The sequence below is a fragment of the Schistocerca cancellata genome, chromosome 1, assembly GCF_023864275.1.
Source record: "Schistocerca cancellata isolate TAMUIC-IGC-003103 chromosome 1, iqSchCanc2.1, whole genome shotgun sequence".
In the NCBI taxonomy this organism is placed as follows: domain Eukaryota; kingdom Metazoa; phylum Arthropoda; class Insecta; order Orthoptera; family Acrididae; genus Schistocerca; species Schistocerca cancellata.
This window is the reverse complement of record NC_064626.1, coordinates 343744934-344033291: the sequence shown is the minus strand read 5'-3', so window position 1 is coordinate 344033291 and position 288358 is coordinate 343744934. Positions and strand designations below refer to the sequence as shown.

Genomic DNA, 288358 nt, shown 5'->3' with positions numbered 1-288358 from the left:
GTTCCCCACTCGGCTGCCGCTCTGAGTACAAACAAGGGGATGGGGGACCCTGACATTAAATGCAGCAGTGTGTCCAACTGACACAAGAAGGTGTCTCAAATTACTACCAAGTCCCATAATCTTACCTTCTCGTCTGTAACGTGTAACATACATTACATTTGTACATATACAACCAAAAAATATAAAATGAATAGGCATACACAGTTATAGGATTCACAATCGATTTACTGATAATTTAACGACTAAACGCTACACGTCACAGAAAGCCTGTATCTAGGAAACTAGAGCCAATTGGGGAAATCCGTTTTCACATTCAGATTCTGCATACCAAATATACTCAGTATATGTTCAAATATCCCTGTAGAGCTGTGTTATCAACAGGGATGCAGGATTTCAACGAAGCTCTTCCTGGAACCCAGCAATGACCGACAGTACCGTCACTGACTTTCTGTATTCGACTCCCGGCAGAGAGAAATGTGGACGATACTACCGTCCAACTGTGAGTACTTCTCCCTGCATGCGCAGTTCTTGCTCGTGGGACCGATAAATTTCACCGCCACCGCGCGAGTATCATCTGTTTCATCTCCCAGTAATGACGACAGCAACTACTACCAACTTGCGATGTCGAAGATTTGTTTCAATGAAAAAGAAAAAAGAAAGAAAAGGTCACTCACTCCTCAGACTCAGAAACGAAAAAATAAAAGAGACAACACTTCCATACCGAATATAATCTCTTCAATATGCGCCAGAGTAAGTAAATCATGGGAACTGACAGTGAAAACGGGATCCTGCTGAGGCAAACGTCGTCGTTCTGCTTCCTGCTGCCAGCAACAACCCTCATTTCGCGCTATAAGAAAACTTCAGTCTCACTGGTACATTCATTATGCAGAATTACAACGTGAAGGCTGTTCACTAGTTGCATCGAAGGGAGAAAATGGCAGGGCATTAAGAAAAGCTTTCAGCATCGAGTCATATAGAAGCTGTACTCCAACAAATGAGCCAAGAGACCGGTTGCGCTAGGTGGTTGTGCATAGACAGCGAAAGGTGTTCCCGTTAATCCCGCTATTACCGCTTCCAGTGGGCATTAAAACAGCTAAAATGGATGAACCGAGGATAGCACTGAAACGAAATGGACCTTCTTCCTGAGTGTATTATAGCGCTATGGTATACTTAACATCTTCCCCTTATCGTTTGCGTTCACATTATGGCTATAGCTGACATAAACGTAACACCGCTAAACGACAGGCACAAAAGCCGCCAAGCCGCCGCGTTGAGCGGGATTTCGCCGATCATTTGCAGGTAATTATGTACGCTCACACGGCTACGTGGCCGTGCAGTGGCGAACGGATTTATATTCCAATGGCTGCGCGGATATGCGTACACGTCACACGGCGTTAGCTTGGAGTCTGTTTTGATTAATGAAACTGCTTGAAGTCGCGCCATAAGCCAGCAAGACAAATGGACCGAGCTGCCATATATTAAATATAATTGACAAGCTGTCCTTAGAGGGGATTTGAAAGCTTTGGCTGTGCTGCCAAGCCCTCTTCAAGATATCTGTCTCGCCTTGAGGACACGTTATTCATGATAGCACAAATCAAATTCATTCGTACGTCCCGTAAAGAAACGTCTTTAGCAGCTAAGTATCTGAAAACACCGCCCACCGACAACAAGAAACATTTTCTAAAGACTATTCATTGTATATAATTGCCTTTCAATTTATTTTCGTCAAATTTTGGTATTAAAATATGAGGCTAAGTGTCTCTGTACCAAACTAGAATTGAGTTCCAATATTTTGGATTTCCTTAGCCCCCACTGGTTAATTTCTTGAGCTTGCCAGAGTTATGTCAGGGTTTTCTGCTACCCTGTGTTTCCACTACCCATTAAAATCACCAACTGTGGACCTCGACTAATATATCTCCTGTGGAATCTTCCCACGAAATACCCTATGTTGTTGTCCGCAACAGATATGTCCTGTGGATCCAATAAAAGCAAATTTTGGATATAGGATTTAACAGTTTTTCACAGATAGAGACAATGATAAGAGAACTGTAAAAAATTTAGAGCTGCTGAAATACGCTGAAAAATCTTTAAAGTCCACTTAAAATTATATCATCCTTTTTTTGTTATCAGTTTTCTCACTGATTTGATGCGGCCTGCCACGAATTCCTCTCCTGTGCCAAACATTTCATCTCAGAGTAGCAGTTGCAGCCTATATCCTCAATTACTTGCTGGGTGTATTCCAAACTCTGTCTTCCTCAACAGTTTTTGCTCTCTACAGTTCCCTCTAGTACCAAGGAAGTTATTCTGTCATGTCTTAATAGGTATCCTATTATCCTGTCCCTTCTTCTTGTCAGTGTATTCCGTATACTCCGTTCTTCACCGATTCTGCGGAGGATCTCCTTATTTCTTACTTTATCAATCCTCCTAAGTTTCAACATTCGTCTGTAGCGCCGCATTTCAAATGCTTCGATTATTTCCTGTTCCGGTTTTCATACAGCTCACGACCCATTACCGTACAATGCTGTGGTCCAAATATCATCAGCATACCTGTAAAACAAATCATCGTAATCATATATCCCTAATGTGCTGAGTATTTTAAGAGTTACACGGAGACTGGATGTCTTTCGCAAAAAGATGGTACTCATGTAGATGAAGGCGCGTGGCAATGTCAGGAAATGGCAGTGCAGCAATGCAGGCCATCTAGCTAATCTAACGGTGTGATATAGTCAATAGCGTTATAATAATAAAAAAAACAAGTATTTCGGTATAAGGGATGTGTGGTCGCCACTAGATCGTTGCAGAGTAATGATTAATTACGAGTAATTCGATTTGTTGTTCAGTCACCTTTGTTTCCGTGAAAATACCTTCACGAAAGAAAAAAGAAGACGTGTTAAGTACAATCACCAAAGCTTACAACACAAAACAGGAATAGCTCAGCATAGCTAAGTAATGGTGCTCTTCCATTGCATTCACTGAAAATAAAGTCGTATGGCGTGACAGGCTAGGAGACTGCAAATGACAGGGTCAACCGCCAAATCGGAAAAGTTTTTCGTATCTTTTAGCACACTCGTATCTTTCCTTCGTGAAGTGTGAGAGTTGCGTGTTTAATGGTATCTCGTAAGTGTAGGTGACCGTAGTGGCTGTGTGTGTAGTGAGGTGTTGTGTATGTGTTGGATGATGATTAGCGAACGGAGAGAGTGAAACATGGTGCCGGCTCACTGCCAACTACTCTTGAATAGCACCAAGGGGGCCTTCGAGCTTAACGTTATCGTAAGACGGATGATCAATGTCACATTTCTCACTGAGGAGCGGTTTGGATTTTAGTCCAGAACTCTGGCTCAAAGTCCGGTGATATTGAGCTTTATGCCGCCATCACTGCTCTCCTTTGCTGGAAAAGTAAACTGAAAACAGTTAACAGCAGGTGGCTAACCCAGTCGGTTTCCCATCCCAGTACCGGCCACACCCGCTGTTATTCTAACGGGAACCGACGTATTCCACGAGAGTGGCCGTTGGCGGTTATCAGTAGTAAAGTGGATTTTCTGTTGTCAACAACAATAACCGTTAGCGAGTGAAACAATGTTATTTGTAAGAGATATAGCGCATATTGTCGTCGTTTCCACGGTTGTGTGTTTATTTTCAGTGCAGTATTGATACAAAGAAAAATTAGAGTAAGAAACCAAACAAAGCGTAATTACTGTAGTACGAGCTGCCCGAATCCATGGATCCTATGCATCACAGTACAAAATATTCGTGAATAGTCTCCGTAATTTTCTCCATTAACTTTGGGTTGAGCCTGCATAGTAACTTAAGGAACATTGTAATTAACTCATACTACAAAATATTCTGTGTTACATCTATTATAAAGTAACAGAACTATGTAGTAAAATAGTGTCCTCTACTATGTAATACAGAGTTGAAAATCAGTAAATATATATATATATATATATATATATATATATATATGTGTGTGTGTGTGTGTGTGTGTGTGTGTGTGTGTGTGACGGGGGGGATGTATGTATTATAGCTTAAGAGCTGTAAACAGTACGAGTATATCAATGTTCTTGTTTTACAGCATCAGGTACATCTGAAAGTATTTCATTCAATTCTGACCCAGCTTAACGTCTCAAGAGTGCCATTAAGAATAGTGGCCAAAGAATAGATGCTACATAGTGATGTACTATGACCACTGTACGCCGATCGTGTCAGGCTTTTAGAGGCGACCACAATGTGGAGTTTACACGCGTGTGTCTCGCCCACATTTGTGATACATTTGTGGCGTGCAGCAAGCATTTACATCAACGGAATAAGTGCGTGCGGCTCAAGGAAGGCTGGCGCACTTGAACCGTACTGGGTAGAATTTGGGAAGATTGCTCTTTGTGGCAACCTGAATACGGCAGCAACATTGAAATTAAATTTGAGAGAAGACTCAACATTCATGAAATGAATACCACTGTCAGAGTTAGTGACTGATGTAAGTACCATCATTTTGAGAGCCAGCCATTCAAAAATTGCGGCCAAAGAAACGATGGGTGTTGGGATTTACTGTGAGAGACAGGAAAACAAACCCATGGATTAGAGAGCGAAATGGAATACATGTAGTCATAAAGTTTTAATTATCACTTCAGAGAAATTAATTCTAAAAAATTTACCGATTCACGCCGCTAGACGATCCAGAACAACATGGGACAGCCCACTGATAAGAGTCGCGTTCGTCTCATCCCACTCTTACTGCTGAGTGACGTTAAACCGACGTTGCAATCTCTGTCGACACATCGGGAATACGGGACACCGCCTGGTCAGATATTTATCAAAGAAAACACGCCAAACAGCCGTCGGGAATCTTTTCTTCCGTAAATAAGCTATCGAATTTCGTGGTCGCATGCCTCACCACGATTTGGAAGGATCTAGGCTCTCTCATTATTTGTGACAAACAAATAATTGTCGCTGCTTCTCGTTTCACTGGAGCAATTTAAGCTGCGCTCCTAGGTATCTGCCTAACCACACTCAAGGAATTCGCGACATATTCGGAAATAAACATCCAAATATATGTTTTTTTTTTGTTTTTTGTCATCAGTCTACTGACTGGTTTGATGCGGCCCGCCACGAATTCCTTTCCTGTGCTAACCTCAGAGTAGCACTTGCAACCTACGTCCTCTATTATTTGCTTGACGTATTCCAATCTCTGTCTTCCTCTACAGTTTTTGCCCTCTACAGCTCCCTCTAGTACCATGGAAGTCGATCACTGCCCGTTGTTTGCAACGCACATCCGTTACAGACGCCATTTTAACAGCTCCGTACAGCGCTGCCACCTGTCGGAAGTCAATGAAACTATACGAGACGAAGCGGGAATGTTTGAAAATATTCCACAAGAAATTTCCGGTTTTTTCAACCAAAATTGGCCGAGAAAAAAAATGTGTTGCATTCATGAACGGAATGGACTGTGTTTTGAAAGGAGGATATAAGATGAACACCAACAAAAGCAGAGTAAGGAAAACGGAATGTAGCTGAATGAATTCAGCTGACGCTAAGTGAATCATATTAGGAAATGAGACATTTAAAGAAGTAGATGAGTTTTGCTATAGGGGAAGCAAAATAGTCGAAGTAGAAAGGATATAAAACGTAGACTGGCAATGGCAAGAAAAGAAATCCTGAAGAAGAGAAATCTGTTGACATTGAATATAGATTTTAGAGTTAGGAAGCTTTTCTGTAGGTGTTTGTCTGGATTGTAGCCATGTACGGAAGTGAAACATGGACGAAAAACAGTTTAAATAATAAGAGAATAGGAGATTTCGAGACGTGGTGCTACAGACGAATGCTGAAGATTGTATGCGTCGATCACCTAACTGATGAGGAGGTACTGAAGAGAATTGGGGAGACAAGAAATTTGTGACATAATATGACCTAAAGAAGGGATCGATTGATAGGTCACATTCCGGTATATCAAGGGATCACCAATTTAGTACTGGAGGGACGTGTGTGTGTATGTGGGGGGGGGGGGGGGGGGGTAAACATCGTAGAGGGAGACCAATAGAGAAATATAGTAAGCAGATTCAGAAAGATGTAGTTTGCAGTAGTTATTCGGAGGCGAAGAGGCTCCCAACCTGTAGAGTAGCATGGAGAGCTGCATAAAACCAGTCTTCGGATTGAAACCGCCACAACAACAACAACAACAACAACGATAGTAACGGCCTATCAGACGAAATGTACTATGCTTGCCCATATGCTGCGAACGTAGCACATTTCGATACAAAGAAGAAGTATAGTTTCGTCAAGTGTTTCTCAGCGAAAGTCTAATCTAGAAAACATTTTTCATTATCCTTTATAATACATATTTCCTGGTTGTCTTCTTAGCTATTGCGAGCACCAAAAGCTGATCCCCGGTATCTGGGGGACAGAGGCTTTTGTCCAGTCTGGATAATACTTCTAAATGTCTAAATGTGCTGTGATCGTGGCCTACTATGTTGAATTAGGGCTTAGTGAATTTCCCAAGATGGCAGGTATAGCAGCATCTGTTGAAAAAAAACTTTTGAAAATCCCTGTTGGGAACCGGTAGTTTGCTTAAGAATACTGTTAGAGGGGTCAGGTAATGGCCAATGCAAATGGCTGCTTTCTGCTAATTTATAAGGCGGGCTGCTAGATTCATTACCGGTAGGTTCGAAAAACACGAAAGTATTATGGAGACACTTCGGGAACTCAAATGGGAATCTCTGGACGGAAGGCGACGTTCTTTCAAAGGATCTCTGAGAAAATTTAGAGAAACGGTGTTTGACGCTGACTGCAGATTTATGGAGACGGTTACGAAGTCCACCGATACAACGCTGCATTTTTTTCATCGCGAAGCACTGTCGTAGTACACGGAAGCAGATGAAAGTAAAAAAAATACTACAGTCAGTCAAGGACATATCTCTGAACTGCTGCATTTTTACGCCCGCTCTTACCTTTCTACAACGAAGCCACCGAACCAAGGAAAAGAAGCAAACACTTCGTCAGCAAACGAGAAAGCCAATAAACTAAGCGAATCTACACTGAAGAGCCAAAGAAATTGGTACACCTGCCTAATTCGTGTAGGGCCCCACGAGCACGCAGAAGTGCCGCAGCACGACGTGGCATGGACTCGACTAATGTCTGAAGTAATGCTGGTGGGAACTAGCTAGCACCATGAACCCTGCAGGGCTGTAAATAAATCGGTAAGAGTACGAGGGGGTGGAGATCTATTCTGAACAGCACGTTGCGAGTCATTCCAGATATGCTCAATAATGTTCATGCCTGGGGAGTTTGGTGGCCAGCGCAAGTGTTTATACTCAGAAGACTGTACCTGGAGCAACTCTGTAGCAATTATAGGCGTGTAGGGTGTCGCATTGTCCTGCTGGAATTGCCAAAGCCCATCATAATGCATAGTGGACATGAATGGAAGCAGGTGATCAGGCAGGATGCTTACGTATGTGTCACCCGTCAGAATCGTATGTGGGCGTATCAGGGCTCCCATATCACTCCAGCGGCACATGCCCCACACCATTATAGAGCCTCCACCAGCTTGAACAGTCCCCTGCTAACATGCAGGGTCCATAGATTCATGAGGTTGTCTCCATACCCGTACGTGTCCATCTGCTCGATAATACTTGAAACGAGACTCGTTCGATCAGGCAACACGTTTCCAGTCACCAAAAGTCCGAGGTCGTGTTGACGGACCCAAGCGAGTCGTAATGCTTTGTGTCGTGCAGTCATCAAGGGTATACTAGTAGACCCTTGGCTCCGTAAACCGATATCGAAGTTTCGTTGAATGGTTCGCACGCTGACACTTGTTGATGGCCCAGCAGTTTGCAAAAGGATTGCACTTCTGTCGGGTTGATCGATTCTCTTCAGTCGTCATTGGTCCCGTTCTTGTAGGATCTTTTTCCAGCCGCAGCTATGTCGGAGATTTTATGTTTTACCGGGTTCCCAATTTTCCATGTACACTCGTGAAATGGTCGTACGGGAAAATCCCCTCTTTATCGCTATCTCGGGGATGTTGTGTCCCATCGCTCGTGCGCCAACTATAACACCAAGTTCAAACACACTTAAATCTCGATAACCAGCTACTGTATCAGCAGTAACCGATCTAACAACTGCACCAGACACTTGTTGTCTGATAAAGGCGTTGCCGACTGCAGCGCCGTGTTCTGCCTGCTTACATATCTCTGTATGTGAATACGCATGCCTATACTAGTTTCTTTGGCGCTTCAGTGTAGTATTAAACGTGAACTGCACCATGAGCACTGGTGTATAGGGGAATGCTATGTAAGTACAAAATTGTGTTTATTTTTTTGTTCTTTTTATCATCCTTGGCATTTCCGTGCGTAGGGTGAGTCAGCACATTCTGAATGGTTTTGAGGATATACGTTTCCTTAAACATTGGGTACCTAGAGTTGTTTTTTAAGGATTGACGTTTGTTGGACGTATGAAGCAGAAAACTGCTTATTACAGAAGTGGTAGATCTGGCCATTAAACAAAGCTCTTGTAAGGATATAAGGTAGTTGTTGAGAACAGTATGCTGTAGCACGTGGGAAACAATGATAAGAATATCTGATAAAACAGCAGTAATAGTTTTCAAATGCGTTTACTTTTGGAGAGGAGAACGTTTACGAATCGCTTCTCTACTGGTTCGATGAAACTTAGGAAGACATAGAGCAATGAAAAATTAAAAGCAGTATCATCGAACTATGGAAGTAGCTACTAACAGATAAATGTGGAAGCTACTGGAAGACCAGTGTCATATGCATAATGAAAGAAGAAAAAAAGGAAGAAGTGTTGGGTTAATATAAGTTTAGAAAAGGTGAAAGTATCAATAAAGAATTTTTGACCTTCTGTGACACACAAATAAACACACATTCACGCACGCTCGTACTTACGATTTAAACATATTCGTAGCATTTGTAGTCTGAAAAGGGAATTTACGCTGACGTTCGGCCATTCAAGTACAAAGAGAAGAAGGCAGAATAACTCCTAAATGCGATGGACAGAATATTTAAACTAAATTTGCTTGACTATTATGCAAAACAGAGACGAAAGTGATGATGACTTGTCGACAGGAGATTAAAAGTTCGATAAACGTATAACTAAGGAAACTTTCAGTAGAAGAAGGAAAGGAACTCTACTATCTATAAAGCAAAAGGAAACAAAATGCTCAAAAGAGCCATATTGGCTTTAATGAAAATAGCTCTCTCCAACAAAATTGTTACGCTGATACGGAATATAGTTACTGAATGAAGCAAGTCAGAAACACAGCATCTTACGGTAATGAAACGTATGTCGTTGTAGAACCAAAGACGAGAAAATGGAGCGCTTTGCTACGTGTTTTGCATATGAATGGCTCAGTATACATAATATTATGCTTTATCAAGACGCAACGCTTGTGCAACATATACACTGATGGAAAAGAATCGCAACACCAAGAAGGAGTTGAGAAACATGAACGAAAGTTGGTAGCCGTATTTCTACATCTGAAAGATGATGTCTGTTCAGATTTCTCGCCAGTCGCATATGAGTAGCGTTGGTACCAGCACTACCACTATAACGATGCATATCAGGTTTGCTGTAAATATACGCTGTAACTGTTGTGAGCGGTAGTTATCCTAGAGATTGGACATGGTGAGTTAATGTTGAGGAATAGCTTTAAGACGACAAAGACGCCATTATCAACACTTCGGTGAGTTTGAGTGAGGTCTTGTAATAGGACTACGAGAAGCTGGATGTTGCTTCTGTGTTACTGCAGAAAGGCTTGGCAGGAATGTAGCCACTGAAAAGAAATGCGGGCAGCGGCGGTCACACGAATGTACGGTCGCAAGAAGATCGTGTTGCGGACGATTTTTTTAGCTAGAGGTGGAGCCCCTCCACGCCCACACCGGCATGATGGCCAACTCAAAAGGTCTACTGCCATCTCTGCATAAGGGTTAGTATTCATTAAAGTGAGGTGTCGCAGGATGTGGGTACTGCGATGTTTGCGTACGTCTGGTTAGGATTAACCATTAATACGCGCTCATCTGGAGATAGATCGGTCGAAATCTGACGAAGGGTAGCGGTTTGAAGGGCAGAGGAAAAAAGTGCCAAGGCAAGAGCCAAGGGAAAAAAACCTCTGCGAAAGTTAGGTCGGGCGGCAAGAGCAGTAGCGGTTGTCTTGCTGCCTGCGATAGGTTGTGCAAGGATAGGCTGTGTTAGTAGTGGGTATCATGCATGTCGATACCTTGACGTTGTGCGTTTGTGCTGCTCGGCGGCTGGCGCTGGGTGCTGGTACAGAGTCCTCGTTCAGCGTCATCAACCTGCAACAGTTAGATTTGTTATCGATCTTGTGTCCGATAGGTCATATACCGGAGGCACAGTGTGAGGGAATGTTGGCTGATTGTTTGTGCGTCTGTGGGCGAGCTCGTCGGTGACCCTGCTGTGGCCAGTTGGTCGGCTCTAATAGCAGCTGGTAGTTGCCAGTCAGTGTTGCTGATATGCAGGGGCTTGCCGACGTTTGTCGCTGTTTGCGTATGTTAGTTTACCATAGGTGGCTATGCCCTAGCTAGCAGTGTCTTTGGTAGCTTGTGCTTCCACCTGTGGTTGTGATCGTAGTTTCCCAGAGTGAGGATGAAAGGATTGTTCGAGTGTGTCGAGTTCCTGTATAGTCGTGTGGCGTGTTTTTTGAATACTTCCTTGAGGGTATCAAGGCGATATTCATGGTGAAGATCCACGGTGCGTGTGTAGCGTGGAGCGTTGCTAATGATTCGTAGCACCTTGTTCTGTATGATCTGCAGGCGGCGCAGTCGTGTAGGAGCTGCATATCCCCAGACGGGAGCTGCGTACGTCATCAGAGGTCTAATCAGTGTCATGTATATGGACCTACGGACGACTACGTGACGTTATCTATATGGAGGATCATAGTGTTCGGCGTATGGCTCTGGCGCATCGTACTGCATCTCTATCAGCAATTAGAGTATCAGTTGGCACTACAGTGACCTAGCGAACTGTTACACATCGATTAGTGCAAGAACAGCTCCGATATAGACGCCCTGTAGCGTGCATTCCATAAACCACCACCATTTACGACTTCAGTGGAGTCAAGCGAGACCTCACTGGAGGGCAGAGTGGGCGTCTCTTGTGTTTTCTGATGGAAGCTGGTTCCACCCCGCTGCCATTGACGGCCCTGTGTTGGGGTACAAGGAGCCAGTTGAGGGCCTGCAACCAACTTGTCTGTGTGCTAGAAACACTGGACCCACATCTGGGGTTATAGTATGGGGTGCGATTTCACTTGACAGCAGGAGCACTTTGGTAGTTATCCCACGCATCATCATACAAATTTCGTATGTCAGTCTCGCGATTCCACCTCTTGTGCTGTCACTCATGAACCGCATTGCCGGAAGTGTTTACTAACAGGACAGCGCTAGTCCACAAAAATGATTCAAATGGCTCTGAGCACTATGCGACTTAACTTCTGAGGTCATCAGTCGCCTAGAACTTAGAACTAATTAAACCTAACTAACCTAAGGACATCAGCTAGTCCACATAGCGCTGTTGTAGCCCAACGTGCTCTAAAGAATGTCGACATGTTGCCTTGGCCTGATCGATTACCGGATCTGTCTCCAATCGAGCACATATGGGACGTCGTGGGATGACAACTCCACCGTCATCCACAATCATATTAACCTTCCCTGTACTGACCGACCAGTAGCATCACGCGTCGAACTCCAACAGACATCTGTAAACACGACGCATGCACGTTTGCATGTTTTCTTTCAACATTCTAACGGTTCCAACGAGTATTAATGTAACAGCATTTCACGTCTGCAAAGGCTTATCTTGCGCTTACATTAACCTGTGACGTTGCAATGTTAATCACTTAAATACATTACCTCGGCAAACATATTCCCGCATTAATTTTTTTTTTTGTGTTGCAATTTTTTCCTCCAGTGAATTATCAAGCTGATTTAGCACAAAAGAAAGTGTAGTATTTTATTTTTACTTGTGTTTTGTTTTGCCTCCACGAAAGCTGATTGTAATCATCATGATAGTCACGGGTTTTCGTACTGCCTGCATTCTGTAAGAGGCTGGTAGTTTCTTGGTTATCCCATAAATTAATTACTTTCAATTTCATCAGAAGCTCTGATATATCTGCAGTTAGTTCAGAATGTTACTTTAAGCCACAGACTTTGCAGGAACTCAGGCTGTCTGTAGATTTATACTGTTACAAACTTTCGACGCTCGAAATGTCCAAAAACATTTAAAATATTCAGAGGTAGTAAAATAGAGAGATACACATTGATCTATATTAAAACTGGTTTACATATTAAGTATTTGCATGCTTGTTACAAGAAATTGAATTACAGACAGTTAATTTTATTAATAGAAATAATTTTTCAGGACATTGTAATACCTCTATGTAACAAAAAGAAACATTATAACTCATTACATCATCAGTTTAGATGTGGCACTAACTTATGCTCAAGTATTATTTACCCGTCTGATACTTAAAAAAGAAATTTGTAAAATACAGTTGAACCCTAATACATGAAAATGAATTGATTGATACCGCATCGTTATAACAACTAAAGAGACAAATAACCGACAGAACTAAAACCTGTACCCATAAAAACGTTAAAGATTTTCTAGATGTTCAACAAAAAGGAAGAACGAGAAATAAAATCTGTGCTTATTCTCCAAGATTTATTTTTATTGTTAACTATTTTTGGATAACAATGCCTTCAGTTGAAAAAAATGCATCTTGTAATCCTAGGACTACGCTATAATTAACTGAGTGAACTTCCTACAGTTTGCTGGGAATGGATAATATTTCATGTAGCGCCAGATGATGACGGGTCTGGACGATTCAGCAGTCCTGTAGAGTCAACAGAAGGCTTCTCATGGTGTCTCAAATGTAGGTAGCGGAAGCCTCTTGTGTGGCAGCCAATTTAAGTGGGAATTGTCCAGTTTCTTGAAATGCTTTCCGCTAATAGTTTCTGGTCCCAACTCTCTTGCCACAGTCGAAGTGCTACCGGTCGTCACAGCTTAACCCGGAAGATATTTGACGTTGAAATTCGCGTTCTTGTGCGCACATCAAAGAGGTGCCAACCTATCGGCTCTTCCCTGGCATGAGGAGGTTCCTTGATTTCCTCCTAAATCACAAACTGTTCAGTCCAAAGTCACGTCCCCATCACTAAGCGGAGTGCACGTGGTGCTGATCAATGGAGAGAGGCTGTTCGAAAGCAATACCCCGACTTCATGATTCGTAATGATGCTTCTTGAAAGGTTTGGGTACGAAATTTTTTATGTTTTCTCTTGTTTTTACGTAGAGCAGCATCCAGTCTCCACTCCACGTGGAGTCTGGAAATTTCTGGAACTCAGGAGAGAGCTGTGATTGGAGAGGAGTGACATCGCAGCCCTTATCTAGTGCTGATGGGCCTGTACTTCAGGAATGCAAGTTCCGCTCAGGTAATAACATAATCCAGCTTCTGAGCATCTCGCATTAAACTCCTTGGGTTATGCATCTTGAATGGTCAGTTATCTGTATTAAACACTTTTCTCGTTTATCTTGGTTTTGCGAGCTGCCCAGTCTGGAAGTCCTATTCAGTTTTCTTCCAGCAATCTTCCAATTAAATGCAGTTCCCACAGAGTTTAAGTCATTTTATTTCACTATAATATGTTTTTCAAAACATTGCTGTTTATTATTCACTGTCAATTCTTCGCTTGATTAGATTAAATAAGTGACTATACGCGATGAATATAATAAGCTATATTTCTAGGATGTCTGCTTCCTTGTGATGAGTCTCCGTTGTGTGTAGTGGCCTAACATTATTTTTAGGGGTATAGGTGATGAGGCAACGGCCTTGCCGCAGTGGATCCAGAGGATCGCATCAGATCACCGAAGTTAAGCGCTGTCGGACGCGACCTTCACTTGGGTGGGTGACCATCCGGGCCACAATGCGCTGTTACCATTTTTCGGGCTGCACTCAGCCTCGTGATGCCAATTGAGGAGCTACTCGACCGAATAGTAGCGGCTCCGGTCAAAGAAAACCGTCATAACGACGGGGAGAGCAGTGTGATGACCACAAGCTCCTTCTATCCGCATCCTCAGTTGAGGATGACACGGCGGTCGGATGGTCCCGATGAGCCACTTGTGGCCTGAAAACGAGGTGCTAAGATACGTGATGGAGAGATGGTAACGAAATTCAGACGCTAGCATATTTTTCAGCAAGAGTAATCATTGAACAAGCTATTGACCCTTTTCAACATCTTCCAAGAGTCTTAATTGCGTCATTATTCATGTTAATTGTGTTGTAGGCCCACATAGGAACAGTCTGCATACTTCGCACTTAATTTGCAGAGCCACTAAATCAGCTACTTACGCGCCGATATATATTTTCTTTACAACGTAAGACACATAATTTTTGACAACTAATGCAGGAGGCTGCGGAAGCCAGCCAGTTTGTGCCAGCCAGGAGAAGTTACACAGGGGCTACTTGCTGATATGACAAAGAGGAGTCGAGACAGCTACCACTTGCTGCGGACAAGCGTTATAGCATTAAAACAGCAGAAAGGCAAGGCCTCTCTGACTGGATGGTCTGGTTCTATACGTACGAGATGTGGTTCTGTTATTTAGTTAAATGACAGAAACCGATGCTGCAGGAAGACAGGGTCAGGCCAACTTCATACAGAACCCCTCGTTTCCAGTCAGAGGTATTGCAATCTGCCTATCACCAGCGTCCATGAGTCTACGAGTCCACTTGGAACAACCACTCTCTACCTCCGGGCTCTGCAGCTGCAAGCTGCGGCCCTGCTGTTAACGCTGAGTCCACTGTCGTGGACTTCGCGCCCTCCAAATGGCGGGCGACCTGGGGTCTACGGTTCGTGCCAGTGGCGATGCAGCCAATCATCCACCATCGCTGGTGCGGGCAATCTCCTTGCTGCCCGATTCTGCTCACATGAGCAGGCATTATTGTTGCTGTATAATCCAACACATCTATGCTGGATCCACAGCATGAGCCTGCATGCTTCGGTGTACCCTGTCCTGTGCAGCTAGGCAGACTCTAGCCTGCATTCCGGACTGCTACCCATTACTATGGTTGGCGTCCTTGCTGAATTCCTGCCGTTATCGCTTAACTGGCCATAATACACCGCATGCCACCTAGGTGCCTGCTCCCAGCTGCACCACTTCGCATGCCACCTACTGCTTACTCCAGGGGACATAATCTTTTCCCGGCATAGTTCGACTGCTGTAGTTCGCGGAGCAATAAACGAATGTTCGAACTGTGATATTTTCAAGACGATATGTCGGAATTCTACTAGGCACCCTCTCACCACTCCACTGCTACGTTGCCCAGGGTGGTCTGCTATTGGCCTCCAGACCTCAGTCAGTCTGGCTTCACCATCCAACATAGACGCTTTCCACCTTGGTCTCTATAACTTTAAACAAAATCTTAAAGACACATCCAGGAATAGCTAAATGGAAGGGGCAACTAAGAATAATCATTACAGGGAATACCAACGTTGGAAATGTAAAACGGATTTTCAGAGACGATGAGAGAGGGATACACAAAGAGATGAAAAGAAGACTGCAAGAAAGAAAGAGAATGCAAACAGGATCACCACTCTAAACTCTGATAACCAAAAATGTGCTCAAATACGAAAGACAAATTTGGAGAAAATGCTGTGCACATCAAGAAGATCGTGCCAATTAAAAGTTATCCATAGGATCAGTTCTATCTCTTCATCGTGATGACTGTTTTTGTGAACTTCCATTCGGACTGGTAAATGCGAAATCAGTGTCGTAAGAGCGACGTTATATATCGAGAAAGTTGACTCCTACGAGGTTTCACGAAGGTTTTTGAATTGTCCTCTGACGAGTGTGTCTGTTAACCCTTTCGGTCAAGAATTATTTTTTTTCCAGAATAAAGGTCATGGCTGTGCTGTCCAGTTCTTAGAATTAAATTACGAATTTTCAGATGCATAAAACATTCCGAGGTGCCCCCCAAGGGGAGATACAAGGCGTCCCCAAATGAGGACATTGTGTTGAATTGGGTGCAGAATAAGTCTAAAAGTCAAAGTATTTTATTTGATTTTATTTCACCGAAATACATAAATTACACAAATGAAGCATTTGCATAAAGACTGGAATTCACGATATCCAGTGTTTTATGGCGCTATACGATAAGTTCGTTTATTTGGATAAAAGTGAATGGGGCCTGAAGATGGCCGAAACTGGTTCCTTTCAGAATAAAATAAAATATCTGAAAGTATACGGCTGTTGGCGAAGTTTATTGACGTTGAAAAATTCGTTTTACGTCGATTTTGCGGTGGGCACACGGCGTATTTTTTCAGCGACTACATGATGGAATATGTTTCAGGTTGCAAACCCGGCTATAAACCGTCGAAAATGGCTGTCGGAAAACGTGTTCGGTTTCAAATGCAGCTAACTGCACGTAGTCTGCGGGTGCAAAGCCCGCTAAATGCCAAATATGCGTGGCTGTCGCCCTGCCATGTCCGAATGCAAACCATATGAACAGACGTCCGATTTTTCCATCTGGACATTCAAAAATATCTTTCAGTCTGTTGCTCACCATATAGCGGAGATGCTGAGCCGCGATAGGCACAGTAAAAAGATTCATACAATCATAGCTTTCGGCTATTAAGGCTATTTTCAACAGTAGACACACATACACAGACGCACACACATACTCAACGCAAGCGCAACCTGCACACACATCTGCAGTCTGCGTGTGTGTATGTGTGTCTACTGCTGACAAAGGCCGAAAGCTATGATTGTATGAATCTTTTCATTGTGCCTATCGCGGCTCAGCATCTCCGCCATATGCTGACAAGGGAACCTCCCCATCGCACCCCCCTCAGATTTAGTTATAAGTTGGCACAGTGGATAGGCCTTTGAAAAACTGAACGCAGATCAATCGAGAAAACAAGAAGAAGTTGTGTGGAAGTATGAAAAAAATAAGCAAAATATACAAACTGAGTAGTCCATGCTCAAGATAGGCAACATCAAGGATAGGGTGAGCTCAGGAGCGTCGTGATCCCGTGGTTAGCGTGAGCAGCTGCGGAACGAGAGGTCCTTGGTTCAAGTCTTCCCTCGAGTGAAAAGTTTAATTTTTTATTTTCAGACAATTATTATCTGTCCGTCAGTCCGTCGGATGCGGGGTAACTGCGCCGTAGTATGATGACGCTACACCTAAACAAACATCGAAACACATGACGTCAGTCGACTACAGCGCACGGAAGAGAGAGTAGTCCTGCTAGCGAGGCTCCCTGGCTGGCAGTTGACTGTTCGCTACTTTGGACGAGAGTGCATTAAATGCGTGAGATGCATTCCGTGGGCAATATGAATCCAGCAAATATAGCTCGCGACTTCAATAACAATGTCAATGAATATTTCCCGAACTGTAAGGCATCGGAAAGTTCCTTAAGGGATCGAACGATTGTCGAACATTTGTATGATTATTTCCTACATTTGTTGACAAACAGTAAGTGTGGTGATGACTGTCTGAAAATAAAAAATTAAACTACTCACTCGAGGGAAGACTTGAACCAAGGACCTCTCGTTCCGCAGCTGCTCACGCTAACCAAGCGACCACGGCGCTCCCGACTTCACAGTGTCCTTGATGTTGCTTATCTTGCGCGTGGCTACTCAGTTTGTATATTTTGCTTTTCTTTTTCATACTTGCACACAACTTCTTCCTGTTTTCTCTATTGATCTGTGTTCAGTTTCTCAAGGCCTATCCACTGTGCCAACTTATAACTAAATCTGAGGAGGGTGCGATGGGGAGGTTCCCTTATGAGTAGCAACTTTCCTTCCCTCGTATTGTTACATTCCATCCTGGATTTTCCATTGTTTGATTTCAGTCTGTTACTATTAGAATAAATATTTTTCTTATTGAGCTTTAGGGTGGCTGCGTTGTAACATATTGCTACGCAACAAAAACATTTTCGCTGCCAATGCACTGTCGTTTGTATGGGACTAGTGCTTCGTGATTATTTCACTGTTACTTATCATGTAGTTAGCGGGCTTTGCGTCTAGGCTACTCAGAATACAATAAACCGTATGATATAAAACGTCTAACATTACCTCCATCATTATCCTCTTGTTCAAAATTATCGCCAGGATCATCAGATAGATCCTCAATTTCAGATGAATTGGTTCAAATGGCTCTGAGCACTATGCGACTTAACTTCTGAGGTCATCAGTCGCCTAGAACTTAGTACTAATGAAACCTAACTAACCTAAGGACATCAGACACATCCATGCCCGAGGCAGGATTCGAACCTGCGACCGTAGCGGTCGCCCGGTTCCAGACTGTAGCGCCTAGAACCGCACGGCCACTCCGGCCGGCTCAGATGAATTAAGGAGCTCTGTAACTTCTTCTTCTGTAAGTGGCCTTCATCTGTCTTGGACTGGGAGCAATGTGAAATCACCGTTAGATAATTAAAAAGTAAGCGAAACAATGTCCTAAATTTCTACGCTATTACAACCTTTCAGTCACAAGTCCTCATTTGGAGATATGTATAAAGCTATAAATACGTCATTTAACGTTCGTTCTGAAAGACACCTTTAGTTTTCACCTTCAAGAACGCACTTTTCTAAGCACAAACTTTTTTTTTTACCTAAACTCAGAAGATATTAACCGAGTGATGGGAGGTTCTAAGATTATTGAGAAGAATCCATGTTGTTTTGTGCCACCACAGATTGACAGAAGTGTTGACACTGTTGTCAAATAAATTCTCTGCTTGTGGCAATATGAGGACAAAAATCGCAAATGGTAAAATTTTACGAATTTTAATATACTAAGCATTTATTTCGTATGTCCTCATATGAGGACACCATGACCGAAAGGATAAGTGTGATTTTAGACTCCATTGGATGAAGTTACTTCGCAAAGTAATAGTGCTGAACAATGCATATCATTTTTACCCTTGTCGCATATCGACTAACCGTGTAAAATTGCATGCGCCACTTCAGTATTAGTTTTTGTTCTTTTCCTTTGTAATCACGAGAACCTGCAGCTTCCACCCGGTTGGCGCGGCGAAATTAATGAGCCACATTAGTCACTTTAAAAAAATAAACGCTGGACATCGGATAGTGTTGATTTATCGCAACCGCCCGTCGGTGAGATCACAAGCCGTTTGTTGGCGATGATGAAGTGCGTGAGGTGGGCGCGCCGGGCCACTAATCCTACTGAAGGGGCCATGCTCTTGTCTGCCTTCTGCCGGCGAATAAGACGGGGGGTTCTGCCGGTTTACATTACGAACTGCCTTGATGTTTAACTATTTCGTAACGGTGGTGCGTCGCTACAGTTTGAAGATCGGAAAATTTAATCAAAATTATCATAAAAACAGCACGAAACAAACGCGAAATTCGCATGGAGTGTATTACACCCTCGCGTATTCAAACAATTAGCATATCATAGTAACCGCAGACATTGTGTAGGAGTGACGCCAACTGCATTTTGTACACAAGATAGGATTACAAAGCGGATTTAGTATTCAGATATCGCATCTGAATCTTGTCTGTTTATGAGACGATCGTGCTACGCCTCTTATAAGACGGAGATATGTCTACGAGCATGAGAGTGGGATTTCCCATCCCTCTGGGAAATTCACAGCACCCCTGCCGCTCGCAGATACAAGCACATTTTTCACATCAAACTAATTGACTAATTAATGAAATTGATCAACTAATTAACCTCTCTCCCTCAGGGAAATCCCCGAGCCCTCTCCTCCCTTCCCCAACTCCTCTCTTCCCCATCGACGTCTGGGATTTAGCGGGATAAAGACCTAGTCTGTCCTGGAGAGGACGGTTCTCACAACACGAAATTCAAATCTGTGTCAATAATGTGTTGATGCATGTTGTGTATTTAATCAGTTTGCGAGAAATAGGGCTTCCCCACTTGCGTAGAGCTCACACCTGTATCCTTCCCCCCGCCCCCCCCCCCACCCCCCTCGCCCACTGCCCATACTGCCCGTGGTGTAATAACTGTAAGCACCGAGGGAAGAAATGGGGTGCGGTATATTAACCGCTAATTTGGGTCGTTTGCGAGTGTGTGTATCGTCTGCGAGCCGCCACAGAGGTCAAAAACTGCCCAGTATCGTAATTACACATCACTACACTAAAAATACCATAGAGCACGGACCAGATGTCAGCCTCCTTTGATCTCCCGGCCTCGAACAAAGCATCCAATGGCGGCATCCCTTTGAGATTTAATACCGGAGGAATTCACACCAAGCAACCTCCGTACACTCTCTAGTGGCTACTTCCTATATGTGTGTGAACCAATGTTTCCAGACAGGCAGACAGAGGTTTTCATTCCTCCTCAGAATATTGTGTTCCTACTGGCTAACGCTACGGACAACGAGAGAGCTGACGCAATTGAGATATAGAAATGACAGGAAATAGTCCATTTGCACTAATCTATCAAATTAATTGTTTAACAACTCACAGGAGTCAAACAGATCGCTTAAACACTAACCACCACCTTACAGTGATCCTTCTTCATCACAGGACACATTTTCAACGTTTGAGAATCACAGGCAAACATTATGCAAATTAAGTACACTACTGGCCATTAACATTGCTACACCACGAAGATGGCGTGCAACAGACGCGAAATTTAACCGACAGGAAGAAGATTCTGTGATATGCAAATGATTAGCTTTTCAGAGCATTCACACAAGGTTGGCGCCGGTGGCGACACCTACAACGTGCTGACACGAGGAAAGTTTCCAACTGATTTCTCATACACAAACAGCAGTTGAGCGACGTTGCCTGGTGAAACGTTGTTGTGATGCGTACCATCACGTTTCCAACTTTGATAAAGGTCGGATTGTAGCCTATTGCGATTGCGGTTTATCGTATCGCGACATTGCTGCTCACGTTTTCGAGATCCAGTGACTGTTAGCAGAATATGGAATCGGTGTGTTCAGGAGGGTAATACGGAACGCCGTGCAGGATCCCAAAGGCCTCGTATCACTAGCAGTCGAGATAACAGGCATCTTATCCGCATGGCTGTAACGGATCGTGCAGCCACGTCTCGATCCCTGAGTCAACAGATGGGGACGTTTGCAAGACAACAACCATCTGCACGAACTGTTCGACAATGTTTGCAGTAGCATGGACTATCAGTTCGGAGACCATGGCTCCGGTTACCGTTGACGCTGCATCACAGACAGGAGCGCCGGCGATGGTTTTCTCAACGACGAACCTGGGTGCACGAATGTAAAAACCTCATTTTTTCAGATGAATCCAGGTTTTGTTTACAGCATCACGATGGTCGCATCCGTGTTTGGCGACATAGCGGTGAACGCACATTGGAAGCGTGTATTCGTCATCGCCATACTGGTGTATCACCCGGTGTGATGGTATGGGGTGCCATTGGTTACACGTCTCGGTCACCTGTTGTTCGCATTGACGGCAATTTGAACAGTGGACGTTACATTTCAGATGTGTTACGACCCGTGGCTCTACCCTTCATTCGATCCCTGTGTAACTCTACATTTCAGCAGGATAATGCACGACCGCAAGTTGCAGGTTCTCTACGGGCCTTTCTGGATACAGAAAATGTTCGACTGCTGCCCTGGCCAGCACATTCTCCAGATCTCTCACCAATTGAAAACGTCTGGTCAATGGTGGCCGAGCAACTGGCTCGTCACAATACGCCAGTCCCTACTCTTGATGAACTGTGGTATCGCGTTGAAGCTGCATGGACAGCTGTAGCTGTGCACGCCATCCAAGCTCTGTTTGACTCAATGCCCATGCGTGTCAAGGCCGTTATTACGGCCAGAGGTGGTTGTTCTGGGTACTGATTTCTCAGGATCTATGCACCCAAATTGCGTGAAAATGTAATCACATGTCAGTTGTAGTATAATATATTTGTCCAGTGAATACCCGTTTATCATCTGCATTTCGTCTTGATGTAGCAATTTTAATGGCCAGTAGTGTATTTAATTTCCGCCACAGATAGATAGCAGTGATAAATACACTCCTGGAAATTGAAATAAGAACACCGTGAATTCATTGTCCCAGGAAGGGGAAACTTTATTGACACATTCCTGGGGTCAGATACATCACATGATCACACTGACAGAACCACAGGCACATAGACACAGGCAACAGAGCATGCACAATGTCGGCACTAGTACAGTGTATATCCACCTTTCGCAGCAATGCAGGCTGCTATTCTCCCATGGAGACGATCGTAGAGATGCTGGATGTAGTCCTGTGGAACGGCTTGCCATGCTATTTCCACCTGGCGCCTCAGTTGGACCAGCGTTCGTGCTGGACGTGCAGACCGCGTGAGACGACGCTTCATCCAGTCCCAAACATGCTCAATGGGGGACAGATCCGGAGATCTTGCTGGCCAGGGTAGTTGACTTACACCTTCTAGAGCACGTTGGGTGGCACGGGATACATGCGGACGTGCATTGTCCTGTTGGAACAGCAAGTTCCCTTGCCGGTCTAGGAATGGTAGAACGATGGGTTCGATGACGGTTTGGATGTACCGTGCACTATTCAGTGTCCCCTCGACGATCCCCAGTGGTGTACGGCCAGTGTAGGAGATCGCTCCCCAGACCATGATGCCGGGTGTTGGCCCTGTGTGCCTCGGTCGTATGCAGTCCAGTCCTGATTGTGGCGCTCACCTGCACGGCGCCAAACACGCATACGACCATCATTGGCACCAAGGCAGAAGCGACTCTCATCGCTGAAGACGACACGTCTCCATTCGTCCCTCCATTCACGCCTGTCGCGACACCACTGGAGGCGGGCTGCACGATGTTGGGGCGTGAGCGGAAGACGGCCTAACGGTGTGCGGGACCGTAGCCCAGCTTCATGGAGACGGTTGCGAATGGTCCTCGCCGATACCCCAGGAGCAACAGTGTCCCTAATTTGCTGGGAAGTGGCGGTGCGGTCCCCTACGGCACTGCGTAGGATCCTACGGTCTTGGCGTGCATCCGTGCGTCGCTGCGGTCCGGTCCCAGGTCGACGGGCACGTGCACCTTCCGCCGACCACTGGCGACAACATCGATGTACTGTGGAGACCTCACGCCCCACGTGTTGAGCAATTCGGCGGTACGTCCACCCGGCCTCCCGCATGCCCACTATACGCCCTCGCTCAAAGTCCGTCAACTGCACATACGGTTCACGTCCACGCTGTCGCGGCATGCTACCAGTGTTAAAGACTGCGATGGAGCTCCGTATGCCACGGCAAACTGGCTGACACTGACGGCGGCTGTGCACAAATGCTGCGCAGCTAGCGCCATTCGACGGCCAACACCGCGGTTCCTGGTGTGTCCGCTGTGCCGTGCGTGTGATCATTGCTTGTACAGCCCTCTCGCAGTGTCCGGAGCAAGTATGGTGGGTCTGACACACCGGTGTCAATGTGTTCTTTTTTCCATTTCCAGGAATGTATATGCGAGGTCTTTCATAAACTAATGTTTGAGAAAACACGGACCCTCTTCCACCACAACGTTTTCGGTGATGGAAAAAAGTTCTGATGTCACACAGTAGCTAAGCGAGCGCCCGCCACTGATCGCTGGAGACCTGCCGTCTTGCCGGCCAGGACACTGCCTCTCTGCTCGCGCACGCCAGTCGGAGAGCTCTGCACGGGCGTCCGCCACGCCGGCACTTGTGTGCACGTCACCAGCCATACCAGAAGGTCAGAGGCTGGAGAGACTGACACCGTGACAGCCAGTCAGTCAGCTGTTCAGTTTACATGGGTGGAATAACAGTCCTGCACAAACACTCGTCGTGTTGAATCTTCTCACACAACACACACGTCACCCAGCATGCTGGTTACTTTGTTATTCAGCAGTCCAGAGGGTGATACAGATGGGACTTGTCCTTTTTCTAAAGCTCCGCTATCACCTGGATCTTCTTTAAAAAGGTTACATTGTCTCTAAGGGTGCTAGACTGGATGATGCGCATTGAGCAACATAAAAACCGTTTGAAGCCCCCAAAGCAGGCTGCCTAACGACACATAATGTGCTCTCGTTTCCAAAAGTTGTAAAGTTCTACACGTAAATTCCACGAGAATCTGAGACAGAAGACCTGGTATCAAAGACCCAGGGAGATGTGGAGTGTTATAACAATATTAGATATGTTTTGGAATTCGAGAACATATCTTCTTTGTACCTGTCAGTTTACCGGCTGGAGAAAAAATTAGAAGAGTCCAATGTAATTTTAAAATATGAGATAAAATTGAGATGGATGTAAATAGAAGCACACTATCCATTAATGAAAAGTTGTTTTCTGTGCGTAAAAGTATATGTTAAAGTAATAAAGCTTTTGTCTTATTCGCTAACTTTAAAAAGAGCCTAACATTTTTAATTACAGTTTATAACCTTTTTCTCTATTTACGTCAATCTATGTGCAAGTATTCTGAATGCAGGTAGTGAGTTTTTGGATGACCTTTGGAAGTAGTTGAAACGAAGGTAGTTGAAGTTAAGGCTACCCTGGTTTCCTACCTATATGACATGACAAATCATCGAGAGTGGTGATTTGGGTCTCGAATAATTAGGTAAAATGAGTTGCAATTACAGAAAAAACTGGTAAAATTATGAAAATTTATGGTTTCCGTAAAACTGATGAAAATATGATAAAAATGTGGAGGAATAAGTGTACATGCTCGCACGGGTGTACGGAAATCATTCCATTTCTTCGCCAGTGGGATTGACAACTGGTAGTGCATACTGTATCTGCTCGTTGGGCTTAAGGCTTTATTCCTGCAGAATAGCCCCTTGCTCCACATGTGGTTATGTATTGTTCGCCATAGAAATGAAAGACGCAGTGTCCACAAATACACAGGGAATTTCACTAATCCACGACACAGTAGTGAAATATGCAGAGAAATTTTAAAAAACTGAAACATGGACGTGAAAATGGTAGGAAATGTGCAGCTGTGTGGAAAAAATGCCACCACAGCATAATTATAATACGAGTATTTCATATTTATGAAAGTGTGCATATATTTCAACAAGTGCTGCCTTGTCACTTACAACTGTTCACTTGTATCTGTTTAGTCACCAGCAAATAATTTTCTTTGTATTCCAACAGTGACTCCGGCAATATAAACGTGTACATGAATGTATAAACATCTGAGGATGGGCACAAGCCCGAAACCGTTCGTGTGACGACTAAATAATCTTTTATTGTGACTGGTAGCGGAAAGTTTTCTACACCCTATAAAGGAACAGTCACGTAGGATATAACAAATTGCTCCTTCTCAATATAGATTCATCTAAAACCAGATGTGTTGTGTACCTCTCCTAGAACTGTTTCAAGCTTGGAATCTTCAGCTTATACAATGGTATGTTGGAAGGCACCGCACAAGTCCTTGAAGAATGATTGCACAGTTGAAGATGGACCTATCTGCTCAACTAACAGCGTTTGTTTGCTGTCATTTTCAGCACTTCTCCTCACACATCTGCTACGTTTGTCGATATTACAGTATTTTGTACAGTAAAGCGCTTTTCTGCGATAACTGTACGTAGCTTACAAAATAATGTTCCCCATTCAGCGCTGAAGAACTTCTCTCCAAAATCACGAATAAAAACATCGCAACTTTAAGCTCTGGGAATACCTTTATTCACCAAGTTGAACTAGACTGAGTTTGTATTCAAACGGAATAGTGCGACGACGCGTGCGGTGTTTATTACGTCGGAAGCCACCTTTGTTGGCTTCGAGAGCGTTTTGTCAATACATCAGTGTTCGATTAGTGTGTTAGACTGCTTGTTTACTGTCGTCCAACATAAAGTTTTTTAGTAATAGTTACGTTTATTTGTGACAATACTACCTTATAGACTAAAAATCATAATGTGATCAAGAGTTTTTCATGTTTTGTTCTTGTTGCCTGAAAGACGCGCCAAAAACATCTTAAGGGGATAAGAAAGAACGGCCTACCACGATGGAAAAGCTTGAATATTACGTAAATCAGAGGGTGTGATACACATGTGCAGATATAAAAATGATTACAGTTTCAGAAAAATTGGTTGATTCATACAAGAGAAAGAGCTTCACAAATTGAACGACTCAATAAAGCGCTGGTCCTTATGCAAGCAGTTTGCCATTTTAGCATTGGTTGATAGAAGTTGTTGAATGTCCTCCTATCGCGTCAAATTCTGTCCAATTGAGACGTTAGATCGTGAAAATCTCAAGCAGTTTGGAGAGCCCATAATGTTACAATCTTGATAACCTGCCATTGTAGCAGCAGTAACTGATCTATCAACTGCGCCAAACACTTGTCTTACATAGGCGTTGGCGACTGCAGCGCCATATCCTGCCTGTTTACATATATCTGTGTTTGATCACGCATGCCTATACCAGTTTCTTTGGCACTTCAGTGTAGAATTGTCTTCAGTGGTAAGTCCCGCCTCGAACTGAGCCCCGATGACACACGAAGACGTGTCTGGAGACGCCCCGGGCAGCGCGGAGGTGGGATACCTGTCTGATGACTGTCGTCCGCAGTTCGGTCCGACAACCACCAGTGATGGTACGGGGTGCCATTTCTTTTCGCAGTACCCCTTTGATTGTCATTCACAGCACCCTTACAACACGGACGTACGTCGACGATATTCTAAGTTTTTTTGTTGGCATTCATAGCAAGCCACCCTGGGTCTGCGTTTCAGCTACATAATGCCCGCCCGTACATGGCGAGAGTTTCTACTTCTTGTCTTCGTGCTCACCTGCCTTGGCCGGATCTCTCCACAATTGAGAGGGTTTGGAGCATTATGGATAAGGCCTGCTAACCAGCTCGGGATTTTAACCATTTAACGCACCAATTGGATAGCATTTGACACGCTATCCACCCAGGACAATCTCCAACAACTCTATCAATCAATGCCAACCCGAATAAATGTTTGCATAAGGGCCAGAGGTGAGTCAACGCGTTATTGAGTTTTTCAAATTGTGAAGCTCTCCCTGCTGAATAAGCCGCCCATTTTTCGTGAAATTGTAGTTATCTGTTTGCCTGTACATGTACATAACGTCTACCAATTTCCGTCCTATTCGGGTAATTTCTTCGTACTGCACCGTTTTTTGGCTTAGTGTATATGAATTTTTGGTAAAAGTTGGCGTAAATATCTTCTATCACGATAAAAGTTGACGGAAATGTCACCTAGTACTAAAAAGGGTGTAAATATGACTTTATATTCACAATAACAGTACTTTTTTTTTTACTCTGCAATACCTGGAGTCTCGCCAAATGGTAAACTTTATCCTAAAGTTGAGGAAAAAAATATGACTTTCATTGAAAAGCGGGCCCTAGTTATCACCAAGGTCATTCTGTATACTGCACTGCCATTCATTGCCAGCCAACAAGGAATTGCAACCTGTTTCTAGAGACAATTTATTGCTGCTAACAGTATGCTGGATGGAAATTTCCAGTTTCCACTCATTTCTACCGCCGCATCATTCTCAGGGATATATAGGACCTCAGTGACCAACAGCACAAAGTTTCGGTTAACGACCATGGGCTTGTTGTAAAAGGCACTGATGAACTGCTTGTAAGTGCACATCGTGGTGACAAGTTGGTCGTTTACAGAGATATTGTGCATGTTCTACATCTACATGGTTACTCTGCAATTCACACTTAAGTGCCTGGCAGAGGGTTCATCCAACCATTTTCATACTACTTCCCTACCATTTCACTCTCGAATGGCGCGTGGGAAAAGGGAACACCTAAATCTTTCCATTCGAGCTCTTATTTTATTATGGTGATGATTTCTCCCTACGTAGGTGGGTGTCAACAAAATATTTTCGCATTCGGAAGAGAAAGTTGGTGACTGAAATTTCGTAAATAGATCTCGCCGCAAAGAAAACCTCCTTTGTTTCAGGACTGACACTCCAACTCGCGTATCATATCAGTGACACACTCACCCCTATTGCGCGATAACACGAAACGAGCTGCCCTTCTTTGAGTTTTTTCGATGTCCTCCGTCAATCCTACCTGGTAAGGATTCCATACCGCGCAGCAATATTCCAGCAGAGGTCGGACAAGTGTAATGTAGGATGTCTCTTTAGTGGGTTTGTTGCATCTTCTAAGAGTTCTGTCAACATACCGCAGTCTTTGTTTCGCTTTCCCCACAATATTAGCTATGAGGTCTTACCAATTTAAGTTGCTCGTAATTGTAATTCCTAGGTATTTAGTCGAACTGACAGCCTTTAGATCTGTACGATTTATCGTATACCCAAAATTTATCTGATTTCTTTTAGTATCCATGTGGATGACCTCGCACTTTTCTTTGTTTAGTGCCAATTGCCACTTTTCGCACCATACAGAAATTCTCTCTAGATCATTTTGTAATTGGAACTGATCGTCTGATGATTTTACTAGACGGTAAATTACAGCGTCCTCTCCAAACAATCTAAGGGGGCTGCTCAGATTATCACCTAGATCATTTATGTAAATCGGAACAGCAGAGGGCCTATGACACTACCTTGCGGAACGCAAGATATCACTTTTGTTCTATTCGATTATTTACCGTCTTTCACTACGAACTGTGACCTCTCCGAGGGGAAATCACGAATCCAGTCACACAACTTGATTAATAGTCGCTTGTGAGAAACGGTATCAAAAGCCTTCTGGAAATCTAGCAGTATGGAATCGATCTGAGATCCTTGGTCGACAGCACTCATTATTGCATGGGAATAAAGAGCTAGTTGTGTTGCACAAGAACGATATTTTCTGAATCTGTGTTGGTAATGTATCAATAAGTCATTTTCTTCAAGGTGATACTTAATGTTCTAGTACAGTATATGCTCCAAAATCCTACTGAAAATTGAGGTCAGTGATAAGGGTCTGTAATTGAATGGTTTACTCCTATTTCCTTTCTTGAATATTGCTTTGACCTGTGCTACTTTGCAGACTTGATGAACAGACCTTTCGTCAAATGAACGGTTGTATATAATTGCTAAGAAAGGCGCTATTATGTCTGCATACTCTGAGAGGAACCTGATTGGACAATGAGATCCTGTCCTATAACCGAGAATTATCTTCCCATCATCAACGCCTGGTGAAACTGAAGAATCACAGTTGTTCAGTCCTCTTGTTGGACTGCTGTCTTCTCTCATTTTCCATTGGGGCATTAATAGCTGTCTAGTAAGTCAACTGATCGCCATAATTACGTAAGTTACTTTAAATCAGCCTTTACATCTACCAAGAATGCATATTTATTCTACCAGAAGCACTTCGTTTTATTCATTTAAAACATCGTCAGTAATCTCTGTTGAAACGTATTTACAATTTTGATTTCCTTAAAGATCTAAAGAGTATTTGACGCTAATAGTTTTATCCCAATTTCGTATGCAGACGATAATTCCAGATATAAGCCCCAAACAGACAAAAAATTAGGTCTGTACAGATCAGTCTTAAACGTCTGTTGAAACGAAGGCTTTCTAGAAGTAAAGCAAAATAGCAAATATAATTCATTCCAGACCGATGACGATGTTTCAAATGGAAAAAAACGAAATGAGTTTCGCAGGAGAAACACACATTTTTAGTGGTTGCAAAGACTGGATTGAAATACCTTCAACACACTCTAAAGATAAGCAAGATAAAAATAAAATAAAAAAGAACGACGTACCACAAAGGAATCATTCGAATGACGCGGAAATTGATTGAAGCGATGTAAATGTACAAACAAACAAATGTGTACAGTCTCAGAAGTACTAGATGATTTATTCAAGTGAAAGAGCTTCACAATTCTACTCCAGCCAATGAGATTCAAGGCGGTATGCGCCCGACAACAATGCAAACGGGTCACTGGTGGTGGGCGGAAGCGACGCCGTGACCTCGGCCCCCTATTAATGGTCCTTGTCGTCACTGAAGCGCCAGTTGCAAGTCGGATTTATGATAACGATGAATCCTGGACTCTGGGAGCCTGTCTGACGATTGCTCGGTTCTCATGATCTGTCGTCTTTCCTTCTTGACGATATGTTCCACCATGGTTAACCCATTCCTGCCAACACAGTGGAAGAGCGGCATCGCGTCTATCCATATGTCGAGCGATTCGCCATTTTCTCCAGCCGGCATTTTTGAGCCCAACAGCACGTCCTCTCTGACATCTGCGTATATAGTGCACGTTCTTACCTGCGAGGCATATTTACTGTCCAGCTAGGTACAGGGACTGAATTCGAAAGGACTTTACGCCCTGGTATCGACATGTACCCTGTTTACTATTCTTGTCAACTGCACGGTGAAATTGCCTTTCAGCATCATACACAATTGGCCATTAAAATTGCTACACCACGAAGATGGCGTGCTACAGACGCGAAATTTAACCGACAGGAAGTAGATGCTGTGATATGCAAATGATTAGCTTTTCAGAACACGCACACAAAGTTGTCACCGATGGCGACACCTACAACGTGCTAACATGAGGAAAGTTTCCAACCGATTTCTCATACACAAACAGCAGTTGACCGGCGTTGCCTGGTGAAACGTTGTTGTGATGCCTCGTGTAAGGAGGAGAAATGCGTACCATCACGTTTCCGACTTTGATAAAGGTCGGATTGTAGCCCACCGCGATTGCGGTTTATCGTATCCCGACATTGCTGCTCGCGTTGGTCGAGATCCAATGACTGTGAGCAGAATATGGAATCGGTGGGTTCAGGAGGGTAATACGGAACGCCGTGCTGGATCCCAACGGCCTCGTATCACTAGCAGTCGAGATGACAGGCATCTTATCCCCTTGGCTGTAACGGATCGTGCATCCACATTTCGATCCCTGAGTAAAGAGATGGGGACGTTAGCAAAACAACAACCATTGCACGAACAGTTCCACGACTTTTGCAGCAGCATGGACTATCAGCTCGGAGACCATGGCTGCAGTTACCCTTGACGCTGCATCACAGACAGGAGCGCCTGCGATGGTGTACTCAACGCCGAACCTGGGTGCACGAATGGCAAAAAAAAAATAATTTTTTTTTGATGAATCCAGGTTCTGTTTACAGCATCATGATGGTCGCATCCGTGGTTGGCGACATCGCGGTGAACGCACAGTGCAAGCGTGTATTCGTCATCGCCATATTGGCGTATCACCCGGCGTGATGGTATGGGGTGCCATTGGTACACGTCTCGGTTACCTCTTTGTTCGCATTGACGGCAATTTGAACAGTGGACGTTACATTTCAGATGTGTTACGACCCGTGGCTCTACCCTTAATTCGATCCCTGCGAAACCCTACATTTCAGCAGGATAATGCACGACCGCATGTTGCAGGTCCTGTACGGGCCCTTCTGGATACAGAAAATGTTCGACTGCTGCCCTGGCCAGCACATTCTCCAGATCTCTCACCAATTGAAAAAGTCTTGTCAATGCTGACCGAGCAACTGGCTCGTCACAATACGCCAGTTACTACTTTTGATGAACTGTGGTATCGCGTTGAAGCCTCAGGGGCAGCTGTACCTAAACACGCCATCCAAGCTCTGTTTGACTCAATGCCTAGGCGTATCAAGGCCGTTATTACGGCCAGGCGTGGTTGTTCTGGGTACTGATTTCTGAGGATCTATGCACCCAAATTGCGTGAAAATGTAATCACATGTCAGTTCTAGTATAATATATTTGTGCAATGAATACCCGTTTGTCATCTGCATTTCTTCTTGGTGTAGCAATTTTAATGGCCAGTAGTGTTCATTCATCCATCGGGCATCAATGCTTCCAATAAATATGGATTTTTCGCTTTTCTTTAACAAAGTGTAATTGTGAAGCAGTTATGACCACACAAATGAATTTGACATGCTGCTCTACTTCACGTCGTGCTCTCTGTTAGCAATTTATTGTGCTATTATAGTCTAATTTTCCGCCAATTTGCTGTATTCCTCTTCGAAAATTAAGTCAGTTTCAAAGGCAGTATTTTCACTTGTTGTTGTAAACTCTCTAATAGCGAACACGAGTACAGTTTCGGATTCAGATCAGGGTAATGGGCAACTCTCCTTAAAGGGAAAACAATATGTGGCACCGATCCTTCAGGCAGCCTAATGGTCTCGGTGCTGATAGCATCGGATGAGGGACATCGCTCACGCCGGGGTCCCCCTCAGCATCTCCCCAGCCGCGATATCGTCCGGAAGACATACGATACAATCATTAAGCGGGACTGGCGTCTGTGCGAGGGTCCGCCGCCCTCCTTCCGCGGGAAGTTGAGCCAATAGCCATGCGAAGCTCCTGATAGCCACCAGATACCCATCGCACATTTGTCAGCCCACGATAGGCGGCACAAATCTCCGGAGCCCGTATAAAAGCACTACTTCCCCTTTTTTACGATCTCCACAGATGCCTGCTTCGGGCTTATGCCTACACGCATATAAAATTCTGGAGGAATTTACAAGTGGGCTGGTCCGGGGTGCCCCTGCCGTCTGGAGAAAAGTGCTTCCTGGTGCTTAATGGGTAACCATGTGTGACGACGTTACTACATCACACGTACTCCTCACTGGTGAGGACAGATGTAAAACTACCGTATGGTACCGTAGACTATCGTTAGTAAGCGTAGACTACGGTAGTTTTCCTCAGTTAAGGTAATGCACACGTTACCTGACCACTGGGTGTGTTGCATACCTATCTTGCGTTACCTCTACTTAGCTCTAAATGTATGAGTTAGTGTGGGTAAGAAAGAAAAACAAACTCGAAATATTCCGATACAGGTTTAGTAGTGTCCTGTTCGTTTAAATATCTGGGCGTAACATTGCAAAGCTGTATGAAATGGAACGAACATGTAAAGTCTGTGATAGGGAAGGTGAATGATCGACTTCTGTTTATGGAGAGAATTTTAGGAAACTGCAGTTCATGTGTAAAGGAGACCGCATACAGAACGCTGGTGCGACCTATTCCTGAGTACTGCTCGAGTGTTTGGGGGGAAATATACCAGGTCGGTTTTCAGGAAAAAAATCGAAACAGTTCAGAGGCACGTTGCTAGGATTGTTAACGGTAGATTCAAACAACACGTAAGTGTTATGGGCATGCTTTGGCAACTCAAATGGAGCTCGCTGGAGGGAAGGCGACGTTATTTTTGAGGAACACTATTAGGAAAATTTAGGGTACCAGCACTTGAAAATGACTGCCGAGCGACTCTACTGGCGCCAATATACATTGAGTGTAAGAACCACGAAGATAAAGATGAGAAATGAGGCCTCATATGGAGAAAAACAGAGTCGTTTTTCCCTCTCTCTATTTGCAAATGGAACAGGAAAGGGAATGGCTGGTAGTGACAATGAGTACCCTCCGCCACACGCCTTACCGTAGTTTGCGGAGTTTCTGTGTAGATGTAGATGTGTCTCATGACGATTGGTTTTTTATTATATTCCCCTAGAAACCGGTAATTGTGAACTGTCCATAGACTGAGTGAGGATATACAAAGAGTCTGCTAACCAACGGAACATTTCTGTTCTACAAAGTTACCTTCCTGTCTGTTGCTTAATAAACGGTATTTATAGTAAAATTGAAATTGTCAATGTTTAACTCCAAAATTGTTAGTTTCTACTGCTACAACTGGTCGAGTTGGACAGGGTCGCCGACGCTTTACAGCGTCACGCAACGAGTAATGTCTAGTCATCTCTGCGTTGGGGCATAGAAGGAACAGAACGGATATCGCCAGAGCGCTGCAAGAGGATGTCAGAAGGTCCGTTGGAGCCGCTGTGTACGATCAGACTGTAATGAAAAGGTTATGAGAAACGAACTTACGAGCCCCGCGGAGTGTCTGCGCGGTTGGAGGCGTCATGTCATCAATTGCGCGGCCCCAACCGCCGGAGGTTCGAGTCCTCCCTCGGACACGGGTGTGTGTGCTGTCTTCAGCGTAAGTTAGTTTAAGTATTGGGTAAGTCAAGGGACCGATGACCTTAGCAGTTTTGTCCCTTAGAAATTCACACGCATTTTTGAACGACCTTACGACCCAGACGTCCTGTTTGCGTACCCTGCTTGACACAGCATGTTCCAGTTCGCCTTCAGTTCTGCCGTTCCAGTGCCAACTGCGAATTTCGTCACTGATGAAACGTGTTATTCACAGACGAGTTCAGATATTTTCCGCAGCAAGGTGATCGTTGAGCTCACGTGTGGAGACCCTCAGTCAGTGGCACCTGCCAAATGTCGTCCGGGAAATCGACAGATTTCTAAGGTTCTGTGATTTAGTGACTATGCTTCAGTGTTGACAGCCATACGGATCTTGTCGTTGTCTGTGGTAGCCTTACCGCCAGGTAACACATCGAAAAGATCCTCTTGGACCATGTGGTGGCTGCTGAGTCCGGCGGTGGCCTTGAATTCCTTCTAATGCCAGGGCCTATGTGGCGGGCGTCAGCAGGTATGTCATGCGAAGCCTGGACATACAAGTAATGGAATGACTGGCGGTCAGCCTCGACCTAAATCCCATCGTGCGTATATGGGGCATGTTTATCAGACGTCTTCGTGGTCATCCTGTTCCACCACAGACTAACCTCTGAAGAAGAATGGGAACGGATACCACAAGGTGACCTCCATAGACTTATACGGAGAATGCCACATAGCTGTCAGGCAGTGATGCAAACACTTTATTGAAACTCTCAGAGTCCAATGAAAAGCAACTAGGACGACAGGATGAATGATTGTCTCACCGTTTTTTCGATGCCTGTCGACATTTCAGTTCTTTTTATGTGAACGATTGAGGATCTAATGATGTTTCGTTGTGTACTTAATTCCTGGATGATAAGGGTATAATTTGGTAACTACCTAGTCCTCAATTATTGCTCGGTGGATTATTGCAGACACCCAAAGTCATGTTTCTCTAATTCTTTTGAGCAGTGTATTACTGTAACAGTCCAGAGAATTAATCAGGGTCAAATGGTTCATATGGCTCTGAGCACTATGGAACTTAACATCTGAGGCCATCAGTCCCCTATAACTTAGAACTACTTAAACCTAACTAACTTAAGGACATCACACACATCCATGTCCGTAGCGGTCGAGCGGTTCCAGACTGAAGCGACCGCTCGGCCTCTGCTGCCAGCTAATCAGAGTCTACCAATAAACAGTTTTGGTCAGATCAGTGGCACAGTACGTCGCCTAATTTGTCTCCCACGACACATATCGCCATGAGTGCGGCAATTCCGGCTCTGGCCGCGAGTGAGACTTCGTTTGACGTAACGTTAACTCATAAATTCATCCATGAGATCGCCATGATTATGACTATCAATCGCGAATTTGCTCCAAACACCCTTGTACTGTACCTCAATGTGATACTGATTCTCAAATCTTCTTGATTTAATGATTCACAACAAGAATAACAAGTCAACAGAAATACAGGAAACCCACATTTACAGGTGCAGTAAGAGATAGGCATGCCACTCCAGAAACATAAAATACCATTCCTTAAATGTGCAGTGCATAGCGCTAATACCACAACGTTAAGCCCTAAGAACAAGGTTAAAGAAATGAAAAATCTTAGAGAAATAGCGGAAGAAAGTGATTTTGAAGCGGTTTTAATAGATAGAATTTATGCACAGTAGGACACAGAAACTAAGAAAACGAGGTAAATTCCTAGAAATATAGAGTCGTGCCATATTTGGGAATTCTGCTATAAATTGGTGAGGTAATTCAGTGACAAAGGGATTAAAACTGCATCCCGGACGGACAAAAAACTGGAACAGAGGCCGAAACGAACGATTGTAACAGGTGAGAACTTAATGGCGAAAGCGGGATTTCATGAAATAAAGCACCACGATTCTAAATATGTGAGTCAGACGTGAAGAAACTTTAAAATATGCCTTGAAGAGCATAATAATAAAATGAACTACATCGGCGGTAGTAAAGGACGTTAAGAATGAACTGCATTCGTTAGGAAGCATCACAGCCATCATGAACTTATTGCATTTAGAAGAAATTGGTCAATGGTCCAATTCTGACGAAACAGAGATTTTTCATTTTTAATAGAGGAGTGCAGCGACGTGTGAAATGAACATGCAGGACCATCCAAGGGACATTTCTGGGTTCACTTTAGCGCACTCCTCGCGGGAAGCAGCCGCCAAATTAATCTCCCAAGCGGTCATTGAGTTTTACTGATTTCCCTGTTGGTTACTCTCAATGGATGCTAAAATGGTAACACGGAAAAATATGTGAAATAGTAGTTTTTAGGATTTGCTGTGATTTGGGTCATAGGTATTTAAAGATGGTATATACAGGATGGTCCATTGATAGTGACCGCGCCAAATATCTCACGAAATAAGCGCCAAACGAGAAAACTACAAAGAACGAAACTCGTGTAGCTTGAAGGGGGAAACCAGCTGGCGCTATGGTTGGCCCGCTAGATGGCGCTGCCATAGGTCAAACGGATATCAGCTGCGTTTTTTTAAATAGGAACGCCCATTTTTTACTACATATTCGTGTGGTACGTAAAGAAATATGAATGTTTTAGTTGGACCACTTTTTCCCTTTGTTATAGATGGCGCTGTAATAGTCACAAACGTGTAAGTATGAGGTATCACGTAACATTCCGCCAGTGCGGACGGTATTTGCTTCGTGATACATTACGTGTGTTGAAAGGGACGGTTTACCAATTGCAGAAAGGTCGATATCGTGTTGATGTATGGCTATTGTGACCAAAATGCCCAACGGGCGTGTGCTATGTATGCTGCTCGGTATCCTGGACGACACCATCCAAATGTCCAGACCGTTCGCCGGATAGCTAGATTAATTAAGGAAACAGGGAGTGTTCAGCCACATGTGAAATGTCATGTACGACCTGCAACAAATGATAATGCCCAAGTAGGAGTTTTAGCTGCTGTCGCGGCTAATCTGCACATCAGTAGCAGACAAACTGCGCGAGAATCGGAGTCTCAAAAACGTCGGTGTCGAGAATGCTACATCAACATCGATTGCACCCATACCATATTTCTATGCACCAGGAATTGCATGGCGACGACTTTGAACGTCGTGTACAGTTCTGCCACTGGGCACAAGAGAAATTATGGGACGATGACAGATTTTTTGCACGCGTTCTATTTAGCGACGAAGCGTCATTCTCCAACAGTGGTAACGTAAACCGGCATAATATGCACTATTGACAACGGAAAATCCACGATGGCTGCGACAAGTGGAACGTCAGCGACCTTGACGGTTTAATGTATGGTGCGCCATTATGGGAGGAAGGATAATTGGCCCCCATTTTATCGATGGCAATCTAAATGGTGCAATGTATGCTGATTTCCTTCGTAATGTTCTACTGATGTTACTACAAGATCTTGCACTGCATCACAGAATGGCTATGTGCTTCCAACATGATGGATGTCCGGCACATACCTCGCGTGCGGTTGAAGCGGTATTGAATAGCATATTTGATGACAGGTGGATTGGTCATCGAAGCACCATACTATGGCCTGCACGTTCACTGGATCTGACGTCCCCGGATTTCTTTCTGTGGGGAAAGTTGAAGGATATTTGCTATCGTGATCCACCGACAACGCCTGACAACATGCGTCAGCGCATTGTCAGTGCATGTGCGAACATGACGGAAGCCGAACTACTCGCTGTTGAGAGGAATGTCGTTGCACGTATTGCCACATGCATTGAGGTTGACGGACATCATTTTGAGCATTTATTACATTAATGTGGTATTTACAGGTAATCACGCTGTAACAGCATGCTTTCTCAGAAATGATAAGTCCACAAAGGTACGTGTATCACATTGGAACAACCGAAATAAAATGTTCAAACGTACCTACGTTCTGTATTTTAATTTAAAAAACATACCTGCTACGAACTGTTCGTCTATGTGAGCCAATGTTTGTGACTATTACAGCGCCATCTATCACAAAGCGAAAAAAGTGGTCCAACTAAAACATTCATATTTCTTTACGTACTACACGAATATGTAGTAAAAAATGGGGGTTCCTATTCAAAAAAACGCAGGTGATATTCGTTTGACCTATGGAAGCGACATATAGCGGGCCAACCGTAGCGCCATCTGGTTTCCCCCTTCAAGCTAGACAAGTTTCGTTCTTTGTAGTTTTTTCGTTTGACGCTTATTTCGTGAGACGTTTGGCCTGGTCACTATCAATGGACCACCCTGTATATGTATATAAATGCTACAGGACAATATGGATGAGTTTATAAGTGTCTCAGGAACTGTAGTTATGAGAGGTAACTTGATGATTAGATAATATAAACCCGAAATACGATGTGTTAAATAAATCACACATTCTCGAGAGCTAATTCTATCGCCCCTTTTGGAGTGTGGGCGACCAACGACGATGTGCAAAGAAGGGGGAACATGCGAGGCCACAGTGGTGGAAGTGCTCCTGGCCGTACTTCGGCTATACGCTTTTAATATACAGGCTCGAAATTGTAGGGTCGAATACTGGCTTCACAGTGGTTGCATTAATGGAGTTCACTCCATTACAGGATACATGGTCGCTAGCAAGTTGGAAATAATAAGCTGGCTTGATCGCGACTTGTTATAATAATGGGACAATGCTACTACTGGTAGAAGGCTTCACAATCCCGTTCCGACTGTCGGTGAGCGGCATAAGCTAAAGCACATCCAATCGTCACGAGGATTCATAAATTTCTTGATGAGATATAAACCAAATGCCAGCTACCTAAACAGAATAAATAGGAGTGCGGACGGAAGATACATGCATGGTGGAGAAGAGATACTAGAATATATATTTTACGAGCGTGAGGACTTTAAGTCATCTAACGATGACGAAAAAGACTTCCTGAGAAGTACCAACGTTTACAACGATATTTTACGCATGTGGAGCTGTGTTCGGTGCTGGATATACTGGTAGATCAGTTCTCCTAAGTGGAAATCGCTATGTACTTACAAAACAGACCTGCAGCTAGACCAAGGGCAACGGACGCTGCGCCAGGCAGGGGGGAAGTAGACGCACATGCAGTGACGATTAGAGCTCGATTGCTGCAGGGATTCTGGAAACTTGTATCTTCAGATGAACTGGAGATGCATTTGTAGTATTTGGTTGACCTATTTATAATCAGTCCTTTGTAACACTTCTTATGTGGTTTTAACAAATTTAAAATATTGATTTCCACTGCGATTGTGTGGTAATTATAACTCCAGTTAAATGGAACTAAAAGTACAATATGTTACTAAAATACTGTAGCATGTTCGAATGTGTGAGTCTGCACGTAGTCACCTGATGTGAGACTAGAGATACCAGGGTTGGTCACTGAACTTTAGGGAGGGGTGCTTCATATTGAGAAATGAAATAAAGTGCAAATGCACTGTAAAAGTCTTTACCATTTTACAAGAATTTAAACGCACTGTATAAGTCTTTACCATTTTACAAGAACTAGGAAAGGAATGCGAAGAATAGCATCATGGTTGTTGCACAGTGGGTTGCACATAGCTGCACTGAAAGTCCATACTTTCTACAGAAGCACAACACCAAATGAGACAATCTGAAGTTCTCTTCCCTGAAGTATTTATCAGTGTAGCCAGGACACTGAAATGTTGTATTAATATTGTATGTTATCGTTTTGGTAGTACATTAGGTACACCAAACAGTAGGACCATAATAACATCTCCATCGTTCAAGGTGGTGGACAGCTTGGTATGTGAACACCACATTCTTGTAGAATCCATACTCTTACATCAACGTAGAATTAGTGCAAAAACCAAATATAGTGCTCCATGATCATGAGGATGGACAGGACATATGGATATTGCAGTAATTGCTGGTAATTAGGTCAGAAGGTGAAGGATAAATTAAGTCTTATGCTAGTCATCATTCAGAATTACACTAGTGTATCAACCGATCTGAATAATTATTGGCATTCCTTGGCTATTTACACAGCATTTAAGTAGTATATATATGGAGTATTACAGAACATTATTCATAAGTTATCTCATTACAGTGATCATTGGCATAGCATTTATGCATAAGTCATCTCATTACAGTAATTATTGCAGAACATTATTCATAAGTCTTCTAATGACAGTAATTATTGGCATAGCATTTATAAATAAGTCATCTCATTACAGTAATCATTGGTATAGCATTTATGCATAAGTCATCTCTTTACAGTAATTATTGGCATAGCATTTATGCATAAGTCATCTTAATACAGTAATTATTGGCGTAGAATTTATGCATAAGTCATCTCATTACAGTGATAATTGGTATAGCATTTATACAGTATTACAAAACATCATTCAGTATTATTCAGAAGTCATCATTCAAAACAAGAGTTATTGCTTGTAGCATCAAGCTGCTAGTGTTTATATATGATATCATGTAAGTGATGTAAGACATATTTAAAATGTAAGACATTGTAACTATTACTCAAGGTCTGTAGTCCAATAATACATGGACATAATGGAATCAATACACAGAAAAATTTGCATTATATTTAAGACTAGAAATATATCTTAAACTGGTAGCATTATTTAGTTGTATTCCTGGTAATAGTTGGACTGGTAATAAATTTTTTTGTGCTAGCAATGCATTGCGTTGGGATCGATAGTTAATTGCTGGGGCATGAAAATATTTGCTTTTGACTTATTGCTAGAGATAAGGATCAATAACGTCATTCGTCATGAGTCAGCTGTAGCAAGATTATGAAACAAGTAGAGTATATGTGATCACGTTCATGAATTATACACACAAATGGGCAAAAAATGCAAGTATTAGAACAGGTTTCATAACTAAGTGTTTATAGCATATTAATATCATGAAAAGCTTCTCCTGGATAAAATACAAAATGGATTATTGAACTGAAATAAGAAATGCATATTATGCTGAAAAGTAGTGAACTTCGAATTAACAGGTAATGAAACAATTTCTTCAGCAGCATTTATTCGCGGTTTAAATACTATACTTCCGACAGAACTTAAAGAGAGAATCACAACATATGTAGACGACATCCTTATCGCAGAAGCTAACTGGTCTTAACACAATCTGGTTCTTGAACAAGTGTTGCAAACTTTTCGTGCACAAGAAGTCACAGTTAATCTTAGCAAATCACACTTTGGCAAAACTTCTATAAAATTTCTTGGACATGTGATTTCAGCAGAAGGCATTGCGTTGACCCGGAAAAACTTCAAGCTTTACGCGACATTACTGTTCCAACGACAAAGAAACAACTACGCAGCTTTCTGGGATTAATTAACTTTTTCCGTAAATTTATTCATTACTCTGCTTTAGAAACCCCTAGATTATGCCAACTGACGGGTAAAAACGCTATTTGGTCCTGGGATAGCCAAGCACAGTCTGAGTTTGTTAATCTGAAACATGTCTTGTTGAATGCACCACTTTTATCACACCCAGATCCTACCAGAAATTTTTCCATTGCCACCGACAGTTCTAACACAGCTTTAGGCGTACACATTTTTCAGGAAATTCAAGAAGACGGTACTACAGTAATTAAAAACATCGCCCTTGCAAGTCGCATTCTGTCACCTGCTGAAAGCAATTATTCTGTCACAGAACTTGAATCATTATGTGTTGTACGGGCATTTACCAGATTTAGGCATTTTCTTTATGGTAGACATACTACCGTTTACACAGATCATAGAGCTATACAATTAAATTTACACATGACAGATTAAGCAGATGGAAACTTTATTTACAGGAATTTAATTTTACAATTGTTCACATTCCCGGTACACAAAATATTGTAGCAGACGCACTATCCCGCTCTCTCAGCAACAATCAGCAAAACATCGCAACCAACTTCTTCCAAGCAAATTCTAGCGTCATGTATATTCAACAAGTTGCATTTGAAAATTTCATTTCGGCGTCATTACGAGACATAGCACAAGAGCAGAGCAAAGACAACGTATGGAAAGAAATTAAACACCTTTGGCAACATAGGAATAATGTTACCATTAGAAACCATTACACTGTACGCAATAATATTCTGTTTCGCCACTCTCACCCTGACAGCAACAACTTGTTATTACGGATCCCTGACGAGCTTGTTAACAAATTACTTTGGTATACACACATTATGGAACCAGAAAATGTTTTCTTATACTGAGACAGAACTGTTATTTTGGAACATGGAGAAACGTATTCGACGAGTTTTAACGTCATGTAAAATCTGCCAGAAAGCTAAATCAGACACGACTTCACATATTCCTCCGTTACATCCCATTGTACCCGTTAAATTGAGACACATGGCCGCTGTAGATATTTTTGGAGCGATTCCACAGAACTAATAGAAGTTTTTGCTACATCTTTGTCGCTGTTGTATTCACTTCGAAATTTGTTACCTTCACTCCGTTGTGCAAAGGTACTGCTAAATCTGTTTCGAATGCATTTGTAAAACATTTTTTATTTCATGTAGGGCACGTATTGAAAGTAATTTCCGACAATGGACCACAATTTAGATCTGCGATATGGACACTATGTTACGAGCTAGAAACATTTCTCCGATCTATATATCCAAGTATCACGCTTCTTTGAACCCTTGTGAACGACTGATGAAAGAAATTGGTAAACTATGTAGAATATACTGCCATAAAAGACATATTGATTGGGATACACACATACTCTCATTCCAGGATGTAATTAACTCCATACCAAATGAATCTACTATGCTATCTCCGACTGTTATACTGAAAAATATTGAACCACCCAACAAAATTAAAGAATTAGTATCCTTTCCTACATCTCGTCGACTACGCCACACGAAATAATTGACATTACGCTCAACAACATCAAACGTGCCGCAGAGCGCCGGAGAAGACAGCAAAAACAGGTTTGTACACGCCGTGACTTTCACATAGGACAGAAGATATTAGTACGCACACATTATATATCCAACAGAGGAAAACGTAGATCCAGTAAATTTGAGCTTCTATATGCAGGTCCGTAAAGAATTCGCAGCATTCCTCACCCGAATGTAGTACACGTCGAAACTTTGAGAACCAGAAAAAGCAAGGGCAATCACCATATTTCCAATATTAAACCCTTTATTGAATGAACATACTTTATGATTTATCACACTGTAGTGTCATGTCCTGATATTTATATGACCACTTATGCAATTATATTTATGTGACTACTTACTGATAATGATCGTATATTTTCTTCGCAAGTGCCCGGCAATGTAAGGTTAGCAGGTCGCTTTTCTTGTCGTTATGCATCAGACCGTGCACATTTTCCGTTTTTGTGTATGTATGATTGTTTTCCTATCGAGAGTACAATTTTTCTCTGTATGCACTATAAAATCTTTAAGATGTAACAAGCACCAGTTGACATTGACATTTTACCTTATGATATCTCAACATCTTGATTATTTTACATTTTTTTGCTACTACATTATGATACTGTGTGTACATTTTTTGCACTTGAAAACTGTCTGTTTTTGACATAATACGTTTTCTGTCATGCTATGCTGGATGCTTAGTTATATCAGTAGAAAATAGTTTTTATTTAATGAGTATATGATTTAAATGCAAGATATTAATCCATATTCATCATTTTAAGAAAGCAATGACGTGTAAAAGAAATAAATTAAACAAACTACAGTGGTTTATTATGAAATTGAAATTTCACCATCGGAATGAACGAAAGAAAATGCAATACCTTGTCATGAAGAGTAAATGGATCAGAATTAACAAGCATTAACAAGAATATACTATACACATCGTATAATAGCAGTCTTAACTAATTATTTTTCTTTTAGAATACGAGGCGACTGATGCAAGCTGTCAGACAGAACTACACATGTTAATTTTAGTGACGAAATATGCTAGAAATAAGAAATTTTTTGCAGATGATAATAAATGATGATGAATAGTTGTATGTAGAATATGGTAATATGAATAATGAAGTATTTCTTTGCAGATGATGATAATGATGAAGTTATGGTTATATAAATAATGTTTTTCTTTGCAGATGATGATAATGATGAAGTTTATATATTTTCTATTAGTTAAGAAATGCTATGTAGTTATTTAAGTATTTGTTGCAGTTCCTGTTGACAGTATGTCTTATGTCGCATAGTATAATGACTGAATGTTTTGCGAAAGACAGCTAGAGTACATACATAATTTGCAAAATTGATAACAATCACCAAACCAGAGAAATGCCGTGTACTTTCTGCATTTCGGATGGAGCTGAATTTGCCAAAATCCCAATTTTAAATCCAATGTGGAATAAATAGGAGTACCATGAAATTTCTGTAAAATTTCTTCTAGTGTCTGTGGGCGACCTGTTTCATTAATAATAATGTCGTTGACATGACGCGAATCAAGTACGAGGCGAAGTGAACCATCCTTTTTCTTAACAATATGCAACGGGTTTATGTAAGGACTAACTGCCGGTTCAATAATTCCTTGGTCAAGCATAGCTTGCAATTCTTTCTTAACTTGTTCTCTGTGAATATATGGAATGGGATAATGTTTGGCTTTAAATGTATCGTGCTGTTTACCTTGAAATTCATACATGAAACCGGACATAGTACCAGGGATGTTGTCAAAAACTGGAGCTTGCTGTAAAAGAATATTGCGTAATTAAGTACGTTCGTCATCTGTATTTGCACTGCTCTGTTTAACCTTATCAGAAATCGTTTGTATAACGTCATAGTCGGCTTCGTCTGGTGTATTGTAGTTGTGAACATACGTATCTGTGAACAATGTGGAATGACAGTCCATGTTACGTGATGCAGAAATGACCTCTGTCCGATTAATTGCCTCTTCTTCTGCAGATAGAGCGCGCTGAAATTTTAATGCCAGTTGTATATTTTCATCCTTTAACGTTAAACAGGAATGTTGAAAGTCAATAATTGCATCATGTTGTACCAAAAAATTCGTACCTAAAATAACGTCTGTTGTCAATAAGGGAACAATCCAAAAATTTGAGTGGAACGTATGATCTGGAATACAAAACGATAAGTGTGTCTGTAATTTTACGTCTACTCCTTTACCAGATACTACTCCTTTTACTTTAGTTTTGCCTAATGGTAACGTAGGATAGGTATTCCCTTTGTTACATTCGTTGAAAGTTTCTTCATTTATAACTGACATAGGTGATCCAGAATCGATTACTGCTGAAAATGTGGATGCTCCAATCTTTACTTCAATTACAGGGTGGGAAATGACTTTTTGAATAACTAGTTTTTCATGCAAAAGTGTGTCTCGGATGTCGTCAAAAGTAATAACATTTTCGTGAACAAGATTCGGTGTATCTGCAGTGTTGCTTACGTTGCTGGAGGATGCAACCTGTATTGTATCTAGTCAAATTCTATCTGACGTGCTGTTATTTGCAGGAAGATGCTGTGGCATTTCGACTATTTGTACTGTTCTGTTACTTAGTCCTGACGTATTAGGTTCGGGATGATACCTACTGCCTGGTTCATTCATGATAATCTGTTGTGGTTGATTCTGCTGCTGGTAAGACCGACTATTACGCTGAAAATTGTGCTCATTACTTTTACGTCTGTGATGATAGTCATTGCTATACGGCGCGTTGCGATAGGAATTGAAATGATGTGTTTTCTGCACTTACTGATTTCCTTGTTACGGTGCGTCACTATTTGGTGGAGCCGACGCTATACTTGTAGGCGGCGAAACATTAAAGCTTGGTTGACATTGCACATTATATTGTTGGTTAGGTAAGCTAACCGACTGGTTTTGTTGCTGTTGTGGGGAAAAGCCTCTATTGTTGCCAAACTGTCTTTGCTGTTGCTGATAATTATTGGGATACTGATAATTAAAATTTTGTCTGTTATTAAATTTCTGGTGGTTGTCGTTCCTGGACCGTCTATCACCTTTGCTATTAAAATAGCGTGACTGATCGTAATTGCCGTATGCTTGTTGGCCTTGGTTATGATGTGAAAAATTTTTGTTTATGAAAGAATAGTCTGAATGCTGAACTTCCAAAAGCTGTAGCAGATCTCTAAATGCCGATATATTTTCTTTCTGCTGTCCTGTTAAAAGTTATACTCTTAACGATCGTGGTAATTTAGAAATACATAACTGGATAAGTGCTCATTCACTGTATGGCTCACTTAAGTACTGATTTTGTTGAACCATGTGTTCAAAAAATTGCGTGACAGTGGGAAAATTTGAGTTCTCATAATTCGGTAAGCTAATTAATTGATCCTTGATTCCGCGCTGTGTCGTCTTCGACCAATACGCTGACAGAAAAGCATTCTGAAATTCTTCTACCTAGTAGCATTGTCTCGCGATCGGTCTCATACGAGTTGCCGTTTCGCCTTCCAAAAAACTGCAAATAAATTAAAGTTTGTGTGTTACTGGCCAAGTTGGTGGAAACGCAAAGCTAAATTGTTGTATCCAATCAAAAAAAAATGGTTCAAATGGCTCTGAGCACTATGGGACTCAACTGCTGAGGTTATTAGTCCCCTAGAACTTAGAACTAGTTAAACCTAACTAACCTAAGGACATCACAAACATCCATGCTCGAGGCAGGATTCGAACCTGCGACCGTAGCGTGTATCCAATCCAAGGGGTGAATCTGTGTTCTGTCATTCTTAAATACCCTACATTTTCTCACGGATAGAAGGTGTTTGTAACCAAAATTATCGTCTCTGTATGTCTGAGCAGGTTCAGGATTGTATGATAATCTGTTTGTCTGTGACTGTTCGGAATCTAAGTCACGTACTCTCTGTAAATTACCTAAATTATACTGGCTGTGTGAGTGTGAGAAATGTTCGGAAAGTGACGTATGCTGTGTCGTGTTAGAGGCTGAGACATTTTTCATCTCTGTCACTTTTTGCTGTAAAGATGACAATTTTCTACGTAATATATTATTGGACGAACCTATCTCACTGATTGTTTCCTGTATGTTTTGGAATTCAGCTGTTTGATTAAACGAAACTGGTGACGTATCGTCTGATTTGGGGTCATTGTTATTTTAGATAACATCAATACGACTGGCCAATTCATCAAATTTTTCAGTCAGTACTTTTACCTGATCGTCGTTTTTAGTGTCACAAGCATTAATTTGTTTCTGCATTTTACCTGTGGTTTTGTTTAATTTCTTAACGTCTGTTTTAATGGCATCGGGATTCTGTATTAATTCTAATTGTTCAAGTCTGTTGGTCATTGTCTGAAAGTCTATTGTATATTTATTTTCCAAAGTCTGAATATTAGTATCTGTTTCTGTTTTTAGATCGGATATTTCACCATGCAGTTCAGTGTTCAACTGTTTGATAGTATTGATTTCGTCTGATACTGTAGCAATGTTGCTGTCTACTTATGTTTTTGCTTTCGTAAATGACTTACGCTTATCTTCCTATCTCTGTACAGTAATTGTTTCCATGACTTGTTTCTTTGCTTTGTTCTGTTCCTGTATAAATTTACGGTAACGCGTTTCACTTTTTTGTAGGTGGTGACTAAAACGTTCGTCAATTTGGCTATTCTATTGGTCAAATTTCGTGCCTACTTTCGCATCCAGTGTGCGTGAAAGTTCTGATGACATTAATTTAAACTCGTCGCGTAACTGTGTTGCGTTTTCAGAATATTGTTTAGTGACTGCACTAATTTCATCTCTAAATAATTTAGTTGTGGCAGCATGTGTATTGCGTATCTCTTCAGTAATATTCCTGGCGCAGGCCTTAATTTCCTCACGTAATTGTTTTTTAGTTTCATTACATTGCTCCGCAATGGCTGTAATCTGTTCAGTAAGCTGTTCAATAGAGGTTTCAAGTTTTTCATTAATTTGTTTGAACGACCTGTCGTGTTTTTCATTCGACTGTTTGAAACTTTCATTAAGGTTGTCGTGTTTTTTATTCAACTGTTTGAGATTTTCATTAAGTTGTTTGAAATTGTTGTCTTGTTTTTCATTCGACTGTTTGAAGTTTTCATTAAGTAGTTGTTTGAGATTTTCATTAAGTTGCAGCAATAATACCATAACTCGATCCATGCCAAAATTAGCTGCTGTATTCTCTGTGCTGAGTGATGGTGTATATGCATGTGTCACGTTTTGAGTAACCATTTGGTCATTGTCTGATTCACAAAAAGATTTGCCAATCGGATGTGCGCTGTTTCTCACTACATCGGAATCAAATAATTCTGACATATTTTGACTACGTAGTTCAACTTAGTTAGAAACATTTATTTGTTCGCTACGTAAATTTTGCAAATCAGGTATGTCCAACTGGGCAGCGTTCATTGTGGCGGAACGTGCCGCGTCATCAATTGTCGATAAATTTAGTGTGGACATAACTGAATTTGTTTGTTCATCATTTGAAATAAAATCATTACTGGTGGTCGGTACGCACTGATTATCTGTAATTAGAGGATTATCATTATGACACTGAGTGTCGCTAGTATTATCGGTCAAATTATTCGAGTCGGCTTTCTCACTCATTGCGCATCGCGACGTGCTGTTAGCAGTTTTTCGCGGCATTTTCACAAGTCAAAGTTAAGCACAAAATCAAACAAAGACAAAGCAAAAATGGAACACACACAATAACAACAAAGAGAAATAAATTGCCGATGATCTGTGAAGGAAAGAGTGACAAAGTAGTAAATGCTTTGCGCCAGATGCAAACTATATTTAACATTAAGTATATAAGAGCAAATATATAAGTGACTACTTATCAGAAATTCACAAAAAATACGATCCTGGCCGGTTGTCGCCAAGTGTAACCTCCCAACAGAAAAATTCCAAAACCTCCCAACAGTAAAATATAATTACTTATATAATTCACATTCAGCGTAACCTCCCAATAAAAAAATCCGTAACCTACCAATAATACAATGTGACTAATCTCTCAATAAAACTGTGGCTCACTTATAACCTTTCAATAATTGTCTGTGAATTTAAACTGGTAAATTTTAGACGTCAGCAGCGCTGCGCCATGGCCCTGAAAGATCATTCTGAATTAAAAAAAAAAAAAAATGAAAATTCTTACCTCAATGAAGTCGCCGAATAACGCAATATATATATCTGCTCCTATAAGAAATTTTTCTAGCACAGCCCAGTGCAATGCTGGCCGATAGATTTGTCATGTATAAAAAGAAACAACTGATTTTTTTTCAATAATCTAGATGACCAAGGATTGGAGAAATTAGTAAAGTTACTTTTTATGGGAAAGATTATTATTAAGAGATTTTTTTTAAAACATTTACATGGGACTTGATATAACAATACTACATATGCGCGAGTCTGCTTTTAGCTTTACTACAACGCTAAGGCTCCGCCATCGCTCCACACGACCGGCCCAGCCAACTCGATACACACGACTGCCAGCTAGCAACTACAAACTCCTACTGCTACACAGTCCCTACTGCATACAACACCGCTCTCTGGTCTGAGATTCTCTTACAGCTTACATATCGCAGGCAGCGCGTGAGCAATCCATCGAAATTACATCTGCTCAAGTGCGCTAGCAACACACCGTTGTTGAGGAAAACGGTTTTTAAGAGTCGGACAGACAAACAGGCTCACAAACGGACAACGAAGTGATCTTGTAAGCGTTCCGTTTTTACCGACTGAGGTACGGGACCCTAGAAAAGGGATAGGGTGTAATTTTTAGCCATGTTTTCGGTTTTATCGTCACAGACATGGTTCGTAAATGAAGTTACAGTGTTAAGTATATAATTAAATGAATTACAAGTAAAAACTTAACATGTTTTCCAAAAGGTACTCTATTACCTCAGGTATCATTGGCGAAGTTTTGTTACGGACTCTGTTCGAGGAATAGTGCTGGTACTAACTTGTTGGAGTGACTTACAAAGTCGACTAGTGGGAAAATCACTTCAGTTCCGGAGAAATACAGAAACTCGGAAGCAATACTGGCCCCATGAATTATCTCAGAAGTTATGTTGAAGGAAGGGAAACACGCAGAGGTAGCATTTGTAGATTCAGAAAATTATTTTAACAGTATTAAATACAATATTATGGATGAAATACTGGGAGCGAAAGGCTATCTACAAATGTTGGAGAAACCTGAATGCAGTTCTGAGAGTCGAAGGACATGAAAAAGAGATAGTGACTGAAGGTGGAGTTCGTGCTCGTTCTGACGGAGAATGAGGTGTAGCTTTGTTTTGTGCCGTGGAAGGAACGGTTGCAGACGTGTGTAGACTGAAATGGACCGAACACTGCACACCATCACAACTAATAAAACGTATTTGCTAAGTACACTAATTTGCAGAATCACTTTAATTTCTTTTGTGTAAAGCTTCAAACGTAACTATTTTCTGGTGCAATGTAAGAAGACAGCTGTAGTTATCATCTCGTCCACAGCGACATAGTTGCTCGAGAAACTTGATACCTATCACAGGGAAAGAGAGAGCTCACATTTGGAAAAGGTTCGCGCAGTTATTGGGCACTTCAAATAGTTTCTTAGTAATGCGATCGCTTCCGTTTGCTCATTCTGTCTTTATTCTTTTTGTATTTGTCGCTAGTGTAGATCAGAATAAGATATTCACGATATCGAGCTGTTTGTTTCCGTTGCCACTGGTAAGGCCTTTCGCTAAACTCACAAATACTGTCAAGGTATCATAATATCGCTTAATTTTCGCGTTACTAACCTTAAGTCCTGTCCTCCCGGGTAACTTTACTTTTCTGACGTAGTGGTGTTTGTCGCGTAATACACCTTAACCTATTGTTTTGTGTTCTCCTGTACCTTGTCACATTCAATATAATCGCACTCAGCATTGCAGAAAGTTTAGATACCAGTTCCAAATCTGCTGTAAAACCTACCTGACTTTAATGGAAATTTAATTCCAATGAAACGACTCGTGCGCGAAAAGTTATCAAATCGTAAGAAGATTACATCTGCACTGTGAAGGAAAGCAAATCCGCTTGCAGTTCGGTTCTGCAGCAAGTAAAGTTTCGTCTGGTTAACAAGAGAATAAATCGCCATCAGAGCAGCTCTTTCCTGTTGTGTCGAGGATGGGAACAGAGGTCTATGTGATGCGGTGAGTGGCGCGGTTGGAGGCGCTAAGCCTGGTGCAGGCCGTGCGTCTGTTTCTTGTCCCGGGATAACGAGCCAAGGAGTTTCCAACCGCGGTGCATGGCCACAGGCGCCTTGCGAGATAAGGCTTGCCACAAAGGCGAGGACGGAACGGGAGGCGAAGACGAAGCGAAGACAAACGCGTCGTATTCCTGAACCTTATACTACGAGCAGGTATAATTGCAGTTGTTAAAATAATAGGCATGCCGCTTGGTGGCTAAGTGGATAAATGTCGCTTTACATATCTGAAGGTTCAGTTTAAATCCTCAGTTGGTTCTAAGATTTTTCTGTTACTAATTGCTTCATTCACGTTGGAAAAATCTGTTAATATAAAAAATGCTGTGTTCTTCATCTACATCGCCATACATACCTCGAAAGCCACTGCTCGGTATATGTCAGATGGCAGATCGAACCAATTTCATCGTTTTTCTGTCCTTTTCCATTCCCGTATAGCAGTGTGCGATTTGCAGGGGGGGATGGAGGGGATTTCCCCCCCTCTGAATCAGACCATCCCCTCCTCTGGTTTTAGTTTATGCATCCCAACCTGGGATGTTCATTTCCCACGCACTGGAGTAAAACTTTACATATAATTTAAATTTGTGGAGCCGAACACTGAAAGTTTTTAATACAGTCTTACTTTTAATACTATTAATATTGAAAGGTCTCTGTTGGATTCCTTTCATGTTAATTTCTTAAATCTGTTGTCATTTACGGCATAAATTCCTCTTCTAAATTTACTGTGGCGTTTCTGACTATCTGGGAGGAGACTGAGTAGTGGAACGTGTTACTTTTACACATTAACAAGAACGATCTGTCACACTACTACACTTTAAAACACAGTTTATATGTAATTCATGTCACACAGTCTCATACGGAACCTCAAATGGTTCAAATGGCTCTGAGCACTATGGGACATCTGTGGTCATCAGTCCCCTAGAACTTAGAACTACTTAAACCTAACTAACCTAAGGACATCACACACATCCATGCCGAGGCAGGATTCGAACCTGCGACCGTAGCAGTCGCGCGGTTCCGGACTGAGTGCCTAGAACCGCGAGACCACCGCGGCCGGCTCATACGGAACCTACATCCGCTTTCTTTTATATACTGTATATGATAAGATTCTGTCATCCCCCTTCCCTTCTGTGTGAGAGGATGAATGAGCAAATGTATTTCTAGTTGCATGCTTGAGGGTAGCAGACAAGCCTGTCTACTAGAGAACAGTAGGACCAACGTCGGAACAGATAGCTACGCTTTCTAAAAGCAAAGAGGTTTCTATCCTTAGTATGGTCCTGTCCGTCCCTTGTCATGTTGGTATAGGAAGCTGCCCCTCTGGCCACTTCCGTTTGTATTTATGAGCCACCCTCAGTAAGGGACCAGGTCAGTCTGTCCGCAGCGAGCGTCTGAAGTGGTAAGATCTCCGGCTAAGCGCGTCTCTGCTAAGTCCGTAGGACAATGGATTTCTGAAGTTCAGCCTAACTGAAAATTTAATCACCTTTATTTCAGGTTTAGCTCTAAAATATCTAACGTTATCTTAAATTGCAACGCAGTGTGATTAGAGTGTACAGTTCAGAATACCTTCCAGTAGTTGCTTTGTCACTACTTTGTGAGTAAAGTGGAACCACATGTTGATCAGTAACTCTAACTAGCATCATCAATCTTCAATGCGAATGTGCGTGAGATTATAACGTCTCGTCTTGACAATATTTTTCAATATAGCAACTTTTCTTTATGTTCAACCCACGTGGGGTGTACTTTGTGAGACCAGTACCACGTGCTTATACAATTGTTTGACCCATCAGGTTAACAGTAAGACGATAGTAACCAGTTCGAGGTTTTTCTTTTGTAAATTGCTTTTCGATCTAATTTATTTTAACTATCAAAATTTATTGTGGAGTTACACTCTTTGTGTAAACCAAGTTGATCACGTGAAGCATGTGGTGTAATCATCAAAGTAGCCCTCAGCTATTCTTTTCGGGAAGATTTCACAGAGAGTTAGTATGAATTTAGTATACCAGTGTGTGATAATTACATGACGGACAGGATTGTGCTACGAACGTAACTTCTTTGGGTGAAAATTGAATCGGTTGGTTGTTGTTAATTTCCTCTTGCATATGTTTCAACGTTCTTCGTGTGTTATTTTATGAATGCAGTGTTGTATGCAGTCTCCCAGTCTTGGCTCCATATTTGATGTGTTCCGTAAGATTACAAACTCACATTTTCACAGTCCTAAATAAGGCACCAGCTTAGTTATGACTCACGTTTAATATGCTGAAATTTCAATGATCAATGTTAAAATAAATTTCCAAATATAAACTGATTTATTTCTTTTTATTTAAATTCTCTTTTTTATATATATCACCTATTGTCGTATGGCTATTAAAAGATTATAATTGATGTTAGTTTGGTTGGGAATTTGGTAAGCTAGACTGGATACCTGGTGAAACAGTTGCGCAGTAATGCAAGGTTAACTTCCCCAGACAGCTCACAGCTTTTAAACCGCTTTTATTGTCTATCAGCACCGCTTACACCACAAATTAAAGCAACAACCTTACAATATGTTTGCTTATTAATTTTGAAAAAGTGCTATGTAGTAGTTAAGCATTTCAAAACATTTAGAACTAAATCATCATTCTCATGTTGTCATTGTTGCTTTCGTCTAAGGTGCGTCATCCGTTTACTTGCGAGCTTGCGAGGGAAGTAGTGTGGCAGTCATACCGCAGCAGTCGTACCACAGAGTTGGGTGAGCTGGGGGCTGAAAGTCCCACCCCAGGCCCTGACACGGGGTGGTGACCGGCCCGGTACCTGTGCGAACATTTACCGGTAGGCCACCTTTTGCAACGACATGGAGCGGACTAACGCGCCTGGGATGAAAGCACAAAGTAGTGCGAACTGCGAAGTGAGCAACGGTACTGGTCAGACGGGATCGGGAAGTCTGACTTCGCTAGCCGCGAACCACGTGGGTGGAGCTTCACACAGGCTCCCCAGCTTCGTGTTCTCCAAATTAATTGGTGCCGTTCGTTCGTTGCCTCGCGTCCGCCAAACACACGGCGATCTTCACACGTTCCCGCTTCAGTAGCTTCATTAGTGAGTTGAGTGCGTCTGGGCCTGTAAGTACCACGGAATTTCAGGATGTCATTCAAATAAAGCAAAATTTCTGATTTCCTTAAGAGCAGATTCGAGATGCTGGAACATCCACCATACAGTCCAGACCTGGCCCCAAACGATTTTCACATGTTTGGACCCTTAATGGAAGCACTACAGGGAAGAAGATTTGAAGGTGATGAAGACGTCATTGCTGCGGTGCAAAATTGGTTACAGATGCAACCTAAAAATGTATTTTCTGATGAAATAAAAAAAAACTCGTAAAACGTAGGGAAAACTAAATTGAAGTCCAGGGAGGTTACGTAGAAAAATAACGCATGTTTCAGTTTTCTATCATCAGAATAAGTACAGCTTTTCACAAATGTGCCTTTACTTTTTGAATTCCCCTCGTATACCTGTATGTACATGATTTTGTAAATAAGCTTTACCTATAATGTACTTTTAAAGATATAACAAGGGATGGCTTTTCTGATAGTACATACGCGTGAATAGTGAGTTTCGGCATTAACATCTATTTATACATAACTGTTTAACCATGGGCAACGCCACGGTCCAAGCTAGTAACATATATAATTATACTAACCCCCTAAGACATCCCCCCCCCCCCCCCCCCCACTGGTAAAAGCACAAATCGCACACTGCCGTATAAAGCGAGGAAATAGTGATTGACTAGTTGTCCCCGAACTTGCCCTGCTCTCTCTTCTTGTGTTCTAAAGATCCGTGTACGAGATAGACCATGGTGAAAGCATAACTGTCGCACAGTTGTCTGTATGAACTCATTACCTGAGACTATGCGAAACTTCCATGTATGGAGTTCCAATACGCTTTATGCAGTCGCTTTAAAGCCTATGGACTGACCTTGAAGATGTGATTGCTGAATCACTATACAAACTTTATTCGTAATCTTTATATTTGAACTTCTAATATAGAACATTTACACAATCTTTTAATTGCACAACATCGGTATGTACATTAACGAAACCAATTTTTACATGCATCGGTGTGCAAGACCCTTGCATCATGACTGAACTAACCGCTGCATATATAGTGTCATATCCACTACAATGAGTGTAAAATAACAATATTTTTAACGCAATACTCTGAAAACGGTAGTATGTTTGGGGTAATAACTGTAATTGATAGACATACAAGATAAATTTATACTGTAGCTGAAGGTAATCTAAATCTATACGAAATGAATAAAGACTCATTATTTCGTAAGTGCTCTAAGAAATGTCTGAACCTAGCCCTAGGAATGTATGGCTTACCTGTGGAACAACAAGATAAGTTGGAATAAATCGCTCTGCTTTTAATATCATATAAATAAATCTCGTTAGGTCCAATGTCCGTAAGCCAAGCGCTATTAAACCATTCACAAAAAATCAAACCACATGAGCTGCAGTTCCTGTCCAGAAAATCGCACTTAAAAACTTTTGAATACGGTGGTGGGATCTGAAGGCTCAGTTAAGATGAACATGAAAACTGTTATGTGATTTAGTTGTGTATTAACCACGGACGACTAATACGAACAAAATTAGAAAATATGAACACGTCTACATTGAAAATCATGGTTACTAACGGTTAGTGTTATTTGGAGCTAAAACAGAAAACTCAAAGGCTCAAACCAACAATGTTCTAATAGTCAAAACACAACTTACAGTAATAAAAAAAGCTTAAACTGAAAATGCGCCCTAAGCACGACATTCCGTTTCGTGCAATACTAAAGAACGCGAATGCTTTGCCACATGTTATCTGATTTTATATGTTCCAAGCTGTAGCAACTGCATTCTGAAATTAAGCCTCCACGTGAGCACATTCAAGACAAAGCGTCCGATTCTACCACCCTCAATGAAAAAGTGATAGCCAGCTCTGACTGACTACGCGAGAACATAAGCTATGATATCCAAAGAGTCTCCTCTACACATCTACTCAGGAAATATGCTCTCTGTGGCAAATAGGCTCTAACACAAATAAAATTAAATTAAAATAAAAAGTAAAAAGTTCGAGGCACCGCAGAGGAATCAGCCGAATGGGACGAATATCAGTAGATGTGCTTGTACATGTGCAGAAAAATAAATTATTACAGTTTCATAAAAGTGAATGATTTATTCAAAAGAAAGAGCTTCACAAATTGAGCAAGTCAACAACAGTTTGTTCCACGTCTGGCTCTTACGCAAGCAGTAATTCTACTTGACATTGATTGATACAAGTGTTGGATATCCTCCTAACGGATATCGTGGCAAATTCCGTGCAACTAGCGCGTTAGATTCTCAAAATACAGACCTGGTTGAATGGCACTCCCCATCATCCTCCACACATTCTCATCTGCGTAGAAATACCGAACTGGCAGTCGCCCACCAAACGGCTCGACAGCTACGAGTGGTGATCTGCAATGTCATATCGTTTCATCGCAGGACCCCTCTGGTTGCCATCCGTGGCGCCCTTACAGTACAGTGGAACGTAGAGAACATTCTATGCTCCGTTTTGTTGCCCTTCGTGGGAAGGCATCCTGGGCTTGCATTTCAGCAAGACAATGCCCGACCGCACCCGCCGAAAGTTTCTTCTGCTTGTCTTCGCGCTTGTCAGACCCTATCTTGGCTAGCAAACGCGCCAATTGGACAGAATTTGCAGCGATATCCTTCACGAGGACATCCAACAACCCTCTCAATCAATGCCAAGCCGAGCAACTGTTGCATAAGGGTCAGAGGTTGACCAATGCGTTACTGATTTGCTCAGTTTATGAATCTCTTTCTCTTGATAAAATCATTTACTTTCTCTGTACGCGTTATGACACTACCAGTTTCCATCCCATTTGGATAATTCCTTCTTGATGCGTTCTTTTTTTGTCTTAGAATGTATTACAAACAAAATTCCCTCCTCTCATAATACAGAAACCTGATACGGTTCTCTACGAATACAGTGTCCATAAATTTAAAACAGATTTTTTGTTGTCCATTTTGATTGTATTAATTATTTAAAGTGACCTCAGATCTGACTATATTGGTTACAAGAGCAACCTCTCCACCTATCAAGAAAATTTACGTACTGCATCACAGGATAAAATAATAAAACTGGTAATTTCTTGTGACTTCATATGCTTTCCTGAGGTAGTAACTGTTGAAAGTGTCCTCAGGTTTACTGCCGGATCCTAAAATCAACGTAATTCATAATTTCGGCGATCCAACTGTTCACCATGTTCAGGAAAATGCTGCTGAAGCTGAGTTCCCCTGAAAACTGGTGCCAAGGCTTGTAAACGTGCTCCTGTACTGGCCTCCGTACCGTAAAATGCGGAAGGGCTGCCCATCACAGTTGCTGCCCTCCAAAATTGGTCTCGTAGTGCTGCCCTTAGTAGAACACCGGCGGCAACGGTATATCGCACTCAGAGACTATTTTCAAAAACATGGCTCAAATGGCTCTGAGCACTATGGGACTTAACATCTGAGGTCATCAGTCTCCTAGAACTTAGAACTACTTCAACCTAACTAACCTAAGGACATCACACACATCCATGCCCAAGGCAGGATTCGAACCTGCGACCGTAGCGGTCGCGCGGTTCCAGACTGAAGCGCCTAAAACCGCTCGGCCACAACGGCCGGCTCAAAAACATGAGCTGGCCGCAAAACACTATTCCAAAAACCAGAAGTTTTGGCAACTACCACAGCCTGGCTTAAGCAATGTTGTACTAACGCCGATTTTCCCGGGTGTTGTAGCTTCATGTTACGGCGATGTGAACTGTACGTATCGAATGGCCGATGTAAGCCCCAATCTTGGAAGGTGAACCGAACACAGTCCTAATGTTAAAATTTCGTAAAATTTTCCAATCTTAAACGATATACCTCCAAGATAAGGAATAACAGCAACAAAGCATTTCTCATTGGTGCAAGGTATAAACACAGTGCGAATTTTAAATTCGATAGTTCTCCGATGGCAGCAACTCATGTTTCCGTTCTGCAACTCGTCATGCTGTAGTACTCTCGAAATTGTGAGTGAAATTACTTGTTGAAATGTATAACATTTTGTCTGAACATTTTCTCACAGGTGCTCATGGGTGTTTTTGTAATTCATATTCTTTTGGGGTTTTGTTTAGTAAATTCGAACTTGACCTTTACAATAACTTTGGTAGGAGAACGAGTTCTTTGGAGTCAAAGATCATTAAATTTTATTTCATCCCGTTTCGACTTAAATTTTTATACACATTTGCGGTCAAAATTCGATGGTTAATTCTTTTCAGAGCCAGTTTCGTACCACACACCGCACATTCCAGCCATGGTCTGCCTTGGTAAATGGCAATACTGTGTAAGCACTACAGTGCAGTACTGTTGCTGCGTGTGGCTCTCTCTAGAGAACATCACGTACTCATAAAACTCTTGCTGCGACTTGTTAACATTATACGTACCATGCTTGCTGTATGCTCGGTTAATTAAATTCAAATGGCTCTGAGCACTATGGGACTCAACATCTGAGGTCATAAGTCCCCTAGAACTTAGAACTACTTAAACCTAAGTAACCTAAGGACATCACACACACCCATGCCCGAGGCAGGATTCGAACCTGCGACCGTAGCAGTCCCGCGGTTCCGGACTGCAGCGCCAGAACCGCACGGCCACCGCGGCCGGCTCGGTTAATTACCAAACACAAAGATCAACGTAAAACATTCTCTGTGCACAACAAAGTGCTCCCTGCAGACAGATGAGGAAGAATGACGCTTTTAGTAGTGCCTATTGCCACTGCGCAACGCCCCACCACCAGTAACCGAGAGGCGATGCACCCCAATATACACTCCTGGAAACTGAAATAAGAACACCGTGAATTCATTGTCCCAGGAAGGGGAAACTTTATTGACACATTCCTGGGGTCAGATACATCACATGATCACACTGACAGAACCACAGGCACATAGACACAGGCAACAGAGCATGCACAATGTCGGCACTAGTACAGTGTATATCCACATTTCGCAGCAGTGCAGGCTGCTATTCTCCCATGGAGACGATCGTAGAGATGCTGGATGTAGTCCTGTGGAACGGCTTGCCATGCCATTTCCACCTGGCGCCTCAGTTGGACCAGCGTTCGTGCTGGACGTGCAGACCGCGTGAGACGACGCTTCATCCAGTCCCAAACACGCTCAATGGGGGACAGATCCGGAGATCTTGCTGGCCAGGGTAGTTGACTTACACCTTCTAGAGCACGTTGGGTGGCACGGGATACATGCGGACGTGCATTGTCCTGTTGGAACAGCAAGTTCCCTTGCCGGTCTAGGAATGGTAGAACGATGGGTTCGATGACGGTTTGGATGTACCGTGCACTATTCAGTGTCCCCTCGACGATCACCAGTGGTGTACGGCCAGTGTAGGAGATCGCTCCCCACACCATGATGCCGGGTGTTGGCCCTGTGTGCCTCGGTCGTATGCAGTCCTGATTGTGGCGCTCACCTGCACGGCGCCAAACACGCATACGACCATCATTGGCACCAAGGCAGAAGCGACTCTCATCGCTGAAGACGACACGTCTCTATTCGTCCCTCCATTCACGCCTGTCGCGACACCACTGGAGGCGGGCTGCACGATGTTGGGGCGTGAGCGGAAGACGGCCTAACGGTGTGCGGGACCGTAGTCCAGCTTCATGGAGACGGTTGCGAATGGTCCTCGCCGATACCCCAGGAGCAACAGTGTCCCTAATTTGCTGGGAAATGGCGGTGCGGTCCCCTACGGCACTGCTTAGGATCCTACGGTCTTGGCGTGCATCCGTGCGTCGCTGCGGTCCGGTCCCAGGTCGACGGGCACGTGCAGCTTCCGCCGACCACTGGCGACAACATCGATGTACTGTGGAGACCTCACGCCCCACGTGTTGAGCAATTCGGCGGTACGTCCACCCGGCCTCCCGCATGCCCACTATACGCCCTCGCTCAAAGTCCGTCAGCTGCACATACGGTTCACGTCCACGCTGTCGCGGCATGCTACCAGTGTTAAAGACTGCGATGGAGCTCCGTATGCCACGGCAAACTGGCTGACACTGACGGCGGCGATGCACAAATGCTGCGCAGCTAGCGCCATTCGCCGGCCAACATCGCGGTTCCTGGTGTGTCCGCTGTGCCGTGCGTGTGATCATTGCTTGTACAGCCCTCTCGCAGTGTCCGGAGCAAGTATGGTGGGTCTGACACACCGGTGTGAATGTGTTCTTTTTTCCATTTCCAGGAGTGTATATATGACGACTTTTGAACATTATTAAGGTAAATACATTGTTTGTTCTCGATCAAAATCTTTCATTTGCTAACTATGCCTATCAGTAGTCAGTGCCTTCAGTTGTTAGAATCTTTTATTTAGCTGGCAATATTGGCGCTCGCTGTATTGCAGTAGTTCGTGTAACAAAGATTTTTTGAGGTAAGTGATTCATGAAAGGTATAGGTTATTGTTAGTCAGGGCCATTCTTTTGTGGGGATTTCTGAAAGTCAGATTGCGTGGCGCTAACAATATTGTGTGTCAGTTTAGTGATGATCAAACTAAGTAAAGAGAGAAATGTCTGAGTATGTTCAGTTTTGCTCACCTGTTTGAAAATCAAATAACGTAAGAGGTTTTCCAGCTCTGTCGTTTTTAAATTTTTGTAAGGGGACGTTTCAGCTACGGAGTTGATCGTTGCACAGTGAGGGAGGACTTCGGATAGAATAAGTACTTCGCAACCGGAGAAGACCGTCGCCATGATTTTATTGGCTGAGGGAGTTGCTTTGAACTTTTTCTTCGGAGGAGAGGTGGTGTGGTGCTACCCTTTGCATTGCCGTTTTGTTTCCAGTTCGATGTGATAAGCCCATGTTTCATCGTCTGCGACGATGTTCGACAGAAAATTGTCGCGATCAGCCTCGCAACAAGTAAGATGGTCTTTCGTTGCTCTTTATGGTCTTCTGTTACGTGGCAAGAAACCCAGCGGACACACACCTCTGATTACACCTGTTGTTGGACGATGGTGTCAGCGGAGACGTCCAGTTGAGCAGCGACGTGTTTTATTGTGATTCGTCGATCACCTCGAATGAGAGTGTCCGCCCGTTCCAGCATTGTAGGAGTCACAGGTGTGTGTAGCTGGCTGACACGTGGGAGATCGGACAGGTCTGCACGACCTTCTTGCCACGACGGCAGATGCCTCACCCAACGACTCACCGTGCTTTTGTTCAGTGCCGAGTCTCCGTAGACAGTCTGGAAGCACCTATGAATACCTGCAGTGCTCTGGTTTTCCACCAAAATAAACTGAACGACAGTTCTGTGCTGGCAACTCATCTCCGTTACAGTCGTTGAAGGCTACGTATAGCGTCTCCACCTATCGAACTTCACGAAACTGAGAGGCCCAGCGGGAATATTCCATGATGTCCCACGACAAATTCAGCATTTTTTCAACCGAAACTGGCGGACAAAAAATGTGTTGCGTTAGTTATTGAACGCCCCAAGTATTTATCAAAACTCAATTAATATTTGTTAAAAATTTCTTATAGAAGATGATGTAAGTAACACCTACGTAGACACTCGACTTGTGAGGGCAACCTCTTATATCTGCTGCTTAACATACAGCAAGGAATTAGTGATCATAGTGACGTTATAGTCATATTCACTACTCTTGTAAGTAGCATTTTAAAGAGGCGTAAGATGTTTTTGCCTTGTATGTAGAACAAGTAAGATTTCAGATTACCTGAGCACTTAAGATGAAATAGTCGCTTTAGAATCCGGCCGTTGTGGCCGAGTGGTTCTAGGCGCTTCAGTCTGTAACAGCGCGACCGCTACGGTCGCAGGTTCGAATACTGCCTCGGGCATGGATGTGTGTGATGTCCTTAAGTTAGTTAGGTTTATTTAGTTCTAGGTTCTAGGCGACTGATGACCTCAGAAATTAAGTCGCATAGTGCTCAGAGCCAGTTTAAGTTCTAGGGGACTGATGACCTCAGATGTTAAATCCCATTGTGCTCAGAGCCATTTGAATTTTTCGCTTGAGGAACGCTGAATAGAAATAGACAAAGATCAAGAGCATATTACAGTACGCGTCAGAAAAGTATGTGACAGTTAAGCTTGTGAGTGTTGGGAAGGACTAATCGTGGTTAGACAACAGTGTCAGAATGCTACTCCGAAAGCAAAGAGAACTCCACTGCAGATATGGACGAAGCCATGGCCCCATAAATAAAAATTGAACGCAGTCAAAATTCGCGTAAGGAATGCTATGCGCAAAGCGTTCAACGAATTCGAAAGCAAAATTGAGTCCACAGGTGTCTTAGAAAATCCTAAAATGTCTTTTGTTAAATGAGTAATCAAATCAATCTGGACAGATTCTGTAACTATAATGGCGTTGAAGCAAAGGTAGGAATAAGAAATTCCTTTTCCGGAATCAATTTCGCTGAGGGAGATCGTACTGCGGACCTTCCTTTCAACTATCGCACCAACGTCAAAATCACAGAAATTGACATGAGTGAGTGTGGGTTAGAAAATCACTTAAAATCGCTCAATGGAGAAAAGGTCACTGAAACGTATGGAATAATTACGTAATTACACGTAGGATATTCCGAAGAACCAGCTCCTCTACTACTATCAGTGTATCACAGGCCACAGGAGGGGTGAGCGTTTGTAGTGAATGGAAAATACTCACAGGTCATTTCTGTTTTCAAGAGGAATCGTCGAACAAACGCACAATAAGGCGCTTTGCAGAGTATAGATGAAGACGTAGAGTTTACGACAGTGGAAACACTCAGGTATTTAGTCAGCGTGAAGTGTGTCAGTGTCGCCAGAAGAAAACAAGCTTTTGCTGCTGCGGCAGACGTTTGTTTGGTCATAGACTGAGGCAAACAAACTTGTTTTTTCTCTTATGGAAAACAAACATATTTACGATCGGGGTAACCGTAAAAAATTTTCAAATGTGTGTGAATTCCTATGGGACCAAACTGCTGAGGTCATCGATCCCCAAGCTTACAAACTACTTAATTTAACTTAATCTAAGTATAACACACACACCTATGCCCGAGGGAGGACTCGAACCTCCGACGGGGGAGCCGCGGCTACCACGCGCGGCGGGTAACCCTAATTTGTGAGGTCAGTCGTGGAGTAGTCCCCACTCTATCGCTCGCTGATATTACCTTTCTTGTTTATTGTTCTGTATGAAGGCCGAAGGTTCTGTACACTGTAGAATTAACGCAAATTCAAGTCTCCATAATGTTTACAAAGGTGATCAGTATCTTGGATTTGCAAGTTTTCTATCAATACCTAACCAAGACTTTTTTTACACACCTTTCTCCTTCTTTTCAATAGCTTACCACCACGTTCAACATACTACTGAACTGAACATTGAAGACTGAATCCCTTGATGTAGGTCCTCATATGAACCATCACTTCGGTTTTCGTCGTCGTTACTGGAATCACTTGTGTTCAAATTACCATATTTTGTACCTTAATCTGTTGCTCTGTTTCTCTACAATCTGCATGCGCTTCTTTAGATCTCCATGCCGGCAGTTTTCCACACAATCTGTGCTACTTGTTCCAATGTTTGTCGTTCCCTGGAGTTTCTCGTTCTATCTACGAAACTGTCCATTGACAAAGTGTATAATGATGAGCGTTTTACCAACGTATGCCTTCTTTTGTTTTTCGCAGGCTTCTGCTTTAGCCTAACTAATGTCTTGACTCTGTACTTCCTAATGCCATTTAGTTTTAAAAATTCTTCTTAAACAGCCCATTATCTTCTTCGTTTAAGGACATCTCATTTCCGCGTTTCATTTCCTTTCAGTGTGTGCTGCAAATGAATGTTTCTGGTAACTACTTCCTCAGCTCTACGCCAGTGTCTGACACGTGTTTCTGTTTCTAGTGTTGGTGTATCACATTTTCTTGTGTCCTAAAGTTGAGTTTTAGCTGGTTGTTATAGCCATTTAGGTTGTGTTATTTACTTTTGATTTTTGTTTTTTTAATACTTAATCTTTATTCTGTGGTCTGCAGCATATCCATCCGGTTTATTAGCTCGTGTAGTGTGAGTCGGTTGCTCATAACATATAATAATAATAATAATAATAATAATAATAATAATAATAATAATGCAAGTGCCAGATTGCGAACGTAAACGTGCGAGGTTCGATCCCCAGTCCTCTCAAACATGTTTTTGTCGTGCATTGCTTCTTTCACCTCTCCTAACGATAGGTTAATGTGAAAAATTCCAAATTACTTCCTTTCAGTTTTCTTTCATTCTGATAATAGAACAAGCTTCTCTATGTGCAGACATAAGTTTCTTTTGTAATTTTACAATCTTCCACCATATAAAACTAACACCTGTGACAATAAACTCAAGTAACAGTCCAATCTTCCAACACATAGAACTAATACCTATGACAGAAACTCAAATAATATTCCAATCTCCGTTCTGTAAACTAGGATATTTCTTTGATACCGAGACGAAAGGAACATTCCATAATGGTTAAAGCACTTACATCATACTTAGTACCGAGGCTCAAAGCCACGTTCCGTTTGGATTTAGTCGATTTCTTCAAATCATTTCAAGTTTAACTCGTCGATGACTAAATGGGCGACGGCAGATTCTCTTTGTTATACTTGTGCAGCGAAGTAGTACTTTCAAATGTGTGTGAAATCTTATGGGATGTAACTGCTAAGGTAATCAGTCCCTAAGCTTACACACTACTTAATCTAAATTATTCTAAGGACAAACACACACACCCATGCCCGAGAGAGGACTCGAACCTTCGCCGGGACCAGCCGCACAGTCCATGACTGCAGCGCCTGAGACCGCTCGGCTAATCCCGCGCGGCAGCAAAGCTAGTATCCAGGCTCCAATAACCTCTGTTTTATTCTCACGAGAACAAATTTTTTTCTTATCTCCAGTCCACATCTAGAGTCTGACTTGTGTTAAGTCATCACAGACCAAATAGACGTAAGTAATTAAATAATGAATGGGAGCTGTTACGAAAATTTGTCTTTACCGGGGATAGATAGTCACGAGACTAGGAGAAGAGTATTCTTCAGCGCGGTTAATGACGGCCGGATGTCTGGAAAAGGGACGAGGAAAGCTGGAGAGGGATGACGCTAATCGTCCTTACCAAAAAGGAGACTGCAAGGATGGCTGGAGTCTCTCGCAGCCGTCAACGGCAGCGTCTCGACAGTGGCGCCGTATTAGCGCAGTGACGGACGAGGAGAGCAGACGTCGTGGCGGCTAAGAGGAGACGCGGATAACTGTAATTAAGTCGCAGTCGCAATACTGTTATGCAGCAGCGCGGGTAATTGCGAAGTAATTACCTCTCAGAGCGTCGTTATCTCGGACGTCTGCGGGTACCGTATTTACTCGCTCAATTACCGCCTGCCTGCTATGCTGGAGTTAGCGCGATGCTATCGGCATCCACCAGGCGTTCTTCCCCGCTTGTGAGAACCTCGTATCTGCTTCTCACAAACTGATGAGTTTCCTTTCCTTCAATTTTTATTAATACCCCACTTCTCCATCAACAAAGATATCTTGGCAATACGTTTTATTTTGTCGTAGAGTACTCGGGGAGTATGTTACAAGAAATCGAACGGAGGACTGTACTTTGTGCGAACCAGTTCCTAACGTCATTTTCTGTTATAGCTACAGGAAGGTCGTGATGTTTTCAGGTTCACAGATCGACAAGTCAGGATCTTCTTTAAATACACGAGAGGCGACGCAGTGATGAAAGGATGCCACGAGCGCTTCATCTACGCTTCGGAAAAAGATGGCGCATTTCACATCTTGATTGATCCATTTCATCATGCAGTGCGCATTTCGCTGTCCTAACTTAAGGCCCCGGTACATGATCAAATAATTTATCAAACTTTGCTAAGTTTGCCAAATATTTGACATTCTTCGGAAATTTTTAACGTGTTTGTCAAACATAGGGCGTGTGTCTTTCGCCATGTACGTTGAGTTTTATTACAATTTATCTCAGTATAAGTGGTCTAAGGTGCTGCAGTCGTGGACTGTGTGGCTGATCACGGCGGAGGTTCGAGTCTTCCCTCGGGCATCTGCGTGTGTGTTTGTCCTTGGGATAATTTAGGTTAAGTACTGTGTAAGCTTAGGGACTGATGACCTTAGCTGTTAAGTCCCATAAGATTTCAAGCACATTTGAACATTTTAAACATATCTCTGTATATGCAGAGTTTCCGGAGCTATGGTAAATGCTATCAAGGATAAAAAATAAATATCACTGGCATTTACCAGAATGGTAGAGATATCTTGTCTTTCCCTGCCTTATATTACACAAGAAGATGTTAAGGAGAAAAGGAAAAGTATACGGACAGCATAGAAGCGGGAGTGCAATAAAATAAAATTATATCTCAGCAGTACAGTTCTTCCACGGTCGATGTAGGTTATACAGGGTGGTCGGAAATTTCCGTTGCAGACTTCTAGGACTTGTAGAGGGGAGTGAGTACGTAATATTTTGAATAGGAACACATGTCCGGAAACGTACTGTTTTCGTGCTACAGCCGTTTGAAAACATGTTTGCTAGGTAGGTTCAAATGTTCAAATGTGTGTGAAATCTTATGGGACTTAACTGCTAAGGTCATCAGTCCCTAAACTCGCACAATACTTAACCTAAATTATCCTAAGGACAAACATACACACCCATGCCCGAGGGAGGACTCGAACCTCCGCCGGGACCAGCTGCACAGTCCATGAATGCAGCGCCCTAGACCGCTCGTCTAATCCCGCGCGGCTGCTAGGTAGGTTTACAACAAGATAGTCATAGTGATGGGTGCTTACGTCAGATGGGCTGATGTCATTTGACATCCTATCCTAACTCAGTGACCTGGTTGAAGCTCATTCACGCGTCTGTCAGTGTTGGAGCACCATGTTTGAGTACAAGTTTGCAGAAAACACCGACATGATCTTCGCGAATGGCGAACCTCACGGCATTGGAAGAGCTGCTCGTTGCCTTTATCAAGATAGTTCTCCATAACTTCAGGCTACATCGCGTACCCTCTACGCCACAATCACGCAGCGGTTTCGAGAAAGGGTATCTTCACCAGCAGCAGGCGTGACTGTGGCGCTCCAGGGAGGCCCCACACGCCCGAACTGGAAGAGGCGTTAGTGCATCGCGTTGATGAGAACCCGTCAACAAGTACACGAGCAATCTCATTGTCTATTAATGAGTGCAACTGTAAAACAAGTGATTTACTGGATCACGCCCAGTCAACTACTTGAAAAAATGGTCGCATCAGCAACAAGTATTCAAATGGTTATAGCTCGGAAACGGTACGTTTCTGAACATGGGCTCCTATTCAGAATATAATGTACTCACTCCCCATTACAAGTCCTAGAAGTTTGTAACTGGAATTTCCGACCACCCTGTATGTTCGCATAATGTGCTATTTAATGAACTGTCATTAGAAGACTAAGGAATAAATTTTCACGCCTTTGTGTTTTGTTTTTAAGTGACAGGTTGAAGGAAATCTAAACAAGTTATTAAAAGTTCCATTGTCCATTCGGAAAAAGATGATATAACCATATGGTTCAAATGGCTCTGAGAACTATGGGACTCAACATCTGAGGTCATCGGTCCCCTAGAACTTAGAACTTCTTAAACCTAACCAACCTAAGGACAACACACACATCAATGCCAGAGGCAGGATTCGAACCTGCGACCGTAGCGGTGGCGCGGTTCCAGACCGCCGGCCAAAAGCATTTTACACCATCGACGATAGCAGGGTCAGGAAAGCTAACAGATCAGTGTCTTACCTGAAAATACAGGCCAGGCAGATTCGGAGAGAAGAGAAACCTGAAGGATGAGGAGGATCAGTATGGAGGGTCTTAAAATTGAGGTAAGCTTACTACATGTAGAAGTATGAGAAGAAAATCTTTGAACCTCATTTTGTCTATTTTAATTTTTTACATTATTAGAAGCATTTTCTAAAAAAGTATATGCAATAATGCTTTGAAATTTTCAGGAACTGTTCGCAACGTGTTGATGTCTCTCTGGAACTAAAAAATACGAGATCCTGCTATTACATTATGATTTTTAGATGATTGGATCATCATCATCATCATCATTTAAGACTGATTATGCCTTTCAGCGTTCAGTGTGGAGCATAGCCCCCTTATAAAATTCCTCCATGATCCCCTATTCAGTGCGAACATTGGTGCCTCTTCTGATGTTAAACCTATTACTTCAAAATCATTCTTAACCGAATCCAGGTATCTTCTCCTTGGTCTGCCCCGACTCCTCCTACCCTCTACTGCTGAATCCATGAGTCTCTTGGGTAACCTTACTTCTCCCATGCGTGTAACATGACCCCACCATCTAAGCCTGTTTGCCCTGACTGCTACATCTATAGAGTTCATTCCCAGTTTTTCTTTGATTTCCTCATTGTGGACACCCTCCTGCCATTGTTCCCATCTACTAGTACCTGCAATCATCCTAGCTACTTTCATATCCGTAACCTCAACCTTGTTGATAAGGTAACCTGAATCCACCCAGCTTTCGCTCCCATACAACAAAGTTGGTCGAAAGATTGAAGGGTGCACAGATAACTTAGTCTTGGTACTGACTTCCTTCTTGCAGAAGAGTGTAGATCGTAGCTGAGCGCTCACTGCATTAGCTTTGCTACACCTCGCTTCCAGTTCTTTCACTACGTTGCCATCCTGTGAGAATATGCATCCAAAGTACTTGAAACCGTCCACCTGTTCTAACTTTGTTCCTCCTATTTGGCACTCAATCCGTTTATATTTCTTTCCCACTGACATTACTTTCGTTTTGGAGATGCTAATCTTCATACCATAGTCCTTACATTTCTCATCTAGCTCTGAAATATTACTTTGCAAACTTTCAATCGAATCTGCCATCACAACTAAGTCATCCGCATATGCAAGACTGCTTATTTTGTGTTCAAATATCTTAATCTCACCCAGCCAGTCTATTGTTTTCAACATATGATCCATAAATAATAAGAACAACAGTGGAGACAGGTTGCAGCCTTGTCTTACCCCTGAAACTACTCTGAACCATGAACTCAACTTACCGTCAACTCTAACTGCTGCCTGACTATCCATGTAAAGAACTTTAATTGCTTGCAAAAGTTTGCCTCCTATTCCATAATCTTGTAGAACAGACAATAACTTCCTCCTAGGAAGGCCTTTTCTAGATCTATAAAGCATAGATACAATTCCCTGTTCCACTCATAACACTTCTCCATTATTTGCCGTAAGCTAAAGATCTGGTCCTGACAACCTCTAAGAGGCCTAAACCCACACTGATTTTCATCCAATTGGTCCTCAACTAATACTCGCACTTTCCTTTCAACAATACCTGAGAAGATTTTACCCACAACGCTGATTAAAGAGATACCTCTGTAGTTGTTACAAACTTTTCTGTTACCATGTTTAAAGATTGGTGTGATTACTGCTTTTGTCCAGTCTGATGGAACCTGTCCCGACTCCCAGGCCATTTCAATTATCCTGTGTAGCCATTTAAGACCTGACATTCTACTGTATTTGATGAGTTCCGACTTAATTTCATCCACCCCAGCCGCTTTATTGCACTGCAATCTATTGACCATTTTCTCCACTTCCTCAAATGTGATCCTATTTCCATCATCATTCCTATCCCATTCTACCTCGAAATCTGAAACATTACTGATCACATTTTCACATACATTGAGCAACTCTTCAAGATATTCTCTCCATCTGCCCAAGGCATCCACAGGATTCACCAGCAGTTTTCCTGACCTGTCCAAAATACTTGTCATTTCCTTCTTACCTCCCTTTCGAAGACTGCTAATTACACTCCAGAATGGTTTTCCAGCAGCTTGACCCATAGTCTCCAACCTGTTTCCAAAGTCTTCCCAAGATTTCTTCTTGGATGCTGCAATTATCTGTTTGGCTTTGTTTCTTTCTTCAACATAACTTTCTCTGTCTACCAGGGTTCTAGTATGTAGCCATTTTTGATACGCCTTCTTTTTGCTTTTACAGGCTGCCTTGACTGTATCATTCCACCAAGCTGTTTGCTTCATCCTACTTTTACACACTACTGTTCCAAGACATTCTTTAGCCACTTCTAGTACTGTGTCCCTGTACCTTGTCCATTCCTTTTCCAATGACTGTAATTGACTACATTCAACTAACTGGTACCTTTCTGAGCTCGCTGTTATGTACTTGTACCTGATTTCCTTATCCTGAAGTTTCTCCACTCTTATCCTCCTACATATGGACCTGACCTCCTGCACTTTCGGCCTCCCAATCCCAATTTCACTGCAGATTAAGAAATGATCAGTGTCATCAAAGAACCCCTGAATACACGTGTGTCCCTCACAGCCTTCCTGAATTCCTGATCTGTTATTATATAGTCAATGACAGATCTGGTTCCCCTGCCTTCCCAAGTATACCGGTGAATGTTCTTATGTTTAAAAAAGGAGTTTGTGATTACTAAGCCCATACTGGCACAGAAATCCAAGAGTTGTTTCCCGTTCCTCTTGGCCTCCATATCCTCTCCAAATTTACCCATAACCTTTTCACACCCTTCTGTTCGATTTCCAATCCTGGCGTTAAAATCACCCATGAGCAGAACACTGTCCTTGTCCTTTACTCTAACATCACTGAGTGCCTCATAAAAACTATCCATTTTATCTTGATCTGTCCCTTCACAATGCGAATATACTGACACAATTCTAATTTTCTTGCTAGACACTGTCAAATATATCCACATCAGTCGTTCGTTTACATGCCTTATTGCAATTACGCTGGGTTCCATTTCTTTCCTGATGTAAAGCCCTACACCCCATTGTGCTATTCCTGCTTTGACTCCTGACAGGTAGACCTTGTATTCTCCCACTTCCTCTTCTTTCTCACCCCTTACCCGAATGTCACTAACAGCTAAAACGTCCAGCCCCATCTTACTTGCAGCCTCTGCCAGCTCTACCTTCTTCCCAGAGTAGCCCCCATTGATATTAATAGCTCCCCATCTCATTACCATTTGTTTGCCAAGTCGTATCTTAGGAGTCCCTGGTTTGTCAGTTAGAGGTGGGACTCCGTCACCTCCAAAGGTCCGAGGCATTTTGCTCTGGTTGTTGCCAGCATCATATTTAAAGTACCAGGGAAGCAGGTTGCTAGCCTTACTTGCCCCGAGTTCCACTGGGTTTTACCCCTAACGGCTGAGGGACTAACCGGTGGATTTGGTAGTCTTTGCCGTATGAGCAAAAAGGTGACCACGACTCAGAATATGTCCGAGATGCCCAGCCTTATTCCAAAGTAACTGGTATCCCGACTGTCAGGACCACTTACTTGGCCACTCATACGTTGCCCGTTGGATTAGAAAAAAAATTAATTTTGGATGTGGAAAATTAAAAACTCTGTTAATGACACAATTTGTAACATAAATTAACAACTGTAGTTTAGTGGTCTTATAACCTTCTCAGGACACTACAATAAAATTTTCAGATTCATTGCCTGTTTGGAATTTGAGCTATGGATTTTTCTAAAAATACAATAGAAAAATTAAAATTGAAATTTCTGGCATATTAATCCTGCATATTTTGTTATATTTTTCTGTTAAAACACAGCTCTTTTGCTTTACACATGCAAAATTTTAGATTTGTACATTAATAAATATGGCTGTAATAATTTTTAAGGAAATGTTTACGTTTCCCGTTACATCCCCCCCTTAAAGGCAAATTGGGTGATGTCGCCTATCGTCCACAGGACTTCTCTATTGTGATGGACAAATTCAGCGAGTGGCAGCCTTCATTTCTCCTCCCACAGTCGGATTATGGATGGACAGCTGATTTGCATATAATGATGCCAGAGATCATAGAACCGGATACCGCGGTAATTCTTTCTGAGAAGACCTTGACTTAGTGCCTGCTCACATTTTCATCAAGAGTCCTTCTTGGTATCAAGCCAAAGCTAAGTCTCCGAATCAGAATTTCAGCCAGAAGCAGTAATAATTGGCTCCTGCACTAGAAGTTTAAGTTAATCGTCGAAAATAAAATAAGTTAAAAAGTCTAAAAGTCTAAAACGTCTCTAACTACAGTTGTAGTCTCAAAATATGAGAAAAGCGTGACACGGTGTGCTTATAGCAGTTTTTTTTTAAGTCATTAATTTTTCGACTGATTTGATGGTGGCCCCTACTACGATGAACACCCTGTGTCGTGCGTTTCAGAGTCATTTGGATAGATTCTGTCTGACACGTTTTAAAGTTTGCCTCTTTCACTGAGTCATCAGTGGTACATCATTTTAGTTTTGATGGTCTAACGCTTTTTCTGTCTTGTCGTAATCTCTTCATCTCTACGAAACTACATCACATATTCCCAATAATCTGTTTTGCATATCTAGTCCTTGTTTGTCACTATTATTTTTCCCCTGTTACCCTTTTTAACCACAGGTTACCCAGTCGTGTGTGCCATAGCTGATGTCCCACTAACCTGCCCGTTCTTCTGGCAAGGGTAATTAATGGACTACTCTTAGTAAGTACACTTTCATTTAATACTTTACGTGTTTACTTAATTTTCATCATTCCTCGAGAGCACAGCACTTCAGATGTCCCCAGTTTCTTCTTCTCCGAAATTCCGATGCTACAAAGTTTCCCTGACATACAGCATTGTGCTGGAAAAGAACGCTTTCAAAAACTTCATCCTCATGTCACTCTTTAAGTGAATTAACCTTGTTCTCTTATGTCAGTTTATTTTTGATGTCACAATACGATTTCAAAACATTGTGGTCACCTACTTACAATGGAAGATTCCCATCGCACCCCCAATCAGATTTAGACGTAAAATGGCCCTGTGGATAGCTTGTCAAAAATTGAAAACAGATCGAGCATGAAAACAAAAAGGTGTACAAGACTGTGAAAAAAGGAACAAGATCAAGACGCGCAACATCGAGAGACTTCTGAGAACCAGGACGTCGTGATTGTGTAGTCACGGTGTTGGACTGCAAAAGCCAGAGATCCGTGTTCTAACCTTCCTCTTCCTCTCCTTTTTTTTCGTAGATTTATGAACTGTCCGTCATTTCACAGATGTGTTTGTTTTCCTTCTATAGTTTTGACGATTGTCGTACTATACATTGTTTATAGAATATTAGTCAATTTATTATCGTCGCAAGTAGATGTTATGAATGGTGAGAGCAGGCGAGATGCCTCACAGACTTCTCACAGTAATGAAAAAGACAAATAAACTGGTGTGAACTATGTTACAACGAAGGAATTCAAGAGTCAAAACTTCCAAAACGGAACGCAGGAGGCGTAACATGTGTTACTTGTGTAAAACAAATAGGAGGTACGTACGTTCGGAGGTGCATTCGTTACCTGTCACTCTGTTGCAAACGGACGTTGCACCACGTTACAGACGCAGATTTGGATAAAGCGGACAGAAACGTCAATAACCGGGCGGACAGTTCATAATTTTGTGCAAAAAGAGGAGGGCACGAGGGAGATTTGAACCAGGATTTCGCCCTCCGCATTTCAACGCTGTGACCACATGACCTCGACGTCACAGTCATTCATAGACGCTCGATGTTGCACATATTGAATTGGACCGTTCACTGTTTCTATTTTGCTTCTTTTTCCACAGTTCAGTGCACCTTCTTCCTGTTTTCATGCTTCATTTGCGTTCAGTTTTTGAAGGGCTATCCAATGGGCTTTCTTATCACCAAATGCGAGGTGGTTCCTATGGGGAGTTTTCCTTGTCAGTAATAAATTGGCTCGTATTTGGAACGCAATGCAGCAGCGATTCTGCGTGACATGGATTCGACAAAGTGTTGGTAGGTATCCGTTGGTACGTGGCACCAGAAGTCTACGTATGGTTGACGCAATACCAGTAAATTACGGACCGGTTCTTTGTGGGCGCTCAGCTGGAGTAAGATAGTGTCTCAGATGCATACCTTAAGCAGGGAATGTTGCACAGGTCAGAACAATGTTCGCGAGGGGAAATAGAATTAACCCTCTGAATTATAGACCCATATCACTGATGTCCATTTTCAGCAGGATTTTTGGATACGTACTGTGATCGAACGCCGTGCAGTACCTCGAAGAAAACGATCTAGTGTCTCGTAACCAGCACAGATTCAAAAAACATACATCCTTGTGAAAAACAATCGGCTATTCATTCATACGAAGTAATGAGTGCCATCGATAAGGGATCTCAGGTTAATTTCATATTTCTAGATTTACGTTCTTTACAAGCGGCTTCTAATCTACGTGCGTGCCTATGAAGAATCGTGTCTGTAGTGCTACTGGATTGTCATTTCCTTTGAAAAAGCTCACAGTTCGTAGTAACTGAAGGGAAGTCACCTAGTGATACGGATGGTGTTCCCTAAAGAAATGCCATATGTCCTCTGCTCTTCTTAATCCATACAAACGATTTACCAGGCAACCTGAGCCGCCCTCTTGGCTTGTTTGCCATCCAGGAAACTCGTCAGAAGATGAATACGGCGAAATAGGGAAGAGAATGTCAGAGAGATGATACAAAAACAGGGGTGGCACTCGATGCAACAAAGCCTTTTTTGGCTGCAGCAAGATAATTTCATGAAATTTCAGTCACCAACTGTCAACTTCTAATGCAAAAATATTTTGTTCATTCACACCTACAAAGGAAGAAATGACCATAACGCTAAAATAAGAGAAATCAGAATTCAAACAGGAAAAATTAAGTTGATCATTTTTCTCATGTACCAGTCGAGTGCGGAATGGTTGAGAAATAGTCTGAAGTGGTTTAGCGAACTTTTTGCCCAGCATTTAAGTGTGATTTGCACAGCAGTCATGTAGATGTTGGTGCGTTTCTTCGAATTCAGATCAGGCGAATCTGGAAGCCAACACTTCAACGCGAGTTCTGTATCAGGATACTGAAATCATTCTAACACGATTATTGTCGTGTGGCACGGGCAGTTATCCCCCTGGAAAATGCCACCGTCATCGGGGAAGAGACATCAAGCATGAGTGGATGCAGGAGGGCTGCAATAATGTACACGAAGTTCACAGCTTCGATTACTGGTCCATGGAAGCCAAGGAGAGTCTTCCCCATACCATAATACTGTCCTCTTGAGCCTTTGTTGTGGAGGAGGTGCATGTTTCGAGCAGCTATTTGCCTGGGTGGCAGTGTATCACGACACGACCATCGATCTCGTGTAGCAAGAAACGCAAGTAATCCGACCTGGCGACGCTTTTCCATTGATCCACAGTCATATATCGATGATCTCGTGTCCACTACAATCACAACTGACGATGTCGTTGGGTCAACACGGGGACAGGTAGGTACCCTCCGCTGCAGAGCCACATGTTCAACAACGTGAGCTGTACGGCGTGCTTCGAAATACTTGTGCCTGCATCAGCGTCGTACTCTGTGGTCAGATGTGCTTGCAATGCTTCACAGATCGGGCAAGCGTCCGACCGCGAAATTGTGTGTGGTGTCATAGACATACAACACTTTGTCGCCTACAGGTTGCTTTATAGTCCACCAACCACTTTTCATTAATGCCTTCGGCATTAGCACGCGAACGGTCGACCAGCTGCGCCTTTTCCCAGATTCTCGTTCCTAAGCGCCGGGCCATAACAATCGGCCCTTCGTCAAACTGCCTTTATGGCCGTGGATTGCACCACTTGTGTGGCCAGTATCCATAAACCTGATGTAAGCAAACACAAACGGGATAGTCGTAGCACACGTACTGCATGTTGGTGTTGTTACGCTCTTGGAAGTAGGTCTTGCTTATGTGTTAGACATCTTATTACTATGTGACGGTAAATGAAACTTTAAAATGTTTTCATGTAGTAACACCCACCGTCGTTTTTCTTAATCACGTTTCAGCTACGTAGTTTGTACTTCAAAAATAGTGTACAGTCGCAGTCTCTATACTGTGGTGCTCTGACTGTCACGCTGTTAATACGCCGTGACAAAATGGCTGGCGTTGCTTCCTGTTCCGAAGTGAAACACGTGCATGGAACACCGTAAGAAGTGGCGAAGAACAGATGTTTTTCACAATTCGTCAGAAATAATCGGCTTTGAAGTTTTCCGAGCAGCTGCATTTAATACAGATAAGGCGTCTATCCAAAAAGGGATGCTTAACTGAGACGGTAGCACTATACAACGATAATCTGGTACAGTTCATGTAACACTGGTTCGTATCTCTCTGTGATCACTGTGATGTTTTTTCGTTCAGTTTGGAGTACTTACAGCATTTAAACGTAAAATTCATCAAATTTTTGCTAATTAACACAACTGTAATCATAATTTATTACGAAAAATACGTCTTAAGTACATATTCCACAAAAAATTCCTGTTTTCATCGCAAATATAAATCCTAAATTACCAATATTTTATAAAATCTTGTCAATAAAAGTTGTTTATGAAAATTAAAAAAAAACCAGATACTCTTTATTTGGTTTATGTCCATTGTTTTATAGCAAAGATGTGTTCCTGCATGAGACAGAGTGATAAGCGTCGTAAAAATATAAAAAACAGTAATTTTCACGGTATCGAGCACACCATACAAATGCTGCAATTTTATAGCTGACACCGTACCATTGAATATGAACCCAGCAGGACTGATTTGGAGTCAATAGAGTATCAAGATATTCTAGCTGCTACATGCACTGGAAATAATCCACGAACCTTTGTCACAGGTCACTGGTGGGATACAGAACATAACCTATGTCAAAATAAGAGGAGAAAACGTGGCGCTTGGCTGACATCGAGGGGTTCTCTTGTTGATCGACTCGTTGTCAACGTCGCAGATGGTGTTTCTCGGATTCGCATGTGGCAAGAGTTTAGAGATTACCTAACGACTGGCTCTAATTCCTTCAGTGGTTTCATGTTCAACTGCACCGTAAAATCCTTTCAGTACGCTTTAGTGTCACATAAAGCTCATTCAGACAAACTACTGTGTGTTTAGGTTCAGAATGTCCATCACTTTTCTTTTTAATTACAATACTATGTTAGATAGGAACGAACTCCACCACTGCCGGTCCGAAGTCCGGGGCCTCATTTCGCAAGTGATGAGGAAGGAGGAGGGGGAGGAGTAACACCTCGTTAAAAAAAACCTGGGTCCATCTGGCTCCGGATGGTAGCACCCTGTAAGGGCCCCTGCCTAGGGTTACTAGGTGAAACCTGGTCAACGGTCTCAAAGGCGGAAGAGGAAGTTCAGATTCCCAACGGCAGAGAGAGCGGAAGAACTACCTCCAGGACTAACAATCTTGGTTGTACATTTTGTGGCCTTTGGGCCACACCCAAAATAACTTTCATCAATCATGGAAGTGTGTGATGTAAACTATTTTACCCCAGGTGGACGATCCACCGTACGCCAGTACGTCAGCAGACATTCGGATTCTGGGGAGTCTGCAACATTGCACAAAGACAAGTCGGAGTGTCTTGGAATCTCATCCAAATTTCAGTATAGGCAATCAACATACCTAGCAACTTTCAATGCAAACTCATTGTTGAAAACCGGAAAACTAAAACATCTAACAGATACGCTAAAGAACCACAACATACTCATAACAGCCATTCAAGAAACACGATACATGGATACAGATACCTTCGATTCCGAAGGTTTTAGGATATACAAAGGGAAAGTGGGACCGAGAGTAATGAAAAATGTACCACATCTTGGGACAGCCTTTATAATCAACAAACAAATCTTGAACTCAATAGTTGGCTTTGATTCCCAATCAGAAAGAATCTCAAGTCTTACATTCACAAGCACAAACAAAATCTACACAATTATCAATGCACATGCCCCTATAAACGAGGATAACAGGAAAAACAAAGAAAAAGTGGAGGCCTTTTGGAATCATCTAGATGACATTATTCAGAAAATTCCAGATAAAAACATCATCATTCTTCTTGGAGATTTTAATGCGCAGATTGGTAAAGAAAAAAGATATAAGAAAGTAGTTGGAAACTATCCTGCACACAAGAGAACAAACAGAAATGGTTGAGACTAATAGAACTTTGCCAAGCACACAATTTAATTCTTAAATCCACAGCTTTCAAGAAACTACCGCGAAGACAAAAGACATGGGTATCCCCAAATCCTAGCCTTGGGGAATTTCAACTTGATCATGTGGCAATCAAGAAGATTTCTAGCAAAGAAATCATGAACGTTAGGGTACTCAGGGGTGCGAAGTTGGATTCAGACCATTACCTTTCTAAAATTAAGTTCAAAGTCATCCCAAACAGGAAACGCAGCATGAAACAAATTAAGGGTCGGAAGTATAGCACAGAAAAGATATTAAAATCAGATGAATTCACAAAAGCAACAGAAACCATTCAGACACAAAGCTGGGGGGGGGGGGGGGGGGATATCAAGGAAAACCTCATTACTACAGCTGAACGGATAGCACCTAACAAAAAAAGTAAAAAACATGCCTGGTGGTCGCTGGAATGTGACGCCCTCATTGAAACAAGGAAACAGGCATGGCAAAATTGGCAATCACAGAAAACAGAAGAAAGTAGACTGAATTTCATTACAGTTAGAAAACTGGTAGATAAAGATATAAAAAGTATTAAGAAGACACACGAAAACAAAACTCTCCTCCAAATTGATGAAGAATTTGCGAAAAACAACACAAGGAGCTTTTACAGAACTTTCAAACAAAGGCTATCAAGATACAAAGCACCCACCCTCCAATTTCGAGATGTAAATGGGACCATCGCTCACAACAACACGGAAAACTGCAAAATACTAGCAGGCTACTTTGAGAAACTCTTGAATTGTGAACCCATCCTTGAAAAATTTGAATCCATTCCAAACAACTGTGAGAAGCCGGATTCAGAACCACCGGCGACTGAAGAACTACAGAAGGTCATTTCAGAACTTAAAAACAAGGCGTCTGGAGAAAATCAAATAGTGGCCGAACTATGGAAAAAGGCTGACAAAAATGCAGTTACATCCCTAAAGTGTGTTTTCGATCAAATCTGGAAAGAAGAAGAGATCCCCGCAGAATGGAGAACAGCTCTCATCCACCCTATCCACAAGAAAGGTTTAAAGACAGACCCCAACAATTACAGAGGAATATCACTGCTGGATATAACGTACAAGATTCTTTCTAAAGTCCTTTTGAACAGGGCAGAGCCGCAATTGGATCCGAAAATCGGGGAATACCAGGGAGGTTTTAGAAAGGGTAGATCATGTTCGGAACAAATACTAAACCTCGAAAACATTATGGCATACCGAAAATCAAGGGCAAAGACATACGTAATCTCCTTCATTGATTTCAAAAAAGCATATGATTCGATTGATAGAGAATCTCTGTTATCAGTTCTGGAAGAAATGGGTTTGGATAAGAAAACAACTAATATTATAAAAGCGACCCTTACAAATACATTTTCGAAAGTTAAATTTATGGGCGAACTATCAGAACCCTTTGAAATAAAAACGGGAGTGCGACAGGGCGATGGGCTCTCACCGTTGCTGTTCAATTGTGCGCTTGAGAAAGTAGTCAGGGAATGGAACACAAATATTAAGAGTGGTATAAGACTGGGTTGCAAAAAGAACCTTAAAGTAAATTGCATTGCTTTTGCAGATGATATGGCCCTGTTTGCTGAAACAATGGAAGAAGCACGGGAGCAAATCCTTGAACTAAAGAAACAAGCAGCTAAAATTGGTCTTCACATCTCCTCTGAAAAAACTAAGATATTGACAAACATCAAGCACTCATGTAAATACCTCAAAGTTCAAGAACAGAAGATTGAAATAGTAAAAGAATTCAAATATCTCGGAGAATGGATTACTTGGAATGCTGGGGAAAGCAAAGCAATGGAATCCAGAAAAAATAAACTTGAATTGGCCTTCCAACTAACAAAAAATACATACAACAAAAAATCCCTTTCATGGGGGTCCAAAATTACACATTACAAGACAGTGATTAAGCCAGAAGCACTGTATGCAGCAGAAACACTTAACATGAATTTCAAAGGCCAAATGGAGAAACTTGAGGTAAAAGAAAGAAAAATTTTAAGAAAAATCATTGGGGCAAAATTTCAAGACAATAAGATTATATACATCAAAAATGAAACTCTCTACAAGAAAATTGAAAAACTTTCAGATTCTATGCGAAAAAGGAGAATAAATTTTTATGGTCATCTTCTCAGAATGAATTCCAACAGATTAACTAAACAAATCTTTGACTTCTTCCGTAACCGAAAAACGAAGCCCAACTGGTTTAAAGAAACTGAGAAAGACCTAGTGGAATTAAATATTTCAGAAAGTTCACTTATTGATCGAACTGCTAAATTAATTACTAAAGATGAAAACCTAAGGTTCCAAGACAAATCCACACAAAAGTCCAAATCCTTCATCTCGGAAGAAGAGGAGAAGAAGATCAGAAAGAATGAGGAAATACTGGGCCCTAAGAAAGGAACAACGCACAAAGAAATAATTGATCCAGCGTACCCCAAAGAGGGTGAAACGAAAGAAGAAAGAAGATAGGAACGATACCATTTTGTGCTTTCCGCCTGCTCCCACAAAAAGCGTGCGGATTATTGGAGTTTTGCCAAATATTTGTTCTCTTTAAAAATTAAACGACATTCTACGCTGTCTCTCCAGTCGTCTCTCGTTACGTCTTAAACGCAACTGCTCACACCACTGCAAATTAATTGGACCAGCTGACTGGACAATAATGTCCAAGTTAACCCTTTCAGACCAGAATTTTTTCTGGGATTTTTTAATGATTTCAGGTGCAAGATTTATACAAAAATATGTACCCATTTTCGAAACATACTTGGCTTTATTTTAGGAACTAAAATAACTAATTACAAAATATTCTCTATTGTAAAAAAGAATAAAATGATCATTCAGTAATTACCATGCAAAATAACAATAACAGTACTCATTATGCAGTGGAATATAGCACGCTGGTGGCCTAGCGGTTCTAGGCGCTTCAGTCTGGAACCGCGCCACCGCTACGGTCGCAGGTTCGAATCCTGCCTCGGGCATGGATGCGTGTGATGTCTTTAGGTTAGTTAGGTTTAAGTCGTTCTAAGTTCTAGGGGACTGATGACCTGAGATGTTAAGTCCCATAGTGCTCAGAGCCATTTGAACCATTTCCTTTCTTTGAATATAGCAAACCAACCACGTCTGTGTAATCTGCTGCGCACTGCTGATATTTTCGTAGTGACGACCAACAGTTAACAGAACTTGCCCATGATGAAAAGGTCGAACATTCACCAGCGTGTACCTCAGGTTTCCATTGGAAAAAATACTTCTGTAGCAACTAAGACACAGTAAAAATTGATGTACACGATTGTATCCAGGGGTCTTACAGGGTTAAATGCACCAGTAAAGTTGCTGCCCCGTATCATCGCTCAATCGACATGGGCATACCACCCAACATACAGCCCTTCCTTATTGTCGTACTTTACTGTACTCGAGACAGGTGGAAGAGTACATGATGTAATGTTTACATCAGGTTCATTCTTATGATGTACACAGTGTGGAACGGTGTCCTGTTAGTCTCTGCTGCGCTTTTACACTTTCCCACCTACGCAAGTGCCTGCAAACGCCACGAAGCGGCATTAATTCTAGCAATGGGCAGTGGTCCCATTGTTTTGGCTCATCAGTGCAGCTTTCCCCTTGCTGGTGGAATTCTTTGACAGCTTAATGCAGAAGTAATCAAGATGATTTTTGAGCTGCTGTTTCTTGTTCCGCATTGCTCATCTTTACGTAATCGATCGCTGTGTATACACTTGAAGGAATGGGCTCGTTTTCGTTTAAGTGCAGGCGGGTGTCGTGTCGGTACTTAAAGACCGTAGAAAACAGGCAGCAGCGACAGAGGCGCAGCCTGCACGCCGGGCACAGTTCGTTCACTGACTCGGCCTGGACACAAACAAACCACTAGGAAAATATAAGGTCGGGAGCTGGATAAATTGGTGTTGACTCTGGGGAGAGAAACAGTATTTTGACAGGCCAAACAAACGCGGCCCCGCCCGCTGATACAGACCAGACGACGCGGCGCGCTGCTGCGGTCTGCCCCGGCCTCCACAGCTCCCGTTCCCTGGCCCACGCACCCACACTCCCCCACTGTTATCTCTGCCCTCATGAATTTTGAGCGTATTTTTTTTTTGTCGAGAGGCGTTGAAAGCCATTTCCCTGGGGTGAACCGAATAATCTAGAAGCTGAAATCTGCAGTCGAACAATGCATCAACTCTTGTTCTAACACGCTCAGAGATACTCTGCACTCGCCTATCTCACTACAGACTGTTGTCAGATGCCTGAGTGCAGAGAAGCTCGCAAATCTGACAAGGGCAGGCCACGATGTTGCGATCCAGATTTTATTCTACCTTGTACACTTTTAGTAGGCCATTAAAACAACAAAATGTGAAAGTAGTAAGGTGCAGTGCTCTGCCAATTCCGAGAAAATCACAAGAGAATTATTAAGCGTCTACTACGTGCCGTATGTAACTGTGAGTGGGTGCCAGACAGCAGAGTTCAAGAGTTCATGGTGATGAAGTTGTTAGCGTTCGAACTTCGTAAGATGAACGCGTATGAGGTGTCGGTTCGAATTGCGCTCAAACTTATTAATTAATTTTTTCGCCACTCGCCAGATTGTTTAAATTGTATGACATTTGAAAGCAAATGGAAAAAAACGTGTATTTGCATGAAATTTCAATTTATGTTTTCCACGTATGCGTGAGAGATACCATCCTGAAACGTACGATGCCGAGAGCACATTCGATGCGTAATTTTACGTTAGTCTTGTTGTCTGACACATTGTGACTTAATATATTACAGACTGTGAATAATGTCATACGCAGCTTTATTTATCGAGTTTTGACTTGGTCTTTCCAAACCTGTCCCTTGTCCTTGAGAGTTTAATTACAAATAGCAAATAGTCAAATAACGTATGAAATTCATTGCAATTTCTTTTCATCATATTACCTCTCAAATGTCTTTTTTATTTTTTATTTTATTTTATTTATTTATTTATTTATTTGCGCCATCAGTCTTCATACTGGTTTGATGCAGCCCGCCACGAATTTCTCTCCTGTGCCAACCAGTTCATCTCAGAGTAGCACTTGAAACCTACGTCCTCAATTATTTGCTGGATGTATTCCAATCTCTGTCTTCTTCTACAGTTTTTTGCCCTCAACAGATCCCTCTAGTACCATGGAAGTCAGTCCCTGATGTCTTAACGTCCTATCATCCTGTCCCTTCTCCTGGTCAGTGTTTTCCACATATTCCTTTCCTCTCCGATTCTGCGCAGGACCTCCTCATTCCTTACCTTATCAGTCCACCTAATTTTCAACATTCGTCTGTAGCGCTACACCTCAAATGTTTAGAATCTCTTGTGTTCCTGTTTTCCCACACTCCATGTTTCACCACCATACAGTGCTGTGCTCCAGACGAATATTCTCAGAAATTTCTTCCTCAATTCAAGGCATATGTTTGATGGTAGTCGACTTCTCTTGGCCAGGAAGGCCCTTTTTTCCGTTGCTAGTCTGTCTCTGATGTCCTCCTTGCTTCGTCCGTCATGGGGTATTTTGCTGCCTAGGTAGCAGAATTCTTTAACCTCAACTACTTTGTGACCATCAATCATAATGTTAAGTTTCTCACTGTTCTGCTACTTCTCATTAGTCCACCTTCTATGTAACTGAGCTCTCCTGACCACCCCATTCTACTGCTACTGCCTACGTATTGACAACACAATTCTCCCAGCCTCCATTTTTACTGGTGGATTCGCCGCTATTTAATGTCATATAAATTAAATAATGTGACCAGTGATGAAGGAAATAGAGATTAAAAGTCAGTGCTAACGAAATTCGAATCGCCGCCTCTTCCACTACTTTATTGACACATTCCTGGGGTCAGATACATCACATGATTACACTGACAGAACCACAGGCACATAGACACAGGCAACAGAGCATGCACAATGTCGGCACTAGTACAGTGTATATCCACCGTTCGCAGCAATGCAGGCTGCTATTCTCCCATGGAGACGATCGTAGAGATGCTGGATGTAGTCCTGTGGAACGGCTTGCCATGCCATTTCCACCTGGCGCCTCAGTTGGACCAGCGTTCGTGCTGGACGTGCAGACCGCGTGAGACGACGCTTCATCCAGTCCCAAACATGCTCAATGGGGGACAGATCCGGAGATCTTGCTGGCCAGGGTAGTTGACTTAAACCTTCTAGAGCACGTTGGGTGGAACGGGATACATGCGGACGTGCATTGTCCTGTTGGAACAGCAAGTTCCCTTGCCGGTCTAGGAATGGTAGAACGATGGGTTCGATGACGGTTTGGATGTACCGTGCACTATTCAGTGTCCCCTCGACGATCACCAGTGGTGTACGGCCAGTGTAGGAGATCGCTCCCCACACCATGATGTCGGGTGTTGGCCCTGTGTGCCTCGGTCGTATGTAGTCCTGATTGTGGCGCTCACCTGCACGGCGCCAAACACGCATACGACCATCATTGGCACCAAGGCAGAAGCGACTCTCATCGCTGAAGACGACACGTCTCCATTCGTCCCTCCATTCACGCCTGTCGCGACACCACTGGAGGCGGGCTGCACGATGTTGGGGCGTGAACGGAAGACGGCCTAACGTTGTGCGGGACCGTAGCCCAGCTTCATGGAGACGGTTGCGAATGGTCCTCGCCGATACCCCAGGAGCAACAGTGTCCCTAATTTGCTGGGAAGTAGCGGTGCGGTCCCCTACGGCACTGCGTAGGATCCTACGGTCTTGGCGTGCATCCGTGCGTCGCTGCCGTCCGGTCCCAGGTCGACGGGCACGTGCACCTTCTGCCGACCACTGGCGACAACATCGATGTAGTGTGGAGACCTCACGCCCCACGTGTTGAGCAATTCGGCGGTACGTCCACCCGGCCTCCCGCATGCCCACTATACGCCCTCGCTCAAAGTCCGTCAACTGCACATACGGTTCACGTCCATGCTGTCGCGGCATGCTACCAGTGTTAAAGACTGCGATGGAGCTCCGTATGCCACGGCAAACTGGCTGACACTGACGGCGGCGGTGCACAAATGCTGCGCAGCTAGCGCCATTCGACGGCCAACACCGCGGTTCCTGGTGTGTCCGCTGTGCCGTGCGTGTGATCATTGCTTGTACAGTCCTCTCGCAGTGTCCGGAGCAAGTATGGTGGGTCTGACACACCGGTGTCAACGTGTTCTTTTTTCCATTTCCAGGAGTGTATTTCGTTATTGTTCGTTGCGTTTGTTCGGGTCGGACGTCCCATGACACCCGTTGAAGTTCATTGTTGATCCATTCACTCAATATTTTTTGTTACAAGGGGCAGCTAACCCTCTGACCGACCACGCTGAGCTACCGTGCCGGCTACCGCTCGACTCCAAGGACTTCTTGCGTCTGGTGTCTTTGCACAGATACACCAGTTACGTAATAGACGCATACAACTTCTCTTGCGATTTTTCTCCGAATTGTCAGAGTAGTGCACCTTACTACTTGCACATTACGTTGTTTCAACGGCCTACAAAAGGTGTACAGGGTTTAAAGTAAATCCGTGATCCCAACATCGTGGACTCCCCTTGTAAGTACATTATGTGATAAAAAGCATCCGAATACCCCTACGTAATGCGGAATTGAGCTTTAAATAGAGGCTGGGAGAATTGCGTTGTCAGTACGGAGGCAGTAGCAGTAGAATGGGGTGGTCAGGAGAGTTCAGTTACTTCGGAGGTGGACTAGTAATTGGATGTCACCTGAGTAACAAATCCATCAGGGACGTTTCAACAAATCAACTGTTGGTGATGTGTCTGGGAAGTGAAAATGCAAAGGAACAAGGGCAGTTATACCAAAACCAAGCAGACCTCATTTACTGACGGACGCGAACCGTTGAGAATTCCGGAGTGTGGTTGTATAGAATGAGCGGAAGGAATCACTCGTGAGTCCCAAAGCGCTATCAGCACTCCAGCCAGCACAGTGGCTGTGGGCAGGGAATAAAAAATTTGGGTACAGTTGTGCAGCTCCTCTGAAACCATACATTTCTGTGTAAATGTTGAGTGATACTTGAGACGGAGTAAAGCGAGATGCTACTGGACAATGGATGGCTGGAAACAAGTGATAGATGAAACACGCTGTACGTTAAGGCAATCGTATGGAAGGACTTCGGTTTGGTGACTGCATGGAGAACGTTACCTGCCACCATGTGTAGTGCCAGCAGTGAAGTATGGAGGAGATAGTGTTACAGTATGGAGATGTTCTTCATGATGAGGGTGTTGTCGCCTGCCGGCCGGTGTGGCCGAGCGGTTCTAGGCGCTACAGTCTGGAACCGCTACCGTTGCAGGTTCGAATCCTGCCTTGGGCATGGATGTGTGTGATGTCCTTAGGTTAGTTAGGTTTAAGTAGTTCTAAGTTCTAGGGGACAGACGACCTCAGAAGTTAAGTCCCATAGTGCTCAGAGCCATCTGAACCATTTTTGTTGTCTTATTGCGCCTAAGAAAACTCTAAATGTGGAAGAATACGAACACATTTTAGATTATTGTGTACTGTGTACAATAAAGACGCAGTATGGAGATGATGATGCTGTTTGGTTTGTGGGGCTCTCAACTGCGCGGTCATCAGCGCCCGAGAATGGAGACGATGATTTATCAGCATGACAATGCGCCCATTCATAAAGCAGCATGTCTGAGGCAATGTTCAATGGACAATAACATTCCTGAAATAGACCGGTTTATCCACAGTCCCAGTTTGAACACTATGAACACCTTTGGGGTTACTTAAAACGTCCGACTTTGCTCCAGACCCATGCGCTCAACATCACTGTCTTCTCGGGTTTTTTCTGCTCTTGAAGAAAAATGGGCTGCATTGCTCCACAGACTTTACGACATCTCGTCCAAAGTAGTGTTCAGCATATTTCAAGCCAAGGGGACGGGTGAGACCACAAATAGTTGTTTAGGTACTTTTTATCAGTAGTTTATATCAAATGTTTGAACGTGTACTGTTCCATAAAATTATTTCTGCTAAATTATCTCATACTTAGCGTTCGTTTGTTGCATATTAAGACTTCTTCGATGTTGTGAAGCTACTGTCACAAAAATAAGGCTTACATTCTTACTCTGTAATGAGCTGCCGAAGACAGTTGACCCTTACACCAAAATACTCACAAGGTATCCCTACACAAAAACTGAAACAAAAACTTACTTTGATCACGCGGCAATGTAGTCGACGTATGCTCATCAGACATGTAACCTTGTGGAACTACCTCCTCCAGTCTTAGCCAATGAATTTTTTTCACAAACTCTGCCCTGTAATTTCAAGTACAACAGTGTAGCGTTTTACTAATCACAAAATTACCCCAGAGGATAACAAATCCGCCGCCCTCAATGGCACAACTAGTCTGTCGAACTCTGGGGAGGTTGGGATGAGACTTCATATTCCAAATCAGAGGAAATCGGAGTCCTCGCCTATTAGAGCCCAAAATGAAAACTTTCTTTGGCAAACTCAATATTAATTCACTTCTAAGGGCAGGAAAACTGTGCAAATTACACTCCTGGAAATTGAAATAAGAACACCGTGAATTCATTGTCCCAGGAAGGGGAAACTTTATTGACACATTCCTGGGGTCAGATACATCACATGATTACACTGACAGAACCACAGGCACATAGACACAGGCAACAGGGCATGCACAATGTCGGCACTAGTACAGTGTATATCCACCTTTCGCAGCAATGCAGGCTGCTATTCTCCCATGGAGACGATCGTAGAGATGCTGGATGTAGTCCTGTGGAACGGCTTGCCATGCCATTTCCACCTGGCGCCTCAGTTGGACCAGCGTTCGTGCTGGACATGCAGACCGCGTGAGACGACGCTTCATCCAGTCCCAAACATGCTCAATGGGGGACAGATCCGGAGATCTTGCTGGCCAGGGTAGTTGACTTACACCTTCTAGAGCACGTTGGGTGGCACGGGATACATGCGGACGTGCATTGTCCTGTTGGAACAGCAAGTTCCCTTGCCGGTCTAGGAATGGTAGAACGATGGGTTCGATGACGGTTTGGATGTACCGTGCACTATTCAGTGTCCCCTCGACGATCACCAGTGGTGTACGGCCAGTGTAGGAGATCGCTCCCCACACCATGATGCCGGGTGTTGGCCCTGTGTGCCTCGGTCGTATGCAGTCCTGATTGTGGCGCTCACCTGCACGGCGCCAAACACGCATACGACCATCATTGGCACCAAGGCAGAAGCGACTCTCATCGCTGAAGACGACACGTCTCCATTCGTCCCTCCATTCACGCCTGTCGCGACACCACTGGAGGCGGGCTGGACGATGTTGGGGCGTGAGCGGAAGACGGCCTAACGGTGTGCGGGACCGTAGCCCAGCTTCATGGAGACGGTTGCGAATGGTCCTCGCCGATACCCCAGGAGCAACAGTGTCCCTAATTTGCTGGGAAGTGGCAGTGCGGTCCCCTACGGCACTGCGTAGGATCCTACGGCCTTGGCGTGCATCCGTGCGTCGCTGCGGTCCGGTCCCAGGTCGACGGGCACGTGCACCTTCCGCCGACCACTGGCGACAACATCGATGTACTGTGGAGACCTCACGCCCCACGTCTTGAGCAATTCGACCGTACGTCCACCCGGCCTCCCGCATGCCCACTATACGCCCTCGCTCAAAGTCCGTCAACTGCACATACGGTTCACGTCCACGCTGTCGCGGCATGCTACCAGTGTTAAAGACTGCGATGGAGCTCCGTATGCCACGGCAAACTGGCTGACACTGACGGCGGCGGTGCACAAATGCTGCGCAGCTAGCGCCATTCGACGGCCAACACCGCGGTTCGTGGTGTGTCCGCTGTGCCGTGCGTGTGATCATTGCTTGTACAGCCCTCTCGCAGTGTCCGGAGCAAGTATGGTGGGTCTGACACACCGGTGTCAATGTGTTCTTTTTTCCATTTCCAGGAGTGTATAAGAAACATTTAACGAATAAAATATTAAAATTTTAACCATGCAAGAAACTAGGTTGCCAGAGGAGAAGACAGGATTTTGGAAATTACATGCTGTTCAGAAGTAAATTAGCCAAAAGACTTCTTAAAAATACGTTTTACCTGGGACTGCATCCACAGTTTCATGTCACGTTCCTAGTTCCGCAACCGGAGTAAATTCTGCGAATAACAGATGAATGAAAATTTTCTTGAAATGTGCAAACAAAATCTACACAACAAATCATGCACATACAGCGTTTAATCAAGAAAATAGAACAAATCCAATAAATGTAAATAAGTCATGGGACACGGCAGAAAATACAATGCCTACAATTCGACAAAATCTTGCGATAATTCTAATGGGTGATTTTAATGCATTGTTAGGGAAAGAGAAAAAATTCAGAAAGCGTTTAGTGACTTCCCTGCGCGCAAACTGACCACTCAAAACGGAAATAAACTTGTAGAACCGTGTACGGATTTCAACTTCAGAATTATGTCAATGCATAAAGAAAAAATTGTAATCACATAAAAAGAATGTAAGTGACTTCCAAATTGATCATATCTCAGTCTTGTAGCCACAACCGACTATAAATGTTATATTATGCAAAGGAGCAAATATTCACACAATCTACTTCCTACCTGAGTGAGGCTAAATTTAAAGCCCCAATAATTCAGCAAAATGATGTCAGTAATTACAAAATTTGACACTACTAAAACCCAGCCGCTGCTATTAGCAAACGAACTGAACAAAACGCAATCACAAAATTGGGAACAACTGTAAAACAAGTTTCCGAAATGTACGCGAAACCAAACTCCTTTACGAAGACGCCAATGAAAAGTGTGTGGGCAATAAAATCATGACACAAGGCATTCAAAGGTGGAATAATAACAAATCAGAAAATGCGGCATATCATGTGCCTGACATCTAGAAAATAAGGTTCAGAATTAAACAGACAAACGAAAAGACACTATGAGATAGCCATCTCCGTGAAACTGAACAAGGCTTTTAAAAAATTCATCAGGACATTTTATAAAACATTCCAAAGAAAGCTAAATGGATACCAGGCCCAAAATCCCTGCTTCAAGAAAGAAAACAGGAATTTGTACTTAACTAAGAAAGCTGCAGAAAACTTTGCAAATTAATTTAAAAAATTGTAAAACGCCCAGAACACAAAAATAAATTTCTGCCAGAAATTCTTCTAAAATCTTACCCAGATTCAGAAGAACCTAATGAAAATGAAATTGCTAGACAACTTAAAAGGATAGAAAAATAAAAAAACTGAGGACAGAACGGTTGCTGAACATCTGAAATCAGACGGTGCATAAACTGTACGGGAAATTACATTGATCATCCAAAACTTTTGACAAACTGAGAAAATTCCGGAAGATTGTTAACTGCATTGATACATCTATTACACAAAAAGGGAGACAAAACGGATGTAACAAGTGTAGAGGGATTTCCATTCTACCTGTCTGATACAAAATTTTATTTCTCCTCTCTTGAAGTAAACACCACGGGAATGCTACAATGATGAATATCCAGCGGGTTTCAGACCAAATAGATCCTGTCCAGAACAAATTTTATTTCTGGACGTTCTCAGGTATCAAAAAATTTATAATAAGAAAGTAGTTTGTAATTTCGTAGATTTAAAAAAAAGCTTATGACGCAGTGGACTGAAAACCTTTCTTCAAAATTCTGAAAAAACAAGGTCCGAATCTCAAAAATACTGGAAATATTAGTGAAATAGTAAAGTAAAATTCAGGAGGCATATTTCACAAAATTTTGATGTTAGGAGTGATAAGAGATGATGGACTTTCCCCATTACTTTTCAACTCTGCCTTAGAGAAGGTAATCCAGGAGTGGCGAAAATTGAAATGGGAGTTTCAAACTGAGGAACCAGTCAAAAAAAGTATGAACAACCGATATTACCGTAGATTGCTTAGTGTTTGCATACGACCTGGCGATTCTAGGTCAGAGCACTGAAGCGGCGCTAAAGCAAATAGAAAATCTTAAAGAAACAGCAGGAAGGGTAAAGTGTAAATACCATCTTAAAATACATCTCTAGTAACTACCTGGCACCCAAAATTTAAAAAAAAATCTGATACGGGAGAATCGAAAGAGTATTTCTCAGTTCAAATATTTTTACAAAACATATATAAAAACAAAAATTACACATCAGCATGCTGGAAACTGAGACACTGTAACACAATCATCAAACCAGAGTGTTTTTATGGGGTTGAAATATTCAATTTGAACAGAAAGAGGGACTTGGAATAAATCTTAGGTTCAAATTATACTCCAGACTGAACATGTAGATGAAGGGCAACTCAAGAAATTTAGAAGTATACCAACATTCATTCTGGTCTGGAAAAACGCAGGATAAAATTTTGGGCTCATGTTAAAAATACGGAACCCACATCTACACCTGTACTCTGCGCGCCATCTGACGATTTGTGGCGGAGGGAGATTCTACCTTAAGGGCTATTAGCACTTGTTTAAGTTCGCATCTGTGTAATGCATCTCTTCTACTGAACAAATTCCCATATCTCTTAAGGTACGCAATTTTGAGACCATATTTATTAAACTTTTTAATTTTGGTTCATGGTACCACTTCTGAAAATTACCTACTCTACAGTCCTAGCAACATTCCACTGTCAGACTTATCACTCCATTTCTTTCGTTTGTAACTTTCGAGTCGATCTTTTCTCAACTTGGGTCCCTTACATGAAACTGATACATTTGCGTTTCTCGATCACCCCTGAAAGTTTGTAACATCACCATGGAGTCATCCTATATAACGGTTTTCTCCCATGCCACCCAAAGTGAACTTCCACCGACCAGTACAAATAGGTACACAACCGAAAAGGAATAAAATAAAGAAATACCTGCACAAAGTATATGATTATATATTCATGATAGGCCTCAGAGAAAGTGATTGGCATGATTCTACGATGACAATCAACCGTGAGGCAAACCGAGAACCCGTCGGTTATCTGACCAGTTTCACACCTTGCTCTCGTTCGTAGCAATTTGTACTGATGTTAGCTGCCCTTTTGCTCGTTGCGCTGGCGTTAGTTGGTATGTGGAGACATTTAGCTATTATCTGGATCGATGCACCCCTCCCAGTTGCCTGCAAACAGACAGCGTACAGTTCCGTTGCATTATCCTCAGGGTACCTAAAGCCAGCGGTGAGCAGCTGCCGTCATTGACCAGAGGCAACCACAGACTGGCAGAACTGACTAGCTGAATTTCGCATGACTTCCCTCTGGTGTAGGGCTATTCGAAGGTCTTCTGACTGGTTTGACGCGGCCATCCACGAATTCCCCTCCTGTGCCAACCTCTTCATCTCAGAGCAGCACTTGCAACCTACGTCCTTAATTATTTGCTGATTGTTTTCCAATCCCTGTCTTCCTCTACAGTTTTTTCCCTCTCCAGCTCCCTGTAATATCATGGAAGGTATTCCCTGATCTCATAAAAGGTGTCCTATAACCTTTCCGCTTCTCCTTGTCAGCGTTTTCCTCATTACTTTTCTCTCGGATTCTCCTCATTCCTACCTAGTTGTCAACATTCGCGTGTAACACCACACCTCAACCATTTCGGTTCTTTTCTGTTCCGGTTTTCCCACAGTCCACGTTTCACTACCATACAATGCTGTGCTCCAAACATTCTCAGAAATTTCTTCCTCAACTTAACGTCTATATTTGATACTAGTGGACTTCTCTTGTACAGGAATGCCCTTTTTGCCATTGCCGGTCTGCTTTTGATGTCCTCCTTGCTAGGTCCGTCACTGGTTATTTTGCTGCGTAGGTAGTAGCATTCCTTAACTTCATCTACTTCGTGACCATCAATTCTGACGTTAAGTTTCTCGCTGTTGTCATTTCTGCAACTTCTCATTACTTTCGTCTTTCTTAGATTTACTCACAGTTCATATTCTGTACTCATTACACTGCTCATTCCATTCAGGAAGTCATGTAATTTTTCTTAACTTTCACTCAGGATATAAATGTCATCAGCGAATCGTAATATTGATAGCCTCTCACTCTGAATTTTAATTCCACTTCTGAACCTTTTCTTTATTTCCATCATTGCCTCTGCTGTTAACTTTTTGTATCGAAAAACTTTATTGCTGTAAAGCGGCACTGTGAGTACGATCCAAGCTTTAAATGATCCTTCTGGGCCTGTATTCAGGCTGAATGAACACTCTACACACGCCGCACTGTTACGTTCAGTATTGGAGACACGTCGCTCTTCGCTGAGCCACACTGAGCGTGCATTACAAAGGTGGCTGTACTTACAGATCTTCTCTGATAACAGAGCCTCAGGCAGGAAACAACAGCTTGCCCTGAATGACCGGCATATCAGACATGAAGATAAGCCCAAATATCTGGGAGTAAAATTAGACCGCACACTAACGTTTAGCTCCCATCTGGAAGACACCAAACAGAAATTAAAATCTCGAAATGCCATTATGTCTAAACTGGCCAGAACATCATGGGGGTGCGGAGCTAATACACTAAGGATGTCAGCATTAGCCCTCGTGGCTGAATATTGTTGGCCAGTCTGGGCGAAAAGTGCGCATGTAAATAGACACCCAATTGAAAGAGACGATGAGAATTATCTCAGGCACACTTAGGGCTACCCCATGTGACTGGCTCCCAGTCCTTGCCAACATAGAATCCCCTGATATAAGGCGCTCCATGGCGACCTCAAGAATATACAGGAAGATCATACACAATCCAGAACTCCCTATACACCAAGACTTATCACCCATCAACAGGCTAAAATCTAAGTCCCCCTTTTGGAAGATTGGCAGGGAACTACAAGACTTTGACCCAAAGCTAGTCTGGGGGGAATCATGGCGCAAAGGGACACACAAGAACCAAAAGCTTATCGATGACCCCAGCAAGAAGATAAATGGTTTTAATCTCCCTCGGAAGCTCTGGGTTGCCTTAAATCGCCTTAGAACAGGCATGGGAAGATGCAAACATCTAATGAATAAGTGGAGACTTGCGGAGAGTCCCGTGTGTGAATGTGGTGAAATCCAGACAATGGACCACCTACTGGTGTGTGAAGTGGTAGGATATAGTGGTGAACTGAAGGACATACATTACCTGCCTGACCTAGCCATAGATTGGCTCAAAACTATAAGTAGCATTGTGGAGTGTTGTAATTTCCTGGTGGATTGTAATGACACTGTAATATTTGCCTTGTATATGCCGAACGAATAAATAAAAATTCTCTGTTCAAAATAGCACTTGTCACCGACCAAAAAAATCCAATCTAAGCAGGTCATGTTGGTGACGAAACTTCTTTTTCACCAGTTTATGTCGACCAGGAATGTTAAAGTGCCTCAGTATTCCAGAAAATAGTAATATGGTGAAACAGGTTTAGGGTCTCAAATGTTTCAACGAGAGAAAATTGTGAGACAGTCTTATTCGATACAATACACTAAACAAAAAGGCTCCATAGTGTTAAAACACGAAAGTGTAGCTTCTAGGAGAATCTTTTGTAACATACGAGTAGATTATTGATGGGTTAGTAAACTACATACAAGCGATGTCTACTTTCATGGAATACTGTGGTTGACAATGAATATTTTCGCTAATATTGTGGTGTTACCGCCAGACACCACACTTGCTAGGTGGTAGCCTTTAAATCGGCCGCGGTCCGCTAGTATACGTCGGACCCGCGTGTCGCCACTGTCAGTGATTGAAGACCGAGCGCCGCCACACGACAGGTCTAGAGAGACGTCCTAGCACTCGCCCCAGTTGTACAGCCGACTTTGCCAGAGATGGATCACTGACAAATACGCTCTCATTTGCCGAGACGGTAGTTAGCATAGCCTTCAGCTACGTCATTTGCTACGACCTAGCAAGGCGCCATTACCAGTTGATATTGAGATTGTTATTAATGTATCATCAAGAGCGATGTTCTCCAATTATGGATTAAAGTTAAGTATTCCAGAAGCTATGTACTAATTTTGGCTACTATAATTCCTCGTCATTTTCCAGACCTCACGCCAGCCTGCGTGAGCTTAAACGCGTGCCTTTCGGCTTCCTCCAAACTCCGTGAATTGGCTCCTGCCAATTCACAACAAATATTACACTGCCTTCACATTAGGTTTTTAAGTATGTATTGCTACTATTTTCAGTGGCGTCTTATATTAGGTAAAGTTACAGATTAGTTACGCTGACTTGTCTGTTAATTTTTCTGGGTGATAATTGTAGAATTTCCCTTTCCGTTATCTACATACCTGCTTATGAAAGATATTTGCTGAGAACTACGAAATAAGTGACACAATTTAACTGAATTTGTACATGTATTTCCCCTGCCTTCTTTCCTTACCGTAAAACTGGGTAACTTTGTGACACTTTTAGCACTTTTCGGGACATAACCGTGTACAAATATGTACTGCAAAATTTAATTTCTGGGCATATGGAAGTTTATAGCCTTTATCTTTAAATATTTATAGCAACAAAAGTTTTATGTGCAGTGAGGTATTCAAAATATGGAATATTGTCACAAAGTTACCCCTCAGCTCAGGACAACACTGTGATATGAAGCCTAAGAGTGAAATCCACTGAACACGAAGAGGGGCTGACCAAGAGTTTCTTTATGACACATAGTTGTAACTTTGTTAAAAATTTGCCTAGTTTTATGAGTATTGTTTTATGCATACAGAGAAAAACATTTGTCACCAAATCTGCTAACTTAGTGGGATTTATTTTTCTAATTTTCTTAAAATCCAAATAGTTGTAGACCTATCGTTTTTAAAACAAAATAAGAAATAAAAATCTTAACTGCACTAAGTAATGTAATTAAACAAAAGTTTTACACACTAATTTACGTATCTGTTCACTGGAAACGTAAAAAAAGACAGATCACAGCTCTTACCTTTAACACAGTGTCCTCTAAGCAGGTAATTAGTTCAAAGTGTTTGTTAACTTGTAAGTTCAGTAGTATCAGAAAAAACAAAGCTATGATAATTAATGCAATATTCTTACCAAATGTATGTTATATTTACTAACAAATTTATACTGCCAAATAAAACTTCACCTTTTTTGATAAATCATTCACAAATGTCCCTAATTTCGTTAAAGAGACTTGTTTTCTACAATTTTAATTGACAACTTGTTCCTGCAGGTAAGTCTGCTATCATCCGTATAATCTATGGAAAGAGCGCTTTTCGCTTTGTAGTGGCTGAAGAAACTGCTTGTTAAGTTTAACTGTTATATACAATCGTCTGCACATTTAGCTTCTTTCTATTAACTTCCTCTCACTTAGTCAACTCTTCAAAGTCATCGGCAGCAGCAGCAGAAGAGATCTACTAACGCGTTTTCTATGTGGCAACAAAACGGCTTTGTGACCAGCTTAAGTATAATGCTCGTACTTGTAGCTTCCCTTACACACTGCACACGAGCTATATGTTGAGTGCTGACAGGAGCTACAGTATTTAACAATATAAGTCTCGTGCACAAAGAAACACCTCCATCACTAAGTTTCCTAATTTTTCGGTATTGGTGAAATACTCTCATTGTCCAAAACTCTCTGACTAGTGCCCAGCGGAGATTCTGAATGATATCTGTGATGTAGCGGGCATATGATGGTATAAGGAGAGTATACAAGCGCAGCAGAGACGAATATTGAATCATTCTGCTGCATGTGCAATGAACTCATCTTATAACAATCTTCCACAGTAGCTGAGTGGACAGCGCGCCGGCTTGTCATGCCGGTGAACCCAGATTCGATTCCCGGCTGGGTTGGAGATTTTCTCCTCTCAGGGACTGGGTGTTTCTGTCGTCTTCATCATTTCATCCTCATCGACGTTCAAGTCGCCGAAGTGGCGTCACCTCATAATACCTGCACCAGGCGATCAGATCTACCGCCGGCAGGCCCTCGCCCCAAGACATTTCATTTCATGTTATAACGGATAACTCCAGCGCTCCGTAGAGCAATGCCCTCACACCGACGATAAATAAATCTCAACACCAAAAAATTAGGTAGAGTAATGAAATTTCGGGAATGAATTTGTCTAGATAATATACACTCCTGGAAATGGAAAAAAGAACACATTGACACCGGTGTGTCAGACCCACCATACTTGCTCCGGACACTGCGAGAGGGCTGTACAAGCAATGATCACACGCACGGCACAGCGGACACACCAGGAACCGCGGTGTTGGCCGTCGAATGGCGCTAGCTGCGCAGCATTTGTACACCGCCGCCGTCAGTGTCAGCCAGTTTGCTGTGGCATACGGAGCTCCATCGCAGTCTTTAACACTGGTAGCATGCCGCGACAGCGTGGACGTGAACCGTATGTGCAGTTGACGGACTTTGAGCGAGGGCGTATAGTGGGCATGCGGGATGCCGGGTGGACGTACCGCCGAATTGCTCAACACGTGGGGCGTGAGGTCTCCACAGTACATCGATGTTGTTGCCAGTGGTCGGCGGAAGGTGCACGTGCCCGTCGACCTGGGACCGGACCGCAGCGACGCACGGATGCACGCCAAGACCGTAGGATCCTACGCAGTGCCATAGGGGACCGCACCGCCACTTCCCAGCAAATTAGGGACACTGTTGCTCCTGGGGTATCGGCAAGGACCATTCGCAACCGTCTCCATGAAGCTGGGCTACGGTCCCACACACCGTTAGGCCGTCTCCCGCTCACGCCCCAACATCGTGCAGCCCGCCTCCAGTGGTGTCGCGACAGGCGTGAATGGAGGGACGAATGGAGACGTGTCGTCTTCAGCGATGAGAGTCGCTTCTGGCTTGGTGCCAATGATGGTCGTATGCGTGTTTGGCGCCGTGCAGGTGAGCGCCACAATCAGGACTGCATACGACCGAGGCACACAGGGCCAACACCCGGCATCATGGTGTGGGGAGCGATCTCCTACACTGGCCGTACACCACTGGTGATCGTCGAGGGGACACTGAATAGTGCACGGTACATCCAAACCGTCATCGAACCCATCGTTCTACCATTCCTAGACTGGCAAGGGAACTTGCTGTTCCAACAGGACAATGCACGTCCGCATGTATCCCGTGCCACCCAACGTGCTCTAGAAGGTGTAAGTCAACTACCCTGGCTAGCAAGATCTCTGGATCTGTCCCCCATTGAGCATGTTTGGGACTGGATGAAGCGTCGTCTCACGCGGTCTGCGCGTCCAGCACGAACGCTGGTCCAACTGAGGCGCCAGGTGGAAATGGCATGGCAAGCCGTTCCACAGGACTACATCCAGCATCTCTACGATCGTCTCCATGGGAGAATAGCAGCCTGCATTGCTGCGAAAGTTGGATATACACTGTACTAGTGCCGACATTGTGCATGCTCTGTTGCCTGTGTCTATGTGCCTGTGGTTCTGTCAGTGTGATCATGTGATGTATCTGACCCCAGGAATGTGTCAATAAAGTTTCCCCTTCCTGGGACAATGAATTCACGGTGTTCTTATTTCAATTTCCAGGAGTGTATTTAAGTGATTAATATTGAAAGGTCATGAGTTGACGTATGTGCAGGATAAGCCGCTGCAAATATGAAATGCTGGAACATTAATAACCGGTATAACCGCCAGAATATTGAATGCAAACAAGTAAATGCTCATGCATTGTGTTGTATAGGTTCCGAATGTCAGTCCTTGGAATGCAGTTCCATACCTGTTGCACTTGGTCGGTCAATACAGCGGCAGTTAATGCTGGTTGTGGATGACGCTGCATGATGTACATGTGCTCGAATGGAGACAGATCTGGTGATCGAGCAGACTTTGACGTCATGTCGACACTCCGTAGAGCATTTTGAGTTACACCAGCGGTATGTGGTCGAGCTTTATCCTGTTGGGAAACACCACCTGGATTGGCAGCTCATCTACATCTACATCTACATCCATACTCCGCAAGCCACCTGACGGTGTGTGGCGGAGGTTACTTCGAGTACCTCTATGGGTTCTCCCTTCTATTCCAGTCTCGTATTGTTCGAGGAAAGAAGGATTGTCGGTATGCCTCTGTGTGGGCTCTAATCCCTCTGATTTTATCCTCATGGTCTCTTCGCGAGATATACGTAGGAGGGAGCAATATACTGCTTGACTCCTCGGTGAAGGTATGTTCTCGAAACTTCAACAAAAGCCCGTACCGAGCTACTGAGCGTCTCTCCTGCAGTCTTCCACTGGAGTTTATCTATCATCTCCGTAACGCTTTCGCGATTACTAAATGATCCTGTAACGAAGCGCGCTGCTCTCCGTTGGATCTTCTCTATCTCTTGTATCAACCCTATCTGATACATTCAAGCAGTGGGCGAACAAGCGTACTGTAACCTACTTCCTTTGTTTTCGGATTGCATTTCCTTAGGATTTTTCCAATGAATAAATGGTCGAAGCACCAGTCTGACGTCCAGATTTGTAGTCACGCTGCGTGACTCGCAAGACCATCGCCTTGCTCAATGACTCTGGACTGGAAAAGGACGTCATCAGGAAGCTGTACCCCAGAGCACCGGCACCACCACGGCTATATGGGCTCCCTAAGATCCACAAAGACGGAGTTCCATTGCGACCCATAGTGAGCACCATCAACTCACCGACATATGGTTTAGCCAAGTACCTAGCACAACTGCTCAAACCGATCGTGGGTCACTGTGAGCACCATGTCAAGAACTCGGCGGAGTTTGTGAAGGTACTACAAGGCTTTCGCCTGGATAAAGATCTTCTTGTCAGCTTTGACGTCACCTCACTCTTCACACGAGTACCGCTGGAAGACTCCCTAGCGCTGCTCGAAACACGCTTTAGTGAGGACACAATAAAGCTGTTCCGGCATGTGTTAACAAACACCCACTTCAAATGTGGAGGCAAATTTTATGAACAAGTGGATGGTGTAGCCATGGGGTCCCCCTTAGCTCCAGGCATCGCTAATCTTTACATGGAGCACTTTGAAGACATAGCCCTGGACACAGCCCCACTGAAACCTAAAGCCTTCCACAGATATGTGGATGACACTTTTGTCATGTGGCCACATGGCAGAGAGAACCTGCAAGACTTCCTGCGACATCTGAACAGCATACACAACAACATACAATTCACTATGGAGGTGGAAGAAAACGGAAGCTTGCCCTTCCTTGACATTCTAATCAAGAAGCACCCTGATGGCACCTTGGGTCACGCTGTGTATAGGAAGAAGACACATACGGATTTATACCTTCATGCACAGAGTTGCCACCACCCGGCACAACGCAACTCAGTGCTTAACACACTTGTGCACAGGGCCAAGTCTATCTGTGATGATGACAGCCTACCTGCAGAGTTACAACACCTAAGGAAGACCTTCCGCAGCAACGGTTATAATGAGACGCAAATCTCGCGCGCCCTACACAAGAGCAGGAAGGTAGACACACCGGAAGAAGAGGATGAGACCAGATGCCTGGCATTTCTACCATACGCGGGACCGCCAACAGCCAAGATTGCCCGCATTCTGGAGAAACACAACATCAAGACAATTTTTCATGCCCCAAGTAAAATTAAAGACATACTTGGCTCAGTCAAAGACCACCTAGGACTGCAGACTCCGAGCGTATACAGTATTGAATGTGAATGTGGTACGAAATACATCGGACAAACGCAGCGCTGCATCACGCAGAGGCGCTCGGAACACATTAGACATGTACGCCTTGGTCAGACAGAAAAATCGGCGGTTGCGGAACATAGCCTTAACGAAGGACACACCTTCCTCTTTGAGGGTACGAAGAAGCTGTGTGACGCTAAAGGATTTTGGGATTCGGTTTTCAAAGAGGCTGTAGAAATTCGGTTGAACAGCAACCTGATCAATCGAGACACTGGTTTCCAACTTAGTACAGCTTGGAATCCCGCAATAACTAAAATTAGAAGAGAACGCTCCGGCACGAAGACGGTAGCGGTCAAAGACGTAGTAGGAACCGGCAGGGACTCGACGCCCGGTCCGCGCTGCGAACCCCCCACCACTGGCGCGGCGGCCGATTCCGCAGGTACCTGATTGGTCGGCGCCCGGGATCAGTCACTGGTCCAGGAGCCTTTATAGGACCGCGCAACTCAGCATCTCGACACTCGCTGAGTAGCAGTCGAGGGTTGAGCATCGCTCCTCTCACTGGTGTACTGTCAGCCATAGGCCCCCGCTTGTACGGGAGTAAAAACAGGAGTGATCACCGGCTCTGTTTTTATCAAAACATTGACGGGCACTTGCGCCTAGGTCTCAGCACGGACGGCACTTGGAGAAAATTTTGCATGGCGTCGCCTGGCAGAGTTGTCGTGTCTTCTCGTCGTTGTGGAATGTCGAGCTTGGGCGACGCCTTGGGGTCGCGGCGGTCTCTTTCCGCCGACGACACGAGGCGCGCTTTCTTGTTGCCGCGGGCCGCGCGGCCGGCCGTCTCGAGCACCTCAGCTGCCGCAGAGTCAGTCTCTGCCCCCCCCAAGAATAGGGAAAAGGTAGGCCAGGACCTGGAAGCGGGCCGCGGAACCACAGAGAGGTTTTCCGCCGCCCCCGTCCAGAATTCCGCGTCTGCCATCGTGTTACTAGGGTCAGCACTGCAACCGGAAAACCCAACGGTGCCAACAAAAGTTGCAACTGACAATAACCTGGCAGCAAGCCCCCTTTCCGCGACCGACATGGCAAAACCACACAATACGCAAACAAACAAATACATCGTCAGTATTTGCGATCCCGCCCCTCCCTCCCCTCTCCTCAGCCCTCTCCTGCTTGCCAACAGCTGTGGCCTCCTTGCTGACCATATCCGTAACCTAAATGGCAAGCAGAAGCCCAGTCAACCGACAAAAATCCTTCCCAAACCCGCAACTGCCACCCAACCCCCCACCCGATCCCAGTTCCTTAAATCCCCCCCACTCAAGTCCACCACATCCAAGCAGCGGCGTGTGAGGAAGGACAAGAAGGAGAAGCACTCCAGGGGGAAAAAGCACTCCACCACCACCACCCCAGCCACTTCCACACCCTCTGAGGAGACTGCGCCCCCGACAGCACCTGTCGTCGTCCTAGGAGGGGACCAGGAAACACCAGCACTGGAAGGGAACCGCGTAACCGGGCAGGACTCGGATGGTTTCGTGCTGGCGAAGAAAACGTTTCGCCAGCCGAGGCTTCCACCGGCCAGGGGAGTGGAACCCACCCCGAACAGGTTCCAGGCGGTGGCCGATGAGCCAGAGACACCACATGACACAACAACACAAACACAAAACCAGGTCACCCATCACCTCCCTCCGATCGTCGCGGAGTTCACTCGGAACTACGAGGAACTCTTCGAAATGTTAAAGACAGCAATCGGGGGAGGAAATTTCAAAGCAAAACCTGCTGGTGGTGACAAGATAAAAATAACACTACTGACACTTGAACACTACACCACAGTAAAAACACTTCTCTACAGCAATAACATACCCCATTACACTTTCCCCACAACAAAAACACGCAACAGAAACATTGTAATCAGGGACCTACCGAGACGAGTGGCCCCCCAGGCGATCAAAACAGACCTGACCGCCCAGGGGTACATCGTCAAGGCGGTCCAACAGATGGGAAACATAGGCAGCAAATGGCCCCTGTATCAGGTCACACTGCCAGACGTCCCACAGAACAAAAGGGACATTAAGACGATCCTGGCGGTCCCTGTGACCACTGAACCACTGCGCCGCAAAAACAAGACGGTGCAGTGCTTCAGATGCCAGGGCCTCAACCACATTGCGGCACACTGCTCAATGGCAGTGAGGTGCAGAAAATGCGCCGAGGCCCATGATACACGAACATGCAACATAAAACACACGGACCCGCAAATAAGGTGCGCGCTGTGTGGCAAAAACCACACAGCGGGTTACCAAGGTTGCGAGGTCCATAAAAGACACACACAGCAGGCAAAGGGCGCAAAGGCCGCCCCCCACACACGAAAAGAAAACACCACGAACCCATCCAGACACACAAGAAACCAAAACATAACACACACAGACAAGGCCTGGGTAAAACCAAGGCCAGACACACCAAGGGCAACATATGCGGAAGTGGTTTCTCCCCCGAGGAACCACGAAAGCATTGCCCAACCACCACAACATCAGACACCAACACAAGAACAACACCGGGAAATACACAGAAACAACGACCAGGTCCTCCTTGACGGAGGGGGCCCTAGGAAACCCCAGACACACTTCCCCCCCATGGATCAGTTGTTAGGCGTAATGGTGCAGACCATGAACCTCGTCATGGAAATGATGAAGGAATTCAGGGAAGCCCAAAAGCAGAACACACAGATCCTCGCTGCCCTTCAGGCAACAGTCCAGCAGTCGCTCCCCTCTGCGACTTCCTCAGTAGTATCAAAACCCCATCATGGATAGACGACCAAACATCCAAGGCCTGACAATGTGCGTCTTTAACGCAGACGGCATTGTTAAACAAGAGGTCGAGTTCAGAGAACTCATGAAGGAGTTCTCCATCGACATATGCATGATGGGGGAAACCCACCTAAAACCGGGAATAAAAGCGACAGTCCCCAACTATGTTAGCTATCGCAAAGACAGGCCAACCCAAGGCGGAGGGGTGGCCATATACATAAAAAGAGGGATCCCCCACCACCAGGTATTCTTACCAGCTACCAACAAAATTGAAGCAGTGGCGGTGGAAGTAACCACTGCCACTGGACCCCTAACAATTGTTGCAGTCTACCGACCCCCACAAGACCAGATAGATGAGGGAGACATAGCTGCTCTAGGGCAAATTGAAGGCAAACTCGTAATAGGGGGAGACTTCAATGCCAAACACCCTGACTGGAATTCTAGAGTAACATCCAGAGCAGGCGCCAAACTGCAACAACTAGCGCGCACCCACCACTTCGAAACATGGGGTCCAGTCGAGCCCACACATTTTCCGAAAAACGGAAGCAGGCCCGATGTGTTAGACATAGCTCTCACTAGGAGGATCGCAGGGTTTGTGACCGCAAGGACAATCAACAGAATGTCCTCCGACCACAACCCAGTGATTCTGGAGGTCGATGTGGGAGAATGGGTAGCACTCCCACGGTACCAGACGTCGTACAAACGTACAGACTGGGAGCGATACCAAGAAACTGTCGCCTCTGATATCGCTCGCGCTCCGCCACCTACTGCCGAAACAGTAGAACAAGCGCTACAAGACCTAACAGGCAGCATCTTACAGGCAGCGGAAGAAGCCACCCCTCCACAAAGGGATGGCCCACCACCGCAAATACAGCTCCCGGAACACTTGCTAGCTCAAATTCGACATAAGAACAGAGTAGCAAAAGAGTGGAAGATCACCAGAAATCAGGCCACCAGGAGGCTGCTCTATCGTCTACAGAGAGAACTGAAGGTAGCGCTCAATGAGCACAGAAACCAGCAATGGCAAAACCGCCTCACAGCTCTCAAAGTAGACGACCACACACTATGGCAAGCGACAAAACAGTTTACAAAACGACGCGCTAGGATGCCGCCACTGCATGGCGAGCGGGGACTGGTCTACAGCCATGCTGGAAAGGCCAACGCCCTCGCCGACTCCTTCGAGAAGCAGTTCCAAGCGGCAGAACCCCAGGACGACGAGCATGAAAGAGTGGTCCGTCGTCAACTGGCTGTCTTTCTCAATGCCGAGGAGGACCCAGAGGACGAACCCATACTTTTTGCCCCCGAGGACGTGGCAAGAGTAATCAGGTCTCTCCCTACAAAAAAGGCGCCAGGGCACGACAGTGTCACAAATCAGTTAGTCAAAAAACTCCCACCCACAGCGATCACACACCTCGCGAACGTCCTCAACGAGATTACTCGATCCCGTGTTTTCCCAGCTTGCTGGAAACATGCGGAGGTGGTCGCGATACACAAACCAGGGAAAGACCCTCTATTCCCGCAGCACTACAGGCCGATTAGCCTCTTGCCAACTCTCAGCAAGATCTATGAGCGCCTCCTGCTAAGACCCATACAAGAACATATTACCAGAGAGCAAATTCTGCCGGATTTTCAATTTGGCTTCCGACAGAACCACTCTGCCCCACAACAGGTCATGAGAATGGTTGAAGCAGCAACAGAGGGCTTCAACCACAGAGGCTACTGCGGGATAGTGCTACTGGACGTAGCCAAAGCCTTTGATTCAGTATGGCATAGAGGGCTACTCTACAAGTTGTACACACAAGGGTTTCCCGGGAGCATAGTTCAGCTGATCAAGAGCTACCTCACGAATAGGACTTTCTCCGTCAAAGTGGAAACTGCCACCTCCACCAGAAGGCGTATTCGTGCTGGGGTGCCACAGGGATCGGTCCTGGGGCCCGTATTGTACAGTTTGTACACTGCGGACACACCAACGGCCCCCCTGGTGCACACCGCACAGTACGCTGACGATACAGCCTTCTACACGAGAAACGCGAACAAGGACCTGGTCATCCGTAGGTTACAAAGGGTTTTAGATAACACAGAAACTTGGGCCCGTCGCTGGCGCATCACCATTAACTCTGAGAAGACGCAGGCAATGCTGATTACCCGCAGGCTCGGAAGGCGCGATCCTCCTCAACGTCCCCCCCTACACCTTCACCTAAATGGAACCCTACTCCCCTGGCGCAGAACCGCCAAGTACCTTGGCGTAACCTTGGACTCTCGTCTTACGTGGAAACCCCACATAGACGAAGTCCATAGGAAGGTCTGCGCCAGAATGTCCATCCTATATCCTATCCTGAACTCAACAAGCTCCCTTCCCTGCCCACTAGCATTAAACGTGTATCAGGCCCTGATCCGGCCAGTAATGGAGTATGCGTGCCCTGTCTGGGGATACGCGGCGAAGCAGCACCTGGACAAACTCCAGAGGCTGCAGAACCGCGCCCTCAGAAGGGCACTGCGCTTACCTCTTGGATTCCCTACAGACGACTTGCACGCCGCAGCCGAAATCCCGCTCCTGAGAGAGCGTTTCCAGGATCTGGCAAGGGCCTTCTATGAGGGTTCTTCCAGATCCAGAAACGCACTCATCCACTCCCTAGGTCGGTATGACATGTCCCGCGATAAGCACAAGCGCCCTATGACGATCTTCGACGACTAAGTCGAAGAGAAAATCCCTACACCAAATCCATCATCCTGTTCCTCCCCATATAACAACAAACTTCTCGCCCACCTCAGGCAAGTACCAGACACACTCACAACAATCATCACAAATCACAGACACCAAAAACTACAGAAAAATCACACACACACTTTCACAGGGGAGTAAAAGCCTAAAGGCTACAGACTCCCACTCACACTTCCCCAAAGAGGGGAAAGCAAAAGATGAGAGAGAGAGAGAGACAGCATCTCGACACTTCGCTTGAAGATGATGGGTACGAAACCCTTCGAAACGTTGCGAGAAGACGACGCCTTTACTCGGCTGATCACCCGAGAAGATTTCACGAATAGAAATCTGGTGTCACGTACCTCCAGGAAGCTACCAAAGGTTTGTCCAACCACGCCACGCAGAATCTCTGCTGTACTGCGTTCGAAAGGTGGAACAACACGCTATTAAGCATGTCGTCATAATCCTTCCGTCCATCAATGTATGTTCATCAGAGAGTATGTGATTTAACCTTTATCTGCGCAAAAGCAAGCTTCAGTCTTCGAAGAAACAGAAAAGCGAAAATACTGACTCTTGCATGAAGATATAAAGTTTACCGAATGTGTGTGTGTGTGTGTGTGTGTGTGTGTGTGTGTGTGTGTGTGTGTGTGTGTGTGTGCGCACGTGTGTGTGCGTATCTGTGCCTGTATGCGTGTGTAAGAAAGACAGGTTATTTTCACCACTCATTTTATTCTGCTGCTTACTTTATTAGTCTGAACCAAAAGTTGGTCGTAGTAAACAGCTACGAAACTTTTAGGAAACGAAGTCTTTAAAGGAACGTGAAATAAAAGCTCTTGGGATATGTTTATGGCCCTTTCTACACAAAAGCACAGACCATATTATTAGCACTCTTAAAACAAACTCAAGTTGCTTCTTCACAGACCACCATCACAACTCAAATCAGGTCCCTCTTGGCTCAATTCGTTTGTTTGTGTAAGTAGCGGGCTGCACTGTGTGTGGTCTTGAGTCTGTTGGTAACGTGGAAGCGCTTAATTCCCGGTGATTAAGACTGACAAGCTAGCTTTCGTAAGCTTACCACGTGCCTCCGTGCGGCCATCTAGGGATGTCAGAGCTGTTTTACTCGCTGTGTAACTCTACGAATAGTATTCTCAAGAAACAGGTAAATTACAAGATTTTTCATCATGATGCGCAGAAATGACTGATAATATCAAAAATATTCTGTTCCACACGTTAACTTTTTCTGTAGATTTGTACTGATTTTTATTATTCCATCACCATTCATGTTTTCTCTTTCAGAAAATAAAGATAAAAATATTGGAAGAGTATATCTGCTACTATCACATAGCACAATTACAAAACAAGAAAATGACAAGCCCTCAGGATCAAATGCTCTCAGCTACAGGTAATTCTAACGTAAGCCAGTGGCTGAGCAGACATGCAAATTGTATACTGATAAAACTAAAAAAAAAAACGAATAAAAAGATCACATCAATCGCCGTCTTGGAGAAATAACGGGAACGATCATCCAAAGCAAAGAAGTGTAGTAAACATGCGCTGTGTAATAATACTTTAAGAGCTATGGGCACTTATTCGTCTTCAGTGCTGTGAAACAAATCTCTACTACTGAGAGTTATGTGCTTTCAGTATTTTTTTTTTGGTAGTATGGACCACAACAAGAAAAAGTGACCAGTAAATATGGGGATCTAAAATGCGTACCACAAGAGCTATAAGCACTTGCTCACCTTCTCTGTTGTGAACTCATCTCTTCTCATGAACAGGCGATTAAAGCTCCTAGGGCACGCAGCTTAAAGTCCATGTATACTGGAGACTTGTTTTGGTCTATACTACCTTCTCCCAATATATGGAAAACAAAGAGCTTTCAGCAAAAGGTATTTGTTTCATAGTATGGAAGATGATGTCTCTGAATATCGATCATTTCTCCTCGGACACTTCGCACATCAAGGCAGACAAGTAGGGAAATGTGTTGATACACAAACACGAAACGTCACGTGTAATTACCATACTCTTCTGACCGGAAAGAGTATGAAGGAACCTTGATTCATAAGAGCCTTGAATGTTTGTAACTGTACAAAAGTTACACAACATTTCAGAGTGTGTGAGCTATCTATCAGTTTTACAGTTCGCGCCTGCAGATAAGTTTGGATATCTTCCGCTCTCATATGAGCAGCTGGAACTTCCATAAAGAAGACGTTTTCACAAAGAAACTGCATATTCTACCAAAGGGAAAATACAATGTAATCGAAACTGAAGACACATCTCCTCTAAATATATTTGGAAAATAATACCCTTATGTTCATGCACCAAGAAAGAAACTTATCAGAGCGTAAAAGACTTTACACAAGAAATTAGATACATGTAATAATCACTGACATTAGAGATTTGTCTATCATCGCTGGCCCTGACACGACAAAAAGGCGTGGAGCCCTTAGAGCCTGCTTATGTCGTGATATGGAATCAAAGAGAGCCTATATGTATTCCTGCTGAATGTCCTTGTACACGGTTTTTACGCGCTAGCGGTGGTTGTTGCCTGAATGTAACATACAAGCTACTGACAAATCCTGTGTTTGACACATCAGTCGGGCGCCATGTCGGTCCAGCGTACAGGCCAGTGAAGCAGAAGCGCACATTATCACTCTACGAAGAACGCCTCTGCATTTCCTGCGATGTTCTACGGCAGTATGACATTTGTAGTTGATGAAACGAGAACAGTACGTGGATATTAAGCCCTTTCTTATGCAACACTAGCCGTTCTGATTGGCCTCCAAATGTTTGGATGGAGATTAATGTTGTGTCCGAAGGCATCCCAAAGCATATTACTTGGCATATATCCATTTAGCTGTGAAATAATTTAGGCTGTTACGTTTGAGACGTAGGGGGTCGAGACTGTAGAGTAGAGCCTAACATTACATTTTACTTCTCAGCACATCGGGATCGGCGTTCACATATCCTTTACACGTGGACCTAAACCCCACCCGAACAGGCTGAAGACCTAACGGTACCATCCGGCCGCCGTATCATTCTCAGCCCACAGGCGTCACTGGATGGGGATATGGAGAGGTATGGGGTCAGCACACTGCTCTTCCGGCCGTGTGTCAGTTAACGAGACCGGAGCCGCTGTTTCTCAAGCAAGTAGGTGCTCAGTTTGCCTCACTTGCTAACAGCGCTTAGCAGGCCGGATGATCACCCATCCAAGTGCTAGCCCAGCCCGGCAACGCCTCGATGATCTGTCACGAACCAGTGTCAGCACTGCGGCAAGGCCGTCGGCCATTACAGGTAAGGATGTTATAAATTCATAAGAAACGCACGCCTTCCACCAGCGCAGGCCGCAGCTGATGGCGTTGGCGTCGAATAGTTCACACAGACAACTCTCCATTCAATTCTTCATTTGTGTGGCCATAGTGTCCGTAGTTGCTTTACAGTTCTTGAGGGTAATTTTGTCCTGTTGTTGCAACGACAAAATGCGTGATTTTTTCACCAGACGCGTTTCGCTTTATTGAGGTAAAGCATCATCAGTGGTTTGAAATTAAGTTATTTACATTTTGATTTGCTTTTAGATCGAAAAACAGTTCGTTAAGAATAGATTGATTTTTACTTACGGTGATTTTTCGGCAGGTTTTTCGCTTACATCGCGAGATGCCGTCTGCTAGCAGATCGTTGTTTTTCTGTGTTAGACACTCATAATTTTGGTCTAATTTTTAGATTTTTTAGATGTTCTGCAGCACTATGCATTTTTTATGTCTTTTCACAACACCCTTTTATGCACACCACTGTATTCTGTTTGTTTTTGTACCTCAAGTATGTGTTGTTGTTTGTGTTTTGTAATGTTGTCAGCATAACCTTTCCACTACTTTGTCTTTGACCTGCATTTTTTTTTCAGTAAGGTTATTGTATGTGTGTAATTCTATTTAATTATGTTTCTGTGTAATTATATACTGTGTAAGAGGAGAAAAGGAATAGGATGGAGGGATCCTTTTTTTTTTTTTTTTTTTTTTTTTTTTGTAAGGGAGGGGAAAACCATGGTGAGTGGACATAAGTGTATAGCAGTGTGATGGAGTGTGACTTAGAGGAGGAGGTGAGGAGCGAGAAGTGAAATGAAACTGTGAGTGGGGAAGGGAGGGGTTGTGGGAGAGTGGGAGGGGGTGAAGGATGGAAAGGCTCTTTCCTTTTTCATGTAATTTCATTAATTATTCTATATAGAGTCTGGTTTCCAGTATTTTTATGGTCACTGAGCAACTATTTATTTTGAATTAATTCTTTTTTTTGTGGAAGTTATCTTAAAAAGGGAGGAGGTGTCTGTCTTTACCGATTTTTATGATATTCAGATCGTTTTCAATATTGCTTGGTCTATGGTGTTGTTCATTTAGATGATCGGCAGATATTGAATGATTTGTACTGTATGTAAATGCTCTGATGTATTCTTTATATCTTGTGTCGAGCGACCTGCCAGTCATTCCAAAGTATACCTTCTCACAATCTCTAAAACTGAGCAGATCGATACCACATTATTGTACTATGACTGCTTGGAGGGAGGTGAGAAAACTTGGATTTCATGGTCGAGCGGCTGCTCATAAGCCACACATCACGCCGGTAAATGCCAAACGACGCCACGCTTTGTATAAGGAGTGTATACACTGGACGACTGAACGGTGGAAAAACGTTGTGTGGACTGACGAATCATGGTACAAAATGTGGCGATCCGATAGCAAGGTGTGGGTATGGCGAATGCCCGGTGAATGTCATCTGCCAGCGTGTGTAGTGCCAACAGTAAAATTCAGAGGCGGTAGTGATATGGTGTGATCGTGTTTTAGATGGACGGGGCTTGCACCCCAAGATGTTTTGCTTGGCACTGTCACAGCACAGACCTACATTAATGTTTTAAGCACCTTCTTGCTTCCCACTGTTAAAAAGAAATTTAGGAATGGCGACTGCATCTTTCAACACGATCGAGCACCTATTAATAATGCACGGCCTGTGGCAGAGTGATTACACCACAATAACATTCCTGCAATGGATGGGCCTGCACAGAGCCCTGACGTGAATACTATAGAACACCTTTGGGATGTTTTGGAACGTCGACTTCATGCCAGGCCTCACCGACCGACATTGGAACCTCTCCTCAGTGTAGCACGGCGTGAAGAATGGACTGCCATTCCCCAGGAAACCTTCCAGTGCCTGACTGAACGTATGCCTGCGAGAATGGAAGCTGGCATCAAGGCTAACGGTGGGCCAACATCATACTGAATTGCAGCATTACCGATGGAGAGCGCCACGAACTTGTAAGTCATTTTCAGCCAGGTGTCCAGATACTTTTGATCACATAGTGTAGTTATCCATATGCGATGGTTTTCTGACTGATTTGTATATCTCTTATTAAGCTATGATATTAGATATAATTTCATCTCTCAAATATCGAACATTGGTACTCGTTTAGGAAAGGTATCAATCATTGGTTGGAACTCAGACGGACTTCGTAAAAAGAGGACGATTTCACCAGTAACTGGCAAGTAAGGGAGAATTCGACGATTGATATTGGTTCCTGTCTCTGAATGAATCTCCAGAAAGGTAAACAGCTGGATAGATCTCGAAGCACCCCTTTGGTGCCATTTCTACATTTACATCTGCATGTACATGGATACTCTGCAAATTATATTTAAGTGCCTGGCAGAGGGGTTTTTTCGAACCACCTTCACAATTCTCTATTATTCCAATCTCGTATAGCGAGCGGAAAGAATGAACACCTATATCTTTCCGTACGAGCTCTAATTTCCCTCATTTTATCGTCTTGATAAAAACGGTGTCAACAAAATATTTTCGCATTCGGAGGAGAAATTTGGTGATTGGAATTTCGTGGGAAGATTCCGTCGCAACGAAAAACATCTTTCTTTTAAAGATTTCCAGCTGAAATCCTGAATCATTTCTGTGACACTCTCCCCCATATTTCGTGATAATAAAAAACGTACTGCCCTTCCTTGAACTTTTTCAGTCTTCTCCGTCAATCCTATCTGGTAAGGATCACACACCGCGCAGCAGTATTCTAAAAGAGAACGAACAACCGTAGTGTAGGCAGTCTTCTTAGTAGGTCTGTTTCATTTTCTAAGTGTCCTGCCAATAAAATGCAGTCTTTTGTTAGCCTTCCCCACTACATTTCCTATGTGTTCCTTCCAGTTTAAGTTGTTTGTAAATGTAATACCTAGGTATTTAGTTGAAATTACGGCTTTTAAATTTGACTGATTTATCGTGAAACCGAAGTTTAACGAGTTCCTTTTAGCACTCATGTGCATGACCTCACGCTTTTAGTTATTTAGGGTCAACTGCTACTTTCCGCACCATTCAGATATTTTTTCTAAATCGTTTTGTAGTTTGTTTTGATCTTCTGATGACTTTATTACTCGATAAACGACACCGTCATCAGCAAACAACAGAAGACGGCTGCTCAGATTGTTTTTCAAATCGTTTATATAGATAAGGAACAGCAAAGGGCCTATAACACTACCTTGGGGAACGCCAACTGTAAAAGTCTTCTAAGACACCTAGATTGTTGATGAATTTTTTTGGAAGGTCGGTATAAGAGAGCAACGATCGGCTTGAAAAGAAAAGAAAGGATGCAACAGTGCTAACAATGGACTAAAACGCCGTAAGTGATAGGAATTGTCATGCAGCGAAGTGAATTGTCGTTGTTCAGCTGCGGTGTCTTTCGAAATCAGCCAGCGCGATGCTATAAAGCTCGACGCGAGCTGCACAATCTGAGCATCTGGCTGCATCGTCATCTCAAATCGCTGGTCGCCACCCAACGACAGAGAAAACATTTCTAATTACTAACTAATACCAGGTGGCCCCACGGCGACTGCAAGAGAGCAATACGTTTGAATGAGTCGATCGTAAAACTTACAGGAGGTGGGCTTTATGTGTGGCCGATGGCCAAACGAGCTTATGCCTCGAACTGCGTACTTCCTAACACAGAAATGAACGTAACTATTTTTATCTACAGTTAAGCGTTTGACAGAAAGGACATCAAGAACTTTAAGACTGTTTATGTACTGTTGCACTTTAGAATAGAACTTGGGAAAAACGAACACTTAAAACTTTCGGTGCACGCTCTAATTTATTTTACCATGATGGTAATATCTCCCTACACAAATGGAGGTCAACAAAGTGTTTTGTATTCGGAGGAGAGAGACAGTAATAGAAATTTCCTTGGAAGTTCTCTCTGCTACAAAAATCACCTTTGTTTTCATTATTGCCACCTCAACTCGCTTATGGTACACATCTGTAATACTCACTCCCCTGTTTAATGATACTGTAAAACGTGCTACACTACTTTGAAGAAGTCGAGAGTTTATAGCGTAGGGTTCTCTTTAGTAGATACGTTGCATCTTATAACTGTTCTGCCAATAAAACGCCATCTATGGCTCTCCTTGCGCACAGAAAATTCTGTGTAATGGTTTCGATTTAAGTATTTTTAATTGTAATTTCTATATATTTAATTGAATTGGCAACCTTTAAACTTGTGTGATTATCATGTAACCGAAACTTAGCAGAACTTTTTAAGTACTCACGTGGATGACCAAATACTTTTTATTGGTCCGGGTCATGTCCCGCTTTTCGCATCATGCAGACATGTAAATTACTTTGTGATTAGTTCTGATCTAATAACTGTAGTAGATGATAGACAATGGTATCATCTGTAAACGCTCTAAAAGAGCTGCTGAGACTGTTTCCTAAAAGTATTTGTACTACGAAATAAATCCATAAACATTGTTTCATTCACGTAGTCCAAAGTTAGAAAATGTTAATATGTACCGAGAAAACTGCTTTGTTGAAGCCGCTTCGAAAACGGTACATACGTTTTACTGTCCGACATACAGTACTGGCGGTTGTGAAATTTACAATCGACCAATGAGTCATTTTGTTTTTCTGTTTGCTTTAGCAAATTTAAGGCAATTTCGTGAGGAAGACAATTCTTGTCAGAATGTTGTTTTGGTCTTCTATCCGATGACTAATTGTTGCAGCTCCCCACGCCACTCTACCCTATGCAAGATTCTTTCATCTCCGAATAACTACTGCAGCCTACATCCATTTCAGTCTGCTTACTGTATTCATCTCTTGGTCTCTCTCCACAATTTTTACTCCCCACTCTTCCTTCCAATACTGTACCGACAAATCATTGATGCCTCAGAATGTGTCCTATCATATGATCCCTTTTTTCTCACGTCGTATTATAAATTTCATTTCTCCACAGATTCAGTACGTCCTCAGTAGTTGCGTGATTTTCCGATGTATTCTTCAATATTCTTCTGTAGTACAATATTTCAAGAGCATTACTGTGTTCTTATCTGAATGCTAATTGTCCATTTTTTGCTTCCGTACAAGGCTACACTCCAGGACAAAAACCTTCAGAAAAGTTTTCCCAACACTTTATAATACATGTTAACAAATACTTCTTTTCTTGAAATGCTTTACTTGCTATTGCCATTGAGTATTTTATATCCTGTCTACTTCGACCGTGCTCAGTTATTTTGCAAATATCAAAACTCATGCAAATATTAAAACTCATTTGCTAGTTTTGACTCTCATTTCCTAATTCAACCCCTGCAGCATCGCCTGATTTAATTCTGTTTCTTTCCAATACTATTAGTCTATTTTCATTGTTGCTCATCTTATAACCTCTTTACAAGACACTATCACTGCTACTCTAAGTCTCTTGATGTTTCTGACAGAATTAAAGTGTCATCGGCAAACTTCAACCATTTCATTTCTTCCCCTTGAACTTTAATTCCGTCTCCAAATTTCTCTTTCATTTCTTTTACTGTTTGCACAGTGTATAGACTGAATAACACAGGGGATAGGCTACAACGCTGTCTCACTCGCTTCACAACTGCCCCTCGGCTCTTGTAACTGCAGTCTGGTTTCTATACCAGCTTTATATAACCTTTCGGTATCTGTATTTCATCTGTTACACCTACCAAATTTCAAAGCGTGTGTTCTAGTCAAACGCTCGAAAATTACCTCTAAGTGTACAGATGCTATGAACATAGGTTTCTACCAGTTTTTCTATTTTTCTGTAAATAATTCGTGTCATTCCTTTGCAACCTTGACCGTGTGATAATGCACACATCTGTCAGCGGCTGTTACAATTGGAATACAAATTATTACTCTTCCTGAAATCTATCTAATTTTCCTTGCTCACCAGGCAGCGCCGTTTTGTCATTGCTGGCTCTTCCAAGTATCTCAGTAATTCTGAGGAAATGTTGTCAACTGCAGGGACATTGTTTCGACAAATCTTTCAGTTCTCTGTCAAACTCTTCTCGCAAGATCATATTTCCGATCTCATCTTCATTTACTTTCTCTTCCCTTTCTAAAAATTGTCTTCAAGCTCATTTCCTTTTTGTAATCGCTCTGTTTATTTCTTCCACCTTTCAGTTTTCCTTTCTTTGCTTAGTACTGACTTGAAGTCTGACTTCTTGATATTCATTCAGTTGCTTGCCTTTACTCCAAAGTTCTCTTTAGTTTTCCAGTAGGCGGTATCTATCTTTTTCCTAGTTGAACATGATTGCACTGCTTTGCGTTTATCTGCCAGACATTCCTGCTTATCTCTCTTGTACTTTCTGGCAAACGTATTTCTTATATGTCTGTACTCCTTTCACTCGTTTCGTTTGCTGCATTTTCATATTTTCTCCTTCTGCCAGTTAAATATAATATCTCCTGTGTTATCCGAGGAATTCTATTGAGCGTTGTCTTTTTATCTATTTGACCATCTGCTCCTTCATTATTATTTCCTCTCTCAAAGCTACCCATTTGTCTTCTGCTGTATTCCCTTCCATATTTCAGTCAAACGTTGCCTAATGCTCCCTCTGAAACTCTTAGTAATCTCTGGTTCTTTCAATTTATAGAGACCCCATCTGCTTATTGTCTTACTTCTTTGCAATATCGTAATGTTTAGTCAACAGTTCATAAGCAAAAAATTGCGAGCAGAACCTATATATGTTCCTAGAACGGTCTCACAGATCAAAATTTGGTTTTGAAATCTCTGCCTTACCATTATAATAATCACTCTGAAACATTCCAGTGTCTACTAGTGTCTTCCACGAATACAACCCTCCTCATGTCTTTTACTCTGGGGCTCTTGTTTCGATTTAGATCTTTCAGTGCTCTATCTTACCATCCCGATTTAGGATTTTCACCCCAAAATTTTTTAGGCAAATGCTGGGATGGTTCGTATTACAACACCATAGCCGATTACCTGTCTCATCCTTGTCATACTTGGCCTGTAAGTACGTAAATGTCTGTATATGTTAATTAGTTTATTTCTGTTATTCTTAAATTGCAATACTAAGACCTGTCCAGTATCCTTGTAAAAGAGATCTACACTACTACTACTACTACTACTACTACTACTACCCAGTGTAAGCAGTGATAAAATCATTTGCATAATCCATATTCTCCTATTTTTCCTTCTCTTCCTTTCCGTGCTATCAGACTCCAATTTTTATCACAATTAAATTTTCCTCTCCCTCAACTGAATTATTTTACCTCATCATACATTCTTTCAATCTTTTCATCATCTGCAGAGCTAGCTAGCAGATAAAATTATACAATTGTGGTGGGTGTTAGCTTTACGTCTACCTTAGCTACGATAATGCATTCACTATCCAAATTCCTATTTTCTTATTCACTATCAGACGTACTCCTGCGTTACTCCTATCTATTTATGTGTTTATAACCCTGCAGAAGTCGTATTCTTCCTGCCGCTATGTTTTAATAATTCCTACTGCACCTATCTTCAACTTACCCATTTCTTTTTTTAAATATATAGCCTCCCTACCCAGTTAAGGGATCTAACATTTGATCCTCCGACTTGCAGGGAGCCATTTTTATGTTTCCTGACGATAATATTCTCTTGAGTACTTCCCGTCCGGAGATCCGAATGGGGGACTATCCTAGCTCCGGAGAATACATTAAATTCAAACGAATGTTTAATTAAAGTAATATGTCAAATTTTGTATTGTGGGTACTTCTCTACTTTCTATCTTAATCTGTTTCTTGTGGTACTAATTGCCCTCAGAACTTCTTGTTGTGTTGAGAAAGCTTCAGTCTTTTGCAGATGTGTGAATGAAATGAATGAAATATATCAAATTATTTTGAATTGGTGGCGCTGAATGAATGCCGATGAAATCAGTCAATGTGGATATTCACCCACGGATGCTGGTGTTAAAAAAATGGGACGAGATTAGGGTAACAGTAAGAAAGATTAACAAGACTCATCATCTTGTTTATCATCGTGTTGTCCGCCGCTCGTGGTCTCGCGGTGGCGTTCTCGCTTCCCGAGCACGGGGTCCCGGGTTCGATTCCCGGCGGGGTCAGGGATTTTCACCTGCCTCGAGATGACTGGGTGTTTGTGTTGTCCTCATCATTTCATCATCATCCAGGAAAGTGGCGAAATTGGACTGAGCAAAGATTGGAAAAGGAAAGGCTCTGAGCACTATGGGACTCAACATCTTAGGTCATAAGTCCCCTAGAACTTAGAACTACTTAAACCTAACTAACCTAAGGACATCACACACACCCATGCCCGAGGCAGGATTCGAACCTGCGACCGTAGCAGTCCCGCGGTTCCGGACTGCAGCGCCAGAACCGCTAGACCACCGCGACCGGCTGAGCAAAGATTGGGTAATTGTACGGGCGCTGATAACCACGCAGTTGAGCGCCCCACAAACCAAACATCATCATCATCATCATCATCATCGTGTTTGCGTGGTAGGACTACTTAACGTTTTTCTGGCTTCGCCTGTCACCAGCTAGTGGTCCTCTGGTTAGCCTTGCTAACTCTCGATGACGGAGCTCCAGATTTGATTCACGCTCAGGCTTGCGTGTGTATGTTGTCATCATTATCGACGCACAAGTCGCCGAAGTGGCATCAAATAAAGAGACTTGCACCAGGAGACCTAAAGCCCCAAGAGGGAATTCACAGCCAACAATGCCACACGCACACTTTTTCACGTCATACAAGTTAAAGTATGTATTCTCAGTAAATTTACCATTTCAACTGAACACCGCCTTCCACAGTCATCACAATAAAGCCGCCTTGGCATGTCACACAGCTCTGCTGCAATCACTTTGTTAGCATCGCTGCTTTGTCATCTTCTCGTTCACCATCTTGCCTAAATACAACTAGTGTCAACGTTTTTCTTAAACTCGTATGTAGGTGTAGCGAATGTGGTGCATGAACCATTGAAATTTTTCATGGTCAACAATAAAGCGTCTTGTTTATCAGTCTGATCATTCATTAGCCAGTTTTTTTTTTGTCAGGAATATTTATCGTGTGGTCGTTCAGCGACGTTTTAACAACAACAGATATATTTCTGAAACGCATGTTAAGTGTGCTCTTCATGAAGACCGTCTTTCAATGAGAACATAGTAAAAAGAAAAAAACTGAAACACGAGTAACGATACTGACATTGCAGAGAGATGGAAAAAATACTATAATATCAGTTCTCATGGAACCAGTATGATGTGGAGCACGTTTTCCATTGCAACGACTGTACTAAAATTCTCTTCTGGTCCTTGAGCAATTATTAACTCTTTTTAGTTCTATTAAGACCGACTGGTTGGTCGAGTCTATAAATTACGGCCTCAGCTGTCAGTGGAAGAAATATCGCAGTTGAGTGATCGAATTCACTTGACATGTTTTTATGTTTTGTCATGGACTGACAAGAACAGCTCAATTGCTGACGCAGAAAATAAAACAGGTATGAATTCGAGGATGCTAGGATCACGGTAACCCGTCGACGTCTGCGGCATCTCCAGTGATTCAGTAATCACGAAAATATGTAAATAACATCGGTATTTTTACTTCGCGCCTTTCTTGGGTCCACGTACTTGCGACATCACCGTTCCCATTTCGTCAGTTTTTCTTTCCATGTTAGCGGTGATGACAGTTAATAAGTATCAACCCTGGAAGTAGTCGTAAGAAGAGCGGAGGAATATAAGAAAAGCATAAATTTCACTATTTCGATGCCAATATCGGAAGTTCTATGTAGATGTTCACTGAACGGACGAGGTGCACAATGTGTAACACAAAATACATGTTTAGCGGAATGTCTAAATGTGACCTACTGACAAAAGAAACCTATGTATTGTATACATATATTGCCTTCACAAGAATGATTGGACACATGGAAAGAATAGAAAAAGGAAAACCACTGATGACGCCTAGTATAAATAGGTGAAATATGTGTAGTTAATAACCAAATAAACAGTAGCAAAAGACTGAAGTTGTCTTATCCACATGATAAACATAACTAAAGTAGCAACCGAGGATGATTGTAAATATTGTCAAGAGGAAAACGTTTATTCCAGTCCACATTTCTAAACCGTAGTAGATACCTGCGAACAAAGCGTGTTGCCTTGTTTTGCGCAAACCGATCTCCCTTATTAACCGCAGTGCTAAATTTGTTTCCCCCGTGCTCTTGATTTTCCTAAACCCAAGCTTCTCCTTTCCCATTATAGGCTACTTTGTTCTCCCTTCCATTCTTCAGTAACGTACCCTTGTGAGTAGACCAAACTTATTGTGCGGCAGTTTTCACATCTAGACTCTCTTGCTTTCTTCAGAAGTCCAGTAACTTCCACGATTACGTAAATTTCATGCACAAGCTTGTATGGTTCTTATTCCATTCCGTGGCTTGATGCCCGCTAGGGTTGTGTCACTGTTTCATTAATTCTAGGAATTTGTTTCTTCCTACGATCTTTTCGAAATTCAGAATGTGCTCTGTAATGGTCTTTCACCGTGTCTTCATTTTCAATTGACCTAATTTCTCCCGGGTAAGTATAAAGTTTCTCCAAATATATGTTTCCATCTTCTCCTTAGTTTATGGTGCCATTACCCAACTTCCTCCCACGTCTCTAATAATTGTATTCCTTATTCCTCGATCCCTAAAGTGGCTGTTTGCTTGTGTGCAGCATCTATGTTACGCTGTATCCGCTTACTGCATCCTTCCTTCATCCATTCTTCTTAAGCGTTTCTTCATTTAAAGGTAATTTCATTTCTGAGTGACTTGTTTCTATTTTCTTTCAATTTTTTTTTTTTTACATTTCCGTTGTTTATTCACGAATTGATCTGTTATCCATGGATGACTCGTCTCTATCTTTCTCAACCCTAGGCCTATTACTTTTTCGGCTGTATTTACGACACCTATTTTAAGACCATCCCATAGACTCTACATACTAGTAACTTCTCTGCCATAATTCTTTTATGCATATTCTTTCACTGTTGTTTCTCTTAACTCTCTAAGGTCCAATGTTTCCACTAAGTTATCTTTAAACACTTAAATTTCAGTTGATAATTCATTTGTACCATTATCAATGTCAGCATCTAGGTGAGTCTTGCTATCCTTGACTTGATCTATGACTCTCTTTTTATCAGAATAAGGCAAATATTACGTTTTATTTGATTCTGTGGGATCTTCTACCACGTATAATACGCCATTGTTGGCATGCAAGCTTTTCCGTTGGATAGTCATTCAATTTGTCCATTAAAGTTCTTTCTGATATATTGCCTGTTGGCCTCTCTCTCGGGTTCTCCGACCGACGTATGTTTTTACGATATTTATGATCTTTCGTCAGCACTAGTGACTGGTGTTTCAAAGCTTCTCTTTCCATTTCTAGTGGTCGACTGGAATCGAGCTTGCGGCCGCAGACAGTACGTACCTATCAGGCAAATGTCGCGAAAATAACCCATACGCTGTACACGTGGAAAAGTCCGTGTGGGAATAACTGGACTATCTATAAACACCAGAATCACCGAACATAAAGGAGAGTGAAGCACTGACAGTGCCAGCCGCTGGTGCCAACGAAACGTTAAAGAAACATCGACCGAAGTATCAGAGACAGATGTCACCAGACGGTATGTCAGCTAGTAGCCACGAAAACCTTAACATTTTTGTAACGTTCTCTCTTTCACCTGCCGATAATACTTTATTGTTTTGCCAGTATCATTTTTCATTAGTATTCCTATTCCTGTACTACCATGATCTAACCCAGTATGAATAATCTTATGATCGGCAACCGCTTCAAAACCTCAGTATTTTCTTCGTCACATATGGCTGATTCCTAAGATTTCTATATGCAGCATTTCCAGTTTTATCTTTAGAATCTCGTAGCGCCTATAATGGCTTAGCATTTCCAGATTCAATACAACTATTCTCTTTTTGTGTTATAGCTCACGCCGAGGACTCCTCACCCGGAGATCAGCATGAAGAACAGTTTTACGTCCGGAGTGTTTTAGACTGGAGGTAGTCATCATTGTGTTTTTAAAAGAGATGTATGAACTAACGAAAACTATCACGGTGGTTTCTGGCTGCCTTCCACACCGCAATACTGCTGTCGTTAATGTCACACCGACTACTCCTGCAATTGTCGTAGGGCTCACCTTAATTTCCACTAACTGTGAGAAGCGGGAGAACTGTTGATTGTCTCTAGGATGACTCTTCTCCGGACACCATCGCCAACAAATGGTTCAAATGGCTCTAAGCATTATGGGACTTAACATCTGAGGTCATCAGTTCCCTAGACTTAGAACTACTTAAACCTAACTAACATAAGAACATCACACACTTCCATGCCCGAGGCAGGGTTCGAACCTGCGACCGTAGCAGCAGCGTCGTTCCAGACTGAAGCGCCTAGAACCGCTAGACCACAGCGGCCGGCCATCTCCAACAGAGACGACTGCTGTATCCACACTATAAGGCCTATTGGTGACTAGTTGATCTTCTTCTACAATCTTGACCATAACTCTGGCAAGAGCACCTTACGACGTAATACCAACTGGGTCAGCCTAGGGCCAATGTTCCTTGAGGAGATGCCACTCCTCCAGCACTTCCCAGTTGTTCTGTGGCTTCGCGAGTCAGGGCCTAGCATAGCAAGAGATGGGTCAGCTGCTACAGTGAGATACATGTGTCATTATTGTAGGAACAAAAGGTTTATTGATGCCTCATTTTTTCTCACGCCTCAATTACACACGTACCTAGTGACTTTCTTCTCAAAGTAGTTGCTACAGAACCAGATTTAAATTCGAAATTCCAACGAATGTTCGCTTGAAACTTCACAAGATTAACACACTTGGATAAAAGTCGTTTTCAATTATGTATTTATTGCTAAATTATTGTAGTTTACTTCCAAAGCATCTAAAATACATATTTCATTACACACACAAATATATATATAATGAATAGCCAAAGGAACTGGTAAATCTGCCTAATATCGTGTAGGGCCACCACAGGCACGCAGAAGTGCCGCAACGCGACTTGGCATGGACTCGACTAATGTCAGTAGTAGTGTTGGAGGGAATTGACATAAATCCGTAAGAGTACGAGAGGGTGGAGATCTCTTCTGAATAACATGTTGCAAGACATCCCAGATATGCTCATTAATGTTCATGTCTGGGGAGATTGGTGGTCAGCAGAAGTGTTTAAGCTTAGAAGAGTGTTCCTGGGCTGGACGTGTGAGGTGTCGCACTGCCCTTCTGAAATTGCCGAAATCAGTAGGAATGCATAATGGATATGAATGGATGTTGGTGATCAGACAGGATGCTTACGTACCTACAGAGTCGTATCAGGGGTCCCATATCAGTCCAACTTGACAGTCGTCACACCATTACAGAGCCTCCACCAGTCTGAACAGTCTCCTACTGACATGCTGGGTCCACGGATTCATGAGGTAGTCTCCATACTCGTACACGTCCATCCGCTCGATACAATCTGAAATGAAACACGTCCGATCAGGCAACTTGTTTCCAGTCATCGACAGTCCAGTGCCGGTGTTGACGGGTCCAGGCGAGGCGTAAAGCTTTGTGTCGTGCTGACGTCACGGGTACACTCGTGGCTATTCGGCTCCGAAAGCCCATATCGATGATGTTTCGTTGAATGTTTCACACGCTAATACTCGATGATGGCCCAGCATTGAAATATGCAGCAATTTGAGGAAGAGTTGTACTTCTGTCACGCTGAACGGTTCTCTTCAGTCGTCGTTGGTCCCGCTCTTGCAGGATCGTTTTCCTGCCGCAGCGATGTAGGAGATTTAATGTTTTACCGGTTTCCTGATGTTCTTGGTTCACTCGTGAAATGGTCATAGGGGAAAATCCCCCTTCATCGTTACATCGAAGATGCTGTGTCCCATCTCTTCTGGGCCGACTATAACACCACGTTCAAACTCTCTTAAATCTTGATAACCTGCCATAGTAGCAGCAGTAACCGATATATGAAGAACACCAGACACTTATTGTCTTACATAGGCGTTGCCGACCGCAGTGCCGTACTCTACCTTCCTACGTATCACTGAATTTGAATACGCATTCCTGTACCAGTTTCTTTAGCACTTCAGTGTAGAAAAACTCCTGTCGGAGCACAAAATAGACGAATATGTTCATCATTAAAAGGCTGACTCAGAACTGGCGAACCAGCTACCTCATTCCGCCTTCCTCACCAAAAATTTTTGCATGCAAATATATTCCCCTTCTTTCAATAAAAAACATTTTAAATCCTTTTAGTCAACCTCTCTTAGTGTAGAAGCCTTCATATTCAACATCTTCCTCTCACTGCCACTGTGTATATATGACTGTCTCCCTCTTTCTCTCCTATTGACTTACAGTATAACTAACTACCTGTCTCCACCATACGTGAGCAATTCAAAAATTCTGGAGGGTCTAACTTAATTTTCTACTACATCTACATCTACACTCCGCAAGCCACCTGACGGCGTGTGGCGGAGGGTACCTTGAATACCTTCATCGGTTCTCCCTTCTATTCCAGTCTCGTATGGTTCTTGGAAAGAAAGATTGTCGGTATCCCTCTGTGTGGGCTCTAATCTCTCTGATCTTATCCTCATGGTTTCTTCGCAAGATATACGTAGGAGGGAGCAATATACTGCTTGAATCCTCGGTGAAGGTATGTCCTCGAAACTTCAACAAAAGCCCGTACCGAGCTTCTGAGCGTCTCTCTTGCACAGTCTTCCACAGGAGTTTATATATCATCTCCGTAACGCTTTCGCAATTACTAAATGATCCTGTAACGAAGCGCGCTGCTCTCCGTTGGCTCTTCTCTCTCTCTTCTATCAACCCTCTCTGGTACGGATCCCATACTGGTGAGTAGTATTCAAGCAGTGTACTGTAACCTACTTCCTTTGTTTTCGGACTGCATTTCCTTAGGAGTCTTCCAATGAATCTCAGTCTGGCATCTGCTTTACCGACGATTAATTTTATATGGTCATTCCATTTTAAATCACTCCCAATGCCTACTCCCAGATAATTTATGGAATTAACTGCATCCAGTTGCTGACCTGCTATATCGTAGCTAAATGATGGAGGATCTTTCTTTGCATGTATTCGCAGCACATTACACTTGTCTACATTGAGATTCAATTGCCATTCCCTGCGTCATGCATCAATTCGTTGCAGATCCTCCTGCATTTCAGTACAATTTTCCATTGTTACAACCTCTCGATGTACTACAGCATCATCCGCAAAAAGCCTCAGTGAACTTCCGATGTTATCCACAAGGTCATTTATATATATTGCGAACAGCAACGGTCCTACGACACTTCCCTACGGCACACCTGAAATCACTCTTACTTTGGAAGACTTCTCTCCATGGAGAATGACATGCTGCGTTCTGTTATCTAGAAACTCTTTAATCCAATCACACAATTGCTCTGATGGTCCATATGCTCTTACTTTGTTCATTAAACGACTGTGGGGAACTGTATCAAACGCCTTGCGGAAGTCAAGAAACATGGCATCTACCTGGGAACCGTATCTATGGCCCCCTGAGTCTCGTGGACGAATAGCGCGAACTGGGTTTCACACGATCGTCTTTCTCGAAACTCATGCTGATTCCTACAGAGTAGATTTTTAGTCTCCAGAAAAGTCATTATACTCGAACATAATACGTGTTCCAAAATTCTACAACTAATCGACATTAGAGGTATAGGTCTATAGTTCCGCACATCTGTTCGACGTCCCTTCTTGAAAATGGGGATGACCTGAGCCCTTTTCCAATCTTTTGGAACGATACGCTCTTCTGAAGACCTTCGGTACACCGCTGCAAGAAGAGGGGCAAGTTGCTTCGCGTACTCTGTGTAAAATCGAACTGGTATCCCATCAGGTCACAATAACTTGTCATTGGCTGGCCACTTACATAAAATATGGGCGAGCTTGTCCCACAGTGAGCAAATTAAGATCCTCTCTCTAAAATCTTTGCAAAAACATTTGACATGGCACAGAACTTTATAACTTTAACCACATTCGTCCGAGTGTTGCCTAAAAGAGATGGCAGGTCCGCTGGCAAGTCAGCCGCGGCCCGCTGGTCAGAAAATAAAACGCAATCCAATAAAACGTGGCGCACAGTGACCATTCTTGCTGCTGCGTTTTCCCTTTCCTTACGTTTTACTTTCTTATGTAGCATTTTCTTTCTTTTCCTGCTTTCTTTGCGTGTGTGCTTCAGTTTTATTAGGTCTGCCCACATTCGTTCCCTTTAATGTGTGTCAGGGCGCTGATGACCTCGACGTTGAGCACCCATAAGCCCCAACACACACACACACACACACACACACACACACACACACACACACACGCCCATCAGGTCCAGCAGCCTTTCCTCTTTTGAGCAATTTTAATTGTTTTTCTATCCCTCTGTCATCTATTTCGATATCTACCATTTTGTCATCTATGCTACAAACTCGAGAAGAAACTTCAGTGCAGTCTTCCCCTGTGAAACAGCTTTGGAAAAAGACATGTAGTATTTCGGCGTTTAGTCTGTCATCCTATGTTTCAGTACCATTTTGATCACAGAGTGTCTGGACATTTTGCTTTGATCCACCTACCGCTTTGACATAAGACAAAATTTTCCCCTGTATCCAAATGCAGGCTTGATTTCTGCCGAGTATTAACTGAGTGAAAGCTGCTTATTCTTGGGAATAAACTAATATTGTTAACAAGAAGTGATAGTAAGGAATATATATATATATATATATATATACTGGGAGGCCAATATCAACATACCCAGACTCATGAACAGGGGTCGACAAGAGGATCGTGGACTTACACCACTTACTGCCCAAACTGACCATTTCTGAGCCAAAAATATCCTTTTAGAGTGGGAAGAGTTACACCAAAATATAATACCATATAACATAAGCGAATGAAAATAAGCAAAGTAGACTAATTTGCGTGTCGAACGATCATTCACTTCAGATACCGTCTGAATAGTAAAAATGGCAAGATCCTGAACATGGGCTTTTCACGACAGTTTACTGCCTATCTGAACACCTAGAAATTTGAACTCTTGAGTTTCACTAATCATAAGCCCAGAGTCTGAAATTAAAACGTCAGGTTTTGTTGAATTGTGTGTTAGCGGTACTGTATTTTCTATAAACCATGAACTTAGATTATGAACTGCACTATTTGAAACGGAGCCAATGCTGCACACAACATCCTTTACTATCGAGCTAGTGTCATCAGCATATACAAATATTTTAGAGTCACCTGTAATACTAGAGGGCATATCATTGATGTAAATAAGGAACAGGAGTGGCCCCAACACTGATCCTTGGGGCACCCCTCACTTGACTGTACCCCACTCAGATTCCACATGACAGCCATTCTCAATATTGTGAATGATGAACTTTTGCTGTCTGTTGCTAAAGTAAGAGGTGAACCAATTGTGAGCTACTCCACTTATTCAGTAATGGTCCTACTTCTGGAGCAATATTTTGTGATCAACACAATCAAACGCCTTAGTTAAATCAAAAAATATGCCTAGCGATCGAAATCTTTTGTTTAACCCATCCAGTACCTCACAGAGAAAAGAGAGTATAGCACTTTCAGTTGTTAAGCGACTTCTAAAGCCGAACTGTTCATTTGATAGCAAATCGTGTGCTATAAAATGATCACTTATCTTTACATACATAGTTTTTGAATAACTTTAGCAAACACTGATGGCATAGAAATAGGTCTAAAATTATCTACATTATGCCTTTCTCACTTTTTATAAAGCGGCTTTACTACTGAGTACTTTAATCGTTCAGGGAACTGACCATTCCTAAAGGAAATATTACAAATATGGCTAAATACAGGACTAACATGTGCAGTACAGTACTTCAATATTCTGCTAGGCACTCCAATCATGAGTCTTTAGTCTTCAGTGATTTAAGTTAAGTTATGTTCCACAGATCATTTTCCCCATTATTTTATCGATATGGTGTGGAAGCTAGATTTAAGACTTGATCTGCTACCTGCCAGACACTTTATGTTGTTGGGCAAATGATTAAAGATTTTTGTTGATGAATAACGTAATCCTTTTTGAGCAACTGACAGCTTCAATAACGGATAGGAAAGGTCATTTTTCCCTCTAGTGTTGTACATATGAACATCACTGTTCTTCGTGAATTGAAATGGGTTATTTGTAACGAATTTCATTAGCGAATATATGTACTCTGATGGTGCAGTTAATTATTGACTCGATCTCCCCCTTATCTGTATCACAGAGGAGTATTACAGATATCAATCTCGGAAAAGCATTTGTCAAGAGAGTTATATGATTCCCTGTAGAAGCTAAATTTTTATTTAATTCACCAGAAATGCTCAGAAAATTATTGTTAAATGCTGTACATATATCTGATTTATCAGTAACAGAAATATTTTTTCTGTGATTTGACTTTATATAGTTGACCTTGTGCTGCTGATCAGATGCTTCCTTCACAACTGACCATATTATTTTAATTTTATCCTGTGCATTAGCTACTCTATTTGCATACCACATATTCTTTGCCTTCCTAATAAAATTTTTAAGCACCTTACAATACGTTTGTAATGGGCTACTGCAGCCTGATTGTAACTACTTTTAACATTTTGATATATTTCCCCCTTTGTTCTACATGATATCCTTATATCACTAGGCATCCTCCTGGGCTGCCTATTACTGCTAGTACCCCGTTTAGAGTGTTCTAATGGAAAGCAACTGTCAAAGAGCATGAGAAATGTGTTAAGGAAAGCATTATATTTATCATCTATGTTATCAGCACTATTACATCCTGCCACTTTTGTCCCTTGACAAAGTTTAAAAAACTCTCTATTGATGTTGGATTAACTTTCCTACATAGTTTGTAATTACATGTGACATCTGTTTGAGTACAAAAGCCTTTTAGTGTTAAAGTTTGTGCATCATGGTCTGAAAGGCCATTCACGCTTTTAGTAACAGAATGTCCGTTTAGTAATGGAGAATAAATAAAAATATTGTCTACGACTGTGCCACTGTTGCCCAGCACCCTAGTTCGAAAAAACACAGTCTGCATCAAATCATAAGAATTTAGGAGATCTACCAACATCCTTTTCCTTGCACCATCGTACACAAAATTTATATTGAAGTCACCACATATAACTAATTTATGGCACTTCCTACAAAGTGAATCAAGAGTCCCCTCTAGCTTCAGCAGAAATACTCTGAAGTCAGAGCTAGGCTACCTATAAACAACAACATTTAGAAGTTAAGTTTCACTAAATTCAACTGTTCCTGCACAACATTCAAATATCTCTTCAGTGCAGTGCCGTGATACGTCTATGGACTCAAATGGAATACTGTTTTTTATGTACATAGCCAACCGCCACCCCACAAGGAACTCCTTGAAAAACAGCCAGCTAATCTGTATCCTGGTAAAGGAGGCCTCTGAATTGTCATATTATTTAAGTGGTGCTCTGACGTACCGATAATTTCAGAGTTAACATCTGTAAGCAGTTCACTAACTTTATCTCTAATACCTGTTACAGTTTGATGAACTATTCTAATCCCTTCTCTACTTGGAAATATGAAATCCTCTGAAGGTGAGCCCTTAGTTAGAGGGACTTCCTTTAAGCAGGTGTACCTATCAGCTGGCTTCAATCTAAAACAGGTGCACCTCTAACACCAACTACTACAGGTATTTTTCCCTGAGTGGTATCACAACCACCCACTACACTGTCAGCTATAAGCTTTGCCAGCCTCCCTTTCCCGTACCTATTGAGGTGCAGGCCATGCCTAGTGAAACATCTGCTGATAGACCCAACTGGGACAACCTAAATGTGACTCATACCCTCTGCCATCAGCGCCCTCTCCAGCCCCATGTTAACGCGCCTAACAGCAGCATTAAGATGAGGCCGATCATGACGCTGAAACAGTTGCACGAAATGCAGCCACCAATTTGAGTAGCTATCTTTACCAGATCACCACCTACATCATATCTCCGTCCCCATCAAGACTCTTCCCTGCCCCACCCACACTATCACTACCTGATCCTCCTTTGTAAAATTCCTACATTAACTCCCCTATGCTGTCAGTCACCTGAGCCAATCCAGCACTAGGCTTCACAATGCTGGTGACCTTGTATTTTTCATTTGCAGTTTTCTTCTATTTTGCTCCTACTGCATCTGACCACGTCCATCTGTCTTTCTTTTTTGTCTTTTTTGCTACCATTGCATCTGATGGGTCATCAGTATCTCTTGTCTCTTTGCCTCCCACTACTATTGTCTTATGCATCTTTCTGTATCTTTCACTGCCACCTTCCTTCTTCCACTATCAATGCCTCCTCTCTGCATCTCTCCGACTGGGACTGTCTCCTCTTTCTTCCGCCATCACTGTTTTCTGCTATTCTCTTTGAGCACGAAGAAGCGCGCCTATGTTTTAATGCCAACATTTTTGGTGAGGAAGGCGGGACGGGGATTGCGGCAACTGGTTCCCCAATTTTCGGCCAGAGTCTTTTAAAGAGGAACGTATTCGCCTTTTTACTGCTCGGATAGCTCCAATTTCCCTCTTGTTCCCTTTTTACAGGAGGGTGTGCTGCTTATACAAAAAGAATTCTATAGATCAGTGAAGTGTTGACAGTTTATTTACATATTGCAAACAACAAATAAGCAACCTAAAATAATATTAACACAAAATTGTTTGCTCTACATTTTTATGGATACTTTACTCATCAATTGCAATTCCTCTAAAACGCCCAGTCTGTGATTTATATCTTAAGAGAATAAAACTATTATTAAAACTGTTTTACTGAATTCCAGTTTTACTTACTTTTTGCTAGTCATTTTAAGTTCATTTAAGACATGCTGAAACGCTTTTTAGCCCTTTTTTGTCTCTGCAGTACCACCTTGGGCATATTTGTATAGGCCCATTCTATAGGGACAGCGCGTCATTAAATTTTACTAGCGAAAACAAATCTGAATAAGACCATGGTTTGATGACTTAAGAAGCCGTGCAGTGACCGTAGACCCCTTGTCATGTGTTAACTACATCAGTTAAAACTACATTTACGCCTCAGACCGGATATTACGTGCGTATTTTATTTGCATAATTAGGGTAACGGATAATATAGAAAAAGCATTCGACGTTCCCGGAGAACATCGTCTTATGAACATAGGGCAAATATTTCGACTATTTGCCACGAGTACGTATAGATGATACTTTTTGGACACAACAATCGTGGTTTTTCGGGCGTGTCTTGATAATGGATACAGATATTCGAAAACGGAAAAATGTTGTCTCTAGATGAATGTCTAAATAATGTACAGTTAAGATTTGAGCCAATCTCTACTGTTAGTTATGACGATAATTGCGGCCCACGGCGCAAAAACAGCTAAAAACCGTTTTTTGCGGTTATCTGATTTTAGTGCGATAACTTTTAACCTCTGGTTGTTCGTAATGGATAACGTTATCGGAAAATTGATTCGAAGATACCGAGAATATCTTAAAATTTCATGGTAAAAATTTCGATGGTATCACATCAACAGAAATAATAGCAGTGGCCGTCCTCACAACTGGTACTATTGTGGCCGAAAAATCAAGGATTTTCGGAATTTTCTCAAGGACCGCCGAGCAAATGGCGCTTTTGTAAGTCGCCTATGGCCGCCCTGCCCGACTTCTAATGTAAGAGAACCAACCGATTTCCTCAATTTGGCTGGGCTGGAGGGAGTATGTAATTTTTAAATTTTGATCCTGTACTGCAGGATAGCTACAGTACGCCCGTTCTTCCGATAAGTATATAGGTGGTTACCGAGGCCAAGAGATACACAAACCATTTGCAAAGCAAGGAAGGAAGATTGGGTCTAACGTCCCGTCGACATCGAGCTGTTACAGATAGAGCACAAGCTCGGAATGTGTCAAGGTCGTGACCTTCCAAAGGAACCATCCCGAGTGGAACAATTTAGGGAAACGACGGAAAATCTAAATCTGCACGGGGAGACGCGCGTTTTAACCGTAGTCGTCCTAAATACGAGTCCCTTGTGCTAACTACTGAGCCACACTTGACCCTTTATCTCTGTGCTCAATGGAACCCGAGATACGCCCCCCCCCCTTCCCACGCCCCTTAGAAATCGCAATTTTGCGCGTAGCTTTTTGGAACATACTGGCACCGTACAAGAACCGATATATGGAAATGTCGTGTGGCTAGGGCCTCCCGTCGGGTAGACCGTTCGCCTGGTGCAGGTCTTTCGATTTGACGCTACTTCGGCGACCTGCGCGTCGATGGGGATGAAATGATGATGATTAGGACAACACAACACCCAGTCCCTGAGCGGAGAAAATTTCCGACCCAGCCGGGAATCGAACCCGGGCCCTTAGGATTGACAGTCTGTCACGCTGACCACTCAGCTACCGGGGCGGACATAATTCTAATGTACACTTCTGACCATTAAAATTGCAACGACAGGAAGGACATCAAATAACGAAATATTTCTTATTGTGCTTTTACAGTATATGAGGAAGAATGGCGGGTTACACGAGGGTTGGAACTTAAATAGTGGCCGAGAATATCTTAAAATTTCATGGTAAAAATTTCGATGGTCTTACATCAACAGAAATAATAGCAGTGGCCGTCCTCACAACTGGTACTATTCACAACCGATGCAAAAGAGTTACATGTTTGCACCTGTTACTGTTCTTGCCGGCCGGTGTGGCCGTGCGGTTAAAGGCGCTTCAGCCTGGAACCGCGTGACCGCTACGGTCGCAGGTTCGAATCCTGCCTCGGGCATGGATGTGTGTGATGTCCATAGGTTAGTTAGGTTTGATTGGTTCTAAGTTCTAGGCGACTGATGACCTCAGAAGTTAAGTCGCATAGTCTCAGAGCCATTTTGTTACTGTTCTTCAAAGTTGGCACCAACGTTGTGTAGATCCCGTTGCCAGCGATGTGGAAGGCGTAGTATACCGTTAGCAGAGCCTGATCTGTTGATGGTGCGGATGGAGCGGCCTACTGCTTGTCGAATCTCTGTAACAGTTCTGAAGCGAATGCCACGAAGTGGTTCCTTCATCTTTGGAATCAAATCAAAGTCACAAGGACTTAAGTCCGGGGAGTATGGTGGATGGTACAGTACGTTCCAGTCCCATCGACCGAACAGAGCAGCCACAACTTGCGCTATATGCGCCCGCGCATTATGGGTTGCGCAGCAAGTGTAGCCGTTTCTTTCGCAAAGCTGCTCGCAGGCGATGCTCCAAAAACGAATAGTGATACTGTGCATTGACGGTCTGCCGTTGAGGAACGTAATGCGTTAGGACAATACCATCACAGTCGTACACGAGAATCACCATAACTTTAGACCGCTCCATTCGCACCGTCAATAGAACAGGCTCTGCTAACGGTATACTACGCCTTCCACATCGCTGGCAACGGGTTCTACACAACGCTGGTGACCACTTTGAAGGACAGTAACAAGTGCAAACACGTAACTCTTTTGTATCGGTTGTGAATAAATAGTTGCCACTATTTAAATTCCAACCCTCGTGTTTGCGGGTGACTTGCGGGCACAGAGGGTGCGAAATGAAGTACACAGAGCTTTCATCTCTGGCTGCGACAACCGATTTAACCCAGCTGGGCACCGAGTCGGGCTCAGCTTTTATGACAGACACGTCGTTCCACGCAGCTTCAACTCTGTGACGGAGTTCATCTGTCGCACTGGCTAGCGAGTGACAGCGTGCTAGTCTCTCGGCAGTCCACGACCAGGTGCTTTCAATGAATGGGAGATCTGGAAAAAGCGCTGGCCATGACGACTGTCGGACATCCTCGTAAATGCTACAACCGTTGTATGAAAATAGAAGGGTGATCAGGGTTTAACGCGCTGTCGACAACAAGATTCTTACAGGCAGAGTACAAACTAGGACTGGCAAAGAATGGACAAGGAAATCGGTTGCGTTCTTTAAAGGAAACTATCGCGACATTTGCCTCGAGTGGTGCAGGGAAATCACGTACGGCCGAACTGGTATTTCGACCGCGAGCGTGCCGAATACAAGTTTTACGACTGCGCCACCTCGCGCGCTGATGTAACGCCTATCATAGCTCGGCTTCCCACTGTTAATGCAGCACCATCTGGGTTGATAATATTACTGCACTCTAAGAGTATGTTTAACTTTAATCAAAGTTAGTGTAGTTAGTCTCATGGGAGAGGAAATTCATTTCAATAAAGTAAATCAGAAATACTAATGTAATCCATGAGCAAAATTAACAAGATAAATGAATGACTGTCATGTGTAAATATAAATAGGACATATCAGTTATTAATATGTGTACGATACGTTTTGTCATCCGTGGATCGACGTACATGTTAGATGATCTCTGCGCTCATATCAAGGTGGGTGTGAGATTTCCTAACAAACATGCTGCGTGGAATACATCGCACGCAGCATCCGGCCTGTAACGGTGTTTATAGTACTAGCGGGGTCACTGAGAAACAGCTGCGAACGCACATGGCGCTGGTGGTGCGTGAGGAAGTCCAACCAAACACACGTCAGTGGCTCAGCTGCTGCTCTGCGTTAGCAGTCGGACAGCGATACACCCGTCTCTCTTAAACCACCAACACTGCTGGCCATTAAATTTCCAAAACCAGAAATTCACATTACAGTACGAAAAATACACGATTAGATTTGTAGGTGATTTGGGGGTGTACAGGATGGGGAGTTTGTGAACAGTGCTGTCACCTTGGCAAAAACAGGTGTGATCACTTAAACGGGTCACGGATGATTCGTTCAGTCATGACCAGTCGGATGAATGTCCAGTCCATGATGACGTATACAGATAAGACGTTAAACTCTAACCACCCTTCGGGGTAAGCTAGGAATTTATGAAGGAGAATGCCAAGCTTCACTGTCTGTTATGACCGGACCATAGGCTGTTGGTGCACTTAATGGCCCGATGCGTCACCAGGGTGTGACAGTAGGAATGGGAGCAAGTATCATCGATAGCTAGCGACGCCTGCCTATGCTTAAACAGCGGGCCTCGGTCCACGGCCGCTCCATCCATCACCAGCCATTGCTGGCATCTCTCCGTGCATGTCGGGCTGCAACTCTCTTCCGCGCCACACCACCCCAGATTCTGACGCGATATTCCACAAGAGGACCGATGTACCGAGCTTGGTGGTGCAGTGGTAAGACACTTGGCTTACACTCTGGACGACCAGGGTATAAATGACCTTCTGCGCAACATGATCTAAATCGCTCGAGATGAACACCACGAAACCACGTCCCCCTGCGATTTATTTCAACCGTTTCTGATAATGAGAATGTACAAAAGTGTTATAATTCTCAATTTCTCATGGCGGAATTCCAGTTGGAATAAATACAACTGTGCCATAAATTCTAAACTGTTGCACGTCAGATAATAACAGCTGTTTGTATTTAGTATAGGCTGTTTCATAAAAATATATGGAAGTAACAATTTTTGGAGCTATGCAGCGGAACGACCATACGGGCTCTGTTGTAGGTATGGCAATGCACACGCTAAGATTCGTTGATAATTACTCAAGTTGCTTGAAGGAAATAAGTTTTATGCATCGGGTGTCGTTATTTTTATTTATCGCGCTGGAGCGTTACCGTTGTGTGGCTGTGTGGCCATTCTCAAGTAAAATACATAACCAGTTAACTATATATATATTTATTGGGTTGCACTTATTTGTGGGTAAAATCTTCTCAGGTATTGTTGAAAGGAAAGTGCGAGTATTAGTTGAGGACCAATTGGATGAAAATCAGTGTTGGTTTAGGCCTCTTAGAGGTTGTCAGGACCAGATCTTTAGCTTACGGCAAATAATGGAGAAGTGTTATGAGTGGAACAGGGAATTGTATCTATGCTTTATAGATCTAGAAAAGGCATATGACCGGGTTCCTAGGAGGAAGATATTGTCTGTTCTACAAGATTATGGAATAGGAGGCAAACCTTTGCAAGCAATTAAAGGTCTTTACATGGATAGTCAGGCAGCAGTTAGAGTTGACGGTAAATTGAGTTCATAGTTCAGAGTAGTTTCAGGGGTAAGACAAGGCTGCAACCTGTCTCCACTGTTGTTCATATTATTTATGGATCATATGTTGCAAACAATAGACTGGCTGGGTGAGATTAAGATATGTGAACACAAAATAAGCAGTCTTGCATATGCGGATGACTTAGTTGTGATGGCAGATTCGATTGAAAGTTTGCAAAGTAATATTTCAGAGCTAGATCAGAAATGTAAGGACTATGGTATGAAGATTAGCATCTCCAAAACGAAAGTAATGTCAGTGGGAAAGAAATATAAACGGATTGAGTGCCAAATAGGAGGAACAAAGTTAGAACAGGTGGACGGTTTCAAGTACTTAGTATGCATATTCTCACAGGATGGCAATATAGTGAAAGAACTGGAAGCGAGGTGTAGCAAAGCTAATGCAGTGAGCGCTCAGCTACGATCTACTCTCTTCTGCAAGAAGAAAGTCAGTACCAAGCCTACGTTATCTGTGCACCGTTCAATCTTTCGACCAACTTTGTTGTATGGGAGCGAAAGCTGGGTGGATTCAGGTTACCTTATCAACAAGGTTGAGGTTACGGATATGAAAGTAGCTAGGATGATTGCAGGTACTAGTAGATGGGAACAATGGCAGGAGGGTGTCCACAATGAGGAAATCAAAGAAAAACTGGGAATGAACTCTATAGATGTAGCAGTCAGGGCGAACAGGCTTAGATGGTGGGGTCATGTTACACGCATGGGAGAAGGAAGGTTACCCAAGAGACTCAAGGATTCAGCAGTAGAGGGTAAGAGGAGTCGGAGAGGCACCAATGTTAGCACTGAATAGGGGATCATGGAGGAACTGTATAAGGGGGGCTATGCTCCAGACTGAACGCTGAAAGGCATAATCAGTCTTAAATGATGATGATGATGATGATGATGCATTAATTTCTCATGTGGAGATCGTGTCTAGCAGGGCTTGAAAGCTGTTGCCGTAATCTTCTGTTAAGTATAAATAGTACCAGCCAGCCACCCCATTCCTTATTGTCAGGGAGCACTGAGCTGTCACATGTTGTTAATGCGTTAAACAATTTACTTCTGAATGGCTACACATAAAAAAATTAAATGGAAATGAATAACAACCATTGCAGAAAATTTCTTTCTTTCAAGAGGTTTATGACGGTTGTGGAGGCTGTTGCAACTAATTTATTGCTCAAATGTTCGGGGCCGATGTCAGATATGACTAAAATGTAATATCGAGCGCATACAAAGTAGGTTGTGACGAATGGTCAACGGCGTGCTTGACTCGCGAGACAGTGCAACAGAAAAGCGGGAAATTCTTGTCTGGCAAAAACTCGTAGACAGACGCGGTCTGTTTCGCTATAACCTACTTACTAAAGTTCAAGAATCGACTCTCAGAGCAGAAACTACTCATATTGTACGGGTTCTACGTATCTACCCGGTTAAGGCAGCTTGAGTAAAATTATGCAACTAACAGCTCTCACAGAGGCATGGTTGACTGTAACAGGAAGAAACCTTGTTATAAGTTACAATGAAACGTTCTGCATCCCACACACATTCCATAGTGATCTACAGTATAGAGATATACAGGTACAAAATTCCCTGCACAAGTCGTTAACACGTGCTAATCGGTGGTGCTGGATCACGAGGCTGCTGGCTAAAATTCTGGTCATCGAGTACACTTCTATCGCCGTAATTTGGCCAGCAGGGATGGGCATGCGGCATCATACAGCTAATGATCACTAGATTATGAGCCTGCGTTGTAAGTAAAATCCTAAATCCGTTCTTAGTATCACTGGGTGTGAATGCAGGCATTAATGTTCGGCCTGTTAGGTGTTAAAGTTCAGGAGGGCAACTCTCTTTGTGCTGTTCGAGAGGAATATGCTGTGTGGTAACACCAGTACCATCTACTCTCTTTCTTTCGTTTCATATTCACTGACAAAGACACAGGTGCAGAACTATACATGCAGGCACTCATTTCTATAACAGAGATCCTGACCTAACATTCCATAAGAGGACGAATGTACCGAGTGTGGTGGCGCAGTGGTAAGACACTCAGCTTCCACTCTGAATGGTAGGGGTAGAAACGTCCGTCCGCCCAACCTGATCTAAATCGCTTGACATAAACACCAGCATGGTTCCTTCAAAAGGTCACGACTCATTTCCTTCGCTCATTCTTCTGGGGTCAGAGTTGTGCTCCGTCCCTAATTATCTCCTTGTTGATTGGACGTTAAATCTTAATATTCGCCGCGCTGTCTTTGGCGCCTTGCCATGGGTCTCGCTGCTCCCCCCCGTCGGAGGTTCGAGTCCTCGCTCACGCATGCGAGCGTGTGTGTGTGTGTGTGTGTGTGTTGCCGTTAGCGTAAATTAGATTAAGTAGTACGTAAGCCAAGGGACCGATGACCTCAGCGGGTTTGGTCCCATGGGAGCTTACCTCAAATTCTGAAATTTATTAATTTTCCGTCATTTGGCCAGAGAACGGCAATACCAAACCAATCTCGATAGGATCTTTCCTATTACAGCCATGTGCGATTCCTAAAGATGATTGTTTCAGCAGTCGAAACTGGATATCATCTGGCGATCAAGACAAATAAATGCTGTATCAATGTTGTCTTCCTGTTGTTGGTGTGGCCGAGAACCATTTTCAGCGACCTCGGGGCAAAGCTGCTAGCTGCCGTCGCAAGCTGACTGTCGATAGAAGCGTTACGTGGATGGGAATGACCAGGCACACTGTTTCAGTAACTCCAGGTAAGGTTGTGGGTAGGCTTCTTATGTTTAGTTTACTAGTTGCGTTCAGGGTGTTAAAAAGTGTATTTCATATTTCTAAAAGTGGTAGTATGGACGAAAGCAAGAAAAAAAGTCCAGTAAACAAGGGCTCTACAGTACATACCTCAAGAACGATGAGCACTTGTTTAGCAGAACATAAGTTTCATAGTAGCGAAGATGAACAAATGTTCATAGTTCTTAACGCATGCAATTTAGTTCTCGGCTTTTCTGGCCAGTTCTCAAAATATAGAATACCTTTTTAAACGCTCTGTGCAGTGTTTCACTTAGGTCGAAAGAACGGGTGATGCTTACAACCAGAATCAGTTGCAGGATCAGCAATTTATTAGATATAGTCATACCAGACATATCCATATTGTTTTTTAAACAGACTCTTTTCCTTGTTCGAAAAAAACAGGTGATAATCTTTTACATTTTTGTCGTTGCTCTTTCGACAAATTGGATGGCGCCTTCCATCTTATACTGTCTTTTGTTAATCTTTAGAGTAACTGATTCACTCTACGTCTCCTACAGTCTGTTTTGCTACAGCATGGCACCGGAATTCATCACTCGCAGTGACTGGTCAGTAGTGGCCTCTCGGTCTGTCAGCAACCACTGTTTCCATTGCGTGTGAGATGTGGCGAACGTGCTGATCAGGTAACAGTCGAACACCCTCAGTATTGAGATATCTTGTTGGCGTCATGGGGAATATAAGACACAGCTATCGGCCGTAAGGCGTCAGAAATTTAACGCTATCACTCTAAATTACCGATTATGCGAGCCAAAGGTTGTCGATTTGTGTACTCAGTGGCACAACAATCAATCAAATATCACGACGACGAATGCAACTGGCAATCTCCGTTTTTCTCTGTGCCCCATACAAGGTACGTTCATCGTGATGCTGAACATAGAAGTGGGACTCTTCTGAGAGGACGGCGTGGTGTCGCCGTTGTTTCCAGTGTTTCCTCACTGGGCGCCCCACAGTCGGTGTGCGTCTCTCTAGTTGCCCCTCCAAGGGAACCGGCAACAATGTTGGCTGACAATCCTTGGTGTTCCAGACGTCGTTACAATGTAAGTATGGGTACTTGCCTCCCTGAGACAAGCCCATCTCCTGCTTCAAGGGGAATGAATAACGTAAGATTCTGCACGGCCAAGCGAACAATACGTACAGCTGTCCTCATTGGCGGTAGCCACACGGGACAACTGAGGTTCTGCAAGGTGCTGAGTACGGATCTCCTGAACCAGCCGATTGCACATTCGCATGACTGTCAGGGAATCCCGATTGACGAAAGCCGTTCTATTGCGAAATAATAAACCGAAGTCGTGTCAGTGATGAATTCCGACGCATACCAGTAGACCTTTCTCCTTCTTGCACTAGGCATAACTTCATCCTGTCAAACAAGCAACATTTACATCGGATGACTGTGTGTGATCATTCTTTATCTACAGAATGTGTATGGCGTTACTTCTATTTTCTCGGTTGCACTGAAATGCTTCTTGTCTGGATAAGCCACTTGACAGTACACTTCATGCGAATTTGGTGTCTTTTACGTGTCATCCAGATGCCGATTCCAGGAATTGGGAATGTCATGAGCATCCCAAAGCAACGTGGAGTAGACACGTTCATATATTTACACAAATCAGTTTCCAAATACCACAGCTAGCTTCCGGAGAATGTTTTTGCATGAAAACTAAGAGTCTCGAAAATAGAAGGATATTCTACATATTCCAAGCTCCCTTTAACACAGGTCCGCGCGCAGTGGCCGCGCGGTTGAGTCGCCGTGTCTCGGATTGCGCCGGAGGTTCGGGTCATCCCTCGGGCATGGGTGTGTGTGTGTGTGTGTGTTGTTTTTACGATAAGTTACTTTAAGTAGTGTGTCAGTATAGGAACCGATGACCTCAGCAGTTTGGTACCTTAGGAAATGACACACTTCTTAACACAGGATACTTTTACGCACACATGAAGGTACTCATTCCCAGGCGGACTTCACGCGCTATCTATAAAAAGAAGTCGGAACAGTTCTTAAGTCCACAGGTAGAGTGGACAAATCGCAGGAACATGAATAAGGGCAGACTAAAAGGGGAAGACCATACACTAATAGATAAAAAAATAACAGACTGACTTCCCGAACTTAGGTCCAAGTGCAACGACTGAAGGGAAAAGCATTCTCAGTCCTCCTCGTAAATAATGTAGCATTTTACAGCTCTAAGGCAGCTTCATACAAATCAGTGAGGCTTGTTAATGAGAGCAGAAGAAAAACTTAATAGAGGTAAACGGGATGAGGTCAATATAGAAACTGGTGCTTAAATTTTATTCCATAGTAATTTTGTGTCACTAAGTAATTTTTAAGTAAGTAGCTTTCCTAAAATGTTATCCTAAAATACCATTAAGGGAACCATTAAGCTATGAATAACTAAGGAGATTAAAATTTCATGTTAGAGGAAACGGAAAGTTTGTATGGAAGCCGAAATAGGTCAATTGCATTCTAAAAAAATACTGTAATATTTTAAGGAAAGTTAGTAAAATGTCCAGAAATATGCACGCACACCAGAAATTAAAAATGCAGATACTAAGATTTAAAATATATATGAGATATTTTGAAACTGGAGACAGGACAATCAGTGACTGTACAAGATACCACAATTATTACACTAAATGACAGTGTTCTAGTTGATAATTCACAAATAGCAAGCATTTTTAACAATCACGTTATAAAAGTTAAAGCAAAAATCAGATTAAACCGTTCAAAGAAGCAAGGAAATACATCAACAATGTCATTTGACAAAACTTCGAGCAACTAGAAGCACAAACAACATCCTTCACTGAAATTAAATGAATTATAAAAAATGTAAAAAACGAGAGATCTTACAATGTTGCCTTAATTTCAAGCGGATTTCTGAAAATTTTTAAACCAGCTAAGCAATGTGCTTATTAATGTATGTAATGCTTCACTGGCACAGAGACTTTCTCACGGCAGATTCAGATATTTAGTGAGAAACCTCTTTATAAGAAAGGCGACAAGACAATCTGAAACAATTATCCTTCGGTATCCTTTCGGACATTTTTCTCAAAACATTTCAGAAAGTAATCTACTGACGAGTAGTCTCATATTCAAGTAGAAGCAACGTACTTATTACATGACAGTTTGGATACCAGAAGGGTTGCTTGACTGAGAATACTATTTATACATTCACTCACCAAATATTACAAGTTTTAAATAACAAAATACCGTGAATTGGTATTTTTGTGGTCTACCCAAGCCATTTTATTCCATTAATCATTTGATTGACAAACATGAAATTTATGAAACTCGTGGAATTACTCTCAACTGGTTGGAATGATATTTGATGAACACAATGCAAAAAGTTGTGTTGAATAATTCAAATGACGCTGAGAAAAAAGGAAATTTAAATACTGGAAGAAAATCACAATGGGAGTTCCACAAGGTTTAATTTCGGGTACACTCCTATTCCTTATATATGGAAATGACTTTTCGCTTATCATTCATCAAGCAGAATTAGTACTTTATGCAGACGATACTACTGTCATAATAAATCTCATAAAAGAGAAACCATGAAAAGAAATTGTTAACAATGTTTTTCAAGGAATGATTAAGTGCTCCTCTTAAAATAGACTCTACCTTATTTTTAAGGAAACACACTGGATTCAGTTCCATACAACAGACAGCGATGTACCAACAATTTCTTGTAGCACATGAACAGTAGTCAGTAAATAGGGTAGAATGCTCCAAATTATTGAGTGTACATATTGATGGAAACTTGATTTGGAAGAAGCCTTCTCAAAAAATCACGTTCTCATGAACAAATCCTATTCCATACACGATTACTTATCTAAAAACTGGCAACCATAAAAAATACTTTTTAAGTGTATTGCCTGATTAGGACTAAAAAGATGCTATGTTTATTTCTATTAACGCTGATTACATATACCTTGTAAACTGACTTGTACATCATTTCCATAAAAGAATCGTTTAAAACCTCTATGGAAAGTATGTAACTGACTGACTCCATGCTCACGTAGCGTTAGTCTTCACAGACCCAAGTTTACAGTAGTAGCACTAACTGTAATATTGATAACGTTGAGTGGAGACTTCGATTTTATGTACTGTAGACCAGTGGTAGTCAACGTGGTCCTTGCCGCCTATTAGGGTGCATTCCAGCTTTCGTATTGGTCGGTAGGCGGCAGGGATTCTAAAAACATTTTCGTTAGTTTTCATAAAATTTTGACGAAGTATTTGGTTTGTAATTACAAGATGCTACATTTCTGTGCGAGGCAGTTTTTGTATCTACATTTATAAGGCACAAACCACCTTACCTTGTGTGGCAGAGGGTATGTCTGGCAACAATATACTTTTCCCCCCTTTCCAATTCATTCACGGATGACACGTAGAGAAAATGACTGTCGGTAAGATCCGTATGATCTCTATCTTTGATGTTCTCGTCGTGGTCATATTGCGATACGTGTGTGGGTGGAAGCAATATGTTGCCCGATGCTTAATCGAACGTACTATTTCGGAATTATGATGGTCATCCTCTCCGCGATGCAGAATGCCTCTTTTGTAGCGGTAGCGACTGGAGTTGGCTGAGGATCCCTAACGGATTCGCGTCAACTAAATGATCCCGTGACATAAGAAGCCGCTTATCGTTGGATCTTCTTTGCTTCTTTTATAGATCCCACATTGTAAGGGTCCTTGATGAATGAACAATACTCAAGAGTAGGACGAACTAGTGTTCTGTAAGTCACTCCCTTCGGGACCAAATATATTGCATTAAGATTCTCCCAGTGAATTTCAGCCTGGCACCTGTTTTACCAGATATTTCTTGGATGCTGTGTTAAAGTAATGTATTAAGCTCTGGTGTTAACAAACTATTATTATTACATTAAAACATTTTATTGTTACCATTAAAATCGTAATCAACTCTAGTACCTTAGAAATGTGAGTGATGGCAAATAATGCCGAGAGGTTGGGGGGGGGGGGAGGTGAGTACCCTTGATTCGAGACTAATGCTGGCTTCATATGTTGCAGTTTTAATGGTATCAGTGTATTAATCGTGGTGGATATAGTTTTCCCTCTTAACAAACGATCACAAACGCAGACCTAGCATATTTCACGAAAATCTTGTGGAGTCCTAACACAAAATAAGAGATCTTTTCTTAATTTCGGTAAAGCTGATGGCACAGCAATGCAAGGAGTCAAAATGGATTACATTTTTCGTATCAAACGATAAATAATGGTAGTTTCTAGTCGTCAGTTAAAAAGCGAACGTTGTACCCAGTTCTGATGGGTGTTCTTAGAATGTACTAAGAAACTCTTCTTTCGTCAGTATAATGATTCAAATGTTGACCTGTGTTGTGTTTTCGCCGCAGTCAAACGGTGCCGCTGAACGTTTGGTCCGGACTTTCAAGTCACAGATGTTGAAGTTGAAAGAGTCGCATTCTCGGGAGGACGCGTTATTGCTCTTTTTGTCCTCGTATCGCTCTCAGCCCCGAGTTGGTCGCTCGCCGGCTGAGCTGCTTCACGGTCGCCCTCATCGAACCTTGATGTCTTTGCTACATCCGCCGCATCAGATTCCTGTGCAGCGGCAGACCCCTGCTTTTGCTCCAGTCGACGTTGTCTACTACCGCAACTATCGAGGTTCACGGCGTTGGCTCGCAGGGCGCATTCTTCGCTGCCTCAGCCGCGCTATGTATCTGGTTTTGGGGGCCTCTGGTGAGGTGCGTCGCCATCACAATCGGCTGCGCCTCTGTCGTCGCACGGGTTCTGCCGCTCCCCGTCTGCTTTCAGCGACGGTGCCGTCCGGTCAGCGCCCTGGGGACCCATCTATTGGCTCGCATCAGCCCCAGGTGTTACCGACGCTGCCTTCCATTTTGCCCCATGGAGACGCGCCGCCGCCGCCGCCGCCGCCGCCGCCGCCGCCGCCGCCTGTTCTCCCGCCGGCCACGCCCGCGGTGGACGCGTCGCTGCAACCGCCGGGCGCCTCCCCGGGTCACGCGCCGCCGATCGCTTCCCGTGACCAGTTGTCCTCCGCCATGGAACTCTTGCCCGCTCCGGACCATATGTCGTCTTCGCCCGTCGGGTGCCCCGGCTCGATGGAGGTCGACCCTTCGGCCCCTCCTGTCACTATAAGGGCGCATACACCGCATGTTGGCGTGCACCCTGAAGCAGGTTTTCAGGCGTTTCCTAGCTCCCCTCGGGTCGAATGGCAGGGTGCGGGTGGCACAGCCTCGCCTGTTGTTAGGCTCCCCACCTAGTCGCATACGCCAACATGGGGTCCTCTCCACGGCGGGCGGAAGCCTTATACCACAACCGTCCGCCGATTTGCGGGGGAGGAATGTGGTGTCACCGCCGGACACCACACTTGCTAGGTGGTAGCCTTTAAATCGGCTGCGGTCCGTTAGTATAAGTCGGACCCGCGTGTCGCCACTATCAGTGATTGCAGACCGAGCGCCGCCACACGGCAGATCTAGAGAGTCTTCCTAGCACTCGCCCCAATTGTACATCCGACTTTGCTAGCGATGGTTCACTGACAAATTACGCTCTCATTTGCCGAGACGATAGTTAGCATAGCCTTCAGCTACGTCATTTGCTACGACCTAGCAAGGCGCCATTATCATTTGCTATTTATCTTGTGATGCATGTACCGTCAGACCGATGTTCACCAATTATGAATTAAAGTTAAGTATTCCAGTAGTTACTTACGTTCTTTGCTACTATAAATTCCCTTAACTGTTCCAGACCTCACGCCAGCCTGCGTGAGCTGAAACGCGTGCCTTTCGGCTTCCTCAGAGTGGCTTGGTTCTCTTGCCAAGCCACAACAGATTATTATTTAAATGGAATGGAATGTTAGTTATGACGATACGTCCCCCAGTAGGACCCGCACCACACATTCAGCCTAGTGGTCTATAGATCCTAAATACAGCCCTGGTCACTGGAACATAACAACAGCAAGTAAGTACACAAAGTAGCATTAACAGAACAAGCATGTACAAAACAAATGTTTCACCTTCACGAGACAGTTTTTGTTAGTGGACATGCTTGCTAAGAGCTGAGAACCTTAACCCCACAGCAAACACCAGTATCACATGTTAGTATCGCAGATAATCCCCACAGTAACATCCTTTGTTTTCACAATGGTCTGTAAACAGAGAAATGATGTATACAAGAAATGGAACTAATTTATTCGAATCAGGTGATGTCATATAAAGGGTATAAAAATATGTGAGAGAACTTCTTGATGTATTCTTGTCATCATAACATTAAAACAGTTCATATGGACACGTGTCGCAAAACCTTTCGTCATGAGAATATGAAAGGATTTATTACTCATGGCACAAAAATGAAACAGTTATCAAAGACATTTACACTGACTACAACTGCTCTAAGTGGCCCCTTCCTGCTTCCACGCATCCCCTGAGCCTGCGCTCCACACTTTACCTACGTTGTGGAGTGTACTGTAGTTGGTCATATGCATTTTGGATACGCTCGCTCAGAACATCGACGTTAGGTACGAGAGCTGAATATACCAAGAATTTTAAATGCCCCATAGGAAAAAAAATCCGTCGGAATCAAATCTGCCAATCGGGCAGGCCATACAGTCCACATATCTGTAAACTGATCATAGAGATACTGAGGAACTACCCAGTAAAGTGAGGTGAAACACCATAGGGCATAAACCACTTTCGTTGGATGACATCTAGAGGTACATCTTTAAGTAAATGATGCAACTCATGTCTGAGAAACGGCAGATACGTTTGTCCAGTAGGAGGTTCCGGAAACAAGTAAGAGTCAATAATATGATCACCTCACAGGCTGTCTCTGAACTTCTGTTGTCTGTCTTTCTTGTAGCACTTCATGAGGTTTTTTAATAAGACGCGACTTATGATGGCTGAAAATCCCGTCACGTGAAAAGCCAGCCTCATCAGTGAACGGCACACTAGTATGCGTTGACAAAGTTATTTTCGGCTGCAAGTCCGTCTCATTTGATCCTTGCACCCGGCGAACGTGATACGGGTACAGAAGATTTTCATGCAGCATGTGATAAACGGCTCACCTTCTCGCAGTTATCCTTGTACTAGTTGACGGAGTTTCATCTACAGTACGAAGAACCCGTTCCTCAGGTTCAGGCGTTCGTACTTCGCATGGTCTCCCATCATAAAAAAAAAGGTTCAAATGGCTCTGAGCACTATGGGACTTAACATCTATGGTCATCAGTCCCCTAGAACTTAGAACTACTTAAACCTAACTAACCTAAGGACATCACGCAACACCCAGTCATCACGAGGCAGAGAAAATCCCTGACCCCGCCGGGAATCGAACCCGGGAACCCGGGCGCGGGAAGCGAGAACGCTACCGCACTCTCCCATCATCCGCAACGTTCTTGCGCAAGGTAGCAGCCGTCCCAGGTGATGTTCAAGATAAAGTTGATGTGCTGTGCTACCATTTCCAGCTGCTAGACGGTACCTGTATTGCACATCTGTCGCTTCAGACGCTGGATACACCGTTGAGATCTGCTGTGATGGGAAGTTCTCTAAAAGAGAACTAACGACTATCAGGTGAAACAAAACGATTACCATTACCGACTGTAAACAAGAAACTGATTAAAAAGGACTTGTGAGGTAAATTACGCTACCAAAATTCACTACAGGGGCCGGCCGCTGCGGTCGAGCGGTTCTAGGCGCTTCAGTCCGGAACCGCGCTGCTGCTACAGTTGGAGGTTCGAATCCTGCCTCGGGCATGGATGCGTGTGTTGTCCTTAGGTTAGTTAGGTTTACGTAGTTCTAAGTCTAGGGGACTGATGACTTCAGATGTTAAGTCCCATAGTGCTTAGAGCCATTTGAACCATTTCACTGAACGGAATTCGTCTCGTACCACACTAAAGAAAGATTTTCGGACCTACGTTCACATTAAAGTTTTGCTATGCTTTAATTTCAAGAATAAACTACCAATGTTTCTGACACTTGTTTTTGTAAACCATGTATAGCACTACAAAATTCTTTGTTCAGAACTGTCTCTGTTAGATCATCTCAGGATATTACATACAGGTATTCTGTTTAGAGCATCAGTATCTGAGATCATTTGGTATTTTATCACTTTGTATGTTATCGAAATCGGACCAGATTAAGACTGGATTCGAGACCTAATTGTAGATCGAATCAATATGGTGTTTGTAGCACGATGGGATCGCCTAATGTAAAAGTAATCTTGGGTGTACACCAAGGGAGTGATACAGGAAATGTACTGTTTACAATACACACCAGCAACCTAATGGACAATGTCAGAACACGAAGAGAGTATTAGCAGAAGATGCAGCTTCCAATAGGAAGGTAGCCACGCCAGAAGACTCTACCGAAATGCACGAAGATCTGCAGACTATGTCTAAGTCTTTCAGGTATTGGAAGACGACGTAAATAAATGTAACATACTGCACATATATAACCTAAAAGATCCATTAAAGTTAGATTACGCCATTGGCGACGATATACTGGAAACAGTAGAACCGTAAAATACCTAGGAGCAATTGTCCGCAGCGACGTAAAGTGGAACGACAATTTAAAACAACAGGGATAGCGGATGCCAGGCGGTGATTCAATGGAAGAGTCTCAACCAAATGTAACTGATCCACTATAGAAGCGGTTTACAAACAACTTGTGAGACCGGTTCTTGCTTATAGCTCGTCTGTTTGTAATGCTTACCGGTTTGGTTTAACAGAAGAGATAGGAAGGTTCGAAAGGAGAAAGGCGCGTTTCGTCATGGCATTGTTTAGCAAGTCTAAAAGCAAGAGCGTTACGAAGGTGCTCAACAAACTACGCTACAAGAGGGGCGTTACGTATCACTGGGAGGCATACTGTTGTAATTCAGCGAGCATACGTCCTAGGAAGAATCGGGTAACGTACTACGTCCTCGTGCACATATCTCGCGAAATGACCACAACAAAAATACAAGGAAATTAGGGATTATACGGAGGTTAATGGGCAGTATCCTGCCCACGCAATATTCGCGAATGTAACAGGGAACGGGGAAAGACACTGGTTCGAGAAGCACCCTCTGCCACTCATAGTGAGGCGGCTGGTAAAGTACAGGGGTTGGACAAAAATCCGGAAATACCGCAAAAAATGCACGCTTGAACACAAATTGCAGACGCTAATCCAGCCTGCAGGTTCTGCTGTTGTAACTCACCACTAACGGCACCTCTGCAAGGCCCTCAATACGTTGCAAGTGTCTGTCATGGTCGAACGAGCGTTTTGTGCAGTTGAAAGTGCGTTATGTCAGAGCTAAGTGAATTCGAACTTGGGCAAATTGATGGTGCTCGCACGGCGTGTGCTTCCGTGACCAAGACAGCCGAAGTGTTTGGTGTTTCAAGTGGCGCAGTTCCGAAGATTTACACCACATACAGGAAAGGCGAAAAAACACCCGCCGTCACAAAGTGGACGAAGGTGTATGTTGAGTGATCGTGATAGACATTCATTGAAGTGGATTGTGATGAAAATTAAGACGCCAACAGCTGCAAAAGCTCCTGCAGAACTAACAAAAATGTGGTAACGAAGCCATGAAACCTCGACTAAGGAGTAATATAAGAAAGTCATTTTGTTTTGAAACTTCCTGGCAGATTAAAACTGTGTGCCGGACCGAGACTGGAACTCGGGACCTTTGCCTTTCGCGGGCAAGTGCTCTACCGACGTTTTTTTTTTTTTTGTCAGGAGGGAGAGGATTTTATTTATTTATTTATTTTTGTATTAAGGAAGGTAGGAGAAACAGAAACCTTTATTATTCACAAAATAAACATAGTACGTCCTGACACATGATAACTGTCCTAGAAGGAACCTCGCTGCCGTCCTACCATGCAGCATGAAATAACAACAAAATAAAAGTGGGGCCACCTCTGGCACCCGAAAGAAAAGTATTTATAGATATGAAAACAAAATTTGAAGTACATCCATTTGCTAACTGTGCAAGCGTGAGTTTTTCGTAGGTCGCATACTCGCATAGTGTTCTTAGTCGATCACATTACTTGGTCGGTTTCACAACGAAAGCACCGCCGCTCATCTTTGCGCACCCGGCACACCCCAAGTATGTGGCGGGTCCGCAAAAACCGTTACTAGGAAATTGGCATACCAATCCTTGTACTTTTGTAGCCGTAATAGTTTTGTGTGTCCATCTTGCAAGTATTGCCAGTAATCCAGGACGTTCAGTAAGTTCGTACGTGTGTCTCTATAGATGTAATGGACCGTCATACCTGTGATCCACGCCACTGCTTTCGTCTTATGACGCGGAAAATACGTTTCCTCTGGAAAAGTACTATGTCAGAATAGACTGCTGTATAGATAGTGCGCCGCATGAACGCTATTATCTTTCTTGCGAGAGTCCAGACAGCCAATGCCTCGCCGCAGACCAGCCGATGATAGTCCGTATCCAGCACGCCGCATTGCTGACACAAGGGCGAATCCGCCAAATGTATTGCGTACTTTTTATCATTTGTAGGGTATTTTCGGTTGACGACAATGTACCATGTTGATCTGACTGTTGTAGGTAGGTGGGGGTAGTGTACCGTGCGCCACACCACGTGCCAGTTAACGGCTGGATGTGGCCGTTCCTCCATATTCCGGGCGATGTGTCGAAGAAGCAGATGGTACACGTCCTTCGGTGTCGACTGTCGGGTGGTCGGTAAACGCTCTCGAACGTAACTGTATTCCACGATGAACGTGTGCACATACGTTAAAGGGGGCTATATATGACCGACACTGACTGGAGGAAGATGCGATGTTGGTACGAGTTCTTCGATGATCGTCCCCGTAAGCGAGTGATTCCTGTTGCGCCACCGTTTGAGCATAGTATTAATATACATGGCACGCGCCTTCTCGTGCACGTTCACTAAACCAACGCCCCCCTCTCGCGCTGGGAGGGTAAGCGTGTTGTACTGTACCTTAAAGAGTTGTCCCAGGCACACATAGTACCCAAAAGCCGCCTGAATCCTCATAGCCATCGTGCGCGTCAAGGGAAGAAGGTGTGTCAGGTGGCACAACATGGGCGCGAGATAAAGGTTGACGAGTAACACTCGCTGCAGCATATCCATCGACCGTAGGGCGTTTAGTCGTACTGCCGTGCGGACTCTGAGTAACAGTCTTCGGTAGTTGTCCGCAGCCGTTCCCGCTGTCTCTTTATGAAAGGTGGTACCCAAACAGCGGAGGGTTTCCACCGCAGGTAAGGGTCTTTCCGTTCCTGGTTATAGTCCATGCCCCACATGCATGAATTGTGATTTTCGGTAGTTGACCACACTTCCAGCTGCCATCCCATACGTCTGTAGCCAATCCAGTGCTGTTTGAGTCTCCCCCTCATTCCGTACGAGGAACACAATGTCATCCGCATATGCTCTGCATTTGAATGATAATTGTCGTAGGGAGATCCCGGTAAGACGGCGGCGAAGGCCTGCGAGGCACGGTTCTAAGGCGATCGCATAAAGGAGGATCGACAAGGGGCAACCCTGTCTCACTGATCTTAAGATCTTAAAATACTCAGTTCTCCCTCCGTTGGTCACCGTCGTTGATCTGGCGCCGTGCAACAGCCGCATCACAGCATTGGTCAATAATGGCGAGACACCCATCCTGTTCATCACCTCCGCGAGGTACACATGATCCACGCGATCAAAGCATGATCAAAATCTACTGCAGCCATCGCCCCCCGGAGGCGGCATGCAGCCGCGAGGGCGACGACGTCACGATAGTCTCCCAAGGCGGTTTGGATATTACTGATGCAGCCAAGACAAGTCTGGTCGGCATGTATTCGATTCTCCAGCGACTTTTTGATACGACTTCCCACGATGCGCATGAAGATCTTGTAGTCACTATTAAGGAGGATCAAGGGGCGATAATCACAAGGCCGTTTGCCACCACGAGGCTTCGGTATCGGTATCATGAGCCCTTCCGTGAACTGAATGTGAACCGGTACTTCTTGCGGCAGAAGCTAATTAAACATACATAGCCACATCGGTGTCATAGTGGTCACAAAGGCACGGTAAAATTCCAACGGGGATCCGTCTGGACCTGGGGACTTGTTGCAGGCACCTCGTGTAATCGCTTCCTCCAGCTCTTCACACGTAATTTCAGATAACCCGTCCGCTTCCCCGTTCCCACTAGTAGCGTCTGGGATCTCTTCCAGGACGTTCCCCAGCTCCCTCTGACCCTCCCCGTTGCTCGCATAGAATCTGCTAAAATGATCCGTGAACGCCTGTGCTATGCCTCTTTGTGTTGTAAAACGACGGCCATCGTCGAGATCGATCTCATGTATTAAATTCCTGCGTCTTCTTCGTCTTTCCTTTATCACATAATGCATCGAGGGAACCTCGCTGGGCAGGAAATCCTGCGACCTCGCGCGTATCATCGTACCTGCCATCCTCTGTGTCGCAAGTTGTACCAGCTTCGCCCTAACTCGGTGAACGGCCGTCTGGCGTTCTGGTGTAGGTGGTCGAGCTAACAGGTCCCAGAGGGCCGTGAAGTGAAGCTCAGTGGCCGTGCGCTGCCATTGAGAAACCTACATCCCGTAACCTGTTAACGTCCTCCGTAAAGCTGGCTTCGCGCACTCGATCCACCACTGCAGGACAGAACCGAAAGAATTTCGTCGACGGAGGCAGCCATGCCACGCGTCCTCCACCATGCGTCGGCATTCTGTATCTCGCAGGTGGGAGACATTCATCTTCCAATTACCTCTCCGTCTCCATACCTGCTGTCTATCAAGGTTAACCGTACAGATATATGCCTCGTGGTCTGTAAACGCTGTCGGCCATATTTCTGCGTTCACCGTCGACATTGCTAACGCCCTTGAAACGTAGATCCGATCCAAACGGCCCGCGGAGTGGCTAGTAAAAAATGCATATCCTGGTTGGGTGCGATACTTCAGGTCCCATGTATCGACTAATTCCATCCCGTTGACCAGCTCCCTAAGTTCTTGGCTAGTAGTATAGTTTGGTTGTTGGTCCTTTCTGTCGAGCACACAATTAAATCTTCGCCGAGTATGCAACCATCGTATCTTCCCTGGAACAACGGTGTAACCTCATTGGCGTAAAAATCTGCTCTGTCCCTTCTCTTATCCGAGCCTGACGGTGCGTATATGTTGATCAAACGTATTCCACCTATGGTCACGGCCGTACCGCGGGCAGAAGGCAAATACTCTACTTCGTCTGCACGTATCCCTTCCTTTAATAGTATAGCTGTGCCAACGCCTCTCTCGTCACACGGGGAACAGTAAATGTCGTAACCGTAAAAGTCCGAGGGGGGAAGTACCCGAACTTCTTGTAATAGTGCTATATCTAAATCCGCAGCCTTTATCATGTCACTTGATTTTTACCGGCGTCCCAATGCTATTGATGTCAACAGACCCTATCCGATAAGGTTGCATGGCGGTCAACGTAGATTGGGTACCGTACGGTCGCTAATTTTGCCGTACATAGGCTGCTGTCGGACTAACGTCCCCCGCCGTCCTCTCATATGGCCTGCCGTTATTCCGTGTACTCTGCCGGTCTTACACCGGGAGAGTGCGTGGGAGCAGTTCCTCCGGCATCATCTGTTCCCCACGGGGGTGGGTCTTCTGACCAGTCTCCTAGTGTCCCATCGTTGTCATGCGGTGCAGGCGCCGTAGCCTTCTCAGTAGGCTGTTGCCGCATATCGAGCTCCTTCGCTGTGTCTGGAGCATCGTCAGCGGCAGGTCGTGCCGCAGTCCCGCTGGCCACCGTTGCATCCACGCTAGGCAGTTCTTCTGTATCCATGGTCGTGTGTTCTCTACCCGTAAACGTCTCAGAATAGTATGCTAGATCAGGGTGGTCGTTCTCCACCGTGAGGCGGCGCTTCTTCCGGCGTTTTGGTGATCGCTGTTTGCTTTGCCGGGCCTCGGAATCAGAGGTCAGCATGGTCTCCAGTTGTTCGTGGGGGACGTCGGAATCGTGCGCCGTCGTATTATCGACGTCTCCAAGTGCCTTATCTGAAGGGGCCGCAAGCGGAACCGAAGAGAGGGCGACCTGTGGTTGCTGCAGGTGGTCCAGCGCAACGTCGTCTTTCTGTGGCTTGCCACGATCTGCCGCTGTCTGTGTGTTCTGGTACGTGTCTGTCTCGCGACCCACGTCATCGCGTAATGCGGCGACGTAAGTCATGGGGAGCACAGTCGGATGCGGCGTTCAAAATGGTTCAAATGGCTCTGAGCACTATGGGACTCAACATCTTAGGTCATAAGTCCCTTAGAACTTAGAACTACTGAAACCTAACTAACCTAAGGACATCACACACACCCATGCCCGAGGCAGGATTCGAACCTGCGACCGTAGCAGTCCCGCGGTTCCGGACTGCAGCGCCAGAACGGCACGGCCACCGCGGCCGGCGATGCGGCGTGAGGGGTGGATCAACCCGTGGCAGCTGTAATAACCTTCGTTGAGCACACTCAGAACGTACGTGTCCCTCCTTCCCACACCCAGAACACGTCCTTGGTTGTCCGTCGTAAGTGACAATCGCCCTACAACCGGCGATGTACGAGTATGACGGGACGTGTTTTCGGAGTTCGATCCGTATTTGTCTGACGCCATTGAGGACAGGATACGTCTTGAAACTCGCCCAATTTTCAGCCACGTGGGATAGGACCGTTCCGTAAGGACGCAGGGCGTCTGTCACCAATTCTTCTGGCACTTCGAATGGAAGCTCAAAGACACGGATCGTTCGGAGTCCCATGCCGGCGTGTTCAACTGTTACCGCTCCAACACTCCCGTCTGAATGACAGAAACGAAGTCCTTGTCGGTGTCGAAGTAGTAGTTCGTCACATGCCGCTTCATTTATGAGCTTGACATAGACCACGCTGCTGACTATAGATAAGTGTATTCCAACTAGAACGTCAGGTTCGATTTTCACCTCGTCCCGTAAATAACGGTCGATTTCGAAGCCTTCGGTCGAGCACATTCGTTAACAAAACTAAATTTCAGTGTCGATTTGCGGAACGACAAGGCCATGATTCGTTCTATCTATATCGCGACACTCTGCTACACACATAACGCCGTCCGGGGTGGGCGAGCGGTTCTAGGCGCTACAGTCTGGAACCGCGCGACCGCTACGGTCGCAGGTTCGAATCCTGCCTCGGGCATGGATGTGTGCGATGTCCTTAGGTTAGTTAGGTTTAAGTAGTTCTAAGTTCTAGGGGACTGATGACCTCAGAAGTTAAGTCCCTTAGTGCTCAGAGCCATTTGAACCATTTGAACCACACTTAACGTAAACACCTCTCGCGCAGACGTGCGGCAGGGACGTAAACACCGTCCGAACCGCCGCACCGCCGAAGGCTGACTGAACTGAGCTAACCAAGCACGACTCACGCCCCGTCCTCACAGCTTTACTTCCGCCAGAACCTCGTCTCCTACTTTCCAAACTTCGCAGAAGCTCTTCTGCGAACCTTGCAGAACTAGCACTCCAGGAAGTTTCATATCAGCGCACACTCCGCTGCAGAGTGAAAATCTCATTCTGGCATTTTGTCTTGTTTAACACTGTTTCCAGCTTAGGATGGAGCTTACGTGTCATGACAGGCTTCGGTGATGATGCGAGTAATCATAACGTGGTATTCCATGGGCCCCAACGTTACTGTGCAATGTTGCTTTATTGCCACGAGTTATGTGACTGTTTTTACTGATCACACTCATCCCATTGTACAATGTTTGTTCCCCAATGGTAATGCTATGTTCCAACACAACAGGGCCACTTTTCACACAGCCCACATCGTGCAGGACTTGTTTTGTGAGTAGAAGGATAAATTTTCGCATGCCCACTGGCCATCACATACAACCTCAGTATTATCCAGCCTCTTCGGGGAGAAGGGCACGTGATGGCTATCCACCTCCTTCATCGTTACCTGAACTTCCTACTGTTCTGCAAGAAGAATGGTATAAGATCCCGTTAAAAATCCTACGAGACCTGTACATATCCATTTCGAAATTACTGGAAGCTGTTTTGAACCAGCTGCTCCCCTACACCGTATTACTCGTGGCAATGTGTTCTGTTTTGGTATTTCCTTATTTTTTGTCCGTTCCTTGTATAGATCAATGTTACTTTTAAGCACACTGAGAAATATACGCAGTTCCTAGAACAAGACCTCCCATTTCATCGAGTTTACACTCTGGCTTTCTTTACTTAATCAGTATTTTCTTCCACGTCATGACATGTTATTTCGGTAATCCGTTTCTAACGACCTCGTCAGCGCCGGCTTGTTAAACCGTGGGCTTCCTTTCTTTCTTTACCAACATCAACGGCCTCTCCCGCCGGAGGTCCGCGTCCTCCCTCGGGTATGGGTGTGTGTGTTGTTCTTAGCATAAGATAGCTTAAGTAGTGTGTATGTCTAGGGACCCATGATCTCAGCAGTTTGTTCCCTTAGGAATTCACACATATTTGAACATTTGAACCAACATCAAGCATTCTATATATATATGAAGACAGTAACTGTTCTCAGAAGAACAGAATACTGTAGATGACAGTGCAGCTTTTCCCTGGAATAAATTCCAGGGAAAAGCTGCACGGTCATCTACAGTATTCTGTTATTCCGAGAACAGTTACTGTCTTCATATATATATAGTTAAAGGCTACCCAGCCATTGACCTTCGTCTGTGCGAATGCGCACAGGTTGCCCAAACTCTTACGGGAATCGCCATAGCGTACGCGAGTAATGAGTGGATGGGCAAATGTCTATAAGCTACATTACATATGTAGCATTGTAGACAGTTGGGAATGTGAGTCTCACGGGAAGCTTGCAAGGGATAAGTCCCTGCAGTCGCGCTATTCATCTGTGTCCTCGGTGGCTCAGATGGATAGAGCGTCTGCCATGTAAGCAGGTGATCCCGGGTTCGAGTCCCCGTCAGGGCACACATTTTCAGCTGTCCACATCGAGGTATATCAACAACACATGTCGGCAGCTGAGGGTTTCAGTTAGTCATCATCAAGCATTCTGTTAACAATCTCTGAAAGAACAATGTCAAGAGAAAATGCACTAGTACGTTGCGTAATATGTCTCAGCTTGTGGGCCTTAAGCAGGACATAAGCCGTTAACTATCAAATATTGGCATTATTTAGAAACAAAAAACTTGTGAGGATGTATGCGAGGACCACATAATTGTATGGAAGTGAACAATGGGCTGTGGGGAAACGAGAAAACAATGGGATGGAAGGATTTGAGATGTGGTGATATAAAATGATGTTAAAAACTAACTGAACTGGTAATACATGACGAGGTTCTTCGCAGAATCGGCTACGAAAGGAATAGGGGGAAGATACTGACAAGAAGATGGTATAGGATAACAGGACATGTGTTTGCACGTCAGGAAATAACTTCCGTAGTATTAGAGGAATCCGTAGACGGTAATAACTGCAAGGGAAGACATATTCAGTGAATAATGGAGGACGCTGGGTGGAACTCACAAGCCGGCTGCTATGACCGAGCGGTTCTAGGCGCTTCAGTCCGAAACCACGCTGCTGCTACGGTCGCAGGTTCGAATCCTGGCTCGAGCATGGATGTGTGTGATGTCCTTAGGTTAGTTAGGTTTAAGTAGTTCTAAGTCTAGGGAACTGATGACCTCAGGTGTTAAGTCCCATAGTGCTTAGGGCCATTTGAACAATTTTTTGGAACTCACAAGGGCAGTGCGCGACTTCAGACAATCAGAACAGGATTAAAATTTGCTTAAACATAAATCACTCATCTCAAAAACAGTGTATGATACATTAGTGTGCAAAACCGGGCTTCCTACTAAGAGAGACGTTTGAATGATCACCAATCGGTAATGCGAACAAACAAAATATCGATATAACAGGACCAAATACACACTTACGACAACAAAATAGTGTCAGCCTCTTGATGTGTACTCCTTTAGGCAATTTAAACTCTACAAGAGAAGGAGAGGTGATTTTGTAAAACTGCGGAATGGAAATCACAAGTAAACGTATACGATCAATATTTCATCAGACATTAGTCTGTGTTATAGAGGGTTATTTTTTCCACCGTGTACAAACTCTAGGGATTCATCGATGGGAGGATAGAAAACAAAAAAGATCTAACAAACTTACGCCCGGAAATGCATGGTTTCCATGCTAGACACAATTTATACGTTGTTACAGAGACTGCTGTCTAAAACGTGGTCTAAAATGCAACCACAGTTACAGAATGTGTTGAAAATGGTTTCCATGTGCCTCAACGCATGCTTGTATGCGCCGTATAATGTTGTGTCTCTCACGGTCATCGGCCAGGCTGTATCCCAACAGCATCAAAGGCGGCATGTACACGCTGCTCCAGTGTCCCCACATCTGGACTGGACTCTGCATACACGATACTTTTGGGATGGCCTCGTAACCAGAAATCGCACTGGTTGAGATCCGGTGAACGAGCAGACCATGCAATTGGACGCATTCGTTCGATCCTTAGACTAGAGAAGACATCGTTGAGATGCGTCTGGACGTTAACGGCGAAGTGGGCTGGAGCAGCATCCGGCAGCAGAAACATACACGTTCGAGTTATAAATGGCATTTCTTCCAGCAGGGGACACAAATTCACGCGCAATATACGCTGACAGTTCCGGCCTGCTAGGCGACGTGGAAGGAAGTCTGGTCCCAAAATACGGTCGGCAATTATCTCGGCCGACAGATTCCGGCTGCACCGATGCTGATGATTCGCTGTGACCATACCATAGGTGTTATGCGTATTATCCCACAGATGACTGTTGTAAAAGTTCAAGATACCATTCTGAGGAAATGTGGGCTCATCTGTGAATAGGATGGATGACATAGATCCCGGAATCGGGGTTGCCGGGTGAAGAAACCAGCAATAAAACTGCTCCCGATATGGAAAATCTGTCGTTGGTAAGGCCTGCACACGCCGTAAGTGATAAGGATAGTAACAATTGTCATGGAGAATGTTCCACACGCTCGTCTGGCTTACCCTGTGCTGGCGGGCCAGTTGCTTGGAACTGACACGACGGCCGCCTTCCACGGTGTCAATCACATTTTACTCCAAGTCTGGTGCCCGAACATTTCGGTTACATCCTTCATGGCCTTCTCCCAGACTAACGGCGAAATACTGTTGCAAACATTGAATGCTATGGCTATTGTCGGAGGGCATTGATCTCCTGATAACAACCTTGTTGCCCGCAGCCAATAGACATTTGCCTTCCCGTAAGTAAACAGCATTTAGGCAAGCTATAGATTCGAATGCGGAACCTGAGACGCTCTGCTAAACCCGCAGGACAGGACAGGTCGTTTGAGTTGTGGAAAGGGGCCAAAATAAGCGGCTGTCAGTTACACTCGAACATACAACCTTTTATTTGATCAAACATTACAAGAGCCAAGAAAAGTTTTTTTAGAAAAACACAGCTTTAGTTTTGGAACATAATTAGTGGCTGAATGCGCCGTACAATCTCATGCCTTAAGGACAAGACCACTTTAATTTAAAAACGGCTGAAAGCCAATAACTTAAAGCTCAACCAAAATCAGAAATTTAAAAGGCAAAGCCTTATCTTGAAACAGTCCCTTAATTAGGCTGAAGGCCCAAAGAATCTGACACTTCAAGAGCAAACAACTTAAATTCAAAATTTGCTTAAGGCCCAACACTTAAGATTCAATAACTTTAATGTTAAAAATCGCAAAGGCTTTACATAAAACAGTTCTTAAATTAGGCTGAAGGCCCAAACCATCTAACACCTTAAGGGCAGAACAACCTTAATCTAAAAATCGGCTAGAAGCCATACAAGTACAAACAACAATATCAAACAAGAAAAGGCAGTACACCCAAGGGCGCTCAGAAATTCCGAGAGTCGACCTGGAAATCAAACACTAACGCTGGCTTGAGTGAGACGGGCAGTCGGCCCAACCATTGACGATCCGACGATAACCCAACCGACAGACATTCAATGGACCCACTGACAATATAACCTCTGCTTAACCCTACCAGGACGCAACAGGGAGTTCAATGGAACAACGTAGAAGGTATTGGTGCCTACAACCAAATTATACATGGAGCTGTCAAACTACACACCATGCTGGACAGTGACAACACGATGAAGAAGATACACTGACTGAATTTACGAGGTGCATTCAAGTTCTAAGGCCTCCGATTTTTTTTCTAATTAACTACTCACCAGAAATCGATGAAACTGGCGTTACTTCTCGACGTAATCGCCCTGCAGACGTACACATTTTTCACAACGCTGACGCCATGATTCCATGGCAGCGGCGAAGGCTTCTTTAGGAGTCTGTTTTGACCACTGGAAAATCGCTGAGGCAATAGCAGCACGGCTGGTGAATGTGCGGCCACGGAGAGTGTCTTTCGTTGTTGGAAAAAGCCAAAAGTCACTAGGAGCCAGGTCAGGTGAGTAGGGAGCATGAGGAATCACTTTAAAGTTGTTATCACGAAGAAACTGTTGCGAACGTTAGCTCGATGTGCGGGTGCGTTATCTTGGTGAAACAGCACACGCGCAGCCCTTCCCGGACGTTTTTGTTGCAGTGCAGGAAGGAATTTGTTCTTCAAAACATTTTCGTAGGATGCACCTGTTACCGTAGTGCCCTTTGGAACGCAATGGGTAAGGATTACGCCCTCGCTGTCCCAGAACGTGGACACCATCATTTTTTCAGCACTGGCGGTTACCCGAAATTTTTTTGGTGGCGGTGAATCTGTGTGCTTCCATTGAGCTGACTGGCGCTTTATTTCTGAATTGAAAAATGGCATCCACGTCTCATCCATTGTCACAACCGACGAAAAGAAAGTACCATTCATACTGTCGTTGCGCGTCAACATTGCTTGGCAACATGCCACACGGGCAGCCATATGGTCGTCCGTCAGCATTCGTGGCACCCACCTGGATGACACTTTTCGCATTTTCAGGTCGTCATGCAGGATTGTGTGCACAGAACCCACAGAAATGCCTACTCTGGAGGCGATCTGTTCAACAGTCATTCGGCGATCCCCCAAAACAATTCTCTCCACATTCTCGACCATGTCGTCAGACCGGCTTGTGCGAGTCCGAGGTTGTTTCGGTTTGTTGTCACACAATGTTCTGCCTTCATTAAACTGTCGCACCAACGAACGCACTTTCGACACATCCATAACTCCATCACCACATGTCTCCTTCAACTGTCGATGAATTTCAATTGGTTTCACACCACGCAAATTCAGAAAACGAATGATTGCACGCTGTTCAAGTAAGGAAAACGTCGCCATTTTAAGTATTTAAAACACTTCTCATTCTCGCCGCTGGCGGTAAAATTCCATCTGCCGTACGGTGCTGCCATCTCTGGGACGTATTGACAATGAACGCGGCCTCATTTTAAAACAATGCGCATGTTTCTATCGTTTTCCAGTCCGGAGAAAAAAAATCGGAGGCCTTAGAACTTGAATGCACCTCGTACGTCAATGACCAGGGCAGGTAATCGGAATGTTAACGGTCACAAGGCAGAAGATGGTGCACTTCAGTTCAAATAACCAAGTACAGCTAAACTCCATCAGAGGGTGGTTAAAATTTGCAGACTTGAAAACACACATTGTTGCTCATGGCAATATCCCAACAGCTGACAACGAACTCCAAACGTCACAATGTGAACAGGGATGACTTGCTGGTAGATTAAGTCAAAACTCAACTTTCATATCCAGTACTGGTGAGCCACGTATGGGAACAGCACCACCACACACTCTGACACTGCATAGAGACCGCCAGAAGGGCCCAGCCAAACCACGTGCCGTGGAGATTTCCTCTTTGCTCCACGCCAACCGACTTACTGCCCGCGCACAGCCCAGCCGGAAACTATAAGCACCAGGCCAAAGATAGTCCAAGGTGTGAATGTCGATACACACCGCTGCTGCCACCCTCGGAAAGAGAGGATAACAGCATAATCGCGATAACCGCGGGAGACTAAACTTAGAATAGCTACCAACGTTTAATCCAACGCATGCCATGAGCAAGCCACGGCTCAGAACCATTGTGTACAACGCTGTTATCATATGCACTACAAGAGAAATGCATCGGACACCGCATTACCAATTACTATGTCAGGAGAGGGCTCTAGGGCACGATGTATGAAGAACAGTACCACCTTCTAGGAGGAATCCATTTACACTGCAACTGTGACTGCCTGGCACAGTGCTTATTAGACCGCAGTCTCTGTAACAAAGTATGATTTAATAAACAATTTCTAGCATGGAAACCATGTATTTCTGTACATAATTTCATTGGCCTTTATTTGTTCCGAATTCTCTTATAGGTCAATCTCTAGAGTTTGTACACGGTGGAAAAAATCAGCCTGCATAATCAACTTTCTGCACCTACCATATTCCTATGTTAAAGTATACTTGGCAACAGATCAATTATGATACTTATATATCAGTGTAATACTTTAAAGGTGTAATTCGTGTGGCGTTTTTTTCTCCTAGAATGCGGTAGTGATGTAGAACGTAAAAACGAGGCTTTAGTCAAATGTGCATATCGTGATGTTCCACTTTCCTTTGACCGCTTCATTGTAGACTGATGAGCTGTACAACATTATAATTTTGGTAGAATAGTTTGTTGTTCAGACAGCAGAGGGAAATACAGCAATAAGTCAATTTTGGGTCTTATTGTATCGATATTTTGTTACTTCGCATTATCATAGTTCCTCTCATACACCTTGAATACTTGAGCATTCAAATGTCTCAGCCGGCTGGAGTGGCCGTGCGGTTCTAGGCGCTACAGTCTGGAGCCGAGCGACCGCTACGGTCGCAGGTTCGAATCCTGCCTCGGGCATGGATGTGTGTGATGTCTTTAGGTTAGTTAGGTTTAATTAGTTCTAAGTTCTAGACGACTGATGACCTCAGAAGTTAAGTCGCATAGTGCTCAGAGCCATTTTTCAAATATCTCACGTGGTAAGACGCGCAGTTTTCCAATCGAGTGGCTGGTGCCACTGCTTTTGGGATGCGCGATTTATATTCAAAGCGCATTTTCGCGCCGTCCCGAGCGTTCGAGGTCATGCACTTTGCTTGTCAGATGAAGAGTTTGGCACAGGAGAGGAATTTGTGGCGGACGGACCGCGTTTAACCATTCAGCAAACTAGTGACCTCTCACATTCCCTCGCTCTCCCCTCCGAAACAAGACGGAAAACAACAAGACTTCGTTCGTCTTTCTCCCTGATGGTTCCAAAGCATCACTGGCAACGATTTTTACGCCCTGCTACTTTACTGGTCGTCGAACGAAAGACGCGGCTGTAATCCGTAAATCATTTCACGTAAGCAGTTCATGACGCGCATCAACAAATGTGGTGTCGTTCTCGGACGGTTGGCAATATTTCATGGCAGTGCGTGAGAACAAAAATAAAGAGGAGGAGAGCGACGCGTCGCGCCTGTTTATCTCAGAGCGCATGCGCCCGTGCGGTCGCCAGACGTCGTCACCGCATTAGTCAAGTCCGGCCTTTGTCATCTCTTCATAACTCTTGGCGCCTCGACTCGCCAAAACGTAAACCTTTCCGGAGCAAACAGTGTCTGCGATGCACCAGTCCTCGCGACCCGATGCGTTCCCTCCATGCGATGACTGTATGTTCCACAATAACAAGCAGTGTTTACTATCATTGTCGACTACAATGATAAAAGCGTTAATGCGCCGCGCGATTTACAAGTGTTTACGGTAATTTGGTTCAATAGCTGCACTAGACGCCCGTAAGTTTGATACTCGATCCAGGGCGGTAGTCTTGTGGAGTCGTGCTTTGCATTCCTGGACATACACTGAAGCGCCAAAGAAACCGGTGTAGGCATGTGCAGTCAAATACAGAAATATGTAAAAGGCAGAATACGGCGCTGCGGTCTGCAACGTCTATATAAGGCAACAAGTGTCTGGCGTAGTTGTTAGATTGGTTACTGCTTTTACAATCGCAGGTTATCAAGATTTAAATGCGTTTGAACGTGATCTGATAGGCGGCGCAGGAGCGATGGGACGCAGTATCTCCGAGGTACCGATGAAATGGGGATTTACCCGTACGTCCGTTTGCCGAGTGTACCGTGAATATCAGGAATCCGGTAAAACATCAAACCTCCGACAACGCTGCGGCCGGAAAAAGATCTGCAAGAGCCGGACCAAGTGCAATCTTTACGCAAACTGCTGCACATTTCAATGCTGGGCCATCAACAAGTGTCAGCATGCGAACCATTCATTGAATCATCATCGGAGCCGAAGGCCCACTCATGTACCTTGATGACTGCACGACACAAAGCTTTAATCCTCGCCTAGGCCCGTTAACACCGACATTGGACTGTTGATGAATGGAGTGGTGCCTGGTCGGACTAGTCCCGTTTCAAGTTGTATCGAACGGATGGACGTGTACGGGTATGGAGATAACCTCTTGAATCCATGCACCCTGCATGTCAGCAGGAGACTGTTCAAGCTGGTGGAGGCTCTGTAAAAGTGTGGGGAATGTGCAGTTGGAGTGATATGGGACTCTTGATACGTCTAGATACGACTCCGGCAGGTGACACGTCCTGTCTGACCATCTGATGTCCATTGTGCATTCCGAAGGACTTGGGCAATTCCAGCAGGACAATGCGACTCTTCCGTTGGCTACCAGACTCTCCAGCCATGAACATTATTGAGCATATCTGGGATGCCTTGCAACGTGCTGCTCAGAAGAGATTGCACCCCTTGAACTCTTACGAATTTATGGACTGCCCTGCAAGATTCATGGTTCATTTCCCTCCAGCACTACTACAGACATTAATCGAGCCCATGCCTAGTCGTGTTGCGGCACTTCTGCGTGTTGCGCGGGGGCCCTACACGGTATTAGGCAGGTATACCAGTTTCTTTGGCTCTTCAGTGAATAAGCGTAAGCACAGCAAGTTAACATCGTAGCCGTTTTCTCCGGCAGAATGATTGAATGCAGGTAAGTATGTGAACGCGAATGGAGACGTAATTCTTGTATTTCGTTAGAGAGACTTCATAGGCGTTACTTGTGCTCAGCAACGTTTACCTGTCTCGCTGCTAAAGGGAGCTGCCAGGAAAGCTGCATATCCAGTAACGATTTTGGTGCGTCTACTAAACTACGAATAATAGATAGGGAGCAGCAGACTACAAAGCGCCGGTCGCCATGGCCGAGTGGTTCTAGGCGCTTCAGTCCTAAACCGCACTGCTGCTACGGTCGCTGATTCGAGTCCTGCCTCGGGCATGGATGTGTGTGATGTCCTCAGGTTAGTTAGGTTTAAGTAGTTCTAAGTCTAAGGGACTGATGACCTCAGATGTTAAGTCCCATAGTGCTTAGAGTCATCTGAACCATTTGAACTACAAAGCATGAAGCAACCAGGCAACTTTGCCGTGTATTGCAAAAAGCTACTTGCTGCAGAGACTGAGAAGTTAGCTATAAATCGATCTGAAGCTAATATGTTAAAATTAAACCCTTTTATTTGTTCTGAATCGTTTAATTCCCTTGCATCTTACATTTAATGAATACGTTGTAGTGGTTTTGATAAGTACAATACATATGGCTTTGGAATTATTTGTGCACCTCGAACAATTTTCAAGACAGTATAAGTTTTCCTTCCTAAGCGTTGATGGTTTATCCAACTCATTCAGTTCTCCAAATTTAACGAAATCTTGAATTTATGTGTGCAAGAATTCTAAGGGTTTCGGCTGTATTACAAGTCCAATTTCAGGCCACAGACCCTGTACTTGATATGCCAAGTGCGACTGTCTGGTCTGAGCCCACCTGCACTGCACACTACATCTGAAGAGCAACAGAATCGACATCCATTCTTGTCTACGTTCGATGTCTACTTCAAAGGCGGTACTGTGCGTTTGTTTTGTATCCGCTCCGAGCTTATAGCGTGTGTGCTCAGTTGATTAATGCAGAATTTTGTAATGGGTCTATGGTTTTACTTCACCTCCATATATGGCAACCATTTAAAACAGGTGGCAAATTTTCAGAATTTTTTGTTTTGGCAGTTTCGCGTATTCTTTAAGCTGTAACTTCTATATAGTTCAAAACAATGCTTGTTTTGTTCTTACTATTTGTTAGCCACTGATAAATGGTGTCTTTTATGGAGGCATGTGGAATCCGAATGTGGACACTTTCTGTGTCTCTTCATCTTCTGCTGGCGATGTTGCCATGTGTATCTGAACTGTTCTTGGTGGTGTTGGTTTATTGTAGATTCTGATGAGAACAACCCTATCAATGAACTGATCACAGTAACTCGCTCTCTGCCTTACCTTCCTATTCATAACGAATCCTACTCCCATTATACCATATTCTGGTGCTGTTGATAGTACCAAATACTCATCTGACCAGAATTCCTTGTCTTCTTTCTACTTAATTTCACTGACCCCCACTATATCGAGATTGGGCCTTAGCATTTCCCTTTTCACATTTTATAGCTTCCCCACCACGTTGAAACTGCTGACATTCCACGCCCCGATTCGTAGAACGGTACAATTTCTTGCTTATTCAGTCTTTTTCTCATCATCACCTTTCCCTTGGCAGTCCCTCCTGCAGATCCGAATGGGGGACTAGCCTGGAATCTTTTTCCAATGGAGAAATCATCACGACACTTTCCAATTACAGAGCAAATGTAATGGGATACATACTACGTGTCCGTAATGCAGTGCTTTGCGTTGCTTTACATGTTCTCATGCCGGTGATTATTGCTGGTTCTTCCACCTTTTAGGAGCGGTTTCCCATCCCAAGGGCAAGACAGAACCCTGAACCTCTGTCTGCTCCTCCGCCGTCTTTAACAAGGCCGTTGGCAGAACGAGGGTGACCTCTATATTGAAAGTCTTCGGCTGTCATTGATGACCACTTTTATTCCAAATTTAAGCAGTATCGAGAACCTGGGACCGCATTACTAGTCAAAGACGCTACTCCTGATCCACGAGTGCAATATTGGTGTGAAAATTCCGCCTTCGTATCCGATGAACAGCAGTCACCCTATGTGGGTGAAAGTGCAAAGGACCGACCAGACACTTTTGAAGCCCCTTGGTGGTCAGGTGCTCTACAGTTGCACATCTGTTCGCCCGCACACATCTCCGCAGCCGCCGTTCACCGCTGACATGTATGTCCTGTGGTACACCACATTTACCTCGGCGCCAGTTGTGGATAACGCCATTTTGCCATGCACAGTATACTTCATCCAGGTGGTACGCGAACTCTTCACAGACTTATTCATCTCGGAAATTCTTTCACCCTTGGGCTTAAAGTCAGTGACCATCCCCTTATCGACGTCAGGTAAATCACTCTGTTTCCGCATTGTGACAACTACTGCACTGTCATCCGTCTCCCCTTGTCACGCTTTATATACCCTCAACTGCTATTGCTGACATCTGTAACGCCGATCTCAGGTAGTGGTTACATTGATGTGAGTGGTTACATCCATTTGACTGGACCGTGTATTTACATAACATGGGGTATTACAGAAAGAATTTCTATTAATTTAATATTTAAATCCAAGAATCTTTTAGATAACGGTAAACTGAAAGAAAAAAGACACGGATGCAGCAGAACGCGCATCCACTACACAACGTTTCGTAGTGGGGAACCTTTACCAAGTACTCTACGCTGATATTCTGCACTAAACGACCTTCTATTTTATGTTACTCTCTTCTGAAGGCTTTAATCGGCAGTATGTTATTAACTGGCATTTTATTATGAGCTGCGTTCAATAAGTAATGCAATACATTTTTTCTCAGCCGATTCTGGTTGAAAATATGAAGCATTTGTTATGGGACGTCGTGAAATACTCCTGCTTTAGCCCCTATAATTACATGAAGTTCCGAGCCCCTATAGTTACATGAAGTTCCTATATGTGGCGGCAGTTACATCATGCAGCCATAAAAATGTCGCCTTTAAAGGAAGCGCATTCTAAGAAGAGAGCTGTCACTGAGCTTCTGAAACGTCTCTGTGAAGTTGTTTCATAAGACGCTTGTCGAATTCGGTACAACTTATTCACTTTACTGCCTGATTTTTGCTCAATTCATGAACTCTCCCACAGCGACTGATCACTCAGATAAGGCCTATTGAATATTATATGTGTGTTTTAATGTGGGGTTTTGGTTTTGTTTTGTCGGAAACGCTGAGTTGGTCATCGTCTGCTGGGAGCGGACGATGTTGCTCCTCGTTCGAAGGAGAGCACAAGATGACCAACTTAGGTTTCCAATACCTGAACAGAGAGGTTTACCCATCTTAGTCGAAGGCTGTGTCGAAGGTGTTTTTGTATGTGAAGTTGGTGACGGAGGGCTACCCCTCTGGTAGCTTCCGCTGCACGGGGAGCTAGGTAATCTCGAAAGAGAAAGCGGCACTCTTCGGTGAACGCTAGGTGAGTACGGATCATAACTCTTAAGGGGGGTTTCAGGTGATAGGATGCAAGTTGAGTTAGGACTTCGTTATGTTTAACTGTTGAAATACTTAAGAACTCCAGCTTAACTGAAGCGTGTGAAGCGAGCTATTTTTCCGAATGTGACATAATTATATTGCTTTAAATAGGCGATTTTTTTGTGTTTGAGTTAAAAGTTTGGAAGTTACTTTGTTCAGTTCGAACAACGAAGAAGTAGAATTTCAAACGGTAAATCTGATTAGGAAAAGCTGGTTAGCATCACTTCAACCGTATGTGAGTGTAATACTGTGTCGAAGCAAGTATGATTTTTAATGATTTTTAATCTTATATTTTGTGGAAGTTGCTTTTGTCTTTGTGTGCCGATTTTGTGCCACGTGTTTGGTAATCAGTGACCCTTCTGGTCTGAAAGATAAATTCTGTGGTGTTGATTTTACCCACTTACTCCGAGTTCCAATCCTGAATTAATCAAGTTGCTTCATGCACGACATGGAGTGCTATTTATCTGGCTACTTAAAGAAATTTGCATAATTGTAATTAAATTATTAAAGTAATTAAACTGATCGTTTTCCAGCTCCGTTTTTTTCTAAATGGTAGGGAAGGGCTTGGGCTGGTGGCGACCCTGAATTTATGAATTTTTATCATTATTTGTGTGATAGAAGCGGCTAGAAATGCGAGATAACGAATATTGCTCCATGAGAAACGTCGTAAAGGTAGTAATACGTTACACTTCTTTTGGCGAAAAACTAAAGCGTCACAGGTATGCGCTTGCTGAAAGTTTACAGAGACCTGCAGTACACAAAAGCACGGCGAGTCGTTTGGTGAGGCATCTGTCATCATCGCATTGTCTCGAAAGCCTGTCCGATCTCCCGCGAGGCGTCCAGGCGCACACAACTGTGACTCTTGCAATGCTGGAACGTGCGTACACTCTAATTCGAGGTGATCACAATAAAACATCTCTTTGTACAAATGGATGTCTCTGTTGGCAGTGCTGGTACACTCGTCCACCAGTTGGGGTAGTCACCCCGCCGTCTAACAGAAAACCATAAAGAGCAACGAATGACCATCTGTGTGTAACAGCTTGCGCTTTACCACGCTCATCGTGGCATTATTTATTTTTATTTTTATTTTATTTTATTTTATTTTATTTTATTTTTTTTTTTTTTTGCTTTTTCTCAAACATCGTCTCAGATGATGAAAACTTTGAACCGGAAACAAAACGGCAATCCATGGAGGGCATCACATCACCTTTAAATCGAAGAAAAACTTCAAAGTTGCACTCTCAGCAGGTAAAGTGATGAGGACGGCCCTCTGTGACTGTGAAGGGAATATCCCGTTTCATGTCCTCCATCATGGTGCAACGATCAACTGTGGAGTGTATTGTGCTACCCTCAGGAAACTAAAGAAACTACTTGTGCGTTTTCGTCGCCCCAAAAATGGAAACGAACTTCTGCTCGTCCATGACAAAGTAAGACCTGACGCAAGTTTTCGTACCAGAGAGGAGCTCACAAAACTTGATTGGACTGCTCTTCCTCATCTAGCGTATAGCCCGCATCTAGCGCCTTCTGACTTCCATCTGTTTGGTCCGATGAAGGATGTATTCCGTGAGAAGCAGCACGTGGATGATGAGGAGGTTATTGATGCCGCAAGACGTTGGTTGTGGCGTCGAATGGTGGAGAGGACAAACAGCCCTCCTAGTAAGGAGGCGTAAGGCCATCGCATTGAACGGAGATAATGTTACACAATAGGGTTTTGTAGCCAAAAAAGTGAAGAATAATGTGGTGTATTGGAATCCTCTATGAAACCAAACTGCTTTCAGAAGAAAACTTAATGAACGTCCCTCGTGTAATAAATCTTGCCAGTAATGACGCGGTTTTGATAAATATTTGATGTTCCTTTGCCTAAAATCAGCGTATCTTGTTGAGATGCGAGTTATAACACGAAAATAAGTAAATACGAAAATTCCTCAACAACAATATGAAGTTTCCCGTCATGTTATTACAACAAATCGTACTAATAGCAACGCGTTTCCAAGAAAACTTCAGTGTGCTGGTACTTAGAAACAGCATATATTCTTAGGCTTTAAGTTGTAGCAAAAAATCCCGCCAAATGACAGCTTTAACTGGAAACACCAGACACAATGTGGCGTCTCGCAAGTTCTTCTTGTGACATAGAAGGAGTTTTATACTGGGACGATCAGATGTGGCAGGCAGACGCTTGTAGCTAGTGTGTCATGTGGCACAGTGACTTTGCTACTGCGCATCGTCGCACTACAACTCGGGGACGATACACGCAACTATAGTACGGCATCCCAAGGGACTGCCATCTGTCAGGCTGAATTCAAGTAAAGATACACGGAGATGATAAAACTCATGGGATACCTCCTAATATCGTGTCGGACCTCATTCTAACCGGTGCAGCAACTCGACGTGGCATGGACTCAAGAAGTCGTTGGAATACTACTACGCTGCCTCTGTTGTCGTCCATAGTTGTGGAAGTGATGCCGTTGCATGATTTTGATGCACGAACTGATCTCTCGATTGTCTCCCATAAATGTTCGATGGTGTTCATGTCGAGCGATGTGTGTGGCCAAATCGTTCACTCGAATTGTCCGAAATGTTCTTCAAACCAACTGTGAATAATTGTGGCCCGCTGACATAGTAATCCATAAAAATTTCATCGTTACCTTGGTACATGAAACATATGGATGGCTGCAAATGGTCTCCAGTTGCCGAACGTAACCATTTACACTGAAATCATTCAGTTCCACCAGAGGACCCAGTACATTACATGTAAGCGCCACGCACGCCACTATGGAGTCATCACCAGCTTTCACAGTGCGTCCATGGCTTCATGGGGCCTGTGCCAAACACGAATGCTACCAGCGACTCTTAACTGAAATCGGGACTAACATGAGTAGCCCACGGTTTTCCCTAACGATTTCCGAAATGGGATGCCCAAGCATGTAGCTCCAAGTTTAACTCTCGTCGTGCTACCATAATCACGTCGGAAATCTTTTCGTATGAATCATTTGATTACAAATGACAGCTCCGCCAATGCACTGCCCTTTTATACCTGGTGCACGATATTCTATCGCAATCGCATGACTTTTGTACCGAGCGAGGTGGCGCAGTGGCTAGCACACTGGACTCGCATTCGGGAGGACGACTGCTCTATCCCGCGTCCGTCCTTCCTGATTTAGGTTTCCCGTGATTTCCCTAAATCGCTCCAGGCAAATGCCGGGATAGTTCCTTTGAAAGGGCACGGCCGACTACTTTCCCCATCCTTCCCTAATCCGGTAAGACCGATGACCTCGCTGTCTAGTCTCCTCCCCCAAACAACCCAACCCAACCGATGACGTTTGTGACCTCAATGAAAATCTTCCAAATACATGTTCATACAGGCTCAAAATGATCATCCTACTTCGTCTTCTCTTCCCACCTGGTTATTAGTCTTCACACATTTCATATTCCTTTGTGCTTGCTGTCCAGAAAAATCACTGGAAATCAATAATCGTCCATGCATTCTATAGATATATCTACATAGATACTTCGCAAACAACCTTCGCATGGAGGAGGTCATTTCTTTTCCCGTTCCAGTCGCAAATGGAGCGAGGGAATAACGTCTATATGCCTTCGTACAAGCCCTGTTTTCTCTTGTTTGTCACCGTGGTCCTTTCCCGAAGTGTATGTTCGTGGCGGTAGTATCGTTCTCCAGTCTGCCGCCGCAAATTCCGGTTCACTATAATTCCTCAATAGCGTTTCGCGAGAAGCATGTCAACTTCTCTCCGGGGATTCCCACTCGAGTTCGCTGAGCATTTGCATAATACTCGAAAGTTCTCCGAACCTACAGGTAACAAACCTACCAGTACAGAGATGGGCCACAGCCGTTGGTGTAGCGCCTCCACAGCGCGTAGTCACGCCACCTGAACTGGTGGGACGCGGAGAGGACGGCCTGTGGTGTCGGCAGCCGCTTTATCTGGCCGCGGCACGCTCCGGCGGACCGTGAAATGGCGGCCGGGCGGCGACACCGCAGCCATTACCCGCCGTGGCGCCCTCTCCTACGCCACACAGCCCAGTCGCAGTGGTCTTCTCCATCACCACTGGCCACACGAGGCATGCCAGCAGCCTCAAGCGTTGTCTACGTTTTCCTATGATCCACATACTTTTCAAGATTGCAAGAGTCGAAAAGTGCGGGAGTTGTCGAACAGTCTGCTTAACGGCTCATGCATCCAAGTTGCCGACAAGTATAACATACAGACTAATGGAAAATAAAAGTGAAGATTCGTTAGATGAGAATCAGTTGGGCTTTACGGAAGGTAAAGGCACCAGAGAGGCAGTTCTGGCGAGGCAGTTGATAATAAAAACAACAATGAAGAAATATCGAGACTTTCATAGGGTTGTCGACGTGGAAACAGCGTTAGACAGTGTAAAATGATGAACTATGTTCGAAATCCTGAGAAAAATTGTTAACCTAATAGGAAACACGTGTTATAAATAATATGCACAAGAACTAAGAGGGAACAATAAGAATGGAAAACCAAGAACGAAGTACACGGATTAAAAAGGCTGTAAGACAGTAAGTACTATTTCCCCCCACTTTTCAGTTCAAAAAATGGTTCAAATTGCTCTGAGCACTATGAGACTTAACATCTGAGGTCATCAGTCCCCTAGAACTTAGAATTACTTAAACCTAACTAACGTAAGGACATCACAAACATCCATGCCCGAGGCAGGATTCAATCCTGCGACCGCAGCAGTCGCGCGGTTCCCGACTGAGGCGCCTAGAACCGCTCGTCCACAGCGGCCGGCTACTGTTCAATCTATATGTCGAAGAGGCAGTTATAGAAATAAAAGAAAGGTCAAGAGTGGGATTAGAAAATTCAAGGTGAAGGAATATCAATGTTAACATTCTCTGAGCGCTTGAGTGCGTTGATATCTTCAGTGAAAGTAAAGAAGAATTACTGGATGAGTTGCAATGAAATGATCGAATGGGATTGTTGGCTGGGATGTCCCAGTCAGGTTCGGCCGCCAAGTGCAAGTCTTGTTTCAGTCGACGACACATTGGGCGACTTGCGGCCGGTGATGAGGATGAAATGATGGTGACAACACAACACCCAGTCCCCGAGTGGAGAAAAACCTCCAACTTGCCGGGAATCGAACCCGGGCCCAGTGCATGGGAGGAAAGCACGTTACTACCCAGCTAAGCAGGTGGACGCTGGATGTGTTGAAACGAATGAATAGTCTGACGAGTACAGAACATGTATTGAGACTAAATCGAAGAAAGTAATGAGAAGTAGCAGAAATGAGAAACTTAACATCAGCATTTTTGTTCACGAAGCAGGCAAACCTAAGGAGTTCTACTACTTAGGCGGCAAAGGACGAAGCAAGGAGGACAGAAAAGGCAGACTAGCACTGGCTAAAAAGGCACTCCTGGCCAAGAGAAGTCTACTAGTATCAAACATAGGCCTCAATTTGAGGAAGAAATGTATGAGAATGTAAGTTTGTGACACGGTGGTGAAACAAGGACTGTGGGCAAAGCCGGGACAGAAGAGTGTAGAAGCATTTCAGACGTTGGTGCTACAGAAGAATGTTGAGAATTAGGTGGCCTGATAAGGTAAGGAATGAGGAGGTTCTCCGCAGAATCGGCGAGAAAAGGAATATATGGAAAAGAGTGACAAGGAAAAGGGACAGGATGATAGGACATTTGTTAAGACGTCAGGGAATAACTTCCATACTACTAACGAAAGCTGTACAGAGTACGAACTGGAAGGCAGAGATTAGGATACACTCAGCAAATAATTGAGGACGTAGTTGCAAGTACTACTCTGCGATGAAAAGCGTTACACATTATAGAAATTCGTGGCGGGCTGCATTAAACCAGCTGAGCCCACACGTACTGAGCTGTCTCGAACAGAATGTCCTGCTCCAAGTGAACCAGAGTGGATTCCGAAAAATATCGATTTCGCGAAACCCAACTCGCGCTTTTCTTTGGAGATATCCTGAAAATCTTGAATCGAGCTGTTCAGATAGACGCAATATTTACTAACTTCCGAAGAGAATTTGCTCAGTACCACACAACGGTAATTAACCAAAGTGTTAAGAAAAATACGTTTTCCGGAAAGCTCAAAAATGATTCAAATGGCTCTGAGCACTGTGGGACTTAACAGCTGAGGTTATCTATCCCCTAGAACGTAGAACTACTTAAACCTAACTAACCTAATGACATCACACACATCCATGTCCGAGGCAGGAGTCGAACCTACGACCGTAGCGGTCGCGCGGTTCCAGACTGAAGCGCCTAGAGCCGCTCGGCCACACTGGCCGACTTTCCGGAAAGCGCTTGATACAGTCACGCAGGAGATTGTGAGTGGTTCGAAGCCGTTTTAAGTAATTTTAAGTAAAAGAGGCCTGTGCGTTGTCAAGGACGGTGAGACTTCATCGGAAACGAAGGCATCGTCAGAAGCGCTCCATGGAAGTGTGACAGGACTGCTCTTTTTCTCTATATTCACAAACGATATGGCTGACATGATTAGCAGCAATACCTTACTGTCTTCCGATGACTTTGTAGTTTGCGAGTGGGATTGGGGATTATTTGGACAAAATTCGTATTTAGGTTTGGTGTGATTAATAAGAGCAGCTTGCTCTAAATGTAGAAACACATAAATTAATTTATATGAGTAGTAAAAGTAATCCTCTAACATTCGAACACAGTATCAGTGATGTGCTGTTCGACAGTCATGTTGATTAAATACATTGTAAGACAAAAAGAAAAGACGTACTGCTAAGTAATTTTTCGAATGGGACGGAAATCCATAGATATGGCTTACATGTATAGAAAAACACATGATTACGATGTTGAGTACGTTGTCAGGGGCGTCTCCAGACACGTTTCAGCCTGTAATCTCATTTAGTGGAGTAGAATTCTGCCGACTGGAGTGGCCGTGCGGTTCTAGGCGCTACAGTCTGGAACCGAGCGACCGCTACGGTCGCAGGTTCGAATCCTGCCTCGGGCAAGGATGTGTGTGATGTCCTTAGGGTAGGTTAGGTTAGGTTAGTTCTAAGTTCTAGGCGACTGATGACCTCAGAAGTTAAGTCGCATAGTGCTCAGAGCCAGTAGAATTCTCTCGAGCCCGTTTCGAAATGAGCCATCATATCCAGCGAAGACGTGTCTGGAGACGCCCTGGACGGCGGTGAGATACCAGCCTGACAGCCAGACAATCAAGAGTGATACTCTGGAGTGCCATTGCTTTTCATAGCAGGACCCCGTTGGTTGTCATCCGTGGCACACTTACAGCGCTGCAATATGTCGACGGTACTCTACGACCCGTTTTGTTGCCCTTCACGGCAAGCCATCTTGGGCTTACATATCAGCAAGATAATGCCCGTCCGCACACAATGAGAGTTTCTACGAGGGTAATTCAATTATTATCCACAAAGTAGTTATAAAATTTTATTGTAATAAAATAGGAAACTTACAAAAACACAATTTTTCGACATAGTCTCCTTGCGTTTCAACCACTTGGTGTATTGTTGTACATGCTTCCTGATGCCCTCATAAAAGAAGGTTCTCGGTTGAGCGGTCAGCCAGGAATGTATCGCTTCTTTCACTGCTTCGTCCGAGGCAAATCGACGGCCCCTTATTGCCTGAGTGCGACAAACAAGTGATAGTCAGAAGGGGCAAGATCGGACTATATGGAGGATGACCAGTACTTCAAATTTGAGTTTCTGGAGCGTCTCAGCAGTGTGGGCAGCAGTATGCGGACGGGCATTGTCGTACAACACGACACCTTTCGACGGCAATCCTCAGCGTTTGCTGCGAATTGCAGGCTTCAGCCTGGCAGTGAGCATCTCACTGTAACGTACACGTCTTACAACGCACCATCATGGCCGAAATTGCCTGTGCTCTTAAAAGTGTGGCATGATTCTGACTAGAGGTAGCCACCCAAAGTACGTGCACACACACACAAACACTAGCCTTGAGAACTACTTGACACTCTCCACAACAATGATTAATATTTTCTTTCGGACTAAAGTTCCTTACGTCCCTCTTCTAAATTAGACGCAACAAAACAGTATTATTCATGAAACTGCCTGGTGGATTAAAACTATGTGCCAGACTGGGATTCAAATCTGAATGCTTGCCTCACAGCTTCTCATAAGCCATCTCCTTATCTTCGAAATTTTGCAACAGTTCTCCTATATACTCAGCTGTTTAAAACAGCTCAACCTCATGAACACACGCTTAATAAGTACTTACACCATCTTCATCTCCCTCCCTCCTATCACCAATGACATCCCTATCCACTAAGCTGAGGTCTCTTGTTTCTACACAATTCTTCTGCCAGCGCCATGTTACAATACCACACCTCTGTTGTACACAAACTCTGATCAAGTCCCCACGCAGCAGTTGCAACAGCATTTCTGATTAAGCAGTTAGCTCCAACAAACATATAAGGAAATGTCCAAGATGTTATCATCCAAGTGTAGGTGTAATACTTAGCCATAGCTCCATTACATGGCGTCTGTAGTAGTTTTGTGGTAGCAAGTAGCTTCACATAGACGATGAGGCACAGGTTTCATGATAAATGTGTGTTACATGCAGTAGCAATTGGTAATAGTTACAACTGTGGCTGAATGATGTCAATATAGGTCACACAATGAATTCCTCATCAGTCAAAACAATAAATTTTGGAAATTAAATTTTATCATCTGCCAATTTTAATAATTAATGAATTGACAACTATTAATAAATAGGTTTTATTAATCAACAGAAACTTAAATAATTTACAAGTTCATGGTATTTGGGAATCAAGAAACATTTTCAGATAATTCAGTTAAGTAAAGACAGATTATTTTTCAATTTTTGAATTTCTAAATACCTTCATTTACTAAATCACTAAGAAGAAGGTACTATGTTGTGACTGGTTCACAGTAAAAGACGCGAAATATGATGTTCCTCAGCTAATCAGATATTCGAGAGAGAGAGAGGGGGGGGGGGGGGGGTGGCGAGGGAGCTGCTTTGTCGATACTACAATAGATTCGGATTTCAGTCACCTTGATGACAGTATGCATGTGCTAGGAGCTCGGAATATATGTAGTTTTGCGGAATTACGACCTAAAATTGACAGTGAAATGTGAGAGAGTGTTTACAGACAAGTGATAAACATGAATGGGTGCATTTCGCACTTTCGACGTAAAATGAGACTTACTGAATAATTAAAAATCGGTGTGGCTTTATTGAGCAAGTCATAACTGAGAACTGAACCTTCTAAGTGACTGATTGATGTAAAATAGAGTGAGCAGCCGAAAATACAGAACATGCATGAGTAACTTGTCCCATAAGAGGTTTGGTTAAATGTCATAATCTAGATACAAGACTTAATATGTGTGTTTGTGAATGTCGAAACTGTAACTTCAGAATAGCACTCACTTGGTGGTTATCATGTATCAAAGATGTAACAATGTGTCATTATGTTTATTCGAATATTTATCATTTAATATCTCAGTTAACCCGATACTGAAAAGCTTTTGATGCACACTTTAGAATCGTTTGTACTACCGTTTTTATTAAAGCTCATGCGGTAGAGAATATTACTCGTTTTCTAACAGGACTAGTGGACAGTTTTCAGCAGGAAGCTTGTAACTGTGCTACCACAACATCAATCAAACATACTACTGGTTGCTGAACATATAAACATGCCAGGCACAAAGTCAATGTTGAGCAGATAATATCAAAAATGTTGAGACTATCGTTTGCCGACTCTTTTCGACTTCCTGTTGGGCCTATTCGCAGTATTGTCCAGTCCTCATAAATAATTGGCTCCACAATATTCAGGATGACTGGATATGGTAAATTTCATGAAATCATCGAAGTTTGGCAGTCACTCTATGTTCCACATGAAGTGAATACCTTACTATAGGGATCACTGCTGCTGTAAAATATTGATCATGATGATATTATTGTGCAGAAATAAAAACATAATACACATTAAATTTATTAATTTTTAAACAGAAACCGGTTTCTGATAAGTCACAAAATGCCACAGATAACTCACAAAAAGTTTTGATTTGCATTGAGACCATTTGCTTATTGTATAGCTACACAGAATATCACCAGTTGCCGACTAGACTTCCCATCATAATTATTGAAATACTCTTTATAAGCAGGACATGTAGCCTTTAATTAGTTTAATTTCTTTTACTGACAAATTTATAAACCATGTAAGGGATGGTTGCATACAAACATGCTTACATGTCTTTGAAACGCATTTAAACATGTAATCTGGACACATGAACATTGTTTTAGACTTAGTGGGATTTAAGTCATAATGTAATTACTTCATTATCAAAGAAATTGCATTAACAGTGTCAAATGAAGACGGAGTCAATTACTTCATCCAACACTATCATCTGACCACAACTTCCGATTTAAGCTGTTTGAGCACTTCTATCACGAAACAACACTTCGTGGTGAACAAATGGTTGCTATGAATTAGAACAAGAACAACCAGGCATGAACTTTCATACAATCTTAAATGTTGTGGTAAAATTGTGTGTTGAATGAGACTGTACGAGGTGCATTCAAGTTCTAAGGCCTCTAATCTTTTTTCTAGTTAACTACTCACCCGAAATCGATGAAACTGGCGTCTCGACGTAATCGCCCTGCAGACGTACACATTTTTCACAACGCAGACGCCATGATTCCATGGCAGCGGCGAAGGCATCTTTAGGAGTCTGTTTTGACCACTGGAAAATCGCTGAGGCAATAGCAGCACAGCTGGTGAATGTGCGGCCACGGAGAGTGTCTTTCATTGTTGGAAAAAGCCAAAAGTCACTAGGAGCCAGGTCAGGTGAGTAGGGAGCATGAGGAATCACTTCAAAGTTGTTATCACGAAGAAACTGTTGCGTAACGTTAGCTCGATGTGCGGGTGCGTTGTCTTGGTGAAACAGCACACGTGCAGCCCTTCCCGGACGTTTTTGTTGCAGTGCAGGAAGGAATTTGTTCTTCAAAACATTTTCGTAGGATGCACCTGTTACCGTAGTGCCCTTTGGAACGCAATGGGTAAGGATTACGCCCTCGCTATCCCAGAACATGGCCACCATCATTTTTTCAGCATTGGCGGTTACCCGAAATTTTTTTGGTGGCGGTGAATCTGTGTGCTTCCATTGAGCTGACTGGCGCTTTGTTTCTGGATTGAAAAATGGCATCCACGTCTCATCCATTGTCACAACCGACGAAAAGAAAGTCCCATTCATGCGGTCGTTGCGCGTCAACATTGCTCGGCAACATGCCACACGGGCAGCCATGTGGTCGTCCGTCAGCACTCGTGGCACCCACCTGGGTGACACTTTTCGCATTTTCAGGTCGTCATGCAGGATTGTGTGCACAGAACCCACAGAAATGCCAACTCTGGAGGCGATCTGTTCAACAGTCATTCGGCGATCCCCCAAAACAATTCTCTCCACTTTCTCGATCATGTCGTCAGACCGGCTTGTGCGAGCCCGAGGTTGTTTCGGTTTGTTGTCACACGATTTTCTGCCTTCATCACATCCATAACTCCATCACCACATGTCTCCTTCAACTGTCGATGAATTTCAATTGGTTTCACACCACACAAATTCAGAAAACGAATGATTGCACGCTGTTCAAGTAAGGAAAACGTTGCCATTTTAAGTATTTAAAACAGTTCTCATTCTCGCCGCTGGCGGTAAAATTCCATCTGCCATACGGTGCTGCCATCTCTGGGACGTATTGACAATGAACGCGGCCTCATTTTAAAACAATGCGCATGTTTCTATCTCTTTCCAGTCCGGAGAAAAAAAATCGGAGGCCTTAGAACTTGAATGCACCTCGTAACGTTTCTGTCAATGGGTGACAGAAGTGACCTAGGCTAATCAGTAAATATTTCATGAAGCTAATTTGTACAGTATTGAGAATGATTGTTCATCATTAGACAAATTACTACCTGAGAATGTGGAAAAATAGGACTTCGTGAAGAGTATAAGAAACTAGTATGCAAATGTTTTCTTGATAATATGTTTTAAATTGTGAATTGGTTAAATAAATACGAAATGTTTAAATCTCAAAAGATTGTGCGTAGTTTAATGAGTATGTATGTGCGTGTCTCTGTCTACCTATTCTGATGGGAGTGTAAAGAGTTTTCTCATAGGTCACTCGTTCTATTCTATCGAGGAGCTCTTCGAGAAACTAGGCTGATTCCTGTGTTGTATTGTTGACTGTGTTTACATAAACTTATGGCTTGGCTTTCTTTGGGTTCATAAACATTTTATTTTATCTGTTATTACTTTCATGTTGTAATTTCATGTACTGACATGCTGCATGTCCTTGGATATTTGCTCCTCAATTTGGTCCTATGGAACTAGACGTGTAAAGTAAATAAATAAAATGGCTTGTAAAAGGGGTAGTAGAGCGATATCACGTTAATACTTTTATGACATTCTGTATACATGTACCGAGATTAAACCAAGACCACTTCCTGATTTCTCAGAAAATGTAACTGCTAAGAAGCTACAATTTTTGCTTATTTCAGTTTGTATTGAGACCTTTTGTTTATTTTATAGTTATAGGTAATTACGCCAGCTTGTCAACTAGTCTTTCCAGTATCGTTATTGAAACAGTATTTATATTTCTGAAAGATCATACATCCTTGATTGCAATCTCCTGTGAAACTCAGTCCGAACAATCCTTGGAAGGCCCAATGGCACCGACCGGGCGCAGTGTCATCCTCAGCCCACACGAGTCATTGGATACGGATATGGCGGGGCATGTGGTCAGCACACCACTCTCCCGGCCGTATGTCAATTTACGAGACCGGAGCCGCTACTTCTCAACCAAGGAGCTCCTCAGTTTGCCTCACAAGGGCTGAGTGCACGCCGCTTGCCAACAGCGCTCGGCAGACTGGATGGTTACCCATCCAAGTGCTAGCCCAGCCCGACAGCGCTTAACTTCGGTGATCTGACGGGAACCTGTGTTACCACTGCGGCAAGGCCGTTGGCGACAACAGCAAACAGTCACATTATTTCAGATTTGTAAATTGCTATTAGGAAAATATATCCTAGGCCGTGGCATGTATCAACATGTTGATGGTGCTATCTCCCAGGCGAAAGTGAGACTGTACACTTACTGCACCGATATCTCTCCATAAACACAAGACAGATTATCAGCCCGCATCTCGTGGTCGTGCGGTAGCGTTCTCGCTTCCCACGCCCGGGTTCCCGGGTTCGATTCCCGGCGGGGTCAGGGATTTTCTCTGCCTCGTGATGGCTGGGTGTTGTGTGCTGTCCTTAGGTTAGTTAGGTTTAAGTAGTTCTAAGTTCTAGGGGACTGATGACCATAGATGTTAAGTCCCATAGTGCTCAGAGCCATTTGAACCATTTGAACAGATTATCAGCCCATGGGAGGCTCACGACACACAGACTCTATACGACAGCAAAAATTTATAGACATCCCCTACAATCAAAACTACGAATGTACACGTCATAGTGACGTCACAGAGTATTGTAACCAATGTGAATCTAGCTCTCCCTTGCTTCAGAGCCCAGGCATCAGCTTTATTCAGCACTTTATGGGGACAGTGCGGGCTATTACTCCTTAGGAGGAGTGGACAGGCTGGGATACTCCTCCTCTAGTGTTCCTGTGCTGCTCCAGCACTCATGATGCTGTCTGCTCTATTGTGATTGTTCATATATCAATAATAAAAGTTCAAGTAAAACTCCGATTTCTTCCTTTTAACTAATCTATTTTCTGCCTCTTGGAAGAAATACAACGCTGCTTGCGGGGAAGGAGGGGAAGAGGGAGAGGAGAATGGAGAGACAGGGAGATCTATCAGGAAAGGGGATGACCTTGAAGGATGACTCTGAGGGGGCTGTCTTGAAGAGGAGGAGAAGGGCTGACCTTCAGTGTGACCTTGATGGTGAGGGGGAGGGGGAGGGTAAGGGGAAATCTTTTGTCTGTCCTGGAAGTGTCTGTACCCCAGCACTACTTTCGAATGGGATAGTTCAGAGGATGGTGTAACTGGGATGTCATCTGCTGCTGTCAGCATGACAATCGAGTGCAGGATGAGCAAGAGGGGAGTGTAGTGTGTTGTGGCCTGAGACACAGGGCACTCCATCTGAAGGGTCATGCAGTCACTGGGATTTTCACATGCCACCGTATCAAGAGCGAATTATGGGTACCTCGCTTTGGTGAGAACATTGTCAGAGTTAACTATAGTTTACTAACCCTGTATGATGAGAGCAATCTTCGTTGGCTGTCGTGGATCATAACGGCAGATAGATGGGACACGTTTGCTATTTACGAGCTTTACAAACCGTAAATGTGTAAATCAGATATCCAGTGCCCTCGAAGAATGTGTACAATGAAGATGCACAGGGCTACACATATTCCGACATCACTGGTTTCCACATTGAGCTAAATGCTGGAACCACTACATGATCGATCAGGACCTCTGCAACATGTTGTAAATAAAAAATTCAAAGTTCAGTGGCTGATTACAGTGTGTTTTTATTTTCATTTTTTGCTTATAAGTGAAACGGGTGTAGTTTGGTGAAGACTATGGATTGAAAGGTTCCATTTCCAGTCAGTCTCAGAATTATTATCAGCCACTTCTCACTTCTTTCTTGATGATCAGCTGTCGATCCCTGCACGTCTTCTTCCATTTTTCTACAACTTCCTAGCATTGCGACTTCTCTGTATAAAACAGCATCATCTGTGAAAAGCCTCTTATAGCTACCAACAGTCTCCATTATGTTGTTTGTACGTACTTTGGAAAGCATTGGTTCTGTCACACTCCACTGACATACGCCTGAAGTTATTTTTACAAAAATGGTTGAAATGGCTCTGAGCCCTATGGGACTTAACATCTGAAGTCATCAGTATCCTATAGAACTACTCAAACCTAACTAACCTAAGGACAGCACACACATCGACGCCCGAGGCAGAATTCGAACCTGTGACCGTAGCAGCAGCGCGGTTCCAGTCTGAAGCGCCTAGAACCGCTCGGCCACAACGGCCGGCTTAAATTTTACATCTGAGGATTTTTCTGAGTTAAGAATCACGTACGAGGTGTGTGGGAAAAGTAATGAGACTGATATTTTATTACCAAAGTTTTTTTTTCAAATAACAATGATGTCCCTTTCATAGGAGTCTACTGCGGCAGCTACACGCCGGCGGAGTCGCTGTTCCCAGTCTTGGTAGAAGATTTGAAAGGGTCCAGCTGATACGGCCTTTAATATGTGCCTCACACTGTTCTGAATATTTTCCAGAGTCCCAAAATGACGTTCTTTTAAAACACTTTTCAATTATAGGAGAATAAAAAGTCACGAGGGCTTAGGTTAGGTGCATAAGGAGCTGTGGAACAAGAGGAATTCCTTTTGTGACAGCCATGCTACATGAGGCGTTGTCACGATGCAGCATCCACATGTCTGCCATGTCCAGTCTCACTTGATTCAGCCTTTTCCTCAGCATTTCAAGGAGATCTTCGTGAAGCACTTGGTTGGCAGTTTATCGTGGAGGAATAAATTCTTTATGCACCATGGTCCTACTGTCAAAAAATGATATCAGTATGGTTTTGATTTTTGTTTTCCTCATTCGAGATTTTTTCGGTCGAGGAGATGTCTCAGTGTGCCACTGCATCCTTTATCACTTTGTCTCAGGACCGTACTCATAAATCCATCCCCTGTATTAACAGGCCTGAACCATTCGTTGCCATTGGCAATCCTGTCACGAAGATCAACACACACGTTTCTTCGATTGTCCATCCGCTCAGTTGTGAGGTTTCTCGGCAGCATTTCGGCTCAAACCTTTCGTGTGTGAAAAACTTCGGTCAAAATATGACGTACGGTGGAAGCGTTTAACAGGTCAGCCATCATCCTTATTGTTAAACATCGGTCTGATCTCACTGGAGTACACGCAGTTTCGACGTTTTCGTCGGTTTTGCAAGTCGAATGTCTCCCTGAGCGAGGTTCATCTTCAACGGTGTTCTCGGTCTTCCAAAAATGATTTGTGGCAGCGAAAAATTTGTGCTCTTGATTAGAAATATTCCCCACGGCTCTGTTTCAATTTTCGATGGGTCACACTCGCGGATTCCCCAAGATTAACACAATACTTGATGGGAGAACTTTGCACCAAATTCCACTGTTCCATCATCGTTACACACAACAAAAACACAACTCCTTTGTAGGGAGCACATTGTGCTCACGTGGGAGCGATCTAGATGCTTGTAACACAATAAAAGTAGCCAAGATCGCAGGAATTCTTTTTATTTCATGATTACCGATTTCGGCGAAAGTAAAGCCGCCATCATCGGATCTTAGGACACATACAGGTTCCTTGATGTTGCAACCTGTATTTGTCCCAAGATCCGATGATGGCGGCTTTAGTTTCGCCGAAACCGGTAATCACGGAATAAAAAGAATTCCTGCGATGTTGGCTACCAATTTATTGTGTTAAAAATACAACTTCATTGATGGCGCTGTGAAAAACACGTGATAGTCACACGGAGTTGGAACTCGGACTTAACATTTGGACGGCAGGAACACACCGGTCTAAGCAAATAGAACAACACAACGTTGCCAGATCGCTTGCAGCTACCTCGGTCTCATTACTTTTCTCACACACCTCGTATGCCATTTTACATGTCTTTCACCTCTGTCAGTGTTTGCTAACGTTAAGTATGCCGAGCTGTTCCGTGGTTCAGAATCCACTTTACAGTGTACGTCCCCATAATAACTGGCTGGATAAGTTAGTTCAAAAGTCGTAGGAAGGCAGCGTCATATCACCTTTTACGTGACCAAGCCTCGTGATGGACTCTGATTTCAAACCAATGTCCGGATTGATAACAGGTTTACCGTTACCTTATTTTAAAGTCAGGCAGGCAAGCATTTGTATATGAAAGGAGAAGCGAATATTTGAAAGCATAAATAAAGATCGGTGATGGAAAACAGAAGTGCACGATTACTGGAGAAGAGCAGCCACTTCGGAGCACAAAATATCGCCGGTATTCAGACTGTCTTTTCCTCAGACATGACGATCTCGTTGGAGGTCGTGATTTGCAGACCTGTAATACGTTTGCGATCCACATAATCGCCTGTAACGACCGGTCGGCCGACAGAAAATCTATATCCTAGACGGCATTATCGAAAATTGAAACCGTCTCTCCCACTTCCCACAGCCCGGGCCGAGCGTTCGGACGCACGTCTGTCAGTCCGACGTCACGGTCAGCACGCTCTGGGGAACTAGCGAATGCTCTCGGAGCGTTCACAGTGCCCGCTCTGCGACCCCTGGACAGTGTGTAGTGTGTTGCTCTGAGAACCGAGAGCAGACCAGAGGCGGCCATCCCACGCGGGTTCCGCGCCGGCGATCGCTGGCTCGTAATGACACGAGGCGCGCCGGCCCGGCGGTGTTCCCATTACGACGATTACCCGACGGCGGGCCGCCGCCTCCCCATTTCCGTCCGAATCGTGCGCTGCTCCCTGATCGGCCAGCTGCCTCCCTCCGTCTCCCCCACCTCATCGTGATCGGTATTTATACGGCTACGATAACTTGATAAGTCGTAAAGTGCGCCATAGCCGCCGCCGAGAAGCAAAACAAAAAAAAGGAACAGAGAAGAGCGCGGCCTAAAACAAATACCGAGGCGGTCCTCTGTAATTTTCTGCCCGGGTCCTGACCAATTACCGTCGGACAATGAGATGCTAATCTTGGCTGACTTACCAGATAATTATAGAGGGTGAACATATAGCGTGTGTGTGTGTGTGTGTGTGTGTGTGTGTGTGTGTGTGTGTCCGCCTAGAAAGAGTGGGGGGAAGGGGTTTGGGGGCCAGGGGGTTGGACTGAGTTTTCTTGCTGGTACGGGTAACAGCCTCTTCCGGTTATCTGGTCCTCGTATGGTGCGGTAATCTTCTTGCTCGTTCCATCAGGGGCACTACAAAAGGACGTGACACTACTTTGAAAAGAGTCCGCAGGGAATCTGTCAAAATTGAGATGTTCCGGCCAGCTCCTTACTCACGTCCCTGGGCCTCCGCAGAGAATTATTCAGGACAGGACAAGTTTCTAAAATTGTAGTTTAATACTATCCTGTTATATTTTAAAAGCAATAATTCGTAACATTGAACCATTTTCTGTCTTATACACAGTTCGGCAACGCGTTTCGAAAGACAATGTTCATGTCATCAGGTTGTGAACGTTACCACACGAGGTTGAAACACTAAAACGTACACCAACGAACTTGGAATAAAAGTACATTGCTTGTGAGTCCTTGTCTTACATTAAAATCGTCTCATCTTACACCCAACACCGCCGCGTGGGATTAGCCGAGCGGTCTGAGGCGCTCCACTCGTGGACTGTACGGCTGGTCCCGGCGTAGGTTCGAGTCCTCCCTCTGGCATGGGTGTGTGCGTTTGTCCTTAGGATAACTTAGGTTAAGTACTGTGTAAGCTTGGGGACTGATGACCTTAGCAATTAAGTCCCACAAGATTTCGCACACATTTTTGAACACCCCACACCACACAACCACTGACATAAATCGACGATGTTAATGTTAGACGAGGACTCAGATTCCAATGTGTTTTTATTCTGTCCACCTTTAGGAACGCCGCAACTGTGTTGGTACACATTTTTGTCTTTTAACTTTATGTGGTAGGTTTCACAACCTGATGACGTGAACACTATCTTCGAAACGCGTTGTTGAGCTGTGTGTAGGACAGAAAACGGTTGAATGCTACCAGTTATTACTGATTAAAATTGAAATTTTTTATATATAACTGATTCGGTGAGTGTGGGAACGTGCCGTGTCCCAAGAACTAAATTTAACAGGAGATAATGTCATATAAAAAACAACCATGAGCACCCATACCCGAGGGCAAGCGGGCGGCCGCTCCCCCTCCCCTGCCCCTGGAAGGGAAAAAATATAGTGTGGTCAAGTATTTTTTTCTTTCAAGAAAATGATTTCGAAGTTGGTATTACGCAGGTTTTTAACAGGTTCGTAACTGCGACTTTCTTATGTCTACGTATAAGCCGTCCCCCCCCCCCCCACACCCTCACCCCCTCCCACACACACACCCCTCTACAAGCAATCGTATGGGCGCCCTTGCAGACAGCAACTGGAAAAGAAACATTTTCTTTCTCTGTAGAATAACTGGTGTCTGTGTCCTTATTTTAAGAACATGAAGATAAAATCATTGAACTGGTTATTAATTAATGTAGTGCACAACTAAGTATTTCAAAACCCGCTATTTATTGAGCGAATCTGCACTTTCTTTGCGTCCACTCGATTCAACTTCCTCCAGGAGAAAACAAATTACATCTGCACTTTCATTTATTTTACGACAAGTGAAAATGAGTTGGCACCAAGGTTAAAATTGTTCAAAGGAGCGCCCAATCGATTAAAAAAAACAAAAAAAGAAAACTAAACTAAACGCAAAGAGTTACATCGCATCCGGCGACCATGAGATATACTACAGTATACAGAACATTCAGTAGAGTTTTGAGAATACAGTACTTTTATACCTAACGGGCACAGATTTTCGTTGTTAACGTAATTACAGAAATTATTTATTATTAATTTACTTGAAATTACGTCCACGTTTGATTAAATGCCAACAAAAATTTACAAATATAGAAATGAAAGCTATGGCAGAACGTAGATAATTTAAAAATATAAGAAACCGTACGCAGAATAGCAGAGGCGGTGAGTCGTCCACAGGTACAGACAAAAGAGAAAGAAACTTTTCTAGCTGTTTTGTAGAATAAGTTTTTGACGAGGTGCAGTACAAATACACACTCAAATGTACAAAACGTAGGAACTCAGCTGCTGTGTGTGTGTGTGTGTGTGTGTGTGTGAGTATGCTCCAACACGCCAAAAGAAAATGAGTTGGCACCAAGGTTAAAATTGTTCAAAGGAGTGCCCAATCGATAAAAAAAACTAAAAAAGAAAACTAAACTAAACGTAAAGAGTTACATCGCATGCAAGAAACCTCCTAAAACCAGTCTCTATTTCGTCGTTAGATCCTGCTTTTAACATCCCAGGACTGAACCTTAGTGGTTGTTGTCTTACCAGTTTGACATAGAGAGATTTTTACAGATATACCAATAATGTTGGATTCAGACCAAAAATTTAAAATCTGGAGAAAAAAATATCTGAACGACAGAGGGAGTCCTGCTGGACGTAAATGAATTAAAATTAAAGAAACATGCTTTGAAGGCTACATTTTTTTCGGCTGTTTGTGTAAAGTTTAGCTGAGGTCCAGTATTGAACTAGGTGCAAGCAAGAAACCTCCTAAAACCAGTCTCTATTTCGTCGTTAGACCCTGCTTTTAACATCCCAGGACTGAACCTTAGCGGCTGTTGTCTTACCAGTTTGACATACCATTGTGCAGCACTGTCTTATAGCGCAGAAAACACCATCTGCACAGACGGTAGGTAAGCCACTGTTGTGATCAAGTTGAGAAGCGGGAGGGATGAAAATCCGTGTGGGATAAGGGACACATGATGGTCTGGAGTACACTACAGCCAAACGCGTGTTGATCGGCACACTTGCAGAAATGAGAGAGAATTCTGCAGTGAAACAAAGTGAGTGTGGCAGATCTCAAGAGGGGGCCTAGTGCCGCCTCTGACGATCACGTTCAGTAGTTTGGTTTTCCAATACAAGGCGCATTGCAGATGTACACAGCTTGTGAGGTCGTGATGGCCCGCCACCTGGAGATGCTGATCTCATGTCTTACTCACTACTCGTTCTCCCGATTCCAGTCTTTCCAAACACTTCCGAGCCCGCAGTCCGCAGTGCCTATATGACCGATATTATTTCTTTGGTGATTGCAAGATATCTATGAAGATGTAGTGAATTTTCTTGCCACTTTTGTGTTCCATAATGATCCACGTCTGAGAAGTGCAGCAATCTGAAGATTAGTTGTCATTTATTCTTGTTTTTATAAAGTATGATAGTCGTATGGGCATGTTTAGATTCAAAATTTTCTACGAAGCAACTTGGCATATTATTTTCTGTAACAGTGTCTCGTATTTCCTTGGTTCACTACGGACCTACTGGCACAAAGCTCACGTACAATAAGGTAAAAGATGTTACATTTGTAAAGTAATTAGTTGCAGTACTTTCAGATGTCCAGACAACAATATAAAGAGAATTAAAATCTTCTGGGTTGTTAGGCCGCGTCATATTTGCTTCTAAAATAATCGACGTTTCGACCACTCTGATGGGATCTTATTCAGGACGTTTCAGTGTCCACTATTGCTAGAACACTGTCAGAGATCAGTGTCGTGTTCTCCTATAAAGGGGAGTTCTCCAGCGTTTGAGCTGAAGGAGTGGGAGTTTAGTTAAAATTCTTGTGGCTACCATTGGTGGGCCATCGTCATAGGCTAATATTCCCGCACTTGTGCAGAAGGAGGGCCGTTATTGGCTAAACCCCCTCCGAAGAGACCTTGGAAGGCCCAACGGTACCGACCGGCCTCCATGTCATCCTCAGACAACAGGCGTCACTGGATGCGGATACGGAGGGGCCGTATGTCAGTTTACGAGACCGGAGCTGCTACTTCTCAATCAAGTGGCTCCTCAATTTGCCTCACAAGGGCTGAGTGTACCACGCTCTGCAGACCGGATGGTCACCCATCGAAGCGAAAGCCCAGCCCGACAGCACTTAACTTCGGTGATCTCACGAGAAGCGGTGTTCCCACTGAGGCAAGGCTGTCGGCACCGTTATTGGCTAAACTCTTGGGGACACTATCGGTGGCCCATCGCCATTGGAAAGAAAGGCACTATTCCATACATACGCTGGAGAAGAGTTAATGGTTGAAATTCCTCCTACTGCTACTGACTGGCCATCATCATTGGCGAGATGCGAAACGTACAGAGCAAGAGAGGGGGAATGTTTACCCAAAATCTTATTGTCTGCCGAGGTGACTTGGAGCGCGTTGGCCGCGCGGATAAGCGGCGCAGTTTGAGGAGCTGTGTCACGGATTGAGCGCCCGCCCCCCCCTCCCCCCCCCCCCCCCCCGGAGGTTCGAGTCCTCCCTCGGGCATGAGTGTGTGTGCTGTTCTTAGCAGAAGTTAGTTTAACTAGTGCGTAAGTTTAGGGACCAATGACCTGAGCAGTTTGGTCCCTCAGGAATTCACACACATTTGAGCATTTCGCAGCGCGTTGTTTACGAGTGTACTGCTCGCTCACCGCGGCCGCATATTCACTTCCTTGATGGCGGGGAGCCGCGAAGCCGGAAGCCTATAACCGTCCTCTCTATTGAAATTACATGCCTTCTTGGAAATTTCAACCGCTCCTCGGACCTTTCGTTTATAAATGTTAGTTTCCTTAGCCAGCACGCGTACGTTATTAAAATCGATGTCAGAGCCACAGTTCTCATGATGTTTCTCTACTGCCGAGTTTACACTTTGTTTTAGCCATGTGTACCGTTCGTGTTCCATAACACGTTCTTTAACGGTTCTCCCCGTTTCGCCTATATACAATTTGCCTCAGCCACATGTCACTTCATAGACGCCCTCGTTGTAGAGGCAATCGGGTGCATCCGTGTTTCGTCGGAAAATATCGTTTATTTCTATTTGACTAAAGAAAGATGTCTGGATAGCATATCGGCTTATGCAGTCTGTGACCCCAGAAACAAACGCTAACCTATTCCGTGGTCCTCAGTTTTGATGTTAAACTTGTCACTAATCTCATGTCGGCTACTCTCCGTCAGTTTCATCTTGCTTCGGTTTACTTTCAGTCCATATTTTATGCCCAGTAGACTGTTCATTCCATTCAATATACCCTACAATTCTTGTTCGCCTTGCCATCAACGAATCTTAACGCTGATATACCCAGCGAGGTGACGCAGTGGCTAGCACACTGAACTCGCATTCTGGAGGACGACGGTTATTCCCGCGTCCGGCCATCCTGATTTAGGTTTTATGTGACTTCCCTAAATCGCTCCGGGTAAATGCCGGGATAGTTCCTTTGAAAGGGCACGGCTCATTTCGTTCCCCGTCCTTCCGTAATCCGATGAGACCGATGACCTCGCTGTTTGGCCTCCTTCCCCAAACAACCCAACCCAACTCTTAACGCTGATATTCTTTGACTCTGACCTTTAGTCCAATTCCTGAACATTGTGAACAACAATAAAATACTCAATAGCTATTTAAATTTCGAGAGGCGTTCAATAAGTAATGCAATGCATTTTTTCTCGAATGATTTCGGTTTAAAAAATTCGGAATTTGTTGTGACACATCATGGAATATTCCCGCTTCAGCCCCTATAATTTCATGAAGTCCCGATTGGTAGCGGCGCTATACATAGACTTCAAAATGGCGGTTGCAACGGAGATGCGTTCCAAGCAGAGAGCTGTAACTGAGTTTCTTTCGGCGGAAAATCAGAGCGTCGAAGGTATTCATAGGCACTTGCAGAATCTCTGCGGAGACCTGGCAGTGAAGAAAAGCACGGTGAGTAGTTAGACGAGGCGTCTGTCATCATCGCAACAAGGTCCCGCAGACTCGTCAAATTTCGTTCGTACCGACCGGCCGCACACAGGTGTGACTCATGCAATGTTGGAACATGCGGACACTCTCATTCGAGGGGATGCAACCGAACGGCTCCCTCTCTATGACAACAGAAGACATCAGGAAAGTCAACGCACCTGAGAGGAGCTCACGAAACTTCATTGATCTTCCTCATCCACTCTACAGCCCGGATCACACACCTTCCGACCCTAGTCCGTTTGGTCCAATGAAGGATGCACTCCACAGAATGCAGTACGTGGATAATATGGAAGTTATTGATGCAGCAAGGCATTGGCTCCGACGTTGATCTATAGAGTGGTACTTTGTGGGCACACAGGCGTAAAGTGGCGTAAGGCCGTCACGTTGAACGGAGATTATGTTGGAAAATAGGATTCTATAGCCAAACAAGTGGTGAATAATGTGGTGCATTGGAATCCTGAATAAAACCAACCTGTTTTCAGTAAAAAAACTTAAATTACTTATTGAACGCCCCTCGTACCATACGTGGGTGGGTCAAATGAAAACATTAAATATTTTTTTAAAATAATATTTATTGTGCAGTAGTGGTACAAAGCTGTATCACTTATCAACATAATCTCCCCTACGCTCAATGCAAGTCCTCCAGCGCTTACAAAGTGCATAAATTCCTTTAAGAAAAATTATTTTGGTAGTCCGCGCAACCACTCATGCACTGCGTGGCGTACCTCTTGTTCAGAACGGAACTTCTTTCCTCCCATGGCGTCTTTGACTGGTCCAAACATATGAAATCACTTGGGGCATGGTCTGGTGAGTATGGTGGATGAGGAAGACACTCAAAATGCAGGTCTGTGATTGTTGTAACTGTTGTACGGGCAGTGTGGGGCCTTGCATTGTCATGTTGCAAAGGGACACCTGCTGACAGCAATCCACGTCGCTTTGCTTTGATTGCAGGCCGGAGATTATTTTTTAGAAGAACTGTGTATGATGCACAGGTGACAGTGGTCCCTCTAGGAGTGTAATGCTCCAAAATGACTCCTTTTTCGTCCCAAAAGAGAGTCAGCATTACCTTCCCTGCTGATGGTTCTGTTCGAAACTTCTTTGGTTTTGGTGATGAGGAATGGCGCCATTCCTTGCTCGCTCTCTTCGTTTCCGGTTGGTGGAAGTGAACCCAGGTTTCGTCCCCAGTAACGATTCTTGCAAGAAAGCCATCACCTTCTCGTACAAAGCGCCGAAGAAGTTCTGCACAAGCATCAACAAGTCATTCTCTCATTTCAGGAGTCAGCTGCCGTGGCACCCATCTTGCAGGCACTTTGTGAAACTGGAGCATCTCATGCACAATGTGGTGTGCTGACCCATGACTAATCTGTAAACATACTGCAATGTCATTCAGTGTCACTCGCCGATTTTCCTTCACTATGGCTTCAACTGCTGCAATGTTGTGCCTGACCTGGACGAGGAGCATCTTCCACTGAAGTCACACCATTTGCGAACTTCCTACTCCATTCGTAGACTTGCTGCTATGACAAACATGCATTACCGTACTGAACCTCGATTCGTCGATAAATTTCAATAGGTTTCACACCTTCACTGCGCAAAAACCGAGTAACAGAACGCTGTTCTTCCCTGGTGCAAGTCGCAAGTGGGGCGGCCATCTTTATACTGATACTCCGACGGTATGTGTGCATCTGGACTATGCTGCCACCTACAGGCATTCTGCACGCTGTTTGTAGCATCCTTATCAACTTATAGGATAACGGCGCGAAATTTCAATTTGTTATTACAAATTTAAGATTTTCATTTAACTCACCCTCGTATAAATTAGAACAATTAAAAATTTCAAGAATGATGAGGGCTTCCAAAAACCGCATATCTGTATGAAGATTCTTTATTCACAACCAACGGTTTCACGTCAGTATAGATGAATCTTCAGGTTTGTCTGCCAAGAATACAAATCACTGTGAGAAATTATATGAAATGCTAGAAATACAGACCCATAGATTCTGTTGGCATTTAACAGAAAACATGGCAAGTACACACAGTGGTTCTATTTTTATACCGCAGATCTCGGGTGGACGATTGGTTTCAATCCGACCCGCGGAAGAAATTCGTGAGAGACACAGCGAGGGGCTGCAGAACTTTGCAACGTAAGATTTTAGACAGCTAGTGTAAAACGTCGCAAATAAAGAAATAATGTACACTACGCGTAAGTAAATGAAAACGTCTGAAGATGGTGTGAAATTGAAATGGCTGCACTTCCGAAAACACGTCTTTTGAGGCACAATTTACTGGCTTGGTGTTTCAGGAAAGGGATGCCATTCATATCGGTGCGCTACTCCACAAAAGTTAACATCACAGATGCTATAGTTTTGAATTCATGCGTTAAAAACGATAGTGTCGCGTGGCCCGTGAGGTTAAGTAAGTACGTGAATCTGGCTCGCGGGCCACCACGGCTCCCCATGTCCAATGTAGATTTACAATTTCGGCAGTATTCGGGAAGTTTTCTACGTTAAGAGTCAAACCACATTATTGGGTTGTCACAATAAAATTGGATACACTAGAATGATGTTCGTCAAAAATGTACATAGCATGATTGCTGAATGATCCAGGCCTAGAAAACAGCGGAAAACAAACAAGTAACGGATGGGAGACTAATGTGAACGGAGATAAAATGGCTAAAGTTAACTAACGTCTAGGGAGAGTAGTATATGTACACAGGAAGTTACCATCCAAAAAATTAATGCTATAGTATGGAATTGAAAAGCCGAGAATGAGAGAAGTATGAAAAATGGTTTACCGGGTAACATACCGTAGGACATAGTACAAGATTAAGTAGACACCAGCTGTAGAAGACCAACGCAAGCAAAACATCTGCCGTATTGTTAGAAGGCCGATATGGTGAAAGTAGCCCGTGGACGCTAGCAATGTACTGCAAGGCGGAAGGCCCCAGTGCTGAAGAGGAAAACAAAAGTAAACTCGTGATTTTTATGGTAATTTAAATAGTTGTTGACTGCTGAGTGTTTTGCATTCACAATGTATCTGAGCCATGGTTACCCTCCCCAGAAAGTCGTTTGTACCTCTCCCGAACCTATCTGTTATTTCTATCGTTGCTTCTTCGATGTGTATGCTGAAGACTGGGGGTGAATCACTACGTACACTATAACCTCTCTAATCCGAATTCTTTGTTCTTGATCTTTCATTCTTGTTTTTCCCTCTTAGTTCTTGTACAATATGTGTGTTACCTGTCTTTTCCTATGGCTTCTCCATATTTTACTCAGAATTTCGAACATCGTGCACTATTTTGACACATTTCTAAACGCTTTTTATAGATTCCTATGAAGAATCCTATGAAGAAGTATTATTAATTCTTCTTAACCCTTCGGTGGGCGCGCCTTTCATACTTCCATGAGCTGGCGCGTTGCGGCTTTTGTACCGCCATTGTTTTACATTTTTAACCTAAGGAAAAATAATCATCCCATCAGTAATGAATAGGTAAAATGCATCAATTTCTTTTTCCGTTACTTCAGCACTTGCTTTTGGATCTGGCAAAACTTTAAGGATGTTCTTGGCCTTGGTTTTAGGAGAAGAAGGAAGCGGTTCACTTTTCCAAATAGTTTCTTTATCTTTTCCTGCGTAAAATCGGTAATCCTCTGTTTGTTGTCTCCCGTCTTCAACCAGGTGGTCATCTGTTTCCTCTGTTGATTGTTCGGAGTCACTGCTGTGGTTTTCTTCTTCAATAACTTCCTCTTCCGACTCAGATTCACATGAATCTGACAATTCTTGTAATTCTTCTTCTGACAATTCTCGCAGTACTCTCTAATAGTCTTCAGGACGCACAGTTAGACGGTGCCTGTCAAATGCCTTCGTTTTCTCCGTTTCCACGCTTTTATGAGACCTAATGAAACACAAGTTTTTGTAAAAGTAATATATTGCAGCAAATCAATATCCAAGACTGTAAAAAGCAATGAAAATTGCATATGGGAACTTTGATTCGATTCGAATATTCATTATATACTAATATAAAAGAAAGATTGCCTTGAGGCGAAAGAAAAACACAAGTATAGAAAATACATACATCACAAGGCGCGTAGCGGCACACACACAGCAAACGCAACACTCACGTATGAAACAACAATACCGACCACACTGCTGAAAGCATGAATAGCACAAATGTAGTAAGTGGTGACATCCGCTGAGAACAACAAATACCTATCTGGACGTGGACGTAACTGTAACGCTATCTGTGATAGTAACAGAAAACTAAATCTTGCCGTTATCTGCCGCAGGCGCGCCCACCGAATGGTTAAGCCTTGCTTCCATTATCAGAAGTGCCTCTCTAAATCCTTCACCTCTCCAAAAGTCAGACTGATCGTCATCTATCAGGTCCTCAATTTACTTTCTCATTCTTCCGTATATTTTCTTTGTCAGTGTGTGTATGAGCTGTTAAGCTGACTGTGCGATAGTTCTCTCACTTCTCCGCGCTTGCAATTTTCAGTATTATGTGGATTTTTCCGGAAGGTTGATGGTATATTTTCAGACTTACATATTATCCAAACAAACTTGAACAATCGTTTGGCTACAATCCCCCCCCCCCCCCGTCATTTTAGATATTCTGAAGGAATGTTGTCTATGCTTTCTGTCTTATCGATAGCAAGACTTCCAACGCCCTCTTCAACTCTGATTCTAAAACTGGATGCCCTATGTCTTTCATATCACTTCTTCCTTCATAAACTCACCAGACCTGTCCCACCCCTCACAGAAAATGTTCACACTCTACTCTTCCCCTCGACTCTTCCCGTCAGTCCGCTCTCTCTTCTGCGTTTGACAAAGAAATTGCCACTGCACTTCTGATGGTAATGCCTTCATTTTCAATTTCACTGAATGGTGTTTTTGTCTTTCCTGTGTGCTGAATCAGCTCTTCCGACGAGCATTACTTTCTCAATTTATTCGCGTTTTCCTGCAGTAATTTCATCTTGCCTTTCGTGCACTTCCTATTTCTCTCATTTTTATGTGAAATACTGCTACAATCTTGTCTTTTTCTGAACATTTTTGACTTTGTTCTTTCGCCGATCAACTGAAGCACTTCTTCAGTTACGCTGTTCCTTCGCTGTTACTTCCCTTGTAGCTATATTCGCCTGTCCGACATCTGTGATTCCCTGTATAGAGATATCCATTCCTTTTTAACTGAACTGCTGGGTGCCGACTTTGGTATTCGTTATCGCAATATCTACAGTCCTAGAGAACTTCCAACGCATCTCATCATTCGCTAGTACTTTAGTATACCGCTTCCTTCCTCAACAATTTCTTCTGACAAGCCTCTTAAACTTCAGTCTACTCTTCATCGTTACTAAATTGTGATCCTTTAGTCTATCTCCTCTCTTGTTCCTGCTACAAAGCACATATTCTCCCGTTACTCTGGCTTCTATTCCTTTCCCTACTAGTGGGTTTGAATCTCCAGTGATAATCAGATTATCACCTTCCCTTACAAACTGAGTTATATGTTCAGCATCCTTACAGTTTCCTTATTTATTCATTCATTTTGCTTGTGACGTCGGCAGGTGTATTTGCACTGTTGTTTGCTTTCCATACTGATGAGAACAATCGATTCACTGAAGTGTTTACAATAAGTCAGTCTCTGTCTTACGGTTTTATTCATAATGATTGGTACTCCTGTTATATCGTCCTATGCTGTTACTGATACTGTCCTGTAATCGTCTGACCAGAAATCTTTAGCTTCTTTGCGTTTCGGTACACTGTTCCCGGCTATGACTGGCCCTTTGCATTTCTATTTTCAGATTTTCTACCTTCCGTACCACTTTCGGACGCCTGACGTTCCATGCTCCGATTCGTAGAATGTTACTCTTTTGTTGGTAATTAAATTTTGTTTCACTGTCACCTCGTCCTTAACAGTCCCTCCCAGAAGCCGAATGGGAGACTATAAAGGAATCTTTTGCTAATGGAGACATCATTATGATAGCTTTTCAGTTACATGTCCTGGAGATACACATTATGTACACCTAATGTGTACGCATTCCCTTCTGTATCTCCGTGTCATTAATCATTGCTGTTTATTTAGCCTTTAGCGACAGTCACTCTCGCTAAGCGCAGGAGTTTGCCACGAACCTCTGTTTGCTTCTCCTCTCACTTTGTCAAGGCAACTAGAAGCGAACCCAGGACTGTGGAAGCTTTTATTAATAGACAGAGACGCTGCCGCTACACAACACCAACCGAAATGTAGAACTGTTTGAGAGACAAAGAAACTGGTACACCTGCCTAAGATGGCCGCTGTGGCCGAGCGGTTCTAGGCGCTTCAGTCTGGCACCGCGCGACTGCTACGGTCACAGGTTCGAATCCTGTCTCGGGCATGGATGTGTCTGATGTCCTTGTTTAGTTAGGTTTAAGTACTTCTAAGTTCTAGGGGACTGATGACCTCAGATGTTAAGTCCCATAGTGCTCAGAGCCATTTGAACACCTGCCTAATATCGTGGAGTGCCCCGTGAGCACGCAGGTGTGCCGCAACACGACGTAGCAAGGACTCGACTGATGTCTAAAGCAGTGCTGCAGGGAAATGGCATCATGAATCCTGCAGGACTGTCCATAAATCCGTAAGGGTATGAGGGGGTGGAGATCTCTTCTGAACAGCACTTTGCAAGGCATCGCAGATATGCTCAATAATGTTCATGTCTGGGGAGTATGGCAGCCAACGGAAGCGCTTAAACTCAGAAGAGCGTTCCTGGAGCCACTCTGTAGCAATTCTGAACGTGTGGGGTATCGCATTGTCCTGCTGGAACTGCCCGTGGGAATGCACAATGGACATGAATGGATGCAGGTGATCAGACAGGATGCTTACTTTCGCGTGTCCTGTCAGAGTTGTATCTAGAAGACGTACTAGCGGTCCCATATCACTGCAACTGCACCCCCCCCCCCACACACACACACCATTACAGAGCCTCCACCAGCTTGATCAGTCCCCTGCTGACGTGCAAGGTCCATGGATTCATGAGGCTGTCTCCAAACCCGCACACGTCCATCTGCTCGATACAATTTGAAACGAGACTCGTCCGGCCATTGAACATTTTTCCAGTCATCAACAGTCCAATGTCGGTGTTGGCGGGCCCACGCGAGGCGTAAAACTTTGTGTCGTGTAGGCATCAAGGGTACAAGAGTGGGCCTTCGGTTCCGAAAGTCCGTATCGATGATGTTTCGTTGAATGGTTCGTACGCTGACACTAGTTGATGGCCCAGCATTAAAATCTGCAACAATTTGCGGTAGTGTTGCACTTCTGTCATGTTGAACGATTCTCTTCAGTTGTCATTGGTCCCGTTCTTGCAGGATCTTTTTCCGGCCGCAGCGATGTCGGAGATTTGATGTTTCACCGGATTCCTGATAGTCGCGGTGCACTCGCGAAATGGTCGTGCGGGACAATCCCCACTTCATTGCTACCTGGGATATACTGTGTCCCATCGCTCATGAGCCGACTAGATCAACACGTTCAAACTCACTTAAGTCTCGATAAACTGCTATTTTAGTAGCAGCAACCGATCTAACAACTGCGTAGGACACTTGTTGCCTTATATAAGCGTTGCCGACCGCAGCGTCGTATTCTGCCTGTTTACATATCTTCGTATTTGAATACGCATGCCTATACCAGTTTCTTAGGCGCTTCAGTGTACATCGTATGTACTGTCATCTAAGGTTCGTTCGTCCACATGCGGGTCGTCCTTGGGCCACCTATTGCCTGTTTGCTGGCTGTTAGACATCTTCATACTATAAGATTCCTCATGACCTGGAGACAGTCTGTCGTCAGAGTCTACAGTTTTTGGATGGTTGAATAATGTAGAGCTCCATATATTCTTTTTTCACTCTGCGTTCATTCATACTGTGGAGCTTATAAAAGAGTACGTGTCCGTCATTCGAGCTGGTGAAAGGAGGGAGTGATCAGATATGGTGGAAAGCGTTAAACTAGCTTAATTTGCTGTAGTCTCACGTGGCGTTGAATTTCATTTGGGATATTATGTGTAACAATTCTAGCAGGACAGTATAGTTAGTACATGGATACTGGCCTGAGACCAGTACCAAAAGGGCACATCATACACCTCCCCCAACCGACTTCACACGTAAGGCACTTTGAGAAGTACTCTTAAAGGCTATAAAATATGTTAAAGTGTTAACAGATATATATTCCAGTCCTTGGCAGGGGTATGTAACACCACATGTATTTGGACAGGTCAAATAATTCTTTTAATGGTGGGTGTGGAGATGACGTCCAATAGCGTCCCAGATGTGTTCTATCGGGCTTGTATCAGGCGAATTTGGTGTCCAAAACACCGACGTAAAGGCAATTTTCGGAGTCCCCTAAGGAAGTGGGATAGGACCTTTACTTTTACATGTATATAAATGATCTAGTAGAAAATGTCGTATGATCTTTACATCTACATCCATACTCTACAAACCACCGTGGAGTGCATGAAAGAGGGCATGTCCCATTGTACCTGTTATTAGGGTTTCTTCCGTTCCATTCATCCTCTAAAACCATTGTAGCTCGAGTCTGCTATTGCGACACGGACAGTTACCAGCTGGACCATGCCATCGCTGTCGGGAAAGTAATTAAACGCGAACTGATGCAGGCTTTCCACAACAATGTTCACGTAGTTCACAGCTGTCATGTTGTTTTCGATTATTACAGCAGCTCTCATGGAAGCAAAGCGAATATCCCCCATAGCATTTTACCGCCTTCTCCGGCCTTCGTCCGTGGCCGTTCGTCGTGGGGGACGACGTATTCGGACTGATCATCGAAACGTGATTAATTCGACCAAGCAACACGTCTCCGTTGGTCCACACTCAAATCTCGATGATTTCGTGTCTGCTGCAACAGTAACAGACGACATCGTTGGATCAAGATAGATTCCGCTACAGAGGTAGCCCTGTTCCTCCATGAGATCCACAGCGCTGTAGACGGCGGCGCTCAGGTTGATGCCGAGTTCCTTGATTTCACTAAGGGATTTTACACGGTCCTGCATGGACGTTCAGTGAAAAAAATAAGGTATAGAATATCGGGCCAGATTTCCGACTGGATGCAAACTTAGTTGCAGATGGAGCTCAACACGTCGCTCTTAACAGAACAACATTGACAGACGTAAAGGCAATTTTCGGAGTCCCCTAAGGAAGTGGGATAGGACCTTTACTTTTACATGTATATAAATGATCTAGTAGAAAATGTCGTACGATCTTTATATCTACATCCATACTCTACAAACCACCGTGGAGTGCATGAAAGAGGGCATGTCCCATTGTACCTGTTATTAGGGTTTCTTCCGTTCCATTCACGTATGCAGACTACTTTCCATTCATCTGGCTGATTCCCCTTTGTGTACCACTTGCAACCTGACTGACACAGAAGAACACCAATTTGTCTGTGGAAATGCAAATAACACATCGTTGTCAATCAGAAAAAATTTACCAACTATGCACAGAAAACCGCCGTATTTAATAACGCCAACGTGCGTTTTATACCCGGAAGAAGAAGTATACCCCGTCTCGAAGACAATGCCGTCAACTCGTTGAAGGGTCACGCGGTGTTTTACCTGCTGTCCAGTAAAGAAAGGGGCGAAGGAGATTTTTGGACGTACATCTCCGACCAGCATCACAAGCTACTTCGCATCAACAATTACTATGATACATACGCCAACTTCCTCAGAAGAACCATCTTGTGAACTCCAATTTTCGATGATGCTGTTCAGAACATGGAGAAACGAGAGACAATCTGATCTTTTAAAAATACGTGCGATCAAATGACGAACATCACTTTCCGGTCTACACTTGGGTTTCTTCCAAAATGTCAAGGAACCTGTAATTAATTTTAGTTTGTTTTATTACTTTTAAATGTCAGTTGAAAATTATGGACTACCGTAGAATGTTACGACCAATAAATTGAACATCTAAAAAAATGCCTCTCTGCGTGCTGTAATTATTTCGATCTTGGCCTCAGAATCGCTGTGTGAGTGATACACAAGGGGCTGTAGTACAATCCTAGAGTCATCATTTAAAGCCGGTTCTTGAAAGTTTGTTAGTAGACTTTCTTAGGATAGTTTCTGTCTATCTTCAAGAGTCTGTGTAACGTCTAGAGAAACAAAAACAATATATTATGTAGTAATTAGAGAATTAGATGTATCATATTGTGTCATTGCATAAAATTATGTATTTTTTTTATTATTTATTTTTGAAAACGTCTGCGTCGGCGAGTAATAAAACCGACACAGAAGATAAATGTTAAACAGAGATAAAAGAAATGAACTAGTATATAATACGTGATGTAGATTAATGTCTTTGTCTTCTTAGTTTGGAAGTTGCGCGAGTAAGATCTCCTGTTGTTGTCGTAGAGAACGCGAATGTAGCACTCTTTTGTCGAAACTAAGCATTTGACGCCATTATGTCTGAATTCACAAAGGTCTGTAATCACTGAGATATTTAAAGGTTTTAATAGAGTTGTTTAAATGAAAACTTGTATCATTTATTGTTAAGCTTGCTTGCATATTATCCCATCCTGTTGAAACATTTTTCAGTTATATAAATATTATCTGTGGTGCTGAGCTGCGTGGAGAACGAAAAGCCGCTGCCGCGGCGTATTTAAACGACTTACAATATAGTCGAGCATACCGCAAGGAAGCGGTAAAATAATAGTAAAATAATATTATTTCTTTTAGCTCCCAGACTGGCAGTGAAGATCAGCGGATTTTATGATGTATTGCAGATTGACGCGGGCTGCTGATAGGATATAATTTACAGTACAAATAATTTAATGTACCTTCAGAATCTGATAGGAATCTTGCTGTGCTCCGTTCTGATCTGGCAAACTTTATAGTGACAACGCATTTTTTAATGAGAGTCTCATGTTCTTGGGCTAGTCGTGGTGGGAAATAGCATTTTAACGAGAAATAAAATCCACTGCGAACTTGTGTTTTTGAACGATCATACGAACTGTAACATCAGTGTTCATAACAAAGTAATTCCAACTTTTACTCATTATGAAGTAGGGAAGATATATTGATTTCTAGCATGAGTTGCAGTTACGAAAAATCGTTCATTAAATTGTAGGCCAGATCCAGAACAATCAAACTTCCATATATACATTTTATTCTGCTAAAAGGTAATGAGGATAATGAAAAGCAAAGCACAGCATTGATAAAAGTATTTCGCGTAACTCTTTCCGTAAATGTGTTGTTACAAAGAGAATAAATAAACCAAAGAGCAACAATTTAACAATCCGCGAGAGAGAGAACTATTTACGCGAAACTGTCGCCCAAAAACGCGGGGCTCGAATTTGCAGTGGCCACAAATATAAAATTTTATGTATTTTTCTTTCAGTGTTGATTGTTATGTATGTATAGATATATATGTATTTAGTGATGAATGTATGTATGTATATCATGATCAATGCTATGTATTAATGAATGTGTAAACACTCTTTCATGACAAAACGTACTACTGCAAACGAGTCTGAGAAGACGAACCTGATAGTACTGAGAAGCTGTAACGACTACGTAATCTGGGGGCAGCCGAACCCCGAGATAAGATAAACTAAAGGTAAGACTACAGTGTAGTTGTCCTGTTTGTAGAAGTCGAGCTCCAGTGAAGTGATCTCATTTCGCTAGTGGTGTGCATATTGTACGTAGTTTGATGTTAGTGTTTGTGACAGGACAAAGATTGGTAGATAGTAAATTTTAGTGTGCAGTTAGTGTAGATAAATTAACGTATTTTGTGTGCAAGGGGCAAAACTGTCAGACTTTGTGTTTTAGTAAGCAATTTAGGAATATGGTTAAGTTGCGTAGTCAACGTCCGAGCAATATGGATACTGAGGAACAACAATTAGTTAGTGCAGGAAATGTGGAACCGGGTACCTCGAGTAGTACTAGTACTCTCTTTGAGGATATAACATGTGAGAATGTGGGGGCAGGGGCACAGGAAGTGGTGCCACCGCCCACTAGTCCTCAAGGGGATGTAGAGAAAGAAGTTGTACCACCACCAGAAAAGCAGGAACCAGAGAGTGGTAATCTGCCTGGTGGGTATTCACTTCAGGCTATCTTAGAGCGCGTGCTGGATTACCAGGCAAAGTTTGCGCAACAACAAGCTGAAAAGGACGAAAAAATTGAAACCTTTATTGAACAGCAAGCTGAGCGAGATCGTAGGCTAGCAGAAAATTTACTTGCCCAGCAAGCTGAGCGAGATCGCCGGCAAGCTGAGCGGGACCAGCAACTTGTGCAATCGTTAGAAAACATGAAAAAAGAGATTGCAGATATGAAACAGAATTATGAGTCGATACCTAAGGCCGTGCAGGAGCTGACTGAACAGGTCAACAACCTGCAAGTAGCAAACACTAACAGGGTAGACGAAATAGGTGTATTAGCCAATCGAGTAGAAAAGCTAGAAATAGATTCCACGCAGCTTGTAGAGCAGAAGTGGAACGAACAAGCAACTAAAATTGAAACAGAATTCAACTCATGGCTAGAAGTGAAGGAGTGTGAGATTGACAAGAACATTAATTCCAAAGTACAAGCAGCCATAGCAAATAGAGATCCCGAAACGTTCAGTACCGCAGTAAATAGTCAGGTACAGAACGACGTGCAAACCATCAAACAAATACTCAGTGAGGATATTCCGCAGTGGCAAGTGAACATGAACAAACGGATATCCGACCTGGAGAAGGGTTTAGTACAAAGCAGAAAGCATTTGGAACAGGAACCTCTGTCGCCAACAGCCCACGGTTTTGGCAATGCACAAACTTATACGCGATACAACAATGAGGAATCTGTAGTCGATAATGCGAAGAGCTGTAGCTCCGGTTCGGAGCACACAGCATATGTCCCAGGGGCAAAACCATGTAGTTCAAAAATATTAGTGGAAGAAAGTTTAATCAAAAATAGACAATTTCAAACGTTTACTACTGAACGGAAATCAGTACACCCAGTGGTATTCATAAAAAGCTTTAAAAATATCTTGCCCAGTGTGTGGAATGAAACACAGAAAATTCAATACGTAATGTCGTACATTCAAGGTGATGCAGCGTTGTGGGCTACAGAAGTAGCAGACAGCTGCATGACATATGAACAGTTCGAAAGGGCATTTCTATCGAAATATTGGTCGCCTTGTATACAAGAGCGGCTAAGAAAAGAAGTATATAATCCCGAACCGTACTCACCTCGTCTGGGGAATTTGAGACGGTATTTTGAAAAATATATAAACAAAACACGCTACTGGGACGAACCTATATCACCAAGAGACATAATAAGACTACTAAAATCACATTTACCCATTCATATCAAAGAGAAATTAATACACGTACCAGAAAGCGATATGGAAAACTTCCTGTCTGTTCTAGATTCTATAGACTTGATACAGGAAGACGCAAAATCAGCGTGTGATCACTCGCGGAATAATGGGTCAGGATGTAAATATGACAGAAATAGTAGTGCACAAAACCACAACCATGGAAATAGTGGGGGTGGTAACAAGCGGCAAGAACATTCGCAAAATGGTAGTAATGGTAGAGGCCAGAACGGGTATGGACAAACAGCTTATAACAAAAAGCGTCGATTTGACGATCGATACGAATCCGGAATGTCAGGGACCAACCGCTGGAAAAATGCGCGAGGTCAGTGGCAGAGCAATTATAGTGATAGTAATCGAAATTGGCAGCAAAATCAGCGAAGAAGCCCAGAGCGACAGGGTAATGACCGGTATGACAACAATAGACCACCACCGCAAAACGCGCCTATTGCGCAGCCGTGGCGGCCGGCAAATCAGAGTGTACATATAGTGGAGGTCGCGGACAATAGCCGTCCAAGTACTTCACAAGTAACTAATCCAACAAACTAGAATCGGCCTCGATATGCTCTCCATCGATGGCCGAGGGATGGAGTGAGAGCAACACGAGTGATAATAATATACCTGGGATACGTATGCTGCGATACAACGATGGTGTCAGTATGGATAAAGATCTACTGAACGAACCGCACGAATGTAAGAAAGATAATAACGAAAATGTGCAAGCTATTATCGAAGCGAAAATCAATGATGTTGCAGTGAATATAATCATCGACACAGGTGCCTCAGTAAGTGTAATGAGTATGGAGTTATTTAAGGCACTGGGAAAAGGACATAGCGTTCCGACTTTCCCGGTTAATAATTGTAAGGTGTCTGGAGCCATTAGTGCACAGAGCCAATCAGTTAAGTACCAGGTGCAGGTGGAGATTTGTAAGGAGGGCGAAGCCATAGTGAGCTCGTTCCTCGTTGTAAAAGGATTGAAGGTGGCCTGCATTCTGGGAGTAGATTTTCTCCGCGAGAGGGACGCATTGATCGACCTCTCCTTGGGGAAAATAAGCATAGTTAATAGGGGTAGGAGGATTGAGTTATCTATGATGAAATCGAAGGAGGTACTTGTGCCGTGTTGTAATCGAATCAATATCAAGGGTAGGAACCCTTGGGTACTACACCTTGATGATTTTTCACATGCAGCAGACCTCTATTATCCGAATTTAGAGGATCGAAATTTTGAAATAAATGTTCAGGCATTTAAAACCAAAGTGCAGGAATCTGAAGGGTTAAGCGATACACAAAAGCAACAGTTGACGCAGCTGCTATCGGAATACACTATGGTATTTACCGACCGACCAGGAATAGTCAAAGGGTACCACTATCACATAGAGGTGACGCCCCATAAAACATACTGTCGCGCAACTTACTCCATCCCTTGGTCGAGGAGGGAATTGGTAGCTAAAGAGATTCGGAAGATGTTAGAGTGGGATATCATTGAGCCCTCCTTCTCTCCATATAGTAGTCCTCTTGTAGCAGTGGCGAAAGCCAATGGAAAAATCAGGCTAGTGTTAGATGCGAGGGACATTAACAAAATTATCATACCTGTCCGGACTCGCCCTGAGAATTTAGATGAGCAGATACAAAAATTTCATGGAGTACAGTACTTGACCTCGATCGATCTTAAAAGTTCATATTGGCAAATTCCCCTTACACCGGAATCCAGGAAGTACACAGCTTTCATATTCGGAGGGCGAAGTTACCAATTCAAGGTACTTCCCTTCGGATTGAATGTGAGTGCCGGAGTGTTTATTACTGCACTAGACACGGTATTGGGTCCAGACTTATTAGAAAAAATCACTGTATATGTTGATGATCTGGTAATCGCTACTGCTACTTGGGACGAACATATGGAATTGTTGCGTAGAGTACTAGAGAGATTTAAGCAAGCAGGTGTGACAGCAAACCTATAAAAGTCAAAATTTGGACGAAATAAAATTAAATTTTTAGGCCATCTTATTACACCACTTGGTATCCGCCCAGACAACAAAAAACTAGAGGCGATCCGAGAATTTCCAAGCCCCCGCACTAAGAGACAATTGAAAGCGTTCCTTGGGCTCACGTCTTTTTTCAGAAGGTTCGTGCCCAATCAGTTGTTAAATGACGCGTCGCTACTAAATCTGCTACGAAAAAATGTGCAGTGGGTTTGGACTGACAAATGTCAACAAGCTTTCGAAGCGATTAAAAACGCCCTACTGAATGCAAATATTTTGCAGCACCCAGATCTGTCAAAAGATTTTTGTCTTGCGACGGATTCATGTTCCTATGGCCTGGGAGCGTGCTTATTTCAGTGGGGGGAAGGAAACGACCCGACAACAATAAAGATTATCGGCTTCGCCAGTAGGACTTTAACTAGCTGCGAGAGAGCCTACTCGGCAACCGAACTGGAAGCACTTGCAGTAGTCTGGGCTGTAAAAAAGTTCAATTATTATCTACAAGGGAAGGAGATTAGAGTGTATAGTGACCACCAGGCGTTAAGTTTTTTGATGTCATGCAAACTATTCCATACCAGACTGAGGAGATGGATGCTTGTCTTACAAGAATACCGGATAAAGATTATGTACATAAAAGGCCAAGATAACGTGATAGCGGATGCTCTGTCGCGACTGCCGGTAGGATTACCGGATTTAGCAGAATTGTTAGAGCAGTCCGCGGAGTATAAAGTGCTGTTAGTGCGTGACAATACTTACATGAAGGATTTTTTATATATATGTAAAAACATGTTCGAATTACAAAGGGCAGATCCGATGTGGAAAAAAATCATTAATAATATTGAAGAGGGTGTTAACAATAGAGATGAGCGAGGTTTTAAAATAGTGAACCATATTTTGTATCATAAACTTAGTACGAAAGAAAACTGCTGGGCAGTATGTATACCTAACCAGTCGGTAAAAGTTATGATATGGCACACGCACTTGGCATGGGGCCATGCAGGGATTGGAAAGTGTGCAGAGATCATGGCGAGATACTGCTACTTTCCCAGTATGAAACACCAGATTCAGGCAACAGTTAGAACTTGCGTGATATGTCAAAAAGCAAAACATTATAATAGATCCACTAAGTTTGAACTACATCCCATAGTTCCACTCAGGCCGCTTCAAATAGTATCTGTGGATGTAGCCGGTCCTTATCCCATGGCCAGAGGAGGTATGAAATATATACTGGCCATGTACGATATTTTTTCCAAATACTTGGCAATTTATTGCATAAAATCAGCTACTGCCAAAACCATGGTCAGGCGGATCAATCAAGAATACTTGCCTCAAGTGGGAAAACCCGAAGCCATAACGACTGATAATGCTTCTTATTTCACGGGTCGAACTTGGAAAAATTACCTACGGGAACGAAATATACAGCATATTCTGGTATCCCGGTTCCATCCAGAAGCAAGTCTAGTTGAAAGAATATTTAGAGAATTGAATAAGTTCCTTAGAATCTACTTAGGGAACCGACATACAAAATGGCCAGGACTAGTACCGAAATTTGTAGAAATACACAATTTAACACCCCATTCAAGTACAGGCTATCCACCGGTAGAGATACTGAATGGATTTAATGAGACACCGAATGAATGGCTCACGCCTTTGCCGAGACTACCAGTCAAGGCAGAAACAAGGGAGGAAAAGATGAAAGAGATATGGAACAGACTAACCAGCTGTTCGGCAAAGAGGAAAAGGAAGTACGACCGAGGTGTAACTAACGAACAGAAATATAATGTAGGAGATCTAGTACTTATTCGTAACCACGCTAAATCCTCAGCCACCTTAAAACAGAATAGTAAGTGGCAATTGCTATATTCAGGGCCCTTTGAAGTAATAAGCGTGCCACACGAATGTAGCTATTTGTTAGCACATCCCCATACGGGGAAGATCAAAGGATTGTATCCACGTAAAGATGTGAAGTTATTTATTCAGTGACATATCACATATAAAGAGTAATAGTTGTAAGAAGATTTTAATTGTGTTTTAGAATATAAGTATGTTAGTATTAAGAAAGAAATTTGTGTGTAATGAAACTTGGAGGAAGTGGATTCAGAAAGTAGGCAATAGTTTACACAGGAAAGATTTTGCTTACAGACAATTAGAGCCATTTAAAATATTAGATGCTCATTAAGCAACGAACAATCTTCTTGTTGATAAGTGAGGATTAATTTCTTGAATCATTATACAAAGGATTAATTTCTTGAACCATTTTTTATGTGTAATATGTAAGTGCAATTATTGATGCAATCTAATATAGTAAGGTAACTGTTGTAATTGTATTAGAATAAGGAACCCTGAGAGAGAGAGTTTTGACTAGCCAAACATGGACTTTGTAATATGCAACAATTATGTGATGTTTGCTGCCAGTAGTGATTTGAGAACGACACTGGAGCATAAGCTAATTAAAAAACAAGCCGGTTCCGTGGAAATTCCGCTTTGTATATAGCAATGCTTCAATTGAAGCCTGTGTACTTGGTACACGCCCTTGAATATTCATTACGCGATACGCGAATTAAGTCAACCAATGTGGAACCTACACTGTAGTCATATAGGAAAAATCATTAAAAATAATGCTAGTGCTAAATGAAGTATTTATTGAGCAATATGCCCAAGTCAAGCTGTCATGCACATGGTAAAATCTGTTTGATAGATGGGTGATAACCAGGCAAGCTACACTTATAAGAAAATTAAAAAATTTTACAAAAGGGCTATATACGCCTAGTAACAATATGAAAAGTGTGTTGTGATAAGGTAAAAACAAATAGACGCCATGTAGATGAGAGTGAGTATGCGAAGAACAGTTAAAAGGTACTAAAAAATAAACTGTGCGTATAAATAATGGAGGAAGGGACGCAATATTGTGTGTAGCAGGGACAGAAAATGACTGTTGTATCTGCACCAATATATACGTCGATAAGTCTAGTGTCGAGTGACAGACTGTCCTAGTGCAGTGCTCAACGAACAATAGATAGTGTATAAAAACAGTAGTTATTGATCCGTTCGGAGTCGATTTAAACGAACATCGCTCGACGGGGACGTTTAGTATGTGTGTTACGAAACATTTTCACGTGTTGAAAGACGCTCTGGCAGTGTACCAACCGTGGAGTGAGTGAAAATGTGTAGTACAATGCGCGTGTGACGAACCTTGAATACCAGTGTCACAATGCCACAAGAAACCTGTTATCACGCCAAACCATCCTGTGCATACCAGTGAAGCGACGGCTTACTGAACAATAAACGCTTTTAACCAGTTGCATCTTCTTCCACAGCTAGTAATCTGTGTTCTTAAAGATAGTACACTGTTGTGGAATGTTTGTTTCATGCGCTACGACGGGGAGCCATGCGGAGAAGCCGAGACGAGTGCCGTGTCGCCAGCCAGCCGGTCACGGTAAACCACTGCCACTTGCCGACATCGGCGAATGGTTCAGCGCGGTTCGTGACTGCTTGGGCGCCACGTCAGCACGACGTCGCTGTTACTGAGAGCCGGTCATCGAACCCAGCGGCCGTCGGCACGCGGCGTTCCAGACGACGCTACTCAACAATTGCTTCGCGCCGCCAGCTCCGTACAACATTGTTGTCATTCAAATGAACTATCAAATATGTGTTTAATGCACTAACATGAATAGGGTTTAGTGGACACTAAATGACGTGACAAACAGTTTTTTTTTTTGAGTTATTCAATACGGACTCAAAGTATTCATTGGCTCAGTGATATATAGATATAATATGTTGTCGTCATGTTAATGAAGTATACTCGCACGAATGCTAGAAATTTTAAACCAATTGTCGCGAGTAAATGCAAGGGCGATTCATGATACTACGGTAAAAATGTGTAATAAGTGACTTTCATTACAATCCAAAACACAAATATTATATGGGTAACAAAGAGACTAAAAGTTTAACATGATCTCACAAATAGCCTTTATTATATGTGAACATTGGACAGAATCTGAACTTTTTGTGATCAAACTGGGTGTTAAAACAAACCAGGCGAGATGACCATGGCTCCGGCGCAGTTTTCCCAGGTTTTCTGATCGCACGTAGCCCGAATGGGGGAGCCAAATAAATGTAATGACCCTGGGACTAGGTTGACGGTCACCTCGCAAAGTGTAAGAACAGTATAAAAAGTGTAATTAAACCTACAGTGTAAAAGAACTAAGAAGTGTATGGTGAATGTTCCAACCAAGGTAACAGACAATAACCAAACAGACGTTAGTGGCAGCATATTGCCGAACATTTCCAACGTTAGTCAATTGCTGCCAGGGGGCATTGTAACGTCTAGAGAAACAAAAACAATATATTATGTAGTAATTAGAGAATTAGATGTATCATATTGTGTCATTGCATAAAATTATGTATTTTTTTTATTATTTATTTTTGAAAACGTCTGCGTCGGCGAGTAATAAAACCGACACAGAAGATAAATGTTAAACAGAGATAAAAGAAATGAACTAGTATATAATACGTGATGTAGATTAATGTCTTTGTCTTCTTAGTTTGGAAGTTGCGCGAGTAAGATCTCCTGTTGTTGTCGTAGAGAACGCGAATGTAGCACTCTTTTGTCGAAACTAAGCATTTGACGCCATTATGTCTGAATTCACAAAGGTCTGTAATCACTGAGATATTTAAAGGTTTTAATAGAGTTGTTTAAATGAAAACTTGTATCATTTATTGTTAAGCTTGCTTGCATATTATCCCATCCTGTTGAAACATTTTTCAGTTATATAAATATTATCTGTGGTGCTGAGCTGCGTGGAGAACGAAAAGCCGCTGCCGCGGCGTATTTAAACGACTTACAATATAGTCGAGCATACCGCAAGGAAGCGGTAAAATAATAGTAAAATAATATTATTTCTTTTAGCTCCCAGACTGGCAGTGAAGATCAGCGGATTTTATGATGTATTGCAGATTGACGCGGGCTGCTGATAGGATATAATTTACAGTACAAATAATTTAATGTACCTTCAGAATCTGATAGGAATCTTGCTGTGCTCCGTTCTGATCTGGCAAACTTTATAGTGACAACGCATTTTTTAATGAGAGTCTCATGTTCTTGGGCTAGTCGTGGTGGGAAATAGCATTTTAACGAGAAATAAAATCCACTGCGAACTTGTGTTTTTGAACGATCATACGAACTGTAACATCAGTGTTCATAACAAAGTAATTCCAACTTTTACTCATTATGAAGTAGGGAAGATATATTGATTTCTAGCATGAGTTGCAGTTACGAAAAATCGTTCATTAAATTGTAGGCCAGATCCAGAACAATCAAACTTCCATATATACATTTTATTCTGCTAAAAGGTAATGAGGATAATGAAAAGCAAAGCACAGCATTGATAAAAGTATTTCGCGTAACTCTTTCCGTAAATGTGTTGTTACAAAGAGAATAAATAAACCAAAGAGCAACAATTTAACAATCCGCGAGAGAGAGAACTATTACGCGAAATCTGCCAGTTCAGTTTCTTCAGCATCACTGTATCACTCTCCCACAGGTCAAACAAACCTGTGTCCATTCTTGCTGCCCTTCTTTGGATACATTAAATTTCCTTTGTTATTTGGTACGGGTCCCACACACTTGAGCAATATTCTAGAATGAGTCGCACGAGTGATTTCTCAGCAGTCTCCTTTGTAGAATGATTGTACTTGCCCAGTATTCTACCAACGAACCGAAGTTTACTTCGCAGATGATGCGTTGTCTGTAACGAAGCAGCAACTTCAGAAGACAGCATCGGTATGCAGAATGACCCGCAGAGGACTGATGACTGGTACAGACCCTGGCAGTTGACCCTGAACGTAATAAATGTAACATATATAACGTAGACAGGAAAAGAGAGCCACTACTGTACAACTGTACTATTGATGAGTAACTACTGGAAATACTATCCACTGTAAAAAATTTAGGATTAACTATCCAGAGCGACATTAGTTGGAATGACCGAAGTGTGCTTGGGAACACTTGCACATGCACCACTATTGTTCAAATGTGTGTGAAATCTTATGGGACTTACCTGCTAAGGTCATCAGTCCCTAAACTTACACACTACTTAACCTAAATTATCCTAATGACAAACACACACACCCAAGCCCGAGGGAGGACTCGAACCAGTCTTGCACTCTCTCGTAGGATGTGCCACAGATAGCCGCCTAATATTCTTCAATGAGCGGTCACACCTCCGCTCTTCAAGTTTTAGGGATAAGATGCGCACGTCCGGAACCTTGTCACCTACTCGTGATTTCAGCGTCCTTCAGCCACTTTCCATAGTTGGTCACGATGGTAGCATTTGTTCAGCCGACCAACTTAGCCGTTTCCGAGATGGTTGTACCGAGACGCCGGCCGTAATATACTGAGGTGACAAAAGTCATAGGACAGCAATATGCAAATGTACAGATGGCGATAATACGGCGTACAAAAAGTATAACAGGGCAGTGCATTGGCGGAGCTCTCATTTGTAATCAGGTGATTCATGTGAAAAGGTTTCCGACGTGATTATGGCCGCACGACGGCAATTAACAGACTTTGAACATGGAATGGTAGTTAGAGCTAAGTACGTGAGACATTCCATTTCTGTAATCATTGGGGAATTCAATATTCCGAGATATACAAGGTATTTTTGGCTCAAAAACGGGCTGTTCGAGCTATATGTGGTGTAAGTTCGAGAACCTCTTGTCGACCCCTATTCAAAAATCTGGGAATTCTGACATTGCCCTCACAGTGTATATTTTCTTTAATGTCGTTTGTTGTTAGCAATATTAGCCTATTCCCAAGAGTTAGCAGCTTTCACTCAGTTAATACTAGGCAGAAATCAAATCTGCATGTAGAATGCACTTTCTTGACTCTTGTGCAGAAAGGAGTGCAGTATTCTGCTGCATCCATTTTCAATAAGCTACCACAAGAAATCAAAAATCTTAGCAGTAGCCCAAACTCATTTAAGTCTAAACTGAAGAGTTTCCTCATGGCTCACTCCTTCTATTCTGTCGAGGAGCTCCTGGAAGAGCTAAAAAATTAAGCAAATTCCAGTGTTACATTGTTGATTTTCTTCATTTAAACTTACGACTTGTCACCTGAATATGTTTTTTTTTATATTTCATTTTATCTGTTTCTAATATCGTGTTATAATTTCATGTATTGACTCGTTCCATGACCATGGAGACTTCTCCTTAATTTGGTCCCACGGATTAATAAATAAATAAATAAATAAAATAAATAAAAAGTGTGACGAGAATAACAAATTTCAGGCATTATCTGTTCCCAAGGACAACGCAGTCCCCGACGGCATTTAGTTGACGACTGACAGCAGCGGAGTTGGCTTAGAGTTGTTAGTGCTAACAGTCAAGCAACACTGTTTGAAATAACCGCTGGGAATCAATGTAGGACGTAGAACTAAAGTACATGCTTGGACAGTGCGGCGCCTCGCTGAGTGGCCGTGCGGTTTGAGGCGCCATGTCACGGACTGCGTGGCCCCTCCCGCCGGAGGTTCGAGTCCTCCCTCGGTCATGGGTTTGTGCGTTGGTCTTAGTTTCAGTTAGTCTAAGTAGTGCGTAAGACTAGGGACCGATGACCTCAGCACTTTGGTCCCTTAGGAATTCACACACATTTGAACATCTTTGACAGTGCAACGAAATTTGGCGTTAGTGGGCAACGACAGCAGACGACCCACGGAAGTGCCTTTGCTAACAGCACGACGTAGCCTGCAACGCCTTTCCTGGGCTCGTGGCCATATCGGTCAGACACTAGGCGACAGGAAAACCGTAGTCTGGTCAAATAAGTCTCAACTTCAGTTGATAAGAGCTGATGGTAGGATTCGAGAGTGGCGCAGACCTCACGAAGTCTTTGACCCTAGTTGGCAACAAGGTCTGTGTAAGATGGTGATTGCTCCATGATGGTGCGAGCTTTGTTTACACGGAATGGACTGCGTCCTCTGATCCAACTGAAACGATCATTGACGGGAAATGGCTGTGTTGGGCTACTGGGAGACCATTTGCAGACATTCGTGGACTTCATGTGCCCAAACAACGATATCATTTCACAGGGCCACAATTGTTCGCGACTGGTTTGAAGTCTGCACATTTCTAGCAAATTATTTGGCTACCCAGATCGCCCGATATGAATCCCATAGAACATGTGTGGTACATAATCGAGGGGTCAGTTTGTCCACAACTCCATGCACCGGCAACATTTTCGCAATTATGGACGGTTACAGAGGCAGCGTGGCTGAATAATTCTGCAGGGGACTTACAACGACAGGTTGAGTCAATGCCAGGTCCAGCCTTTGGACTACGCCGGGCAAAAGGAGGTATGGCACGATATTAGGAGTTATCTCATGATTTTGTCAACTCAGTATAACTTTTTCTTGTCAGAGTCGCTTAGGTCAGTGTGTTTCCATGTCTGCGATGCTTATCGTCGCAAGATTGATTCCACATTCCTCTCTGCTCCATTTAATATACTTTTCTTAAAGCACCACTTGCTCGCAACGGCACGAAGTGGCATCAAAGTCGCGGTTGGTTACATCTCGTAACGATATAGTTGAGCAGTGTATATGTCCACCCCCGGTAGCTGAATGGTCAGCGTGACGGATTGTCAATTCTCTGGGCCCGGGTTCGATTCCAGGCTGGGTGGGGGAATTTTCTCCGCCCAGGGACTGGGTGTTGTGCTGTCCTCATCATCATCCTATGATCCTCATCGACTGCAGGTCGCCGAAGTGGCGTCAAATTGAAAGACCGGCACCCGGCGAACGGTCTGCGCGACGGGGCCCCTAGCCATAGGATAAACCAGATTTAAAAAATCATTTTATGTATAGAACAGAGGTTTCGCGAGTCACGTTAACTAGTTGCCAGTCTTTTGCTGCTGTACATTGCCGCTCTCTGTCGGTCCATGTCTTAACAGGCTCTCCAAGCGCGCGATAGTGCAAGAGTGTACACTTTTCCTTCAGTCTGTTTCTTTGTCTCATTCATGACATGTATAATGATTTTACTCCTTCCAAAATGATATAATTCACGGAAGTCATCAGAAATGCATAAGTTTACTCTTAGAAAAGAAGACCTTTGGCAGTTTATGAAACATCAGATGCAAAACAACACTCAAGAAATGAATCTGAAGCTGCATTAGAAACGGAAGAACAATTGAGTACTGCGTCTAAAACCTCTGTTTTTTTCCGCGCATTCGTGCAGTAGCAGGTATACAAAAGCAAGACTGTACAGTGAAGAATGTCTTACGCCGGAGTGCGTGATATCTGGAGAAAAACTTTCCGGTGCAAGCATGGTATAGAATAAATTAATGCGCCTTAGTTCATCAAAAATCAAACATTTACAAGGAAAACCTTTTGACTATTTCAAATAAATTCTATCAAGGAACACCTCGAGTACCAGGTCCTAAATTCAGTCTTTAGTAAGGCTCTTTTGAAAGTGTTGTGTTATCTGTTATGACAGAAAAAATACTAGCTGCTGATAACTCACCATCTGCCTCAGGAGTGAGCAGAAAATTAGTGTCCTGGAGGTGCAGAGATCATTCTTCTATGGGAATTATGAACCACACTTCACAAAATGGACATTGAAGAAATGTTCAAATCAAACCATTAATCTTGCTCCATGAACACCGAATGACAAATGTCGAGCCACAGTCATTACAAAGGTTCGCACCATTAAAATCGGAGCGAATTCCTTGGCATTTAAAAACCGTGCAGGACGTTTAGCTACGTATACACTCTTAAAGAATGCATATAGAATTATGTTGGTGTAACGTGGTGATGAGAACAGGTGTATATGATTGCACGCAATCAAATGCGAAACAGTCTGTACTGGAGCTTATAGTGACGCTGGCTATCCTTTAAGGCGTAGCTGCAGATAGTGCGATAATATGTTTTATAGGCACGGAAAAGCAAACATCCAGAGGCTGAATTTGTCCGATGGTTCCAGGTGGTATGAATTGCTTATACGTACTTTTCAGGAGGGATAGTTCGCTCTAGAGGAGTATGATTTTTACACGCTGACAAGGAATCAAGCAAGGACAAGTTATTTTGACCAGCTATTGACCGAGAGCAGTGTTCATACCACAGTTATGGTTCTCTTACGCCCATTTTTCCACTATTGCTTGCTGTCACGTAAATATTCCCTACTGCTCTTGCGAGATCACGCACACGATAAAGAATTGTAAGGGGCAGGGCACCTCAAACTTCTCAAGCACAATAAATAACTTTCCAGTAAGATTACCATCCAGATTAACAGTCGGCATAGTTGTATACGAATGAGTTAAGGCAGTAATGTTGGTTGATCTTGATACAACTTTCTTGGTGCCTCTGATTTCCAGTATTCCTTTCATATGCAGTTCCTCTTCAAATCCCCATTGGTCGGAGTTGAAAACAGATTCCTTACTGAACGATGGGATACGTTTCTTTACCTCATCTACAAATTTTCGGGTTGATTCCACAGTTGGCGGTCCATCGTCAAGTTGACACATCCTTTGAAATCTTGTTATCTTACGTGTTCCATATGTGTAGCACAGTTTTAAGTTCTGCGACCATCCACTGCTTCTCTTGAAGTCACTGTCACCTACGTCGCGCGTCATTTGATGTACATAAAGTAGTAGTTCACTATCATGCATATCCTATAAATTCTATCGAGCACCCTTGTTACGCGCGAACACCAGTTTTTGTATCAAGTGCGCCTTGTCCTCCCTTTAATATGTGTAGTTTTTCTTGTGCACTACACGATCATATCGTTTCGGACTTACTCTAAATCTGTTCGGAATTGTTTTCTTTTTTTAATGTGCACCGGATGATCTTCCAAGTACGTAATTATGTTTAGTGCCCGCTCCTTGGAAAACAATTGTCCTTCAATATGTCTCACTGGAGACGGGATTTGTGGCTCCCTGTCCGACAGCATTGTACTCCTCATATACATTGTTCGCGCAGTTGAGCGTATACGACACCACACACCTGCAGAAACGCTGATATTTCATATGCCACTTCTTTCTCACTCTACGAAATTCCTTGGGTTCCTTTCTGACAAAATGTCATCTTCGGCAACTGTTGCTGTAGAAATAATGCAATGTTCGCTTTGTTTATCGTTGTCATTGCTGTGCTTCGTATTAATACCACTAGCACTGTAGCAATGTTGTGAATTACTTGTCGACTTGGCAGTTCAACTACGCTCCGTAGCTTCAAGTTGTACTCACCATTGGATACCACCAATCTCGCCCCCTGTTGCCATTAGCAGCCAATATTGTGGCCGCGTGCTCGATAATATGTAGAGCGTCGAATGCCGTAAACACCATTGGCCTTTTGGGAGCTCACGCTCAAAGGGTTCTTTATAAGTAAAAAGAAACAAAAGAGTTCTTCGATAAAATTCAAGAAGCTTGTTATCCTGTAACTGAGAGCTTTGCAAATAATACGTTACCTCGTGTAGTTGCAGAAAAAGCTTCATGCGCTGTAGTGGCCCCGAGTATGAAAGTGATATGGAAAAATTGACTTGGCTTGTTATACAGTTGGAAGATGTGTTCAGCATATGTCTGGAAACGTTGAACAAATTTAATGTTCGCAGTTCAACAAGATTATTCTACCGACGTCAGTGGCTTAGCTCAGCTAGTTTCTTTTATTCGTTTCAAAGAAACACAGTTGAATAACATTTCTGTTGCATGTGACCTTCCTTACCTATCACAGGCAAAGACGTCTGAAGCAATAAATAGATCCATGGAGACAATGAATTTTTTGTGGAAAAATTGTGTCGGCATATGATTGATGGCGCCCCTTCAATGAGATGGTTCAAATGGCTCTGAGCACTATTGGACTTAATATCTGAGGTCATCAGTCCCCTAGAACTTAGAACTAATTAAACCTAACTAGCCTAAGGACATCACACATATCCATCCCCGAGGCAGGATTCGAACCTGCGACCGTAGCAGTCGCGCGGCTCCGGACTGAAGCGCCTAGAACCGCATGGCCACCGCGGCCGACCCTTCAATGAGAGATTCCTTACAAGGATTCATTACACTGGCGAAACAGTACAACGAAATCTTTATCGTTATGCACTGTTTTCTACATAGAGAAGCGCTCGTAGAAAAAGAGATTTGGAAACGATTTGAAATCAGTTTTGGATAAGACTGTTAAAATAACGAAGTACGTTAAGAACAGGTCTCTCAAGTCAAGACTTTTCGCTGAAATATGTGACCAGCTACGAACGTAACATTGCAATTCTCTCATTCCAGACGGAGAATACTCATTCGTGTGTATGAACTGAAAGATGTAATGCTGCACTTATTTGATTCAACAAGACAAATGCTAGTTTACAAGGCAAGGGTGTAAAATCCTTATAGACATACAAAATTGCAACCTTAAGGGAGAAAGTCGAGTATGGCTGAAAAAAACAGAAGAAAGCTATTTTGAAATGTTCCCATTAACATCTAAATGTGTCATTAGTAACAAAATATATGCATTGATACATGACCATTTAGTGCAATTGAAAGAGAGGTTTGATGGCTATTATCCAATACTAAATATAAACCACTCTGACTGGATCAGAAATCCTTTCGTGCTTTCCAGTCTTGTGAACTTGTTAAATAGGAGCAACTGGCAAACCTAAAAAAAAGAAAATCACAGTTTAAAACTTAAGTACCAAGAAACAGATTTATGAAATTTCTGAATTTATGTTCAGCAAGATTATCCTCACCTTGGTAAAACAGTATTCTCCGTTTTGCTACTGTTATCTACAACATATTCATGTGGAAGTTCATTTTCCTTTACGACTAATATAAAAACAGTTAAGAAGCTTCTGAACCTTTTCAAATTAGGACAAGAGTGAGACAGGGTGATGGCTTGTCCCACTCCTCTTTAACCTGGTACTGGATAAGATTATCAGGACGTGGGAGAAAGAAACACCTGGAACAAATATGGGAACAAAGGACAAACGAATCAACATAAAATGTCTTGCTTTTGCTGATGACGTAGCAATCCATCGAGAAATTTCGAGAGGGTGCCATCAAAACCGGACTCCAAATTTCTTAAGAGAAAACACAATTCATGGACTCCAAAAGTTCAAATCTGAAACCACTTGCAACAGAATATGGTGACATCAAACAAGTTAAGTACTTCAAGTACTTGGGTGAAATGATCAGCAACACTGGCAACGAAAATGTAGCTCACAAAACACGAGCGAAAAAATTACGTAAAGCTTATAGAATGACCTGAAACACATACAATAAGAAATCAGTATCCAACCAAGCCAAACTTCACCACTATCACACAGTCACTCTTCCAGAAGCGCTCTACGCAACTGAAACATCATCATTAACCATCAACATCACGGAAGTTGAGAAAATTGAAATGCAAATACTCAGGAAAATATTTGGACCCAAGATTCAAGATGATATCTGGATGAGCAAAAGCTCTGAAGAACTGTATCCAAGGACTGAACGTTTCACGTCAGTTGCACGGAATAGACGATTGAAATTCTACGGGCATTTAGCAAGAATGGACGCCTCTAGAATGACCAAGAAAATCTTCTTTACCATCAAAGGAAGTCGCCAAACCAGGACACGCTGGCTAACAGAAACCCAAAATGACCTCACGGAACTCAGTATTGATCCACTAGAAACCACACGGACTGCGTACAGACAGAAAATCAACTCTCATAAGTTCACAACCAAAAACCCAACGGGAAAGAAACTGAAAATGCATGGACACAAGAAAGAAGACTGGCCCATAGTGAAAGGATGAGAAATTTTTTGAAGAAAAGAAGAAAAAGAAAGCTAAGAAGATCAATAGTTCCGCGTGCTCCTTAGAGGGCGATACGAATAAATAAATAAATAATAAAACAGTTAAACATGGAAGCCTGAGAAAGTTAAATGAGGTTTTAGATGTGAGCTTATACTATATACAACCTAATATAAGACAGATTTGTCGTGCTCTTCTAACCCACGTGAGCCATTGATTTCGTACTTGTATTGAAAATTTTCGGATCTGTGAAAAGGCGTTTAATATATACTCATACTCTACTCAGAAATGAAGTATAAGAAATAATGTTTCTTTAAAACATTATTTGTTACAATAGAACCTCTTTTTTTAACATTCGTGAAATGATGCCTCGTGAAATTTTATGTATTGGAAAGGTATCGCCATCAGGGAAATCTTGGAAAACTCTGGTATAGACTGACAGAGATAGAAAGACGTCGAATGTTTTGGTTAAGGGGCAGACCGAAAATCGAGATCCCACTGAGTCAGAATTACAGCGAAGGAACTGTTCTCTACGTCTTATCCCATTATCGACACATAATGGATCTCATTAAATTTGGTGATAGTGCCAACTTATTGTAAAAACGTGAATGCTGTCACGAGACGTGTTGTTGGCTAGTATCTGAGGTAACGACGTATCTAGCGTCACTCCTTGTCGTAGACTGGAGAGTATGACGCAGTCTCCGAGAATATGAAGCAACGTCAGGGCCGCTCCACAAGGTAACCTGGAGACGGTCAACAATTCGTGTATCAGTCTGGTTCGGCCGATGCGTCAGCGTTGTAGAGGCGATGGCTTCTTTTCGTGAGGCTCCGAGTGTAGTTCGCCATTCTTTAGTAAACTCCTCAGTCGCTCGCAGTGTGTTTGGTTGTATGACAGTTTTCTATGCCTTTCACCAGGTCTTTATGTTCAAATGTGTGTGAAATCTTATGGGACTTACTTAACTGCTAAGATCATCAGTCCCTAAGCTTACACACTACTTAACCTAAATTATCCTAAGGACAAACACACACACCCATGCCCGAGGGAGGACTCGAACCCCCGCCAGTCCATGACTGCATCCCCTTAGACCGCTCGGCTAATCCCGCGGCCCAGGTCTTTATAATAGGATGATATAGTTGTGTTCTTCGATATGTAAACGTTTAATTTACGCTTGATCCAAAAGTTCTTCTAGTGATGATCATTTCGTTTTACTAATGGAAAGTGCCTATTTCAGGAGGTTCGTATAGCAATCTCCAGATGAACTATATATCTAAAGGGTATTCCTCAATACTGTCTACGATTTATTTACGATAAATATTTTCTTGGTTCGTTCTGCATACCGTGATGTCAATTACAGCCGTAGAGCTTGTGTTTACGGTGCTAGATTCATTTTCTTTTCACTAAATGGTTTTTGTTATTTATATGTAATTCGAACTACTTTTTCCCGATCTGGTAAATTACCGTAATAGAAAAAATCTGTGTGTTTTACGTATCAAAATATCGCCAGTGGTGTGACGTTGTAGTCCCCACGTTGTTTACGCAGCTTGTCGCGTGTTCACCACGTCGCTGGTCAAAGCAGACGGCTGGGATCGGAATTTACTGTTCATCCAGACGTTAGTTCCCGCTGTTGTTTAGGATATCAAGAGATTTGTTTGTTATCAGGTGGCCTTTTCGAGTTCATCCACACCGAGGTCACAGACATTGCTCGGGCAACAAAAGCGGACTTGCAGGCAGGGAGATGGTCGGGATTAATTACAGAGGCAGCGGCGTGCGAGTGCGGCGGGCCGGCATTCTTTGCCGTCTGGGCAGCGCATCTCGTGTTTCCATCGCTCGCACTTCGCACGGGAATTCTGCCCCTTGTCGACGCCTGCTGCCCAACTTCCCGTGTTTGATCTGGCGGGGTTACGTTGCCTACCGCTCCCCGCTGGGAGCCGATGGTCGCGATAAATCTGAGCTGCACGGCTGTTAATTGAAAACTTGTCTCTCAGCTGCAATCTGCTGTTTCGCTATTATTCGGGAATTAACAATTTTCTCGGAAACGGCTAAGGCGATAAAGTTATCGGCAGGATCCACCCAGTATGTTTAATGTTCTGTGGCAAACGATGTGTGAAGCACGCAACTCACAAAAAAAGTGTGGGAATAAGGCAGGAACACTAAGCCCGAAAGGAAAAAACAAAGTACAGAAAATAGTGAGCAGCTCTTCCACGGGAAATTGCATAGCCGCAGAGCACGCAAAGATCGTGTGGCAACTTCCTCCTTTCGTATTTAAGAGGGATGAATATGGACCGCAGGTGTGTGGCTGATGCTATCACAGATCCTGCTTAAGAGTTTTAACGCTGTCGCTGACATGAATAGTTACGTGCTGGCAACTGCTAATAGCTACACGTAATTGGAAATCACATATTATTCAGGATAATTCAGCTGCCGCTAACGATAGGTTTTATGCAACCTACAACGCCTTCAAAAACCACGCGCGAATTTCCATTTTCTCTCGCTCGCTAGGCGCAAACTATTAGTCCACGCGAAAAAATAAACAGGACCTTTTTGTAGGAAATTTAATATATTTAAATTTTGTACTGGGGCTCGTTTACGCCAGGGGCCACTGTTTTCCAGTTATTCAAGAAAAACACGATTGAAGGCAACTTTTGTACGTTTGCTTGAGTAATTCGTAAACAGTGTCCAGTCATTTATAATGTCCAGGGGTACATCATAAATAGCGATGACTTCAGCGTAATTATGGGCTTTGAATACAAGTGTCACTTTCGTTACGAATCTGTAGTGCATTTTCGATCCTATTAGCCGTATGATTTTGACTTTTCAAATGTAGAAAGAAGCTCGGCTGATTATATTTGCTCTCTGTAATGTGTTCTCTAAAATTTCTTCCTGTTTGACCTATGTAAAGATATTACAGCTGCACACGTGATTTTATATATGCATGGGTTATCTTATTTCGATGTTCCAGTGGTGGCAGAATGTAATTTTATTGAAAAGCTGTTATTGGTTCGAAAGGCTAATTGAATATTTGTGGCCTTAAAAAGTGCATCAATTCTGTTGGAGGTTCATCCAAGACAGACTGGTGCTACGTATCTTATTTTCTGCGTCGGTGATGTTTCTCGAGTTACGCATATATCGCTATGTATTATGTCCTGCTTTGCTGCTTTACATTTGTAGTATAATTTTGTGATAATGTTGGATGTCACAATCATTTGTATAGGCTATATACCGAAGTCTGTTAGGTTCTTTTTGAATTGCTGGTTTTTCTAATGGTAGGTTATTTAATCTATTAATCATTGAAGGGAAAAATGCTAGTTTATGAGCCAACTGGCATTTATAATATTGTCAGAAGTGGTCTTCTTTTTATGATATCAAATGTGTGGCGATTATTATTTTTGCCAATTGTGAGATCTAGGTAGTTAATGGTATTGTCGTTCTCAGTTTCCCTCTAAAACTAGTCTCATTGCGTATTTTGTTCAGTTACCTAATTTACTGTAACATAGCTATTCTTTCCATGTACGACCCAAGTTTCATCAAGCTATGTTACTTGGCAGTGACATTATGCTAAAGTTACTGTAGTGCTTAAGTTTTGCTGGGCCATGTATTACGTCAGCGTTGTGTTTGTGGACAAGAATGAATAACTAAAGCATGGATAACGAGCTTCTCATCAGGCCGTGAAACGGGCTTCTCGGCAGGCCCCGAAGGCATAAGGGATGTCCACCGGCCGCCGTGTCATCCTCTACCTGGCGTCGTAATGCGGAAGCGGCATGGAGGGGCATCTGGTCAGCACATCGCTCTGCTGGTCGTTTTGCACACTTTCCAGACCGTGGAGCCTCTACTGCTATGTCAGTCAGTACCAATCCTTCCACCAAGGAAAAATCCCTGGCAGTGCCGGGAATCGAACCCATGTCCACTGCATGGCAGTCATCTACGCTGACCACACAGTTACAGAAGCGGATTAAAATATAGATAGGCATTACCTAAAACGTCGTTTACTTTGAAAATAAAGAGTTGCAAAATAAATAAATAGTACAGCGTACAGCGGGTGAGTAGGATGGGAAATGTGAAGCCTTTGAGGGAATCAGCTACATTTTGGGAGACGAGAGAAACAATTTGTAAGTGACAATTTAAACTCAGGTGCTGACTGCAGGCCGAAAGTTTGTTTTATTTCAATGATTCGCAGTAGATTCCGCTGTCATACTTAAATTGCCAAGAGTGGGGAAGGGGTGAATGGCCACACTCTGTAGCTGTGCCCTTCACTCAACACATTCTCAGCAAACGCAGCTCGCTTCCGCTACCTCCAGTTACACTAGTGATCATTCGATCTAGGCGCCGTAGCTCCGCCTGGGTGACGAATATAGATTAGTACCAATTATGAAAAAGAAACTGAAAATGTTCATCGTCTCCAAGTCACACTCTTTTAATTTTTAATTATTTTGTAAGAGATTGTTTATTGGAATAAATCTTTAGTCTCTGCTGAGGGAGAGATAGTTCAAATGTTCAGCCGGCCGCGGTGGCAGAGCGGTTCAAGGCGCTTCAGTCTGGAACCGCGCTACTGCTACGGTCGCAGGTTCGAATCCTGCCTCGGGCATGGATGTGTGTGATGTCCTTAGGTTAGTTAGGTTTAATTAGTTCTAAGTTCTAAGCGACTGATGACCTCAGAAGTTAAGTCGCATAGTGCTCAGAGCCATTTGAACCATTCAAATGTTCAAATGTGTGTGAAATCTTATGGAACTTAACTGCTAAGGTCATCAGTCCCTAAGCTTACACACTACTTAACCTAAATTCTCCTAAGGACAAACACACACACCCATGCCCGAGGGAGGACTCGAACCTCCGCCGGGATCAGCCGCTCAGTCCATGACTGCAGCGCCTAAGACCACTCGGCTAATCCCGCGCGGCTGGAGAGATAGTTTTATGTTGTTCAGTAGCACTTACTGAACACTGGAACAGATGTAAGAGAACGGACCAGTACCATACACACCAGAGTGTGCTCAGGATCTGATCTAGCGGACTGCTCTGCCCACTTCGATTTTGTTCACACTAAAAACGATTTGAAGATCAGCGCTTGGAAACGAATTTTTTAAAGCAGTACAGTTGTTTTCAGTGTTAAATGTTACAGGGCTTTTGTGAGTAACACAGTGTGAGAAAGACATTTTAAGACGTTCCTATGGTCTTAAACGCATATTTGACCCAGGAATATTATGCATTCAGCTTCGTTAGTGTAACTTTGTTTTTGTTATACGTCTCGAATAAACAAGAAGAGAAGTATGTAATTTTACAACGCTGCTTTCATAATCCAGCGTAGTGAGAACTGAGGAAACTGATGTCCGATCTACGTTCTCTTCCTGAAAATACTGACAACGTATTTTGCTGTGCCTGGTCGGTTTCTAGTCTTTCCTTCTCACAGCGTTCAGGCAGAGAGTTTTTAGAATTGTGTTGATAGGAAATATAAAGTCGAATGATAGAAAGAAAACAACAATAAGTACAAGCAAACTTCAGTTTATAAAAAGAATTATCGCTTGAAAGAATGACTGTGTGAATCCTTTACACTTTAGAGTATAAGCCGACCGAACACCTGTAAATGACGCAAGCTGTATTTTTTATTAAAAAAATCTTATACCTCCACGTTCAAATATTTAAACTGTACAAATTTAAAATGCTGAATTAACTACGTAATCTTCGCAAGGAAGAAAAAAACCTTACTAAAGAGCTTACATAGCGTGAAAATTTTGTAATTGTAATGATGCCGTTACGAATTTCGTCGATAACAATTCTTTTTCCGTCTAAATTACACATTTATTTACAAATCGAAATGGTAATTAACAAATACTGAATCATAAATTTTAATAAGAGCAATATCTTTTTACCTTTCATTACTAATTGCATAAAAATGCCTGAATTCGCAATAAATGTTGCAGTAATGCGTAACACAAAATGGAAAATAAAATTCTTTTCAATTTTTAAAGATTGATCAGTATTATTTATATTTTTGTTTAATAATAAGGAATTTTGCAAGTCTGTATCAAATTTTAATTTAAATCTACTCTATCAGGAACTAAACAAAGATGTTACTATTATTATTTTACGATTCAATATTTATTAATCAGCGTTTTGTTTCTTCATAAATATGGAATAAAAATAAAAATAAAATAGTTTATTAGTTCTGAGATTCGAAACAGCAACTATACAGTTTATATAATTGCGGCTGCTTTGCACACAAACACACCACGTTCCACCCGCGTCCTACCCTTTAATTTACTATGGCTCTCTTATCGATTGAAAATGTATTGTTTCCGTCGTTAAACATAGATAAACTCGAGGACAGCGGTGTGTTGTCAGTGAGACAACTACTAGTACTGAACGCCATTGTTCACTAGTTGTTGTGGGCATCTTTTCCTTTTTCTGTGAGATTCATAGTGGGAGCAAAGAAAATAGCTTTGTATTACTGGGCTTAAACGGGAGTCGTTAACTTGCTATTTTTTTTCTCTTTTTAGCTACTTGTTGCACATTACTGAATCAGGCTCTTGGCAAACTAAACATGAGGATGATTGCTTCTCCGAAAATTTCGCCGTTTTGATCGGTTGGGATAGTACCTTCTTGTACTTTAGAAGCGGCAAGCATGCGATAATACATAGTTCACTGTGTATTTTACTGCACGGTTATGGGCTATTGTTCCGTGTGGCAAGTCTGGATGCTGTTCAGATCGCCTGCGGCTTCATCGTATTGTTATAGCGACACCCTGTGATTTCAGAATGAGATGGAAGATAAGAATGATTCCTTTAATGGCCTAATATCAAGTGAATCAGGAACCCTTCCAAAAGCATTAATGAAAACTTTCCACTTTCGTGTGAGATAACGACAGAAGGCAGGTAGTCTAATGTTGTCCCATTGTTATTCCTTTTATTTTCATTGTTATCAGTATTTTACTGTCGAGTGAAACTGAGAAACCTACGAAGGTCAAAAGCAGACTTCAGTAGCCAGGGGTTCCACTCCAGACAAAGGTATTTTTCCGTATTTAGTGATATTTTATGTCGTCCTTAATCTCATGTTCCTCTATTTGCGATTTAACGAAAAAGAAGCAACAAGAAGCGCATCGATGCACCGTTTAGTGCGCACAGGGAAGGTGAGCTGTCTCTCTGACAAAGGGTCCAAGCAAATTCACAACACGATTACATGTACAGGATACTACGAGTACACTGAAGCGCTGAAGAAACTGGTGTAGACATGCGTATTCAAATTCAGAGATATGTACAGGGCTACTACAAATGATTGAAGCGATTTCATAAATTCACTGTAGCTCCATTCATTGACATATGGTCACGACACACTACAGATACGTAGAAAAACTCATAAAGTTTTGTTCGGCTGAACCCGCACTTCAGGTTCCTGCCGCCAGAGCGCTCGAGAGCGCAGTGAGACAAAATGGCGACAGGAGCCGAGAAAGCGTATGTCGTGCTTGAAATGCACTCACATCAATCAGTCATAACAGTGCAACGACACTTCAGGACGAAGTTCAACAAAGATCCACCAACTGCTAACTCCATTCGGCGATGATATGCGCAGTTTAAAGCATCAACGATGCTTTCGAACTCATTGATGGGGACATGCTGCGCCGAGTGTGGGAGGAACTTGATTATTGGCTTGATGTCTGCCGAATCACTAAAGGAGCACATATCGAACATTTGTGAATGCCTAAAAAAACTTTTTGAGTTTTTGTATGTGTGTGCAAAGCATTGTGAAAATATCTCAAATAATAAAGTTATTGTAGAGCTGTGAAATCGCTTCAATCATTTGTAATAACCCTGTATACAGGTAGAATACGGCGCTGCGGTCGGCAACGCCTATATAAAACAATAAGTGTCTGGCGTAGTTGTTAGATCGGTTACTGCTACTAAAATGGCAGCTTACCAAGATTTAAGTGAGCTTGAACGTGGTGTTACAGTTGGCGCACGGGTAATGGGACACAGTATCTCTGATGTGACGATGAAGAGCGATTTCCCCGTACGAGTATTTCACGAGTGTACCGTGAATATCAGGAATCCAGTAAAACATGACATCTCCGATATCGCTGCGGCCGGCAAAAGATCCTGCAAGAACGGGACCAACGACAGCAGAAGACAATCGGGCAACCCGACAGAAGTACAACTTTCCCGCAAATTGCAACAGATTCCAATGCTGGGCCATCAACAAGTGTCAGCGTGCGAACCATTCAACGAAACATCACAGATATGGGCTTTCGGGGCTGAAGGCTCGTTACCCTTAATTACTGCACGGCACAAAGCTTTACTCCTTGCTTGGGCCCGTCAACACAGACACTGGACTGTTGATGACTGGAACCATGTTGCCTGGTCAGACGAGTCTCGTTTTACATTGTATCGAGCGGATGGACGTGTATGGGTATGTAGACAACCTCATGAGTTCATGGACCCTTCATATCAGAAGGGACTGTTCAAGCTGGTGGTGGCGTGTGCAGTTGGAGTGATATTAACCTGTACGCCCTTATACTACTACGGATTTATGGACAGCCCTGCAGGATTCATGGTGTCATTTCCCTCCAGCACTACTTCAGACGTTAGTTGAGTCCATGCCACGTCGTGATGCGGCACTTTGGCATGATCGCAGGGGCCCTTCACGATGTTAGGCAGTTGTACCAGTTTCTTTGGCTCTTTAGTGCATATAATGCGTTAGCCTTACATGTATTCATGTTAAATGGACGTTTATGAGTGAGGTCTACAATTGTGAACATACAGCGTGCTCTGATCAACAGCTACCAAAGAGACATAATAACACAAGAGGCAACACCGCACTCATTGTGAAGCAAATTGAAGAACCACTCGCACTTTTTTAGAAGTCAAAACGTAGGGGCTTGGTGCATGACAGTGCGTAAGGAAATTATGAAATTAGCCTAAAATAATGCAGTCACATATTCACTTAAAGACATGATAGTTCTTTTTGCTCTGGTGTACAACACAACTGAACAAAACCACCAACAGATGATATTTTTAAACAGCGTGCACGTTAAATAAGATATATTCATAGTTTCACTGCTTTTGTGCGTGAAGTTATACATAGCGCCAAGTTTAGGCATGATTACGAAAAGAAAGACGGAAATTGCATATCTTCAAAGTTTGCACACGTATTACTCATTTTTAAAATACTAAAATGAGGAAGACACAACCGCTTTCGAGTGGCGTTCGGCTGAACCCGGAAATCAGTCACGTGACGTCTTATGCTCTTCAGTTTTGAGAAGATTCGCTGTATTTCGTTGTTTCCGTATTATAATTTGCGCGTTATGACAGTGCGCTGTTTCAGGGCAACGGTGCACTGAAGGTTTATCACAAATACGCCACTCTAGATAAAATTTGATACAATCAAATGTCAGTTAGGGACACGTCATTGGTAAAGGTCCTTAGGAGATTCTAAGTCCAACGATGATAATTTACGAAACTATAACCGATCACTGTGGTCTTTTTTTTTAAGCTTCGCGTTTGTAACACACACTAGGACTTTCTTATTCAAGTAACAGCATTATATTCTGCCAAATTCGATGTTATCTTTACATAACAGCGTTCTCTATCACGAATGAGCTTCTTCGATTTGATTTCATTCGAATTACAAAACGGAAGGTGAAACAGCCATCAGTTGCATTTATATTCTTTCTTGTCACAAATGTTTGACCATCTGCTCGGAATATTTCGCTATTTCAAACGGTGTGATTAGGCGGGAATCTAACTGCTGCGAGTGAAATGAGCAGCAATGACGTTTATATTGTCGCATGCCACAACTACTTGGCTGTTTATTTCCGAATATGTTGCAATTTCTGAGAGTGTGGATGGAAAGGAACGTAGGAGCACAGTTTGAATTTCTACGAATGAAACGAGCAGCAACTATATTTATAATCTTGTTTGTTACTAATATTTATCTGCCATCGAATCCTTAACAGCACTTTCGTAAATTTGGTGGTGAAAACTGCACCACACAACAAGCAACTGACGTCACGTGACCAGTTTCGAACGCCAGTTGCACGCAGCAGTACTTTCTCACTTTCGTCACTTGTACATAATGACTCCTGAAAGTATGTCAGATAACAGACAATGTGGCACCGCAGGGAGCGCTGAATGTAGTGTCATAGCCGCTCTATCACAGACATACATTACTAGATTGGCAATGGCGCTTCTTTTACTAAAGTAACGTGGCAGCGTCAAATAATTTGTATGTGACACTACCACGATTTTCTGAAACAAAATTAAGCTCTACGACGTGGTCTAAACAAGATCTGCAGTTGAGCTAATATTTGGATACTAGCTGAGTTCAATACACATATGAAAAAATAACATCAAGTTACATACACATTTTACTATTGTACAGGGCACTACCTACTGTAGTTGAATAGTTTGGCTCGAGCCCCCACGTGCTATGGCACGAAAATACATATTTTTGTTATACTCAACACTCAGCTTAATTGAGTCGCTCAGAGATGTGGCTGGTCTCCAATGTTTGGCTACGTTTTTCGTCATAGGGTGCCAGCTTACACTTGTCGTAAACACAATTTTCAAGCTGAAATATAAAAAAAACAATGCAGGCAGGTATTGCGGTGAAATTTATAAATATTGAGTCACTCACCTTGATTTATAATTTGAACAAGTAGTTTATTTCTATTTTTCCACGAAAGTCTTCAATATTGCAGTGAACACATGGTGCATAATGGGGCGATCACTCTGTTGTAGAAATAATTCAAAAGCCAAGATCGCTTAAATACTGTTTATTGGATAATCGGTTTCAACACACTAAAGGTGCCATCAACGGATCTGAATGTAGATTCTAATTATAAATCATTTAGATACAGTCGAGTGGCAGTCATGTACCAAATAGTTTTATCTTGTGACTTCGGTTTTACATGTTTTTTGATTTTTTGTGACAATGATTTTATATCAGCTGGTCTGCCTCATGTATCGTTATATCCAAATGGTTTATAAATGTTAATCTACATTCAGATCCAATGATGGCACCTTAAGTGTGTTGAAAGCGGTTGGCCGGCCGGTGTGGCCGTGCGGTTCTAGGCGCTTCAGTCTGGAACCGCGTGATCGCTACGGTCGCAGGTTCGAATCCTGCCTCGGGCATGGATGTGTGTGATGTCCTTAGGTTAGTTAGGTTTAATTAGTTCTAAGTTCTAGGCGACTGATGACCTTAGAAGTTAAGTCGCATAGTGCTCAGAGCCATTTGAACCATCTTTTTGAAACCGGTTATCCAGTAAACAGTATTTAAGCATCTTGGCTTTTGAATTATATCTAGTCTTCAATACATACACTAAACACTTAAAATGCAGCCTGAGGGGCTTTTACATAAGTGCGGCCGTTAATAACTGATGTTACAACAGTTCACTATAAAATTCATATGTCGCGATCACGACACTCGACAGTCTGTTCACAGTTCAAAAAATGCGCTGTTGTCTGCTGTCCTAATCCACTGCATTGCGTTCAAGTTGATAGTTTTCGATCGTCGCTACATACATACTTGTCCCCGAAAGTGGCTACCAACTCACTACTACCCCCAGATGCGCGGCACGTCTGGCTCTTAGCGTGGCTCAAAACCAACTCCCCTGTCGTCAAAGATGGCCGATCTACGCACCCTCGAATCGACTGCCTAACTCAAAACGAGGTTTGACAAAAATAATCACCCATATTCTAAAACTAAACACAAAAACACATATGATACATTGAAAAACATGGAAAATTTCCGGGATATAACAATTTAAGGTCCAGTTTTCTGTATTCACCACATTTTTTCACAAACAGTATTCTTGTGGTATGATATTGCTTTTCCCGGATTTTTGATACTAAACATAAATAAACAAAGAAAAATACATACTTAATCACTCATTTACCTCTTTAATCTTTAGAATTCTGGCGCTAGTTTCGTCTCTTTAAATTTATTTCTTACAAAAAACAGTGTTTCTCTCTGTAGAAGCTCGTATCCCGACCTCTCATTCAAAAATGGTACATATTCAGCTAAACCGGCTATGATTGCTCGACGCAGTTCTACTAGCCGCATCCGTAGATACTTTTTTTATATTAATCGGTCAAAGCATTGCCAAAATATTAGCTTTTGAACTTTCATAAATTTACAGTTTTTAAGAGGACAATAACTTTTAAACTATTATATATTTTACTGGCGCTTCTAGATAATTTAGCTTACATATTTTTCTGTCCATGAGTGCCAACTCGCGCCTCGGAGTCACTCTTAGCTTTGTTTTTCAACTTTTCTCTGGCATATAAATTCCTCCAAGCGCGAAAACACGACCATACGTGCCCATGCCAAGCGCTTGGACTTTCCAAGGCCGCGTAAAGCTAGCTGCCCGCCACGGCCCCACAGCAATCGCCAGCCACGTGCTCTGCGGCGGGAAACGGCCGCTCCACAACTTGTACGCTCACAATTTAAATCACACTGTAGTTTTCGTAAGAACGTTCAGATGAATAAAGGCACCTTTTATCAGCGACATGTAGCACGTTCTACTTGCAGGGGCACTTTGATAACGAGCACACTGTTCGAAGAAAAGCCTTACATAGGGTTCAGAAGCAAAAAAAGCGCAAATGGCTCTGAGCACTATGGGACTTAACATCTATGGTCATCAGTCCCCTAGAACTTAGAACTACTTAAACCTAACTAACCTAAGGACATCACACGACACACAGTCATCACGAGGCAGAGAAAATCCCTGACGAACTGAGACAATATTCCACACTGAAGTCAGGGGCGGCTCGCACCTTCACACTACATGTTACCTCCCAAATGGCAAGATTTTGATGATATATTTATTGTAAAGTATTTCCTCCCACGAGGTTGTATTCAAAAGTTTCCCAAATTTTAATTTAGTCCTACGTGTCTCCTTTTCATACTTCACGAGTCGGAGTAGCAGCGAGCTGAATGGTATGGTCACTTGTTGGTGAGCGTACTCCCAGTCTTGTGTTTTCGTGAGTTTGCAGTTTCGAGGTAGCTGACCTGAAGTACGTGCTTATGAGTATAAAGTTTAAGTTAAACTTGCGAAAACCGCTGCTGCAACGAAACAAACATTGAAGCCCGCTTCTAGAGACGATTTACACCAGACACAGACACACGGTGGTACAAATGTTCGCCGGCCGTTGTGGCTGAGCGGTTCTAGGTGCTTCAGTCCGGAACCGCGCTGCTGCTATGGTCGCAGGTTCAAATCCTGCCTCGGGCATGGATGTGTGTGGTGTCCTTAGGTTAGTTAGGTTTAACTAGTTCTAAGTCTAGGGGACTGATGACCTCAGATGTTAAGTGCCATAGTGCTTAGAGCCATTTGAACCATTTTTACAAATGTTCCAGGAACGTGAGAACATTGGCTGATGGTGACGGCCGTTACTATCGGTCGTCAACTGGCGTCACACCGGAAGATGTTCAGGAAGTGGGGGGTCTGATTCTGCAGAATCGTAGAAAGACCATCAAAGATATGTGCAAGACATTGCGAACAACTTGTGCTACATGCGAAAGGACTCATTCAGAAGAACTGAACAGGAGAAGGATTGCACCGAAGTTTGTTAGAACGATTACTGCGCTTTAGTGTCCAGCGAACTTAAACAATTACCCGAACACGGTCGAAACACAGATTCAACGGTCCTCACTGATGACGATGTTTGGATCTATGGCTATTATCCTGAAAATGAGCAACAATCGTAACAGCGAAAGAGTTCTTTTTGAATTTGCCAAACGATACCTTGACAAGTCAAGAGTATAAAGTCTTTGTTTATATGTTCTTCCTTGTTTTATATCGATGGAATTATTTATCAACAGTTCCTGCCTCGTGGATAAACAATCAATAAAGTGTTCCACAGCAATGATCTAAGACGGTTGAGAAACAATATAAGAAGGAAACGTTCACAGAAGTAGCGTACGAACGAGTAAGTACACCTTCATCATGCGCGGTCAGATATAGCTTACATTATAAAGGACTTTTTTTTACCAAAACAATATTACAGACTTTTCCACCCGCCGTACTTACTACTTTTGTTCCCATATGACTTCTTCGTCTTCCCCAAGATTAGCAAGCTGGGTTCTATTGGTGTGTGTTTCAGTAAAGTTTTCAGAGATGAGAGTGAAGGACCTCCTGTTTCATTGGAATGCAGAGCTTTACTAGCTAAAATGCTTGGAGTAAACTATGAGATGAAACGACTTTTACAGGAGTTGATTACTACATGTTTATTCAAGAAAATGATTACACAAAGGTCCTATGAACAAGTGACCGGAAATGCATCGTTGCCACGGTAGATGGCGCTGATGAACGACGGTTCCACTCACGACGTGCCATGTATTGCTTGTGTGTTGCGAGCTGTGTGACTGACGCAGTGTGCTTTAAGCAGCAGAATGGTCCGGTATTCATGTCAGGAACAAGCCTGGATGGTGCTTGTGTAGGGCCAAGCAGATGGAAGAGGTCGAGAGGCAGTGTAGTCTTCCAAATCTTGTGCGCACAGTACGTCGCCTCCCTGCACATTCGTCTATCTGAAAGACCCCATGACCATACAAATTCCCCGAAATGCCTTGAACTGTCGTGTGATGTGGCTTGTGTGTGAGGGTACATGTTTTTCTTCTTTTGTTTCTTGTTTCTCTTCTTTTATTTCTGCCTCTCGACCGTTTCCATCTGCTTGGCTGTATAAAAACACCATCTCGACTTGTTCCGACATGAATACGGGACCATTCTGTTGTCTACAGGAAGCTGCGTCAGTCACACAGTCTGCAACACTCAAGGAACTCACTGCAAGTGTTCAGACGAACTTAAATTCGTCAGCGCCGTTTGCCGTGGCAAACGTTGCATTTCTGGACACATGTTCATAGGACATTTGGTTAAACAGAACCTAATTTAAATTGATGTGAATGTAACTGGTCTTTATATTAAATGTGCTACTGAAGTAAAATAATTATCAGGCACCAATCAAAATTTCCACTAACCTCGCGTCTTGATAACGTTGTTGCAGATTTCTCAAAAGCTCAACAGCAAAAAGCAAGCGGTCAGCGGCTAAGCTAGATTGCTGTTTCTAAACACATATTCAAACTGTTGTATGTGGTAATAATGATAAACAGTGAGGTGGGGAGGGTAACTATCGCCATGAAATGATATTCCAGGACAATGATTTTAGAATGAAGTACGTATTCAAAAAGGTAAGAGTAAAACTTGGCGTGATCTTCACACATAACGTTGGTCTGAAACAGCACTACTCTGAACAATGATTTAAAAGGGGTACAATGTTCGCAGAGAAGTTCTATAAAAATCAAACAGCTTCATCAATTAATATGTTAATTCACGACCCAGGAAAGAGGGGTGGTCTTTCTCTTGGCTCTGACCGAAGTAACTAGGTGACAACAATCATTCATAGCTGCGCGGTGCTACAATCTTACCTCAAACTTCTCTTTCAAAATAATAACATTACATTTTCCAATATATACGTCGTATTCATCCTTGCGGCCTTTACAGTATATCTTGCTTCATCTAACAGACAAAATCACAAGTCATCACGTCCATCACCTACCACACTTCAACTGAGAATGTATCAAGCTTTATGTCTGCACAGTATTGCCATGTAGCATTTTTCATTCTTCCAACCACGTTTTCTCCGTTTCCTTAAGGGAGCAACTACTTCAGCCAAGGCTTTTAATCCATAGACAACTGCTACTAGTTTGTCACTTAAAGGTCTTCTAGATCTGTCGTAATAAAATGGATTGTTAATAATATAAACATGATCGTAAGTTCTCTTTCTGTCTAACTTTCGAGGTTTATTTTCCTTTTAGGTGTCTGTTTGATTTTAATTTCTGACGTGCAGTGGTGAGAATCAATATTGACGCCACGAAGGACTTTAATATTATAAATTTCCTTACGAAATTTCCGATCCATGGCCACATGATCTATCTGAAACTCTCCTAGCTCGACGTTGGGACATTTAGAAGTTATTAATTTATGTGGTCTTCTCTTAAACCTTGTTGTCTCCAAAGCCAACCCATATGTAGTACAAAATTCCGTTCACCGTTCTCCACTCCTTTTTGTAAGTTTATGCGCAGGTGCGCAGGCCATCGCCCAACACACTTCTAATTTCATCTCTCGCCTTGTCTTCGCATTAAAATCTTCACGTGCAATTTTAATGTTAGTATCCAACGGGTCAATTTAATCCCACAATTTTTCTGTTCCATCCTTATCGTTTCTATTTTTAACATTAGGTGGACATGAACATATATCAGTGCGTAGATGTTATTTTCCACCTTAATTGTTAACAATGCCCTTTGTGGGGGATTGGATGAAAAAATCCTCGATGGAATCCAATATTCTATTCTGTATCAAGAAACCCACCTCGAACTGGGGAACGTTTTCTATTGCCCTTTCTCCTGGTAGTCCTTTGTAACGCCTATACCCTCGTAAATCGGTGGGGTCCTGGTCAGTATTACCTAATTCTTGAAGGGCTGTGTTAACTACGTTGTGTTAATCTAAGATATCTGTTAAGTGTTTCAAATTACCGGATTTTCTTAAAGAATTGATCAATCATCAATTCAGGGTTTAAAATTCCAGATGGGATCAGGAAAGGTGACTAATGGAATACGGAAGGATGAAAAATGAGATTGATGGGATGTGTGTTTGGTCCGCGAGAGCTATTTTATTTCGCTCAAGTCTATCAGCAAAGCTAGTAGGATGCTTCTGTATGCCACCTGAGACACGACACTTAGGTGTACACCTCTCCTCCTATTACTTATGTGTATCATATAGAGACAGCGTAACTGTCTGTCTTCTAGCGTAAGTCAAACTCTAATTGCGTTATCTCTCTCAGAAATAAGGGCTGGATGCATTTTCTTTAAATAAAAATAAAGAAAATTCTCTCTGCTTGGTAGTTCTTAAGCTAGATCTAGTTGTTGTTGTGGTCTTCAGTCCTGAGACTGGTTTGATGCAACTCTCCATGCTACTCTATCCTGTGCAAGCTTATTCATCTCCCAGTATCTACTGCAACCTACATCCTTCTGAATCTGCTTAGTGTATTCAGCTCTTGGTCTCCCTCTACGATTTTTACCCTCCACACTGCCCTCCAATGCTAAATTTGTGATCCCTTGATGCCTCAAAACATGTCCTACCAACCGATCCCTTCTTCTAGTCAAGTTGTGCCACAAACTTCTCTTCTCCCCAATTCTATTCAATACCTCCTCATTAGTTACGTGATCTACCCACCTTATCTTCAGCATTCTTCTGTAGCACCACATTTCGAAAGCTTCTATTCTCTTCTTGTCCAAACTAGTTATCGTCCATGTTTCACTTCCATACATGGCTACACTCCATACAAATACTTTCAGAAATGACTTCCTGAAACTTAAATCTATACTCGATGTTAACAAATTCCTCTTCTTGAGAAACGCTTTCCTTGCCATAGCCAGTCTACATTTTATATCCTCTCTACTTCGACCATCATCGGTTATTTTACTCCCTAAATAGCAAAACTCCTTTACTACTTTAAGTGTCTCATTTCCTAATCTAATTCCCTCAGCATCACCCGACTTAATTTGACTACATTCCATTATCCTCGTTTTGCTTTTGTTGGTGTTCATCTTATATCCTCCTTTCAAGACACTGTCCATTCCGTTCAACTGCTCTTCCAAGTCCTTTGCTGTCTCTGACAGAATTACAATGTCATCGGCGGACCTCAAAGTTTTTACTTCTTCTCCATGGATTTTAATACCTACTCCTAATTTTTCTTTGGTTCCTTCACTGCTTCCTCAATATACAGATTGAATAAGATCGGGGAGAGGCTACAACCCTGTCTCACTGCCTTCCAAACTACTGCTTCCCTTTCATGCCCCTCGACTCTTATAATTGCCATCTGGTTTCTGTACAAACTGTAAATAGCCTTTTGCTCCCTGTATTTTACCCCTGCCACCTTCAGAATTTGAAAGAGAGTATTCCAGTTAACATTGTCAAAAGCTTTCTCTAAGTCTACAAATGCTAGAAACGTAGGTTTGCCTTTTCTTAATCTTTCTTCTAAGATAAGTCGTAAGGTCAGTATTGCCTCAAGTGTTCCAACATTTCTACGGAATCCAAACTGATCTTCCCCGAGGTCGGCTTCTACCAGTTTTTCCATTCGTCTGTAAAGAATTCGCGTTAGTATTTTGCAGCTGTGACTTAGATCTAGTAAGGCAACATATTTTTTTCGACCAGTTTCTGTTGAAAAATGCTGAATTTGTTGTGGGACATTGTGGAATGTTCTTGCTTCAGTCCCCATAGTTTCATGGAGCTCCGATAAATGACAGTGCTAACGTGGCCTATCAAAACGGCGTCCTTAACAAAGGTGTATTCCAGGCACAGAGCTGTCATTGACAGCACCGTAGATATTCATAGGCGCTTGCGGAATGTCTGTGAACAGAATGTCAGTGAACAGCGCGGCGAGTCGTTGGGCGCGGCGTCTGCGATGACCGCAACAGGGTCGCGCAAACCCGTCCTGTCTCACACATGCCAGCCAACCGCACACAGTTGTGACTACTGCAATGTTGGAACGGCCGCACACTCTCATTCGTGGTGATCGACTGATCACAATCAAACATCTCGTTGCTGAGCTGGTCGTCTCTGTTGGTAGTGCTGAAACACTCGTCCACCAGTTAGAACACTGAAGAGTGTGTGCCCTCTGGGTTCCTCATAGCCAAACAGAAGGCCACGAAGACCAACGAAGGAATATCTATGCGAAATTGCTTGTGCGTTACGATACTGATCGAGAAAATTTTGTGGCGTACATCGTCACAGGCAATGAAATATGGTTCATCACTTCGAACTGGAAACGAAACGGCAGTCCATGGAGTGATTCTCTGTTCTCCAAACGAAAGATTCAAAGCCGTACCCTCCGCCGATAAAGTCATGGCAACGGTCTTTTCGGAATATGAAGGGGTTACTGTGTTTGATGTCCTCCCTCCTCATAGTGCAAAGATCAACTGCGTGTATTGTGCTACCCTTAGAAAATTGAATAAATGACTTCAGCTTGTACTAGGGCCATTCGGAAAGCAAGGTAAAATCCGATTAAGTTTTGCACAGATGTGTTGGGCAGTGTCTGTAGTATGGTTCAAATGGCTCTGAGCACTATGCGACTTAACTTCTGAGGTCATCAGTCACCTAGAACTTAGAATTAATCAAACCTAACTAACCTAAGGACAGCGCACACATCCATGCCCGAGGCAGGATTCGAACCTGCGACCGTAGCGGTCGCTCGGTTCCAGACTGTAGCGCCTAGAACCGGTCTGTAGTATACCCGTCGATCGCGTCACGTCGCTCTTTCAGGTTCTGAGCGCACAGTGAGCACGTAAAGATGCCTAGAAAACAGTGCCTCCCGCCAAGTGGGAGGGGTCTCGTGAGAGATTTCGCCTGAAGCTATACAGCCCACATAACGTGACTGTCATGTGAATCCTTCTTCACGACAATTATCGTCCGCGCTCTGCAGGGGCAATGAAGATGCTCCTGCGACGTTTTCGACGGGAAGTGTTACAATACAGCTCGAAATTGGCTCCCACTGAGTTTCGTCTCTGCTCATATGAACCGCTGACTATGAAGACAAAAATTTGGCACAGACAATGAGCTGAAGACCAGCGTAGAGATTTGGCAGAAAGCACAGGCGGCGGCCTTCTATGAGTAGGCAGTGGAAGGTTGGTAGAACGCTACAACAAATGTCTAACTCTGAGCGGCGACTATGCTGAGAAGCAGATGGAATGTCTAGCTAACTCTTCCGAATAAAACATTTTTTACTTTCACAGTGGTTTCCATTTCCCGAGCGATCGTACCTTACATTCTGAATGACTGTCGTACGTTCGCACAAAAATGCAAACCAATTTCTCTTTCTCCGTGACAACGCAAGGCCTCACACAAGTTAGCGCACTAGAGAAGAGTTCACAAACCTTCATTGGACTCTTCTTCCTCATCCAACCTACAGATCGGATCTCTCAGCTTCCGACAAACATTCGTTTTGCTCAATGAAGGATGCATTCCGCGGGAAACAGTCGGTGGATGATGAGAAGGTAACTGATGCAGCAAGACCTTAGCTCCGACTTCTACTAGAAGAGCGGTACCATGCGATTTAGGTGGCGTAAGCCCATCGCATTAAGTGGAGGTCATGTTGAAAAATAGAGTTTTGTAGCCAGGAGAGTGGGAATTAATATGGTGTACTGGAATCCTGAATAAAATCAACTTTGTTTCAGGAAAATTGTGTTGCATTACTTATTGAACGCCCCTCATACCACATAATGCTATTATTCACTAACATTCCAGTTTCAGACAATGTTGTCGAAACTTTATACGTATCGTCTCTCCGTAGCCTGAGTTCCATCTCCAATCACGAATTCAGTCCTCCTACGGTGACGACGTTGGTACAGTCATTTTTCCTTCAGCTTATCGAATTGTCAATCGAATGATGCCTTGGTAATAAGCTCTTTGTATGACGATTTTGAAGGTGCTCTAATGGTGTCGTGCACTATTCTTGAGTGGCTGTGCCTCTCCTTTCTAGGATTTTCCCTTTTTTTGTGGTCGGAATACCTTCAATTAATGACGTCAGTACCATTTGTCGTGCGGTGTGGCCATCAGCGTGATACTCGTACGTCAGAAAAATTTCCTGCTTGGTGAACAGCCAAATTCGACTTCACTCATTTCGGACGGAACGGTCTATTCTGGAGTTGGATGTATTTAAATTCACTTGGTTTTGGCAGTCTTATCACTTCATATTTGCGGTAGAAAAATCGGCTCAATAAAGCTGGGATGACTTTCCTGTCTCTTGAAACCAGAGGGACATTTATTAAGAGCGAAAAATTTTTTTTCTGTGTCATCCGGTATCACAGAGGATATTTTATCAGAATCGCAGTGGGTACCAAGCACTTGTAATGTTGTTGCATTAATTTGATATGAAAGCGGTGCTGATAGACAATAAAAGTGGGTTAAAAGCTGTGAGCTGTCTGGGGAAGTTAACCTTGCATTACTGAGCAACTGTTTCACCAGGTATCCAGTCTAGCTTACCAAATTCGCAACCAGACTAACATCAATTATAATCTTTTAATCGTCATACAACAACCGGTGATATATATATAAAATTCATAAAATAACACACTAAGAACGTTGAAACATATGCAAGAGTAAATTAACCACAACCAACCGATTCAATTTTCACCCAAAGAAGTTACGTTCGTAGCGCAATCCTGTCCGTCATGAACTTACCACACACTGGTATACTAAATTCATACTAACTCTCTGTGAAATCTTCCCGAAAAGAATAGCTGAGGGCTACTTTGATGATTACACCACATGCTTCACGTGATCAACTTGGTTTACACAAAGAGTGTAACTCCACAATAATTTTGATAATTAAAATAAATTAGCTCGAAAAGCAATTTACAAAAGAAAAACCTCGAACTGGTTACTATCGTCTTACTATTAACCTGATGGGTCAAACAATTGTATAAGCATGTGGTACTGGTCTCACAAAGTACACCCCACGTGGGATGAACACAAAGAAAAGTTGCTATATTGAAAAATATTGTCAAGACGAGACGTTATAATCTCACGCACATCCGGATTTAAGATTGATGATCTTAGTTAGAGTTATTGATCAGCACGTGGTTCTACTTCACTCACAAAGTAGTGACAAAGCAACTACTGGAAGATATTCTGAACTTCACACTCGAAATATACTGCGTTGCAATTTAAGATAACATTAGATATTTTAGAGCTAAACCTGAAATAAAGGTGATTAAATTTTCAGTTAGGCTGAACTTAAGAAATCCATTGTCCTATGGACTTAGCAGACACGCGCTTAGCCGGAGTTCTTACCACTTCAGACGCTCGCCGCGGACAGACTGACCTGGGCTCCTACCGAGCATGCTAACAGATACAAACGGAAGTGACCAGAGAGGCAGCTTCCTATAACAACATGACAACGGACGGACAGGACCATACTAAGAATAGAAACCTCTCTGCTTTTAGAAAGCGTAGCTACCTGTTCCGACGTTGGTGCTACTGTTCTCTAGCAGACAGGCTTGTCTGCTACCCTCAAGCATGCAACTAGAAATACATTTGCTCATTCATTCTCTCACACAGAAGGGAAGGGGGATGACAGTATCTAATCATGTACAGTATATAAAAGAAAGCGGATGTAGGTTCTGTATGAGACTGTGTGACATGAATTACATATAAACTGTGTTTTAAAGTGTAGTAGTGTGACAGATCGTTCTTGTTTAAGTGTAAAAGTAACACGTTCCACTACTCAGTCTCCTCCCAGATAGTCAGAAACGCCACAGTAAATTTAGAAGAGGAATTTATGCCGTAAATGACAACAGATTTAAGAAATTATCATGAAAGTAATTCAACAGAGACCTTTCATAACCCCAATGCTCCGGGAAAAGACTGTGCAGGGAACTTTCTGGCCATGCTAGGACATTCCCAAGCAGGCTTCTCACACCCAACTTAAACCAAAAATGTAAAGAAAAGGCAAAAGGTGACCAGCTACTTGCTAAAACACAATAATTTCAACACATCTTTAGAATCTTCCAATTTCAAAGAGAAAAAAAAACAATCTGTTACACCTATTTAAAAGATAGTGTAGACCTAATTCGGTCAGCAAGTAAAAACAATGGTTCCCGTGTCATTAATATGAAAACAATTTCTGGTTGTTACCTTTATGGAGCTCACCAGTATTTGCTCATTGCAAGAGCCAACTGATCACAGGAATATTTATGACTGTTTATTAACAAGTAAAATTTATGAAAATAGCAAAGATGCCACAGCAATAAAAAAAAGATGAAAATAACGTCAGTATTATAAAGCAGAACATTACAATGCACAATCCGCAAACCAAAAAAAAAAAAAAAAAGAGAAAAAACATGTTTTACAAAGTGATTATCGCAAAAAATTCTATATCTTATAAAACTAATAATTTGTAGAATTAAAATAGCTTTGTGGCACTAATTTAATCACTCTACTATATTTCAGTTAGTTAGCAAACAATGATCACTGTGTCATTATACTGAAACTACAATTAATTATGTGATTGTTACCCTTAATGGGTTCCTCACTATAAATATGCCCCACGCAAAGGCTAATCGATCACAGTCCAATGAGAATGAATAGCTATCTGACTGATAAACGAAGCAATGCCACAGGAATGAATTTACGAAACAAAATATCACAAATCTAATACATCACACAAGAACAAACATTGATCAATAAAATAGCTCTGAAAATACAATAGTCAAAGTCTAAAAAAAATACCAATAAATAAACCACCTGAAAAATACAAGAGTCAAAGTCTAAAAAAAAACAATAAATAGAACACCTGCAAAATAGAAGAGTCTGTCTAATAAACACCAATAAATCGAACCCCTGCAAAACACACGAGTCAAAGTTTCTCTGACAGAAACACACGTATATGCATTGGACTAAGAACCGTATAATCACTGTTCACTGATACACTCAGTAGTTCCACTGTTCCGAGGCACAATATAAGGGGAGGGGTTGGGGGGGGGGGGGGTTCGTCGCCGCAGCTGTCAGTAGGGTTTTTTGTCCATCTGTTGCGTGCAATCCCGCCGTCTCTGCCCTCTCATGAAGTGTCTCTTGGTGGCGGTGGCCAGTGTCACGTACATCTCGATTTGGTTCTATGGTTGTGTTGTCAAATTCGTGCGGTATCCTCGTTTGACACGCCAGGTTTATATTCCTGGGCAAGGACGACACTTAATGGCTCTTCTTGGTGCCACTATTAGCTACCAGAGAACATCGAACTATGATTTACTGTCACTTGACAGTGGGCATCCGCCAGGAAATGTTGATAGGTGTCGTTGAAGTCTGCCAGTTTCTCTGGACAGTATGTGTCAAAAGCCTCCACGCCTCTTGTGTTGTTACATTCTTGAGTTATCCTCAATTGGCTCGCCGGTTTGATATTCCTGCGCAAGGATGACACTTAGTGGCTCTTCTTTGTGCCACCCTTAGCAACCAGAGAACACCGAACCATGATTTACTGTCCCTTGACAAATGGGCTTCCGCCAGGAAATGTTGATAGGCGTCGTTGACAGTACCTGTCAAAAGGCTTTCCCCTGTCTTCTGTCGTTTCACCGCGGCCATCTCGTCATGGTCGCGTGCGTGTGGTGCGTTGCCAGCAGATGGATTTCTGCGTGGTGGACCGCTCGGCCATCTCAGGTCATCGCCTCCACGAAGGGTCGCACTGGTGCAGACGGCCATTAGCTCCGGGTGCAAGGGAAAGTGTTTGCCCCGTAGCCCTTCTTTTGTTGGAGAGCGTGCTCCAGAAGTGGCCCAGCTGACAGTGTGTCCTGCTGGGAAACCCGCCTGTTAACACCTAGTCCTCCTCCTCGCTGCTCCTGCTGTCTCGTAAGAGTTTAGCCGATTCGTTTTCACGTTCTCAACTGCATTCACAGAAATTGTTCATCATAGTTATGTGATTACAAAATGTCATACATAATACCGCTTAGTATTGTCTTTAACCATTTTTAAGAACAAAAGTGAGACTTATTCTTTTTTAAAAAAAATATAAAAGTTACATGAATCGACAATATAAAAATAAAAGTTAAATGACTTGACAGTATAAAAAAATAAAAGTGAAATGAATTGACAATATAAAAATAAAAATTAAATGAACTGACAATATAATACCTAAATCCACATCACTAATGTGGTTCACTTGCGTTTTAATAAATCAAATGCTACTTATTAATTGACTAAAATGAATAGGATTATGCCTTGTGCAAGTATAGGTCAGGACAGCATAGGGTTCACATGTTATTTACACACAAACACATGCACACCTGTTGTATATACTAAAAACTAACTACCCATAAACATGTATTACTCAAAATTCTACTTCAATCCACTACTAGTTAATCCAACAAGCTACTTCAATGCTACTTCAACACAGTGTTTATACCACTACAACATTGTTCTAATTCGTCCTCTTCCTGACGCTCGCCGCATATGTCTTGTCACATGATAAATATGGAGAAACTTTCCTTAATCATACACAGTAAAAAGAACAATGGTTATTTACACGCCAAAACATTTATACCAGTTGACACACCTGATAAGAGACTCGCAATTATACATTTATCATACTCATATATTCACACATAAAACAGTAAGACAATTTCATCTAAAATTACGTTATCACAAGAATTAATCACACAGATGACTCTGAGAAGGGTAAAAATATTTTCATTATACAGGTTATAATACATTTTCTTACCCATTTCGTTCCTTCTTTAAGTTACCTTTCGCTTCCAAATCAGTTATTTCGCATGTGATGGTCATTCTGGATTCATTTCTCATGAATGGCAAAATTGTGGTCACCTCTATTCTGTAAAACAGTTTCATCTTAACATCATATTGAACTTACAACTGACACAAAAGATCCGAATCCTCCCGCAGTTTAAATGACAAATGTTTTGCTTCATCCTTATTACATTAAACCAAGCTTTCCTTCGGTCCCATAATCAAAATTATTTAATCTTCCTCTACCATCAAGAGGAAAATTTATTCAGTTCAACTTATATAGGCTGCAGTGCATCCCGCACCAGCGAAAACAGTAAGCTTTAATGCTCACAGCATCAGCAAAACACATAAACGTCACTTTTCTAGGACAAGTATTAAAGTAGAACAATTTTTCAGGCTCTGGCTCAACATCAGTCAAGACTACAAAAAGGATCCATATTTCCGTTCCATTCTCCATTTGCTGGAAAACTGCTCGTCATTTGACTGCCATAATACTATTTCAGGGACACGTAAATTACGTAAACTACAACTCTTCTTTCACCTTGAGGGGAATCAATCTACTTACGAAATCCATAGACAGCACTTTACGTACTCAGCTATAAAGAACAAAAAAAAAACAACATATATCGTCAATACTAACATATCATTGCATATTGGGAAGCCAATGGTTGAACAATCGTATTATTGCATCCTGTTTATTTTCTCAGAGTTCTCCTATCTTAAAATATTCATACAGCACGCATACTATAGTAAGAGATCCTCGTTTATACTGACAGATATAGAATAGTAATAGATAGTTAGTAGAACTGAAAGCAGAAAATCGGAAACAAGGCTACTAACAGCTGGGGACCTGGGTTTGCCAGACCCATAATACCCACAGATCGGATATTCCCCTGAGTTTTGCATTAATTCAACACAGATCTTGCTTCTCTCAGGAGCGACTCTTTTCAATTTACACCAGAAAACCATAAACAGCATTTCACTCGTTCACAAAGAAACCTTTTATCTTCACATTTGAACCAACCTAAATCCTAATTGCACAAGGAAAGAAAAAATAAACTAAAAACATCACTTCAATCAATCACATAGAAACATCTTTATCATTATTTTTACCAACATATTATTCAAAAAGCATTTATCACAAATGTAAACTAATCAATTGTTTCTCTTCACCGTCTTCTCTACTCCTCACTGTCCTTTCTACTCAATGTATGGGTTTACGTTTGACACATGGTGTAGCCCTTTTGATTTCTTCGATCGAAGAGTTTCAACTTCTATGGCATTTTCATGGGGACTCTTCCTTATCCGATACGGGCCGTTAAACAGATTAAAAAATTTCTTGCAGACACCTGACCGTTTGTTAGACAGCTTGTGTGATCTGATAAGGACTTTTTGTCCTACATGAAACACTGTTTTTCTCACGTTTTTCTTATACGCCTTCACTCTGGCTTCTGCTGCACGCTTGATGTTGCGTAAAGCTAAGTCAACAATTGCGTTCCGGCGTAGTTTCGGCTCTAGTGGCCAAGGCACCACCTCTTTGATTTTGCTCGGGGGCTCCTTGTTTTTTAGCACAGTGATTGGCGGAAGCTTTGTTGACGTATTAGGCAACTCATTAATTATGTTCTGAAATCCTTTTAGGTGTATGTCCCTGATCGATTATCACGACTAATTTTCCTAATTCACGCATAATACGCTCACTGGGGTTCGAGCTGGGGTGAAATAGAGAGATGTACATAGGTTTAATTCTTCTCTTTCGAAGCATCTGCTGCCAGTATTGCGATCTAAATTGTGGTCCATTATCCGAGATAACCCTTTTCACACGCCCAACTTCGTGCAGAAATTGCTTTGCGAATGCAGTTGCCACTGTCCTTCCTGTGGCTCGCCTCAACGGAGTCAGACACACAAACTTGGAGGTTAGCTCCACCTCTACGAAAACATATGCAAAACCTGCTTTAGATCGTATTAGTGGCCCAAATAGATCCACGGCGGCGAGGTCACAAAGTTTGCTTGGTATTATCGGGTGCAAAGATGCAGCATACGTCACTGTGGCTGCCTTTGCTCGCTGACAAGGTTCGCACACTCTAAGTACACAACGAATACGCCGTAGCATGTTATTAAAATAGCATGTCTCCATTAGTTTTCCACAACATTTCTGTGCTCCGAAGTGACCATAACTCTAATCTATGTACCATATAATTTTGTTTACGAGTTCCTCCTGGAATCACCAACACCCATATGGAGTCGTCCGGGGCTCGTTTCTTGAATAGTATTCTATTGCGCACTAAGTAGTACTGGCGTATTCCTACATTCTCCATGTCCTCCCACTTCTTCTTTATATCTTTCAATACTGCGTCCTTATCCTGTTCGTCCGCTATACTCCCTAAAGAGGTGGTAACAAAGTTCTCGAAAACTACATTCTGTAAGTATAGGATGCTAAAAATATTTTCACCGAGTTCCCCTTCTTCTGTGTGAACCAAACCTATAGGAATGCGCGATAAAGCGTCAGCAATTACATTTTTCTGTCCCGGAATGTATTCTACAGTGAAATTATATTCCTGTAGGTATAGTGCCCAGCGTCCCAGTCTCCCATGCGTGATTTTTGTGCTCATAAGAAATTGGAGTGCACGATTGTCAGTGTACACCCTGGCGGTCGTCACAAATAAGAAATACCTAAATTTTGAGAATGCCCAAACTATCGCGAGTGCTTCAAGTTCTGTCACGGAATAATTTTTTTCACATCGAGAGAGCACCCTGCTCCCAAACGAGATTGTTTTCCAAGTTGTAATATCATCATTTCCTTCCGTTTGAAACAGTACCGCACCTAATCCTGATAAGGAACTGTCCGTCATTAAACAGAATTCCTGTGTCAGGTCGGGATGCACGAGGATGGGAGCCTCTATCAATGCCTTTCTCAATTTATAAAATTCATCCTGTGCCTCTTGATCCCAGACCCACAAAGCGTTCTTCCCTGTTAGTCCACATAGACGGGGTGTACCAAGTACACTAAAATTTATAAATCGCTTATAAAAATTACACAGGCCTAAGAATGCTCGCAACTGTTTTTTATTTGTCGGCATTGCACACTCCGCTATCGCCGCAATTTTCTCCGGGTCAGGTTGTATTCCATTTGCTGAGACAATATGGCCTAAGAATTTTATGTTCTCTCGTCCTAACTGTGACTTATCGAAGCTGACTGTTACACCTGCCTTCTCAAAAACATCCAGTAGTCTGTACAGAACGTCATTATGATCCTCCCACGACTTTTCCGCAATTAATATGTCATCCACGTAAATTGTCGCTGTTTCAAATCACCAGGCAAAATGCTATTTAGTCCCCTTATAAAAGCAGCTGATGAGACGTTTAGTCCGAACAGGAGACGCCGGAATTGGAAACAATTTCCATAACACAGGAACGCTGTATATAATCTGCAAGATGGGTGTAGCACGATTTGCCAAAAACTCGAACTTAGGTCGACAGATGATAGTACCTTTACCCCGTGGAAACGTTGTAAGAGTTCCTCTTATCTGTCTCGAGTCTAGTACCAAACGAACCGAGTTGTCGCGTTTTGGTACGACAAGCGAGGGTGAGTTGTACGAGCTTACTGCCCGCTCAATTATTCCTTGTTCTAACATCTTGTTTATTTACTTCTCCACCTGGGCTTTATACGCCACGGGAATAGGGTATGGTCTAACAGAAAACTTCTGATGGTCACGTACTCTGAATTGGTAAGTAGAACACTTAATCGACCCCGGAGTCTCAGAAAATACCCGTTCATGATTCCTAAGTAGGCAATACGATTTCTCCTTTTCCCTGTCCGTGGTTCTGACACCCGCGATGCTCTTTCTCAGTGCATCAGCAAAAACAACATCTTTCCCCTGCTCACCAGACGCAGAGCACGACTCACTTACATAGTTCACGAGTAGCTCCAGTCTGGGTTGCGACTCGGTTTGAGCTTGAAATTTTAGGCAACTAATTTCTGACTCGGCACGTAATATGCATTCATCAAATACTAAATTAATTGTTTGATCCCCAACTTGAACTGTCAATACTCCTCCACCCATGCCAATTACTGCATGGTGGGCATTCATGAAGTCATTTCCTAAAATCATTGCCACATTCAGCATTGGGAGCACAAAGAAGTTGTACTCAAACTCTCTTCCCTGGCAGGTAAAATTAAGCCGAGTCTGCCTTCGGATTTCTGCGCTCTTACCGTAGATTGCGCCCTTCACCTTTATTCCTCGCACTTGAAAAACGGGCCAAGTCCCAGTCCCTTCGCATTTTTGAAATGCTGCCTCGCTCACTAAGGAGAAAGGGCTTCCAGTGTCAATGACACACTTAAAACATATTTCGTTTACTGCAACTGTCACGACTGGATTTATTTCCGAAATTTTAGCACTCGTAGTTTCTTGCAACAAATCCTCTCTAATATCTTCCCTCTCTATATACCGTATGCACTCATTTGCCATGTCGCTCATTTGTTCCGATTGGGCGCCTTCTGCGCTGATCGTTTGTCATTGCCGGTTTTGTTCATTTCCATTTGCCGGATTATGTCTAGGGTTAGCCGGCCGAATTTCAACATCATGAGGTGTTCCGCCTACAGTCCTATTCCCACCGTGTTCACCGTAGTGTCGATTCTGGTTGCCGTAACTGTTGCGTTCACGATCCTGTCCACGTCCTCGATCATTTCCGTTGTTCCACCTGTGTTCGCGACTGTTACCCCAGTTTCTATACGGCCGGTCCCGATTATTGTTCCGTTCGCGTCGCGACGACCAGTCACGCCGTTGATTAGTACTACGGCCACGACTGCGATCGCGCTGCTGTGCCCCGTAAAAACTTTGTGCCTGATTAGGCGGGCATTCTGCTGTATTATATTCCAACTCTTGGAGAAGTGTATTAAACGCTTCCATGTCCTCTTTGCATCGTCCCACAAGAATGACGTGGCGCAAGTGCATCGGCAATTTGGTGATGCATATCCTAATTAGTTCTGCAGGCCCGTATGGGTCGTATAGAAATTGATTTGCCTGCAGCATGTGGTCGATTAGGCGTGCTGGGCTGCCGAAACCAGACTGGTTCAAATTTGGCAGCATAATTATGCCATGCTTAACCCTATCTTGTGCCGCTTCCGACCAATAGGCGGACAGAAAGGCTTGTCGAAACTCCCAAGTCGAGTTGCAGTGACGCGCTGCCGACCTCATGCAAATCGCCGGTTCGCCTTCCAAATAACCACACAGATATTCTATCTTATGTGAACTTGCCCAGTCAGGGGGAAGACAGAACTCAAATTGCTCGAGCCATGCTCGTGGATGTATTCCTTTTTGCGAATTTCGAAATATCTCAAACTTTCTCACCGTAAGGAAAGGTTTGAAATCAAATCCCTGGGAGACCCTTGAATGTTTCTATTTTTCTCATGTCTGCCCCTAAAAATACAGTCTTCCCCGTCGTCAAAATCTCCCTCGTGGCCAGAGTCCCTCTCTGCACTGTGCATACAGATATTTTTAGTGCTATTGGCGAGTTCGGAATCACACCCAATGCGGCTTTCCAGATGCGCCACGCGTTCTTGTAGCTCGCCTGTTACAGCTTTGTGCCGACTGTTCACTTCGAACTGTCCCTTCTGAAATCTAAGAAGCGAACGCACTTCTTCGGTCTCTGCGACTGCTGCCGGTGTGGTATTGTTATCGCTCTCCGTCACCTTCATCATGCCTACGATATCTGCTAATGCCGCAATCTTATCATGTATTTGTCTGTTGTCTTCCGCCCCAGTCTGCTTCAATTGTTCTACTTGCTGTTCGAGTGCGTGAATCGCTTGACTGTTGTCCGCTACTGTGTTGCTAACGGACGCGGGACAATGCGTTTCCGCCTCCTGGACCCTGGAGAGTACCTGCTGGCGTTCCCTTTGGCATTCTTCTCTCAGCGCTTGGAAATTCCGAAGTAGCTGTTCCGCGCTCTCTTTCGATTCTGCATCGCGCCTCCGCTTGCCCTGTTCTAAGGCTTGCAGACGATCATCGATTTGTTCAAATGTACGGCCTAATTCTTTCATAATATCACTTTTTATTTCACTTGCCAGATTGTTTATTCTTTGTGAGATATCATTGGACACTCTCTGCAACGAGTTGTCGACTTTATTTGTCTGCTGGATTAGTTTTTCGTCTATTTGTTCGCCTAGCTCACGGATCGATTTTTCAGATTTCTGCGTCATTTGTTCGCCTAACTCTCGGATCAATTTTTCAGATTTCTCTGCATTTTCTTTATTTTGTTGCAATAAGGCTTTCATGAATTCTGCCAAGTCAATTTGGTTAGTTGGAGGCAAATTAATTTCTGGCTCTGATGTGAGCCCGTTCCTCCTGTTTTGCATTTCCTCTGAAGTATTCCCCAATGCATTTTCGGAACCGTCTGACGTGTTGATATTCGAAATCAAATTATCCCCTTGGTCCATGTTGCTTAAGTTGTTGGACCGCCTACTTTTAGCTTGGTTACGTGTCTGCATTAGTTCAATTTATACCCAGTATGCAACACACTAATCAGAATAAATGTATCCCCCAAAAATTACGACAGTCACACGAAGGGTACCCAACTTAGTACGCACTTTTTTAAACGCAAAACAAATTTATATCTTTGATCGAAGTCAGTGCGAGAAAAAAAACACATACATATAAAACACATAAATATAGAAAACAAAACAAGACAAACAACACAACGCCACTCAAAAACGCCGTGAATCTTTTGAAAGTCTGCTCAAAAACAACGCAGAAGTTGTTTGAGTCCTGCAGGGAAAAAAAATTAGATTGTACAATGCTCGCAATCTAACGTTTCAGAGATTCCAGAGCCTAGCAGAATCACAGAACAGGGTCGCCATGTGTAATGTTGTTGCATTAATTTGATATGAAAGCGGTGCTGATAGACAATAAAATTGGGTTAAAAGCTGTGAGCTGTCTGGGGAAGTTAACCTTGCATTACTGAGCAACTGTTTCACCAGGTATCCAGTCTAGCTTACCAAATTCGCAACCAGACTAACATTAATTATAATCTTTTAATCGTCATATATATATATATATATATATATATATATATATATATATATATATATATATATATATATATATATATATATATATATATATAAGAGAATTTAAATACAAAGAAATAAATCAGTTTATATTTGGAAATTTATTTTAACATTGATCATTGAAATTTGAGCATATTAAACTTGATTCATAACTATACTGGTGCCTTATTTAGGATTGTGAAAATGTGAGTTTGTAATCTTATGGAACACATCAAATAGGGAGCCAAGTTTGGGAGACTACATACAACACTGCATTCATAAAATAACACACGAAGAACGTTGAAACATATGCAAGAGTAAATTAACCACAACCAACCGATTCAATTTTCACCCAAAGAAGTTACGTTCATAGCGCAATCCTGTCTGTCATGAAATTACCACACACTGGTATATTAAATTCATACAACTCTCTGTGAAATCTTCCCGAAAAGAATAGCTGAGGGCTACTTTGATGATTACACCACATGCTTCACGTTGTCAACTTGGTTTGCACAAAGAGTGTAACTCCACAATAATTTTGATAATTAAAATAAATTACATCCAAACGCAATTTACAAAAAAAACCTCGAACTGGTTACTATCGTCTTACTATTAACCTGATGGGCCAAACAATTGTATAAGCACGTGGTACTGGTCTCACAAAGTACACCCCACGTTGGTTGAACATAAAGAAAAGTTGCTGCATTGAAAAATATTGTCAAGACGAGACGTTATAATCTCACGCACATTCGGATTCAAGACTGATGATCTTAGTTAGAGTTTCTGATCAACACGTGATTCCACTTTACTCACAAAGTAGTGACAAAGCAACTACTGGAAGATATTCTGAACTTCACACTCGAAATACACTGCGTTGCAATTTAAGATAACATTAGATATTTTAGAGCTAAACCTGAAATAAAGGTGATTAAATTTTCAGTCTGGCTGAACTTAAGAAATCCATTGTCCTACGGACTTAGCAGACACGCGCTTAGCCGGAGATCTTACCACTTCAGACGCTCGCCGCGGACAGACTGACCTGGGCTCCTACCGAGCATGCTAACAGATACAAACGGAAGTGGCCAGAGAGGCAGCTTTCTATACCAACATGACAAGGGACGGACAGGACCATACTAAGAATAGAAACCTCTCTGCTTTCAGAAAGCGTAGCTACCTGTTCCGCCATTGGTGCTACTGTTCTCTAGCAGACAGGCTTGTCTGCTACCCTCAAGCATGCAACTAGAAATACATTTGCTCATTCATTCTCTCACACAGAAGGGAAGGGGGATGACAGTATCTTATCATATACAGTATATAAAAGAAAGCGGATGTAGGTTCTGTATGAGACTGTGTGACATGAATTACATATAAACTGTGTTTTAAAGTGTAGTAGTGTGACAGATCGTTCTTGTTTATGTGTAAAAGTAACACGTTCCACTACTCAGTCTCCTCCCAGATAGTCAGAAACGCCACAGTAAATTTAGAAGAGGAATTTATGCCGTAAATGACAACAGATTTAAGAAATTATCATGAAAGTAATCCAACAGAGACCTTTCACGCTTTAATATAGATAGACCTCGACGACGTATTTATAAAGTGGTAGAAACGTTGCGGACAGAGTCGTTTCTTCCAATGGAATTACTTTGAAGGTGATCTTGCTGAATAAGGTTTAGGTAAAGCGTAAAAATATACCACCTCATATCATCGTATATTTTCACCCACGTCAATTTTCGGTATAAATTATGATTCATCCAGTGTATATTACATTTCCTAATGCAGCAGCCTCCCTAATGTACGGAGCATAAGCAACCTAAAAACAGGGATAATGGAATATACACATTTTTTTCACTGATTTACGTAACGTGCTACTTATCTTATTTCAAAGATCACTACATTACTTACGTGTTACGCGGAACCGGCATGTTAATCTCGTTTGTCAATGCTGGAGGCAGACGATGGCAGGATGCTCTTTCTGTCGGTTGTTGGTAATCCTTCGTGTGATCTCGGATCCGTTTACAACGTCTTTTCGTGAAATAAAGATAAGAGCAAGCAATATACAGGTTGACCATTCTAAGAAAGAATGATCTCGGGAATTTTACAGTAATGCACACCGTGGTGTGTAACTCCTCTCTTGCAGTATCTGCTAATATAAACATCTCCATGACGCTTTCCCGCTTACTAAATGAACCTCTGAAAAAATGCTCTAGTGTTCTTTGGATCTTCTCTACTCCCTTGATCAGTACAATCAGGTACAGATCCCGGGCTGACGAGCAATATTGACATTGACGTTTCGTTGAACGAAGGTTTTGTAACCTACCTCCTTCGTAGATGGACTACGTTACCTAAAGATTTTTCCAATGAATTTCAGTCTGATACATTTGTTAGATGCGATTAGTTTTACACAGTCGTCCCGCTTCAAATTGCTCTATAAACATACCCTTAGATAGCTAACTGATGTGTCTGCTTCCATTTATTGTTCTGCAACCACGTAACAGTATAATAACGGATCTTTCTGTCTATTTATGCCCAATTCGTTCGTTTTGCTTAGGTCGATAGTCAACTACCAAACTTTGCAATAGGAGGCGAGCCTGCAGAGGTCTTTTCTAGCGTTCTGCCTTCTCTGTATGAAAAAGTATCATCCGCGCAAAATGTCGTCGACGTTCCGATGTTATATACTGATTTTTTTGTACAGTTTTAGAAAATTAATGGTCCTGCAACACTCCCTTGCGATGCGCCCGAAGTTGGTTTTACGTTTGGTGATTTCTCTCCGCTAATGACTTAGACTCATCAAAAGTAACTAGACTCATCAAACGTATTTGGACATCCGTATGCGCCGGCCGGAGTGGCCGAGCGGTTATAGGCACTTCAGTCTGGAACAGCGAGACCGCTACGGTCGCAGGTTCGAATCCTGCCTCGGGCATGGATGTGTGTGACGTCCTTAAGTTAGTTAGGTTTCAGTAGTTCTAAGTTCTAGGGGATTGAGGACCTCAGAAGTTAAGTCCCATAGTGCTCAGAGCCATCCGTATACAATGAGGAACTGATCACTAGGTGTCACGAAAGGCAGACCCGCCACTATAAAAGGAACACGTGTTACTCGTGGGAAAACTTTTTCGCGGCCTTATCCCGTGCCTTCTCGGAACCGGCATGTTAATCTCGTTTGTCATTGTTAGAGGTAGTCGTGTTGTCAGCAGTGCAGTAGAGAAGCAGCTAACAGCAGAGCGAATCGGTGCGCAGAGCTCAGTGGCTTCGGACGTGGGCTAGCCATTGGACGTCAACTGACAAGGGAATGGTCAGACTTGTCATGTCGAAACCTGTGTTGCTTGTTTTACCACTGTGAGTTAACATTACAAGAACTCTGTATGCAGAATTTTAGCTGCTGACATGACTTGGAAGTCTGTAAACAATTTTATGAAGTAAGACATTATTATCGCATGGTTTTCGCGCTTATAACTGCCTCTTGTACAACCCTGACCTCTCGCTACGTTATACCAACGCCATCTATGGACAAGGTGGCGTTAGCTACGCACCGCTCTCTTGCCACAGCAGTGAGAGAGCTGATTCCCCCAGTGAAAGCGATCGTATGATAATTAAACATTCGTTGACAAATATGGCTGATATGTTATCTACAACATTCTTTCCAAATAGCTATGAAATAGACACAAATAAATATACGGTTTAGAACACGTCCAAATTTTATTTCTTGTAATCATCTCAAAAATGCGAAGTATGGGTACAATGTTCAAAACATAAGTTTTTTGTGCACCAAGAACATACAAGCGAAGACGACATATGGCAGCCCTGCGAATCACAGACGTTGTTAGATGTCCGTAGACAAAACTGGGCTCGTGCTAGGAATGAATCAGGCCTAGTATCAGTATATTTCGAGGAGTGCCACGCATATTTAATCAAATTCTGAAACCGTGGGGAGGAAAATTGATAATGTACTACTGATTGCAGCTTGAGAATATTGTCACGGTGATAGACAGGAAATTGCAGTGATCTGCACACAATAATTTTCTCTGTTCGTTTTCTGACGGAAAAATTCTCTGTCTAAAGGTTGAATTACGTTCGTCGTGCCGGGTGGAATCTGAAGTATCTCTACTTCTTTGTCAGGGTGGGCTCGAAATATAGCTTTTAATGATTCAGACCTTTTATGACCTGACCACGAATCTAGAAGGAGAAGAGATTTGCTCCTGCAGAACGGAAGAAAAGCATGACGCATGAGAAGTGGAACGTTTTAATTTCCCATTTTTCAAGACTTCGATGCGTCTACCACAAGATTGTTTGCGTAGAACATTGTTCTTTTGACACGTGGTCCAAAACGTCCAGTTGGTTGTTGAAGACACACATATAGTTTAGGCAGCAATGAACCATCCGGACTAATTGTGGGCATTGTAGTGTATGAATGGGTGAGTGCAGTCGTGGACTGCGCAATCGCCTCAATATGTTTTTCCCCTTTGAATGACAGTGTTCTTTTCGCACGCATTCCTTTTTGAAATCCTGACTGATCTGCATTGTACACGTACGATTCACTAAAACGAGCGATCTTATTTTTTGCATTCGTAAGAAAAGCTTCTATCATTTCGATTTGTGTCACTTCATTTTCCGACCTAGTTTCTTCATACAAATTTTGTTATTTTTCTTGCCACAATTTTATGTGATCTTTTGAAGCGACTAACCCACTTTGAGAAGCTGTAAATTCTTTAGCACCTATCGTGTTGGCAATCTCTAACGCCCAATCACGCAAAGTTGTATCGCTGACACTAAATGAGTGTTGTCTGGCATTGGTAAATAGCTCAAAAAGTCGCGCATTTATCTCCGTAGCAATTTCCAGCCGACTCTTACGTCGTCCAGCGACTTCGTTTTTCCATCTATACAATTCACGTTCAGAACGGACAAAGCGATACTTATTTTGAACAGTACTGACACGTAGGCGTTTCTTACCACTTTTGTTCAACCAATACGTCTCCGCTTTTTCTTTGTCTGATAGGGTAATTGTAGTTGCTGGTGTTACTTTCGGAGATAATTGATGATGGTACGTGGCACTATCACTCGAAGAGTCTTCATGAGTGCAACTTTCGTCGGTGTCTTTGCCTTCTGTAGATTCACAGTCTGCAATATCGAGTGTTTCAGTTGTTTCTAGCCACATGTCTGCGCCATTTACATGCTCGTCTAGAAGTTTAACAACCATGTCGCACAACACATAGTCTTCCGCGTGTTTTCTGTTGATTGCTTCATTTGGCGTCTGTGGTATATCTCCATGGCAAGCAACAAAACATTTACAGGGTTCGCCATCACCTGTGAGGGGAGATTGAATGTTCACCGTAAAGTGGCTTGCGGAGTATTGATGAACATGTACAGAACATCTTTCACATCTCTAACCAGTTTTCGGACGGTATGTTTCGAAATACGTACCAGAAATTAAAAGGACGTGGATGCCACAGAAAAGAATATTCGTTTCCCCTTTCCACAAAACCGTGCAGCGATATTCCTCTCTAGTGAACGCCGCGATAAGACGGCCGCACTTGCCGACCATGCGCACAACGCTCGCGACTCGCCATTTCCAGGGGTGGCCAGCCGTCACTGCAAGCGCCAAACAGGAAACACAGCCATGTTCGTGATTTTTTTTTAGGTGACTTCCAGTTCATGTCAGCAGCTACAATTTTGCACACGGACCTTTTGCACAGTTAAATAACAGTGCTAAAAAAAGCAATACATGTTTCGGCATGACAAGTCTGACCATTCCCTTGTGAGTAACAGATCCATCAGGGACAGCTCCTCAAGTAAACTGTTGATGATGTGATTGTGAAGTAGAAACGCGAGGGAACAACCACAGATAAACCAAGTTCAGGCAAACATCGCTTACTGACGGACAGGGACCTTCGAGCATTGAGGAAGGTTGGTGCAAAAAATCGCATGAAATCGTAGGAAGGAATCGCCTGTGAGCTCCAAAGTGCTACCATCAGTCCAGCTGACAGTTACGAAGAATGGGGTACAGTGTTCCAGCAGTTCATCATGAGCCACATATTTCTGTAATCATTTCTAAGCGCCGTTTGAGATGATGTAAAGAGCAACGCCACTAGAGACTGGATAACTGGAAACGAGTGATTTGGAGTGATGAATCACGCTATACGCCCTGGAAATCAGATGAAAAAGTTTGGGTTTGTAGACTGCCTGGAGAACATTACCTGCCACCATGTGTAGTGCCAACAGTGGAGAACGAAAGAGGTGGTGATGATGTGATGGGGTGTTTGTAGTGGTTAGGTTGTGGTTTCCTTCTTGCGCTTAAGAAAACCCTAAACGGAGTAGAATATCAACACGTTTTACAGCGTTGTGTACTACGTCATTTGAGGCACGTTTCGGAGACGATGATTGTATCAGCATTAAAATGCATCCTGTCATAAAAAAACATCTGTGGGGCAATAGTTCGAGGCCATTAATCTTCCAGAAATAGACTGCTGTCGAGAGTCCTGACCTGAACAATGGGAAACCTTTTGGATGAGTCAGAACATCCACTTCGGTCCTGACCCCAGCATCCACATCACTGTCTTTTCTGGTTATGGCTTTTGAGGAAGACTGGGCTGCCATTGCCATTTATCCACAGACATTCAGAGCTCAAGCAACTATAAAGGCGAAGAGTGAATACCCCATAGCGGTGTCCACTAACATGTGTCCAGAAAGTTTGGATCAGATAGTGTACGCCACTTTCAACTTCTTTCATATCGAGCAATGTTTATTAATGTGAAAAAAGCCGATTAGCACCATAGTTCTGGATCCACGTTAAGCTATAAGCTTCTCTATAGCTGGGGAGGTAAGTCAACTCAAAGGTTGAAGGAAGGCGATGGCACACCACATCTAATAGGAGTATGGCCATTAAAGCATTGTGATATTCAAACCAAACTGCGGGCTGGTGACAGCTTTACTTTGACTTGTGAGAATTACATGCTGTTTTCTGTTTGCTAGGAATACGTCAATCCAGACATAAACCTTACGAAGTGTGACTCGATGTTTATGGAATATTATGACAAAAAGTGAGATTGGATGTAGGTCTGCTAGTACATTGTCAAAAAAAAAAAAAAATGCCGTACCCTCGAGAACTTTGTTCGATTGTACCAGGGTATAATTTGTGCATAATAGAGGGTTGTAGTGTTAGTGATTTATTTGTCAACGTCATAGCAATCAGATGGTGCTCAGGAGGCCTGTGTATGCTCCGTCTGTTATAACTCTGAAGGCAGTAACTGTGCTGAGTTTAGAGGTGAACAGTGTTTGTAACATTCATTCTAGTGTACAACCATGCCCCACCGACGAGAACGAACAGCTTCAGCCATTTGAACATCGTAGCTTTATGGCCTGTGGAAAACTGGATAGACATATCGACGGATTGCAGCACATGTTGGGCTCAGTGTACTGGTGGTGTATCAAATGGTTCAAATGGCTCTGAGCACTATGGGACTCAACTGCTGAGGTCATTAGTCCCCTAGAACTTAGAACTAGTTAAACCTAACTAACCTACGGACATCACAAACATCCATGCCCGAGGCAGGATTCGAACCTGCGACCGTAGCGGTCTTGCGGTTCCAGACTGCAGCGCCTTTAACCGCACGGCCACTTCGGCCGGCTGGTGGTGTATCACTGCTTTCAACAATGGAGTGTGGAAGATTATCACATCTATAGAGCAAGTTCTCGACGTCTGCTTAGTACAGATACAAGTCAAGATCGAACTATTGCGCCATCAGCGGTGGCCGAACGAACATCGTCCAAAGACGAGATCTGGGTACACACTGCATCTGTTTTGCCATCAGGGACTACTGTAAAATGTCTGCTAGCAGCAGGATTAAGATCACATGGGCCTCTGGCCAGGCAATCACAGTCACTACAACTCTACCAAGCTATGGTGTCGTGAAAGAGCTGCCCAGAGAAGGGAATAGAGCTCTAATGTCTTCAGTGATGAGATTAGGTTCTGTAGATCTGAGAGTGTTAGATGAAAACATGTATGGGGCATAGTCTTCGTGAGCTACGCATTTCAGTGTGCGTTCCCTCATGATTCATAGGTCCCATCCAGTGCTTCATTGTGTAGGGGACCACGACCTACCACTCATGGCCACAACTGGTTTTTCTCCAGGGTAGGTAACAGCGCCTGGTACATTGTTAAGTCTGTTATACCCATGCTACTGCCATTTCTTCGACAGGAGGGGAATGTACTTTTTTGGCAGGATAGCATTCGTTCACATACGGCTGCTGCGACGTAACGTGCTGTTCATGGTGTACAACAACTGTCCTGGCAAACGAGATCACCAGATCTGTCACCAATGGAAAATGTTTGGGACGTGGTAAGCAGAAATGACTCGTTCTCCAGGGCCTGCAAGAACCATTGCCAAATTGTTACAAAAGGCGCAGGATGTTTGGGACAGTCTATCTCAGGATCCCATTCGGCACCTTCGTGATCATTTGTATGAGAGAACACACGTCGTCATTGCCGCTGGAAGAGGGGTACACTGCGTACTGATATGACTGTTACGGCAGCCTTTACTGTGACATGTTCTTCATTTGGTCTGAATTTGTTACCATATACTGCTACACTGATGAACTACCTATCGCCTCATTTGTCAATAAAATGACGTTGTCCTTGTGGGTGTAGCATCTTTTTACCAGCAGTGTATTTCTTGATCCTCATGTTAGCAGCCTCGCGGGACTAGCCGAGCGGTCTTAGGCGCTGCAGTCATGGACTGTGCGGCTTGTCCCGGCTGAGTTTCGGGTCCTCCCTCGGGCATGTGTGTGTGTGTGTGTGTGTGTGTGTGTGTGTGTGTTTGTCCTTAGGATAATTTAGGTTAAGTAGCGTGTAAGCTTAGGGACTGATGGCCTTAGCAGTTAAGTCGCATAAGATTTCACACACATTTGAACATTTTTCATGTTAGCAAGGAAGTGATACTGGGGATACTGAAGGCGCTCACCCGTGTGTGGTAAGCACGCACTGCGCCGGCAGCTCTGGGGTGGAGTGTATTCTAGAGCCGGCGTGGCAGGGGGCGAGGTGGAGACAGCTGGTGGGCGGCGCTTGTTTGTTTTACCTGCCGTAATGGCGGGGATCCGCGGCCCGCTTGCCCGCGGCCTCGCAATTACCTAGCCGGGTCGGGTAGCGGGGGATGGGGCGGGGGGGAGGGAACCTCGCTGTGGGCACGAGGCATGCGTGAGCCGGCTGGCCCGCCGCCCGCGGGGTCCGGCGCCGAGGTATGCGCCGCCGTCGCCGCCGTGGAATTATGCCTCTGAAGGGCAGCTCCAGTCACGGCATAGTCTACTCTGCTGCCGCTCCCGAGGACGAACTGTCACAGTGATTTTCTAAAGTATCCACACTGCTGGGCATTAAAATTGCATCTGCACTCCGCAATCTACTTTACGGTGTGTGGTGGAGAGTATTTCGAATCTACTTTGTGGGGCTGTCTGCTCCAGTCTCTCTTATTTTATTGCCAACCGCTGTGGCCGAGCGATTCTAGGCGCTTTCAATCCGGAACCACGCTGCTGCTACGGTCGCATGTTAGAATCCTACCTCAGGCATGGATGTGTGTGATGTCCTTAGGTTAGTAAGGTTTAAGTAGATCTAAGTCTAAGGGACTGATGACCTCAGGTGCTAAGTCCCATAGTGCTTAGAGACATTTGAACCATTTTCTAATTTTATTTTCACGGTCTTTTCGCGTGACGGACATACAAGGAAGGAGTATACTGGTTCATTCTTCTGGGAATTTACATTCTCAGAATCTTAACAGTAAACCACCGTACTTTGCAGAACTCCTCTGTTGCAGTGTCTGCCATTGGAGTTGGTTGAGCATCCCTGTGAAGATTTCACGCTTGTTAGTGAATCTGTAACCAGTCGCGATGCTCTTCTTTGGATCTTCTCTATTTCCTATATAAGTCATGTCTGATACAGATTATAAAATGCCGAGCAATAATCAAGTATTTGGCGAACAGGTGTTTTGTAAGCTACCTCCTTCGTGGGTGGACTACAGACCCCGAGCATTTTTGCAATGAATCTATCGTCTGCCTTCCCTGTCGTTAGTGTTATAAAGTCGTCCACTTTAAACTGCACCATACACCTGCTCCATGATATTTAATGAATGTGATTGCTTTCAGTGATTGCTCTGCAATCATGTAATCACATACTTGAGCCGGTGCGTTACGCACTGTCAAAGGTCTCCGGCCGCGCTCGAGGCCCCACTACCCGTCACTCGCTAGGAGGCGCCGGAGTCGCGACTCAGCGAAATAAAGGAGCAAGCACGGTCTGAAGCCGTCGGCACACGGACCGTGCTGTCGAACGGTAACGTTCAGCGTGCCAAGTTCAACGTGCTGCTGAACGCTCAGAAATGATGCGACTTGTGCATTCGGTACGTGGGCCCCAACGTGGTATACGCGTTCGCAACGCACTCCAGCGGCAGTTTAGGGATGTTTCTAGTTCGTTAATCACACTGTTTACTCAACGGGCGCTCGTAAAATTCCCATGTTAGCTCTATTAAAACGCACATTTCCTCCATCGTCCATGAAAAGGAAAGTACCATGTCCAATCAATAAGGAGACAGCCTTATAAAAGTTCCATAACAAACTGCGGTACAAATTTGGAGTACTTCTCCGCAAAAGATAAACATTATTTCATCATTCCCACATGTTAGTAAAACCCCAAGGTCAGTCTTACTTGATCACTGTTCCTACCCAGTAGTAGAATCTTTGCAACATGTGAATTACGAAGCGTAAAAGAAAAAGGAGCAAAATATCTTTATACATGTAGCGTAAGCTGTCCTGTAGATTAAGCAAATCGAACAAAGTCACCTCTCAAAAACAGACGAACTTATATTTACATAACATCAAATATTATAATATATACTTATATTAAACTAATAATAAAGTATCAGAACCTAATAAAAACGAGAATGTAAGGGAAAAAAAATTGAAAGTGTCAAGACGCGAACCACCGGTCCATCAAACAACTCAATACAAAACAGTAACGCTTCTTACTACGCTACATCAACAATACGCTCTGGTTCTTTAATCATATTTTCTTACCTTCCTGAAAACCTTAATTGTAGATACGTTACTAGTCGAAATTTAATTATAACAAATTGTACCAAGAACAATGCGTTTTGGGTGGATCTTCAGTGTGTCGCTTCCGTCAAATAGCCTACTCTCATAATACGCAAGTTACAATTTCTCATTATTTTATTGGAATGAATCATACAGTTAACAACGGGTTTTCCAGTGATTCTCAGCAAGCCTACACATACACCAATTTAAAAGGCAATGAAATATTTCCTATCTGTCTCAAATAGTGTTAGTATTGATATTTACTTTCATTTTCATTTAAAGAAGGAGTTATCGTGACAACAGCATAAAAAATCATGCTGTTTTACTCCTGATACAAGCAGACAAACTATGTAAAGCAAATACAAATTGGGAAAGAAATTTTCTTATCAAAGGGCATTGAAGACAAATACCATACAAGATGAAAATGATAAAAATACTGTCTTTCTGAGATGGAAGACCCTTGAGACCTTCATATCCCAGAGAACAGGGTAGTATTGAAGGAAACAATGCTTAGCAATGATCATTGTGGTTTGCTTATTTACATTTCATCCTGTCCAGCTATGTCTCACAGATATGGCATATTTTATGAATTTCTTAATTAATTTTGATTGTTCTGGACTTTTCCTCTTGTTCTGAAAGCTACCAGCTTTGTGACCCTCTGCTTCAGACTGTCTTCATTGCATCTTAGTAAGCAGAAACTTTTTCAGCCTGTGTCAGTTTGTGACAATTTTCATAACACATATTTAAGTTACATGTAATGTTTCTTATTTCTTACTGCCACATCAGTGTCTTATGGATAGCTGGCTGAGTTGGTAAACTTTGCTGCAATCACTAGACTATGTTCAAGCCAAAATGGAGGCAAGATGATGCCACCTTTAAAAACGAGCATCAGTCCTCATTCATCATCATCTGCAAAGAACAGAAATTAATGCTACATAATATTTTTGTTTACTGGCATAAATATCTGAAAGCAGTTAAACAGTATGTTTCAGATGCCTATTGTGCAACTTGTACATTTTTCCTTAATTGACTTTTAAGACATGACAGAAGAGAATTGGATCCATTTCATGCAATATTAATGTTTTATTTAAACAATTATCCTACAGATATAATAAAGTTTTAGACAGAGTATCAGCCAATTCAGTAACAAATCAAAAAAGGTGACCTTCTCTGCAATAAATATTCCAACTCAGTTGGCAACATATAAATTTCATAATTTAAATAATAAACATTAGGATGTGAGAGGTTATGAGAATTTTCACTGCTTTATTGGTAACAGTTTCAAAAAAAGAAACAGTATTATTATTAGAGAAATCCAGTACTAGGTTGCTTTGTAAATGAGCAAGTGCACATAGTTGCTGTTTTGGTAAAGTTGACTAGAAAGGTCAATTTGTTGGTTACAACTATCTTGATTATATATGAATGTTTGTTACAGTGCACATTCTGTTGTTGATTTTCTATTTATTTGCCTGCAAGCTATTCCTTATGGGCTTTGTGTGGTGTTGAGAACTGTAGCATTGTGCCTGATGTCATCGTAAGTGCAATAAAGATATTGCTATGATATACATTGCTCCAAGAACTGTAACGTAACATGCAGCAGCAATGTCAATATATGTATATATATTTTTCCAGTCTCTCTGTAATAGCGTTTTTTAGTTGGCTGAATGTCACTCTGAACTGGACATAGTTCAGCATAAATACATATACTATAGACTAATCTCTTGTCTGATATTTTGTCAAAGTGTAGTAAAGACCAATTATAAATCCAAGTTGTTGGAATACTCATTTATAAGTTGATGTTGGCATTGAATCAAGATTTAAGATTTCATACAGATGGGAGTTTGACAACACTACGTGGCAGATGGACAGTGTATTAGTAACACACCTACAGAATGAACTTTCACACATAATGACCATAGAGGGAAACAAACTTGGAAGGGAAGAAGATTAAACTTAGAATAAAAACTCAAGAAGATAAAATTACTTAAGAAGGTTTTTGGTATGGGAAGAAGATGGACATGACAGTAGATCATTACTATTAAGAAAAGTGATATAAACCACATTCAAATAAGAATTATACAGTTTATTGGATGTTCATAATTCATTTGAAAGACTAAGCCAGAATAAATCTTCCTTTAGTAACATAGTCAACACAAAACTGCTAGGCAAGTAAACAGCAAAATTACTGTGAAATAATATTATCCAATAAGTGCTTATTAATCAAAACTGAAGAGATAAGCACAACCAAGATGATTCACAAATGAATGAAGTAGCTCAACCAAAGATACATAAAGATTTATCCAACCACAAGCAAGAGAAACCTGTGCTACTACTAAGAAGGCACACGAAAGCAAATTATTCACCAACCACAGTTAGAAGCAACAGAACAAGGCAGAGCAGATGACATGTCAGTCAGAGCAATGCAGTTTGAGTTGTATCACTACAAGACATCGTTAAAAGCATGTAACAATGGCAACAGTGAAGTAGTAGTGGCCACAGCTACTCATAACATAATGCAACATAGTGAAATTGTCACAATTATTGCTTACCATTTTAGTATTTATTAATAGGTCTTCTGCTTTCCTTAACTGATTGTTTTTTTTTCCCTAAACATAAAGTATTACTGTGTGACCCATCTTTTGTACAGGTAGTAAAATTCTCACTGCTACTCATTCTGAGAGCTTTCTCACCTGTGACTGTAGCTGTTGGAGACACGAGACATCTTTCCAAAAAAAGATAATATATGTGAGAGCAAATTTGTGATTTTGTGACAATACAGATATGGGAGCATGAGGGATAGATTTCTTCATTTAGTTATTATGATGCAGCATATTTATCTTCAGGAATCATAACAATAGGCAGACAGTTTATGAATTGTGTTTATACATTAGTATATTTATTTACCTTTCATTGCTTAACACAGAAATGGTTAGATTTCCTAATGCTGTTAACATGGCTTTTGTAGAGGTGTGAGGGGGGGGGGGGGGTTTGTATGACCAGGGAAGGGTTCATGCAGGTGGTCTTAGAACAATTTGCACTTATGAATAACAGATTCACAGAAATGGCTAACGGTTTCTCATAACTTGACAACAAATTAATGCATATTCATAACAGTTTTACAAATTAAGAGACCAAATTCAGTGGCAGGGATGTAAAACTTAATAATTTCACTGTCCAGCATATGGAAGAATGGATGGATTTTAAAAGACATCTCATGTCTGTGGCACCTAAACTCACAGGTGAGAGAGCTTTAAGAATGAAAAGAAGTGAGAATTTTACTACCGATACAAAAGAAGGTTTTTTTTTTCTTTATTGTAATTTTAGCACCTCATACAAGGTGGGCTGGCAGCGGAAAATTTTACTCCGCTCTTCAGCCATAAGCAGTACAATAAAAGTGAAAAGGAAAACAGAAAAGTAACAGACTGGTGGTTAAAAAACAGTAGATACAATAATAATTAAAAAACATGAAGCTGTTCACACTCGACAAAACAAACAAGAAAACTGTCGGCACTGTGCACAAACACTGACGAGTTAGACGACACATGCGAACGAAGGAGCGTGGGTGGCGAAAAACACTGATTCACAACCACGACGGCACAGACACTAAACCGAGGGCGATGATCTCCGGCGCGCGAATGTTCACTATGCGTGTGCGAGTCCGGGGACCTGCCAAAAGAGGAGGAGGAGGAGGGGGAGAGCGAGAGGGGAGAGCAGAGATGCCATGGGCAGGGGAGAGATGGGGGAGAGAGGAAGGGGGAGGGGAAGCCCGGGGGAAGAGGGGTGGAGGGAGGGGACGGGGGAAAAGGAAAGAGAAGGGAAGGGGAGAGAAGGGAGGGAGGGTGCCTAAGGGAAAGGACACCGGAAGTGGGGGGTGGGGCAGGGTCAAAGTTGATAGGAGGGGTGGATGGAGGGGAGGAGGACATCATCAGGGAGGGGGAGCTGGCGGAAGCCACCTTGGGAGACGGTAAGGAGGGTGGAGAGATGGAGACCGGGTGGGACATGGGAATACAGGCGCAGCAGCGGGCGGGGTTGGGAGAGGATCGGGGAGACGAGCGGGTGAGGAGGATCAAGTTTACGGGAGGTGTACAGGATCCGTATTCTTTCAAGGAAAAGGAGGAGGTGGGGGAAGGGGATGAGATCGTACAGGATCCGCGTGGGGGAGGGGAGACGGATGCGATAGGCGAGGCGGAGAGCATGACGTTCAAGGATTTGGAGGGATTTGTAAAAGGTAGGGGGGGGCGGAGATCCAGGCCGGATGGGCATAACAAAGGATAGGATGGATGAGGGATTTATAGGTGTGGAGGATGGTGGAGGGGTCCAGACCCCACGTACTGCCGGAGAGGAGCTTGAGGAGACTGAGTCAGGAGCGTGCCTTGGCTTGGATTGTCCGGAGGTGGGGAGTCCAGGAGAGGCGACGGTCGAGGGTGACGCCAAGGTACTTAAGGGTGGGGGTGAGGGCGATAGGACGGCCATAGATGGTGAGATAGAAATCAAGGAGAGGGAAGGAAGGGGTGGTTTTGCCTACAATGATCGCCTGGGTTTTGGAGGGATTGACCTTGAGCAACCACTGGTTGCACCAAGTGATGAACCGTTCAAGATGGGATTGGAGAAGGTGTTGGGAGCACTGCAGGGTGGGGGCAAGGGCAAGGAAGGCGGTGTCATCGGCAAACTGGAGAAGGTGGATGGGGGCGACGGTGGCGGCGTGTCCACCGTGTACAAAAGGTACTGAAGAGGGGAGAGGACGGAGCCTTGGGGCACACCGGCGGAGGGGAAAAAGGTGTAGGAATCTGTGTGATGGATGGTGACAGAGGAAGGACGGCGGGAGAGAAAGGAGCTGATCAGACGGATGTAGTTAATGGGAGGGGCGAAGGTTTGGAGCTTGAAGAGGAGACTGGAATGCCAGACGCGGTCATAAGCATGCTCGAGTTCCAGGGAGAGGAAGATAGCGGAGCGACGCGAATTCAGCTGTTCGGAAAGGAGATGAGTAAGGTGAAGGAGAAGGTCATCGGAAGAGAAGGAAGGCCGAAAACCACACTGGGTAACGGGGATGAGGCGGTGCTGGCGGAGATGCTGGTGGATGCGGCAGGTGAGGACCTTGCTGAAGACTGAGGTAAGGCTGATGGGACGGTAGGAGGAGACGGCGGACGGCAGTTTGCCAGGTTTAAGGAACATCAGGATATGGGAGGTTTTCCACAGGTTGGGGTAGTAACTGGTGGACAGGACTACATCATAGAGCCTGGCCAGGGTGGAGAGGAAAGAGACAGGAGCTTCACGAAGGTGACGGTAGGTGACACGATTGTGACCAGGAGCGGTGTTGCATTTTGTGCGGAGTGTATCAATGAGATCCTGCGTGGTGATGGGGGCATTGAGTTCCGTGTGTGCAATGTTGTCCAAGTACTGGAAACCAGGAGCGAGGGGAGGGACAGAGGTGTCAGTTCGATCGCGGATATCCGGGAAGAGGGAGTAATCGAACTGGGGATCATCGGGGATGGAAAATACATCGGAGAGGTAGGAGGCAAAGTGATTGGCCTTACTAAGGGTTTCAGGGAAGGGATGATCATCATGGAGAAGAGGATAGTAGGGGGAGGGTTTAGTTCCGGTAAGGCGACGTAAGGCTGACCAGAACTTGGACGAGTTGACTGGGAGGGTGGCATTTAAACGGGTGCATGTCTGTCGCCAGTCGCGGCGTTTCTTAACCGCGAGCAAATTTCGAATGTGTCGCTGTAGTTGCCGGTGGCGTCGTAGTGTGTCCAGGTCACGCGTGCGGAGGAAGGCATGGTAGAGACGGCGGGATTCATGGAGGAGGAGGACAGCCTGCGGGGGTAAGGTAGGACGGTGGGGGTGGATGGCGACAGTAGGGACGTGGGCCTCCACGGCCTCAGACAAGGTCTGCTGGAGAAAGGAAGCGGCATGGTGACATCATCGGGGTGGTGGTAGATGAAAGGGTGGCTATCGACCTGGGTGGAGAGGGTATCCTGGTAGGCATTCCAGTTGGCATGGGAATAGTCATGGACATACTTAGGGGGAGGGTCATTACGAGGGTCGGGGCGGGGGCGACGACCGTCTGAAACGGTGAGGAGGACAGCAAGATGGTCGCTACCAATAGGCTCCAGGACATCCATCGTTATGCGGCCAAGGAGGTTGGGGGAGGAGAGGACAACATCGGGAGTGGAGTTGGATTCGGGACGGGTGTGCTGGGGGATGGGGACGAGGTCGCCTTGAAGGGAGGAGAGGAACCGATGCCACCGCCGTAACTGGGCAGCGGAACGACTATGGATGTTGAGGTCGGCGGCAACCACATAGGAGGAGAAGGTACGGTCGATGTGGGAGAGGAAGTCGAAGGGAATAGGGGCATTGGGGCGGACATAGATGGTGGCGCAGGTAACGGTAAGGCTGGGGAAGAAGAGACTAAGGATCAGGTCTTCGGTAGGGTCGGGAAGGAGAGGTTGGAGCCGAACGGGGATCTGGCGGAGGTGGCCAATGGCAACTCTGCCATGCGCAATTGGGAGGGGATTATCAGAGCGGTGGAGGAGATAGGGCGAGGTGTGGATGGTGTGGTGGGGTTGGAGGAAGGTTTCATTAAGGAGGAAGGCATCCATGCGGTGGGTGGCAAGGGTGTGCAGGAAGAGGTTCCTGTTGGCGGGAAGGGACCGGATATTGTTGAAAAGGATACGTTGCTGTCACGCCATGACAGGGATTTAGACGAGGGTGTCAAGGTGGGAGAAGGTGAAATGGGCCTGGTTGTTGGAGTAGGTGGCATACGTTTTGAGTTGGAAAATGGAACGGGCAGCGAGGGAAACCTGTTGGAGGGTGTGGGGGCGCTGAAAGGGATGGACATTCTGGAGGATGATGGTGAGGAACCTGATGATGTCCTCAGCGGTGGGGGGGGGGGGGACGAAGGGAATTTCCAGGAGGGGTGGGGGCTTCCAGAGGACGGACAGGGACGGTGAGTTCAGGAGTGGTCAGAGGGGGTCGGGCTTTACACTTTTGGGAGTAGGTGGGATGGGGGAGATTGCAGGTATTGCAGGAAGGAGGGGATTGGAGGTTAGGACTCTGCCTGAGGAAGTGCGCTTGCCTACAGTGCGAGCAGGTGGGGGCCTCGCGGCACTCAGCTGTGGGGTGCGCGTTATAGTGCAGACACCTCTGGCAGCGCAAGGATTGAGGAGGGGAACGGGAGGGGTCGACCTTGTAGCGCTGGTTGAAGAGGAGGGCACCCACCTTCAGGAGATGATCAATGGAGGGGGCGTCCTCGGAGAAAACCCGCATAAGGCGGGTGGAGCCGGCCGAGTTGAAAATGCGGCGGACCGCCCGCACCTCCTGCGTGGGATGCGCCTTGAGTTCCGCCAACACCTCCTCCTCCATGATCGACAGACTGAGCTGAGTGATCACGGCGGTGAGGGTCAGTGGGCGACGCGGGGGTTGGGGTTGGTGGGTAGGAGACGGGGAAGGAGCAGGGGTGAGGGAGGCGTTGGGACCAAAACGGGTGGTTGGGAGGCGGGAGAGGATGTCAGTATGGAGGGTGGGGCTGGGGGAGGAGATGAGAACGGAATCCCATCTGGGAGTGAGGAGAGAGATGGGTGCACCAGGGAAGTGTTGGCGGAGGAGGAGGGAGAGATTCCGGGCCTCAAGAAGGGAAGGATCGGGATGGGAGAGGAGGTAGTTGTAGAAAGAGGGGGGGGAGGAGGTGGAGGAGGAAGAGGCGGAGGGAGCAGGGCCAGGTGGGGAGACATCCATGGCACCCTGGGGGGGGGGGGGAAGGAGGACAGGGCGGGGCCTTTTTGGGAGCGGAGGCGGCAGAAGGGCGGGTGGTGATATGGGAGACGGGAGCTATAGGGAGGTGGTGGGAAGGGACAGGTCCCGGCGTGGACGCAGCAGATGGCGCCCGAGATGGTGATGGTGAAGGCGACGGTGACGGTGACGGTGGCGGCGGTGATGGCGAAGGCGATGGGGAGAGTTGGGCATGGACAGTGGCCCGACGGGCCACCACCCTAGCTGGAGCTGCAGTGACAGGCTGGGGGAGTGGGGGGAAAGGATCAGAGGGACAGGAGCGGGAGGAAGAAGCTGGAGAGGGGGCGACAAAGAGCGAGGGCGAAGGGAGAGTGAGAAGAGGCGGGATAGAAAGAGGGGGGTGTGACTGGGCACACCATGTGATGGTGGTGGTGGCGGCGGAGGGGGAAGTATATACAATGGCTGTGGTGGTAGTGGTGGTGGGGGCTGACATGACGATGGGGAGAAACAAAAACGCACAGAACGAAAAAGAAAGGACAAAAATGGGGGACAGACGAGAACAAAAGAAGACGGAGACGGAGGAAGACGAGGACGGACGAAGACCAGAGTCCCGCGCTGCTGGCGCTGGCGCCTACTCAACGATGGGCAGCAGGAATGCTGCCGCTGCTGCTGCCGCGGACGGGGCCGGGGCCGGTGTTGCTGCTGCTGCTGCTGCTGCGGCCGCTGCTGCTGCTGGAGGGCTGGCTGGCTGGCTGTCGCTGCTGGCTGGACCGCCGCTGCTGGAGAGCTGGCTGGCTGCTGTCGGCTGGACCGCTGCTGCTGGCTGGGACCGATTCCGCTGGCCGGGTCCAATTCTGCTGCTGCTGCTGCTGCTGCTCGGCTGGAACGAATGCTGGCTGGCTGGCTGGAACGAACACTGGCTGGCTGGGTGGCTGGCACTTCGATTAGTGCTGGAATGGCACAATCGAAGGGCGGTAACCTTGCGGTGTACCGCCGGAGATGCAAAAGAAGGGTCACACAGGAATACTTTAAGTTTAGAAAAAATGAGTTATGGAAAGAAGTACAAGATCAATTAATAAAGACTAAAATAGTAAGCAATAATTGTGATCATTTCATTGGGTTACTAACTAAAGGATTGAATCAAAAGTTCACAAAATTTACACCATCAGGAGACATTTATCCTGACTCCTTCCAAAAATCTTTCAAGAATCTTGGACAGATTGCAATGCCATCTTGCAGTGATGTGACAAACTTTAACTCAAACTGAATTGCTCTGACTGACATGTCAGCTGCTCTGCCTAGTTCTATTGCTTCAAAGTGTTTTAGGTGAGTGGTATAACAGGTAACACAACACAACTGGATGTACTACAATTAGAAGATTTTCCAAATTATCATGATTTCAAAACTGCTTTCTAATCTGATAACTGAAACAATGGCACACAGAAGGAATTACAACTAAAACTTTTATGTTCCTAACCTTACAAAAGTAATTCATAACGGCTACAGAGATTTTGTAGAATGGCACATCAACAAGCAAAGAATTTGGATGATCCAATAACAGAAGAACACTTGCTGGAGGTAGTAAGTAGCAGATGACTATGGAGAGTGAGAGACAAGCTGATAGGAAAGGATTGGTCAAAAGTTGGCAATTTATCAGAATACCTAGAACAAGTTGACATAGTGTAAAGACAATGAGCAAACTGGCAGACAAGTAACCTTAGCAACAACACTAATGAACATAACAATGACAATAAAGGATCTTGTGTACTTATGAAGACACTATGTAGAACATAGAGGAGACAATAGTCAGGAACATATTCAATCTGGAAATTGATACAGAAGCAGAAATAATAACAGAAACTATCAGAGCAGTATGAACTTGTAAAGGAAGACTAATACACTTCTAGTCCTCTGAAGCAATGAGAAATGAACCACAAGAAAGTGCTTTAAGTTTGATTAGGTATGACCATGACAATGCATTAACAGATGCATTATTACTAGAAAATAAACAACCAATAAAAGAATGTATAAAATGCTTACAAAACCTCAGAAGACAAGATCATTAAAAAAGGACTGCATAGGATGAATGGTTTCAACAGAGCTACACTATCATTGGATCTCATACTTTAATATTTCTAAAAGATATTATCTGTCAATAGCCAATAAGTATTAAAAATTTTAAAGCATAAGATACCATGATGGCAGCACAGTTCTACCAAAACTAGTTTTCCAATAAAATGCCTTTTAGCAATCTTGGCTTGTGAAGTTGTCTTCAGTTATCATACATTGCAGACTGGCCTCAGACTGATGATGTCAGGAGAATATACACACATCAAAAATGTTTTACATCACCTCAGTTCCGAGAGTTCCAGAAGCTATACAGAAAATTGGAATAGAAATAAACATAAACGTCATTTTTGCCCTTTTTAATGCTCATGAAAACCACACATTGCATGTTGTATCACCATACAGCAAGACCTTCAGAGGTGGTGGTCCAGATTGCTGTACACACCGGCACCTCTAATAACCAGTAGCATGCCCTCCTGAATTGATGCATGCCTCTATTCGTCGTGGCATACTGATTGTCCCACTCCTCAACGGCGATTCAGCATAGATCCGTCAGAGTGGTTGGTAGGTCACATCATCAATAAACAGCCCTTTCCAATCTATCCCAGGCATGTTTGATAGGATTCATGTTTGGAGAACTTGCTGGCCACTCTAGTCAAGCGATGTCGTTATCCTGAAGGACATCGTTCACAAGATGTGCGCAATGGGGGGTGCAATTTGTCATCCATGAAGACAAATGCCCCACCAATATTCTGCCAATATGGTTGAACTATCAGTCGGAGCATGGCATTCATGTATCATACAGCCATTACCACACCTTCCATGACCACCAGTGGCGTATGTCCATCCCACATAAAACCACCCCAAAACAGCAGAGGATCTCCACCTTGCTGCACTTGCTGGACAGTGTGTCTAAGGCGTTCAGCCTTGTTGGGTTGGCTCCAAACTCTTCTCCGACAATTATCTTGTTGAAGGCATATGCGACAGTCATCAGTGAAGAGAATGTGATGCCAATCCCGAGTGATTCATTCAGCATGTTGTTGGGCCCATCTGTACTGTGCTGCATGGTGTCATGGTTGCATAGATGGACCTTGCCATGGATGTCGGGAGTGAAGTTGTGCATCATGCAGCCTATTGCACACAGTTTGAGTCGTAACATGACATCCTGTGGCTGCATGTAATGTATTATTCAACATGGTGGTGTTGCTGTCAGGTTTCTTTTGAGCCATAATCCATAGGGAGCTGTCATCCACTGCAGTAGTAGACCTTGGGTGGCCTGAGCGAGGCATGTCATCAACAGTTCCTGTCTCTCTGTATCTCCCCCATGTCCAAACAACATCGCTTTGGCTCACTCCAAGATGCCTGGACACTTACCTTGTTGAGTGCCCTTCCTGGCACAAAGTAACAATGTGGACATGATTGAACCATGGTATTGACCTTCTAGGCATGGTTGAACTACAGACAACATGAGCTGTGTACCTCCTTCCTGGTGGAATGATGAAAACTAATTGGCTGTCAGACCCCCTCCGTATAATAGGCACTGCGCATGCATGGTTGTTTACATGTTTGGGTGTGTTTAGTGACATCTCTGAACGGTCAAAAGGAATGTGTCTGTGATACAATATCCACAGTCAACATCTATCTTCAGGAGTTCTGGGAGCTGGGGTGATGCAAAACTTTCTTTGATGTGTGTATGAAACCAAAACTAAAATATATAATAGGAAATGTACAAGTAGGACTAATTTTAGATTCTTGTCATGATGTTCCAGTAATTGGATACTATTCTCAAAATCACCAGTAAAGGGGTAAAGATGACAGGCATAATGGGAGTAAAGGGTAAACCAGTACCTGATGAATTATTCATTGCATTAGCATGTACATTTGACCAACCTATGTTTATTGTTACATGTGTGAAATGTACCTATAATACAAGGCATAGACTGGTTTTCAGAACAGAATGTGTCATTGGATTTTCATAATAGAAGAGAAACATTTTTGTATGGACAATAAGAAGAAATAGCAACAATATACTTTGAACAAATAACTACATATAAACTGCATGTAGCTTTAGGTAGTGGTGGACACTGGTTCTTGCAGCTGTTGTCACAGAATCTGAACTGTGATAAAATACCAAGCATCAGCTAGGTAGTTATGATTTAGATGTAGACAAAAATCATATAGTCAGCCATATAAATAAATTAAAAGATCATTACACATATGAGAAAGAGGATATGATTATTTTGTTATGCAAACAAACATGTCTTGAATGAATATAAACAATGAAAAATCCAGGATGGAATGTAACAATATTATGAAACAGTTATTTGCTATTCACCATATAGCAGAGTTACTGTGTTCCAGATAGGCACAACAAAAAGACTATCAGAAAGTGAGCTTTCTGCCAGCAAGGCCTTCGTTGGGCACACATACACATGACTACAGTCTCTGGTTACTGAGGCCAGACTGTGAGCAGCAGTGCATGATGGGAGATGTAATCTGCTGGTAAGGATTAAAAAGGAGGCTGTGGCAAGGAGGGTGAGAACAGCAGGGTAGTGATGGGTGGGGGGGGGGGGGGGGGGGGGAAGTTAGGAGGAAAGGAGAGAAGTAAAATGACTGTGAGTCTGTTGGTGGAACAGATGGCTGTGTAGTGCAGGAATGGGCACAGGGAAAGTGCTAGATGGATAAGGACAATGACCAATCAAAGTTGAAGCCAGAAGGGTTACGAGACATAGTATACAGGGTGGTCCATCGATAGTGACTGGGTCAAATATCTCACAAAATAAGCATTAAATGTAAAAACTACAAAGAACGAAACTCATTTAGCTTGAAAGGAGAAACCAGATGGCACTATGGTTGGCCCGCTAGATGGCGCTGCCATAGGTCAAACGGATATCAACTTCATTTTTTAAAAATAGGATCCCCCATTTTTTATTACATATTCATGTAGTACATAAAGAAATATGAATGTTTTAGTTGGACCACTTTTTTCGCTTTGTGATAGATGGCGCTGTAGTAGTCACAAACGTATAAGTACGTGGTATCACATAACATTCTGCCAGTGCGGACGGTATTTGCTTCGTGATGGACCGATTACCAACTGCGGAAAAGGTCGATATCATGTTGATGTATGGCTATTGTGATCAAAATGCCCAATGGGCATGTGCTATGTATGCTGCTTGGTATCCTGGATGACATCATCCAAGTGTCTGGACTGATTGCCAGATAGTTATGTTATTTATGGAAACAGGAAGTGTTCAGCCACATGTGAAATGTCAACCATGATCTGCAACAAATGCTGAGACCCAAGTAGGTGTTTCAGCTGCTGTCATGGCTAATCCACATATCAGAAGCAGACAAACTGCGCAAGAATCGGGAATCTCAAAATTGTTGGTGTTGAGAATGCTACATCAACATCGATGTCACCCATACCATATTTCTATGCACCAGGAATTGGACGGCGATGACTTTAAATGTCGTGTACAGTTCTGCCACTGGGCACAAGAGAAATTACATGACAATGACAAATTTTTTGCACACATTGTATTTAGCGAGGAAGTGTCATTCACCAACAGCAGTAACGTAAACCGGCATAATATGCACTATTGGGCAACGGAAAATCCACGATGGCTGCAACAAGTGGAACATCAGCGACTTCGGTGGGTTAATGTATGGTGTGGCATTATGGGAGGAGGGATAATTGGCCTCCATTTTATCGATGGCAATCTAAATGGCACAATGTATGCTGCTTTCCTACGTAATGTTCTACCAATGTTACCACAAGATGTTTCACTGCGTGACAGAATGGCGATGTACTTCCAACATGATGGATGTCCTGCACATAGCTCACATGCGGTTGAACGGTATTGAATAGCATATTTCATGACAGGAGGATTGGTTGTTGAAGCACCATACCATGGCCCACACATTCATCCATCCCTGGATTTCTTTCTGTGGGGAAAGTAGAAGGATATTTGATATCGTGATCCACCGACAATGCCTGACAACATGCATTAGCAAATTGTCAATGCATGTGTGAACATTACAGAAGGTGAACAACTCGCTGTTGAGAGGAATGTCGTTACACATTTTTGAGCATTTATTGCATTAATGTGGTATTTACAGGTAATCAAGCAGTAACAGCATGCATTCTCAGAAATGATAGGTTCAAAAAGGTACATGTATCACATTGGAACAACCAAAATAAAATGTCAAATGTACCTACGTTCTGTATTTTAATTTAAAAAACCTACCTGTTACCAACTGTTCACCTAAAATGAGCCATGTGTTTGTGACTATTACAGCGCCACCTATCACAAAGCGAGAAAAGTGGTCCAAATAAAACATTCATATATCCCTATGTACTACACAAATATGTAAATTAGTGGGACAACAATAGCGCCATCTGGTTTCCCCCTTCAAGCTATACAAGTTTTGTTATTTGTAGTTTCTTCATTTGATGCTTATTTCTTGAGATATTTGGCCTTGTGACGATCAATGGATCACCCTGTATATTGCAGGGATAGTCCCCACCTACACAATTCAGAAATCTTGTGTTGGTGGGAAGGATCCAGATGGCACAGGCTGTGAAGCAGTCATTGAAATGAAGAACATTGTGTTGGGTGGCGTGTTCAGTAATGGGGTGGTCGAGCTGTTTCTTGGCTGCAGTTTGTCAGTGGTCATTCATGCTTGTTTGTCATCATGCCCATGTAGAATGTAGCACAGGGTTTGCATCTTAGCTTGTAGATCATGTGTTTGTTTCACAGGTAACCCAGCCTTTGATGGGATAGATGATGCTTGTGACCATTAGTCATGGTGGCAGATTGTATTTGGCAAGTCTTGCATCTAGGTCCATTACAGCGATATGAGCCATGAGCAATGAATTTTTCATTCTGCAGTGGATTGAGTGCTAATATGAAACATTCTGGAAGATTAAAACTGAATTTGAGCCTCAGTCTGGCACACAGTTTTGATTTGCCAGCAAGTTAAGTTGATGCCTTTTCAGTGAGACCAGGGGTTATTATAGATTTATACCTTATTCGAACACTGCTTTCTCCCAAAACTTACCAAGGCTAGAGCAAAGTCTACAAAGAAGCCATGGATTACTCGAGGAATAGGGGTATCTTGTAAAACAAAAAGAAAACTTGCATAAAAATTTCTCGGTTTACTTGCCGCGTCAAATTTGGATAAAATCCCAAGCTTTCGATGACTACCTCCGTCATCTTCGTCAGGGGTAAAACTGACTGTCGTGGACCGGTGAGGCTTCCGCTTTTATAAGCAGTGGACGGCTTCTCATTGGCTGGATGACGTCACGGTGAAACCGATGCGTACTGAGGTGGCGGCCTCTATATCCATAGATTTTGTTTGCGCGCTTTATCCAGCGTTGCTTGCAGCGCCATCCATCGCAACAGGCGGAGAACTGCGAGGAATGTAAGAAGTCTCCCTCTGCGCTCTTTCTATATCAATTGCGTGCTTCCATGCATTGCTGAGTGCATAACCGGAATCTCTGTTGAAATTATTTTCACAGAGTCTAATTTCAACTGCTTCCCTGATGACAGAGTCCCAATAGTTTGAAGCGTGAGCAAGTAGTCTTGTTTCATCGAATAAAATCTTATGTTTATTTAACAAACTGTGCTCAGCCACCGCTGATTTTTCTAGATACCTGTATTTCAGGTGACGCTGATGTTCCACACTGCGATCGGCGACAGTTCTTATAGACTGGCCCACGTAACTTTTGCCACACTCGCAAGGAATGCTGTAAATTCCCAGTACTCTCAGGCCAAGATTATCTTTCACGGGTCGCAGCATTTCCTTAATCTTCCTGGGTGGCCGGAAGACTGGTCTGATTCCTTGCCGGCTTAGGACTCTGCCGATCTTGCTGGTCGTTGCACCGCAGAATGGTAGCCGCGCGATGTGTTGGTCCTCTTGATCTGTTCGAACAGCGTCCGTTCTTGGTTTCTTCGCCAGAGTAGATCTGATATCACAATCAGAATAACCATTTTTTATGAATACCGTCGTCAGATGGTTAATCTCGGAGCCGAGATGATCCTTGTCCGAAATAGTCCTTGCTCTGTGTACCAAGGTGTTCAGCATAGCTCTCTTCTGAGCTGGGTGGTAAAAACTATGCGCGTTCAGATATAAATCTGTATGCGTAGGTTTTCTGTGCACAGAATGTCCGAGACGTCCATCTGACTTTCGCTCCACCAGTACATCTAAGAAGGGTAATTTTCCATCCTTCTCCACCTCCACTGTAAATCTTATGTTCTGATGTATACCATTCAAATGTTCAACAAACTGCTGCAGTGCCTCATTGCCATGTGGCCAGATTAAAAAAGTATCGTCGACATACCTGAAGAAGCAGAATGGACATAAGGGAGCACTGTTCAACGCTCGTTCTTCGAAATCCTCCATGAAGAAGTTAGCTATGGCTGGTGACAGCGGCGAACCCATGGCTGTTCCGTCAATCATTTCATAATATTTTCCACCATACAAAAAATAGGTGGTCATCAAAGTGTGTTGAAATAACTTTAGTATTTCAGGAGAGAAATGAGCAGCCAACATTTTTAACGTATCTTCCACTGGAACCTTTGTAAACAAAGAGACCACATCTAGGCTGATCATGATGTCATTCGGACCTATCCTCATCTGCTTTATAATGTCAACAAACATTTGTGAGTTAGTAATATGATGGCTGCAGTGGCCGACTATAGGTGCTAATAATTTGGTTAAGTATTTTGCCAACCGGTATGTAGGAGACCCAATAGCACTAACAATAGGTCTCAACGGAACCCCATCCTTATGGACTTTGGGTAGACCATATAACCTGGGTGGCCTTGGTGCTCTTGGCCGTAGATTCTTGACTAGTTCTTCTGGGAGGCCAGAGTTCTTCAGTAGCTCCCCTGTCTTCCTACTAAGTGCTGCTGTGGGATCCCGTTTAAGAATACGGTATGTGGCATCTTCCAATAATATGGCCACTTTCTTATGATAATCGGTAGCATTGAGGATAACTGTGGCATTCCCTTTGTCGGCTGGTAGTACAACTAACTCTTCATCCTTCCCCAACGATTTCAATGCCAGTTTCTCCACTCTGCTCACATTGGGCTTAGGAGGCTTAGCTGTTGTCTTTATTAGCATTTTCAGTAACATGATAGGTTCTATATGCAATGACATTACGGTCAACAAAGCTCTCGAGGCCGGATACATTTGGGACTCCAGAACCACCTCGTACAATAGCGACGGTTAGCCATCCGTTGCCATGTGTGAAGGAATCATTGACATCAATGCTGAAGTTCAGTCTGCAACCACAGAAGACTGCTGGTCCGTCGAGTAGAGAGTGTGCAGAGACAGATTTTATAGTATTCTTCTTCTTGTCTGCAGCGGATGTTGTCATTTCAACATCTTCAATTGTTTTATATATTGTCTGTCTTGAACATCTTACAGAAGATATTGTCGACGTTCAAGACAGACAATATATAAAACAATTGAAGACGTTGAAATGACAACATCCGCTGCAGACAAGAAGAAGAATACTATAAAATCTGTCTCTGCACACTCTCTACTCGACGGACCAGCAGTCTTCTGTGGTTGCAGACTGAACTTCAGCATTGATGTCAATGATTCCTTCACACATGACAATATATAAAACAATTGAAGATGTTGAAATGACAACATCCGCTGCAGACAAGAAGAAGAATACTATAAAATCTGTCTCTGCACACTCTCTACTCGACGGACCAGCAGTCTTCTGTGGTTGCAGACTGAACTTCAGCATTGATGTCAATGATTCCTTCACACATGGCAACGGAAAACTGTATCTGTCAATCCGAAACATTTCCAATGTTGATGCTATAGCACATTATAAGAAATACTGCAAAATATGAAAGACTGTAATACAGATGTCAAAGCAAATATATTACAAGGAAAAGATAGTCATATCAGATAACAAAATAAAGACAATATGGGATATAGTGAAGGAGGAGACCGGTAGAACCAGACATGAAGAGGAACAAATAGCATTAAGAGTAAATGATACATTGGTGACAGATGTGTATAGTGTTGCAGAACTTTTTAACAAACATTTTATAACTGTTACTGAAAAGATGGGGTTGTCATGTTCGGTAGATGCTGCTATGGATTACCTTAGACCAGACATTTCAAGTAACTTCCATAATATGAATTTGACCCTCACTACCCCAACAGAAATAATGTTCATCATAAAATCTTTAAAATCAAAAACATCTAGTGGGTAGTATGAAATATCAACAAAGTTAATTAAAGAATGTGATTCTGAGCTAAGTAACATATTAAGCTATCTGTGTAACCAGTCGTTTATCAGTGGAATATTTCCTGAATGGCTGAAATATGCTGAAGTTAAGCCACTGTTTAAGAAGGAAGATAAAGAAATAGCATCAAATTTCCGTCCAATTTTACTGTTGCCAGCATTCTCAAAAATTTTCGAAAAAGTAATGTACAGTCGTCTTTATAACCATCTTATCTCAAATAACATACTGTCAAAGTCACAGTTTGGATTTCTAAAAGGTTCTGATATTGAGAAGGCTATCTACACTTACAGTGAAAATGTACTTAATTCATTAGACAAAAAATTGCAGGCAACTGGTATATTTTGTGATCTGTCAAAGGCATTTGACTGTGTAAATCACAATATCCTTTTAAGTAAACTAGAATATTATAGTGTAACAGGAAATGCTGCAAAATGGTTCAAATCTTATATCTCTGGCAGGAAACAAAGGGTGTTATTAGGAAAGAGACATGTATCAAGCTATCAGGCATCATCCAACTGGGAATTAATTACATGTGGGGTCCCACAAGGTTCCATTTTGGGGCCCTTACTTTTTCTTGTATATATCAATGACCTTTCATCAGTAACATTACCAGATGCCAAGTTTGTTTTGTTTGCTGATGATACAAACATTGCAATAAATAGCAAATCAAGTGTAGTCTTAGAAAGATCAGCCAATGAAATATTTGTGGACATTAATCACTGGTTCCTAGCCAATTCTTTGTCACTAAACTTTGAAAAAACACACTACATGCAGTTCAGAACTTGTAAGGGGTGTCCCAAGAGTATATGTCTAACATACGATGACAAGAAGATAGAAGAAGTGGACAGTGTTAAATTCTTGGGATTACAGCTTGATAATAAATTCAACTGGGAGGAGCACACCACAGAACTGCTGAAGTGTCTTAACAAATCTCTGTTTGCAATGCGAATTTTGTCAGACATAGGGGATACAAAAATGAAAAAGCTGGCATACTATGCTTACTTTCATTCCATAATGTCATATGGGATTATTTTTTGGGGTAATTCATCAAGCCAAGCTAAAGTTTTCCAGGCACAAAAACGTGCAGTAAGAATTATATGTGGTGTGAACTCAAGAACATCCTGCAGAAGCCTGTTTAGGGAACTAGGGATACTAACTACAGCTTCCCAATATATTTATTCCTTAATGAAATTTGTCATTAAAAATATATCACTTTTTCAAACCAACAGCTCAATTCATGGAATCAATACTAGAAATAAGAATAATCTTCACAAGGATTTAAAGTCACTTAGTCTTGTACAAAAAGGTGTGCATTATTCAGGAACACACATTTTCAATAACTTGCCAGCAGCCATAAAAAGCTTAACAACCAATGAAATTCAGTTTAAGAGAAGCCTAAAGGATTTATTGGTGGCCAACTCCTTCTACTCCATTGATGAATTTCTTAGTAAAACCAACTGATTTGTATATAAGTACAACATAACTTCTGCACAATTTCAGTGCAGTAATGTGTTCACTGAAAATTTGTGTGTGTGTGTGTGTGTGTGTGTGTGTGTGTGTGTGTGTGTGTGTAAGTGTGTAAGTATAATCTAACTTCTGCACCATTTCAGTGCAGTAATGTGTTCATTGTAAATAAGTATTACAGTAGTTGTATTACAGGTTTATTACCTTATAAATAAATAAAAAACTTTTTTATTTTAAATTCAGTGGATTAGTATTTGTAAAATGACTCTTAGTGTTCATTAAAAAATGACGATCATTCCACTTGGGACCTGTGGAATGGTACATTAGCTTATTTGTTTTAGTTGTAAATATTTGTCATGTATTGTTGTTTTTCTGACATGTTCTATATCCTGGAGGACCTCCTCACTACGGATCAATTGGAATGAAAGTAAATCTAATCTAATCTAATCTTGTTTGTATTTAAAAGGTTAAACATCACAGACCGTTCTACATAAGGCAATGCTGTATACCACTATCTACAAAGTCATTGGTATAAGAGAAAATCAGTAGAATGTTACAGTGGAATATAATTAAGACATCTGATAGTTGTTACTACTATCTTTCAATAATCATTAAAAAGCAGAGAGAATTGTGCAAATGATATTAGAAGCATACACTTTTGGCAAAATAATCTAACCAGAAAGAGACAGGCTGCCCACAGCAGAGGAAATGTTAACAAAAGTTGTAGGGTGAAGAAGGTACATAATCACAGTTCAAAGGACATTCATATGAGTTCCATGTATTACCGTTTTGGTCTGAATAGTTCTATATCAGCATTCATAAGAGCATTGGATAAGGTGATAGCAACAATGTAAGGAATAAATTGTTATTGTATGTGGATTATATAGTAACAGAATCGACAACATGGAATGAACACCTCAAAGCTTTTGATGAATTTTTCCTTAGCTTAAGTTCCCTAGGTACTGCAGTTAAGTTGTCAAAAATCGCAATTTTGAAGACGTGAATTTAAGTTTTTGGGACACATTGTAAATACAGTAGGAATTAAGCCTGATCCACACAGGTTATATGCAGTTAAACTCTGTCCAGAATTTTCTAATAAAAACTACTTATCTGTTATCTGGCAATGATAAGATTTTTTAGAAAATTCCTTCCTAATGCTGAGCTTAAAGCATCCACTTCAATAAAATTATTGAAACAAAGCACAACATGGAACTGGTATATTTACTGCAAAGCAAAATTCAACAATGTAAAAAAAACTTTGGCAAATTTACAACTACTAGTTCAATTAAATTTACCTTTCCATCTAGCAGAGGATGCATCAGACTATGGTTTGAGATGTCACATATTTCAGGAACACAACACACGCAGCAATGAAGGACACAGACCAACAGCTTTTGCTGGTAGAATGGTTATGCAGCGTGAACATAATAACATGATAGCAGAAAAAGAAACTTAACATGTAATATCAATTTTCAAGATATTTAAGTACCTACTGACAGAGAGAAAAAAAGGACATACTGATGCATCCATTAATGCAGAATCAATTTATGCTGGAAAAAATTAGTTCCAGTTTTGGCCACCAGGTGAACATCTGGTGCTGTATAATGTGTGATGGTATGCTATTTATACTGTCAGTTGACATGCCAAAAAATTAGTGAGCTCTAGGGCTTTTGAGAAGAGAGACAATGCACTGTTAGTGAAACTGTTTTATGTGAATGGCAGCAATTACAGCACTTCTCTGAGAGACCATAGCCAAGTAAAACATCTGAGGAAAGACCTGATGTCATTAAATATTTAAAAAAAAGATGATAATGAAAATTGAAAACACAAGTGTTTTTTGTGTGGCATCTGGAAGAAGAAAAGGTACCCTATCCCAGGTTGCTTTTGCTGTAAGTGGCCATGCAGCACATGCTTGAGGTAGTACTAGTGTTCATTCAGTGTCATTCCATGGTCAATAGTGCAGAAAGTTTTGCAGTCAACATTACACTGGTATGCATACAATATCCAGATGGTACAGCAACTAAAAACCTCATGATCTGCAGCAATGTTCTGAATTTGCTCTTCAGTTTTGGGCATGGATCAAAGTTAACAACATGTGGCCAGGCCATACTCTATGGAATCATGAGGCACATTTTACACTACAGGGTGCAGTCAATACACAGAAGTGCCGAATTTGTGGTCCTGTTAAACTGCATGTTGCACATGAAGAGCCATTGCACTTGCCATATGTGACTGCATGGTGTGGATTCACAAACACCTTTATTCTCAGTCCACTGTTCTTTCAAGAGAAGGTCAGATGTACGGTGACATCTGCATGTTATTGAGACCATGTACAGAATGTGATTCTTACTTTGGAAGAACACAACTGTATGGAAACCACTGTTTTCATGCAAGATTGGGCAATACCTCATGTTTCTCACCCAGTGAAAGAGGTGCTTAATACAACCTTTCATGATGTGTTATCTATAGAGCTTTCCAGAGGCATGGCCTGCAAGATAACCTGGTCTGAATCCATGTAGCTTTTGGCTCTGAGGATATCTGAAAGAACACGTTTACCAGGGACATATTCAGCTGCTACCTGATGTGAGGGCCAATTTACAGGAAAACTCTGCTCATATTTCACCAGAACTGTTGCGAGCAACTGCTGATCACATCATTTTATGGATGCAGAACTTTGATATCCCCACTGCTCATATTGAAAAAAACTGGGTAAGTAGCAGTCAATTACAAAATCAATATTATGTGTTTCTCACTTTTTTGATCTTTTCTGACCACATGCTGTTCCTAATCCATTACACATGGAAACATTTCTATATGCCTTTCTTGCATTCACAGCACCAGATTTTTACCATGTGGCCAAAATTGGAACTATTTTTTCCAGCATAACTCGGGCTGGTAAGTTAGAAAATTTAAAGAGGGAAATGGATAGTTTAAAGTTAGTTATAGTGGGAATTAGTGAAGTTCGGTGGCGGGAGGAACAAGACTTTTGGTCAGGTGAATACAGGGTTATAAATACAAAATCAAATAGAGGTAATGCAGGAGTAGGTTTAATAATGAATAAAAAAATAGGAGTGCAGGTAAGCTACTACAAACAGCATAGTGAACACATTATTGTGGCCAAGATAGACATGAAGCCCACGCCTACTGCAGTAGTACAAGTTTATATGCCAACTAGCTCTGCAGATGATGAAGAAATTGATGAAATGTATGATGAGATAAAAGAAATTATTCAGGTAGTGAAGGGAGATGAAAATTTAATAGTCATGGGTGACTGGAATTCGACAACAGGAAAAGGAAGAGAAGGAAATGTAGTAGGTGAATATGGATTGGGGGATCAGAAATGAAAGAGGAAGCCGCGTGGTAGAATTTTGCGCAGAGCATAACTTAATCATAGCTAACACTTGGTTCAAGAGTCATGAAAGAAGGTTGTATACATGGAAGAACCCTGGAGATACTAGAAGGTATCAGATAGATTATATAATGGTAAGACAGAGATTTAGGAACTATATTTTAAATTGTAAGACATTTCCAGGGGCAGATGTGGACTCTGACCACAATCTAAATGGGTAGCTTTGAGGAATGAAATAGTGAAGGCAGCAGAGGATCAAGTAGGTAAAAAGACAAGGGCTAGTAGAAATCCTTGGGTAACAGAAGAGATACTGAATTTAATTGATGAAAGGAGAAAATACAAAAATGCAGTAAGTGAAACAGGCAAAAAGTAATACAAATGTCTCAAAAATGAGATTGACAGGAAGTGCAAAATGGCTAAGCAGGGATGGCTAGAGAACAAATGCAAGGATGTAGAGGCTTAACTCATGAGGGGTAAGATAGATACTGCCTACAGGAAAATTAAAGAGACCTTTGGAGAAAAGAGAACCACTTACATGAATATCAAGAGCTCAGATGGAAACCCAGTTCTAAGTAAAGAAGGGAAAGCAGAAAGTTGGAAGGAGTATATAGAGGGTCTATACAGGGGCAATGTTCTTGAGGACAATATTATGGAAATGGAAGAGGAGGTAGATGAAAATGAAATGGGAGATATGATACTACGTGAAGAGTTTGACAGAGCACTGAAAGACCTGAGTCGAAACAAGGCCCCAGGAGTAAACAACATTCCATTAGAACTACTGACAGCATTGGGAGAGCCAGGCCTAACAAAACTCTACCATTTGGTGAGCAAGATGTATGAGACAGGCGAAATTCCCTCAGACTTCAAGAAGAATATAATAATTCCAATTCCAAAGAAAGCAGGTGTTGACAGATGTGAAAATTACCGAACTATCAGTTTACTAAGTCACAGCTGCAAAATACTAATGCGAATTCTTTACAGACGAATGGAAGAACTGGTAGAAGCTGACCTCGGGAAAGATCTGTTAGGATTCCGTAGAAATGTTGTAACATGTGAGGTAATACAGACCCTACGACTTATCTTAGAAGAAAGATTAAGGAAAGGCAAACCTACATTCCTAGCATTTATAGACTTAGAGAAAGGTTTTGACAATGTTGACTGGAATACTTTCTTTCAGATTCTGAAGGTGGCAAGGGTAAAATACAGGGAGTGAAAGGCTATTTACAATTTGTACAGAAAGCATATGGCAGTTATAAGAGTCTAGGGACATGAAAGGGAAGCAGTGGTTGGGAAGGGAGTGAGACAGGGTTGTAGCCTCCCCCCAATGTTATTCAATCTGTATATTGAGCAAGCAGTAAAGGAAACAAAAGAAAAGTTCGCAGTAGGTATTAAAATCCATGGAGAAGAAATAAAAAGTTTGAGGTTTGCTGATGACATTATAATTCTGTCAGAGACAGCAAAGGACTTGGAAGAGCAGTTGAATGGAATGGACAGTGTCTTGAAAGGAGGGTATAAGATGAACATCAACAAAAGCAAAATGAGGATAATGGAATGTAGTCGAATTAAATCGGGTGATGCTGAGGGAATTAGATTAGGAAATGAGACACTTAAAGTAGTAAACGAGTTTTGCTATTTGGAGAGCAAAATAACTGATGATGGTCGAAGTAGAGAGGATATAAAATGTAGACTGGCAATGGCAAGGAAAGCATTTCTGAAGAAGAAAAATTTGTTTACATCGAGTATTGATTCAAGTGTCAGGAAGTCATTTCTGAAAGTATTTGTATGGAGTGTAGCCATGTATGGAAGTGAAACATGGACGATAACTAGTTTAGACAAGAAGAGAATAGAAGCTCTCGAAATGTGGTGCTACAGAAGAATGTTGAAGATTAGATGGGTAGATCACATAACTAATGAGGAGGTATTGAATAGAATTGGGGAGAAGAGGAGTTTGTGGCACAACTTGACCAGAAGAAGGGATAGGTTGGTAGGACATGTTGTGAGGCATCAAGGGATCACCAATTTAGTACTGGAGGGCAGCGTGGAGGGTAAAAATCACAGAGGGAGACCAAGAGATGAATACAGTAAGCAGATTCAGAAGGATGTAGGCTGCAGTAGGTATTGGGAGATGAAGAAGCTTGCTCAGGATAGAGTAGCATGGAGAGCTGCATCAAACCAGTCTCAGGACTGAAGACCACAACAACAACAACTCAGTTCTGCATTGATGCATTAGCATATCTACCAAGTTTCACATCCATACAATAATTATAACCCACATTGGACCTCTGTGAGTAGCCGCACTCTAATTACAACCACCTGAT

At 43.1% G+C, this 288358-nt stretch overlaps 1 pseudogene; it reads right to left on the bottom strand.

Moving 5' to 3' along the window:
* Nucleotides 1-180133: 180133 nt before the first annotated feature.
* Nucleotides 180134-180251, bottom strand: LOC126105696 (5S ribosomal RNA; annotated as a pseudogene).
* Nucleotides 180252-288358: the final 108107 nt, after the last annotated feature.